The sequence below is a fragment of the Podarcis filfolensis genome, assembly GCF_964270895.1.
Source record: "Podarcis filfolensis genome assembly, chromosome: 7".
NCBI lineage: Eukaryota > Metazoa > Chordata > Lepidosauria > Squamata > Lacertidae > Podarcis > Podarcis filfolensis.
The window spans coordinates 53957972-54204734 of NC_139603.1; the positions used below are offsets into that span (position 1 = coordinate 53957972).

The 246763-nt window shown below is 41.2% G+C and overlaps 9 protein-coding genes and 1 long non-coding RNA gene across 47 annotated transcripts; 6 read left to right on the forward strand and 4 right to left on the reverse strand.

Moving 5' to 3' along the window:
- Positions 1 to 8543: 8543 nt before the first annotated feature.
- On the forward strand, positions 8544 to 27514 carry LOC310766612 (DGAT1/2-independent enzyme synthesizing storage lipids-like). 4 transcript variants are annotated; one of them, XM_083623057.1, is made up of 7 exons: positions 8544 to 8937; positions 15579 to 15905; positions 16927 to 17091; positions 18143 to 18336; positions 18873 to 18933; positions 20559 to 20698; positions 22179 to 27514. In XM_083623057.1, the coding sequence occupies exons 1-7, from the start codon at positions 8820 to 8822 to the stop codon at positions 22281 to 22283; spliced, it is 1110 nt and encodes a 369-aa protein (XP_083479183.1). In that variant the 5' UTR covers positions 8544 to 8819; the 3' UTR covers positions 22284 to 27514. The 4 variants fall into 4 exon arrangements, with proteins under 4 accessions (XP_083479183.1, XP_083479182.1, XP_083479184.1 ...); XM_083623056.1 differs by lacking the exon at positions 8544 to 8937 and adding an exon at positions 13060 to 13257; XM_083623058.1 differs by lacking the exon at positions 8544 to 8937 and adding an exon at positions 13060 to 13242.
- A 231-nt stretch (positions 27515 to 27745) lies between these two features.
- On the forward strand, positions 27746 to 41813 carry LOC310766624 (DGAT1/2-independent enzyme synthesizing storage lipids-like). Of its 4 annotated transcripts, none has more exons than XM_083623089.1 (7): positions 27746 to 29128; positions 30114 to 30492; positions 32662 to 32826; positions 35455 to 35648; positions 37102 to 37162; positions 37730 to 37869; positions 39840 to 41813. In XM_083623089.1, exons 2-7 carry the CDS (start codon positions 30174 to 30176, stop codon positions 39936 to 39938), a joined length of 978 nt encoding a protein of 325 aa, XP_083479215.1. In that variant the 5' UTR covers positions 27746 to 29128; positions 30114 to 30173; the 3' UTR covers positions 39939 to 41813. The 4 variants fall into 4 exon arrangements, with proteins under 4 accessions (XP_083479215.1, XP_083479218.1, XP_083479216.1 ...); XM_083623090.1 differs by lacking the exon at positions 27746 to 29128 and adding an exon at positions 29153 to 29318; XM_083623091.1 differs by lacking the exon at positions 27746 to 29128 and adding an exon at positions 29355 to 29376.
- Positions 41814 to 47021: 5208 nt separating this feature from the next.
- On the forward strand, positions 47022 to 68868 carry TGS1 (trimethylguanosine synthase 1). Of its 2 annotated transcripts, XM_083622900.1 has the most exons (13): positions 47022 to 47241; positions 49102 to 49166; positions 51005 to 51189; positions 51880 to 52711; positions 54445 to 54571; positions 56298 to 56384; positions 57767 to 57941; positions 58777 to 59119; positions 59998 to 60168; positions 60376 to 60519; positions 61125 to 61341; positions 64041 to 64119; positions 68567 to 68868. In XM_083622900.1, the coding sequence occupies exons 1-13, from the start codon at positions 47123 to 47125 to the stop codon at positions 68681 to 68683; spliced, it is 2661 nt and encodes an 886-aa protein (XP_083479026.1). In that variant the 5' UTR covers positions 47022 to 47122; the 3' UTR covers positions 68684 to 68868. The 2 variants fall into 2 exon arrangements, with proteins under 2 accessions (XP_083479026.1, XP_083479027.1); XM_083622901.1 differs by lacking the exon at positions 47022 to 47241 and having other exon boundaries at positions 48218 to 49166.
- Positions 68869 to 91484: 22616 nt separating this feature from the next.
- LYN (LYN proto-oncogene, Src family tyrosine kinase) lies at positions 91485 to 135483 on the forward strand. Of its 4 annotated transcripts, none has more exons than XM_083623002.1 (13): positions 91485 to 91928; positions 108133 to 108261; positions 111243 to 111285; positions 111382 to 111490; positions 112047 to 112145; positions 112239 to 112342; positions 114319 to 114468; positions 115926 to 116078; positions 121564 to 121746; positions 125396 to 125472; positions 131331 to 131484; positions 132199 to 132330; positions 133682 to 135483. In XM_083623002.1, exons 2-13 carry the CDS (start codon positions 108139 to 108141, stop codon positions 133882 to 133884), a joined length of 1530 nt encoding a protein of 509 aa, XP_083479128.1. In that variant the 5' UTR covers positions 91485 to 91928; positions 108133 to 108138; the 3' UTR covers positions 133885 to 135483. The 4 variants fall into 4 exon arrangements, with proteins under 4 accessions (XP_083479128.1, XP_083479130.1, XP_083479129.1 ...); XM_083623004.1 differs by having other exon boundaries at positions 91648 to 91928; positions 108133 to 108198; XM_083623003.1 differs by lacking the exon at positions 91485 to 91928 and adding an exon at positions 92988 to 93113.
- LOC310766584 (kinesin-like protein KIF20A) lies at positions 135420 to 161706 on the reverse strand. 3 transcript variants are annotated; one of them, XM_083622980.1, is made up of 18 exons: positions 160814 to 161706; positions 160057 to 160134; positions 158935 to 159054; positions 157634 to 157772; positions 157368 to 157552; positions 155387 to 155483; positions 154558 to 154731; positions 152598 to 152709; positions 149944 to 150015; positions 147291 to 147437; positions 145909 to 146074; positions 140821 to 140991; positions 139959 to 140098; positions 138069 to 138234; positions 137404 to 137509; positions 137267 to 137322; positions 136804 to 136923; positions 135420 to 136352 (listed from the first exon to the last, which is right to left on the reverse strand). In XM_083622980.1, the coding sequence occupies exons 1-18, from the start codon at positions 160922 to 160924 to the stop codon at positions 136110 to 136112; spliced, it is 2403 nt and encodes an 800-aa protein (XP_083479106.1). In that variant the 5' UTR covers positions 160925 to 161706; the 3' UTR covers positions 135420 to 136109. The 3 variants fall into 3 exon arrangements, 2 of the variants coding, with proteins under 2 accessions (XP_083479106.1, XP_083479105.1); XM_083622979.1 differs by having other exon boundaries at positions 135420 to 136345; positions 136800 to 136935; positions 160814 to 161020; XR_014550271.1 differs by lacking the exon at positions 137267 to 137322 and having other exon boundaries at positions 136214 to 136352; positions 160814 to 161020.
- A 4781-nt stretch (positions 161707 to 166487) lies between these two features.
- Positions 166488 to 170555, reverse strand: RPS20 (ribosomal protein S20). Its single transcript, XM_083623572.1, has 4 exons — positions 170404 to 170555; positions 168876 to 168975; positions 167621 to 167694; positions 166488 to 166712 (listed from the first exon to the last, which is right to left on the reverse strand). The coding sequence occupies exons 1-4, from the start codon at positions 170404 to 170406 to the stop codon at positions 166530 to 166532; spliced, it is 360 nt and encodes a 119-aa protein (XP_083479698.1). The 5' UTR covers positions 170407 to 170555; the 3' UTR covers positions 166488 to 166529.
- A 92-nt stretch (positions 170556 to 170647) lies between these two features.
- Positions 170648 to 173947, forward strand: LOC310766938. Its single transcript, XR_014550539.1, has 2 exons — positions 170648 to 171150; positions 171390 to 173947. It is a non-coding gene; the product is annotated as an uncharacterized lncRNA (long non-coding RNA).
- Positions 173948 to 177699: 3752 nt separating this feature from the next.
- Positions 177700 to 179131, reverse strand: MOS (MOS proto-oncogene, serine/threonine kinase). Its single transcript, XM_083623507.1, has one exon. The coding sequence runs from the start codon at positions 178773 to 178775 to the stop codon at positions 177750 to 177752; it is 1026 nt and encodes a 341-aa protein (XP_083479633.1). The 5' UTR covers positions 178776 to 179131; the 3' UTR covers positions 177700 to 177749.
- Positions 179132 to 186522: 7391 nt separating this feature from the next.
- On the reverse strand, positions 186523 to 221276 carry PLAG1 (PLAG1 zinc finger). 25 transcript variants are annotated; one of them, XM_083623025.1, is made up of 9 exons: positions 221054 to 221270; positions 213355 to 213488; positions 212121 to 212196; positions 210940 to 211063; positions 208685 to 208761; positions 202133 to 202242; positions 198192 to 198295; positions 193509 to 193867; positions 186523 to 192978 (listed from the first exon to the last, which is right to left on the reverse strand). In XM_083623025.1, exons 8-9 carry the CDS (start codon positions 193748 to 193750, stop codon positions 191715 to 191717), a joined length of 1506 nt encoding a protein of 501 aa, XP_083479151.1. In that variant the 5' UTR covers positions 193751 to 193867; positions 198192 to 198295; positions 202133 to 202242; positions 208685 to 208761; positions 210940 to 211063; positions 212121 to 212196; positions 213355 to 213488; positions 221054 to 221270; the 3' UTR covers positions 186523 to 191714. The 25 variants fall into 25 exon arrangements, with proteins under 25 accessions (XP_083479151.1, XP_083479150.1, XP_083479132.1 ...); XM_083623024.1 differs by having other exon boundaries at positions 210940 to 211066; XM_083623006.1 differs by adding an exon at positions 207772 to 208025 and having other exon boundaries at positions 210940 to 211585; positions 212121 to 213488.
- Positions 204849 to 229194, forward strand: CHCHD7 (coiled-coil-helix-coiled-coil-helix domain containing 7). Of its 2 annotated transcripts, XM_083623152.1 has the most exons (6): positions 204849 to 205041; positions 205524 to 205645; positions 219509 to 219562; positions 226271 to 226362; positions 227666 to 227764; positions 228823 to 229194. In XM_083623152.1, exons 4-6 carry the CDS (start codon positions 226309 to 226311, stop codon positions 228925 to 228927), a joined length of 258 nt encoding a protein of 85 aa, XP_083479278.1. In that variant the 5' UTR covers positions 204849 to 205041; positions 205524 to 205645; positions 219509 to 219562; positions 226271 to 226308; the 3' UTR covers positions 228928 to 229194. The 2 variants fall into 2 exon arrangements, with proteins under 2 accessions (XP_083479278.1, XP_083479277.1); XM_083623151.1 differs by lacking the exons at positions 204849 to 205041; positions 205524 to 205645; positions 219509 to 219562 and adding an exon at positions 221458 to 221611.
- Positions 229195 to 246763: the final 17569 nt, after the last annotated feature.

Sequence of the window (246763 nt, forward strand, 5' to 3'; positions counted from 1 at the left end):
GTTTTAAGTTGACAGTTTGTAAACAGGCTAAAGTTTTCATACAACTGGTTTTTACACACACACACACACACACACACACACACACATTCTGCTGACCCCTGTTCATGGACAGACAAATAACACAACTGCTAGCACATTTACAAAGCTTAGCAGGGTCTGGTATGGTTTCCAGTTTGATGGGGAGGGGTCCATTGGGGTTCCTTCCAATGCTACAAGTCTATGAAACACAAACTTTTTACTTACATTCCTGATGAGCCTAAATTCCCTTTACATCAGTTACCTCTCCATGGGACCAGCAGAAGTTCTCTCATGGTTTTTTTCATAGGCTTTCACTCCTAATGTGATGCATCCCTTTGTAATATTTAAAGAGACTCTGATGGTTGTGACACCCTATGAAGAAAACAAGCTTTTTGGAAAAGATACAACTAGGTTTTATTCCCATATGCTGTTAAACGTGCTGTGCGAGGTAACAGCAAGCATTGCATAGTAGCATGGTGAATCACATAAAGCCTGTTCTTGGCAAAGGATAAAAGGTAGGAATTCTGACAACTATGTTGTCTCCCTTTGCTTATAGCTCCCTTCTACCTTGAACAGAATGAACAACTCAAGGAACAAGCTACTTACACCATCCACCGTCAAGAAAAATTGCTTGTCATGGCTAAAAATTGGCTGCTGTTTCTTTAATTCTAAAAGAACTAAGTCAGCATGAGTCAGCGGCCTACAATGCCTCATGCAACCTTTCACCAAATTCTACCTGTATATATAGAGTGGTCAATGTTCGTGTTGGGTGTGGGTTGGTTGGATGGTAGAAAGCTGGTTGCGTTTGGTGTGTGTAAAAGCTGTCAGTCGTGGTTGGAGAAGAAGACTTTTTAAGAATAAAAGCAGCAATACTCTGCAAGAATACTCTTTCTCAAAGACTCTTTTGTGCCAACTACGGTCTGAGGACTAGGCAAAGGAGTAAAAAGGAGGTCAGAACCTTTTCTTTTTCAAACAGTGACAGGTTATGGGCCCAGTGTTTCTGAGTGTGTGCAGAGTGCAAAACAACTGACAGCATCTGAGCAGAGACCTGGTGAGTCCTGGTGGTGTATGGAGCCAGTGGCTGTGTGTTGGAGCAGTTGGTGGCAAGCTGTAACTGTCTGCAGCGACGCTGGAGTGACTAGGATCTGAGGATCATTGTTTTAATACAGCTGATTTTTAGGCATTACTCTTTCTTTCTTTTTTTTTAATAATTTTTATTAACTGGCCAATCACATCAAATTAAATCACATCACATAAATTCCAAATTACAAAGCCAAATTTTTAAATTTTGTTGGGGGAACCCATACTTCAAGATCCAAAGGGGGATTCAAATCATCTTCTTATTACTGCGTTAGTGTCCAAATCAGTCCCAATCAGTCCAGACAAAGCTCATAATTCTATCCAGTCTTATCTTGGTGTTTCCACATCATATCTTGTTCATATAATTTCTCTTTTTCTTTTACGATCTCTTCTGTTAGTCTCCTTAAGCCGATAAGCAAATATAATAATCCTGTGTGAATTTCCCGTTCTTCCAATTTAAGTCCAGATGGTTTCCATATATCTCCTTCGTAGATAACATCACTCTTTCCATCATAAATCAGGCATTTTTCGCTCTTAAGTCCCACAGAGAAGTTAATCCACGATATGTAAACAACTCTATTTCTCTCTTTCTCCTCCCAGACCCAAGAGCTCCAACAATGCCTCCCAAGATGGCGACGGCATTTTTAACTGCGTCATTCCAAAACTCTTAACTTTCCAGCTTCGTCTTGAAACATTGCTTTGGTTCGAAAGTTTATCTCCACACAGCCTTAAATCACAGCTTAAGTCCTTAAAGTTCTAACTCATTAGGGGAGGGGATTCTTGTTAATCACATAAAGAGGATAGGAAAGTTTTTATTTCCCCCTCCCCCCTCAGTCATTTGCAATACCGTATCTTGACGTATCTTCTCATATTTTGTTCTTGCCTTGTTATCAGAGATCTCTTCTGTCAGCAGTCTTTACTCCCCCTTTTTCCTTGAAGTATGTGCAATTTATCTCGTCCAAATTGTTTCTTTTGAAGATTCTTGCAAACTAGAGGCGCGGATCAGGGACGGCGTCCAGGAGTGCCGGAGTCCCACAGGAGGGCTTTGTGCCTAGTGCCCCCACCCCCACAAATTCGGGGGTGGTATAGGGCACAGCAGGCAAGGGCCGTCCCCCCCATAATCCTGGGGGGGTTAAGGAGGCTAATTACCCCCATCATAGTTTAGGCATTACTCTTTCAGATGTAACATTATTTCATGTTTCAATTAAACACTCGCCTTCCACTCTGTGATTCTGGCTCTACTTGTGTAAGTTCCCCAAAAGGGGCATTCTGGGAATCCTGCAGGATAGGGCAAGACAGCACTTGTACCTCTTCCAAACCTAGAACCTTCTGCATGCACAGCAGGTGTTGAGCTACTGAGCTAGCCACCCTTCAAAATATTTCAGATACAATCCAGCACAATTCTGTGCATGTTAACTTAGCTTTAATTACATAATTATTAAAGTTTTCTATTACAGACACATGATCATAAACATTACAATTGTTTTATATGGACTAGTTAGCTTTGTAACACTTATCAAATCGTTCTAAAAGAGCTCCTGATATATTTACAGGCTGTTTCTGGTGTCTGTCCTGAAGATTTTCAGTTGCAGTTTTGGTCTGTTGAAAGAAAAACAAAAAACTACATTATAGGTATTGCAATCCAAGCCAGCTGCTCTCTCTTCCCCAGTGTGCACCCTGGTGCCATGTGCCTTGGCCATGCTCCACACTCCACAGCAACAGTGGCAGGGGGCCATGGCTGGCTGGCAATGGCAGGGCACACGAGGGCAGCCCTGAGCTCTGCCAGCATGGGTGCCCGTCAGCATGCCCCGCAGCCCCAGACATTGCCACTGCCACCTGTGCACTGCCTGGCTGAGAGGGAGGGAGGGCAAGGAAGGAAGGTGCCTGGGGGGAGGGGCCACTGCTCCCCAAGCCCCAAACTTGCTGCATCTGTGCAAGGTGGTGCTAGCAGTCCTCTCCAGCCTCCACTGCAAGGAGCAGCTGAAGATGACTGAGGCAGTGAAAAAAGAGTGCGTGGTCACTGCCACCAGCAGCAGCAGAGCCAAGCCATGTGCCTCCAGGGCTCCGTTCACCCTCTGCACAGTCTCTCTCTCTCTCTCTCTCTCTCTCCAACTATATAAAGCTAATTGGGTTTTCTGCAGGGCTTTTTTCCAGGGGGAAATCACTGGAACTCAGTTCCAGCACCTCTCAGATGGATGCCATTGTTATTCTAAGAGAAAGAAGGAGGTGTACATGGTGAGTTCCGGCACCTCTTTTCCTAGAAAAATAACACTAGTTCCAAAGACTTTTCAGGAGATAAATATGCAGTAGTCTTGTGGCATGGTCCCTGGTTACCAAAATGGAAAGGATTTCTAGGGCCAGTGCTATCTGGTTTTGGTTCCTGCAGGTGGAGGCAAACAGCATTTCCTCATACCTGGCAGCAGACTTGTTATCCCACATCACATCCCCAGAAAGAGGCCCTTTGTAGTGCACCCCAGGATACTTCCAGCCTTCTGCTCACCATTCCCCCCACCATCCCTCTCACCCTATTCATACGCATGTGCCTTGGAGGCCCTGGCCCAAACATCATGCACTGTAAAGGCTTCTTTCCTTAAGGTCTACAAAGGGGTGACTACACAGGGCAAGCTGATTGTACACAAGTCAGCAGAAGCAATATCAAGCAAGAAGATCCTATCTCAACAATGTATTGTACCTTTCTTGAAGGTGGATGGTGTAAGTAGCTTGTTCCTTGACTTGTGCATTCAGTTAAAGGTAGAAGGGAGCTATCAGCAAAGGGATATAACATACTTCTCACAATTACTTCCTTTGATACTTTGGCAAAGACTGACTTTATCTGATCCATTATGCTACTCTGCAATGCTTGTTATACATGTCACCCCACTTCATGTTTTATTGCAAATGACAGGCTGTATATATCTAGTTAAAGGCTGTATATATCTCTTCCAGAATCTTCATAGAGATGGCACACCCATCAGAATCTCTTTAAATATTACATAAAGGGATGCATCACAAGAGGGCTGAAAATTAGCTGATGAAAAAGCGCACCAGACAGGACTTCTGCTGGTCCCATGGATGTAAAGGCAATTTAGGCTAATCAGGAACGTAAGTAAAAAGTTTGTGTTTCATAGACTTATAGAGTTGGAAGGAACCCCAAGGAATCTCAGTACACAGACCCCCATCAAACTGGAAACCATACCAGACCCTGCTAAGCTTTGCAAATGTGCTAGCAGTTGTGTTATTTGTCCATCCGTGAACAGGGGTCAGGTGTGTGTGGGTGTGTGGGTGTGTGTTTGTGTGGGTGTGTGTGAAAACCAGTTGTGTGAAAACTTTAGCCTGTTTACAATCTGTCATCTTAAAACCCAGGGGATCACAACACCACTCTGAACTGGTTTGGGAGTCTTCTCTTTCTAGAAGACCTCTCCCCTCCTGACTGAGATGAAACTCAAGTAGATTGTGATCTCCTGGCACTGCCTCAGCCTCCTGGACTTTTGGCTTAATACTCTCACAGGACGCTACACACTGTCCTTCTCATTAAGCTCAGAAACTCCTTTCTCTAGCTTTAGATATTTTCCTCAAAGTGGATGTTTCTACCCAGAACCAACTGTCTCTCTCCCTTAAGCCATCACCCGCTCTGCCTCTCAAACTAAACCCTATCTCTATGTGAACTCTCTCTCAGAAACTGCTCCTTTTATTCTCTCTCCCAAAGTGCTGCTCAACTTTTGGCTCCACCCCACTGGTGGAATTCTGAGGCATTGCACAACCAGATTCTGGTCTGGCTCTGCTGTCTGTCACACAGCCCTTCATCCGAAGAACTCGGGGCAATAGTTCTCAAGGTTAAGATACAAAATTAAAGCACAAAATAAATAGTCAAAACGAAACAATTACCTCCTCTCCCACAATCACATTTAAAAGGCCATATAATATTAATCAGCCAAAGGCCTGGTTGAAGAGGAACATTTTTGCATGACACCTAAAGATGCATAATGAATGTGCCAGATAAACCTCCCTGGAGTGAGCATTCCACAAACAGGGAGCTGCTGCTAAAAAGGCCCATTCTCCTGTTGCTACCCTCTGGACCTCTCATGGAGGAGGCACACAAAGAAAGTCCTCAGATGATGATCGCAGAGAGCAGGATACTTCAATCTTTGCACATTTCGATGCCCTGCACAATTCTTTCCCTTTTGATTCTTTTTTTCAATTTTTTTTATTAATTTTCCACATTTATAACAGAAATAACATACAAAACACACAAAAGAGAACACATTACAATACTAAAGAGAGAGAAAAAATAAAAACCCTTATTGCTTCTAAAACCTAAATTAACTTTCATTGTTAACTGACTTCCTCAAATCCCCCCTAACTGAATTTCATTGTATCACCTTATAACAGTTCTCCAAAATCATATTTCTAATAAAATTAACTCCTTCAATTTACTATCCTCTTCTCTTTTCTTGGTATTCTAATCCTTAATGCTTTACAATTCATTCTTCTTCTAATCCTAAACCTATCTGATACTTCAAACTATCTTCTAATTATCTTATGTTACAATATTTGGCTAAGTATTCTTTGAATTTCTTCCAATCTTCTTGATACTCCTCCTCTTTCTGGTCACGGATTCTTCCAGTCAGGTTGGCCCACTTATTTTTTTTTATAATAATATTTTTTATTAAGTTTTCCATTTAACAATCCAATCATATCACATTAATTATTCCAAATTATACCAATACATATTATGTAGTCCGAATATTTTGCCAAATTTTAAATTTTGTTGGGGGTTCCCATGTTTCGAGCTCAGTAAGGGTCCAATCATCTCATATTTCTGCTGCTTTTGATGTTCACAAATCCCATCTTCCAGTCTTCTTGTTGTTATCATTTTTCTTCTTAATAACCTCTGAGTTGTTTCCGCAGGCGAGCTAAACCAAACATTGTTATTTTTCTGTGTGAACTTTGTAAGGCTCTTCTTAAATCACAACACGCTGATCCAACAGTCCTGCTCGAGCGGTAGGCACCATTTTAGTCTGTTCCAATGTAATAAAGTCTAAGCGTCTGCTCATTAATTTTCCCAGACCAGTTGCACCATAAATCAGTCTTTCCAGTGGAGGGTTTGCCAATCAAACACACGATCCAAACATAATAACAAAGCAATGGCTCACCTCCCCCTCTGACTATCAATCTCGCAACTTAGTCTGTCTCATAATGGCGGATCCCGATTAAGGACTGCGTCACCGGATAGCCTTTCATTTTCTTTCCATATCTTCCAAAAAGCAACGCCTTTAATTAATATTTTTATTTTCACACAGTTTATTCCACACAGTTATTTTCCATTCTCACTTGCTGTCAGTCGTGTGATGGTTGTTCTAGGGGAGGGGTTGTTAGGCAATATCGTAAATAAAAGAAGAAGCTTCCCCCCCCTTTCCGTTCCGTTTCAACATACCGACATAGCTGTGATTCTTAGAGGTAATCTTCTGTTCAGTCCATTCCTGTCACTCTTGACTTCTCAGTGGCTGGCTTAATTAGCAGTTAAAATACCCTTTCCTTGGCTCGAAACATGTGCATTTACTTTTTAAATACAATTGTTAATCTTAAGTAATGCAACTAGTGTCGCTCTTAGAAGCAGCGTCAGGGAGATCCAAAGCTCACTCAAGGGCTTTCCGTCCAGTGCCCCCACCCCCTCCTTCTTTCAAACTCGGGGATGATATATGGGCAACCGCGGATGAGGCTGCATCTTCCCATCCCCTGGGAAGAATCCGGGAGGCTGATGTACTCCCATAATCAGCCCCTAAATTACCTCGTGTGAGCCGGAGAGATGGTATTGTCGGCCATCTTCCAAGGCACCCCTAGCGGCCCTGAGATTGGCCCACTTCTTTCCCTTTTGAAGTGGTGGTGTCCTAAGGTGCGCAGTGATGCTTTGATGGATGTTGGTCCTACCAAATAGTGGCCTTGTGCCTTCAGACCATTCTTTGGAATTTTAGTAGCATAGTTGTTACATTGGGGTGGGGGTGTTATTGCAAAATTGCACTGAGTCTACATTTTTAAAAAGCTCTCATCTGCTTTATTTCACTTAAATAAAATTGTGCAAATTGAAAATAAAAATGTAATACACACACACCAATTAAGGATCATGGTGAAGAGAGATGTTGAAACAACTATAGGAAGCAATCTATTGAAGCAGCTGCTTCAGCAGTGACTGGGGGGAGGGACAAACAACAATCTGTGGGTGGGGTGGGGAACCATTCAGACCCAGACCCAGAAAGCACAGATCTATGCTTGTAAAGTGCAGTGCAAAAGGAAGTCTGGATATGAGCCGTGTTTCAGGGATGAATAAGAAATTCATTTCAGTTTATATTTAAAGGTGACCCTACCTAATACTCAGTTTCTGACTGTAAGACCAGACTCTCCTTGTGTAAAAGCTTCAGGGCTCCTTTGTTTTCCTTTCCCTCTCTGTTTCAAAGTCCTGGATGCAGTCCACTTGACCCAAACTGAAGGGAAATATCCAATGCTTCTTGCTTTTCACATTTAGAAGGAAATCCCAGGAAAAAGATAAATGTTTTAGAAAGGTTGCTGCTATATATCTATATAATCTCCCTATCCCCCTTGCTGGGTATTTATAGCCATAATGCTTTTTGGTATGGATATATTGAAAGGGAGGAGGAGATAAGGTGCGTATGACCCAATCATTTTTTTCTTCATCTGCCTCAGGTTATATTACTAAATTCTTAGAACAAGGCTTCCTTAATTTAAGATTCCATAATTTAAGTTGTCCCAACACCTAGTGAAATTGCTAAACCTCTCTTGTGTAAATAACTAACCCAGATTCAATGTTAACTTTTCTGCACTAATGCACCTAGTTTTTTAAATAATTAAGAACAAAACAACAGATTCTAACAAAAAAGGTAAATAAATACAAGTCTACAAATACTGATAGCATTACAACAAATTGAAAGTGGCATAAGGTTGAACATAATCATTACTTCTTGTTCCAATGCATTATAAAGATTACCCATTTTTCCATGAATTTATTTAGTTGATTTATGTGCATTCTTTTATAGCAGCCCGCCAGATCAGAAGGCATTTTGGGTGCTGCTTGCCCTTTAGAAGACATCTAAAGGCAGCCCTGTTTAGGGAAGATTTTAATGTTTGATGCATTACTGTATTTTAATATTTTGTTGGAAGCCCCCCAGAGTGGCTGAAATGAATGGAGCTATTTAAAATCTACTTAATGTCTTCTCCTGTTCACTCATGGCAGTTTAGAAGGGTGCACTTAGTGGATAAATGTTAAGACTTATTAAGAAAGCAAAGATACAAATCAAGGGGCAGGGGGGTCTTACTTTCTGTAACCCAGTAACTGAACATCACATCACTGCTACTTATCTGCAGAGTAGGGAAGATGTTGGCAAGGTGGGTATGTTTCAAAGACATTGATGGAGCCAATCCAGTGCTCCTGCTTTGTATGTTTATACCATGCTGACCTCACTCCCAACTTGCCATTCCCCCTGTACCTCCGGTTAAACAGCAGGAATGTGAACAGTCAGAGGTCAGGTGAGCAGCAGTGCCCCACCACACTGTCTGCTACTGCTGTAACCCATCATTGCACAATGCAGTGAAATGTGTCCTGAGGTTGCTGTGCTAGCTTAAAGAATAGGTACATTCACACCTCCAGTTAAGCTGGTGTGGTTTTGAAATGGGGTGACACACCCCACCAAGGTGATTTCCACCCTTGCATGCAGGAAGTCTCACTATGTGGGCAGCAGTTAGGTGAGAAAACCAATGTGACAAGTTCAGAAGGAATTGGTGCTGCTTTCCAAGTGAGACGTAGGCAAGTGACAGTCAGATTTTCAAGTAAGTATGAGGGCCTTTACAGATGACCTGTTCATTGGGCCTTCATCCTGATTTGTTTACAGGGAGGTTATATTATGTTGTGTCAAGCAATTGCTTTCACACATGTCCAGTGCACTTCCCTGTCACTTTCTGTATCGCAAAAAAAAAAATCTGATTTGGGGAGGAAGAGGGTTTGTTGTTTAAGAGGGTCAAATCAGTTTTTTATGATTTTCAATTTTATATATTTCAATAATTTTACAATCATTTTAACATTTCAAAACTCGACTTCCTTCCCCCTCTTTCTGTGGCTCCTTAAATTTATTTTGTATATTCTCTGCATATTCCAAATTAACGTAACTTACTCATATATTCATCTATTTTAAATATATACTCTTATAAAACTGCAAGTTTTCGCAATTATCCTGCCAATGTTCTAATCTGTTTACCGTTTATTTGTAAATATTCAATAAACCATTTCCATTCTTTTATAAAAAGTTTGTTACCTTGATTTCTTATTTTTCCATTAAGTTTCGCCATTTGTGATTATTTCATAATTTTTTGTACCCGTTTTTCTTTCATTGGGACGACTTCTTTCCATTTTTAGGCAAGTAACATTCTTGCCGCTGTAGTCGCATACCTGAATAAATTTCTATACAGTTTGGGTAGTTTTGTCCCTATAATTCCCAAAAGGAAAACTTCTGGTTTTCTTACAAATGTTACCTCTTATTTAATTCATTATATATCATTTCCCAGTAAGCTTTTTTTTAAAAAAAAATTATTTTTATTCAATTTTCCACTTTAACCATCCAATCAAATCACATTAAATGTTCCAAATTATACATATCAAATAATCTGAATATTCTGCCAAATTAAAATTTTTTAATAGGACTTCCGATGCTTCAAGTTCGGAAGGTTCTATCTCATACTTCTACTGCTTTTCATAGTCATTTCCAATGGTTCCTCTAATTCTTTCTGTTGTTAACCTTCCTTCTTTCACAGCCTCTGAGTTGTTCCCACAAGTGAGTTAAAACAAGCAATGATGTGTTTCTGTGTGGATTTTATGTCTAGGATTCCCCTCTAAAAGTTCGCAGCATCTCCTCACACGCTGGTGTTTCTGCCAAATCAATCCAAAGGTCTTTTCACTGCTGGCAGCCACCATCTTCACTCACTTCTGATGAAATCAAGTCTAAGCGTCTGTTCAGTAATTTTCCCAGACCAGTTGCATCATATCCTATCTTTCTTAAATACTTCATTGAAATGATGATATTGTATCCATTTATCAGGAAGCAATAATCAACTCCTGGCTTGTTGCCCAGGAATGTCCAAAGACAAGGGAATGTTTCTTATTATCCTCTTTTTATTCATTATTTACAGAGAGAGGCTATAGAACTCAGCCTGTTGATAACGGCATTGTCCTGAGTGAATCTCCACACACCCCTCCGTCTCTCCCACTTCCTCATTCATCATTTCTACATGTGCTGCTTCATGCCCTCTGTCTTTGAGCTCTTTGCTCTCCTACTTTCAAGGCTCGCTGGGTTCTGAGAGAGGGGGGTCTGGAATGTTTTCTAAAGACAGTGTGTCCGTCAGCTGTCGCCCCCCCCTACTGCTTCCTCCTCCTCTCCCTTTATTTCCCAACTTTCTCCCTCATCTGCCTCTGAGTTGTGACCTTCCTCAAACCCCTCTTGTAAATCTAAATTGTCTTCCTCTTCCTCCTCCCTGGAAAGGTCAGGCTGGGGAGGCAGTCTCCACCATTCCTCCTCTGCTCAGTCCCTGACACAATGTTGTTAATTTTCCTGATAAATCCTTAAATTCTTTTAATTGATACTCCCCTCCCTCTTGTTTTAAGAAATTTTTATAAGTTGTCCAACCTTCTATCATATTCTTTTTATTTACCACTATGGCTTCCAATGGTGAGAGCCAAAGTGGTGTTTTTGCCTCTATAATAGATTTTTGTATTTATTCCATACTCTGTACAAATTTTTCCTAATTACAGTGGTACCTCGGGTTACATACACTTCAGGTTACAGACGCTTCAGGTTACAGACTCCACTAACTCAGAAAGAGTACCTCGGGTTAAGAACTTTGCTTCAGGATGAGAACAGAAATTGTGCTTCAGTGGCAGCAGGAGGCCCCATTAGCTAAAGTGGTGCTTCAGGTTAAGAACAGTTTCAGGTTAAGAACGAACCTCTGGAACGAATTAAGTACTTAACCCGAGGTACCACTGTATATTTGTAAATCCTTTACATACTTTCACCTTTTCATACCATAAATAAGTGTGCCAACTGAAAATATTATCATGACCTTCTAAGTTTAAAATATGTGAATTCTCCAATGTCATCCATTCCTTCAACCAACAAAGATGCTTCCTAATATAGTCTCATATCTGGCAGGGAGAACCCTCCTCTCACCTTTGCATCTATCAATATTTTATTCTTATTTTTTCCCCTTGCCAAATATATTTAAAAATATATTTTTGCCATGTGTTGAAACAATCTGTCTTGCCGATGACCAGAACTGATTGAAACAAAAATAACATTCTAGGTAATGCATTTATTTTTATAGTCGACTCTGTCTAATAGTGAAAGATTCATTATGTTCCAGGGTCAAATCAGGTTTAATTGTGCAACCTAAATTTGTTGGTATGTGAATGAATCCCACTTGAAAATTGCAACAAGTGTGATTGATTTTCCCATGACAGGATCTTGATCAGTGGATATTTCCTGTGGATATGTCTGCAGATTTCATTATTCTGTGTGGCATTCGCACAGTGCCCCGGTTGTTCCATGGACTATTGACCCTGCACCACTACGGCTTCTCTCTTCCACTGCCACCAACCAGGTTTCAGACTCAGTCAGGTTGTAACTTATTAACAAAGATTCCAGTTTATTGTGAACGCAAACAAATTTTAAATACTTTGAAACACTGTAATCCAATTCACTCTCTTTGTCTCCCCTCTGTCTCTAACTCACTCTGACTCCTATGCCTCCCACCCACAAGAACCAACCGAACTAACTGCCAAAACCCCTGTGTTGAGCCTTAAACACAGTTAGGCTCCACTCCTGAGCTATCTTATTGGTCAGCCTATTAACCCTTTCTCTCCCCCCCCCCCCAAGTACGACATCTCCATAATGAGTGGGCAAACGCCACATTCTGGCATCATTATTCCAGTAAAAGCAAGTAGCCACTTTGAGGACTTTTGTCAAAAAGCAGACTAAAATGCATACTATGACTAAACTTGAGCTGGATTGATATTATTTCCATGGCACAATCTATGTCCCTGGCACTTTATATGATCACGTAAGCTGGAAGATATAACTGTTGGAAATAGTTCTGGAAATAAGAAAGGGTAGAGGGAGGGAAAGAGAACTGAAGTGGACAAATGAAGTTAAACACATTAAGCTTCATTTCTCTTCATGCTGAGGTTTATGGGACTAAGATAATCAAAGGATTCATGGAAGTGGTAGGCTATTCAGTATCCATTAAGAGGAATACTCTGAGTTGCATCAAAATGTAATGGATCTGAACTGGAAGTCTGAACTGGCTTCCAGTAACCTAGGCACAATTAAATCTATGCCTAATTCTCCTAAGCTACTTCAGGCCTACATAAGATGAACCCATAATTACAGATGGAAGGACCTGTCCATTTTAGTTCTATCAGGTTCTCATTTTTCCAATCCTAAATTCAGTTCTTCACATTTCTGCAGCAGTACATTTTTGTATGTAGTTTTGACTAATGTTCACATTTTTGCAAGCATTTTTTGTGTTATTTTCACTAACATATTCATTTTTATCCACATTTCCCCCTGATATATTCATTTTTGTATACATTGGTTGGAGAACTGTATGACACAATCAAACACAATGAGAGTGCGAGCCTCTTCAAGTTTTCTTGGAAGTGAACTCCCAGGAAAGAGTGCATAATGACAGCATTGCAAGGTAGTCTGCGGTTAAAATTGCAGCTCACCTATGCAAAACACCTTTCAGGTTCCAACAGCAAAAAGTAAATGCTCTCACTTGGCTCAAATCCAAGAGGCATTTAAACTATTATAATCTGCTGTGGGACCTGCTGCTTTAGGGTGGATAATTAATTTAATAATAATAATAGTAATATAGAAGCATTATATATCATTTCCCAGTAAGCTTTAACCTTACTACAAGACCACAATGGGCAGGGTGGTGCAGCCTTTTTTTGATGCTTGAGGACAAAGTGGGAAATGCCACCCTGCTCTGCTGCACCACATATCCTGCTGCCTCCACTGCCAGCACGGCCACTACATTACCCATCGCCACTGTCCCCACTACCACCCGCATTGGTGCCGATTACTGGTGAGATCTCACAAGGTATTTTACCATTAAAAGTATAAGCCGGACTGTGTCTTTATTTGCAAATAAGACACATCGAACAGACTGAAACCTTTTTTTATCATTTTTATTGATTTTCCAATAAAAACAGCCAATCAACATATCCACATCATATTCCAATTAAAAACAAGAAACTGAAATTTTAAAAGGACCAAATTGTAATACAAATTGTAATCATTAATTTTTCTGGGCTCCCCATAGTCTGGACCTCTGAAGCATATCTCCAAATCTTCAGTTCTGCCTCTTCTCGTTGTTTTCATATTTTCCGCCTTCTGGTCTTAACGCTTTAAAGTTCTCCGTCCCTGGCTATGCGATTCTCAATCATGTCAAAAATCATACGTCCTTTCATCCACCGAATACAGCTTTATTTGTAAATATATTTTCTTTTCAACTGTCTATTTACCAGCGCAGCATTTCCTGACTTCATTCCAATCTTCCAATCCAGGCTGTTGCCCAAGTTTATCCTTTGAAGTTTATTCTTTGAAGTTTCCTAATTCTGCTGGATCTCTCAGCGGCTTTTGACACCATCAACCATAACATCCTTCTGGACCATCTAGAGGGGCTGGGAGCTGGGGGCACTGTTATACAGTGGTTCCGCTCCTTTCTCCTGGGCCGTGTCCAGAAAGTGGTGTTGGGGGATGAGTGTTCAGACCCCTGGGCTCTCACTTGTGGGGTGCCTCAGGGTTCTGTCCTCTCCCCCATGCTTTTTAATATCTATATGAAGCCACTGGGAGAGATCATCAGGGGGTTTGGGCTGGGTGTTCATCAGTATGCAGATGACACCCAGCTCTACCTCTCTTTTAAATCAGAACCAGTGAAGGTCCTGTGTGAGTGCCTGGAGGCGGTTGGAGGATGGATGGTGGCTAACAGATTGAGGTTGAATCCTGACAAGACAGAAGTACTGTTTTTGGGGGACTGGGTGGGCGGGGGTGGGGGACTCCCTGGTCCTGAATGGGGTAACTGCGCCCCTGGGAGCCTGGGAGTCATTTTGGACTCACAGCTGTCCATGGAGGTGCAGGTTAATTCTGTGTCCAGGGCGGCTGTCTACCAGCTCCACCTGGTATGCAGGCTGAGACCCTACCTGCCTGCTGATTGTCTTGCCAGAGTGGTGCATGCTCTAGTTACCTCCCGCTTGGACTACTGCAATGCGCTCTGCGTAGGGCTACCTTTGAAGGTGACCCAGAAACTGCAATTAATCCAGAATGCGGCAGCTAGACTGGTGCCTGGGAGTGGCCGCTGGGACCATATAACACTGGTCCTAAGAGATCTGCATTGGCTCCCAGTACGTTTCCAAGCACAATTCAAAGTGTTGGTGCTGACCTTTAAAGCCCTAAACGGCCTCATTCCTGTATACCTGAAGGAGCGTTTCCACCCCCATCGTTCAGCCCGGACACTGAGATCCAGCGCTGAGGGCCTTCTGGCGGTTCCCTCATTGCGAGAAGTGAGGTTACAGGGAACCAGACAGAGGGCCTTCTCGGTAGTGGCGCCCACCCTGTGGAATGCCCTCCCTTCAGATGTGAAGGAAATAAGCAGCTATCTTCTCTTTAAAAGACATCTGAAGGCAGCCCTGTTTAGGGAGGTTTTTAATATTTCATGCTCTATTGTTTTTAACATTTGATTGGAAGCTGCCCAGAGTGGCTGGGGAAACTCAGCCAAATAGGCGGGGTATAAATAAATTATTATTATTATTAATTATTATTATTATTATTATTTATTATTATTATTATTATTATTATTATTATTATTACGCAGCAACTCCCAAGATGTTAAATCACTCCCGAACAGAGTGAAACTTAATACCCCAGTATGTCTGCTTAGGATTGCAGCTTAAGCCAATTGGATTGTTAAGTTTCAGAAAGAGCCATTTCTCGTTTGACTCTTTGTATTCTAGTACAATCATAAGTCGGTGGGTGGGTGGGTGGGTGTCCCCCCCCGCCGCCCCCAGCAAATACATTGCAGTTTTGACTGTAAAGATCAGCTATAATTGAGCAGGTTCTGGAGCAGCAGAAAGCATTTCAGGTACATTCTAGCTCACAATTAAAATCAGCTAACTTATATATTGTCTATAAACAACTTTGTATGGAATTGTTTTAGAAAGGTGTTTTTGTTTTGTTTTTGTTTTTTTGTGGAAGGGGAAGAGGGTTAAATAGCATAGAATTCTGTGTAAAGATTAATGCAGCCTCTGGGATGACAGTTCAAAGTGATAAATTGTCTTATGTTTTTTTTTCTAGGAGAAAAGTGAAGAAGCAACATCACTTTGGAGTAAAAATAATCATTTGTTTTTATTTATTTCATTACAGTGGATGAAATTATTGCTGTAACATCAGATGTTTCAGGGCAAGAAAATGTGGCTTGGTTTACTCACATGCTGAAAAACTGGATTGGTTTCGGATACCTGGGAGAAAATGCAAGCTATGTGGGTTACCTTTTCGGACTGCTATTAATGCTTTTAATGCTGTCACAGGCAATATATATCTCCATGTTTTGCATGATGTACATTTTTAGCTTTCTTCTCTATATTTACAAGAAAATGAATAACATAGTTCAAGACACTTCTACTGAAGCATGGGTCACACCAAGAAGGCGGCTTACAAGTGCTTTGGATATAATTGGAAAGATATGGCATGGTAAGCAAGTATTTCCTTAAACAACAATAGTGACAATGTTATCAGTGCAGGCTTGTCCTTTACACCAAATGAGGCTCTGTCCCAGCAGCCTTAGTATGCCATCAGCCAGCCCACATTTTCCTGCATTCTTACTTATATCTAGTCCAGAGGGTGGCATAAGCTGCCAGCTTCTTCTTTCTTAGCCCCAGCGTTACCATGGAGCATAGGGGCACTCTTGACCTCTCTGCCTTCTGCCTTAGCAGTTCAAACAGGCACCAGTAACCACTGAATGCTATAAACCACTTCACGTCAGAAAACTGAGCTTCAGGATTAAGCTCTGAAGCAAAAGGATGAATATTGTCACTGCGCAACCAGGAACTCGGGGGTCAATATCATCAGCAGAAAAAGAAACCTCAGCTTGAAATGGTTTTTATAGGCCTGACAAAATGAATAAGTCCATACCTGTGACTAAATTACAATAAACGGGGGGCCAGATGAACCTTCCTAATAAGGGTATTCCACAAGTAAAGGTACTATCTGAAGTTTCCATTTGCTTCAGCTTCTTCTGGTGGAAGGAGGCTTCCTTGACAAATACCTCAGCACACAGGCAGACTGCTGCAAGGCTGGTCAGCCCTAAACATTTCGGGGAATATCATGAAAGAAGGGAATCTGATTTTCAGTAAAGGTGTTGTAGGGAACAAACTTGGGCCATCACATAGAAAGAGCTGCATATGAAAAGACGGGCCATATAATCTGATCCTAAAACTCAGTTCTTCTTAAAGCTGCACCAAAACCCCCACTTAACTTCATCTTGCAATATCATTCACATGTGGCAAAATTGATGGACATTTTGGAGATGTGGCAGGGATCGTAGCAAAAGGCAGTGAAGAAGTGTGATGGCAGAAACATTTTTCTAGGTGGCTAGTGGCCTCTATTTTTCCTCCACAAATCCCCTGGGACAAGTTGCTAATTGTTTTCCTCCAATGATTATGTAACATGTATGACAGCAATAGTAATCTGTTGCATTTTGTGCTCTTTTCAGGTTATGAAGTCATTGGCATAGAGCATATACCAGAAGGACCAGGGGTGATTGTTTATTATCATGGAGCTTTTGTTTTGGATTATATGCTCTTTGTAGCTAGATTATATACACTGACTGGAAGACAGATCTACAGTGTAGCTGATAATGGGTTGTATCTACTACCAGGTAAAATACTTTTACTTTATATTTAGAATTAGAATATTGAAAATGACTCTAATACTGTGATGCGTCATAAAGAATATCTATCTGCTGGCTCTGTAATATCATTTCCGCCCTAGAAGACTTCCAAATCCAAAGTATGGGCTTCCACTGAAAGGATACAATAAAGTGTTGTTAGGGCAGACAATGGTCAATTCTAATTCGCAAATACAGTGGTACCTTGGTTGTCGAATGTAATACATTCCGGAAGACCATTCAACTTCCGAAACGTTCGAAAACCAAGGTGCAATGGGCGGTTGGCAAATTCCATTGAGAAAATGGAGAAACTTACCTCGGAAGCCGTTTGACTTCCGAGGCACGTTCGAAAATGGAAGCATTCACTTCCGGGTTTTTTGCGTTCAGGTTCCAAATCATTCGGCTTCCAAGATGCTCGAAAACCAAGGTTCCACTGTAGTATGTTAGACCCAGTGGTGGCTGGTAGCATTTTGACTTGGTAGGGCAACAATTTATAACCTTGCTGATACATGTGCCATTACATGTGCTGAGTATAGTTGTATAGGATTCAGTGGCGTAGTGTGGGTTGTCAGCACCCGGGGCAAGGCAAGTAATTTGCGCCCCCTAACCCGTGGATTTGCGCCCCCTAACCCTAACCCTAACCCCCAGATGTTGCGCCCGGTGCGGCCGGGCCCCCCTGCACCCCCCACGCTACGCCACTGATAGGATTACACTATAAGAATTTGGTGGATACATTTGCATTGTAGCATGTACCAGAGTGTTACTCTCTCATACTTACATTTCAGTTAAACAATATACATCAGAAAGATTGCCTACCATAGGGCTATACCTTCCCTGTTTCGACTTTTCAGAAAAAAGTCTATTGCTAGAAAACATGAGAGAATGGAAGAAATGTCTACACAGTCTACACATCCTAATTATCTTACTTTGAAAGACTGCCAAGCAGTCTTAATGGGGCCACATCACTGGAAACTGTATAATATCTATCTATACTATAAATAATACTGATAAAAATGTGATTTGTTCTGGGTGTATTTTTCAGGTGTCAGACCACTTCTTGATTTATTTTTTTGCCTAAAAGGCAATAAAGATGAATGTGTGAAAATTCTGAAGAAGGGCCATTTATTGGGGATTGCACCTGGTGGACTTAGAGAAGGAAACTTTAGTGATGAGAACTACAACCTGGTGTGGGGTAAACGTACAGGTTTTGCACAAGTGGCTTTACAGGCCAAAGTGGTAAGTAGCCTATTTGTAGTAATTATACATTGCCCGCAGTATTGTTGATTGTGTGCAGTCAGTTGGTATTAAAACACACTTGTACTGAAGAAATATGGCACAAATTTTACAGACATGGAGACTGAAATACATGGTTGGCTTCCAGTGAGCGGTGAGTTCACCATTTATTTCTAAATAGTAGCAAAAAGTGTTTTTACAGCTGGGCTTTAACACATTGTTGCCACTACAAAGATAAAGTGTTCAATTAAGTTGTACTGGGTTTTTAAAAAACTGAATATTTTATTGACAGGTTTTTTTAAAGATATACAATATGTGGTTCTTTTTGCCAACTGTTCAGTTTCTGAGCACTTATTTTCATGGATTTATCACTGCTTACTAAGCCAAAGCCTAAAACTGGGCTTCTTGCAGTCAAAAATATGTTGAGACTACTTTTTCTGGGCCAGCAGGGCTGGGGAGGCTCTTATAATTTTAAAATTTTAAAGTCTGGGAGCCAGTTAAAATGTTTAGTTTTTATCTTTCCTTTCCTTTTTTGAAAGCCCATCATTCCTATGTTTACACAAAATCTTCGAGAAGGATACAGAACATATGGGAAAATATGTGAGCTACACTTTTTATGTTCCTTTCTATATATCGTCACCCTTAATGTAACTTCTGCAATGTACTTTATCGTCCTCATGAATTGGCAACATATCCCATTCATGAAATCTATGTTTATCTGATGTATGCTGCTGCTGAGTTTCGTTAGGAAGTAGAGTTTGAATAGGTTCACTCTAAAGACCACCTAGGACAATGCTTACTGTCCATCATGAATCAGTGGTAAGCTGAAGTAGCTAGCAGCTGACACACAACAACCGATGAAAAGCGTTCAGGAAAGCTTTTGGTCAGTGGAGATTGCCAGGGCTGACCCAAGGCACTTTGCTAGCTGAAGCGAGAGGCAAGATTATGATTCCATCCCTTTGGTCTTGTACAGAATCCTACTGGGCTGTCAGTCGAATCTTACTTGGCGTGTCCTCCACTGCACCTGAGGACATCAGACTAGCTTATTATTATTTATTTAATTTGTTGGTAGTTTTATCTTGCTCAGGACAACCCAAAGTGACTTAGTTTAGAGGTTCCTGGGCTGGCTGCAGGTGTACACAGCTGCATCCTTCACCCCTTGTCAACACTCATCTGCAGCTCTGCATGGTGCCTGATTTCTGCCCACTCACAGAGCTGCACTGCGACATCTGCAGGTGTTTCATGAGCAAGGTGATACATGCACAGTGTTTACTGGAGTGTATGGCCTGAGCTGGCTGCATGTGTGCTTGCTTGCTTGCTTGCTTGCTTAGTCAGGAGCCGTTTCCAATAGCACTGCCAGTGGCACATTGGAAGGAAGCAACCAGCCAGCCAGCTCAGCCCAACCACTAGCATTGCCATTGTTAGGGCACTGGTTCAGGAGGATGAGAATGGTGGAAGTGCAACTGCATTACTCGGCCTAATGGTAGAGCTGAGCTTAGAGGTTGTATTTGCTTAGTTCTGTGTGATGTGGCCCCTAAGACACTGTGTGGCTTAGGGTGCCGGCTGAACCTAGGACTGTGGTTAAGCGATCTCCTTCTTAATCACAATCTGTAGCCAATAACAAATATTGGCTACAGGTCATGGTTAAGGAGAAGGCATATCCTCAACCCCAGACTCAGACCGCTCGCTAAGCCAAACCTTGGTTTAGCTGATGCCACACACTGCGTTAAAAGATCAAAGCTGCAGTGAGAAGCCTGCATGTTTGGGCTAAGGCGTGGCTTGGCAAAGTGGCTTATATACCGTATTTTTTGCCCTATAGGACGCACCGGCCCATAGGACGCACCTAGATTTGGGGGGGGAATAAAGGGGGGATTATTTCCCCCCCCCACAGGCGTGGGGCTGGGGCGGGGGAAGCCCGAGCTTCCCCCGACCCCAGCCCCCAGAACGGGAGCCAGAGCGATGCCGAAGCTGCGCGCCGGGCTCCCGAGGGTTGCGCAGAGCTTCCTGAAGCCTGGAGAGCGAGAGGGGTCGGTGCGCACCGACCACTCTCGCTCTCCAGGCTTCAGCAAAAGCCTGTATTCGCCCCATAGGACGCACACACATTTCCCCTTCATTTTGGAGGGGGGAAAGTGTGTCCTATAGGGCGAAAAATACGGTACATAAAGATTTCCACATCTGTGGGAACTTATTTTCTCTCTCAAAATATTTTTCTCTTTCAAATGCAGCACTACTGAAGTGGCTGTATGAGAAGACTCGGATATTTATCCTTCCCATTTATGGAGGGTTTCCAGTCAAATTCCGCACATATATTGGAGAACCCATCCCATATGATCCAGATATCACTGCTAAGGAGCTGGCTGAAAAAGTAAGTTACCTCTACACTCAAAAAACTGTCTACATATATTGGTTTCTTGTGCAAACCACAATTCAGTTTTGAATCATTTTCTGCATATGAAGTTACTGCTTATATAAGACCAAAACCTGGTATTCATTTTACGTATTTTATGCATGTTTGTCATTCAGCCTCTCTTTTTTATTTAAGTTATTGACACTAAGCAAAAGCTAGCTAACCCAAAGAGTTCTATAACTGACTAAATAGACCCACAATCTGTAATTACAGAACTTTTAGCTACATTTCTGCTTAGACAGAGATTGTGCTCCTCAGGACTGCTTTACAAATAACAATTTCATATGCAAATCCATTTGCCGCTTCTGGGGAACCAGATCATTATCTTTCCCCACCCATTGGGACAACTTGCACAGGTGGGTAGGGTTACATGATGATGACAGCAGGTGACTGATAGGTGAAGAGTCTTGCCCACCTGCCAAAGTTGACCTGCAGGGTGAAGAGGAGGGGCCTGCTTCATCAGCTCATTCCCTGCAGAAAGCATGTTGGTGAGATGGCATCCAGCAGGATTGAACCCTTGCCAGTCAGCTGACATCACCCATGGGCAAACCGGACCCCCTCATGGCCAAGATTGGCCTGCAGGCTAGAGGATCCCCACTCCTGTAGAAGAAAAATGACGTTGCACTGTAAAGTATGGCAGATGCACACATATATACAGTGGTACCTTGAGTTACAGATGCTTCAGGTTACAGACACTTCAGGTTACAGACTCCGCTAACCCAGAAATAGTACCTCGGGTTAAGAACTTAGCTTCAGGATCAGAACAGAAATCGTGCTCAGGCGACATGCCAGCAGCAGGAGGCCCCATTAGCTAAAAGTGATGCTTCAGGTTAAGAACAGTTTCAGGTTAAGAACGGATCTCCAGAATGAATTAAGTTCTTAACCCGAGGTACCACTGTATTGGGTTGCATATACACTTGTGTGTGTGCACAGCATAGTGCCCACTGAACAAACATACTTCATTACTACAGAAGTCAATTGCATTTAAGTAATACTCAGAGTCCATCAATTTTTATTGGGTCTACTCCAACTTAAGTGGATACTGCCGATGCTTCTGCAGATGAAGGTGATTTTATTTTTTGTTCTTATGCAGAAAAATTCTTACTTTTCCATTACAGTCGTACCTTGGTTGTCGAATGGAATCCATTCCAGAAGTCTGTTCAACTTCTGAAAACGTTCGACAACCAAGGTACAGCTTCCGATTGGCTGCAGGAGCTTCCTGCACTCAAGCGGAAGCCGTGGGAGCCCCACTGGATGTTTGGGTTCCAAAGAATATTCGCAAACCAGAACACTCATTTCCAGGTTTGCGGCTTTTGGGAGCCAAAACATTCGAGTTGCAAGGCATCCGGGATCCAAAGTACAACTGTAATGATATTGCTACCTGCGAATACCATTCTTCCAAATACTGAATATAATTTCATGTCTTTTCTTTTAACAGACAAAGATTGCCCTTGAAAATATTCGAAACAGATACCAAAAGAGACCAGGAAATATATTAAGAGCCCTCTTAGAACGATTTGATAAATATCACAAAGAGAACTAGTCTGTCCGCTTTGGATGTTCTGGTGGATGACTTATGCCAGGAATGAGACATGGTGTGTTTGTCCCTGTTGGTTCTGCTGGACCTCTTGGTGGGTTTCCTTGGTGGTATGCTTCTGGGCAGACTTGCTGATATGGGACTTGGAGGCACTGTTTTACAGTGACTGTTTCTTCCTGGAGGGACGAACCCAGAAGGTGGTGCTGGAGAACTCCTGTTTGATGCCTTAGCTGTTGGCCTGTGGGGTCCCTCGAAGTTCTATTCTGTCCCCCATCCTATTTAACATGTACATGAAACCTCTGGAGGAGGTTGTCCAGAGTTTCAGGGTTAAGTTGATGACACCCACCCTCTGTCAAGGATGCTGTAGTTGAGATTCCTGCATTGCAGGGACTTGGACTATATGACCCTTGGGAGTCCCTTCCAACTCTACAATTCTGTTTCTCCTTTCTACCTAAGGAAGCTGTCTCAGTTCTAAACCAGTATCTGTCATCAATAATTGAGACGTCTGATTTGGCCACAGTGACAACATGCCTTAGTTACATCCCTTTTGAATTACTGCAACATGCTCTACCTGGGGCTGCCTTTGAATAGTGTTCAGAAACTTCAGCTAGCTAAAGAAAACTGCAGCCAGATTGTTGACCAGGGCTGGTTATGGGGAACAGACATTCCCCTGCTAGAACAGATCACTGGCTGCCGCTATGTTTCCAGGTGCAACTCAAAGTGCTGGATATGAACTTTAAAGCCCTATACAGTGGGCGCTTGGGTTGCGAACATGATCTGTGCGGGATGCACGTTTGCAACCCGCAGCGTTCGCAACCCACAGCGGCGCGTCTGCGCATGCGCTGGTTGCGATTTGGTGCTTCTGCGCTTGCGCAAAGCGTGATTTAGCACTTCTGTGCACGCGTGGCCGTCGAAACCCCAAAGTAACCCGTTCCAGGACTTCCGGGTTTCGGCAGTCTGTAACCCAAAAAAACGCAACCTGAAGCGTCTGTAACCTGAGGTATGACTGTACAGCTTTAGGTCCAAGCTATCTGAAAGACTGTATTCCCTCATATGAAACTGCCTGGATTTTGAGATTTTTCAGGAGATGCCCTTATGGGCCTTTTGTGTGTTTTAGTGGTTCTTATTTTAATTTCTAAGCCACCTTGAGTCCTATCAGGGGAAAAAGTGGGGTATAGATAAAATATCATCATCATCATCATAGAATTGTATAGTTGGAAGGAACCCCAAGTGTCATCTAGTCCAACCCCTGCAATGCAGGAATCTCAGCTAAATCAGACATGTCAAATGGTCATCCAATTTCTGCTCTAAAATCTCCAAGGAGAGTCCACCACCTCTCATGGGAGTCAATGCATTGGGTTGTATCCCATGAAATTAATAGAACGTTGTCCTATCCATTAATTTCTACTCTTAGTAGGACTAGCATTAGATGCAACAACCTGCTTTATCTTATAAATTAATCTTTCATTCTTTTAAAACCTACCATTATGCAACCACTGTACGTTTTGAAACTATTAAAATGTGTACTTCTCCCCAGCTTAAGGCTATTATAAATTATGCAACAGAGCACTCATGCCATGTGATTCCCTGAACTCTATCTAGTTTAGATATGAGGTGTGAAATTTTCTTGGGTAGGCAGTCATTATAATCTGTTATCAGTATCAGGCAGTATTTTGCAAAGAAGCAAACAAAACAGCTATCCATACAATTACATCACCAAATTATATGATGCAGTTGGAATTAAGGTGTGCTTGGAAGTAACATCCACCAATTTTTAAAGGAGTGGTTGTGCAGTAGAGCCAATGTCTTAATGGGTGTGTGTAGGATTGCAGCCTTGGATTTGAGCTGCAATATAATCATACATGAACCTTATAGTCCAGCCCCCCACAAGGTCTGTGGGACAGTGGACCAGCCCCCTGCTGAAAAAGTTTGCTGACCCCTGGTTTACAGGGATTAAAACAAGCAAGACTGCAATAAAATAACACAAAAAACAATCAATACAACACCATTATAAAATCACAAATTATTTTAAACCAAGAAACTCCATTTAAAAGGTGGGGAACTTAGTAGCAATAATTCATTATAAAATAAAATAAAATAAAATCTACAGGGTAGTAGAACCAGTATAAAACCAGTGTAAAACATAGTTTAAAAGGTCTAAGAAAATAAAAAGCTATTTGTCTTGCTCAAGAAAGATATTACAGCAATTGCATGGTGTGCCTCTCTGACAATGGCATTCCACAGCCAAGGGACCAGTTCTGAACAGGCTTTCTTACATTGTTACGAGATCACTTTACCATAATTTTGATGTAACCTATGCATGGAATAGAAGGTTGAAAATCGAGTTATTGAGAGACACAGGAGCACAGACACAGCCAGGATTTTTGTTGGGGGGCAAGCTTTTGTTAGCGGGGGTGGAACCTTACATTTGTATTGACTTGTATTGATTTGTATTGATTTGAATACCCCCCTGCCCCCCCCCGGATACACCCATGTACAGGGCAGCCTACACCATCATGACCAAAATCCAGGTGAAGCAAATACTTAATAAAATTAATAGACTCTTATTTGGGGGGGGCAACTTGCCTTTATGTGCTTCCTTGTACTGTTTCATTTCCTTAATAAAGAAACTAACTGCATGTTAGCCTCGTGTCTACCTCTCTGACCTGCTCTCCCTGTCAGCCCCATGATACACCTGAAAATAATGACAATCTAGTCGTGATCATATAGTGGTTAGTACTCTGCATTGTGGAAATAATGACAATCAGGAAGTGCCCTGATTTTAAATCACAGAGCCTATGGTTTACCAATCAGAAGGTCGGCGGTTTGAATCCCCGCGAGAGGTGAGCTCCTATTGTTCGGTCCCTGCTCCTGCCAACCTAGCAGTTCAAAAGCATGTCAAAGTGCAAGTAGATAAATAGGTATCGCTCCGGCAGGAAGGTAAATGGCGTTTCTGTGCACTGCTCTAGTTTGCCAGAAGCGGCTTAGTCATGCTGGCCACATGACCCGGAAGCTGTCTGCGGAGTCGTCCGCGACTGGATTTAACTGTCAGGGGTCCCTTTACCTTTAAGTTTCCTAAGTATTTCTATGCATGCATTTAAAAGTGAAAGCTTGATTTATTGGGTTTAACTAATCACAATTTAGTCTATCATCAACGTGTTGCTTACAAAGGTCTGTGCCAATTGATTCTGTTGACCTTTTCAATAAAGATCCTATTTTTAAAAAACAAATGAACTGCTTGAATATTCAATTGCATTTATTCTTTGACTCAATAAATCCTCAGAGTGCCAGTTTCACAACAAGCCCACTCTCAGCATATTTGTATTGGCTAATTTAAGCACAAATTTGACTCATAGCTGTGAGGCATTTGCGAGCTTTTTTGCGGAGAAAGTCCTGTTGCCCCGCCGTGACCTCCCTGCCAATTTAGATAAAGTAATAGAACTGAAGGCCCCCTCAACTGTCTTCGGGTCCAGTATTGGACCATTTCGATCGGATACTCTCTGCTGATGTGGATAGATTCCTCCGAGCTGGCAGGCCCACCACTTGCCTCCTCAATCCGTGCCCGTCTTGGCTGATTAGGGCGTGCCCAGACGTTGTGTGGATCCCCCTGGTTGAAATTATCAATTTGTCCCTTGGCATGGGGACATTCCCAGGGGAGCTGAAGGAAGCAGTGGTGTATCCGCTCTTAAAGAAAACTTCATTAGATTCTTTAGATCTATTCAATTACCGCCCAGTTTCGAATCTTCCATATCTGGATAAGGTAATTGAGAGAGTGGTTGCTGAACAGCTTGGTAGGTTTCTGGAGGAAACATTGGCTTTAGATCCATTTCAGTCCAGTTTCCATCCTGGTTTTGGGACCGAAACAGCTCTGGTCGCCCTAATGGATGATCTCCGTAGACAACTGGATCAAGGTGGGTCAGGACTGCTGATTCTCTTAGATTTGTCAGCAGCCTTTAATATGGTCGATCATGATCTTCTGGACCACCGCCTCGCCGACGTGGGGATACAGGGCACAGCCCAACAAGGCTGTGCTCTTGCAAAAAACACCATGGTGGCTGTCACCAACGAAGGCCATTGGTCAACATGAGGGACAAGTGGGTAACATATAAATAAATTTTCTGGGAGGAAGATAATCAATTACAGCTTAAACATTTTGACGAGATAAAAAAAAGGGTTACAGGCTGGCTAGAGTATTACCAAAATACATGAATTATTCAAACAAGATAAAAAGAAGGGATTTGATCAAGAACTTTCAAGATTCGAGAAGGTCCTGATATACAATAACCAGAAAACTCTTATCTAAAATGTATAAAATTTAGAATAGTTGGTAAAGGATGAGGAGGTAAAATCAGCTATGGTGAAGTGGGCAGTGGACTTAGGTCATAATATACAGTTGTCAGAGTGGGGGAAATTATGGAAGGAGGACCTTAAATTCACCGCATGCTACACTATTAAGGAGAACTATATGAAGATGTTCTATAGGTGGCACTTAACACCGAGCAGACTTGCTTTAATGTATAAAAAAAAAAATGGACAAGTGTTGGAAATGTAAAGAAGTGGCGGGCACAACCTATCATGTTTGGTGGACATGTAAAAAGATGAAGGAATTTTGGGAGGTATTTTATAACAAATTTTAAAAGATGTTTAAAATCTTATTCTCCCAAAAGCCCGAAGCATTCCTCTTGGGGATCATTGGGAATGAAATTCCAAAAAACTTTAAGAAAGTATTTATGTATGCCACAACAGCAGCAAGTCTTGATTGCCTAGAATTGGAAAATGGAGACCTTGCCGACTAAGAGAGACTGGTTGATCATATTGATGGAGTAAGCGAAATTGGACAAGCTGACAGGTCAGATAAAACAATACAATTTTTTTTAAATGATTGGAATATATTCAAACAATATTTGAAAGGCTGATGCACATAAGCTCAGCTAACTAGCCAGGCTAGAGGCCTTGTGCCTTATCTTGTGCTAGGAGCAGCTTTACTCCCAAAGTTGTAAACAACATTCCTAAGTGTCTACATTTGACAAGAGAGAGTCCTTTGTTTCCTTGCCTAATGAATTGGTAATGAAGGAAAGACCATACATGGTATAATTAGTATTGTGTTGTAACTTTAGATTGGGGGAAGTTTAGGCATATGTATTGCTTTAACAGATAACAGCTATGTACCGTATTTTTCGCTCCATAGGGCGCGCCGGACCATAGGGTGCACCTAGTTTTTAGGTGGGGGAATAAAGGGGGGAAAATATTCCCCCCCCCCCAGGTCCAGGAGCGGTGGCAAGATTGCATGCAACCTCGCCGCCGCTCCCAGAGCTTGCGGGACTGGGGGTGGGGAAGCCCAAGCTTCCCCCGACCCCAGACCCTAGAACAGGCAGCTATCCGCAAGCCTTCCGAGCGCGGTGGGAACTCCCGCTGCGCTCAGAAAGCTTGCGGATGGCTGCCTGAAGCCTGGCGAGTGCAGTGGGAGTTGGTGCAGCGCTCGCCGGGCTGCAGGCTGCTGCCCGCAAGCCTTCGGAGCGCTCCAAAGGCTTGCAGATAACTGCCTGAAGCCTGCATTTGCTCCATAGGACGCACACATATTTCCCCTTCATTTTTGGAGGGGAAAAAGTGTGTCCTATAGAGCAGAAAATACGTTATATAAAGCAGGCCCCACCCTTTCGGGCTTTGCTCAACTTTTGGAGAGTGATCCCACTGGGCCTTTATTGCCAGCAATAAACACCCTTTTGTTATTCCTCAATGCTGCTGGAGTTTTTCCTTTCAGTCCAGACGTTTATTTTGCTACAAGACCATTATGGAGAATTTTATTTTTTGACTGGTTTAGGAAAACTCCTGTAAGGAAAAAAATAGTAAAATACAATGAACTAGGTTACTGAATAAATGGCTGTGTTAGGAGGGGCAGTTAACTAAGTAAAACTGAAGCCCCAAGTAAGAAGGGGAGGAAAGTCAAATGTTAATGCATTACAAATGAATCAAATAAATAAGTATGCATTTGTGTGTGTGTGTGTGTGTGTGTGTTTCCTTTTATTATGTTTTAAATATATATTGTTTAATTACAGGAAAATCAAGTTGTTAGAATATGGTATGAGGAATGTATGTCTAAAGAAACCAATAAAAATGGACTGGGGCGGCGGGGGGGGGGGGGAATACAAGTTGTCCCATACAGGGCTGATTCACTTCTTCTTAGAATCACTTCCCTCTCGTTTCCTTCTCTATTCTCAGTTGTTGTTTTATTGGCCCTGCCGTTCCTGTGGCAATACATTGCGCGGGCAGGACCACTTCAGGCTGCAGGTATGTTTCAATGCTACAGAGCAGCTACATGCCAATTAAGTGGGATGGGGACCAGGCTGGGCTGAATCCTCCTCTTATGTTATGATTTTTTTTCCCCCTGCAAGGGGCACTGAAAGATGGCAATCTCCACCTGCCTTCTGAAGTGGTACAGCCCAGCGCGGGTGGGGGGGGGGTTCACATTATGTTTCACACAAAGCCTTTCTCCGCCGTATCAGTGGCGCGTGACGCAACAGGAAAGCCGGGAAGCGGCCGAGAGGCGCAGCTGCCCCTGGTTGTGAGGAGAGGCTCCCTCAGAACGTCTCCTTCCCCTTCTGGCAACCGGACGACGGCGCGTAACGTCGCACTGCATTGCGGCTCCCTTCCCCCCCCCCCCACACACACACTCTACCGGCCCGCAAATTCCCTACCTGCCCCCCGCCCCGCCATAAAGAAACCTGCGCTGGGCCCAAGCGCGCGGCAACCACTTGGCGAGGTCCCTGCGCGCGCCTCGGCGTCTCCGCCGCGCGCCAGGAATGGTGGGGCTGAACCTTTGATGGAGCGCCGCGATCCGAAGCCGCGCGGAGGTGAGTCAGCGGCGAGGGCGCGACACTCGCGGAGCCGAGGGGGAGCTTGACCGGCCTCTGGCGCGAGGGAGGCGGGGAGGAGCCCAGCTCGGAGGGAGAGGGATGCCGAGGCGGAACGAAAGAGACAGGGACCTGAGGGACGCGGCGCGGGCTGGAAGCCGTTTTCGCAAGGCGGCTGCTCAGGAACCAGGTTGAGACCAGCCTGGGCGTAATTCCCATGGAACTCAGTGGGAGTAACTTACGAGTAGGCACGTGTCATCCGTTCCCTGGCTGGGGCTGTTGAAATTGGACACCATCAAAAAGGGCTAACAAACCACGTCAGACATGATGCTGCCAAGTTGGCCTGCCTGGCCTCTTGCAGGCGGCAGTTGTAAGGCCTGAATCTCCAGCTGGGTTTAATTTTAGTATTACAGGTACTAGTTTTATTGTTTTATGATTATCAAGAAGCCTCCAAGTTGGCCTGCCTGGCCTCTTGCAGGTGGCAGGTGTAAGGTCTGAATCTCCAGCTGGGTTTATTATTGTTGTTGTTGTTGTTTATTAATAATAATAATAAACAATAATTAACAAGAACAATAGCAAAACATTAAGAAAACTGTGTATGCAGTTTACAAATTTCAGCTGGGTGCAAATAGAGGCGATCTGCCCTTCTCTACCCCCCCCCCAATTCGCCTCTATCTGAAGGGCTGCCCTGTGACATCACCAGGGGCTGGGCACTGAAGTGTCAGGGTCTGGGATGCTCCTGGCCTGGCAGTCCTGAAAATGGCCTTGATTTTCTGGGGAACATGACACTTGTTTAGGTAAGCTTTTAATGTTTGATGTATTGCAGTATTTTAATACTTTTTTGGAAGCCGCCCAGAGTGGCTGGGGAGGCCCAGCCAGATGGGCGGGGTATAAATAAATTATTATTATTATTATCATTATTATAAATTATTACTTGCTGTGATAATTGCACTGCATTAACCACAAGTTTCTTTTCTATATTTAGGGCCAACATTAAGAAACTTCTTTTTCGGCCAAGTTGCTTTTTAAAATTTTTAGACGGAAGATGATCAGTTCATTTTCTTATTTTGAACAAGAAGAAGTGACGTGGCTCATGGACCTCCTGAAAAATTGGATGTATCCAAATAATTATCTAGGGATTTTCACAGACTATACAGTGTACCTCTTGGTGATATTAACACCATTCATAATTCTGCTGTCACCTGTCTTAGTCATTCTTGGATGTATTTACCTTTCTAATTTTCTTCTGAATATTTACAAGATAAAGATTAAGGTAAAAGGAGATGATTATCTCAGTAAGTCATGGGACACTGGAAGGAGGGCAGTGCTTTATCTTTGGGACATGTATGGCACAGTGTGGCATGGTAAGCACCATTTTCTCCCCCTTTCAAATTGCACAGGGACAACTTGGGTAATAGGATTATTTATTAATCATGAATTTTAAAAGTATTATGTATTAAAGTTTTTGTTAGAAATACTGCAGAAATTGATTTTAATAATATTCACTTGTATCATGCAGTTCAAGTGTTTGCATACTGTACTTTTATCTCAGTATGCTTGACAACAGCCCTGTAAGCTGAACTGGTAGCATTATCGACTTACTTAAAACTGCGTAGGCAGCAGTCTTTTATATGTTTACCTGGAAGAAGGCCTGCTGACCTCACTGGTTCTTACTAATGAGTATGGGATTGTATCACTAGGCTACAATTCTATTCATACTGACCTGAGAGTTAGCCATATTGAACTCAATGGGTATTAGGAGTAGACCTCTATCTAGCTACTATTTATTTATTTATACCCTGCACTTTAGCTGAAAATGTGAGTAGACATCCATTTATTTATGTTCCCAGAGTGGCTTACAACAGTCACCAGCAAAGCTGTCCTTTTCCTCAGACACACAACTTCAAATGACAAAAACAGACAAGGAAAAAGGTATGAGGAGGGAATAGTTAAAAGGCAGGTCAAGTATCAGTTCTAACAGTTACATTTCTTGCAGTAACCGGCTGGGATGAAAGGTAGCTTGATAAGAGTGGCTGTCAATGAGTGACACTTGAGGAAGGGCCAAAGAGGTGACAGAATAGCCCTGTTTCTCTTCTCTCCCTCTGCTCTGCTTTATGGCACTTTGGTACTTGACTACATGAACAAGGACTTGGGTTATCATTATTGTATGAAGATTCTATGCATCATTAAAATCTTTTCTTTTTTTTTACATGATGGAATGGTAATTTAGTAAAAGTACTGACATCCCTGGAAGTGAAAGCATCATTATTCAAACCACCACAAGATGTGTACCAGATACATCTAGAGTCCCTGTGCTACATTAATATAGGGTCTCAGCAAATGCAGTGGGTTTCACTTCCCAGGGTGGAACAGTGGAGATACCCAACAGTAGGTCTGTGCACCACCTGTGACGGCGAGGTATCCCCATTCCCAGAAGCCCCAAATTCCAGTTTCTTTGGTTCTAGGCTGGCTCTCAGAGCACCCCTCACATGCAAACAGCCAAGTGCCATGGAAACAGGGGAGATGGCAAGCCAAATAGGAGTTTCATACCTGTCAGCAGATTGCCCAGTTGGCTGTACTTTTGGCTATTTGAGAGGTGTGTAAGCTTCTGCCTTGATCATGGCTGGGCTGAGAAGCAAGAAGGGGTGAAGTGTCTGAGAGGAATTCACTGTTGGGCTTTTACAGTTGCTCTGTCAGCACAAGTATTTCTGCCTGCCAGTTGGAATGATCCCTCCTCTCCTCCCCACACATGATGTTCCAGGGCTTCTCTCGACCCTCCAGAGTAGATTGGTGGAAGTAGAACAAGGAAAGCCCCATTGCACTAGAGAAGCCCTTGTGGTGGCGTCCACTAGAGTGTCAGGTTAGTTGCATCCAGCCCTGTAGGTCCTTTATAAGCCTTGAGTGAAGTTTTTCATTTCAAAACCAGCAGCTCCTTTAGAGCTCCAGGCTCACCTTTCATGAGCTGCAGAAATGGGTAAGTGTGCAACTGTGTCTGAATTTTAAAGAAATTAATCACAGGCACAGGAACTGATGATAATTGGGACCAAAGCATGTGGGAAGGAGGTTAAATCCTTCCCTTAACAACCACAATGGCAATGAGCATTTGCCTCTCAATCCAAAAAATACCAGCAATGAGGTGGGGGGGAGCTACTGGTGGAAGTTTCTGCCCTAAGCCTCATACCTGCCAAAATCATTGCTGGGAAAGGAAGGACCACAATGGAAATCTAACATCATTATTATTATTATTATTATTATTATTATTATTATTATTACTATTATTATTATTTTAAGCACAGATGTAGGTGCTCACTGTGCAATTAAAGTATCATCTGATTCGACTGTCATTGTAGTGAAATAGGGGAATACAGGCTACTCAACACTGTTAGACTAAAAAATTAATTTGGAGTCCATTTCTGACTGCAATAACTCTACTAACATTTGACATTCCTTGCAATTTCTTCTGTTGCTTTCTGCTAATCTTAGGGGCTTGATTGAAGCAATGCTAAAACTCTTGTATTCTGTGCTTTGAACAGGTTATGAGGTGCACGGGATGGATAAAGTACCAGAAGGACCAGGGCTTGTTGTATTTTACCATGGAGCCTTTCCTCTAGACTATTTCTACTTTGTATCTAGACTCTATTTGCAGACAGGCAGACTCTGCCAATCAGTGGTTGATTACCATTTTTCCAAAATACCAGGTAAAATGTAGTGGGTGTGCATGTGCATTGTGTTGCAAAACTTTAAAATGTACACCATAATTTTAAAATGCTAGTCCTGAAACACAGGCATATCTGGGTACTGTTGCACTGCTGATAGGAAATAATATGCATCTTGCCTAGACCAGTGTTAGAAATGGCCAGTCTCTGGGGCAATTTTAGAAACCCCCAGTCAAGTCCCTAGGTATGTCATAATTGACATTTCCACTTGCTGTGTTTACATTGGCTTTAGTTTGCTTCTACATTTATATAGGTTTATCCAGATGTGCCCAAGGACTAGGGTTTCTCTATAACCTGGGGATGTCTAGGATGGCTCTTTCAGTGTCTAGTACCCCTCTGAAAATACAAAATAGGCCAAGATTAGCGCTTTATGTAGTATCTCCTGGAAAGTTATTTGAAGGATTCAATTACTTGCCTCAACAAACCAAGAATAACTAACTGCATATACTGCCCAGAAGATGCCTTACAAGATGTGCTAACCTGCTGATAAAACTACAAGAAAAGTCTAGAAAGATGCACATAGAAAAAGAACACGAATGATGGACTCCTCCAAAGGGATACAGTGGTACCTTGGTTCTCAAACTTAATCCGTTCTGGGAGTCTGTTCGGCTCCCAAAACCATTCGAAAGCCAAGGCACAGCTTCTGATTGGCTGCAGGAGCTTCCTGCACTCAAGGGGAAGCCATGTCGGACGTTTGGCTTCCAAAAATGTTCACAAACTGGAACACTTCTGGGTTTGCAGTGTTAAGGAGCCAATTTGTTTGACAACTAAGCCGTTCGAGAACCAAGGTACCACTGTATTTCACTTTCTATGCTCCCTGGAGCCATTGCTGGTTTGCCAGCTCTCAGCTCTCCTTATCCAATACCTTTCCTTCTCCCCTCTTTTCTAAACAATCGGCTTCCTATGTTTTCTAAATTTCAAAGCCTAACTATAATGTCTTGTCTTGTACCGCTGTGTATTCTAACTACCTGAATGCTGCCTGCTGATTCAAGTCTTGTTGCCTTTGGGGGGGTTTTGTTGTTGCTGTTGGTGTGTTTTAAGCCCACATCCATGAAGCCCAATTTGTTATTTTAAAGAGCAATATTTTTGTTTGCCTCTTTCAGAAAATAAGTTTTGATCTTGAAAGCTTTTAGATATGACTAGTTTATGTAAGTGTTGAATGAACACATTTTATTTTTAGTGATTTGTTTCAGCTTCTCAGCACTCAGTTATTAAGTATCAATTATTAAAGAAAATCTCAGTTTAGTAAGAGATTTGTGTATTTGTGTCTATGCGTGGTATGGTGCCCTCCAGAACAACAAGGTAACTATCAGTACTGCAGGAGTCAGTGTGCTTGTGCTCCCCTCCCTTTCTGTCTCCCATCCAAATACTAATCAAGCCTGATCCTGCTTAGCTTCCGAGATCAGACAAGATTGGTCATGTTTAGGATAGTATGGCTGTAGACCCACTTTCTCTCTGTCAAGTAGCTAAGGAGCACTCTCAGAGTAGGTACAACTGATCATGTGTTAGGGGAGGCAGCTGTGCTCTGTTAAATTAACTGTGGGTTTCTATGTTTGATACATTTGCCTTGGATGAAAGAGGAAGAGAAACATTGGAATCTAATGCATTTATAAAAACACATTTCAGAACACTGTTATACAGTATGCATAATTAAGCCCTGGTCAGTGGCGTAGCGTGGGGGGTGCAGGGGGGGCCAGCCGCACCGGGCGCAACATCTGGGGTTAGGGCAAATCCACGGGTTAGGGGGCGCAAATCCACAGGTTAGGGGGCGCAAATTACTTGCCTTGCCCCGGGTGCTGACAACCCACGCTACGCCACTGGCCCTGGTAATCCATTTGCAATATCTAAGGCTGAAAACCTTGGAAACTTAGAACAACATCCAATGGTGCGCAATGGATTTTGGGTTTCTTGTCTACCTCCCTAGCCCACGAAATGCCCATAAATTCTGTTTCAGAGGATCCTCTGATCCTCCAGAGCAAATTATGGGGGTATATGGGAGGCTTTACAGCTAAGGAAGGTGAAGCCTCTTCATGTTATTGAATGCTGCTCATGCTATGTTGGATCTTGCCCTTAGTTTTGAGTAACTTTTATTGGACTCAGTAGGAGTTATTTACATAAGAGCAGGCTGCATGAATGGCATGTAGATTTGCTTTCAAATTAAATGTTAGATGTTGGGAGCAGAATAATATATCAAGCTTTGGTTTCTTAATGTGTATATAAAAATTTTGGTGTTCCAAAAAAGGATGTGCAACAAGCTGCATGTTTGCATGGATGAATTAATGTAATGCTCAGAAACACAAATGGATGCTTTCTGTTAGCCCTGCAGTCTCATGCCTTTTCTGTCCACAACTGATAAACATAATTTAATTTTATTACATACAAGACAGATGCCAACTTTTAGGCTACAGTACTACACTTACTTACCTGGCAGTGAGCCTCACTGAACTCTGGTTCTGGCTTCTGAGTGGAAGTGTATAAAATTGTGCTGTTGCATTTGAACCTATCTTTCATAAAAGATGGCAAATCTTTCATTTTTTTATGTCTAAAATGTGCAGGATGTACTTGTTTTATATAGTGTGTTTTCCCTTTAACAAAGTATTTCTCCTGCAGGTATCAAACTGTTTTATAAAGTGCATGGCCTTACACATGATGGAAGAGAGGAATGTGTTGAAATTCTGAGAAAGGGATACTTGCTTGGAGTCTTACCAGGTGGAGCCCGAGAAGCACTTTTTAGTGACGAAAACTACAGTCTCTTGTGGGGTAGCCGCAAAGGCTTTGCTCACGTGGCCAGAGATGCAAAAGTGGTGAGTGGCCAGGTGCTGTAGATTTGAAGTGTGTGTTTCTGGTTTTTGTTGTGTCCCTGAATAGAAAACGCATTTGCAGCAAAGCCGTAAGAGAACCTTTTGAAAGATCAGTGATGCTACAACCGTTTTATCCATGTGTGGTGAGAAAATACTGGCAAGTTGTCTGGACGTGTCATGGGATGAGAAATCTCATCTGCTGGACAACTCCACCTGATACAGTAGTAACAGGATAAAGGCTACAACCTTTCAATAGGACAATGACCAGCAGTGCCTGTGCACCAGATGCATTTAACTTTAGAGGGAAGTTAAACTTACTTATGGAGGGTAAAATACATTAACATGATCCAAAGGGGAGGGGGTTGGATCCTTAAAGCAAAGGTTTTTCCTTTTGTCTTATGCACTTGATATTTTCTAACTTCAAAAAACTTGTTAGGTGGGGCATAAGAGAGTTAAAGAAATGAGAGTTAACTCTTTCCCACTGGAAATCAGTGAGATTTAAAAGTTTTTATCTTTGGGCTCATGCCCCACGACAGCTGAAGAAATATAATTTATTTATTTTCTTTCATTTGTATACCACTTTTCTTCCACCGTGTAACCCTGGGTGGTGCCCATGTGATTCCCGGGGGGTGGCCAGGCACACATCAGTTCAGCTTCAGCAAGGTGGTGGTCTCATGTGGCTCCAGACCGCACCCTGGGATGATTAATGAAAGGGAATCCCCTCCTTTTTTCAAAACGGCAAACAGATGCATGAATATTCTCACCCACTCATTTTCTTAGTATTAAATTGCTGAGTAACTTGCTCTAATTTTCATTGGCAGTAACATTACTTTTATCACTACAGTATGTGAATGAGTCTCAAACTCTTGTCCCTCCCCTTCCCCAACTAGGAGGGGGAAACTGGAAGCTTTCGCTTTCATTTTTAACAAACTTCAATGTAGCATTATGCCTGAAATTGGTAAGCTGTTTAGTTAAACTTCAAACATTGTTTCAATAAAACATAGTTCAGAGTTTACTTGACAATGAAGTGAAAGTTTCTGATGATCTCACAGATGCACCAGAGTAGCTGGGTTTCCCTAGCCAGATGAGCAGGGTATAAATAATAAATTATTATTAAAATTATTATAACGCAAAAAGCCAAAGCTTATTAATGTAAGGACTAAACCATAGTTTATCATTACATTGAGATGTGTCGATTTCAGTTTATGTAATGAGCTTAAAATACTGATGCTGAAATTTTGAGAGACATAGGTGAAGTGATAAGTTTCATTGGAAAACTGGTTTCAGAATTGTGGCATCTTACCATACAACACCTTTTTTATACATGGAGATAACATCCATGAGATGATTTCCTTTTTGTGCATGGAGGATAACTAAGATATCAATACAAGATATTTAAGTAGTGGAGGCTGAACTACTGCCCTAATTGTGGCTACTTTTCTCCCACCTTTCTCAGCCTATCATCCCTATATTTACAAAAAATCTTCGGGAAGGATACAGAGCACTTGGAAAAATATGTAAGATTGATTCCCCTTGCATCTTCCCATATCAGCTTATGCCCTAGGGCTAAACACATTACACATAAGTAAATTCCACTGGCTTCAGTTGGACTTCTGTATAATTGTGTTTAGAATTTTTCTCCTGGAATATTTTTGTTGTCATCATGAACTTTATGCTGTCATACATCCTTCTCTGCGTTGCATCACACTGTCTTATCCTAGCTCTTTTTCCTTTACCTGCTCCATCTCTGTTTGTGTGGTTCTTCCTCTTCAGTTTCTTTGAATTTGTTTAGGTGTCCAGTTGTGCCTGGTCCATGGCCGGGTAATGCGGATTTACTTGTACTGTAGTCTAGTCTGTATTTGTGCACACATTAGCACATTGAAATCAATGAGGTTTAAAATATGTATAATTATACAATGCGTTGAGGCTGCTTATTGTGCATGACAATTTAGACATACTTTTTGCACAGTTAGCACCAACTGCATGGCCTTTGCTCATCTATTATTAAGGCTTCTTCTCATTCCTAAGACTATATCATATTACCATATATTAAAAATGAGAATTTTTGAAAAATTTACACACAGGGCCATTTAAGTGGCTGTATGAACGTACCCGATGGCCAATTGTTCCTGTATATGGAGGGTTTCCAGTCAAATTTTGCTCCTATGTAGGAGATCCCATTCCTTATGATCCGAATATAACAGTTGAAGAACTAGTTGAAAAGGTAAGTTTGGTGTACTAGGTTTTATTAATACCTATGTTCTAAAGTACAAGGCATATGCGTAATGTAGTACTCTGGGAGTGCAATCCTATGCACACTTTTCTGGGTGTACATCTTACTGAGTTCAGTGTTTCTTGCTTTTCAGTAGGCATGCATAAGGTTACATGGTTAGGATGCAATCTTACACCCATTTACCTGAGATCGATTCAGCTGGACTTACTTCTGAGTAGACATGTATAGGTGTTCACTTAAACTCCTCACTGGAGTATCAGGAAGTCCTGGGGAAGAAAACAGAAGAGATGCATTGCTGAAATATTGGACTTAACGGAAGAGAAAATGACAGTGGCCAAAAAATGCTGAGGTAAAATACTGGGCTTATAGAAAATAATGGAAGGGACCCAGCGTACCCCAATTGCCTAATATGGTTTTTGGTTTTCAAAAGAGCATTACAGATAAGAAACCAGTGTTGCAGGTTCACACAGTGAAAGTATCAACACTTGCCTGAAGACAGAGAAAGTGTAGCAGAATTAACCTACGGTAAAATTGTCTCCTGGGTTTCAGTGAGCCTCTCCTGTCATTTTCTGATGCGTTCTTTTGTGCACACCAGGAATTTGAGAAAAGGGGAAGATTACAAAACTCGGGAGGGTGTCCTCCAGTGTGCTTTATAGTGGTATAAAGACATTAAAAATAGATTAGATTATACAGGGGAAAATATTTCCTCAAGTTTATTTTGAAAGATTGTGGGGTTAGTTTCACTTTCCTATTAATTTCAGTAGGAGTAATTAGGTCTCCTGGTGTGAATTCCTACGTGGAAAGGGGTGGAGAGAGGCATCCCACCTTTAAAGGCCTGCTGGCTTGGAGCAACCAGGCTAGAAAGTGGGCGGTGCTGAACTTACCTCCTTCCACCCCACTTGTGTCTTCCTCCCTGCTTCCTTTGGTTTTAGTGAGAAGATAATTAGTTTTACCAGCTTGAGGTTCTTCCCTGGAACATTCTGTTTCCGGTCCTAATGACAGCTACCACTGGAAGATCACTGATAGTACATCTATGCAAATAGAGTTTTCCATGGGTATAGCAGGAACATACAACTCCCTTGCTACAACAGCTTCACTGGCCTGTCGGTCTGTTTCTGGGCGCAATTCAAAGTGCTGGTTATGACCTATAAAGCCCTAAGTGGCTTAGTTCCAAGCTGACTGTATTTCCCCTATACAAACCAACTTGGGTTTTGAGATCTTCAGGGGGAACCCTTCTCCTGGTCCTGCCACCCTGACAGGCCTGCTTGGTAGGGACTCAGGTGAGGGTTTTCTTGATGGCTGCTCCCGGACTCTAGAACTACCTCCCTAGGAAAGTTAAACTGGCTCCCTCCATGTTGTACTTCTGCTGGCAGATGAAGACTTTTTCATTGCAACAGGCCTCTTGAAATTGATTGCTTTTAATGAAAGAAAGGGCTGGTGCAATGCTGGATTTATTGTTTTAAATAGATTTGAGAGACAGAGAGTTTTAATTCTATCAATGTTTAATTGCTTCTTTCTGATATCTGTAAGTCATCTTGAGTCCCTGTCAGGGGAAAAGGCAGGGTATAAATAAATGAATAACAATAACAAGAATAATTCTGTGGTGAACATGGGTTCTCCACTGGTAGATCATTAGATCTAAGGACAAGGGGCACTTCTATGCCATTCTCCACCCGGTAGATTTGGATTTAGGATTGCTCTGCTCATAAATTAAATGTAATTTGCATTTTTTTAAAAAAAAATTAAAGGGAGGGGAGAAAAGATGGAACACAACAGGACACATGACCTCTGAGAATTGCATGGAATATTAAGTGACAGAGCTCTACTTAAAAATTGGACCTACTAGGGTCCACAGCCACTCTGTTGTGTAGAAGGGTTAAATACTTTAAACTTACACTTGCATTTATATATTCTGAGGTTATATAAAAATAAACATAATATTTTCTGGATTTTTTTTTCAGACAAAGACAGCAATAGAAGATCTCCGAGATAAACACCAAAAAATGCCAGGTAGCATACAAAGAGCACTGTTGGAACGATTTTATAAGATTCCAAGTTAATAGGGAAATTCTTTTGAAAATGTATATATTTCCTTCCTAACAGTCTTGCAGTATTTTTTTATTTATACAAGCATCTCTTTTGTTGAAAAAACATGGCTAATGTTTTGTATCACAGAAACTGCATCTTTCACTCTAAGAAAAGTGCTTGAGTTGAGTTTTTGCCAGCTGTTTTTTTGGGGGGGGGCTTTTTTATTTATCCAATTCAATTGGAGTTTAAGCCTGGTTTTGGCATTGAAACTGCCTGGGTCACCCTGATGGGGGTCTTTTGCTGGGAGAGAGTCAGGAAGAGTGCAACTGTTGATTCTCCTGGACCTCAGGGTACCTTTTCATACCATGAACCATTGTATCCCTCTTTCCAAGTTACTCCTGGGTAACATTGCTCTTCTGCTCATACCATCTTGGCATACCAGGTAAAGTCCTACCTGGACAGAGAGTCTGGATTCAGTGTTCCATGTGCTGGTTACCTCCTGTTTGCATCACTGTGATGCATTTTATATGAGGCAGCCTTTGAAAACTGGCCAGAAACTTCAGTCAATACAAAATACCAACTGGGACTAGTCATCTTCACTGGATCCCTTTATACCTTTAACAAAAGAAAATAGCTCATCTAGTCTAGCATCTTTTTATTGTGGTGGCCAACTAGAGGCATATGGGAAATTGAAAGCAGGGCCTGGACACAGCCCCAAATTCCCCTACATGCCAATTTAAACCCTTTGTGCTCTGAAGCCTTGGTATCTGAAGGCTGGCCCGCATTCCACATATATCTGCCAGGACCAAAAATAATCATCAGTAGGATGTTTCAGAAGGAAACGTGTTGACTAGAAAGTGAAGGTGAGGTTCCCAGAGGAAGAAGAGAGCTTAGTGATTTTGTGGGACATTGGGGAAGCTTTTAGGGCAACAGTCAAAAGAAAGCGGGCCAGAGACTGGGGGCGATTCAAGAGGGTAGGCTAGGAGTGAAATAAAGTTCTTGTTTTGCAAAAGAGTAATAGTGTCAGGGGTGCTATGGAAAGCATAGGAAGGAGAGTATGAGATACTGGAGCAAGAAAGTCAAGAATGAAAGAAAGGACAGCAAAGGAAAGAGAGCAGGTCACCCAAAGAAGGAGGGGGAGGAAAGGTTCACAGGAATATTTGGTGCAAGGAAATGAGATATTGCTGTCATTCAAAAGGCTAGAGCAAAAAGAACTGTTTTGATGACTGAGATGGAAGTGGGTGAATTAATGATTAAAATGAAAGCCCAAACCCCAATTTTCCTGTCTTATCAAAGTCATTGAGCTGGATTCAAGTAATGTTATGCACTAATGGAAACCAACGTAAGGAAGATCCTGTCCCTTCCTAGGCTAGCAATATGAAGATAAAAATCAGCAGGAACTGTGCCCATATCTGTTTGCCACTTGTAAGTTGATTTTGGTTGTGGTGACGCAGGCTGGACTTTCAGCCTTCTAATCCATGCAAGGCTCCATCAAAGTGATAGTGATCTCAAAACTGTGTGAGAAAGCCTGTTCAGAATTGATCCCTTGGCGATGGAACGCCATCATCAGAGATGCACACCGTACAATTGCTTTCATTTCTTTCTGGAGCAAGACAGATACCTTTTTATTTTCTCAGGCCATTTAAATTATGTTCTACATTGGTTCTACTACTGGATTTTATTCCTCTGCCCTGAGTTTCATAATGAATTATTGCTACTAAGTCTCTCTGCCCCATTCTAAACCAACTTTCCTTTTTTTAATATATATGTATATATATAATGGTGTGTTGTTGATTTTTTTTTTTGTTATTTTATTGGTTTTAATCCCTATTTGTCATCCTGAGCGTTTTGATTATAAGATTATACATTGTATGTATTAAAAAAATAAATAAATTCAGCTGCCCAAATAAGGTTGGTGTATGATTATATTGCAGCTCAAATCCATCCAAAACTGCAATCCTACATACACCCATTAAGACATTGGACCTACTGGACTATCACTCCCTGATAGACACATGAAAACTTGTTGGATATATTGTTCTATGAGATTCCAAGTACATCTGTCTGTAATTCCAACCACCGTATATAATTTGGTGATGTAATTAGATAATTTATTTAGGTATTTATTAAAGTGTTTGGGCTGCTGCTGTTTAATGGCAGATTGGCCCATAATCAGACATCTGTCATCAGCTTCAACTGGCCGGCTAAACCAGGTGAGGGTAGCCAATGAGTATAAAATCTTTGGTGAGTTAGGGACTTCCACTGCATGCAAAAACTGGCTCCAGCAGACTTGAGTGGACAAAACAAATCCAGATTGGAGTCCCCAAGTTAGCTGGATAGCATCTTATATGCCTCCTTCTGGAGACACAGGGTGGATCTTCCCAGAGGTCAGATGCAGGTGGAACACTACCAGGTTGATCTGCATCCACCTCGAAGGCACTGATATGGTTTGGGTTCAACTTCTTACGCAGGGCTTTCCAAGGCAGATCCTGTGTCGAGAGCCAGACACAACCCCCCACTTGGATCAGAGTTCCTGGTTGCCTGTGCACATCAGCTGTCCTCTGGTATGTCACTTTGGGGCGGTCAAGTTGCGCTCATAGCAGCTGTTGAACTGCTTCCAGCTCTTCCAGTGTGAGAGCCAGTATAGTGTAGTGTTTAAGAGTGGTAGATTCGTAATCTGGTGAACCGGGTTCGCGTCTCCGCTCCTCCACATGCAGCTGCTGGGTGACCTTGGGCCAGTCATACTTCTCTGAAGTCTCTCAGCCCCACTCACCTCACAGAGTGTTTGTTGTGGGGGAGGAAGGGAAAGGAGAATGTTAGCCGCTTTGAGACTCCTTCGGGTAGTGATAAAGCAGGATATCAAATCCAAACCCCCTCCTCCTCCTCCTCCTCCTCCTCCTCCTCCTCCTCCTTCTTCTTCTTCTTCCACAACCTCTGCTGCAGCCAGCACTGACAAGAGGGGAGCCGGTGTCTGGCAGGTGTGAGGATGATATCCATTGTTCACAAGGGAGTTTGCTTGGTGGAGGCATGCAATGAGTTATTGTATGTCAACTTTGCTAGCTAGAGGAATGCCATCCAATTGTCCTGCTGGCAGTTGACATAGCAGTAGAAATATTGCTGCATAGTTGATTTCCTTTCCTCTGCATTGCCATTTGTAGCTGGATGGTGGGCAGAAGAGATGCTCAGCTCCAGCTCCAGCCACTGCATTGAATTCCTTGCAGAACTGAGCAGTGAAGTGGGTTCCTGTGCCAGAGACAATCTGCTGCAGTAGCCTGTGCAGCTTAAAAATGTGGTCTGCAAACAGCTGTGCAGTTTCTCTGGCAGTAGGGAGCCCCTTGCATGGGATGAAATGTGCTAGATAACCATTGTGATTCATTTACTTTCAACACTGTTCAAAGGAATTGGACATTATTTGCTGGCAGCCCAGGCTGGATAAATAGAAACCTGTCTAGTTATACAGTAGATAAGTTCCAGTTACAGGTAGGTAGCCGTGTTGGTCTGCCATAGTCAAAACAAAAAATTTTTTTCCTTCCAGTAGCACCTTAAAGACCAACTAAGTTAGTTCTTGGTATGAGCTTTCGTGTGCATGCACACTTCTTCAGATACACTGAAACAGAAGTTGCCAGATCCTTCTATATAGTGAGAAGGTGGGGAGGGGTATTACTCAGAAGGGTGGTGGGAATGGGTGGTTGGCAGATAGCTGTGATGAGCCTGTTGTGCAACTAATGGCTCTTGTTGTAAAATAAGCCTTGTGTAACTGAATTTTACATAATAAGTGAATGCCACATAAAAGTTAATTTCACATGACTTACTTATTGCACAAATTTTAATTATGAGTTTCAATCATGTGCCAAGTGATTTATTATGTATGTATTTATAATAATTGGGTTTTGTGCAATTAGATTTTGGACAGTTTAGTGTATAATGTGTACATGGCTTATATGCAATAGGTGGCTTCTTTTCAAGCTAAAATAATTGGGTCATGTACAAAGAAGCTCAAAAAGGAGAAAGTATGAATATTAGAAAATGATGAAAAATTTAAAAAAAACTAGAGAAATTATTCAAGTGGAGTTAAAGTTCTGCAGTTCAGATTTTGTATGTAAGGTGTATGCATTTTATATGCATGCCCATTTTTGTACGCTTTTCAGTGGGTTTTTTTTATTTTGTTTTTGTGGTGTGTGTTTTTTGTTGTTGTTTTTTTGAAAATACAGTACATACAGTATATTCATTTTGATCCAAAACTTCACTGTAGAATTTGGAGAAGGATGCAATACAATTGATAGCTGTATTCAGCTCTGCAATTCAGTCTGGGACTGGCAAGTTGTTTTAAAATGCTGACCATTTAAAATGCTGACCAGATAAGGAGAGTATGTTTAGCATAAAGAAGCTAGGGGTCTGAAGGGAAGGGAAGGATTTGGGGCTTGCAGTTCCAGTGGTGAGCTAGGAGAGGTGCAGAAGAGGAAAGAGGCCACTATATTGTTATGTGTTGGGGAAGTAGGCTGTATGTCTGAACCGCCTTCTAATTCCTGGGATCAGCATAGGTTCAGTTCCTGGAACAGCCTGGCTAGCTTCCTGATGAAATAATGGCTCTCTAAGTATGGGCCATTAAGGTAACAAAGGGAGTGCCTCTGTGTCATAAGACAAATAGGATGGTGACAAAGGCCAAAGTTGCACAGTTATGTGAGCTTAAAGGTAGAAGCTGGCAGGCTGTAGGTTGGGCAGCCGGGAGACTGAGCAATAAAAAGAGCCTGTTGAAATAGGAGAAGCAGAAGTGCTCTGGTCCATAGGGTCACGAAGAGTCAGACACGACTAAACGACTAAACAATAAGGAGAAGCAAAACCCCCTTCGGGTCTTAATGATGTGAACCCCTTCATCATAGGTTCGGGTTATATGTATGTGTGTGTATGTGTGTGTGTGAGAATAAACCATATATCATAAAGACCCCACAGTCTCGACTGTCCCTCATTCTAAAGGAAACACATACCCTGGATAAGCACTCATGGAATCACACACCTCTCAGATATTGGAGTTGTGTGCAACAGAATTATAAAAAGAGCCTATCAAACACAGTATTGAAAAGAGTACCCAACTTTTCAGAGTAATGGACTCTGCAGGAGGTAAGACACACTCTGATGGTCCAGGAGACCTTGGGCGGGTACAGGTTCTCATATGTCATGAGTGTCTTTACAATTCTGAGATTCTGCTTTCTATGTGTCTATCATAGAATCATAGAGTTGAAAGGTATCCTGAAGGTCATCTAGACCAACCCCCTGCAATGCCAGCAATCTCAACATTCAGTCCCCCATCCAATTTGAAAGCATACCAGATCCTGTTAGCTTTGTACATGTGCTAGCAGTATTATTGCTGTATCACTAGGAGGTTGTTAACATCCATGTGTATGGGAGAGTGGAGCCCTATTCTCACATTCATTAAACAGAGGGTGAGGGATTGAACTGATTGGTACCACTCAATTTCAGTGTGTTCAACAGAAGGTGTGAGCAGGGCATTAAATTCATACAGCTGTATACGTCTTTCACTTGAACTTGTGGAGGTCAATGATGAGGTCACTTGGCACAACCCTATTCCTGTTTTCCATGCCTTCTGTGAATGCCATTCGAAGCTGAGAGCAGGGCTCAGCACATCTCTCGAAATATCCTCCTGAGCAGGCTCTCTATAGGTGCAAACTTAAATTTTTCAGATACATGTTTTAAGAATCGGAAATATTAACAGTGTTATTAGAGCAAGCGACAAACTGCGGTACTGTATAAGGATCACACTAGACATGATAGGAAACAAAGACCACTATCACTCTTTGCTTCTTTGTAACGGCCACATTCCCTTGGTGTAATCAGGTGGATGTACATGGGTGGGACTGAAGTCAGTGGTAGACAAAGCTACATTTTCTCTTTCTGCCACCCCAGTTCCCTCACTCAATTCCTCCCCCTCCCCACATTCTCTCTGGGCTGCTAGAGGATAGACAAGATTGGACAGATTGTTCTTCCAGAGATCTGGCCTGTTTAGGCTTCCTATTTCCTCCCCCAGTTCCCCCCTCCTGCCCACTTTCTGTTTCACTGGGCTCCTCCAATCCGTATGAATTTGAGCCATGTTCCCCATCCCTCATGTTCCCCATCCCTGGTCTAAAAAGAACAATGGGTAACAACTGTGCATTGCACATTCTTCTTTCTTGACTGATCAATGTGACACAGTGTGGAGAAGAAGGGTAGTTATGTGTCTTTGCTCATGCATTATTTTTATTAGACATGATGACAAGGATGCCCAAGTAGAGAGATGGGGCAACTGTGGTTCTGTCTTGGTTTTAAAGAGACCAAATGAGAGCCAACGTGTGTCTGGTATGGTAAAGAGTTATGGGGTATTTGTAAGGGGACAATAATTTCTGATAATGCTCTTAAGCACAACAACAAAATCCAGAAGACACCACGACATGAAACATGTTTTACTGCACAGGGGTTAATTTGATCTTTTCTAGAGATTAGCTTTGGAACATGTGAAATAATAGCAGCGCTTTTGAGCACGAGTACAATCTCCACGAACGCCTATTTTACATCATGGCGAAGCGCTTCCGTAACCGAGGATGTGGTTTCTAGGAAAACTAGTAGCCTGTGTGACAGCTCACATTTTAAAAATAGAGCACTGTGGCTTTTGGAAATGGAGGGCGTGGATTTACACACACACACAGAGAGAGGGAGGAAGGGAGAGGGAAATAGAGAGTTCCTTGTAACATGGACAACATTAGAAAATGGGAGACGGGCTGTCGTTAAGGATTGATGTTGCGCCATCCAGCGGGATAAAGTTGCATTTCTTATGACACAGCCCTTTTTTTGCCTCTGCCTTCCTGTGCCGGAGGCGGAGAGAGAGGGGTGAACCGGCCTCGAGAACACCTGGCAACAGCACAAAACAACTGCACGGCTGAAACAGGACAAAATCTTTTATTGTAATTGTAGTTCAAATGTCCGCAGAACAGGGAGGTGTTCCCCACCTCCTTCCAGCCTCGCCAAGCAAACTCTCTCTGCTCCTCAAAGCGGCCCCGCGCGCCATCGCCTTTCCCCCCCCCGCCGGACTCTTATGGGGTGCAACACTCGCGGAGGCGCACTTCCGCCGGAAATACCCGTCCCGTTTGGGTCCGCCACGCTCTTTCTCCCACGGGGTTCTGAGCCTTGCTTGCCTCGAGTCCTTTCGAGGGGCAGAAGCGGCGGCATGTTGCGCGAGGTGCCGCAGACCCTGGTGGTGGCCGAGCTGCTGCTCACGCTGCGGGGCGAAGGAGAGGCGGAGGCAGGAAGCGACATCCTCTGCCTGTGCACGCGAGCCTTCGTGGAGTGAGTCGGGGAGGGGGCGAGGGGGGGGGGGAGCCGGTGTGAGCGGCCAGCCTGAAGGTCTCACTCGCTTTTTTTGCTTGCTCGTTTATTTCCCGCCTTGTTCCCTGACAGGGATTCGAGGCGGCTTAATTGCGGGAGAAGTGGCGCCGAGGAGTGTCCTTTTGAATTCCCGCGGCTTCTGAGTAGTAGCAACCTGTTGGTGATGATGGTGACAATGGGTTAGATCCACCAGTTCACTGTTTCCCACCAAACTTAGAACAATAACATGCCGCTTTGGAGAGCGCAACCTTTACTGGTGTAAAGATCTTCACAAGTGGAGATATATAGGGGGGCAAGGGTTAATAATACTTTTCTATCTTTGAATTGTTTTCTGCAGCACCCCAAAAAATCACATTGAAGTGGGGAGGGGGAGTCATGCACCCATTGATACCCCCAGGGGTATGCGTACCACACTTTGGGAAATCCTGTTCCTGTTTTAGTTGAACTTCAAATACCACTGAAATAGATGGGACATGTTAGTCACAACTAAGTCTCACGTACTTTAGTGGGGTTCCAAGTTCAGCTAATTTAGCCTGGATTTTAGTAATTATGAGGTTCTGCCACACTTTTGCTAGCTAACAGTGGGGTGAAATGCAAGGGGTGCCCCCCCCCCCGAGTAAAGTAAGGTAAAGCTGCTATGTGTAAGACTTCTCATGTTGTTGGCATTTGTCTGTCTCAGGATACAATGGAAGTGTGTGTCTTTGGGGGTAAAGTCAAACTTTTGGAGAGTTGCAGCACCTACTGTGGCTGTAGAGACTGATATGGAACAGGCATGTTTTGTGGCAGATTAGGCCGTCTGGTTTTGTTGCTCCAAGTGCACCGTGGTGTTTCTTCTCTCTGTGCTCCTCCCAGTGGTCATTCCTCCATTGGTCACTGGTGTGGATGCACCTGACTGTCCGTCTCCAGGCACCGTGATTGTCTGGAAAGGATTCCCATACTACGGGGTTACTGTTGCCAGCCTTCATGTCACGTTTGCAGGCATCTTTGTAATTTAGAGTTGGTCTGTCAACAGGCCTGTTGCCTGAAGGCAGCTCTCCATAGAGCACATCCTTGGGGATTCTGCCATCTTCCATTCTGTGTACATGAGCAAGCCAGCATAGATGCCACAGAGACAGAAGTGCAAACATGTTGGGAGTGTGAGCTTGGGAGAAAACATCTTTGTTTGAGACTCTGCCCTGCCATGTGGTGCCCAAAACCTTCCTGACGCAGCACTTATGGAAGGCATTGAGGTGTCACTCCTGGCGGGTGTAAGCTACCCATGACTCACTTCCATAAAACAGGATGTTGGTCTTTGTCAGGCTGCTGGTGAAGCCAAACTCCATGTAGGCTTGGGGTTGATGAGTAGGCTGGGGGTTGATGAGTCTCTGCAGAGTTTCCTTGCGCTGTCAAGGTTGCATTATCTACAAACCACATCTTGTGGATAAGAACGCGTTGCATTTTTTGTCTTGGCATGGAGACGTGCCAGGTTGAACAGACCCCTGCCACTTCTTGAATGGAAATACACACCGTTTTCAGTCAAGCTGAAGGCATATGAGAGCAACAGAAAGAAGAATATGCCAAAGAGAGTTGGGCTATCTATACCTTGGGACAACATTTCATACATTTGATGAAATGGAATGTAGCCCAAGAAATAAATTCTTTAGTCTTTAAGGTGCCTCAAGATTCTTTGTTGTACATGATGACTAGTTTCAGGAAAACTAAAATTATAGCATGTTGTGTAAAGAAGGCCTTTTTTGCATGCTTTCTTTGTCATCTGCTATTTCACTTCCATATTTCATTGATGGCCTTAACAGTGACATGTATTTTTATTTTATTCCCTAGGGATCGAAAACTTTACAAACTAGGCTTGAAGGGATTTTATGTCAAAGATGAAGGTGACAGTATAGGTAAGATATGCTCAAAATGTTGAATTAACATTGTGTGCATTGCAAAATAAGTTGTTTGCATACCTGTAAGGTAGAGAAACTTGAATTAACAAATTATAGTTGTATCCCTGCTATTAATTTATCAACCCAATGCTCAGATACAGATTTTTCAAAGTCCGTATAAGAAAATGTAGGTGAAGACTTTTGGAAAAGTGAAGAGAACGTATATATGGAAAGTGTTACAACAGTAGTTTTGCTTGAGTAAATATATTGTTCCAAACCACATATGAAATCTGCTTGAGAATCGGCAAGATAGGGTGTCTTTAGGTATGGGAACCAATGTAGTATTACTTATGAACTACATACACATCAACCTGGGAGTGAGCCTAGATTAACTTACTTCTGAGTGAACGTGCACAAAATTCCACTCTTAGTGTTACACATGTATGTGAATAAACATGGATTCACTGCTAAGCACTTCTACCCAAGGCTATCCAATACAGTGGTACCTCAGGTTACATACGCTTCAGGTTACATATGCTTCAGGTTACATACGCTTCAGGTTACAGACTCCGCTAACCCAGAAATAGTGCTTCAGGTTAAGAACTTTGCTTCAGGATGAGAACAGAAATCGTGCTCCGGCGGCGCAGCAGGAGGCCCCATTAGCTAAAGTGGTGCTTCAGGTTAAGAACAGTTTCAGGTTAAGTACGGACCTCCGGAACGAATAAAGTACTTAACCCGAGGTACCACTGTATCTCGTAGCCTGATTCTAGTGATTCTTATTAGATGGTTACATCAGTACCTGAAAACAATTATATCTCAGAACTCGCATCTAAAAGCCCGCAGCCATAAAACAGTAGGAGACTGACCAACAACCAGTTGGTAGGGCATCTCAGCAGTGCCCCTTTCCTGCTTTCCCCCCTATCCCAAGAAACTGCTGTACAAACTGCTGCATGTGAATTCTGTTTAGGTTTCTTGACTGTTTCCACAAATAATTTTTCATTTTAGTTAGTTTACTGTACAATTCATACTCCACCCGTCAATGAATTTTTGTAGTGATTGTAGTGCTGCCCTGATAGTATTCAGGGCAGCATTGCAATCTCTACAGAAGTTGAATGATAAAAACAGCAAGTTGGTAGCAAGAGCAAAGTAGCAGTAAAGAACATAGCAGCAACAAGAACAGGCTAAAAATAATTTAGCTGATATTTGTAAAAGGCATGGGAGAATAAGGAGGACATGAGAATAGGTGCCTGTGAACCTCACATGGAGATAACATTTCACAAACAGGGACATGGACAAGGGAAACATGGTATGGCTGCTGGCTGCCTTCTTTGATACATAGTTTTGCATTAAATAGAATTTCAGGCTTGAAATGTTTTGCAGCTGGGTTCTCATATAGACAGTTGTGTGCCTTTGGTATCTAGTCTTCATGACTGTGAGATCCTCTGGTTCTTTCCCCCCTTGTATTTGTGCCTGTAGGAAGAAATCGTGTCTGCAGTAGGAAATTGTGCTTTTAATATTTTATTTAAATTCAAGCATTTTGGGAACTTTAGCTTTGGACTAACAGAGTTAATCTAAGCATGGAATCAATCACTGAATATACATTTGAATCGATTATTCACTTACATTTGGTATTTTCAAGAGAGCATCTTCTCAAACTTCAATAAACATCTAATACAATTTGCTTTAAGGGAAATTAATCATTTTTCCTAAGAAACTTGGTGTACTCTTTTGAAACGACTGCCACAGGATGCTTGGGGAAAATAATTTGGTATTGTAATTCTTCTGCATTAGAAATCTATGACTGACAAAAGTAAGAATGAAAATACAACTTTGTAACTTAGTATTGTGGTTTACAGGGGAAGATCAAGTAACCACCGAGGATGAAGAAAAAGACAAGAAACATAATTCCTTTGGGACTGCTGATTTATCTAACAGTCATGCTTCTGGAGTGGAAGACATTGAACTTGATTCAGAGGCTGAACTCATGAAACGCATGGGCTTACCTGTTCAATTTGGCAATGCAGCAGCCCATAAGACATTGGTAATAAAACCCAATGTATTTTCTATTCCTTTGTGCTATCTAAAGTTATTGGAATGTAAAGTAAATTTAGTACGTTGCATTAACAAACCCCACAAAAGAATTTTCAGGAATACATTTCTTTTTCCTCCTGGCTCTAGAATTAAAAACCAAAGTTAAATGAGAGAGGGAATAGGAAAAATGGGCTTTTAAGAAGTGTGACAAAATAATAATAATAATAATAATAATAATAATAATAATAATAATAATAATAATTTATTATTTATACCCCGCCCATCTGGCTGGGCCTCCCCAGCCACTCTGGGCGGCTTCCATAAAAACCAAAAATACAGTAAAATATCACACGTTAAAAACTTCCCTGAACAGGGCTGCCTTAAGATGTCTTCTGAATGTCAGGTAGTTGACATTCAGAAAAAGAAAAGTTGAGTTGGAAATAATAAATTGGAAGGCAAATGCATTCTTGGCTGTTAATCTAAGAGCACACCAAATAAGATAGCAGTTGAATATTATGGGGTAGAATCATAGAATTGTAGAGCTGGGTAGATGTGTCATTTGTGATTTTCTGGCTAGGTTACAACCAAGCTATAACATGAAAATTTGTGAAATGAATTAACTAGGTAACCATATTGAATCAGAATCTGTTGAACAAAGTACATAAAAATTGCATTTATGCTTTTTCATGCTGAATTTCAGGCACTTGAGAATATTAGTAAGAAAAGTAAGAAAGTGAAGAAGAAGAAAAAGAAGAAAAAGAAAATGCTGCAACAAGATATTTTCACAGTAATGCAGGAACCATTGAAAGAAGATCTTGATGAAGATGACCTGTCTCTTTCCGATGATCACTCTCCAATTAAAAAGGGATCTGAGAATGACAAGAGCTGTGAAAATGGAGACCTTTTACTTGATGAGTTTCATATGAAAGAAAAATGGGAAAAGTATTGGAGTGAGTATGGAGAAGGACTTCTGTGGCAAAGTTGGCAAGAGAAAAATTTTGAACTTTTGTCTATTACTGAGCCTTGGAATAATCCTGAAGTAAAGGAAAAGTGGGAGCAGCATTATAATGAACTATACTGGTATTACTGGCAACAGTTTCACTACTGGGCAAGTCAAGGTTGGACTGTTGACGCCACACATAATAGTGACCTGCAAAATAGTGCAGAGGAGCTGGAAACCAAGCAGCCAGCAGAAATGCAGAACATTGGTGTAGACAGTGTTTGTGTAGAAGTGCTACACTCCAGCCTACATTCTCAACTCGCGTCCAGTGCCAGCTGCAAGGAAAATCCTTCTCCAAATGATAGTCACTGTAATAGTGACATTCTTCCTGAAATTAGTAAAATAAATCTAAACTCTGAAGAAACAGAACGGTTCAAATTGGAAAATGCGGATGATTGTAATGGTCAGAGAGAACTGAGCGTAACAAGCATTGAAAGGTGTTGTCCTTGTGATACTTCTCAGACTGTGAAATATGATGAGGGAACAAGAGAAAGTAATGCGTCTTCTGAAAATGGATGTTCAGACAAGCCAGGTTGGTATACTAGGTTCCCTTTCCCAGAAGGCATAAGACCCTGTGTTTGCAAAAGCTAGGAAAGAAATTCCCTTGCAGCCACCCCATATTCTGTACTGTGCATTTCTCCATTGAGTGGCACATATAAAAGCTGTATTATTTTGGATGTTTTATTCCACATTCTTTGCAATCCTGTTTCCCTTTCCCTCCCCTTTTCCCCAATCCTGCAACTCACATTCTCAGCTAAAGAAGTGTAGATGACACATCGAAGACTTTGTATCTAGAGCTGAACACTTTGTCTTTCAAGCATCCTAGACTGCTTTGGAACACAGGTATAAAAAGACCCTCTCCCTGTGCTCTCAGTTGACACCACACATAATAGTGACCTGGAAAATAGTGCAGGGGAGCTGGAAACCAAGCAGCCAGCAGAAATGCAGAACATTGGTGTAGACAATGTTTGTGTAGAAGTGCTACGCTCCAGCTTACATTCTCAACTCGCTTCCAGTGCCAGCTCAGAGATATTGCCTGTCTACTGCATTCCTGCACTGAATCCAGTAGAGAGAAAATAAGTGTGCAATAAGCAGCTGCTTCTGCAGCCTGGAATACTACCTATCATTTCCAGGGCAGGTAGGGATTAGGCATTTCTTCTCAAAAGGGATATGTTTTGTACTCAGAAGAGTCACTTGCAAAATGTGAATGGTCTTTAGAATATTGTTTACAAAGTAAGCCTCACATCCATATTGTGGTCTTGGGTTTCAAAGGTTATTCAGTACCCAGATGTCTCACTTTGAAAATATTAATCTAATAGAGTGATTGGTTCCATTTTGCAAGATGTCTGTGGCCTTTAGTCTGTGAGGTGGTAAAGGGGCAAAGGGTGTGTGTGTTCCATCCACATGCATTTGTCATTCTGAAGGGAAACTATTGTTCAGTCTTCACTTAAGACAAAGCCCAACCTTGCTTCTCTGAAACACCCCTAATATCCTACCCACAATTCCTCTGATCTTTCCACAGAAATGTTTGGTTTTCTTACTAGGCATTTCTACCAGTTTGAGGTGCTATCAGAACATACTGCAGTGCCCAGGTACCTCCCAGCCCTGTCAGTATTTCAGAAATCCGAACATTCCTGAGATCCTGATGTTTTCAATTCAGAGCTGGCTACTTGGACTTTGTTATACTGTTGTTTGGAAAGAGGCTCTGAAAGAATGGCTTTCTGATATTTTTGAATTTTAAATGCCTAGATCAGATATTCAATGAAGCAGAGGCTTTCAGATTGATGGTAGATTGATTTGTTTCGCCAAATGCATAGTCAACAGTTTTGTCTCAACACCAGATAGACTGATGAGTGCAGTTGGGTTCCTAATGAAAAGCAACTGGAAAATAGTATTTCCACTGTGAATTTGGTGAAAATGTAAAATTTTTGATTGAAGTTGCTTTCCTCATACAGGAAATGAATGACTGCTTGAAGATTGCTGTTTTATTGTATTTTATTATATTTTGCTGTGTTTTGTATTATTGTTGGCCATCTTGAGCACCATTGGTGGGATACAAATTAAGCAAACAAACAAATAAAATTCATTAACGCAGGGTTGAGGAACTTGCGGCCTTCCAGATGTTGTTGGATTTCAACTCCCATCATCCCTGACTATTGTCCATGAACGATGGAGCTGATGGAGTCTTAAAAACCTAACGGCAAACAAATTCCCCACCAGTGTATCAAAGCAATGCTTTCTCTCCCCCCCCCTTTTCCTTCTTAGTTTCACAGGGGTCATCTAGATCTTGTTCAGATGCCACAGGAGGTAGGGGATCGCACAGTAACAGTGATGGTGATGATGGTGATGATGATGAGCCGCCTGAACGCAAACAAGTCAGATTAAAGAGGAGGCAGGTTATCTATCATATCTTTCACTTCTCCCATTCACATTTGGGTGCCTATATGATTTAGTGTACAGTCGTACCTTGGAAGTCGAACGGAATCTGTTCTGGAAGTCTGTTCAGCTTCCAAAACATTTAGAAACCAAAGTGCAGCTTCTGATTGGCTGCAGGAAGATCCTGCAGCCAATCGGAAGCCGCAGAAGCCCCTTCGGACGTTCAGCTTCCAAAAATAGTTTGCAAACCGGAACAGTCACTTCTGGGTTTGTGGCATTCGGGAACCAAAACGTTCGAGAACTAAGCTGTTCGAAAACCGAGGTATGACTGTACTTATTAACCCTTACTGGCTGCTGCCATATTGCCTTTTTTAAAATGTTGCTGCTTTCATGTTATTACTAGTGATTTGAATATTCTGTGAAATGTAAGGCTGTTCTCTTGGGTCTATTTCTATTGAAGAACGACTCTCTATAGTTTAGATCAGGGGTCTGCAGCCTTTTTCTGTCGGGGATCACATGTCAGTGTTGGAAGGTGCCAAAGCCAGCATAGCCAGGCATTTCCTTCTCTTCTCCCTTTCTGCTCTCACTTCTCTGTCTTTTCCCTGCCCTTCCTTGCTACTCAGCAGGCTGCTGATAGACAGACACGGTTGCTCTGGCCAGGGGTTTGAACAGATTACAGAACAGATTACTTGTACTTTTGAAAATGGGCCAAAGGCCACAGACAGTGGCCTGTGGAGCAGCAAAAAAAGCTAGCACTATTCTAGGCTGCATCCACAGAAGTATAGTGTCCAGATCCAGGGAAGTAATAGTACCACTCTATTCTGCCTTGGTCAGACCACACCTGGAATACTTGTGTCCAGTTCCGCACACCACAATTTAAGAATGGTGTTGAGAAGCTGGAACGTGTATAGAGGAGGGCAACCAAGATGATCAAGGGTCCGGAAACAAAGCCTTATGAGGAGCACTTGAAGGAGCTGGGCTTGTTTAGCCTGGAAAAGAGGAGACTGAGAGGAGATATGATAGCCATTTTCAGATATCTTAAGGGTTGTCACATGGAAGAGGGAGCATGCTTGTTTTCTCCTGCACTAGAGAGTAGGACTCAAACCAATGGCTTCAAGTTACAAGAAAGGAGATTCCGACTAAACATTCAGAAAAACTTTCTGACAGTAAGAGCTGTTCAGCAGTGGAACAGACTCCCACGAGAGGTGGTGGACTCTCCTTCCTTGGAGGTTTTTAAGCAGAGGTTAGATGGCCATCTGTCATGGATGCTTTAGCTGAGATTCCTGCATTGCAGGGGGTTGGACTAGGTGGCCCTTGGGTCCCTTCCAACTCTAAGATTCTATGAGTTCTATGAGTCCAAGGTTGTCCCCTTCCTTTCTGGTAGAGATAGCCAGACTAATGGTTTTGTATAGTTACTTTTTACCTTTCAAGCAAAAGGTCTTTATGACAGTTTCACTGAAGACCCTAAGTCTCAATTTGAAACAATATTGGGCACAAAACTTCGGGTAATGCTGAGAAGGCATTTATTAGGCATCATTGGGGAACCCAGCTGTGCGAATTTCTGACCTTGTAAACAAGTGATAAAAGTCATTATTTGAATTCAGTGGACACTTGTTTCTTTTGCTTAGCTGCTTTATAATCATTTAGAAATCGACTTACCCTTCATTTGAAGTCAAAATAGGCAGCTGTTTTGTCTCAACTTACTGTGAACTGTAGTGACAAATATTTTTGTTCCTTTCTAGCCATGAATTGGATGCTGAAGAACATTCCCAGGCTGATCCAGAAAAGATTTGCTGTCTTTTGGGACTCAAACATGGCAGAGGACAAAAGTAATAAGTGTTCTAATGGTTTCCTTAAAGCAGGGGTGAGGAACCATTTCAGCCTGAGGACCACCTTGCCTCTTAGGCAACCTGCCAGGGGCTGCATGCCAGTGGTTGGCAAAAAGTGGGTGGAGCAACAGGTGTGGCTCTTGCCTTTTTACAGTAGGCTACATTCAACCCATGTAAAATCTAGAGGTTTCTACACATCTTTGCCATTCAAGCAAGTAAGATGCAAAAGCACTTCAGGAGCAGGCAGAGCAGGGTCAGTGAGAGGTGTGACTTGGAAACTATCCTGCGGACCAGATAGAGAATTCTGGAGGTCCACATTTGGCCATCAGGCCTAAGGTTCCCCATCCCTTCCTAAACGTGATGCTGCTGATGGTTGCTGGTTTTATGTGTAGAATATGTTCTTTTCCTAGGTTGCTGTTGAAATACTATGGGTGTTCACTTCCTGCATCTTCTTGATATACTAAAGTTGTCACAAATAATGGATACTTAGCCTTGTTCATAATTACAAAAAAAAAAACCAACCTAAGACCATGCAGAAGAATGTTGCTTGTTTATTGTAAATAGTTTTCTTTTTCCACTAACAGTTCCTTCGCGATCCATTTAGATCAAAGGTAGAGAACTGGATCTGGCCAGTGGGCCAGATCATGATCTCCCTCGCCCTGGGCAGGCAATGTTTGGTAGCTTACTTGTCAATCACTTGGCTTCACATTGATGTTGGGTGACATTTATGCCCTCCATATGTCTTGCAAAGTGCTACTTGGTACCCTCTGGAGAAGCCCCTTTCAAAGTACTGCACAAGATAGCACTTTGTTCACTGTTGCTAAGTCCCTTTCAATCATCTGATCAAGGTCTTCTGGAGTGATTTGAAAAGGACTTCTAAGCTCCTTTCAAAGCACTTATACTTGCATTACTTTGCATAAACTGATTGGTTGTGCCTGCAAATCACCTTTCAGCTGAGCCGGATTTTTACCTGTCCCACCCCCAACATCATATATTACATCAGGTATAGGGCATGTGAGCATGGCTCGGCTAAAATGTCATTGCAGACCAAATGGGGAGACTTGATGGGCCTAATTAGCTAGGAGGCTTGCAGGTTCCCCAGGCCTTATTTAAATACTTGAGTGATTCAACACAAGATATATTCGTACAAAATGCATTAAAGCCTTTTGGTAAGCTATAAATATATCACAGTATGTATAAAAGCAAAGTTTACTGCTGTGACTCCATTAATTTTTTAGGCCTATTTATGTGGCAATGTTGGCATGCTTAAAGGGGGCCTTCAGTTGAAGAAGGCACAGCTAATAAACATACTGTGAAGCTGAGCAAAACTTCTTCCCCCTCACTGAAAAGGTTGTTTTTAACTTTTATTCTGTTTTCTCCAGATACAGAGACATTCCTGACTTCAGTGAAAGAAGAGTGAGTCATCTTAATAAAAATATGAAGTTTAAATCAAAATTCTTGGACATGCACAGAACAGTCAAGACCAAAAGGAAACATATATTTTTTACAGAAGAACCTGAGACAGGGGCAGTTAAAAAGAGCAGCATTTTGATTAAGGTCAGTATTGTATATGGTATATTAATAGTCTTGAATTTGGGATTCTGATGTTAAAACCTGTGTGTCTGCTGGCTCTTAAAAATAGTGCAAGATTGTGTTCATAATTTAGAATGCTCTTAGTTGCTAGTGAGAGAAAGAAAGTAGGTACAATTTTATGTTTCTTACTGTATACTAGATTATGTAAGTGATTAAATTCATATTAGTCTAGTAAGGACTGTATCTTAAGAAGAGACTTCAATGTTTAGGAAGGACGCAGCCCCATTATACCATCTGGGATTGTTCCCGGGGCATATACAAGACGTGAGATTTTACCATGTCAAAAGCTCCCTACACATAGATACCCTGCAGCTGCCAAGGTCATCTGATGTAGTGGTGCATCATGTGATGACTGTACTGCATGTCCATCCTAATATTTTCGTTGGTTTGCATATGCACAGTGAAAGAAACTGCAACACAATGTACCCAAGGACCAGTTTACGCAGATAAAACAGCTTGTTTCTCTCTGCAATGGCATTGTCCGCTTACATCAAGGTTCATTGTAGACATAACATGAAACTATCAGGATTAAGGCCGAGCCATAATTTTTCAGCAACTTGGATATCACAGTAAGCAGTGGTGGAGTGGAGGAAGAGCCCTTCCTGGGGGTGGGGGAAGTCTACAAGCCTGTGAGGTGAATGCTCCCAAATGCCAAAACGTAGTGTTCCTTTGTAGGGTTCTGTTGACTTCTTTCTCCTTTTACTTAGATTGCTGAAGGTAGTGATAATCTCCCTTCAGTAGCAAAGTCACATTTCTGCAATTGTTTGAAATGTGGTTCTGTAATACATGGTCTTCCTAGGTAGAAAGCTTCTTGAAACAAGTGAATGAGCCTGCGGAAGAGATGTCTCAAGACAGAGTTCACCCTCCTTCTTCCAGTAGTGATTCAGAGGAACAGGAAAACATTGCTGGCTCACAAAATAATTTGGATTCTCCTAAAAGTGACCTGCCATTCTCCAGTTCAGATTCTGGTAAGCGTGGAGGAAACAGCACTGAGGAAAAAGGCAAAGAAAATCTGGTAGTAGCAACAAGTGACTGGAAGTTCCAGGAGCCTAAGGAAGAGGCAGGAAGAGAAGATGCACATCCTTCAGGAAGAGAGTTAGTTCCTGTGGATATTCCGGACTACCTGCAGGTGGAAGCAGAAGGTATGTGATAATTCTGAGTAAAAGCTTTAAAAAGTGTGTGTGTCTGTGTGTATGAATGAGAAACTGTTGATAAGCCCCCAAAGCCTTAAAAAACCAAAATTAATCCCCTTTTTATTTGCAAGAGAGATTGTTTGGTGATGAACAGAGTGCTACTTCACCAGCTACCCCTTTGAATAAAAATACAGGTAGCAACAACTTCTGCTGGAAATAAATGTAGCAGGCTGATGGGGGAGCATGGAACTCTGCCTGCTTCTGTGAGTTTGCTTTACAAGAGAGCAGTTCCAACCTATAGTAGAGATCTTCTTGGTCAAATGAGCAGTTTCTTTCTCATGAAATGTTATAGGATAAGCAACATAGGTGTTAGGGGGAGTTTTGCGTAAAAGGTTTTGTTGGTTGGTTTAAGAGAATTTCTGTGTTCTCTTAAATTTCTGAAATCTCTGTGGGAGAAAAGAATGTTTTGGTTTTCATTGTACTAATTTTTGTTGAAATGTCTTTGTATGTTTTCAGATGCTTCTTTTGCTACTTTATTTTTTTATTTCTTATTCCCAGTGAATAAATTTGTAGTGAATTTCACATTTGATTACTACAGTAGATGCAGCAATAAAGCAGATCTCTGTGGCTTTTTTGTTTCCCTGTTGTAAACAGCAGCTAAAGTGAACAATTACACTAATATTTATTTCAGTTTAATGGCTTTTATTGTATGTTATATTTTGCATGCTGTTGTCCCTGTGATCACTTTGGGACTCCTCCTGGCTCTCTGAAGCAATGCATAAATTGAACTGAAATGAGTAATAAAAGTAGTTTAGATTTTTCTTCGTGTTCCTAAATCCATTTAAGAGAAATAAGCTAATTGCAAAGTATGGTTTTCTTTGGTTTAGGTGAAGTAAAAACTACAAACAAGAGGAAAATCAAGATAATACCGAAGATGACAAACAGGTGTGGGCAGCCCCTGCCTCCTGAAATAGTTGCTGATCCCGAGTTGGCTAAATACTGGGCGCAGCGGTATAGACTGTTCTCTCGATTTGATGAAGGAATTCAGTTAGACAGAGGTAAATTCATATATTGATTGGAAGCTACTTTGTTTTGAAGTGATTGGCAAGTTCTGTAATAGACCATTCTACACATGTAGATCTTCACTTGATACTTCAGTTGCTAAATGATGATTGTGCATGTGTGAGCTATATACTTCACTGATTTTTATGTTCAAGGTTGTCCTTTTTAAGTACAGAAATATGACTACTGCTTTCTTCCATTAGAGGGATGGTTTTCTGTTACGCCTGAGAAGATTGCAGAGCATATTGCGGATCGTGTAAGCCAGTCCTTCAACTCTGACTTAATAGCAGATGCATTCTGTGGCGTAGGAGGAAACGCTATTCAGTTTGCCTTGGCAGGGAAAAAAGGTAAACATTTCTGTTTGCTTCTTTTCTCTTATCCACTGTGTGCGCATTAATATGCTAGCGTTGTGGTAGATATATATAGAGAGAGAGAGAGATTGTGTATGTGTGTGTTCTAGTTAAAGCTAAAGATTCTTACTAGGGGACAGATCTAGTCTTTGCAATTGGCTAAATTCCTCCTTCCAGTTCCCAGTGTCACTTTCCATGTTGTCTTGAAAGTGTTGGATACTGCCTCCACCCTCCACTGTGTGGATGTAAGAGGAGGGAAGAATCTGCAGAAGTGCCTTTCCTGCTTTCACTAGTGAGATCCTCCAAGAGATGGAGTCTTTTTTTCCATGACGATCTGAGTTCAGCTTTACGCTTTGCTTGCTTAGAAAAATTAAACCATTATCAGCTTAGTTTAGAGTTACACAATATACACCGGCCAAAAAAATTATACAAATGCAGAGAAAATATAGTGGTGTTATTCCAGCTTAGGTGATTGGTTGTTTATGTGGCACAAGTACTAATTCCCACTGCTTTCTTTCTTTTCAACATACATGACTGATTGAATTTTTATTTTTTTTTTAAAAAACCTGCATTTTGAAAAAGACCTTGTTCATTCTTTTTAGTAATCGCAATCGATATCGACCCTGTGAAGATCAGTCTTGCTCTCAACAACGCAGAAGTCTATGGAGTAGCAGATAAAATAGAGTTCATCTGTGGAGACTTCATGAAGCTAGCATCCAGTTTAAAAGCAGATGTTGTGTTTCTGAGCCCTCCGTGGGGTGGGCCTGAATATGCTGCTGCAGAAATCTTTGATGTTCAAACTATGATTTCTCCCGATGGATATCCTTTTTCAAGTCACTTCTTCCACAAAAGTAAAACAAATGCTGTTTTTCTTACAGGGTGACCGCATATCACATATTATGCTTTCTGCCATATATCATTTCATCTTATACGTTAAATTAATACCCCACCCTTCCTCCCAAAGAATTATTTCCAGAGAACAGGGTCCTTCCCCCTTACTTTGTAGTTGCAAAGGGCTCAGATGATCTGAAAAGTGTAGTCTTAGTTTCAAGTTGCTTATGTTAAGCTTAAGTTCTATTGTGGGGGTTTTTTTTCATGACACACCTTGGATAGGAATTCCAGGGTCATGAGTTAAGATTTTTGTACTGTTGAATGATTGGTGATGACCTTCTTCAAAGCAGCTGATGACAGTGTTGCAAACTGATTCTTGTAAATCAAATGTCCATTGCTGTTTCTCTCAGGAGAGATTTGGGTACTCTGACTAAGAAGAGATTTTATTTTTAAAAGTGACTTTCTTTTCAGAATTGGTCCTATTTAGGATGTTGCCTTTATAATGCTGACTACCAGATTTCTGTTGTTGAAGAGGTTTTGTTTGAGTTGGCATATAGTCTTGTGTAATCTGGGAAATTTCTGTAGTTGCTTTAAAAAAAAACATCACCACATTTTGACAGTTCCTTGTTCTTAGTTTTGACTGTCTGTTAGACAAAAGATGTTAAATTGGTTCATAGACTCCTAGGGCTGAAAAGAATCAGATACTTATCAAATCTCGCTCTTGGTCCTGTGGCGAGATCATCTACTAAATCTAATAATTCCTTTCAGGTTAACATTTCTGAGTTCTTATAGGATGACTTTACATGTGTCCTAGATGATTCAGTAACTAATTCCCACATTGAGGACCTAGTGTAAAGGGCAGTTTCAGGTTCCCAAATTCATCGCGATCATCCTTTCAGATCTGTTGTCCATATGGTATGAGTGAGGGTTAGAAACAGTTCTGTCTCTGGAGAAATACCTTCTTTTTCCTTGGCAATCACTCGTAGCCGAGTAAGATTGTCTTCCATGAAAATGGTCTTAGCAGTTTGTCTGTAAGTGACTGTGGAGATTGATTCTGGATTTGCACATCCTTCCACAGTGAGGACACAGGTCGCTCTATTGGACGCAGTTTTTCCCCTCCAAAAATTGAGGGGAAATGTGTGTGCGTCCTATGGAGCAAATGCAGGCTTGTGCCAGGGAGAGGCTGCACGGGGCTATGGCTTCTTTAGCTCCACGCAGCCTCTCCTGGCAGGGAGAGATTGCGCGGGGCTAAAGAGGAAGCTAAAGAGGAAGCTAAAGAGGCAGCTATGCCTTGGCTTGTGCCATAGCTGCGCGCAACCCCTCCGGCAGGGAGAGGTTGTGCGCAGCCTGTACGTTGCTCTTTGGGGCTTGGGGGGAAAGATTTTTTTTTATTGATTTCCCCGTCTAAAAACTAGGTGCGCCCTATGGTCTGGTGCGCCCTATGGAGCGAAAAATACGGTAGATCACTGGGAGGATTTGCCAAACGTTTCTCCCTTTCGGCCTGAGTTCATGCTTCTTCAAAGTCCATGCTGCCTTTGGTAGAGGCTATTCTCCAACTGACGGGCTCTTTGTCATCAGTTGTTGGTGTTTATACTACATTTTATTTACCTTGAGATAATCTTTAAACCTCTTTTGCTGTCCACCAGCATTATGCTTATCATTCTTAAGTTGGGAATAGAGTAGTTGCTTTGGAAGACGATCATCAGGCATCCGAACAACATGTGACAAGTAGTTTGGGTATGGTCAGTACATGCAGCAGAGAAGCTGGAAATTAGGTTGGAGAGACCTAAAGTGGTTGCATGGAATATACCACTTAAACTGCAATGGGTAGGGGGAGACATGTTTTTGAAAGTGATTAACACCTCTAAATTGAAAATTAGCATAGCAAGAAGGCTAATCTGAACAATACTTCTTGCTGATTTGTTAATGCTTTGTTTTCATTTTTATACTTGCAAATAGTTGTGTTTTGCTTTTTACTAGAATATTTAAAAACTAACAGTGGTACCTCGGGTTACATATGCTTCAGGTTACAGACGCTTCAGGTTACGGACTCTGCTAATCCAGAAATAGTACTTCAGGTTAAGAACTTTGCTTCAGGATGAGAACAAAAATCGTTCTCCGGTGGCACGGCAGCAGCAGGACGCTCCATTAGCTATAGTGTTGCTTCAGGTTAAGAACAGTTTCAGGTTAAGAACGGACCTCCGGAACGAATTAAGTACTGTAGATTCCGGCGTATAAGACAACTTTTTAACCCCGGAAAAGAGGTTTAAAAGTCGGGGGTCGTCTTATACGCCGGGTATGGGCGGGGCGGAGCCCGCTCCGCGCCGGGCGGCTTTCTCCCAGCGCAGAGCTGCCCAGCGTATTAGATGACTGGACTTATAAGACGAACCCCCAAATTGCAGCTGCCAATTTGGGAGGTCGTCTAATACACCCAGTCACCTAATACGCCGGAATCTACGGTACTTAATCCGAGGTACCACTGTACCTACCTTGCATTCTGAAATGGTACAATCCCCTCTGCTACCTCATCCTGCTGCTTGTGTAGACTAGGGCCCTGATCAGAATATCACTCATGGTATTCTGTACATACCTGTGGAAGAATGTGTGTTACCTTAGGGGACTGTCTTACTAAAAGAGCCATCCCCATTGAAAGAGTATTTGCTTTTTCTTCCTTAACACATCTGTACATTTGAAATTTTCAAGCTGTCGCAAAAGATTACCAGCAAGATTGTGTACTTTCTTCCTCGTAATGCTAACATAGATCAGGTAAGTTTTAATTTGCAGGTTCAGGAGTAGTGCTGTACAGTTGCTAATCTAGAGATGTAGGGTAGAATTCAGTGTTGCGCATTTGCAGCATGCCAAAAGAAATGATTCCCCCCCCCCATACACACACTGTTCTGGGGACTCTCCCCACACCTACTCAAGCCATTTTGGGGGGCAGAGGTGGGGAAAGCCCTGTTGCACAAGTGAAAGTCCTTATGCAAGGCTTCTGCTGACTGACTTCTGCCCCTGAGCTGCGAACAGACATTTCACCTGTGCCCAGTGGGCTTAAGTCTCTGTCTTTCACCTTCCGTTTCTTCCCACCTCCATCTACAATATGGCGATAACACTGACCTACCTTACACGTTTGTTGTAAGGAGTACTGAGAGCCTATGTAGAATGTGTAAGATTGAATATTATTGTTATCGAACTTTCTCCCTGTAGAACAAGGATGGGGAATCAGGTGGCCTCTACATCTCCAATCATTTCCAACCTTGCCCATTACAGAGTGGAGCTGACGGGAGTTGGAGTCCAACACCTGGAGGGCTACGGGTCCTAGAATGCTAAATATGTATTTTTGTTGTAAAAAAAAGTAGGCTCTTTGACATTCAATAACCTTAGAAGTTTGGGCAGAAAGGACCGAAGGGAAACATGATAGAGGTTGAACAGCATAGACAGTATGGATAGTGTTTATCATTCTGTGCTAGAAACTGAGGTCGCTCTGTGAGATTGAGTGGCGGAGCAGACAGAAAGAAAAACATAATTTATATCAGTGAGTACACAAAAAGTTAGCAAGGACCGCTAGCTTAGATAGCATTTTTAAAGGGTTAGGCCAATCCATAGGGGCTAGGTCTGTTAATGACTACTATATAAAAGGATTCTCTTTGTTCTGAGGCAATGTAACCCTAGATACTAGTTGATGTGGAGCAAAGAACTCAAGAGAACTGGACCAGGTGTAATTTTTTGGCAAAGACCATCACTAAATGTTTTGCTGTACTGGGCTGGTGCAGCTGCAACTTTTCCAATGCTAGTAATTATTTAAAAGTTGGAAATTGGATTATTAGCTTTCTCCCTTTGCACACAGATCTCTCCTCTTTTTACTTAAGGATTTTTGACTTAAGGATTTTTTACTTAAGGATTTAAGCATTCTAATGATGGTTAAGGGTGTTCCCAAGCCCTGGTCGTTTAGCATTAAAACCTTGTTTTAGGAATGTCTTCAAGCATGGCCAGCAATGAAAGGCTTGCAGGCTGCACATCACAGATCCTGAACTATACCTGTTACACTACCTTGTACTGGGGTCTGACATTACACTTCAAAAGTTTGGGCACCGTTACTTTGCATTTTCAGTTTTCTTACAACATTTACATTGCTGTAGATGTAGCAATATACAAACCCCCACAAAGTTTAATATAAGCAGTTAATAACCAAATCCAGCCTTAAAATGTTGAAGATACATAAACACTGCCTGAAGGGGCAAAGGTGATCAAACTTGAATTATTGTCAGTTTCTTTCTACTTCCTCTAGAGGGAGCAGTCATACCAAAAAGATACAGATAGCATAAGTAAATTATGCATGCTGTGCTTTTAAACTAAGCAAAGAATGAACTGTTTGGTGTTTGCTGCTGGCTTTCTTTATACACTTTTCAGGACAGAGTTTTCAGGTTGTGGGATACTTGGCATGAAAGTATTTTTGTTTAAAAAGCTCAGAACCACAAAAGCAAAGTGAAGGTAAACTAGGTCAACAAATGTTGTTTTTGTGGTGTTTGTTATTAGACATAATTATGTTTGCTCATGATGGGGACTTAATAGCAACTTGCAGTAAAAAGTACTACTTCAAAGGCAATTTATATGGATGTACACACCTACCCTGGAATAGGACAGACTTTTATTAAAAGTTCATTGTATGTATGTTTGCACACACACATCCAGACCACTATTCCCAGTGTGCTGTCATTTCTGGGACTGATCTTTCTAGAAGCTGAACATTTGGGCTTACAGTCTAAGCCATTGTCTGTTCTTCAGTTGCAGTTCTAGGTTTGTTGCAATAAAAAAATGTCAGTGATAGCTTGTACAATCAAATAGGAAAATGGTCCCAGATGGGCAGGTGTGTCAAGTTAGCGGGATGTAATCACAGGTAAATGTGCATAGGATGGCATCTTTGTGGTGAGGGACCTGTCAAGTTTGGGATGCTCAGATATGTTTTTCCTAAGTAATCTTTGCTGCACAGACTAGACAGATCTCATCACTGATAGCATTATTTGCACAAGCATAATGGATATCCCTTTCAAATATCAACACAGCTTCCACATCCAATTCTATCCTAGGAAGCAGGAAGATTTGTGTGTTTTTTTTTTCTTTTTTCAGATACGTTAACTCAAATTTAAACCATTGGAGATGATCATGAACAAGTTTGACTGGGTTCAGTAATCTATAGGCAGGCACTGTCCTGCAGATAGAGAACATGTGCACTGAGAACAGAAAGAGTTGTGAAATTTATTCCATTAGGCACAGCCCAGGCCGTGCAGCAAATATGGGCATTTCACATCCAGATGCTCAAATTTGTGAGAAGGTCCCATTGAGCTTTACAGGACACACATTGTCCATCTGAGGCTTTGAGATGAGGGTGTCCTCCAGACCATTTTGAAATTTCCATGTAGCACCTCGCCATAAGGAGCTGGTAACTGGAAGTGATGTATATTTGAATGACGATCCCTCCTTCTTTCAATTGATGGGGTGAACAGAAATTCATTTTCTCTAAGAATGTTTATTTTTGAGAGTTGCATCTCTTAAATATAATCCAATCTGTTTTTCCCTAAAAGCCTGCTGTGCTGCCTACATGCACGTGTGTTTTAACAAAACAAGTGCGCATAGGACAGGAACTGAGTCCAGAAGCAGTTAGATTGTATTGAGGGTCTTGTGTAATCCAGTTTTTCCCCTTAACTCTCAGGGTTCAATGAACTTTAGAGAAATCCACTTGCAGTAATATAACCAGTCCACACAAGTAGATCATGACTCCAGTCATTTGTACAAAAGCAAAAATGGAAACTGCTGAGATATTTTGGGGAGTCAAGATAAGTTAGTAATTCCTTAATGAATCACTGCACCACAGACAAGATTTTCCCTTATCTAGCAAGGAGGTCAGGAAGTAGCACTGGGAAACTGGAGGGTTTTAGTAAACGTAGGTTTGTCACTGGGAGGGTTTATATTCAATCAGATATGCTTCCTTCCAGTTTACTCTTTTACTACTTAAGTGCTTATGCTGGCATGTCATGAATTGATATTCTATCCAAATACAGCCATGGGAGGAGGCATTAGCCACATTCACATGTCACATGGTTTGCAATGCACAAATGAGTCACAGCTGCTTTCCTTCTCCCTCTGAGTGTTGGGAGAAAACAAACCATCATTCTGGTTTGTGTTTCATTTGAACCAGGGTTTGTAGGTTTGTTTCACTCCCAAATGATCTGGCTACAGATTGTGGTTTGTTAGGGCTGAGACAAACCACAGTCCCTGATTTGGATGTACCACTAGGCGAAGAATGTGATTTGCTTTCACCTAACCATAGCAGGGAGCAGGGTAGTAGGCGTGATTTTTGTATGCATGGTAAGCTATGGTTTGTGCTTCACAGTGACATGTGAATGTGGCCAATTGGTGATGGAATTGGCATTAATATAGGTACCACATAATACAGGTAGTCGGTTTAAAGATGCCAGTTTAAAGGACTTATCACCCTCTTTTTGCTATTAAAGGGGGCCATAGGTCACTGGTAAAGCATCTGCTTTGCATTCAGAAGCTCCCAGGCCCCATCCACAGCATCTCCAGGCAGGGCTGGGAGAGAACGCTCTCTGAAACGCTGGAGAGCCGCTGCCAGTCAGTGTAGACAATGCTGAGCTAGATGGATCTATAGTCTGACACAGTATAAGACTGAGCTTCCTGTATTTCTAAGTGTCAACAGTCTGGTTCCATTCTAGTTCAGATGGAACATATCCTCTTTGTACTACTACTACTACTACTACTAATAATAATAATAATAACAATAATAACTTATTCTTTATATGCCACCCATCTGACTGGGTTCCCCCAGCCACTCTGGACAGCTTCCAGTAAATTCAGACATCAAACACAGTAAGACATCAAGCATTAAAAACTTCCCTGAACAGGGATGTCTTCTAAAAGTCAGATGTTTATCTCCTTGACATCTGATGGGAGGGCGGGGACGACTATTGAGAAGGCCCTCTGACCAGTTCCCTGTAACCTCACAGTGAGGGAACTGTCAGAAGACTCTCAGAGCTGGACCTCAGTGTCCAGGATAAATGATGGGGATAGAGACACCCCTTCAGGTATACAGGGCTGAGGATGTTTAGGGCTTTTAAGGTCCTGAATCTATTGCCATCTCGGTGTCACATTTTGAGTTATTTAACAGTTCTTGTTTTTCTTTCTTTTTACTTTTTAGGTAGCTTCCTTAGCTGGGCCAGGAGGAAAAGTTGAAATAGAACAAAACTTTCTGAACAACAAATTGAAAACCATAACTGCATACTTTGGTGATCTAATTAAAAAACATGCACCTTGACTTATTTATGTGAGTGAACCTGCTTGTCAAGGCAAAATGTATTATCCCAAAGCTTTGAAGATTACTCCCTTTGCCTGTTATATATTTTACAATCAGTGGCTCCTCTAAAATATTGTCATTTTGTTAATTAATGAAAAATGGTTTAGAATGCCTGTTGCAGTTATCAATAAAATATTTTACAATAAGTCTGAAGGATTTTCTAAGTGATTACCAAAGTAAAGTGTGAAGTGGATTAATAATTAGACTTCCATTTACATACACAGAGCAGTGAGGCCATTTCCCAAACCTATTAGCTAGATTAGCCTCCAAGGATAGATAGACCATCTGAACTTCCTGCCCTCTTGCAGATGGGAATAGTTGCTGCAAATACAAACTTCACCAGGAAGTAGTCAGACTATAACAGAGGGGCAATGTCTGCCCATATTTCTAGACCACCACACCTCCCTATTTGGAGCAAAGGCCAAATAAAGGGTGTATCCCACTCTTCCATCTGTCAGGCAGATAACCACTTGAGACAGCACATGATGAAATATAAACTGGGCCCAGAGCATGGATTTTGGTATGGATGCCAAAACCTTCCAGCACTGTGCTGGAGACCACCTCAGTTTGGGAAGCTGTTGGGAAGCAGGGTCCCTAACCTGTCTGACCCAACACCAGATACAGGCCTTCTACTCCTGCTCCAAAGGGTTTCCTGGTGATGGAAAATGAACTCTGGTGGTCTACAGCAACTCCCCCTGCCAAATCTGAGTAGGTTAGCAGGCAGAGCTGCATCTGGCCCACCCAGGTCTTGATAAAAGGTCTGCTCATCCACAATTAAGGGGTCCACATGATCCTATGGCAAACAGACCCAGTCTTTTAACAGCACCACCCCCAGACTGTTGGTCACAGTGCTGGAGCATCCAGAGATACCAAGAATGGAGAAGAACTCAATAAGGGACCCACCATGCAAGCACCTGTAATCCCTCCTCTGGTGCACCCTACCCTGTGTCAGCATCGCCCTTGAGCCAGTGCCACCAACTGGACTCATACACTTCAGCCCCGACTGGGCTAGGCGAGCTGGGTCGCACTTCCAGAGACCACCTTCTGCACAGGAACAGGTCAAAGTGCTGTGGACTCACAGCTTAGAGTTGTGAGCACCGGATTCACTTCCACAAGAAGACAGTTGTCGCACAGCAGAGTACAGCAGAGTATAGCAGAGCATAAACAACTCGGAGAGCAGCTCTGTAGAATATCTTCTTTTATTCTATCTACAACTATAATACACAACTATGTACAGAGCTAAATGAGGTCTAAATGAAAATGCTGAACTGCACTGAGTGTTTGCAGCTGCTCTTAGCAGCAACCTTATCTATACACACGATCTCTCTCTAACACTCAGTCTCTCTCTCTCTGATGTGAGGCTGGAGCGGAAGAAGTAGAGAGCAGAAACCGCCCCCTCCTCTCTGGAGAATTAGCAGAGAACATCAGCAGATTCTTGGATATGGGAGGGGTGAAATCTCACCCTGGCCATGCTTGCCCCTCCCCCTGAACACTGAGTGTCAGGGACTGGAAGGGCTCTGAAGAGTGTGGTGGAGGTAGGGGACAAGGGGAGTGACCCAGAAGAGGGGACCAGTGATTTATGTGAGGTGGGGTGATGCTGCCTGCAAGGCAGGAGCTGGGGAGGAGGGAAAGTCAGGGCAGAGGAAGGTGTGCCAGATATGGAAGTGGTTCAGCTGACAGTAGACTTCCACTTTTCCTCGCCCCACTTCCTCCTAGAACCAGGGGGGCTTGAAGTGGGAAGAGCAGCGGCACCTTCTGTGCAGGAGAAGCCTCAGGTTGCAGGCACGCAACCCATCAGGGTTGCAATGTAAGCTGGAGGAAAGGAGGGCCCCCACTGTTGCTGCAAGTGCTTCATAGGCTCCAAACCTGTGGACAGCTGCTTAGAGGCTAGAAATGTGTGGTATCCGGAGCACCTTGGAAGCTGCTGTGTTCAGTGGCGTAGCGTGGGGGGTGCAGGGGGGGCCGGCCGCACCGGGCGCAACATCTGGGGTTAGGGGGCGCAAATCCACGGGTTAGGGGGCGCAAATCCACGGGTTAGGGGGCGCAAATTACTTGCCTTGCCCCGGGTGCTGACAACCCACGCTACGCCACTGGCTGTGTTTCTCTTGCCAATAAACAGTTAATTATCAGGCATGTGCCTTCGTTCTCTGGGACAGGCCTGACACTGAGAGACTGCCCTAAGATTTACTCCCTGCAGGCACATTCCTCCTAAAATCCGCCTCAAAAATAGTCACAGACAGCTATATACACTACCCACAGATGACAACCCAACCACAGACGCACTACAGCCAGTTCACATTAAAAGGACATAGCATAATAATTTATAGCACCCATAATATAAATCCTGTTCACAGGCATTCCACTCTAACCTGTAGTATTGCAAACATGCATCATCTCCTAGCTCATGCCCAGTGGGTGCTAACTCGTAAATCACAACTGTTTTCCACACTGGGTATCCCAAGGATCACACTTAATCCTATGGATGGTCAAACAACCCACATACTGTACATTTCTCCAATTTTCTAATCCCATACAAGAATATTGTTGTTGTTGTTCAGTCGTGTCCGACTCTTCATGACCCCATGGACCAGAACACGCCAGGCACTCCTGTCTTCCACTGCCTCCCGCAGTTTGGTCAAACTCATGTTAGTAGCTCCGAGAACACTGTCCAACCATCTCGTCCTCTGTCGTCGCCTTCTCCTTGTGCCCTCCATCTTTCCCAACATCAGGGTCCTTTCCAGGGAGTCTTCTCATGAGGTGGCCAAAGTATTGGAGCCTCAGCTTCAGGATCTGTCCTTGCAGTGAGCACTCAGGGCTGATTTATTTAAGAATGGAGAGGTTTGATCTTCTTGCAGTCCATGGGACTCTCAAGAGTCTCCTCCAGCACCATAATTCAAAAGCATCAATTCTTCGGCGATCAGCCTTCTTTATATACTACCAGCAATATTATAGCAAAAAAAAAAAGAGAGAGAGAGAGAACAAGGGATGGAATGAGGGACCCCCAGCCTTATTCCACACTCAAAAGTAACAACCTCAAAGGAGCAACATCCTTTGGATTTGTCCTTTCCTGTTAAACATCATACTAGCAACAATAACTTTCTAATTGCTGCCAAATTCCTTTGGATTGCTGCACTGGGGCAAAGGAGTGACCAAGCTGATCAGTACTAGATGCTCTCTTTCCAGAGAATTAGTGAAAACTGACAGGGGGCAAATTGAAACTGAACCATCTTTAACATGGAAAGATTCTGGGAGTGTTGTTTGTTAATAAATCAACAAAATTGTTGGTCCCTAATAGAGATCTCTGGTGGCAAGTGCTGCTAGGATTGTAGCCAAAACAGGGCCACTGAGAAATGAGAGAGGTAGGTATCCACATGTTCATGGGGATCACGTGACCTGCTACTAAAAGAGCAAGACAAACTCTGAAACTATGAAAACTGCATGCTTAGTAGCCTGGGAAAGTAGCTGGGAAAGGGAAAATCCAGTGGGGGGGGGGGGAGAAAGAAGAGTAGAACTCTTATTGGAGGCAATGACTGACCAGATTCCTAAACTTTTAGGAGGGAGGACATTCTGCAAAATTTTGTTGCAGTCCTAGTTACAGAGTTTTGAACTGAACAGAATGAGCATTGTCATATTCCGCCATCATTTAATTCAGGGTGGATCTATGAAAGCTGCCTACATGTCTCATGCTCTCTTGTAGTCTAAGAACCAGTAGCACTTAGAAACAGAGCTGCTCTCCTCACACAGCCCTGTGTAAGACAGTATTTATGGTAGCTGCTCCTGCCACTCTTCTCTCTGAGGCAGTGAAAAGAGAATTGTTACAAGTAACCAGCCAAGTGCTAAATTACTGAGCTGCATTAGATGATTATGATTTGCAGTTGAACTTAGAACCATAGAATGCATTGAGTCAGGCATCCAGCTGCTTTTTATTGCTCTATTGAAAACATTCAATCATTTGTCATGATTAGCAGCAATAAAACTAGGCTAGGCTGGCATCTTATTTGTAGAGCAGCTGAAAGCGTAAGACTATTAATGGCTCCTAGACACAGTGTCATATGTTCTACCTCCACCGTTAGAGGCAGTATGCTGGGAATCACAGGTGGGGAGGGTGCTGCTGTGCCCAGATCCTGCTTTTAGGCTTTCCATAGGTTGGCCGCTGTGAGAAATGGGTTGCTGGACCAGATGGGCCATAGGCCTGAGCCAGCAGGCTCTTCTCATGCTGCTATGTGCTCACACACGTGACCCTAGAAAAACTCGCTTAAGGAAACTAGCAACTAAAGCAGCCAAAGCACAAGTGATTATCGCAATCTGTTGTGAATTCTCCAGGATTACAGCGGTACCTCGGGTTAAGTACTTAATTCGTTCTGGAGGTCCGTTCTTAACCTTAAACTGTTCTTAACCTGAAGCACCACTTTAGCTAATGGGGCCTCCAGCTGCTGCCGCGCCGCCGGAGCACGATTTCTGTTCTCATCCTGAAGCAAAGTTCTTAACCCGAGGTACTATTTCTGGGTTAGTGGAGTTTGTAACCTGAAGCGTATGTAACCCGAGGTACCGCTGTACTGGAAAGCTTACCTAAATGCAGTAGAATCTGTAGCACTTCTGACAGCTTCTTATGGTTATCTAGCACTGCAGGAAATAAAGATAACTATATTTGAGATATATTTGAGATGGGAAGCAGAGCCTCTATCTGCTCTGCTAGAAGACCAGCTCCAGGCCATCAGCTTCATCCTTTCCTCCCTCAATTGTCATGTGGCAGCAGCCATTCCACTTGGCTGCAGCTGGAAGAGATGCCCCTTCTGGCTCCTCCTTCCCATGACTTGCTTCTGTCCCAGAAGGTTGTATTAAACACACACACACAAACACACACACAGAGAGAGAGAGAGAGAGAGAGAGAGAGAGAGAGAGAGAGAGAGAGAGAGAGAGAGAGAGAGAGAGAGATTTTAAATGAGCAGAAAGCTGCCCAGTAGGGTCTGGTTATTAAACAGTTTGATGAGTCATGTATCTGACTTTGCTAGATAAACAGAGCAGGATATCCTGATATTGCTGCCCAGTTTTTCCTTTCACTTCTTTGCTCTCCCATCTGATGAGCATGGATGGAAAACAAACGGGGGAAGGAAGGAGAGAACCTTTCATACTTCAGACTCTCAGCACATCCCTGGAAGAAAGGAGAATATGTTTCAAAAACATCATAAAATGTTCACATTCATGTCTGCATTTGGACAGCTTTTTTTCCCCCAACGAAACGTTTTAATATAGTTTTTAAAAGGAGCCGGTCCAGAATATCGCACTTTGATCTTCTATCTCCCAAGCAAAGTGCTTAGTATTGTCAAAGATGATTGTACAAATTGTCATGATATGCCCACTCTCCCAGATTCAGAAGGGAAAGCAAATAGGACTGGGTGTGACATCTGGGTCTCCATCAAAGGAGACTTCATGTGTATGCTCTGTGTGTACGAGTCCTATACATTGGGAGGCTCCACAAACTGAACTTAGCCCAAACGCCAGCCTTGCTAAGTCATGACAAGAGAATGTGGTCTAATTTGTTTGCTTGATTCTGAGTTTTATAGTATTGCATTTAAATATTTTGAATATAGGCGGGGAGGGGGTTTCATTAGTGTGAAAGCATCATATGCCTTATACTGAGTCAGAGAATAGATCCACTGAGCGCAGTATTGTCAACACTGACTGTGTCTTTCCCCAGCCCTACCTGGAGAGATCATGGATTGAACCTGGGACTTTTTGTATGCAAAATGTGGACTCTCCCACTGAGCTGCAGTGTGGTGTAGTGGCTAAGAGCGGTAGACTCGTAATCTGGTGAACTGGGTTTGTTTCCCTGCTCCTCCACATGCAGCTGCTGGGTGACCTTGGGTTAGTCACACTTCTTCGAAGTCTCTCAGCCTCACTCACCTCACAGAGTGTTTGTTGTGGGGGAGGAAGGGAAAGGAGAATGTTAGCCGCTTTGAGACTCCTTCGGGTAGTGATAAAGCGGGATATCAAATCCAAACTCTTCTTCTTCCACATACATCTCTCTTACTGTGAGAACTCAACCTATTAAAGTGCATTTTCCTCCCTGGCCCTTCTCATTTTTCTGTACATGCTGTGTGAATTGTGTCCAGAACTTCTATATTTTTGTACAAGACGGGTATGTGAAAGGGCAGTGCTTTGCTGATGGTTCTGCTTTAGCGTCCCATACTGTTGGGAGCCTTTGAGCTCCATCCTGTGGTACTAGGCTCACAGGATCTGGCTCATTCCTTTTCTGTTAATGGCCAGGATGTGGTCGAAAACAACTACCGGTATTTCACACCAAAAGCTGTGGGGTCATTTGCAAGATTACTTTGCACCATCAAATTAGAAGTACAGATGAAATGATATCTAGCAAATTTTCAGCATCACAACTGTTATACAATTTCATCTTTAACGTTCAATTTATCAAAGAAAAACTCAAGATGATCAGATGGGGAGTAGGAGGAGGGAGAGGGCACGTAGGTTTTGAAGGGTGGTATCTTTATAATTTTATTTGTTAGGGGAAACACACACACAAAAGGAGTTTTTTTCAGCTTTTCTATGCTGAAACACATTGGTCATATTTAACAATCAAACATGCCATCATTTGTGGTATCTTTGAGACCTGTTTATCCTTTTGTCCTATGGCGGGGGTGGGGGGGCTGAAAGGAAAACCTAAGTGGTTTTCCAGCTGCTTTTGCTATGTGGAAGCAACTCTTCCCGCTAGAGGGGGTAGTTTATGGAAGAGTGCATTATAACTACAATGGTACCTCAGGTTACAGACGCTTCAGGTTACAGACTCCGCTAACCGAGAAATAGTACCTTGGGTTAAGAACTTTGCTTCAGGATGAGAACAGAAATTGCGCTCTGGCAGTTTGGCGGCAGCGGGAGGCCCCATTGGCTAAAGTGGTACCTCAGGTTAAGAACAGTTTCAGGTTAAGAACGGACCTCCAGAACTAATTAAGTTTTTAACCTGAGGTACAACTTACGGGCTAGGAGAGCTTCTTGGGAGATTGCCCACACATTGTACCACACATTGTAATTGGAGTGCTATTTTGTATCATGCAGCTTTTCAGACTGATGAAGCGTGTAGCGAAACCTGTAATACATTCGGAGAACAGGTCTCCTTTTGCCAATTTGTGTTATTCTCACCAGGGTGGTGGCTTTGATCTGCCTTCCCGTGATTGATCCATGCATACGGCTTTGTGTTTCCAACTCAAGACCTATTGAAGAACATCTCATCCAGCCCAATCTTTGAAAAACAGCTTTGAAAAACTTTTTCACATTCTCCAGTGTGTTACCCTTGCCGTTGTGGCAGCATGGGGTTGTCGTTCTGTGATTGGACTTATGCTACTTGTTGAACGATTCATTTCTCCAGTCTGTATAACGTTCACTGCACATGTAACTTGTTAAAATACAGTTGTACATTTATCCACTCCATGTTTACATTATCTCCAGGCTTTGTCTTGCACATGGCACCTTAGTATGTTTGTTGTTTGAATGGTTACAAGTCTATCTCTATTCTAGCTATTATTCTAGTAAATTTGGTTTTATACTTATAAGCCAGTTTGTGGTGGTGTTGTTGTTTTGTTGTATTATTATTACTGTCACCACATTTGATACTTTGTGTATATACATCAGTATGCAGATGATACCCAGCTCTACCTCTCTTTTAAATCAGAACCAGTGAAGGCGGTGAAGGTCCTGTGTGAGTGCCTGGAGGCGGTTGGAGGATGGATGGCGGCTAACAGATTGAGGTTGAATCCTGACAAGACTGAAGTACTGTTTTTGGAGGACAGGGGGTGGGCGGGGGTGGGGGACTCCCTGGTCCTGAATGGGTAACTGTGCCCCTGAAGGACCAGGTGCGCAGCCTGGGAGTCATTTTGGACTCACAGCTGTCCATGGAGGCGCAGGTTAATTCTGTGTCCAGGGCGGCTGTCTACCAGCTTCATCTGGTACACAGGCTGAGACCCTACCTGCCTGCGGACTGTCTTGCCAGAGTGGTGCATGCTCTAGTTATCTCCCAGTTGGACTACTGCAATGCGCTCTACGTGGAGCTACCTTTGAAGGTGACCCGGAAACTGCAATTAATCCAGAATGGGGCGGCTAGACTGGTGACTGGGAGTGGCCGCCGGGACCACATAACACCGGTCCTGAGAGATCTGCATTGGCTCTCAGTACGTTTCCGAGCACAATTCAAAGTGTTGGTGCTGACCTTTAAAGCCCTAAACGGCCTTGGTCCTGTATACCTGAAGGAGCGTTTCCACCCCCATCGTTCAGCCCGGGCACTGAGATCCAGCACTGAGGGCCTTCTGGCAGTTCCCTCATTGCGAGAAGTGAGGTTACAGGGAACCAGACAGAGGGCCTTCTTGGTAGTGGCGCCCGTCCTGTGGAACGCCCTCCCTTCAGATGTGAAGGAAATAAGCAGCTATCTTCTTTTTAAAAGACATCTGAAGGCAGCCCTGTTTAGGGAAGTTTTTAATATTTAATGCTGTATTGTTTTTAACACTTGATTGGAAGCCACCCAGAGTGGCTGGGGAAACTCAGCCAGATGGGCGGGGTATAAATAAATTATTATTATTATTATTATTATTATTATTATTATTATTATTATTAATTATTATTATTATTATACTGTGCATGCAACCTTACCAGAAGAGTTGTGGTGACATTTGAAGCAGGAAAAATATGAACGGTAAGCAGTGATAATGTGTTCAATGAATCAAAGAGGAAGTTCCCTTATGAACATGTTTTAAAATACAAAATACTAGCATAAGGTTATGATTCCTCCAAAATTAAGCACAATGAAGTCCAATTTATTTTTATTTCTTTCTTTTTTTCACACCCTCACTTATTTTGGGTGCGAGGTGGTTAAGCACAGAATTTTCCTATCACAGTAAAAGTGCTGGGACTCACAAATACTTAACTTTGCCTGACTCATTCCTTAACCACGTTAGTTCTGTAAAGGATTCTGAACAACACTACTGCTCCTTCAAAATACTGTAATCAATATGAGCTGGTTGGGGGGGTTTTTATTAGGGGCTTTAAAAAGCTGTTTGGTTACTTAGTGAGTTGGCTTCAAATGTTTGCTTTTGCTTCCTGTGATAGTAATCTTCTATTATGCTTTCATCACTTACCGTTGTCTACTTAACTGTAACAGTCCTTTGCTTCTTTCCTTATAATAGAATTCACCTCAAGTAACCGGTTCAGGAATGTGTGATTATGAACAAAAGACTCTTGATAGCAACGCAGCTCACAAAAACAAAGTGCACTTCCTTCTTCCGTAGGAGAAAAGTATTTAAGGTTGACTTCATGTAGTATAGTTTGATTCTATAAGCTGAAAATAGCCTGATTTTTTAAAATGCTTTAAAACAGTAACCATCATATTATCTCTCTCTTTCAGAAAAAAAATATGTTGAGAATGTTGTAGTTTAAGAAGTTGGAAGCGCTTTGTTTAAATCTCAGGTCAGCTATGCACTCACTGTAAGTTCAGGTCTATGGTCTCCTAGCTTTACCCTTCTGACCTTCGGTAATATGGGGATCACACTAGTCTAGTCTCTACAACCTGCCTGCCTTACCTGGCTGTATTACTGAGATAATACATGTGAAGCCTTCTGAACATTTAGGAAAGCTCCTATGTAAATTTGCATTACATACTACATGTACAAAGTGAGGTCATACATTCCAGTCTGCGATCCAATCTGCAGGATATAATGCCTGCAGGACAGAGCATGGTTTTCTAAGTCAAAGAGAGGACATCTGTGTATACAATTGGAATATTTCTTTTTTTTTTTTTAAATATTTTTATTCAAAAGTTTTTCCATGTAAACACAACATACATAGACATACAAAAACAAAACAAAACAAAAAACATGTACCATTTCGTATCCTAATTTCTTATACCTTCCTTCCCCGACTTCCTCATACCTCCCATTTCTGTATTCCAAATTCTTATCAATTGTTCAGCAAATCTTCCCTTATTTTAGTTAAAGTTTAGACTATTCTTCCTTATTCTCCTTGTCTTAACCATTACTAATAGTAACCATTTACTTTCTAATCCAACATCATTCTAACTTTCATTAACTTTATAATATTTCTTTAAATAGTCCTTGAATTTTTTCCACTCTTCTTGCGCTGTTTCTCTTCCCTGGTTTCGGATTCTGCTCGTCATTTCTGCCAAACCCATGTAGTCTATCACCTTCATCTGCCATTCTTCCAGTGTGGGTAGATCTTGCGTCTTCCAGTACTTCGCGATGAGTATTCTAGCTGCTGTTGTAGCATACATGAAAAAAGTTATATCTTTCTTTAACACCCCTTGGCCGACAATACCCAAGAGAAAGGCCTCTGGTTTCTTGGTGAAAGTATATTTAAATACCTTTTTAAGTTCATTATAGATCATTTCCCAGAATGCCTTAATCTTTGGGCACGTCCACCAAAGGTGAAAAAATGTACCTTCCTTTTCTTTACATTTCCAACATTTATTGTCAGGCAAATGGTAAATCTTTGCAAGCTTGACTGGGGTTATGTACCACCTATAGATCATTTTCATAATATTTTCTCTTAAGGCATTACATGCCGTAAATTTCATCCCAGTGGTCCACAACTTTTCCCAGTCAGCAAACAAGATATTATGACCAATGTCCTGAGCCCATTTAATCATAGCTGATTTAACCGTTTCATCTTCTGTATTCCATTTCAGCAGCAAGTTGTACATTTTTGACAAATTCTTAGTACTGGGTTCTAGCAATTCTGTCTCCAGTTTTGATTTTTCCACCTGGAAGCCAATTTTGCTATCCAATTTGAACGCTTCATTTATTTGGTGATAATGCAGCCAATCTCTCACCTTCCCTTTTAGTTTCTCAAAACTCTGCAATCTCATTTTGTCCCCCTCCTTTTCCAAAATTTCCCAATATCTTGGCCACTTGGACTCCATATTTAACTTTTTAACTGCCTTAGCCTCCATTGGCGACAGCCACCTTGGAGTTTTATTTTCCAGCAAATCTTTGTATCTGACCCAAACATTTAATAGTGCTTTTCTGACAATATGATTTTTAAAACTTTTATGTGCTTTAACCTTGTCATACCACAAGTATGCATGCCACCCAAAAATGTTATTAAAACCTTCCAAATCCAAAATGTCTGTGTTTTCAAGAAGCAGCCATTCTTTCAGCCAGCAGAAAGCTGCCGCTTCATAGTAAAGTTTAAAGTCTGGCAGGGCAAACCCTCCTCTTTCCTTTGAGTCCGTTAATATCTTAAATTTAATTCTGGGCTTTTTGCCCTGCCAGACAAATTTAGATATATCTTTCTGCCACTTCTTGAAACAATCCATTTTGTCCATTATTTGCAGTGCTTGAAACAAAAACAACATTCTTGGCAATACATTCATCTTTATGACTGCAATTCGACCTAACAAGGAAAGCTTTAAATTTGACCAAATCTCCAAGTCTTTTTTCACTTCTGTCCAAGTTTTTTCATAATTATCTTTAAATAAATTCACATTCTTAGCTGTCATGTTTATACCCAAATATTTCACTTTTTTAACCACAGTCAACCCTGTCTCATTCTGAAACCTTTCTTTTTCCACCTGTGTTAGATTTTTCTCCAATACCTTTGTTTTTGACTTATTCAATTTAAATCCTGCCAATTGACCAAACTCTTGGATTATTTCCAAAACTCTTTTCGTACTAGCTTCTGGCTCTTGCAATGTAAGTACTAGGTCATCTGCAAATGCTCTCAGTTTGTATTGTTTAGCTCCGACCTGGATCCCCTTAACCAACTGGTCCCTCCTGATCATATTAAGCAAAACCTCCAGGACCGATATAAAAAGTAATGGGGAGATAGGGCACCCCTGGCGTGTCCCTTTTTCAATCTTGAATTCTTCTGTGACCACATTATTTACAATTAGTTTAGCTTTCTGTTCAGAGTATATTGCACCTATACCATTCTCAAACCCTTGGCCTACCCCCATCCCCCGGAGGTTCTTCAACATAAAACTCCAAGAAATGTTGTCAAAGGCTTTCTCGGCGTCCACAAATATCAAAACTGCCTTAGTGTTTATGTTCACTTCCAACTTCTCCAAAATGTCAATTATATTCCTTACATTATCCGACAAGTGCCTTTTCGGGAGAAAGCCCGCTTGGTCCCCATGAATCTCCTCCATCAAAATTCTTTTCAGTCTCTTTGCTAAAACATCAGCAAAGATTTTGTAATCCACATTTAGTAACGAGATGGGTCGGTAGTTCTTAAGTTGAGTCTTTTCAGTCTCTGTCTTTGGTATAAGTGTAATATAGGCCTCTCTCCACGTATCGGGTGCCTTCCTCCCCTCCATGATCTCATTGCAGACTTCCTTCAAAGGTTGTATAAGCCCTGCCTTTAAGACTTTATAATATTTGGAAGTCAGTCCATCCGGTCCAGGTGATTTGCCCAACGTCATGTTTTGAATGGCATCTTCTATTTCCTGTGCTGATATTTCCTGATTCAAAATTGTCTTACTTTCCTGTGAAATCTCTTTCAGCCCATTTTTCTCGAGGAATTGTTGTATATCTGTTTGTTTTTGCGGCCCTTGTGTGTAGAGTTGTCTAAAGTAGTTCTGAAAACAATTCCTAATTTCCGCTGGGTTGCTTATGTTCTTTCCTTCCACTTCTAAATTTATTACCGTGTTGAGTTTTTGTCTCTTCTTTATTTGCCAAGCCAATAACTTGCCACATTTGTCAGCCGATTCAAAAGTCTTTTGTCTCATTTGCTTAATTTTCCACTCTAGTTCTTGATTCGTCAGTTCCATATATTGTGTTTGATAAAGTTTGATTTCTCTTAAGATCTCTTGTGATTTTGGCTTCGATCTTAGTTTCCTTTCCCCTTCTTTTATTTTTTCCAGAATTTTTTCCTTCCTCTCGTTTTGTTTCCTTTTCTTTAATGTATTTTGTTGTATCAAGAACCCTCTCATCACGGCTTTGCTTGCGTCCCATATTATTCTTTTTTCTACTTTAGTCCTTAGATTAATTTCAAAATAGTCTGTCAAGGTTTTTTGGGCCTTCTTACAAATCTCCTCATCTCTAAATAAGGTGTCATTCATTCTCCATCTGAAGGATCCAGTTGTTGTTTGCCTCATCACCATCTTCACTGCATTGTGGTCGGAGAAGGTTTTTGGGCAGATTTCCACTCTCTTTATGTTTTGCGCCATACTGCTAGTTACCCAAATTTAGTCGATCCTTGTCCATGTCCTTTTGGCTTCAGAAAAGAAGGTTCCCTCTCTTTCTAGTGGGTGTTTTGTTCTCCATATGTCAATCAAGTCCATATTGTCAGTCATTTCAAAAAAAGTCTTTGGTAATCTTCCATCTTTTGTTACTACCTGTCTTTGTGCTTTGTCCATATTTGTTGAAACTACTCCATTCATGTCTCCCATCATGATTAGTTTACAATCCATGTGGTCCATCAAAATCTCATGCAACTTCTTAAAAAATTCAGCTTTCCCTTCATTTGGTGCATAAATTCCCACTATCAAATACTTCTCTCCTTGAAATTGAATTTCAATTGCCAAATATCTTCCTTGGTCATCCTTAAAGATTTGTTTCGGTTGGAGCTTCTCCTTTGCATAAATCACCACTCCTCTCTTTTTTACTCTGTCTGAAGATATAAATTCTTGTCCCAATTTCTTATTTACTAGTAACTTTCTATGAGCTCTTGTCACATGGGTCTCTTGTAAACAAATTAAGTCTAATTGATCTTTCTTCAAAGCATGAAATATATTTTTTCTCCTTCTAGGGATGTTCAAACCGTTACAATTCCAAGTTAGAAGTTGCAGAGCCATGATGGGGTTACTTGCTCTTTCCTCCTACAGCTCCCAATTTTTGTTCCTCGTTTGTCGGTGATTCCTTTTCCGTATCTAATGAAGGATGCCCTTGTCCTGGATAAGTCTCTTTCTGTAGGTCTTCTTCGTGTTCTCCCATAAACTTGTCTTTATCACTCACGGTCTTTATTCTTCTCTTCTTTCCCTTGTATTTAAAAGACAGGCCTTGGGGGAACTCCCACCTGAATGGTATGTAGTTCTTTCTCAGCAGTATCACCAGGTCCTTGTAATGTCCTCTTGCGTCCAAGATACTCTTAGGAATGTCTTTGAAGATCTCAATATAAAAGTCTTCGATTCGAAGGGTTGTTTGATAATGCAGGTTCAATATTTTATCTCGCTCCTCCTTTGATCTTAAAGTTATAAGACAATCTCTGGGTCGATTCTTCCTCTGCCTTGCTCCCAATCTGAAAGCACTTTCTATCTTAAATTCTTCTTTGCCCAGCTCCTGCTTCCAAAAGTCAGAAAATTCTTTTGTCAAATAGTCCACCAGGTTATCTTCTTCCTTTTCCGGCACAAGTCTGATCCTTAGATTTCTCTCCTTGCGTTGCATATCCTGCATAGAAAGTGCCAGTTCATATTCATCTAGTTTCTTAAACACTGGTGGAAACTTTGCCTCCGCAGCAGTTGCAATTTCTTTGGCTTCCTCAGCTATTTTTCTTGTTGTAGATGATTCTTGCAATATTTGCCCAATTGCTTCTGTATTTGAATTCACTTTATTCCCAAGGTCAGTTATACTTTTTGTATTTGAGTCAATTTTCCCAGAGATTTCTTCAATTTTCTTATTTGTTTCAGCAACTTGTACTTTAGTTTCAGCAACTTGTGCTTTAGTTTCTGCACCTTGTTTTTTAAGTTCCTCCAGAGAGTCATTTATCTTCTCCAATACCTTGGCAAATGATTCTTCTGTAGACATTGTTTTCACTCTTGCCTTTGGAACAGCTGTAATTCCAGAGGCTCCTGATACTGAAGCCCTTCTCTGCATAAAAGAGTCAATTTTATATTGTTTGCCAGATCTCAAAGTTGTTTCCTGTAAATCCCCTTTCTCTTTACCATCTGCCATAACAAAGTCTTTTAGTCAAGGTCATTCCCAGACTCTTGAGCCGTCAAACAAAAGTTCTCATAGATTTCACTCGTTGCTGTAACAATTTGTAGATCCACCAGAGGGCGCAGAGTCAATTTTTACTTCTCCAAGTAAACCCACACTCTCCTAAAAGTAAACAAAACTTTCCTAATCCCTTCCAATTGTTATTTTCTCTTTCTGTGGGGTCTAAAATCAATAGTGTCCTGTAAGTAGCTTTGCAGTGCAACAAAGTAAATATTTCAAGTTGAGAGTAACCCAAGTCAATTAAAGATACTTTTTAACCTTCTTATAGCAACAGTCTTTAGCCGGTTCCTTTCCTCCGAGCGTCCGATCCCAGGTATAAGAACCACGGTATTTGACTCAATTCTTTAAAATTGGCAGAAAAACACTTTAAAATCTTCTCCCCCCCCCCTTCTGCCCTTCGGGGAGGGAGTTCTTTGCTTTGGTGATGAATTTCTTAGCTCCCACAAATTTCCTCTCAAGCAGTTACAGCTGGAATGCCTTTCGCTTTGATCTTGCTACAGAACGGAAAGCAGACTTCCTTTTTAGTGCTTGTCCGTCTCGGTGCCCAATTTCTTTACTTTTGATATCCAATTGTATTTTAGCGGTCAATCCTACTCACGGATAGTTGTTTTTTAGTCCAATTTCGCCGGAAGAAATCAGCGCTCTCCGCTAATGGCGACGCGGCTTCTCCTCGCAGGCTGGGTAAGAACGACTCTCAGCACCGCTTCTCACCCCCTCCGCTGATCCGCAGCCTTTAAAAAGGCTATTTCACAGCGTCGGGGGGGCGCAAAGGTGCCCGCCGAGTCTCCGGTTCACAGGCAACGCGCCTGTGATTTTTAAGGGTCCCCGCTCCGCCGTAGCTGACAGGACCCGAACCTACGAAGTAGACCTCTCCCGGAGCTCCGGGTGAGGTCCGCCATTAAGCGCTGGCGCTAACCGGAAGTGCACTTCCACTTACAATTGGAATATTTCAAGGCTGCCTTTTACCCTTCTTGTTCTAGGATGGTGAGGGGAAAAAGAATGAACTGATGCTCCAGCCCACAATTTGTTGCTTGCATACATTACTTTGGATCCTATCTTTCCTTCCCTGAACAAAACATATTCACAGAATGGGGCTTTCTCACCTCTCCCTTCCAATTGCATTGCCCTGAAAATCTGCTCCAGGGGCCTCTGAATGTTTTGAATATGGAATGGGGTGTAGGCTGCAGATGGAACTAAAGCTGGCAGAAATAGGGCCTCCTTATAGAAACGAAGGACTAGCAAGGCGGTGGTGCAGGAGTTCGTGATTGACCATGTTGAAGGCTGCTGACAGGTCTAGAAAAATCAGCAGCCCCGACCCGCCTCGATCCAGCTGCCTGCGGAGATCATCTGTTAGGGCAACCAGAGCCGTCTCGGTCCCATGACCAGCGCGGAAGCTGAACTGGAATGGATCCGGAGCCGATGTTTCATCCAGAAACCCACCAAGCTGTTCAGCAACCGCTCTCTCAATCACCTTACCCAGGAATGGAAGATTTGAAACCGGGCAGTAATTGGACAGATCAAAGGGATCTAATGATGTTTTCTTTAAGAGCAGGTGCACCACTGCCTCCTTCAGTTCCTCTGGAAATGTCCCAGTGCCAAGGGACAAATTGATGATATCCCCTAGGGGGGCCCGCACCTCGTCTGGACACGCTCTAATCAGCCAAGACGGGCACGGGTCAAGAGGACAGGTGGTGGGCTTTCCAGCTCGGAGGAGTCTGTCCACATCGGCTGGGGATATCCGGTCAAAGTGGTCCTATACTGGGCCCGAGGACAGTCGAGGGGCCTCCAGTTCCTATGGACTATATGGCTATATGGAAAGCATTTTTTTCAGCAGCAACTACATCACTAAAGCACCCAGATTCATGCATCTTTGGCTGTGCAAATACCTGCAACCGGTTAAACCTGCATTTGTTGCCTCTACCTTTATGGACAGGGGTACTTTACAGAGTTTCACTGTTGAAAGATTGCTGTCTGCTGCATTATCCTTTATGCTCCTTTATTCTGCATTAATGAATTCAGAATTACTATTGGAGTGAGCCTGTAGCTTGATGGTAAAGCAGCTGAGGATCCGAGGTTCAGTTCCTGATATCTCACAGGCTGGGAAAGTTCCTTGTACGAATCCCTTGGAGAACTGTTGCCGAGAAGAGAAGACATCATCAAGCTAAAATGACGTATGCACTGCCCTGGTTTTAGGCAGCTTCATGCCCAATTCCACAGTAGCATGGATTACGACATACATTCCACCAACATGACTGAACAATGGAGAGCCATAACTGAAGGAGACTCTCTTTGGATTCACCTGGACTCTAAGCAGTGCATCCATCTGCTATTCAGCTTCACAAATAAGAGCTCGGTGATAGTCAATGGGCTGCTCCATCCTAGGAGTTTGTCAGGCTCAGTGCCTACGAGCAGCAGGTTTCCTGCCCAATCATTCACTGGATCTGATGGGCAACACTACAAAGCACAGTGACTTTGTAGTTTCTGAGCCAGAAGGGGAACCCCAACCTTTTAGGCAGCAGTGACTCCTTCTGTTGAGCAGTCATATAAGAGGGGAAAGGTGCAAATAATAATAATAATAATAATAATAATAATAATAATAATAATAATAATAATCCTATAGTAATCCTTGTGTAATCAAAGCCTGATCTGAGGCATTCCAAAGCCGAATAGCTATTTTGTTTGTCAGTTAGAGAGTTGGCTATGTAATTAGATGTTTGCCATAGCATCCTTCACAAGCAGTACAGAACTGTTTTGAACAAATTTTTGGAGTTTGTGTTTGGAAGGAAGGAGGGAGGAGGAGGGAGGAGGGAGGAAATGACAGCCTGGGCAGTGTGGGGATTCTGTCAGTTGATAGTTGGAGGGAGAGGGAACAGGGTGGGGAGCAAGAGGGGATTAGCCGAGTGGGAAAGGGCTTAGGAGATGGTTAGTTATAATCACATTATTTCCAGACTTCAGTTTATGGTGCATTTGTTTTCATTGTTCCTCAAATGAATGCTCTGCCCATTGATCACCCTGGGCAATTGTCAGTGACACCCAGCCTTAAAGAATTTGAACATCTACCGGTACTCTGATCCATGCATTTTGCTCTTAGCACAGTAAATCTATGACATGTTTTTATTATTTTTCTTTACAGGGTTAGCCCACATCAAACATTTTAACTCTGTCATTGAAGGGCATTATTATCAGAAATCATACCTAAATTATGTATTTGAATATAAACATTTCACAGGACAGCTTTATGCAAAGCTTTGTATTTCCCACCAAATTCTTACAGCTGATGTCTATAGTAGGGCATATTAGTCAAGGAGTCAAATGTTCTAACTGAAGTGCCACATTTTGCAATATTTAAAAATTGTTGTTGTTCAATTCTTTTTCCCTGTTGCTACTCTTTTTATCCCCCTCCCCAGTCCCCTGTAGTGGGAACCCCTGATGCTGGGCATTAATGAAGCACAAGTGCATTGACAAACATATTCAGTAAGATGTACTCATAAATCATTGCTGGCTCTGTTATTATACATATTGTTAGTGTGAGTGATATATACATGAATAGCTGGAGGATATTTGCATTTTCAAGTCAAGCAGAAAAAAAGATAATGTGTGAAATAAATTACTGGTGCAATTAGCTCAGCAGAAGACAACCGCTCAAACACACAATGGCTAGCAAGGCAAATAGGTTCCAATTACTGGTACCTGCAAGCTCCTATAACTCAAAGGGGTTTTAGACAGCTGAGAAACAAATTCACCTTTTCATCTGAAAGCCTAACCATTAAGTTGACCTATATGTGACTTACTGTACACAACACAACCCTAAGCATGCATACTCAGAAGCAAGTTGTTTCTCTATATGAAATTATTTTTTCTTTGTATTGCTGATGTTTTTACAGTGAAATCAAATTGAGGTATCTTATGGGATGAGATTCATAAATAGAATCTAATATAAATAAGTAAGCAAGTTACATTGAATTCAGTGGAATTTATTTTTATTTGGGACTTACTCTCAAGTAATGTGCACAGGTTTGCCTTTTAAGACTGCAATATTATGCAACATTACTTAAGAACAAGCAGCATGGGACACAATGTGAATTATTTCAGAGTAAATATGCATGGGAGTGCCCTATAAGGCTTACACTCTATAACCACTTATCAGAGAGAAAACCCCACAGGTCAGCAGAATTTACTTCTAAATAGGCATAGAATTCCACTGTAAATAGGCATAAATGAAAACTCTCTTGTTTAGCTGTTTCCTAGCTGTTTCCTACTGAAGTCATATCAGAAGATTTCAGCACTCTACATCTCTCCAAGCATAGGAGCCAACTCCTGGGGGCCAAGGTCCCTTCAGCCCCCCCACTCCATAAAATATTTGAGGGGATCAACCCCCCAAAAGTTGATGGGCATTGCCATTCAAATGGTGTGTGTGTGTGTGCCACATCTTGTGAAGAATTGTGTGGGGCGGGGACCATCCGTCCCCCAATATTTTGTTCAAGTTGCCACCCCTATCTCCAAACATATACAGCAACAATTTATCCAGTCATTAAAAATGCAGACACACATGGAGAATGTATTAATTTTATTTTACATTAAACCTGTTAACAGTGTAACGACTGAGCCCCAGAACTTTCTACATTAGACACAACTTAAGTGTGTTCTGGGGAAAACCTGGGTGGCCTCCTGCCTCTACTTCTCCTACTGTTATGTTACTGTTATTTATTAGCAGCATCAGCATCACTGTAAGTATATATTATTGTCGAAACAAAATAGTAATAATAAAAAAATTCCTTCCAGTAGCACCTTAGAGACCAACTAAGTTTGTTATTGGTATGAGCTTTCGTGTGCATGCACACTTCTTCAGATACAGTTCACGAAAGCTCATACCAATAACAAACTTAGTTGGTCTCTAAGGTGCTACTGGAAGGAATTTTTTTGTTTGTTTGTTTCGACTATGGCAGACCAACACGGCTACCTACCTGTAACTATATATTATTGTGTTGTTTATTTATTTATGGCTTATTTATCCCTCCCAATCAACAGTGTCCTCTGGGTAGTTCAAAATGAAAACACACACACAATCAATCAATCAATCAATCAAATACAATGACAATCCAAAACCCTTGTTAATTATTCCTGGCTTTTTATACAGCAAAAAATTGGGAACAAATGGGATACCAGCAGGGAAAATATTCCTGCTGGTGCTGGATGCATGACAAGCTGCTTGTTTGTGCATTGTTTCCATAAAGGTATTTGCATGGCATGTTTAATATGGAATGGAAAGAAGAACGTGAACAGCTCTTGCAGGATCAGAAGATCAGGCCAAAGTTCTGTTTCACATATTGTTGTTGTTTAGTCGTTTAGTCGTGTCCGACTCTTCGTGACCCATGGACCAGAGCATGCCAGGCACTCCTGTCTTCATATGCCTGTTGTCTTTGTCCATGGAGTTTTCTTGGCAGGGATACTGGAGTGGCTTGCCGGTTCCTGCTCCAGGTGGATCACGTTTGGTCAAAACTCTCCACTATGACCTGTCCATCTTGGGTGGCCCTGCACGGCATAGCTCATAGCTTCTCTGAGTTATTCAAGCCCCTTCGCCACGGCAAGGCAGTGATCCATGAAGGGGTTTCACATATACAGCCTCCAATACTTGGGAAACAGATGCTCCTGTGAGGCTCACAAGCAGCAGCAAAACTGAGAGAGCTTGTTCCTGACAAGTGATTATCAGGGGTACACTGTTCCTGGACATGGAGGCTCCATTTTTATCATAACTAAAGGTTTTCAGTAGACTATGCTTCTTGTCTAATCCATTTTAAATGCCATCCCACCTAGTGACCATTTTTGCCATACATGAGCTACATGTTGCATGAAACAGTTTGTCTATCTTGAAATGATGGCCACTCAGCTGTATCTACACAGTGGTTAATGCCTTCAGATTAGCAAGACTTCCATTAGCAGAAGTTAGCAGAAGTCATGCCGATTCATCCACAGGAAGGCTCCCCTGCCAGAGGTTTAACAACTCTTAACTTTACAATCTTATTGTGCTCGCCTTTCTTCTAAGGTAAGCCTTGGTTTCCCTCATTTTATAGATAGAGGGATTACAAGCTGAAACGCTGAGAGCTGTCCAAGGCCGTGCAGTGCATGCAACTGAATCAGGCTATGTACGCATTAGTGGCTTAAAACGTAGTGAAGGTATTTCCCCTCCTGCTGTGATTCAAGCCACATTTGCCCCTTGCTGTACACATCAGAGACGGGTAAGAGGGTGTCTTTACCCAATGCGTATTATCCTGTTTGGTTTCCCCCCATGCAACCTCCCCCCCCGAACACCTCTCCACAAAGCTGACATTTGCACATGTGCAACAGATGCCTCAAATGTACATAACTGGCTGACCCCAGCAAAGTGGATGTGGCTTGTTTTCCGGCTGAAGCAAAGCTGCTTTGATGAAAAATGCAATACACAGCACTTCTCAAGAACCTACAGAACCGATAACCAATATAGATTGTGGCTAAACTGGGGTGGCACATCTCGTTTCGCCACTTGAGGCAAAATGGGAAGCGCTGCCTTGCCCTGCTGTTGCCACTTCTCTGCCCACCTTGTCACCTCTGCTGCTGGCTTTCATCTTGAATAAGATCTTGCTGAAATCACACACAATCTATCTTGCTGATCTTGGCTCTGCTTCTGTGGCGAGGGAAAGGCACCTATAGGGCAGCTGCCTTGGGTACCTTCCTCCTGAGGTACCTACCTCAGTATGCCTAAGGGCAGAGCCAGCTCTGGGTTGACCTCATGTGTATGTGGCTTCAAAAACTAGCAATGGGAGTACACTGGATGCAAAATAAATGGTGATGTGTCTACAGCCACACAGCTGATCCTGCGTAGTAACTGTTATGTGTTTGGAAGGTGTCAGTCTGAATGGTACCCTGGGTCCCTTTCCAGTTCTCCGGATCCTGTGTCTGTGGGGGTAGAATGTTTAAGAGCAAGCTTGCCAAACTAGTCCCTTTGTCAAGGCAATGGCTTAAATACCACAATTTAGCATAACCAAAGTTGCTCCGTGCCACAGAAGGGACAGAAGGGTCTCACCCCCACTGCCTCACCTAGCTGCTATGTAGAACAATAGGCTAGTGTGTGTGACAGTCAGTTGGGTCCGGATTGCTAGAAGCTGCTAGCATAACATGTGCTGGGCTTTGGGGGCTCCCCTGGAAACCTAAAGGAGAAGCAAGATCTGTTGGGGTGTCATTGCTGCCAGCCTCTCCATTCTCCATATGCTCAGGTGGTATATGTGTGTAAATAAAACCGTATCTCCAAAAGACACCACCATCTCCATTGGCCCTAAGGAAGCGGAACCCTGGGGAAGCACCAGAACCCCTTGCATTTCTCCTGGCTCCGAGACTGGGGTGGTGTAACGCAGCACTGGAGCATGTGGCTAGAGTATTGATCTTCAGAGGCCTTCCTTATGCAATCAAGGTTTCTATTCCCCATTTCACTAGAGGGGTCTAAAGGCCGGAAGGCCCTGCTTTGCCCAGGACCACGCGAGCCAGACTTGGGCAGGCTTCTTGGGGGGAGACTAGGCCCCGATGGAGGCTCCTTTCCGAGGCTGGCGACGGCGAAGAGCTGGGACCAGAGTCCACTTGGCTTGGCTATTTTTATCCCCTCACGCACCGGGTTGCTTCGGTCAGAATAATTACTGCCCACCCACAAGGAAGGCGCGCAGCTGCTTTCCTGGGGTTGACCGAGCTCGGAGCCGCGGGCCGAGTCCCCTCCCCACCGCCCCCTCCGCGCCGTGGGGCCGGCTGCCCTCAAGAGCCCCGGCTGCGAGCGCGAGAAAGAGCGAGCGAGTTCTCCCGCTCTCGGAGCGGGTGTGTCCGCACTGCCACTGCCCTTGGAGCGCCTCGTCGCCGTCCCGCCGGGACCCGCCTTTCGGTTTCCAAGAAAGATTCCCCCCCCCCGCCCGCCATCCCGGCTCCCCCCCCTCGCCGGCCGGCCACCTTCCCGACCTGCTATGCAAATTTCCCGGGACCAGGAAGTGAGCGGCGAAGCCTCAGCCCCCGACAGGCTGCGAAAGCCGCCCAAGTTCCTCTCTGCGAGGGAGCAGGACGGGCGCTTGGCAGGAGGCGGCGGCGGCGGCTGGCTGGTTCCCCTCGGGCGTGCTCTCAGTTCCCCTGTGGCCGAGAAAACGGCGCGGCTGCCGGCGAGGCGCTCCTGCCGGGCTCGGGCTCTATCCGGGCCATTGGGCTGAAGCAGCGAGCGTGGACTTCCCAAGCTCGGGACCCCGGGGAAAGTAAGTGGGCTCCCCTCACCCTCTCGGCAAAGCCCCGGTTGGGTGGCGGGAAGGAGCGGCTGGAAGGTGGCTTGGCTTCCGAAGGACGAAGCCTGGCCATTTGAACTTCTCCCGCCGCTTCCGAAGCATTTATGCCGCTTCCCCGCCGCGCTTCGGGCTAATAGCGTCGGTGTTGTTGCTGCTGCTGCTGCTTTTAGCCACGTAGCAAAGTCCTGTTGCCCTGCAGAGAGAAAGCTGAATCTTCGCTGGTTGGTTCCTCATAATTTCCTCCATGAGGTAGATGCCCCCTGTCTAAAAATCTGTGGGTTGCTTTAGTGCAAGGCTGCGGCGTGCCTACTCAAGAGTAAGCCCCATTGAGTTCAGTGGAACTTACTCGCAGGTAAGCGTGCATAGGGTTGCAGCGACACTGATGTCGCCCAGGGCAGGAGCACCTGGGCTCGTGCTTGGCCAAACCTGCGCGAACAGTGGTGCAGCTCTTTCCCTTGCATTTTGCCAGCCAAACATAACTTTCGCACATACAAAGACGGTCCTTTCTTTCGAAGGGGGAGAAAGGCTGCGCGAGATAAGTCCCGAACAAGGGGAAAGAAGGCGTGGCCATAGATTTTTAGGTCGATTACAGGAGTATTTCTCTATCGTGAAGTGGCGCGGGGGGGTGGAGATCAATGAGTAGAGAGCATTGCTGGAGATTGGGATTCCTATCAACCGTGAAGTTTCCTGGGAGGAGGGCTTTGATAAATCCCTTTCTCTCAGCTGCAGCCTTTCGGGCTTTTGTATCATTTTTAGATAACCACCTTGCATAATTCAGCTGCGGTAATATACCAAGGGAGCTTTTATTTTTCACCAATAAGCCCTGAAATCTGATAAATGCTCCTTCCCTCTGTGCGCTCTCTTTTATTAAAATGAAAATTATTAAAGTGCTGTATTGTGAACCATACGCGGAGCACATTTTAAAAAAAGAGGAAGTGTGGTACTAATCGGACAGTACGCGCGCCTGACCCCTAGAGGAGCTTCTATCTGGACCCCAGATTAAAACATGTTACAGTAGTTTAGTTAAAAGGAAGTAGCGTTATTTTCGCAGTGGCTCGCTTTTCCTTTAGCCTGCGGGAAGGGGCGTTTATCCGGCCTATTCTCTCATGTGGTGCTGATGAATTCTTAAGGTCATCTGACTGGTTGTTTTAGTCCTTTGTAAGTACTGCTCACATTTTCCTGCCTTCTTGTTACTATCGGAGTTTGTTTGCTTAAGGAAAAAAACTTTGGGAACTCATCTGATATTGATGCATTATAATCTATTGTTCCCCACAGGGAACACTCTGATGACTTTTCTTTTTTGTTAAGCTCTGTTAAGTAATCAAAAGGTTTAGTAAAAGTAAAGCTTGCAATGAATCACCACAAGTGCTAGTGTTTTGTTTTGTTTTGTTTTGTTACCATTCATGATTAATTTGTCGGATTTAGAAATCTGGGCGGAACTAAAGTTAACAATTACATAAAAAGGAATCCTAAAGCAAACAGATATAATGCTGAATAAATTAAAGTTTTCATTTGTTTTATTCTAAGCTTCCCCAATTGATATTTCACAAAGTTGGTATTTTCTCCAAAACCGGAACAGCTGCAAAAATGGCTTCCTGTCTTCTTAGCCACGCAAAAGGGAACCAACCAAATATATATATGTATTAAGCACTGGTGCCTTGGGAAGCAAAGGCAGGAAACTAAAGTGTTTGCTTTGTTTGTTTACCCCAGAGTAGAAAGCATTGTGATATTAAAGTCAATCAGCGATCAGGTCTACACATACTTAGCTGCAACAATGCTACATCACAGGTATCCACAAACTGTTCTCTGAATAGTAAGTAGTTTAGTCCTTGGCTATGTAAATGCAATGACTATTGTACCATTTGGGAGTCACATCTAGTAAATGTATTTGCAGAATGATCTGAAATAAACGTTGAAGGCAGTGGAAGCTGGTCTATTAGGGTAAATGGGACTCTGTCTTACTGACCAGCCTCAGCCAGGCCTTACCTACCTACTTTCTTAGTTATAATCAGCTTCTTCCTCTGTAGTCTCAGTTTTCCTCCTATAAAACTCAGCAGGGAAGGAAGCAGGATGGTGAGAAAACTAGAATGAGTTGCCTCTGCCTACCATTCTCCTGCCTCACCAGTTGCAGGAGGCATCAAGCCACTACTGGTTGAAGGATAGTCATGACAAGATGGGGACTCTGTGCACACACTCCATAGAAGACAGAATGATAAAGTGGACACAAAGATTGTGCCAAAAGCCCAAGCAGCATCTTGTGCTGTAGCTCCCCACGGGGTGCCCTCCATGCTACAGTGGCTGTTGTAGTATTCTGGTTTGAAGTAAAGTACTGAAGAAGAAATAGATTGCTGCTTTTGATAAAGTTTTGAATTATGCAGAGTTAATTTAAGTAAGGGATGGCAAACCTGTGTTGCTTTTGTTGGACACAGAGTGGAAAGTTAGTTTTATTCACATTTTAATAAAGAAAGGCTTTGCATATTCATAGCTGGTAGTGACCACACACTTCACCAGAAGAACAGACATTGTCAAAAGGTTTTCCGCTCCAGAAGGGACAACGTACTTAAAATGACATACTCTTTTGTGGCATCGCAGAAGTGTATCAAAATATATAGATCTGATTATTTTTCACCTAGGTCAAAATTAATTACTTTCTTTTTCCATGGCAGTTTTTGTGAGATAAATCATGACTAGCAGCACACTGTGCTTTAGAAGAGCGATTCTTTCAGCCAGCAAAGAGTTAAGAGGTTATGCATAATGGACTTCTAAATAGAAAGTGAGTGTGCTTCCTCAAAATAAAAGTTGGATGCTTGTTTAAAGGGTTGCATGTAGAACTAGAGGAATGAACATGGGTTCTAGTTACCTTTGCAAGTGAAATAATTCCTCAGGGGCTTCTGCCAGTGAACTTTTGGCTTCGAACTGGCTTTAATTACTCAGCTGTACTGCAGTGACTTCCCTTTTTTTTGTATTTCTGTGGACATTTTTCGTTTCCAAATTTCAAATGATTGACACTTGAGAGGTTTCCGTGCAGCCGTGGTTTGTACAGTCACAGGTGATTTCATCATGCTTGGAAAGAAACCCCAAGACAAGGCAAGGCATCTTACAGTACTTTAAACCAGGAATTGAGAACCTGTGGTCCTCGGGACCTGATGGATTTGCCATGCTGGCTGGGACTTATAACAGCTGGAGTCTTAACAACATCTGACTATCTACTATTTAATGCATGGCTGCACTGTTGAGTCAACTTATTTTGTCAAAAGAACCTTAAGCTATCATACATGGGGGCTACCGTTGGCTCATGGGACTTGATACAAAAGAAGTTTCCATGCTTTTAATAGCTGTGTAGCAGCTTTTAATAATATTTATAGATAACACAGGTATAGCCAACATGGTGACCTCCATTTATTGGACTCCAACTCCCATCATCCCTAGCCACTGGCCATGCTGGCTGGAGCTGATGGGAATTGGAGTCCAATATCACATGGAGGCTATATCTGACACAATGTGTAATATATAATTCCAGTGCTTTTTTGGGGGGGTACCCAGGGATATGCATACCCCTAAACATTTTCTGAATCTAAGTTTGGCCTCATTGAGGGGCAGTATTTCAATATGAGCAGGAAAATGAGAGTACCCCTAAACATTTTTTCAGAACAAAAGCACTGTATAATTCTATATATTGAGGTACCTGCCAAAGTGACAACTTCTATACATCTTGCCTATCTTCCTTTCTATCTGTTTACCCAGGCAGCTGTTTACCATTTGTGTACCATTTGTGTACTTGCCATGCTCTAGTACTTTGAGACTGCAATCTTACACCTACTGAAGTGGAAGTAAACCCCACTGAACTCAATGTGTCTTACTTCTGAATAGACATGTAGCAGATGACACTTCTAATCCCATTCCACAGAGTCGCTGAGGCAACCCAGCCAGATGTGTGGGGTATAAATAAAGTATTATTATTAAATTATTATTATTATTTTATTCTACTGCTTCAAACATCTGGTCAGTTGTATCATCATCTGGTAGAGTGCATGTTCTGTTGAAGGGACCGTTCCGCTACCCTGTTGCTAAAGATGGTGCCACAGTTCCTTTTGTTGAGGTTTCATTATTTCATGCAGGAAGTCTGTTTTTTTAAAAAGAATTTCTTTCAGCTACATTGGCATTAGAAGGCTGAATAATTTTGAGGGAGTGCTATGAGCTCCCTGTTCTCCAGTGGTTTCTCTTCCCCCTCCGCAGGGGATCGTTTCCCCAAAAAAAGACAAACGCAAAGAGAAAACAGAAACACTGCTCTGCTTTTCCAAGGCAGGGGTGAGGTTGGGAGAGTCTAGATCAGAATCAATAGAATTAATAATGAAATATATTGAATTTGCAACACACAGTTCCAAAAATACCATAAATGCCATTTAATTAAAGCTTACATTGGCAGACTGCACAGGTGTTTTTTTAATATATATATATACCGGTATATATGAAATCACAGATCCGGTTCTTGCCAGAACTGCAGGAATGTTGATACAAGGCATCAGTTGTCATGGGTCTTCATTTTTATTTTACATAGGATGATGACAAAACACCTAAGAAATCTGCTTTTCATGATAATGCACCAGGGGATGTCCTCTAGGGAACCGTTCTGCATACAGTCGCTGTGTTGGTGACTGCAGCACTATAATGACTCCTCTTCCTCTCCTTACTCCCTTTCTTCACTTTTCAGTGGTGATTGTTTCAGTTTGGGAATGGAAACTAGCTAGAGCTGCATGCATGCTTACGAGCTGATCCCAACTCTGATGATAACATGATACTATACATGCACTTCTATTTTCATTCACAGGATGCCTGTCCTGCCTTTCTCCAGATAGTCTCAAAACAGCTTACATTGCAAAGCACTAAAATACAATAACCAACACACATGAAACAGCACATAAAAATACATAAAATGTAGTCGGCAATTAAAAGCCCTAATAGAGACAGCACTAAAGGCGATTAAAAGGATATCTGATCCATATAAATCTATTAAATGTACAAGGGAACAGAATGAGCTTTGCTTGGTGCCTAAAAGCTAGCAAGCAAGAGATGTTGTAGCTTAAACCTTCCCACTGGAGTCAATGGAGATCCCAAAATGAAAGCTTCCCTGCACATCACCTTTTATATCTCTCCGTCCCCCATTCCCCTAGGATTTCATGTCAGCTAAACATTTTCTATTAAGCTACCACTTCACATAGTGGTAGTGGTACCACCCCATGCTGGCTGATGTGACTAGAATCCTTATATTTGACTACTAGTGGATAAAGTGGGAGGGAAGATGCTATGTTGTAGGCCTGGCCCCCCAGAGAGGCTCTATGAGAGTTCCTTCTCTGGTCTGCTCCTGTGACTGTGATTATGGTATTGTTCTCTAGTGTGGGAGGCCTGGTTTCAACTCCAAGCTTGTTTCCAGTAGGTTCCCCAAAATGTAGGTTTTGCATTGTGGAGGCCCCAATTTTATCTCCATAGGGTACAAATTGAGCCCAAACCTCTTATAACCCATTGCTTACCTTTCTCTCCTGCCTCCAGCAACGATGTTGCTGAAGACTTCATTCTTGTACAAATGGCTTCCTTCCCTTTACTTTGCAAAAAGCTAGTTCTCCTCACACAGGCACCCAGCATGTTCTATTTAGTATTGTTAGTGTTTACTGTGTGGAATCACTGGCACCGAAACAGGAATTGAACCCTTTTCCTGAGAAGCTTCTGGGTTCTACCTGTATTTGCCTTCTGCCTGCTGGGGCCTCTGGTGGAGGAAGCCGAGTTTTCTGTTCCTGGTTGGGTAGCAACTTAGAAATACTAGCAAACAGAAATAGATCTCAACACAACGGAGATGGCTATAACCAGGTGACCTTTGTGCCTGCTCAGTCCAGGTGCTGTTGGAGGTCAACTTTGAGGATTCTGAGAAAGAGAACCTATCCAGTTGACGCCGACACAAAACCCTACACGTACACTGTAAAGAAATATAAATTTCACCGCCACTTCTCCCCCACTATTCTTCTTGACCTTATACTTGACCTTATACTGTACTCTACACTAACGTCTCATAACAAATGTAACTGATCTATAGAAAACCTGAACTGTACAACCTGAAAAATGAGACAAGGCATGTACTTTTGTAAACCAAGAAAATCTTTAATAAAAAAATATTATTATTTAGGATTCTGCTTTCCCTTCTTAATGTTCTTTATCTTTAAACTTGGTCCTTCACATAGAGGGCTGTGTTTTTTGCCAGCCCTTCAGATAAAGGGTTGTCACTTGTGAAGAAGGACACACACTCACCTTTATTTCTGGGAGCATAGTTGTGCACTGTGTGTGAGATGGGTGTGCTGCTATGGTGCTTCTGTTATCACCATGTGCTGTTGACTGGTGGCATGCATGCATAGCTAATGTGCAGACGTCCTCAGCATGCAACGTTTTTAACAAGCTGCTGTCTTGCGGGGGTGTTGTTAGTTTTTGTTTCCACAGGTTTTGAGTTGTTTGTTCTGCTGCTCTAAGTTTGTACAACACTCTTCCCCACTCCCCACCACCCCCACGTCATGTATTGATATGATAGCTTGCACACTGGAAAAAGCAAATTGGTGGCCATCAACTGCCAGTGTGCAATATTCATGGAAAGTGGGAAGAGGGAAGGCAGGCATCATCATACTGGGGACGCCAGTAGCTTCCTAAAGATGCTGTGTGCTACTGCCTGACCTGTGTTTCTTTACCAACAATTCAGTGCAAGGGTGGGGGACCTGTGGTCCTCCTGATGTTCCTGGATTATCACTTGCAACATTCCTGACCATTGGCTTTTGTGTCTGGGGCTTATGGAATTGGAGTCCAAACATCCAGTGGGACACCAGATTAGGTAGGGAAGGCTGATGTAGAGCAATGGAATGAACTTTCTCGAAAGATGGTGGGCTCTCCTCCATTGGAAATCTTAAAGCAGAAGTTGGTTGGTCATCTGCCATGGATGCTTTAGTTGAGATTCTTTCATTGCAGGGGATTGAACTTGATGACTCTTGGGGTCCCTTCCAACTCTATGATTCTGTGAATGGTGTTCTGAACAACTTCAGCTTTGTCAACGTATGCTAGCTATTACCAGTTTATTCTTTAAAACAGCCTGCGGCCATGCTGGACTCCATCCTCCAGTTGTAGTTCAAAACATTTGGAGGGCACCAGGTTGAACATAGGAAGTGCCTGCTGGATCAGGCCAATGGCCCATCTAGTCCAGCAACCTGTTCTCAGCGGCCAACCAGATGCCGGTGGGGACTTGCAAGTAGGAGACCTGGGCACAAGAACACTCTCTATTTCTGTGGTCTCCAGAAGCTGGTATTCAGAAGCATCTGACAGTGGAGGTAGAACATACCTGATATAGCTAATAGTCATTGAAAAAGACTGCTCTCAAGTTTTAGAGTCTAAAATAGGGTTGGGGAATCGGGTATTACCAAATTCTTATTTTCCCAGTGCTATTTTTCTAGAAAAAGGGTGCCAGGACTCACCTTGTTCTCTTATAATGTCAATGGCACCCACCTGAGAGATGCTGGAATGGAGTTCTGGCTGAAAGAAGCCCTGCCCCTAGCCATTGTGGCTCAAATTTGAGGTGCGGGTGGGGCAGGGCTTGTAAGCTACCACATATCAACTCAAGGGAGGTGACTTCAATCCTGTTTTTTTCAGGGATTGGCTGCTTGACAAAATTATCCAAGAGGGATTCAGTTGTGCAGCTGATCCAGCACTAGCTCATAGCCAGTGACTCAAGCCTGCTTTCTGCAGGGATCAACTGTGGGGAACTCATTTGTGCAGCTGAGTCACCCATGTCCAAACTGGGACCCATGCTGGGCTAAATTTGGTCTGCAGACTGGAGGTTTCCCACCCCTTTAGAATATTCTAAAAGAAAAGTGAAAGATACTATGATACATAGGGTGCTAAGGTGTGTGTGTGTTTTTTTTCACACAGTAGCTCTGTTACTCTAGTAAAGCTTTGATAGCTTTCATAATGTACATCTCTGGTGATCTGAAGATTTAATGTATTAATATGTTATGTTTTTCTAAATGTCAAATCTGTGACAGTAGTTAAAGATGCTACTTCATGGGTGTAGCCAGGGGGTGCAGGCAGAGGGGCAGCTCCCCCCCATCAAGTAAATAAATAAAAATACTTAACTGACTAATTGAATTACAGATAACTTGGTTCTGCCCCCCCAAAAAAACAGAAAGCCTGCCCCCCTTAAAATAACCTTTATGTTTTAGGCTGTTTATTGTATGCACTTCACATCCCTCAATCCTGCTCTTAAGCAGATATCCCATTCAGAATTCTCTGGTGAATCATCTGCTACCAGGCAAATATCTCGGCTTCCCCCACCTCCAATGATAGGGCTCAAAGCGTGACTCCAAACCACCTGACTCCACTACCTGTTTCAGGGATGGGGAATCTGTGGCTTCCACATGGGAACTGAAGTTTGTTAAGCATTCTGGTTTTGCCTGCAGAGTCTGGATTCAGAAAATCTCTCCCAGACTACCACTACACCTAAGTCCCTCTGGTTCTATGCAACTTAGACAACATTTTAAAAGAGAGTAAATTTTGATCTTGGAAAGCCCTGAGTTAAATAAGAGGTGTGTAGACTTCTAGTCTGTGTACAATAAAACATATGGAAGGTGTGCATTGATTGGATCTTCTGAATGGAATCTACATTCACATGTAACTTTTGGACATGCAGCTTCTCATACTTATGAACCTATAGCTTTGTAGATATACAGAAGGTAGCACATCAATGTTTTCTTAGCACATAAGAATCTTATACTGGGCAGGAGCTTCAGTTGAACACAAGTCTTCTCTGCCTTGGGCTTACTGTATCTCTATTATGTTATTCTATTTTCCCCCAGGCTTGGTACCCAATATATGTATTTTTAAATTGAGATATTGGCAACTGAACTTAAACGCTTCTAGTGCTGAGCTATAGTTCCTCCTGTGTGACTATTAATCCCATAAGAATTTAAGAAGAGCTCTGCAGGATCACACCCAAAGCCCATCTGTTCCATCATCCTGTGCCTCATAGAGACTTACCATATTTTATCCATACCATCCATAATTATGTTCACCTGTACCACGTCCCTTTTTACTCTGCCCCCCCCAAGTGAAAAGCCCAAAACATTGAGGATGAACGTGTAGGATGACTTGCCCCAGCCCCCTGATCATTTGGGTTGCCTTTTTATTCACGTTTTCTAGTTCTGCATTATCCAGGATTGTCATTCGTATTCCACGTGTAGTCACACTACAGGTTTAAGGAAAGGCCTTGGGCAGTTTTGTTTTTCATCCTTTTCATAATGGTTCCTAACATGGAATTAGCCTCCCCGCCCCCCAATGAAGCTCAGTCTGCCTTTGAGAAGTTTCTTGTTCAATCTGTATCAGCCCTTGACAAGATTGTATTGTTTTCTTCCTGCCTTCTCTTAGTCGCTGAGATTTATTACTGAGTGCAGACATGCGGGTGTCATGTCATGTTTCCCATAACGATGTTATGTTGTTGCATTTCGCTAAAACATTTGTTTTGGAGAAATGCAACAATAAATTGTTGCCATTGAATAGAGTTTAGCAAAATATTGGGGCTAGAAGAATACATTTTCTTTGGATTCTCCAGCCATCTCTGATAACTGCAGGTTACAAGAGATGCCTTTTTGCCAAGTCTCTTCCACCTCAGACTTTCTGTTTAAATGATTTATTTGCAAAATGAAGGTGGGAAGCATAGGTTGAAAGATGCTGGAGATTCAGATGAGGAGTGAAAGTTCTTGCCATGAACGGGAAGGAGGAAGTGAAGAAATCTATATTTGGAGCTCAGCCAAGCTAATGGATGCAGAATTGGTAAAGCAGTAACTGCAGTTGTGACCAATTTAAATTGGTTTAAAAAGTATACAGGCTTTAAGTAATAGAGAACATGAAGTCACCCTTACATTACTCTATTTCATGGGTAGGCAACTAAGGCCTGGGGGCCAGATCCAGCCCAATCGCCTTCTAAATCCGGCCTGCGGACGATCCGGGAATCAGCATGTTTTTACATGAGTGTCCTTTTATTTAAAATGCATCTCTGGGTTATTTTTGATGCATAGGAATTCGTTCTTTTTTTTTTCTTCCCCAAAATATAGTCCGGTCCCCACACAAGGTCTGAGGAACAGTGGACTAGCCCCCTGCTGAAAAAGTTTGCTGACCCCTGCTCTATTTCATTGTTGAATGTCCCAGAAAGTTGTCCCCATGGATATTGACGGTTTATTGCAACGCTCAAAAGTCATCCAACTATATATAGACAGGAAGTAGATAACAGTTTCCACAGGCGTATCTGGTACTGCCCCAGACAGACATGTGAATCTCCTATGATGCTACTTTCTTTCGTACCTCCAATGTACATTGGTTGCCTATAGTTGAACTTAGCAACACATAAACCTCTTTGGCTCTCATCTGGCTTGATGTGTGATGCTAGTGAGCAAAGGGTTTAGAAAACGGTAGAAACTGAATGAACAATATTTATTAAAATATTTGTATACCACTGTGTGAGGCAGCCACATGCTCCTCAGCCAAGCAGGTTAAAGAAAAGGAGGGAGTAACAAGCTGAATCGGCGCCTGCCCCCCTCCGTCATTTGATTAATGCACTTTTATCTGCATCTGACTCCGGTCCAGTGTTGAAGGAAGGACGGAAGAGAAGTGTGGGGAACAACCAACTGCTGGGATGTAATGGGTGGGACAGACATGTGAATGACAGACTCCATCATGTCTAGTTGTGACTTCCATTTAATGAATAATGAACAGTCTCATGAGCAGCCTCTTGCCCCATTGCCTGCTGCCTCTTTTTTTCCTTCCTGTTGCTCCCATGCACACACCCAGCACATGCAGTTGTTTCATCTGTGTCTTTTGCTGCATTTGCAGATTCCAGTCTTTAGCAACTTTCACTTCACTCCTGCACAAGTACAAGAACAGAAAGCAGACTATGATATTCAAAGGCCTCCCCCTTTCTTTGTCTGCAATAAGCAGCTCACAAGAAATATTTCTGGGAAGAGTGGGAAAGCATCTACAAAAACATGAACAACTAAGTAAGCAGGCACCTCTTTTAACCCAGGCTTCCCACCTATAAGGCTACCTAAGAAGAATTAAACAAGAAGCACCAGAGAGTGGCACTTCTTACAGTTGACCACAGGGCTGGCCCAAAACATTTTGGTACCTGAGGCAAACCACAAAATGGTGTCCCCTCTCCCCACCAAGGAATAAGGGGTGAGTAAAGATCTACATCAGGAACAAGGACAGACTGCATTGTGATCTGTGGCCCCTATGGATTCTGCCACCTGAGGCGCTTGCCTCACCTGATGTGTGGACCGGCCCTGGTTGACCAAGTTTATCACTTTTACTCAACTGTCACACATGCAACACTTGCAAGCCCTTCCCCTCCAAGTGATGGTTTTAAATAGGAAAGCACTAAGAAGAAAAACAAGTTGCCTTATTATTATTATTAGCATATTACTCAGGTACATAGTTTGTTTCACACACTAACTTCCTGACAAAATAAATAACCTGAATGAGAGTGGGTTCTTTCATCAGGCCTGCCTTAGCCTGAACCCTTCAGACAGAAGGTGTCAGTTTCTTGTCCACCAATAGTTTTCTTCTTAAGCCTTATTTTCTTTCCCTTCCCTGAACTACATTGTATAGCACCTATTTGTTGAGCTTTGCTTACTGTTCTGCTAGGATAGGGCCCATTCAGTTGTCTTCTTTATTGTGCATTCACGATGCTTTGTGCTTATGATCATAATGTGGTGATTATAGATGTTCCTGCTTTCAATACTGTTTGCCCCTGCCAGTGTTAGAAACTAAGGTATGAAAGCTAGGAGCTAAATGGCACCTTAAACCTAGGTTATGGGCGCAACAATGGAATGTCTAGGCGCACTTTTTAATAACAAGAATACAAAGCTGAAAGTGTATGAACTGCAGTTAAAATATTATGTTCATTTTTCACATGGTCTAGTCCTCCCCCCCCCCCGCCGATATTCTTAAGAAGGTCTCTTCTTCAGTCTTCAGAGAGCAGATGGAAGTGGGGGCAGAATAAGGTCCTCCTTTCCTTCCACTCTGCAGTTTTAATCAGAAATCTTTGGCGCAATACTGTGCCCAGAGATCATAAACTGCTTGTGCTAATAAAAATGCGCCTAGAACAATGGGAGTTTCGAACACTGGCCCCTGCAACCACTTTGAGAAGTTACACTTCTTCATCTCCAAACAGTGCATGCCTTATAGCTTTCTGCTGAAATCCAGTTACTTTTCTATACCACAAATGTTTTGGGAGTTTGTTTTTGTCCATATTTTGTTGTGGTATAGCACTAAGGTGCCCCTCCAGACAGCAGTAATGTAATATTGAGAAAGCACCTTAGAACACTTAATAAAGCAGAATTATGTGTGGAGCATCTGGTATAAATTCACCCCTAGTGCACTACTGTATTATTACTTCAATGACCATATTACAGAATACACTCAGGAAAAAACCACCAGGCTGGAGGGGCCCATATGTGCATAGATGGCTTCATACCCCACCCCCACTTGAACACAGAGTACACCGTACTGTATTCTTCTACTGGAAAAAAGAAGCAGAGTGATGACAGATCTGTTGGCTTTAAGAAACAGGGGCAAATTACTCCCCTTGCCCTGGGCTAGGAGATCAGATAAGCTGAAGAGTATTACTGAGAGGGTCAATTGGTTATGCAGGCAGTTAAGTGGTGCATGCAAGTACACCATGCATTTGTTGCAATCTTTGCTATTGCAACAGGATAATTAGTGCTCGCTAACTATGCCTTTAGGGAAGGGAGTCAGTCATAAAGGGAAATGACACAAAAAATGTTAGTTCTTGAAATAGGGAAGTACACAGCTTTTAGGAGCCTCAGGCCTTTAGAGCCTATTCCCCCACCATCTTCCACCCAGACAAAAAACAGTCAGATGCCTTTTCAAGTTGTGAAACTCAAACTACAGTAGTACTGTATTAATGGGCTGGTAAAGGACTCCTGTCTGAAATCCTGGAGAACCGTGGCTAGTCACCAGTGGTCTCAGTACCTGGTCCTACAGCTTGACTCGCTATAAGGCAGCTTCTTGTCTTCTTATGAAATGCATGATCAACTTTGGTGATAACATAACCTACAGCATAAGGCTGTTCAGTATCTGATGAGAGAACACTTGCCGTGTTGACCTACCACTTTGTGGCTTAGCACAGGAATTATATCATTTAATTACGCATATAGATGTGACAGACTCCTGAAACATCTATTTCTGGATCATGGTTGAAATATTTTTCCTATTCCACTTTCTGTTTCACTTAAAAAAACCCCCCAACAGATTCCCCTTTTCACAGAATTGTTCAGTCCCATGATCTGTTAAAAATGAACAGGAAATGACGACCCTTCCTTATTAGTGCAAACTCCAATGTGAAATCATCACACTTATATACTGAGTATTTTTCCATCCTCCACACTTCATTAGTTGTATTTAATGGCTTCCATCCCCTAAGAAACTACAAGAGAAGAGGAACAGAAATTATTGATGTTACAAATTCACACTTGTCTGTGAAACTGAGGATTAGGAAGTGGTCATTTTTACAGCTGCATACAGATCAGTGAAAGATTTAGTGGGATTCTTGTGATTTTGACAGGATATCTGAAAGACTACTTACTCCCTTTATGGGTTGCTTGTAGGCTACATTAATATTCAGAGACCTGCTTTTTAGCTAAATATGTTTGGTTGGTGGGAACATGAGACAGGGCCTTCTCTGCAGCAGTCCCTGGTTACTGATTTCATTAGCCCCATCCCTACTGGTTTTTAGGTGAGCAGTAAAAAAAAAAATGTATTGTAAGCCCCAAAAGTAATATAAATATATTCTCATTATTAAATAAAAATGTCACTGCCCAGGGTAAGTGACCCTGTACATTGCAAGAAAAAGGGGGATAATTCAACATGGGAATGCCATTGAAAGCATCGTTCTCTCAGACATCTGTAGTCTTGGTTCTGACACATTGGATCCTACCCATTGACAAAAGGGGAATACTTTTTAGTGCAACCAACTAAAATTTCACAAATTAGTGTGTGAGCTTTTTAGTTTATAGAACTCTTCTTCATACGAAAAGGGAGACAAAGCACTCCATGATATAGAGTGCTTTATATAGCACTCCATGATATAGAGTGATATAGATGCCTCAAAGTCTTCCAGTTGTAAAAGTCTTGAGGGGTAAGTGGAGATGGAAATACACCTTTGAGCTTAATTTGGGGTGGATAATTAATTTTGGTTACTCCATGTGTAGCCTCCTGCTTACAACTTCCAAGTCTTCAGCTTTCTCCTACAGCTGCTTCAGATTTGAAGTACTGTATTTTTTGCTCTATAAGACTCACATTTTCCCTCCTAAAAAGTAAGGGGAAATGTGTGTGCGTCTTATGGAGTGAATGCAGGCTGCACAGCTATCCCAGAAGCCAGAACAGCAAGAGGGATGGCTGCTTTCACTGCGCAGCGATGCCTCTTGCTGTTCTGGCTTCTGAGATTCAGAATATTTTTTTTATTGTTTTCCTCTTCCAAAAACTAGGTGCGTCTTGTGGTCTGGTGCGTCTTATAGAGCGAAAAATACGGTATTTCCTCCTTGAATTTCATTGGTGGGGCATTCCATTCACTTTATGCTCATTTATGTAAGAATAAGCAGATTTTGTGAGCAAATAAACTCTGTGCTGGAAACTGGTGCACTGTCACCACAGCCAATCACAAGCAAACAACCACACCCTAGGCCAACCCCAACCTCTCTCACCCCCAAAGGAACACAAGTGAATAATAAAGAGAACCCGCACAAGCGATGCTGACACAAAACCCCACACATACATTAAGTAGAATAGAAACATCGCCATCCGACCCCGACCCCACTCACCATGTCCCCCTCCACCTCTTTCGCCCTTTTCTTCCTAAGGTAACACTAATATCTCAACAAATGAAACTGATCTGTAGAAAATGTAACTTGAAAAAAGAGACATTGCACATACTTTTGTAGACCAATAAACTTTTAATGAAAAATATTGGTTTTTTAAAAAAGAAACTGGTGTACTGTTGCTTACCACCACGTTTTGCCAACTTGGTTCATTCCACATCAGCATTGGAACATAATTTCTCTGGCAAACTTTGTACCTGGCAGAAATAAATGTTACACAGCAGAAATAACCCTAGCTGTATCATGTCCTCATTTGAGAATTTTAATAGACTTTGCTGCAAAACGGCCTAGAAAAATTGTCAGCCAGTGCATAGGAAGGTTCCCCCCCCCCGTAATTTGTAGATAAACCAGCATGTCAGAGGAAATAGGAAACACTTGTTGTGTTAGAGATAAGGCCATTAATAGCTCAGTTTGTATTTATGTCTGAACTGTCCAAGATGAGTCAGCATTTTAGCCTTTTTAAAAAAAAAAAAAATTAAAGTGAAATCCTTGCAGAAGTCTTTCTTTCTAAAATCATTTCTTTGCTTTAAAAACAACATTAAAATATATTGCTTTTCTTTTTCTTGTGAAGGAATACAATCCTATCTTAGGTAAATATGCACTTATCTATATACATTCATACATACAGAGAGAGAAACTTGGCTCATGGTAAGAATTGTTTAAGCTCAGTCCTTTATCCTCCTCTTTAAATCCAGTTGGTCAAAATCAACAATCTGAAGATATGTACACCCAATTTCTAGAAGTTGTGCAATACATCTTAGTGTGGGAACAATTTTATGTATTCATTCTATCTTGTGCTGCCCTCAAATCTGATATGATGAAGACGACATAGAAGATAAGACCGATACAACGAAAAACAAAATGGCATAATATACTGCATCAAGGTTTTTAAACACTGCTGGTTTAAGAAATGTTTTTAAACAAAGAAACAAAGTGGCAGATAAACTCATTAAACAAATGTAAGATTTGTTCATACCAGATCAGTTTAAATGGTCCAGCAAATGAAAGCGTTCCTTGCCCGCCACTACAACATAGTGAACTTGTTTGGGGAGCAGATTCCGGAACCAAGGAACAGAGGAAATCCACATCCTTTCTAGATAATCGCTGCAGCCCTGATAGAAGAGAGATTGAGAGAAAGGCCTTGGAAGATTTTTGCTACATAACCTAGACAACATTGATTTTTGCTTAATTCTTATTTATTCCAACAGGAAAATATGGGATGTATAAAATCCAAACGAAAAGACAATCTGCAGGGAGATGTGAAGACTGAACCAGTACGTAAATCTGAACGAACTATTTATGTGAGGGATCCAACGTCCAATAAACAGCAAAGGCCAGTAAGTAGATTAGTTTCAGGGAAGAATTCCCAAGAGTGAGATCACAGCACGACTGGCATAATTAAAAATTTTATTTAAAACTAGGGGCTGCCTCCCTGCTCGCACCATTCGCCAGCCTCCTGCCGTTTTCCCCACATTAACCCCATAGAGCTTCCCTTCCCACCCTATGCAAGCTTGCTTTCCACCTTCGCAACCTCATTTCTGAAGCCAATTCCATTCTGCAGCCCCCTATTTTCACCTTCATGCTCATATCAATGCCTCTCCACTTCTTTTAGGCATCTCCTGTTGCACACAAAGCACCCCCATGGTAACCTCCTATGTCTTCCTCCTCCCACATATTACATATTGCACCATCTGCCCACTTATGAAACCACCTTTCTGCAAACCCTTTCATGCCCCTGCTTTCATCTATAACCCCATCCCCATGCCTCATATGCCCTTTTTTGCAACTGCCTTTTTCCCTCTCCCCTTCCTTTTCTTAACTCTCCCTTGTACACAAATCATGCCCCTATCTCCACATTTTCTCCTTTCTATCATATTGTTCAGCCAACTTTGCACACAAACACCATTCTCACCTACACTCCCCTTTTCCTTGCCTCCTCCTCCTCCCTCTCTTTTTTCAACCATCCCTTGCACACAAACCACCATTCCACACTTCATCCTCTCTCCTATTCTACAGCCCCCTTTGTGCACACACTCCATGATGGTATATGTTACTGTATCTGTAAGATCTGTAAGATAACTAGAACAAGCCTGTCAGTTAGCTTGTTCAGTTATAGAAGTTCAGTTCAGTTGATGGATGTTTTAAATATATAGATGTTTGCTTGTTAATAAGATACATATTCTAAATTACTGCAGTTGAATCTGAAACTTAAGGCAACACAGAGTACCAGAAGTATTATACATTGTGTACTATGAGTATTTGAGGGTTCATCACCCTTTATCTCTCTCAGATGAGGAATGGAAGAGAGAGACATTGAATACAGTGAGAAGGGAGTAACACTGAAAGGAAAAATATCTGTTTTAAACAATGGCATAGGTGTGAACAAAGCAGAGATGGAGATGCACTGAGGGGTTGTTCTTTAAACAAACAAACAAACAAACAAGTTTTAATAAAGAAGAATAGCAGAGATGGCTGCAGCACAGAAACTAACACCCAAAACTGCTTTGAGACCCTCTCCCCAGGGATGATGGGAGCTGTAATCCATGTAGCATCACTTGAGTGCTATGCTGCCTACTCCTTTTTAAAGAAAGTCACAAAAGTGATTGAACAACGTATCTTAAATGCTTCCAAGGCATCACTATTTCAAAGGTGCATTGTACTTTATGAGCCCAGGGAACTTGTGTCTATAAAAGAGGCTCTGTGTCTGTTAAGAAGATTTTGTGCACACCCATAATCACATGGAGAAATACTAAAACATACAAGTATGAGTGCCTGGTACATTTTTCTGAAATAGCAGGAACATTTTTTTTCCCAGTTGCCAGAAGCACAGGACTCTGTGTGACTGGATCTATATGCATCTTGCTTCACGGTAAACTGAATCTGAGTGATGGAGTTGCAACCATAGATCCACTGACATTAACAGAGGATTTTTCTTCCTGACAGGCCTGGAGTCAGTGCATGGTATCTTTAGGCAGCTATTGGAGCCCCACTTCCATGGCTGGACTCATTGTTGACACCTGCCCTGGTCTCTTCCTTAAAAAAATAATTAAATAAAAGTAGGTAGCTGTGTTGGTCTGATGCAGTCAAAATGAAAATAGAAAAATAAAAAATTGTCTAGTAGCACCTCACAGACCAACTAATTTATTTAAATAAAAATGTTAGTGCTCTCCAGGGAACACTGGGCACCTTATCTGAGGACCTTGTCCCTTTAAATTTCCCACTGTTCTCCAGAATGATGGTACATCAGGGTCATTTTAGGAAATTTAAACACTGGTTCCTCCTGACCCAAGTGCCAGGTTCTTATTGGAGCACTACTGCAGCCCTCTGCTAGGTAAGCCCACAGCATCACTGACCTAGCAGAAGGCCCATCAGAGGTTTCTCCACCACTTTTTGTAGACCATTGGAAAATTAACTAGCAATTTTCTATCTTAAATTTATGAAGAGGGTTGTTTTAAAAGTAAAAGCAGTTTTGTGTCCTTTTGTGCAGCTGTTTTGTTTTTTGTTTTTTTTTTTTTAAAAACCCTCTCAAGCATTTATTAAGCATCAGCATACTTTCAAAACACAGTGGTACCTTGAGTTACAAACGCCTCGGGTTACAAACTCTGCTAACCTGGAAGAGTTACCTCGAGTTGAGAACTTTGCCCCAGGATGAGAACGGAAATTGTGTGCCGGCGGCGCAGCAGCAGCACGTGGCCCCATTAGCGAAAGCACGCCTCTAGTTAAGAACAGTTTCAGGTTAAGAACGGACCTCTGGAATGAATTAAGTTCGTAACTAGAGGTACCACTGTATTCAGTTTTTGTTCCATGCTTGCAACAAGTCTTTTTCAACAGTTAATGGTCTAACTGCTGCTAGGTTGCCCAAAGGCTGGTTTCAGACAATCTAGAATCCTGTGAGCAGCTGTCTGCAAGGAAGTCCCATTCAGCACAGTGGAACTTGATTCTAAGCACAAATAGGATCAGGCTGCAAGTCACCCCTTTCAAGAAGCAACTCTGGATTAGGCATATTAATAAAGCACTTGTCCCTTGATAAACATAGAGCAGTTTCCCAATTAGCTGTATTTCAGAGCATGTGCCTCTTCTGTAAGCTGCAAAGGTGTTGACTGCCGAAGGCATGTAAACCGTTACACTTTGTCTTCTAAGAATCTCAGTGTAGATGCTATAAATTATATCTAAAAGCTGCCAGAGATAACAGAGTGAGTCATCATTAAAAAATAGTATAGTTATGTTTTAAACATGTTCTAATTTTATAAGTGTGCCTTTATATAAATATGATAGTGTTATAAAACAATTTTTTAAACTCTTCTTCTTGTTTTTCAAGGCAAGTGATGATATCCTTCTGCCAGGTCAAAGGTTTATAGAAGGTATGTTTCTAAAAGGCTGTTGGTTACTACTACAAGTTGCTGTTTTGATAGACTTGAAAAATGAGTAAGAATATCTTGCTTGAATTTCTGTATTAGCAAAGGAAAAGGAACATCAGGACCTTGTGGTAGCCTTGTATCCTTATGATGGCATTCATGAAGATGACCTGTCCTTCAAAAAAGGAGAAAAAATGAAAATTCTGGAGGAGTAAGTATTGAAATCGTCACTGCTCTGTTTGTTGCTCCTAGATCACGTTTATGTGTGTGTTGCCACCTAATAACTAGCATTATGCTAGTTACTTATACATATGCACACAAGCTTTCTATTTTGAAGTTCCCTGCTTGTCCAAAGCCCCCAAATGTCTGTCTTGATAAAAACTACTTATTGGGGTTAGTCTGACTAGCAGTGGAGAGTTTTGTGGCACACTATCTTAAGACTTGTGTTAGTTTTTGCTCCAACAGACTAATATAACTGCCTCTCCAGAAAATACTAATCAAAATGCGGACAAGTTGATGCACAGCAGAATGGGCTGAACCTCCTTGTATTTCTCTGCTCTGAATCATCGGAAATTTATTTTTATAATTGCATGATCTAGAATTCAACTTGCAGCCTTCAGCAATATGGGCATGTTTTTGGAGGAGTTGATTCCAGAAATGTTTGGTGGAAAGCAACATATTTCTCCCTCCGGTGAAGTCTAAGCCTTTTTGGATGGCACTGAATGTGATCAATACAGCTTTACAAAAGATTCTTTTTTTTCCCTTAGACATGGAGAATGGTGGAGAGCCAAGTCCCTTTTGACCAAGAGAGAAGGCTTTATCCCAAGCAACTATGTCGCAAAAGTTAACACCTTAGAAACAGAAGAGTAGGTTCATATGTTGTAAATATTTGATTTTCTACTTTGCACTGTGCACTTAAGACAAAGAAGGTGTAACTTTTTCCCCATAATACTTTACAGATGGTTCTTTAAAGACATAACCAGGAAAGATGCAGAAAGGCAACTTCTAGCACCTGGGAATGCTCCCGGGTCATTCCTTATCAGAGAGAGTGAAACATTGAAAGGTGAGCTTTCTATATTTCATTTGAATTAAAAGGAAACTCAGCCTTCTGCCTTGATGAGCTCAGATTTTTGCAGTAAGTTCTCTTTACTGTTTATGTATGAGTGAATTTACTAATTATCTGTCACCAAAGAATGATGATAGCATTTTCAATTTACATTCAGCTTTCCCCCCATTACTAAAAAAATCTATTAGCCTGATAAATGTGGCTAATCGCACCAAATTATTATGGAGGAACGGGCAGGCAAAGAGGGAAGATAACTGTAGACCAAGAATTTGCCTTAAGCCCTGTTATTCTTTTTATATATATATAAATAGTTTTGATTGGTTTTTACACATATTTTCCAGCATATCATCCTTTTAAACATCATTTCAAAATCTTTGGCTATCTCAGCCTAAGACTTCCTTCAACTGATGGTTTTCTAAAATCCTTTCTAATTATGCATTTTGTTACTACGGTTATTGCTATAAATTCAAATCTTAATACCTATTCTCAATTCTTTTCACAATAATTTATATATTACTCCTTACAAAAGTTATTTTAACCCTACAAGCGATGTCAATTGGTTACAGTTGCCTTCCAAATACGTCAAAAGCTTCTTCCATTCCTTTAGGAAAGTCTGGTCCTGCTGGTTCCAAATTTTCCCGATTAATCTCGCCATCTCAGCATAGTTCATCAATTTCTCTTGCCATTCTTCTTTAGCTAGCATTTCTTCTTGCTTCCATCTTTGGGCTAACAATATCCTTGCTGCAGTTATCGCATATAAAAACATTTTTTAATCATTAATATGAATTTTTGTACCCACAATACCCAGTAGAAGGGCTTCTGGTTTTTTAACAAATGTAGATTTCAACATTTCCCCCCCAATTCATTATAAATCATTTCCCAGAAGTCCTTCGCTTTCTTACATTCCCACCACATATGGTAAAAAGTACCCTCCTTTTCTTTACATTTCCAACATTTGTTATCTGTTTTGTACATTTTAGCTAACTTCACTGGTGTTATGTACCACCTGTACATCATTTTCATAATGTTTTCTTTCAATGCACTGCAAGCAGTAAATTTTATTCCCACTGTCCATAATTTTTCACAATCCTCTATTTGTATATTATAACCAATATCTTTCACCCAATGAATCATAACCTATTTAACTTCCTCATCTTTCAAATGCCATTCCAAGAGTAATTTATACATTTTAGATAATATTTTAACTTTGTTATTTAATAATTCCAATTGAAATCTTGATTTTGTATATCCAAATCCATTTTTGTTTTTGTGTTATTCTTAGATATATGCAGAAACTGGGATATGATGGCTGTGTAGCCTTTGTAAATAGAGAATAGCTATGGGAGAAACTCTTGTACAAATATCGATGAGACATTGGGCACTGGTGAAGGGATTATATACTAACATGGATCTATGTGTTTGCACGGGGGGAAATTTAGACTTTATAGCATAGTATAAAAAGTACTTATACATAGTATAAAAAGAGACTTGTTCTGGTCTTATCTAGACCTCTTTTTCACATCAAAACCTTGTTGAATCATTTTTGGAGTGCCCAATTCGATAATCATACAGCCAGATATATTACAATGTTAATGTGACCAGTACCTGCAGTATTGCAATATGGAGCAATCTGGCACTGACACAGTGACTGCATCCAGATGCCATGGTAAACAATGGTTTGTCATAACCAGTGGTTTATCGTGCTGAGAATGAGGCTATCCCACCCCTGTGCTTCCCCTTTCCCCTCTCCTCCAGGACATCCGCAAGGAGAAGGTCAGAATATTTCACTTGCAACTTCACTTCAACCAGTTTGAATCAGGCTTGTTTCATACAAATCATAGTTATGATTAACCACATTTTGTTGGATTCTGATAATACAGCAACATGAAAGCAAAACTCAGATTTGATGCGGCTAGTTCTAACTCCGATTTAACCTGTGGTTATGATTATTATTTTTCTTTTTTTGTACACAGGTAGCTACTCTCTGTCCATGAGGGACTATGACAGACAACATGGTGATGTCGTCAAGCACTACAAAATCAGAAGTCTAGACAATGGAGGATATTACATCTCTCCACGAATTACTTTTCCCTGCATCAGTGACATGATCAAACATTACCAAAGTAAGCCAGTACCTTTACTGGACTATTATTAAAATGCAAGTTGTTATCAAATAATTATATAAGAAAAACTACTGCTGTATTTCAGATCACTCAAGTCAAATGCATTCTAACTTATAGTGCAGATTGTGTAAAGGTGGACATTGATGAAAGTTCTACACAACTCTCTCAAGGGTGGGAACTAAATGTATGTCAGCTTTGATCACATGATTTTACATTAGCCTGAAACCGAGTTGATTGTATGAGAAATATCAGCTCAGTGTAAATGGGAACACTTTGCTTGCCGAGTATAAGCAATATTTAAACACCAGTATGGACATAGTGATAAGCTGAGAAGTTATCGGCATTGTAATTATTGTGTGCCAACACAGTGGCAATCTTGTGAACATATTTGATGTGGGAAAGTAAAACCACCAGTGACATTTAAAAAGAACATGTAGCTCATGCATAGTAATGCATTATACAGAAGTTTGCTGAAAAACAACAACAACCCATGAAGCTGTTTTCATCAGCTGGGAAAACCATACTCAACCTGATTGCAGATTTTAAATACTTCAGGGCATGACTTTTAATATATGGCATTTGGCAAAATATATGGCATTTGGTTGAAAACTATGAGCCTTAAATTCATATGAGTGTATTTTCTGAGGTTAAAACAGGTGACAGCTATACTTAAGAAATTCCTTTTAATTTAGATCCCACCATTTGTCCTAAGAGTTCTGGGTGGGTTACAACAACACATATATAAAGCAAACTCATTAAAACAAAAAGAATGGCACTTAATTTATGAATTCCTGGGATCTTGGCATGCTCTATATTCAGAAGCCTAAACAATATTTACTTACCCCAGTGACCAAAATAGGTTTTCATAGGACACATATCTGACTAAAATCTATCAACTGTTGATAGTTGTCAGCAATCCATGTAAGATGCAAACTGCGGCATCTACCGGTGTAGTTAAAGTTATCCTTCTGTTCATGGCAAAAGAGGCAAATATGCATTTAAAACTGAGAATCATGAAGGGTATGCCTCCCACCAGTACCTCTTGCCATATACCAGCCTTCCTCAACGTGGTGCCCCCCAGACTGCAACTCAGACCACTAGCCATGCTTTCTGTGGTTGATTGGAATTCTAGTCCAAAACATCTGGAGGACACCAGGTTGGGGAAGGCTGCAACATACCAAAGTGAGAGAATATTTTGTCCCAGTAGCATGTATCTGTACTACTACACCATGTTGTGTCAAAGTCAGAGGGAGAAATCCAGTGCAGCAGAACCTATGGCACATGTTGTGTTGTTTACCAGCAACGAAGAATATAGTTTTGTTCCTGTCGGGTTTTCAAAAAAAATCTTGCAAGGAGGGTTTAAAAGAAAAATTAAATCTCTGCATGTGTGTTGTCCTTTGTTATGAACTTTGGTGTTGCTTAAGGTACAAATGTAAGGATGTTTGTCTCTTAAACAGAGCAGCCAGATGGATTATGCAGAAAGTTGGAGAAGGCATGCCTCAGTCCCAAACCACAGAAACCATGGGATAAAGATGCCTGGGAGATTCCGCGGGACTCAATCAAATTAGTAAAAAAGCTTGGAGCTGGTCAATTTGGAGAAGTCTGGATGGGTAAGATATTTGTTCATGTGGATAATTCAGATATTTAGCAACATGTGTGACACCACAGTACTGACATGCTAGGTTGTTAACTATGTTCATGTTCAGTGATGTAACATAAGAAATGAACTAGGTTCATTCATTTGTAAAAATGCCCCATTTTGTTTGAACTCCTAGAATGGGGAAGCACCATATGTGTGCATGCACGTAAAGATTTATTCCCCTTCCCCATTCTGTGCCCCCACAGATTGGCTCTGGGAGGTATCAGTAGAACTCCAGAACAGCACACAAGGGAAAGGGAAATAATTCCTTCTGGCAAGCAGAAATGCTTTCCCTGACAGAATGATGTAATCAAGGACCAGACCCTGAAGTTAGCGTATTTGTCAGAGGCAAGAGTAATACTATTTAGTGTATATATAGTGTTGCAATCAGCATTGATTTTTCAGTTTTAGCTTTAGCTGGCTGTGTTGGAGCCTACAAATGCTCAGAAGGTGATCCACACTGTGCCTTAGTTTGAAGCTCGATTCCAATGTCATGCTAACTCATTGCAACTTTCATCATCCCTGACTGTTGACCATGCAGACTTGAGTGATGGGAGTTGGAGTCCAACAACATTTGTTGTGCCATATTTAGCCATCTCTGGTTTAAAACGTTGTGCATTGAATTATTGTTGTTAAATGTTTTGTGAATCCCATGCTGTGGGACAGAAAAAGTGGGATATCATCAGATAAACTGGGGGTAGGGATAATATCCAAATGGTTGAACATGCTTTCGATTTTGCTGTAAACCAAGATGTGAACTGACCATTTGAAGAGGGCTTGCAAATAATTATTTGCATGAACAATGGCATCTGCTGTTGCTCTTTCTCCAGGCTCCTGTCCACCATAGTGATGAGAGTGCTCAATGGACAGAAGCTGGAAGCAGAAAAGTAGCCTTTTCATCTGTTGTTCCCTAGGCATGTATCCAATGATGTGGGACAGATAGAGTTGCACCAGGGAGTGCCCGAATAGTAACCGCATCCCTAGCTTGATTCCCATTTGACAGCATGAAGCTGGGGTCCATGTTGTACTTGGTGGATACTGTTGGGACAGGGGCAAAATCTGTTCCCTGGCTCAAGGAGTCTTGGTGCCCACTAGCATTTCACTTGAGCTGCACTGCCTGTGCTTCCTTAAGTAATGCACCTTGGTATGCTTTGGTGATCCCATCTTCATGAGTTCCTCCCTTCTCTATCCACCATATTGGTTGGCCACTTTGTTAGTGTAATAGAAAACGTGCCTTCATTTTCTGGGGATGACATCATCAGGCATTTGCTGTTTAATGAGCCCATATGAAAACAGTTTGCCTACTGAGCTAATATGCAGGGGTTATTGAAGCACTGTCAGCTGCAGAAGAAAGAACTAATTTCAGGAAGTTATGTTCCTGCGTATGTGCTCACAAAGGGTAGAGGGGGAGTGTTTCTGGTTCAAGATGTTTCCTCTTGTTTATGTGAGCCTCTTTGACGTCTAAATTTGGCTTGGTCCTCTGTGGGTTACTTTTACGTTATGGGTAAAATTACTGCACTGTGAAGCCTGACTACATTCTTCCTTTCCCTGCTACAAGTATGAAAAGCTGATTTGCATGATGGCAGACCTTTTTTGATTGGAACTAAACTGCATGCTTTGGTAGAGTTCCAGTTGCCTTTTTCCCTGGAGGGCCCAAGAGTTCCATCAGCTCCCAAGGATTGCGTTTACTTAGTACTGCTTGTTTCAGAATGATTTCAGGATGGCAAAGGAATGAGAAGAAATATAATTGTAAAAAACTAGCTGTTCTCACATTACATTGCAGTGAAGTTACTGTTTTCCCCGCAGTGGATTTTCCAGCTCTTTCCCCTTAGCTGTTCACATTGGCATAGCTTCATTAGCGTTCTGTTTATTTCTGCTTGTGTATGGACCAGTAGGCACATCTTGGCAGGAGACGGACTAGAAATGGCTTAACAACTCCAGTGATGTGAGCTGGTTTGAGAAACAACACATTGGACAGTAGTATTTTATAATAAACTACTGGATGCATATGCATTTTGGATCACATTGTGTGAACATGGATTAAAAATTCAGCTCTGGAAGCACAGTCAGTGCACAGAAAGTGGGAGTGTGATAAAAGAAGGTTTATGTTTGTTTTTGTGTTATTTTGTTTTGTTTTAGGAAAACATTTTAGAATAGTGGTTGTGGTTGTACAGTGGTGCCCCGCAAGACGAATGCCTCGCTAAACGAAAAACCCGCAAGACGAAAGGGTTTTCCGATTTTTAGCGGCTTCGCAAGACGAATTTCCCTATGGGCTTGCTTCGCAAGACGAAAGCCCATAGGGAAATCTCCGGGGACAGCGGGGAAGCGCAGCGCGCCTTCTCCTCTGTTCCCGGACCTGTCCTAAAGGCTTGCGGTGGGAGGTCCGGGAACAGAGGAGAAGGCGCGCAGCGCTTCTCCTCTGTTCCCGGGGCTTGCGGTGGGAGGAGGGTTTTTCCTCCCCACCGCCAACATTCAGAACAGCATTCTGAATGTTGGCGGTGGGGAGGAAAGCCCTCCTCCCACCGCAAGCCTTCAGGACAGGTCCGGGAACAGAGGAGAAGGTGCGCAGCGCTTCTCTGTTCCCGGACCTGTCTTGAAGACTTGCAGTGGGAGGAAGGTTTTCCTCCCCACCGCCAACATTCAGAAGGCTGTTCTGAAGGCTGGTGGTGGGAAGAAAAGCCCTTCTCCCCCCGCCAGCCTTCAGAAGAGGTCTGGGGACAGACTGTCCCCGGACCTGGTCTGAAGGCGGTCTCCATAGGAACGCATTAATTGATTTTCAATGCATTCCTATGGGAAACCGTGCTTCGCAAGACGAAAAACTCGCAAGAAGAAAAAACTTGCGGAACGAATTAATTTCGTCTTGCGAGGCACCACTGTACATAGTACTAAACCAGCAGTGTTGTGGGGCTTTATTTATTATGCTTTATTTTATTTGTATCCTGAGTTTCAGGAAGCAGATATTTTCATGGTGGCTAATAACTCTATCATGTTATGAGCTTCCATGGGCAAGAGCCTACTTTGACAGACACAGGAAATGACAGGGATGGAACTGTTTGCAAGAGGAGATTAACAATGAAATTGCAGAGATGATTTCAGTTGATCAACTGGAATCAACACCTCGCCCTGCCCCAGTCTGTGTCTTCCGTCCTTTTAACAGCATAGGCAATATTTCAGATCCAAATTATATCATCCACAGTATAATAGTTCATAGGCCTACACTTTTTCCAGTGTAATATACACCATTAGCTTGGCATAGTTCTTGCTGTCTACCTTCAGTCCCTAATATGGCAAGATTTGTTTCTGGTCATTTGTTGCCATAATTCTAGCCTAATGTTTCCCAAACTTGGGTCTCTAGTAGCTGTTTTTGGAGTACAATTCTCATCATCCCTGACCACTGGTCTTGCTTAGCTAGGGATGATGGAAATTGTAGTCCAAAAACAGCTGGAGACCTAAGTTTGGGAAGCACTGTTTTAGACCAACCAGTTGTGCAATGTGGGTCTATTCACCATCTCTCATAGTGTGCCCAAAGGAGCAGGGGATTGAAAGGTCCGCAAAGAGTTCTACAAGGGTCAAGTAAGCTAAGTAATATTCTCTAGAGAAAGGCACTGTCTAAACCTATCTGATCAGCCAGATAATGCTAATTTTGTCATGTGTCCTCTGCATCTTACCATGTGGACAGGGAACTTTTATCCTGCTCTTTGGCTTAAAAAGTTCCCAGAGCAGCTTACAGGATCGGTCACAGGCCAGTTTATGCTTTGGGGCTTACAGTCTGAAAGACATCATTTATACACAATGAGAAAGGGATGTGGAGGGAAAGGGGGGAAAAACAAGTTCATGCACCAGTTCCTAAAGTTACAGTTTTAGAATGACCAGCTGAGAAAGAAGCCTGATGGAATGGCTCCTGCCAGGTGACAGTTGAAGCAGCTGATCTCTCAGCAAGGGCGATGACATGGCCGTGTTTCTCTAAAAATGAAAATGCCCAGGAGAATAAAAATGTCTTTGGTGCACAGATGACATCAGATTAAGTGATAGGCAAGGCTCCCTTGGGAAATAATCCCACTTGAAAAGGAGATACATGTTTTCGCAGGTACACAGTGGGCACTCATTGGGGAAACAGCAAACTGAGGCCTCCTGACACATGTCAAACCATATTATGTCCACCATGAAAACACTGGGATTTGAAGTCCTCTTCTTTGCAGCAGCTTATTCTTCTGCAGTGTCAATCATCACAGAATATTAAGCTTGCAGGAAGTTGGCAACCATCAAGTTTATATTGGTTAATGACTGTGAAAATATTTCTCCAACTTCTGCCATGGTCTGCATTCTTCATTGACAGGATTAAATCTCAAAGTTTAGTTCCTGCCATCAAAATGTATTTGTGTTTATTTTTTTACAAAATATTATTGAAATAAATGTGCGGTGGGGGGAATGGAAAATGAGGTCATGTGTGTCAGGCTGTTCTGTACATACAGTATTTGGCCTTCTTCAGCCTGGTGCTCAGTGGCTGGTGGGACTTATAGTCCAAAACATCTGGAAGGCACCAGGTTGGCAAAGACTGAAGTACAGTTTTCCAGGCCAATACAGTCGTACCTTGGATCCAGAACGGCTTGTGAGTCGAACATTTTGGCTCCCAAATGTCGCAAACCTGTAAGTGAGTGTTCTGGTTTGTGAACGTTCTTTGGAAGCTGAATGTCCGACGCGGCTTCTGCTTGAGTGCAGGAAGCTCCTGCAGCCAATCAGAAGCCATGCCTTGGTTATCAAACATTTTTGGAAGTTGAATGGACTTCCAGAACAGATTCTGTTCGACAACTAAGGTATAATAATAATAATAATAATAATAATAATAATAATAATAATAATTTATTTATACTTCGCCCATCTGGCTGAGTTTCCCCAGCCACTCTGGGCGGCTTCCAACAAAATATTAAAAATACAATAGTCTATTAAACATTAAAAGCTTCCCTAAACAGGGCTGCCTTCAGATGTCTTCTAAAAGTCTGGTAGTTGTTTTTCTATTTGACATCTGGTGGAAGGGTGTTCCACAGGGCGGGTGCCACCACCAAGAAGGCCCTCTGCCTGGTTCCCTGTAACTTGGCTTCTTGCAGTGAGGGAACTGCGAGAAGGCCCTCGGTGCTGGACCTCAGTGTCCGGGCAGAACAATGTGGGTGGAGACATTCCTTCAGGTATACTGGGCCGAGGCCATTTAGGGCTTTAAAGGTCAGCACCAACACTTTGAATTGTGCTCGGAAACGTACTGGGAGCCAATGTAGGTCTTTCAAGGTACGACTGTAGTAGCATTTGTTGGTGCCTGCTTGTAAAGTCTGTCCTTTACAAGGACAAATGATAAATACATCATTTATAAATTTATTGTTAAAGATCTCTCATGGCAAGACATTTGACCACCACATTCAGCGCTCTGGATGTCTCTTCTGCTATAACTATCCCTTTTGTTCTAGGTTACTACAATAACAATACCAAAGTAGCAGTGAAAACTCTGAAGCCAGGCACCATGTCTGCACAGGCATTCATGGAAGAAGCCAACCTTATGAAATCACTTCAGCATGACAGGCTGGTCAGACTCTACGCTGTAGTTACAAAAGAAGAACCAATTTATATCATAACTGAATTCATGGCAAAAGGTAGGTATTACTGAATTCATTAACCAGAAGTACCATTTGCATGTAGGAAATGGTGTATGGTACAATTGCAACAGGCACTTGTAACCGACAATTTGATAGCCATTCGTTATGGGACTGTAGTAACTTGAGTATTGGTTAGCAGTCTCTTACCCTGGGCAAAAAATATTACACATTAATTGGTGAATGCCCAATTTCAACTAAAGCGTGGTGGGCTGCCCTAAAACATTGGCTCAGGATTTCAGTGTTTGATCTAGGGAAGGGTTTGTACCAGCACCTGATAAATGAGGAATTTGTCAGCAAATGGCAGAAAACCATGGCTAAAAAAGCCACCTCTATTGGTCTGTCACCCCCCCCAACTGTATTACCTGGGTTATGAAGGCGCCCAAAAGATATTAAAGCAACAATTATGGGATAATGCACACAGTGACTTGCAATCTCGATCACACGCAGTCTGTAGTCCGCTGGCAGTAGGACTACAATACGGGCATGTCTTTAAGTTAACATCTTACATTAAAAACCTGACAGTACCAAACTATCGAAGGCTTTTCACCAAAGCCAGACTAAACGTCTTTCCTTCTGCAGTGTTGGATGGCAGGTTGAGACGAGTTCCCTACCAGGACAGACTTTGCTCGTGTGCTCAAGACATTGATTCCATAAAACATATTTTGTTGCACTGTGCAAAATATGAGCAAGCTAGGGTTGACCTGATAATACCCTTGCTGGTACCTTTCCCGGGAAAATCAGAGGCTCACTATGTCAGGTTCCTATTGGAAGACTGGACAAATGCTAGAACATTAGCAATGGCAAAGTTTTTACCGGTGGTTGCAAGAACCAGTGATCCCTATATTCTGAACAAAATGCTTGTTTAACCTGGAGGTAGGCTGTATGAATTGTGTATTGCTTTGTAACGATTTGTTGGGTCTCTGGACTGTAATAAAGATTGTTGTTGTTGTTGTTGTTGTTACACATTAAATTAAGTATCATAAGAGGAATACACTTATAGAAACAAATAGGTCAAAGCTTCATCTGTTCTGCAAATAGCCAAAGTTGTGCTCTCCAGACGTTGTTGGATCCCAACTCCCAGCATCCCCATCCAGCATGGCCAGGAATGATGAGGGTTGTCATCCAGAAACATCCTTTCTTTGCACTAGAGCTCTAAGGGGCCACGGTCTCCTGAATTGCCTTCTGCCATCATCACGAGGAATTGGCAGGGTGAACCTGTTCTATGGATTATAATTAGAAAATCATGCAGCAGGTTACATTTGAACTTTGCAGTGGGTAGGAGATGAAAGCTTGAGGGCGGCACATGCCAAATTTGGGATAGAATAGATAAGTGGCTTATTTTGAACCAATTAACATTTGTTTGTTTGTTTTTATTTCATAAAATTTATACACCACTTGATTGTAAAAACCACCACCACCACCACCCTCAAAGTGGTTTACAAAAGAGAAAACAAGAAAAAAATGCATACTTTAAAATGCTAAAGCAGATTAAAATTAGCTTAACCTTCTAATCACCTGGGTAGGCTTGTCTAGACAAGGATGTTTTAAGCAGGCACTGAAAAGAATATAGTGAAGGTACCTGCTTGATGTCAACAGGCAAGTGTAGGCCCTGCCATGCTAAATGATTGAGTTCTTACAAATACAGAACTGGTATGTGGCACCTATAGCAGTACAGTGGTACTTCGGGTTAAGAACGTAATTCATTCCAGAGGTCCGTTCTTAACCTGAAATGGTTCTTAACCTGAGGCGTGCTTTCGTTAATGGGGCCTCCTGCTGCTGCTGTACCGCTGGTGCACGATTTCCATTCTTATTCTGGGTCAAAGTTCTGGAGCAGCCACTTCCTGATTAGTGGAGTTTGTAACCTGAAGCATCTGAAACCCAAGGTACCACTGTACCAATTCCGCCAATTGAAGCAACTGAGTGGGCACATGCAGGGTAAATATTTGAATGGCTGGCATTCTGACAGGTGCTGCAGATTTCCCCCATCTTTCTAAGATTTTGTTGGGCTGAAGCATAGGAGAATATTTCTCTGTTCTGCGTGTTGCATTGGGTCAAAGGAAACATTAGTATGTACTGTTACTTTGGCAGAAGCGGAAGTGTCTGTAGTTTTTACTGAAAATGCAGTTCCCCAACCATTTTAGCTTACGGAGAAAATTTGAAAATTCATACATGTGCTGAGTATAAGCCACTGCTGCCTAGTAATCACTTGAGAGGGAATTTGGGCCTCTATATAGCCTTTTGTTGGAATGATGCCAGGGGAAGCAGATAAGAGGTTGCCCCTCTGCTGACTGGAAAGGGCTAGAACAGGTGTTGAAGAAAATTCGGAAGAGAGAGAAACAGTCATTTAAAAGTAACAACAAATTAAAGTGAAGGAGGAATGAGAAAAAGTGGCAGTTTATGAGAAGTGGATAAGTTAGGTATAGAAGAGGGGAGGAGAAATTACAATGAGTAAAAACAGTTCTGAGAAGCTTGGTGCGGGGAGATGAAAATATAAAATAGGAAGCCCTCTCTGCTTAGAGTGTTTGGATCAACATCTTCTTCCTAAAGTGGAAAGCTGAGTCAGAATGCCTCCATACCTAATGTCTGTATTTAACTCAAGGAAACTGAACTGTGGATCTGCTTGCTAGAAAGAGAACAGTGTGGTAAAGACTAAAAGCAATTTGCAAAGAGTGATCATAAAACAAAAGAAAACAATGTCAGTGTCAGCTGCTCATGCTGGACACTGCTTTGATAAGTCACCATTTTGTGACTGGAGGGTCTCAATAATTTCCAGCCATCTCAAGAGGGCCCTTTGAGTACAAAGTTTGGGAATGCCTAGATTAAGCAGCTAAAGACATAGTCTTGCATATTCCTCTCACTTTTAAGTTAGGCTCCCTGAACCCACACTCTTTCAGTTTAGCAGTGGATATACAGTAGAGGGTGGATAATGTGTCCAGCAAATAATTTAGCGGTCACAACTTTTCCAACACTTAATACACACCTAATAATTTCTGCCTCATGCAACAAACTGCACTGTGCTCCCTCAGCACAGCAACTTGTAGTGAACAGCCAGGCACAAAGTTCTAAAGGCACCACTTTCCCAGACACTTGCTGCACATGCATCTGATGAACTTTTCCTGGACACCCCCCCACACACACACCATGCACATTAAGCCCTATGTCAAACTGAAGGACCAATATATTTCTGTAACCTTTGAAAAGTTGCTGTGTTTTGTGAGTTCCTAGCAGGATATGGCAAGTCCTCAGCTATTTGCATTGGTAGAGTTCTCATGGCCTACTTGTTTGGCTGCTTCATTTAAAATAATAATAATGGGTGCAAAGTGAGTGCAGATTTGTCATGTGCTACTGAGACCTTTTTCACTGCACATAAGCCTGATATGTACACACTATGAATCTCTTGCCAATTTCTTAAAGCAGCTTTTAAACTAATCTCATAAAATCAATCACCCTTGGCATGGTTTTGCAGAAAGCTGAAATGTATTAGTGTTGTTAAAAGGTAAGTTTCCCCATCCATTTAAATAGAGATGATTGCTTTCAAAAATCTTATTCACTCACAAGACCCCCAGAAATATTTTTATGGCATTCACTCACATCTGAGTTTGACTTGTTTCTTACCACCTTGTCTTGCCCTTCCTTTACCACACAGGGAGCTTGCTGGATTTCCTGAAGAGTCAAGATGGTGGGAAATTACTACTTCCAAAGCTCATTGACTTCTCAGCTCAGGTAAATAATTTATTTTTATTTTTGGTACTTGTCTAGCTTGGCACTGGCTATGCTTCATTTTCACTGTTGTCTGGAAACCAGGTTTACTGAGACAGGTTTTGGATGCTGAAAGTTTGGTTTAAAGTGGATTTCTCCTGCAGATGTGGCAAGAGAAAATTGCTCTCTGAATTGCTGGGGCCCCAGGCACATTGTGTTATCCCCTACCATTTGTGGCTTAGTCAAGTCACATCTGGGTCCGTTTTGAGGAGGAAGTGGCAGGTCAACTATAGGTGGAATAATAGAATGATGTGCCTGGGTTGAACTATATAAATATAGCTACCCCAGTGCACAGCATGGGGAGATGTAACTGGCCTCATCCTGACCCTAGGTGTGTAAAGGTAGCCCTAACTGCAGTTTATGTACAATGCTACCTTTACTGTGTAAACTTTGCTTAGTTACGAAAGTGTAATTAATTGTATTTAGAGGGCTGCTGCCTGTTTGTCTCTCCAAATGTTGCCTGAGTTGCTGTGATGTCATGGAATATTCACAAATATTCTAATTAGCAGGGGGAATTGGCAAGAGAAGAAAGAGATTATTCTTGTGCTGTCTGGAAGAGGGCTGTCATTGTGTTTAGTAAAATAAATTGCTGCTTGCTACTGCCAAGGAGAATACAGTGAATGTTGCCCAGGCCAAGGTGTAGCACTGGCTTAGTATGGTGGCAGGGGTGTCTAAGAGGCTGATGTACAACCTCTGATGAAGATTGCTCCTAACCAGGAAGAAATGGGAGTGAATGAAATTTCCAGTGACAGATACTACTTCCTGTCAATGATGGGTAGCCCCAAAGAGTGTGCAGCAAATTCAGAAGTATTGCTCCTTATTCAGAAGTGACACCTTGCAAGGGATGGGCATCCACTGGCTCAATGCATCCTGGATCGCCTTGCTGGTGCTTGGAGCTGTGTGAAACTGTAACAGGCTCCAAAATTCCACAAACCTTGGAAGACATATCACAGAGCAGGAACCCATGCAGAATGGTGTTTGTAGTCCCTTCCGTCAGTTTAGAGAGTGCTTCCAAGTAACTTGCACCCTTATTTTCCCCAAAGCATTAAAAGGAGCTACAAAAGTCCCTGTAGAAACAGACCCCATGACTCTGGAGTGGCTTCATCTGCACCATGCAATTAAAGCACTATTATACCACTTTAAATAGTCATGGCTTCCACCACAAAATCCTGAAAACTGTAGTTTGCTAAGGGATCTGAGGATTGTTAGGGACCCCCTATTCCCTTTACAGACCTACAATTCTCAGAAAGAGGAACTGATTGTTTAAGCACTCTGGGAGTTGTAGCACCGTGAAAGGAATAGGGGTCTCCTAACAACTCCCAGCATCCTTAACAAACTACCGTTTGTCTAAAGTAGTAGAATGGTGCTTTAAATGGCTGGTGTGGATGTGGCCAGAGACAGAAGCAGGGAAGGCAAGTCAGATGAGAGTCAGAGCAAGCACGTTGCATTCTGGTGAAGGTTGCACAATAGCTTGCTCTTGGTTTCGTCTTCCTTATTTTTGCAAATGGCTTTCATTCTCTTTAGAACAAATATCAGCTGGTTGGAATATGCTATGCTCTATTCATTGCTCATCTTCAAAACAATGGCAATGAAAAGAAAAAGTCTATGTGGAAAAGGGCCCACAGTGCTTGGGTAGATTTTAAACAAAAACATTTAAATCCTGTTAAATCAATATTTACCAGAGGGCACAACACTACAGAGCAACATGTCCTGTACCAAATATCCTTTGAACATGACCTTAATTTCCTGTTGCAAAAGTTGGCCTCAGTCTGGCTGAAAATGGTTGTAATAGTAACAGACGCCTTATATCAACATCTTTATCTATGTCACATGCCATATTAGCAACGATTAATATCTATCTTCAGACTGTGTTACAGTTGCTTTCTTTTTCGTGGTGATTTCTTTACTAGCACTTGTATATTCCACATTTCTGTTTTAAAACATACAAGTGGCTTCACAATAACACAGTTTTGAAACAGTGTAATATAGAACTTGAGAGTTTTAGCTTCAAACACGACCCAGACATGGTTTAAAATAGTATTTTTCCTCATGGAAATTTTCATTTCATGGAATAGATGCAGACTGTGAATAAATATTGAGCATGCCTGGTAGTTTTAATTTTTTTTAAGCTCTGATTACTAAATATAAGAAAAATAAATATGCTATATTAGATCATTCTATAGGGCACCAGGAGCATTTCCAACAGAAGTATTTTTATTTTCTCTGATGCAAGTTACCATATGCAGTTACCCTAATCTTACAGCACTGAACATCATTGGTTCAGGAGTAGTGATACAACCATTTGTTAGGATTGCAAGTTGTGTTTAGAAGTTCATTCTTGGGGAACATCTGGAATGCATTGCTAGCCATTAAACGTCTGGGGGGTGGGGGGGGGTCATATCTGGCATGGAAGGGGAATCTGTCATAATTTTTTTCCTGCACTAAATTGTAAACTATGTACCTGAACTTCTTGGACATGTGGAGTAGATAAAGTATGTGACCATGAGTCAATTGGAAAAGAGACCAGAACTCAGAGGTTGAGGGAATGCTTTGGGTGCAGAAGGTCCTAGGTTCAATCCCAGCATCTCCAGATAGGACTGGGAAAGAAACCCTGGGAAGGTCTTGCCAATCGTGGTAGACAATATTAAATAGGCCAATACTTGGTATAAAGCAGTTTCGTGTGTTCTTATCTCCCTTCCAGTGTATGTGAAAAAGTAGGCCTTCATATACTCCCAATATGCCAGCCTTTACTGAATCAAATGGTTTGGACTACAACTCCCATCAGCCCCAGGCAAAAGAAATGGCTTGTCTCTCTGGCCACTGGTGCTTGCCGGTGGAGCTGGCATCAGCATCTGACACCCTTAAGCAACTGTCAGGAACCTGACACCTGGACTGAGCTCACCAATGATGCCTGCTTCAACCCCCCTTAACTTTTTTCTGGCCTGCTACTCTGAGTTGTGCCAGATGGCTGGATCTAACTGCCATTTTAATTTCCACAGTGCTTTCGATATCACAACACTGGGGGCATTGTGGGAAATTAAAATGGTGACTAATCCAGCCATCTGGCTTTGTTTATAGCACTGCCACCAGCAAAAGGAAGGGACTTACCCAATACTGCTTTGCTCAGGGACCCCACACAACCTTGGAATTGGCCCCGTTTGCCTGAAACCAATCCAGCCATTCAAGCAAACTCTTCCATTGTCAAGGAGCAAGTCTGCTTCACAGTTAAAATGTGATTTTGTGGCCAGGGGTGGGCGGCTTCCTAAAATGGACTGGAGCAGGTGCTGATGACACACCTTCTCTAATCCCTCCTTATGGGTAGCAGACCACATGCTTCCCTTGAGTTTAAGTTCCAAATTTATCTGCTGGGGGTTTGCACCTGTGTGCTGCACTCTGTTGCCTATGTTAAAGAGTCATGCTCTAACTGGGATTTTGGTTGGTGGGAAGGGAAGGGACCTAGAGAGGCCTTTTAAAATAACAAGAAGTCTTTGGGCATACCTTGGAAGTTCCCACTGCTGCTTCCTCTTCTCTAGACCCACCCAAGGACTGAAAGTTGGTCTAAATTTGCTGCAGTTAGCTCATCTACTTGTTCATTTTCTCTCTCTCCAGGATACAAAACAATAATTGTTTCCTTGCAAGGGGAGAAATATCTGCAAGGTACAAATCCTTTGCACAAGGGCCAATCTATGCTTGGTGTCAGGAAGCATGATCCTTCCTTTTTCTGGCATTATTTGTACCAACTTTATTGAGGTTTTCAATGCAGTTCCAATCTGTAATGGGTTTGTTTGTCCAATGCAGCCTTTTGTGCCCCCATTTCATCTCAATTATTTTTTTTTTAAGTGACCTGTTGTAGGCTTCTTGTCTTTATAAATCCCTTCAGTCAACAGGCTTCTTATCACACTTTGACAGATATCTTAGCCTTAGCCCTCCTGGTAGAAAAATTATATTTATAAAAATAAGAGGAAAGCCTTGTTCAACAACAACAGATCCTGGGGGACGGGAAACATTTGCCACTAAGGGAGTAGCTACATCCTCTGGTTACAAGAAGCCCTACCTTCTGAGCCTTCTGCACCAGAGAGAAACTGCTGGTGCTCTTCAAGGGCTTAGCTTTTGTGCAATATTTCTCTTCACAAAAACTGTGTTCAGCACTTGTGACAGTGCGGTGGGAAGTACCACCATGGGTATTTTTCCATTGCCTGACCCACAAAAAGAGGAACAAAGCGAGTGTGCACTTCCCTTTTTTAAATAGATGCTGATCTGCATATTGCAACAGGACTGGTACCCGAGACATTTGAAAGAGTGTGCAGACATTTATGGTATCTATTAATAGCTCTGCAGTCCCTTGAACAGCCAAAACTATTTAAGCCAAATAAGTCCAACTGACTTTAAAAAGAATGAAAACTGGTTTGCGTGTGAAAACTTAAGACAAAAGTGAGTTGCTCATCAGGCTTGGTTGGGCTGTGTGTTGACAAACTTGCTCAACAAAACTAGGAACTGATACCTTTTACATGTTGCATTGTTTTAGAAAATATAAAATAAATATATAGCTGGGAACTGAGCTGAAAACTTTTAGCTAATGCAGCCCTGAAAAACAATGATTAGTAGCTTTTCCAGTCTGCATCTGTCCTGGTCTCTCTGGATTAGGGACCCCTATGTTTGTATCATAACAAAGAGACAGGTGGCATGTTCTGGAACTGTGTTACAAAGGGACAGAATTGGCTGCACCCTGACAGAAGTACTAGGAGTTGAGGAACCGAAGGGGGGCAACTCTGATCTGAGCTGTGTTGTCTGTCTTCTGACATCTTTACCTTGCCATGCAGAGACATTACACCAAGAATTGTCAGCTGGGTGTCTCCATGCCCACCAGTGCCTTTGATGGTGCCCAGGATAGGTTTCAGTAAACATCACTTCAGAAATCCACAATGCAATTGGGGGGAGGCATGCCTGAACCATTTTGTGTTCCTGCCTCTTCTCTTTTGGCTGTGGCCACCATTTTGTGTTATGTGACATGCACCATGGTAGCCATTTTGTGATTGGCACTCAGGGCCATTTCTCAAAATTCCAAATGTTCTCACTGGCCTTAAAAACTTGGCAACCCCTGTCTTACACTGTCCTCTGCCCCTACTGGTTGAGGTGCAACAGAGAAAGAAGGGAGGCAACCTGCCATCAACTTGGGGTGTGAGTGAGCTGCAGGGAAGGGAGGGGAAAGGAGCTGGAAATATTATTAATAATAATTATTTCAAGCAAAGCATATTTGTAGATGGGAGCTGATTCATAAAAAGCTAAATATTTGTGCTAGCACAAGGATTAACACAACACAATGAGTAACACAACAGAAATTGCTCCCTTTTCCCCCACTGTGTGTACCTCAGAACAGATTTAAGGAACCCACAAGGGGAATGTTCCATTGCACAAGAAAAAGCCTAAATAGTTAACAAACCATATAGCAAGCCTATACCAAATGCTGTCCTTGGCTGTATGTAAAGGTACTTTATTGCACTTCTGTAAATTGAAAATGAGGAAAACCTATGAATGTTGACCAACCCACTCCCCACTTCCCTCCTTTCCCCTCCATTTGTAGATACAATCTACCATTGAGCAATGAATGATATTTAATGTAAGCAAAGGGGTGTTATCAGTACTCAAGTGTACCCATATTTTCATTTTTTAAAATACTGGAGGCTGTGCATATCATGGCTAATGTGTAAAAATGATATGTTAAAAAAGGAGTTTCCCTGACTGTTTACAAATATTGTGTGCTATAAAAGTGCTTACAAAAAAGAACAGTACAAAAGTTAAAGATATTTTATTTGTTGTTGCAGATTGCAGAAGGGATGGCATATATAGAAAGAAAAAACTACATCCATCGTGATCTGAGAGCAGCTAATGTTCTTGTTTCAGAGTCTCTAATGTGCAAAATTGCTGATTTTGGACTTGCTAGAGTAATTGAAGATAATGAATATACAGCCAGGGAAGGTTTGTATCACATTATAATTTTAAGCCCTATAAGAATAATTCTGTTAATAGCCACTTGTTTCACTAGAAATATCTAAATGTCAACACACTCTGTTCTATCTCTGCTCTCTGCCCCTGGGATATCCTACCTTGCTACTTGGTTTGCACTTGCATTTCTACAGAGAGACATAGGAGACCTCCACATTTTTCTCACGGGCTCCTGTCATAAAATCATAGAATTGGAGGAAGCCTTGTAGGCCATAGGAGCTAACCCCTTGCATGATGCAGGAAATCCAGAGCTAGAACATCTCCAGAAGATGGCTTTAAGACCTCCAGAACAGTGTCTGTTGCAGATGTCCAATGAGGGGCAGCCTTCTAGGCAATTAGTTCCATTGATCTTGAAACCAAGAAGGTTCTCCTAACATTAAACCAAAATCTACTCTTCAGTAACTTACACCCTCTGAGGCAGCGGAGAACAACTCTTCAGGTATTTGAAGAGTGCAAATTTGTCCCGTCCCCCCCCCCCCCCGTCTTTCTTCCCAGGCTGAACACCAGTTCCTTCAACATTTTGTCAGAGTTTATTTTCCATACTATTGAAGAATCTTCATTGTCACTTCCAATTTTTCAGTCACTTTTCCCTTATGAATCACCATCTGAATCACCTTATGAATAGTTTTTAATGGTTACATGAATGAAACTAGATTTAAAACAGTGCTGTGGTTTTCCTCTCTGTAGGTGCAAAATTCCCTATCAAATGGACAGCACCAGAAGCCATTAATTTTGGCTCATTTACTATTAAGTCCGACGTGTGGTCCTTTGGAGTGCTTCTATATGAAATAATTACTTATGGGAAAATTCCTTATCCAGGTATGTACTTTTTATTTACTGCTTATTTGCCCTCAGTTTATACAGGTACCAGAGTTAATAGAAAAGGTGGAAACATGCAACAAGAGACATTTTGATAATTAGAAAATGTGTATTGGTTGCTGTACTTAAGAAAGTGTCTTCAAAGTACTCCGTTACAGGAGGAATGTGGGTTGAAACCATGCGAGTCTTTGGCCTCCCTGCAGCATTTAAAAAAATGAATTAATGAATGCCTTGGCTTCATTCAATGTAAGAAACATATTCTGCAGCAACAGCAGCACGTTGTGCGATGATAGCCTTTGCTGTGTGTTTGCTGTACAGTGGTAACTTGGTTTATGAACTTAATCCGTTCCGGAAGTCCATTCTTAAACCGAAAATATTATTAAACCGAGGCATGCTTTCACTAATGAGGCCTCCCGCCGCCGGTGTCCTTCCACTGTTCGGATTCTGTTCTTTGTTGTTGTTTAGTCATTTAGTCGTGTCTGACTCTTTGTGACCCCATGGATCAGAGCATGCCAGGCACTCCTGTCTTCCACTGCCTCCAGCAGTAAAGTTCTCAAACCGGGACATTATTTCCAAATCATTGTAAACCGAATCGTTCTTAAACCGAGGTACCACTGTATCATAACTGGAGTGGAAAGCTGAAAGCAGGCCCTGGGGTCAGAGCTGAATGTTACAGGTGATGAAACTCTGGGGATGGACTACAGATCCTTAGTACCTTTGGGGGGAAATTGTGCAGATCTCAGTTAAGATTGTCTGCTGTTGATGCAATGGCCCTGGCAGGTGATTACCTCTCTAGGGAAGGTCACTGAAAGGCCAAAATGCAAACATACAGTCTGTGAGAACACAGGTGACCAGTTTGGCTTTCTGCTAGGTAATCTTTGGGTCCTAGCTGCCCAGCATCCTCTTTGCTACCACCCACTTTTTAACCCAGCCAGCATTGGAGCTCTGGCATTGGAGGGCAAGGGCATCTTGAGGTTTTGTGGCAGCAGGTATGGAGATCCAACCTAAGGTTTTCCTCTCTGACATCAGAGAGGGGGTTCTGATGTATCCTACCAGGGTGTAGTGTAGGGAAGCCTTGGATCAGCTGACATTGTTTACAGTGCAATCAAATACATGTTTACTCAGCAGTAAGTCCCACTGCAGCACTTCATTGGAGCTGACTCCATAAATTATCTTAATTTCCTACAATTGACTTTCTCCAGTAACAAAAGCTTGACTTATTCAATGAATGAATTTGATATATGTATTAGAAATGCATGGGTGGAGGAAGGTTTAGGATTGTTTGGGTTGTTTTTTTAGACTGACATAGCCAAATTTGCTAGTGGAAGAAATATGTTTTTTATTGTTTCAGGGATGAGTAATTCTGATGTCATGATAGCTCTTCAACGTGGGTATCGCATGCCACGCATGGAGGCCTGTCCAGCTGAGCTCTATGATATTATGAAAACATGCTGGAAAGATAAAGCAGAAGAGAGACCAACTTTTGAATATTTACAGAGTGTCCTTGATGACTTCTACACTGCTACAGAAGGACAATATCAGCAGCAGCCCTAACAGGAAAAAGGAGGAGCTCCTGCCTCCAAATTGGTGTAGACCTCTTAATGGGACATTGTGGTTGCGCCAGTTACTTTTATGCATTAGGATACCCTAACTGCTTGTGGATCCTGAAACTGAAGCTCAAGAAAACATTGCAGGTGACCACTATCCAGCTTAAGGCTTTACTGTCCTCTACTGCTGGCACTTTCTTTCTATTTTTCTTAAGTACCCAGATTCTTTTGACACAACAGAAGATCAAAATCAAACTGGAGACAGCTGCAAATGTAATGAAGAGAAACAGCAACAACAACAGTTCATGACAGCAACCAGAACTTAGCCCCACATGTTCCAGTCATAACATGCATCTCAAAAAAAAAAAGGTCTGTTTTAGGGCCCATCTATATGCTATAGTGATGCATATGAGCTCTCGTCACCCGTTTATTTTAACTGAAAAGCTTTTGAGGCTGTGGGAGGGGAGGCGGGAGGACTGCAGAGCCATCATTTATTTCCTCAGAATTGCATCTTTTGGAATGGCTTGCCCACCTGCAGCGTAAAAAACACAGGAATGGCATCTTTCTTAGCTTGGAGAGACAACTTTGACTGAATAAACAGTGGCAGAGAAAATGTTTAATCAGTCTGCCCACTCATCTCTTCCCTGGTCACCACTGAGGAGCTCATGCTAGCAGCCTGCTGCAATTGCTTTTTATGTTAAAAAAACAGCTCTTTTGTGTTTTGCCTTGTAAAAGTGGATTGGATGAAGGGGCTTAAACAGTAAAAGCTGCTGTAGTGTCTATACTTAAGTAAAGAGTAAGGTGGAATTGGCACAGTTGCAATGAAGTGAATGAGACATCATAATAGAGTGGTTCCCCCCAACCCCCAGGAGCTAACCATGATTTTGAGCAAGAAACAGTGTTTCTGGCTCACATTACCTCCCTTCAAAGGACCTACCTGTAGAATCTGAAATGCAGTACATTTATACCTGATGATCTAAAGGTATATTGTATATGGCTTTATAGTTTGTTTTCAAGTAGGGATAGGGATTAAATGAAGTGTAACCTAGAGTCATGGCAGAAACCTTTCTACCAGTGTGGCTCATAAAGCTGCCCTACTTTAGTTCTAACATTAGGCAATTTAATGTTTAAATTTAAAAAGCACAACTAACACAACATTCCCATTAGAAAGTACAGCCAGCTACTATTATAACCAAAGTCTATACAATTTGTTGCACATATTACGTAAGTAGGATGCGGAAGTGCGGGGTGGGGGATACACTTGAAAATCAGATTTAAGGGCACTAGTTGTATAAAGTCAGGATTGGACTGAAGTTATGAACAGGATGCGATCTCACTGTGCCTCAGCTTTCTCCAAAAGGGTTGTTTTTTCTCTCTATCATGCTGATACTTTTCCAAAATACTTATTCACAACTTGGTTACTATAGGAACACTGTGATTCTAACTATGTTCAGTTGCACAAACCAATATTTTTGTAGTACACGTGATATTTACTCTTTTTAAATGAAGGAATCCAGTTGACAAACTGTCAACCAGGCTGTCAACCTGTAAATACTGTTTTCATTTTATTGTGATTTTAATAAATAAGCATTCTTGAAATTTCAAACCTGGCAGATTTTGAGTATGTTCTAAGTTGTTATCCCCTGATAAGGAGACAATCACAGTATATGGCAGCAACTATATTAAGTCTATGCTTCCGTAGACAATTGTGTTTAGTTCATTTGCTGCTGCTTGTCAAGTATTGGTAAACATTTTTATTAGCAAATGTATAAAATGGCTGCTTTACACATTTCCATCCAATTTCTTTATACAAGGAAAGCAATTCAATCACAGAATTCATGTAGCTTCATTCTACACATTATTACAATGGTCCTGAAGCTGAGATAATGGATATTGTGATCTGAACATTAAGTATATTTCTTAAAACAAGGGAACTTCCAAAATGTATCCTAGTACAAGAAAAACATAAGTAATGGTGTGTTTAATGTGTTCTGGCATTATTGATGCAGATAGTAGCACTATACAGCAACACGATCATCTGAGGCCACATTTAAGCCATGCTTAACTTAACTTTATGTTCAGCAAAGCATTTTATTTTCAAAGTAGAAATTGCCTCCAGTGCTTTTGCCTTCTCTGATTAACCACAAATTCAGTACCTGTACTAATTCAGTAGCTGCATTAAACCCTCCCCAAGAAGGATCCTAATTACTCTTACTTTGCATGTTGCTGAGGTCACTTGTGAGAGCTTGTAGAAGATTCCTCAGGTTTTTCTGAGTCTTTGTCACCGAGTGTTTTAGGAACATCTGCTAGGGTATGTTTCAGATTTGCAAAGAAGCCCTTCTTGGATTTCTGATGCTTCGAATCTGTGCTTAGGAGTTTTCTGCTTTCACGTAGCTCCTCTTGTAGAAGAGACACTGTGGCTTCAAGCTCATTGCCACGCTTAGCCCAGTTTTGAAGACCCTTGACTTCTTCTTCCTGTTAAGCCATGGAAGGATGCATTAGAGGTAGAATGAGTCCTGTCATTTACTGATTTTAATATATCTCACTGGCATCCTCTGAAGGTGAGCAGCCAAAATGAATACGTAGTTAAACATTTTCTAATAGGTTAGAGGCCACTTGAAATCGCCAGTTCTCAGTCAAGACGATACCTCTGTTGCTTAGCTGGTATGTACAGCAATCTACTTCAAATATAATGAAATGCATTGTAAGACCTCATATTTTCTATATTTGCTCACCAAAAGCTTGAATAGGAAGAGAACACAAAACTGCATTTTCAAGTTTATCTTCTTATCCTGATAAATTTGAAATATAGACAGTTTCAAGTCATGCAGGAGGTTAAGACTAACAGGTATAGCAGTCATAAGCAGGAGAAATAGCTGAGAGAGAGAGAACAGCCAAATGCAGCTTTAATAGCCATGTGACCAACCTTATGCATCATCACTTGCTTAAGTCTATTATTTTCTTCCATTGCTTGTCTGTAGAGTTCACTGGCATCTTGCAACATTTCATTTAATTTCTCTATTTTTAAGTTCAAGGATCTTATTTGCTGCAAAACAATCTTAATGTTACAATTAGTGATTAAAGGGAGAGTCATGTTGGTGTAACTCTCTGCTGCAACCTTTGACTGACCATGATTTTGCTCTATTGTAGGGTCAGGGTTTAGGAATCTGGTAGCCCCCAACCCTGATACTGTTGGACTCCCAACTTCCATCAGTTCCATCCAGTGGTCAGGAATTGTGGGGGTTATGGTCCAGCAACAACCGAAGCACCACAGGTTCCCCATCCCCACCTTACTTATTTTACCAGCCCCTGGATCAAAGAGCTCTAAGAAATATTTTGATAATGAAGCAGAGAATTGGGAGGGACCATGGAAGGAATCTGGAAGTTACCTTGTCTCTCTCATCACATTGTCCCTGCGAAGCATCTGAAGTATTGCATTTAAGATCTGTGAAGCAAAACAAGGCTAAGCATATTTGGACCACTTTTCAGAAAAAAAACCTTAAGCTCAAGAATGCAGGTTGCTTACCTGGATCAATGTTCCCTTCTGCAGAGTCTAAATTAGGACTTTCTGAAGGCAAGGTGTTGAGTTTACCAAGTTTTGCTTTCAACTCTAGTATTTTCATTTCTCTGTCCTGAGCAACAAGATGAATTATAATAGTTTTGAATTATAATAATTTACTCAAATGGTACATTTTATTGTAGTAACAGCATGTGCTTTCAAAAAGAAAGAAAGCTTGGCTGTTCTTCCCCCCTGCCCCCCCCCCATCACTTTAAGCAACAATTGAGATAACTTTTAGCACCCATTTCCTTATCCAATATGATGCGCTTTGGAAAACAAACATTTGTGTCACATCCCACTTTGGTCTAATATTTTCTGCATTCAATATATTTACTGAAATATATTGAAAGATATTTCATGTCTAAAACTTTATTGGTATATCACTAGACAATGTACTTTTGGCTGACACCTGTCAAAATATTTTGGGGGCACACAACATTTCAAAATACATAGGCACATCCAAAGTCACAAGGATTAACTAACACCACTCTCTCCCACAAAAAAACACAGCCCCTACCTTTTCAGAGCTTTCATTTAACAACTTAACCTTTTAATAGAATTCCTGCAGATGCCTTGGAAAGAATGCCAACATGTACAATGGACAAAGATAACAAGCTTTAGAGAATAAGTACCTCGACCTTTGCTTGCTGGGCAATGAACTCCTCTATTGGCACATAGTGGTTTTCAATTTGATCCATTGCACACATGTATGCATGCTTCTTTATGGCCTCCTTGTACATTTCAAATTTACTCTCCATTTTTTCTTCATACCTTTCTTTCAGATCTTCTAAGCGTTTACTGGATAGTATTAGCAATGAGAGACAGACAAAACACTTTTAATTACTAATTATCTATACTAATGATTCAATTAACAAGCCTACATAGGGGTGGGTACAAAATGCATCCGTCTCCAATCCCAGCACTCTTTCCCTAACCTACACCTGAGGTCAGAAGATCTTTCCTCTCAGCAGTTGTTGTTTAGTCGTTTAGTCGTGTCCGACTCTTCGTGACCCCATGGACCAGAGCACGCCAGGCACTCCTGTCTTCCACTGCCTCCCGCAGTTTGTTCAGACTCATGTTTGTAGCTTCGAAGACACTATCCAACCATCTCGTCCTCTGTCGTCCCCTTCTCCTTGTGCCCTCCATCTTTCCCAACATCAGGATCTTTTCCAGGGAGTCTTCTCTTCTCATGAGGTGGCCAAAGTATTGGAGCCTCAGCTTCACGATCTGTCCTTCCAGTGAGCCCTCAGGGCTGATTTCCTTCAGAATGGAGAGGTTTGATCTTCTTGCAGTCCATGGGACTCTCAAGAGTCTCCTCCAGCACCATAATTCAAAAGCATCAATTCTTCGGCGATCAGCCTTCTTTATGGTCCAGCTCTCACTTCCATAAATCACTACTGGGAAAACCATAGCTTTAACTATACGGACCTTTGTTGGCAATGTCTCAACAGTAGCACAGAGGAATTGTCAAAATATGCCTTCTATCTCATTTCTGTTGTATAGAAGCCCTCATTTCATTTAATGGGAAGAACTCCAGTTCCAACCCATAGCTAGAAATCACAAAATATGTCCCATGCATGTTTCCTTCAGGTTTCCTGTACAAATAAGGACTAACCTCATAGTAACTGACATCTGGCCAACCCCTCCTCCCTTTACCCCTCCCCCTTTCCCTATGCCCTCACAGGCTGCCCAAGCCTTCCCTCACAGCTATGCCACCTCCCTTTCCTTATAGCTCAGCCCCTCCCACTTTAAAGGGTGGTAGGAACACTTCAGAGAGCAGTTTGCAAAATTACTCTCTGAAGTTCCTCCGGATCTCCGTTAAACAGCTTGCCTGGGCCGTCTACCTGCTGGTCTGCCATCATGCTGGAATTGCTGTGGCCACATGAACTGCAGCATGAAGACAGGCTTATAATTTTATTGCATAGTAAGAAGTAAAATCAATTTACTACAATATACCTTACTTCCTAGTAAACGTGCACTGGATCGAACAGGGAAACTCAGATTTCCATTCAGAAAGTAACTAGAAATGTGAATGCCAACCATTTTCAACAGAATTAAACCCACAAAATTATTATTATATCCTATTGCTCTAGTAGTACAGTCCCATTGCTGTTGGCTGGATATAAACACTGAATTAAACTGAAGGACGGCTAATAGAATTTCTTATATTGGCCATCCACTGTATTGTGCAAGACACATTTTCTTGGTTCCATACAAGTATAGTAATACAAAATCATTTTAGCTAAGAGAACTTGAGACAGTAGCAAATGTCTCTAAATGATTGCTAGAAAGCTATTACACAAATATTTGGAAAAGCAAGGCATTTTCAAACCAACTGCTTTGAAATAGTCCAGCATGCAACACAAAACAAAAGATCATGGTACATCAGTGGTCTGTCCTAGAATAAGACATCTGTAAATATGATGCCTTATTCTAGAACTGATGATGTGCTAAGCCATGCTTGGAGTGGTTGGTGCCTGGGGCCATTCAGTTCCTCACAGCTACAAAATCTTAAGGCTCACCTCCAGGCTTCTTCTGTTTCCATCAGTTGCTGAAACATTGCTTCGGCCATCTCCTTGCGTATTTGCACCTCAAGGAGCAGCTTGCCTTGCCTCTCTGCAATCAGCTTGCTCTTCAAGATCTCTGTCATTTTCAAGAGATCCTGCAGGAATGAAGTCAAATTAAGAACATGGAATCAAGGAGCAGAAGACAGCATGTGGTGCCTGAGCTAACATTTGCCATTCATTAAAGTAGGACTGGGAGACCACCACCACCACCCCGTCAAGGGCCTCCCTTCCCCAACCTTGTGCTCTCCAGATGTTTTGGACTATGCTTCCAATCAGCCCCAGCCAGCACAGACTTGTAGTCCAAGCATCTGAAGGGCACAAGGTTGAGGAACATTGCCCTAAGGGGTACTCAGCCAAGGGTCACATGCTGGTTGGTAGGGCTAAGAAACCCATTACACAACTGGGAAAATACTTAGTGTTTTCTATCTGTTACTAGGGATTGAAGGAATTGTCAGTTATGGTTCTCTCAGTTTCTCATTTTTCCAATCTTAAATTTAGTTCTCCATATTTTTGCATAAATTTGTAAAACCTTGTTTGTTTGGAGAACTGCATCAAAAAATTGAAATAAGTGGAAAAACTGAAGGACTGTGTTTTAGTTCTCATTTTGTTTCAGAAAGTGTGGATTTGATAAATTCAGCTTTAAATGCAAACTACAGTCTGTTAAGGATTTAGGCCAGGTAACACAACTCAAAACAGTCCAAACAAAGTATTATATTGATTTAAGAATCACTCCATTAATTTTTAACACTATTAAGATGATTTAAATCCTACTGCGTAAGCATGCACCAGATCGTCTGAAAACAGTTTTAAACATTACCTCATGGTTCATAATAGTTATATCTATTTCCTCTTCTTCAGAGGAGATACAAGAATCCTCTGGAAGCTGCTCTGCAGATATGTCATCGAAGTGCACTGTAGGCCTATCGTCCCTTCCAATATATTTTTTGGGGAAATAATCAAATATTTTGTGTTGGAATGTTTGAATAACCTGAAAAAGAATACTGTGTCAGTGGTTTAAATTACAAATAAGAGCACAATTTCACAATAAATTGTAGTTTTGCGTTATTTGCCCTGGAAGGCCACAAAGGGAATTTTGAGAACTTTGGGAAGTACACTGCAGTGATTATAATTGAGAAGCAAGGTTGAAAAGTTCAGTTGTCTAAGGAACCAAGCTTTAAATGCATTTGTCATGGCATATCTGTTCACAGTTTACACTGAAGCTCATATACACACATAGAACTCAATCATATGCGTGCTTTTGCTGAAGCCTTTTAAAATGCATGTATTCTCCATTTACACAAAGAGGTGGTAAGGTTTAGATTTAAAGGTCAGAGAGCAGTCAGGCATGCCCTTTTGGTTCTTAAATTTGGATTCTCCACCCCTCTATCCTCCTTTCTGAGTCTGAAAACTCCAACAAGTGCAAAATGCAGCAGGTAGGTGGCTGATGTGTGCAGTCAGCCAACAACATAAAGCATGCTAAAATGTCTGCACTGGCTGCGCATAGGTTACTGGGCCAGGTTCTGTGTCCCTGTATTAATATGCCAAGCCCTGTACAACTCAGGTTCAGGATACCTTGAGCCATTTCATCCCAACTCAGTCTCTGGGATCATCCAGTGGAGTCCTGTAGTTGCTGCCTGTGTATTAAAAGCCTGGCCAGCTCCAACTATAAGCTTCCTGTCTCCATAGAGGAGGTGGGGAAACTAATTGCCCAACTGAAAAACAACAAAGCCCCGGACACAGACCACATTCCAGCAGAGCTCATGAAGAACAAAATCAGTTGGTGGGCTCCTATAATGGTGTCAATATTTACATACATCGATTCAACAGGCATAATACCTGGTTGCTGGACAGAGGCAGTAATTATTCCAATCTATAAAAAGGGCCCTATGGCAGATCCAGCGAGCTATAGACCCATTAGCCTCCTTACTATCCCCAGCAAACTGTATGCCAAACACCTCCACATCAAACTAATTGACTGGATGGAAACTGAGGCAGTTCTGGCAGAGGAGCAAGCCGACAGGGCAGAACAACAATAGACCATTGCTTCGTATTAGCACACCTCATTGACAAATACGTCAATAAAACACGTGGGATTCTATACGCAGCATTTATTGACCTGAAGGCGGCCTTTGACTCGATTTCACGAGTCAAACTTTGGGCTAAACTCAATGCTACCAACATTGACAAAAGATTACTATTCTTGATAAAAAGCCTATATAAAGACTCCAAGTTATATGTAAGAACCTCAGTAAATGGGCAACTAATTGGCCCTGTACCAGCCCTGTACCAGTCAAGCAGGGCTGTATTTTAGCCCCTTCCCTATTCAACTTATATATAAATGACATGGTCAAATACCTAACATCCCCGGAGTTTCATGCCCCCAAATTGGCAGAAAAATCAATTTCAGCGCTCCTCTATGCGGACGACGCGGTTCTCTTATCACGAACTAAAGTAGGCCTCAAAAGGCTACTAAGAGAATTCTCAGCCTACTGCAGGAGAGATCAACTGGTGGTTAATCACCAAAAAACCAAAGTCATGGTCTTCGCTAGGAGACACAGATATCACAGATGGGAGATGGACAATCAGCCAATAGAACAGGTCAAAAATTTCAAATACCTCGGAGTAGTCTTCCAGTCAACAGGGGCCTGGGAGGCCCATCATAAATATGCTAGGGAAAAAGCATCTCAAAGCGCCAAAATACTGTCTCGCTTTTACTTTACAAAGGGGGGCAGACATATCCCAGCAGCTCTGGAGGTCTTTCAAGCAAAACCCTTGGCGCAATTACTCTACGGGGCCCAAATCTGGACGGGAAATCATTGCCGCACACTTGAAACGGTCCAGTCTAAATTTTTAAGACAGATTCTAGCCGTTCCGCCATGCGTACCAAATGCGGCCCTATGGCTGGAGACTGGCCTCCTCTCCATCGAAACCCGGACCTGGCTAAGAACACTCAACTATTGGCTTCGCTTAAACTTAAACCCATCTGGACTACTACCTCTAGAAGCACGAGATGCTCATAGAAGTCGGTGGTCCAAAGTAGTGCATCAAAAACTACTTACCGTATTTTTCGCTCTATAGGACGCACTTTTTCCCCTTCAAAAATGAAGGGGAAATGTGTGTGCGTCCTATGGAGCGAAGACGCCATAGCCCTGCGACCCTCTCCCAGCTGGAGAGGTGACGCGCGCCTATGGCAGGAGCCTCCATAGGCGCGCGTCACCTCTCCACCCCGGAGAGCGCGCGGGGGGCTAAAGCAGCCCCCCGCGACCCTCTCCCGGCTGGAGAGGTGACGCGCGCCTATGGCAGGAGCCTCCATAGGCGCGCGTCACCTCTCCACCCGGGAGAGCGCGCGCGGAGCTAAAGCAGCCCCCCGCAATCCTCTCCCGGCTGGAGAGGTGACGCGCGCCTATGGCAGGAGCCTCCATAGGCGCGCGTCACCTCTCCACCCGGGAGAGCGCGCGCGGGGCTAAAGCAGCCCCCCGCGACCCTCTCCCGGCTGGAGAGGTGACGCGCGCCTATGGCAGGAGCCTCCATAGGCGCGCGTCACCTCTCCACCCGGGAGAGCGCGCGCGGGGCTAAAGCAGCCCCCCGCGACCCTCTCCTGGCTGGAGAGGTGACGCGCGCCTATGGCAGGAGCCTCCATAGGCGCGCATCACCTCTCCACCCGGGAGAGCGCGTGCGGGGCTAAAGAAGCCATAGCCCCGCGACCCTCTCCCAGCTGGAGAAGTGACGCGTGACTATGGCAGCAGCCTCTCCGCTGCGCCTTTCCGCTGCTCCCTGACCTGCTCTTTGGGGCTGGTGGTGGGCTTCCCCCCGCCAGCCCCAAAGAGCAGGTCGAAAGGAACCTGAAGCCTGGAGAGCGAGAGGGGTCGGTGCGCACCGACCCCTCTCGCTCTCCAGGCTTCCAAGGTAGCCGCCTGAACGCACCTTAAACGGCACCTTGTTTTAGAGGGGGAAAACAAGAGGGGGAAAATTCTCCCACTCTCTGCGCAGCGCCTCCTGCCACTTCGCTGAAGGGGCGCTGGGCAGAGAGCGGAATAATTTTTTTCCCTTGTTCTCCCCCCTCTAAAACAAGGTGCGTCCTATTGTCCGGTGCGTCCTATGGTGCGAAAAATACGGTACATGTGGCCTCCAAGCACAGCATCTCCTGAAAATGGGTCTACCCAAGGCAAAAACCGTTATTGACCAGCGCATGAAGGATATTGAGCAACAGAATAATTTGGTCTATATTAAGAAATTTAGTGCTTGGTACACTTATCTGCCCCCCTCCCACTTTGATTTTCAGGCACCTTATTTGTCTACCTTAACCATTCCAAAACTTAGACGGGCCTTTACACTGGCCAGACTAAATATGTTACCACCAGCTGTTCTTGAAGGTAGATATCAAAAAATTTCATTCGAGAACCGGCTCTGCCCCTGTGGAGCTGGCTACGTGGAAACTGTGTCACACGTTCTCTTGTCCTGCTCCCTGTATAAAGATTTCAGGGATGAGACCATCACGCCGCTCCTATCTGCCTTCCTGGGCCGCTCTTGTGAAGCCAAGTTGTTCTCACTCCTAGCCGACCAGAACAGCTCGACAACAGAGAAGGTTGCCAGGTTTGTCGAGAGAGCAATGAGACTGAGAACTGCTGTCTGAATGACATCAGTGTCGTCACCTGGATTCCTCACCTAGGACCTTATTATTATTATCATTACCTCTGCCAAGTTTTAAGTACTGAGATTATTTTATGATAACTATTTCCGTAATGTATTTTTGTTTTTGTCTGTCCTTCGATGCAATGGCCTGTTGGCTATGCAAATAAAGTCTATTTCTTTCTATAAGCCAGGCATTTAGTGTCGTTGGCCCAATGCTGTGGAACACACCAGCAGCAGCCATTTGGCAAGCAGCCTCCCTGCTAACTTTCAGACTCCTCTTGAAGCCAAACAGGCCCATTCAATTGTTTCAACATTTTTTCCAAGATGAGCCAATTACACTTACAATTATATTGTGCTGTTTTATGGTATATTGTATTTTATTGCATTTGTATACGCTGTTGTATACAACCCTGGTATTTTATATGAGTGGGTGGTATGCCAATAATAATAATAATAATAATTATTTGTACCCCGCCCATCTGGCTGGGTTTCCCCAGCCACTCTGGGTGGCTTCCAACAAAGAATAAAAAGATATTAAAATGTCACACATTAAAAACTTCCCTAAACAGGGCTGCCTTAAAACTACAAAAACACCACGCACACATATTTGCTGCTGTGAGCTGAGGACTCAGAACATCGACAGAAGACATGAGAGTCTTGATATATCAGGCATGTTATATTTGAGGTTGTAAGACTAGCTGCTACATTTTTTTATGTTGTCGTGCATTACAGTTAGATGGCCCAAGCAAGTAAGTGTTCCTAGTAAAGAGGTCAGGATCCTACAGGCTACTTGGCATGGAGACAGCTCAGCCAAGAAGCATTGGCTCATAAAGAAAATAATTTCGAAACGGTTGTCTCCACCCCCATCATTCAGCCTGGACACTGAGGTCCAGCTCCAAGGGCCTTCTAGTGGTTCCCTCACTGTGAGAAGTGAGGTTACAGGAAACCAGGCAGAGGGCCTTCTCAGTAGTGGTGCACACCCTGTGGAATGCCCTCCCTTCAGATGTGAAGGAAATAAGCAGTTATCCTATCTTTAAAAGACATCTGAAGGCTCAGGGAAGTTTTAATGTTTGATGTTTTATTGTATTTTTAATATTCTGTTGGGAGTCACCCAGAGTTGCTGGGGAAACCCAGCCAGATAGGTAAATAATAAATAATAAACAATAAATTGTTGTTGTTGTTGTTGTTGTTATTCACCCAGGAAAAAACAAGGTAATGGTATAAAACAGGCTGTGCTTGGGGTATGTTGTGGAGGACACAGCCTTTTACTTACTTGCTTTGCTACAGCAGAAAACTTCATGACATGCAATGTCTCATCATAGGTAGAAGCACACTGGTTAATATTGACAATCATGCAAGCTTTGCCTTTACCACAGAAGAATGGCTGGAACAGGCGGGTCAGCTTACTCTCTCTGAAGGGAATGTATGCTGGCCTTAATCTTAAGGGAAAGTTGTATTAACATTAATTTCAACATGTGCATGATTTGTAAAAGCAAACATGAATTCAGACATGTGTGATTGCTATCTGCCCTTTATCTGTAGATCAAGTACTTATTAGGACATAGCTGTTTTCAGATTCAACAGATTGGTCCTATATTCATTCATTTATTCATTTTAATTATTGCCAACAGACTGTTCCATCTACTTATCTTTTTAAAACTAAAGAGAAAAAAATAGTACTATAACACTATATTGTGAAAATGCTATACAGTTGTACCTTGGTTTTCAAACAGCTTAGTTCCCAAATGTTTTGGCTCCCGAACATTGCAAACCTGGAAGCGACTGTTCCAGTTTGCGATCTATTTTTGGAAGTCGAACATCTGATGGGGGTTCTGCGACTTCTGATTGGCTGCAGGAGCTTCCACGATTTGGTTTTCAAACATTTTGAAAGTCGAACGGACTTTCGGAATGGAATTCCGTTCAACTTCCAAGGTACGACTGTAGTACTATAATGCTATAGCATTATGGTGTTACAGCACTATACCTCTTTCATTTAAAATATAATTATAGCCATGAAAATAATTTAGCAATAACTAAAATAAAGATTAAAACAAAACAAAATTGAGTCATAAAATAGCAAGGGTCATAGTGAATGCCTGCTGAGAAGTGATAGGCTGATTTTCTTAATATGTTTTGCCCATGTCAAAACCCCCAAAGGACAGAAAAGGTGTGCTAATGGCATCCATACCCAGTGCTTTTTTGCTGGGGGTACGCAGGGGTATGCATACCACTAAACATTTTGGGAATCTAAGTTTGGCCTCATTGAGGGGCAGTATTTCAATACGAGTAGGAAAATGAGAGTACCCCTAAACATTTTTTTAGAAAAAAAACCCCACTGTTTGTATCTATGAAGGCTGTGTTACTTTTCCTTTCTTCTGAAAAAAACACACAGAGGTTTTTTGAAAACAGAGAAATGGCATAAGCAGCACAGAGAAAATGCAGGCTGTCAATGACTGGAGGACAGCATAATGTGGCTGCCTCATAAAAAGTGTGCATACAAAAGAACAAAAATAATAATGTTAGAATATGTTTTCAGCACTCTTACCCAATGAAACAGACACCATGCTTCTTGGGGAACATAAACGTTGTGTAACAATAGGTTAGACTAAACAGTTTTATGTGAAACTGGTGTGAAGATTTACTTTTGTCACTTACTTAGGGTTTTGATTTTGCTTTAGAGCTGCAATGCATTTTCCAAGAATAAGAAGAGAATTATTAATATTGCCTGCTTCTTTCAGTCTGTCTCCAAAAGTTTGTGCTTTATGGCATCGTTCTGATCCAGCCAAGTCACAGAGAGAGAGTCTGTACAAAAAATGCAGCTGATTTTAGTATCAATCTTTCTTTCTTTTGAAATTAAATTTTATTTGCGTTTTTACATACAGTTCAAAAAGATTAAGTAAAGAATAAATGGAGAAAATGAAAACAAAATCACAACAAACCAAAGACACAACACAAAACATCTAAGGACTTCCTATCAATCTTTCAATCCATCAATCAATATTTGATTTTTAGGTAGGCTGGTACAACACAGACTCATAGTATTTTTAACAGGTAAAATACACACTGTCAAGTAATAACTTTTATTATTGACCCTGTATTTTTACTGTGTTTTGGGGTAAGTTATCAACAGTCAGCTGTTGATAAGCATGTCACAAAGTTATGGATTACTGTGACAGTAAGAAGCTGCACTGAACTGCCCCATCCTGTCGGGAGGAGGAGTTTCTAAGCTTTTACTGTCATTTTGTTCTGGAACGACAGACTGTGATCAATAGTTACAATTAATTTGAAGCAAATCAACTTCAAACCACAGGTGATCAAATTGGCTTGGGTTTTTAAAAAAAATGAAAATCTCAGTAAAAAACATACGTATATCATTTACGAAAACAGAACAAGTAAAGATGCAATACAGATTGATAAGATATTTATAGTAAGCCTGCAACTTACACAGGGGTTACATTCTGGCCTAAAGCCAAAATTGTGTATGGTCAAAATACATTGGGTTCAATGGCAGGTGGGATTGCCAAATTCATTTCCCTCCAAATCCTGTCTCGTTTCAAATAATAATAGTAATAACAACAATATTTGCCACACACATAAAGTTGAATACACACAAGTTAATTGCATGTAAGTTGTGGGTTTACTGTATATTAATATATCTTGACTCCTTAAAACAGTTTCCCTTTTGTAGCACTGTTAATCTGTTATTTTACTTCCAACCAAGTAGATAGGATGAAGCTACAGTTAATGTTGACTGCAATTCCAGAAACAGAGAAAACAGCAAATTGTAGCTAACTAGAATTTGAAGTGAATGCTTCTGATTTCCCAGCTGCATGGGAAAGAAGGTGTGCTCAGGGACTTAGCTCACTTCAGCTTGTTCCTGGTACTAGAAACCAAGGTAGCGAACCTTTTTGGCTCTGTGGGCTAGACCCTTATAAAATTCTACACTTGTAGACAAAACTTGATGCAGGAGACTGCACACCTGTCAATCAGCTTACATCATAATGATGTCAGGTGGTTGGGTTCCAAAATCAGGACTTCAAAGTACTACACAGCTCTTGTAAAAAAAAAACCCGTGTGCTGCTTTAAATGCCCAAGGCTTTGACTATTCACCCATCTGTTGATGAACGGTGATGCAAAAGTGTCAGAGACCAGACTGAGGATTACAGCTTTGAAGAGGAATGGTGGGAACCTCCCCCTCTTTCTGCTTCTAACCAGGATCCTGAAGCTGCCCAGGAACAGTGGAGCAGTATAGATTTAGAGAATTGGTTTGCAGAGGGACATAGTTCAGAAAACAACAGCTGGGCAGAGCTGAATGGGGAACAGCTAGGAGAAGCAGAACAGGAAGAGAGAGAGAGATAACTGACTCCTCTTTGCTGGAAAGTGTCCAGTCTCTCTCTCCAAGAGCAAGGAGAGCTGATAACACAGAAGGCTCCAGTGGTTGCGAGATCAGGTTGCAAGAAGGGGGAAGTGACGGAGATGACTTGGGGGGTAGGAGGAAAACTTAATTGGGAGAACCTTCACTCCTAGAATGGCTGCGTTGTTCTTTTGCTGTGATCATTAAACACTCTTAAACTGGTAAGGTAATTGCTTTGTTCTGCTGTTGCACAGCTAAAGGGGGGGGGAGCCGTTTCTCCAACGCCTGACACAAAGCCTGCTTTCTGCAAACATTGGAACTCGCTAGTGCAGCCAGTTCAGCAGGCTTGAATTTTGCTTTCTCTTGCCAAGGCTTGTGCACTAGCAGGTGTGTTCTCTACCTGCCTCACACCTGACATCACATATGATGGTTTGGAGAAAACAGGTGGTTTGGCGAAAAACAGTCTTGTAGGCCAAATATGAACTCATGGCAGGCCAGGCCAGGCCAGGCCAGGCCTGGCCTGCAGGCTGAAGGTTCTCCACCTGCTATAAACCTTGGCTTATCATGACATTCACATACAATCAGTTCATGTACAGAGTTACCCTATTCACCTTGATAAATGAAGCTACACACACACAAGAACAAAAAGATCTACATACTGCAAAATCAAAACACACTGTGGGATTTGTACAAGCACATTTACAAAGAAGAAGATTTTGTCTTCACTCTACTTTCTCTGCACCAGGAAAGCAGTGAGACCTACAAAGCAAAGTCTCAACATTGTTCCAGTGCCAAAGACAGGAGCTCCAACCATAGGCCAGTAAAAAAATGCTTGCACTTTAGCATAGTTTAAAACTGAGAACACTAGTTTGTCCTCAACAACTTTGCTATAACTCCACACAAAGGAAGATTCACTGTAGTACATATTTAGCAGAAGCAAAAAAAACCACTTACTCAGAGACTCCAAGAACTCGTGGCACACTCTCATCACTCAAGCTGAGCAGTCGAATAGAAAATATACTGTGACTGGAGGAAAAGAGACACAAGTTCAATTTTTTAATCATGTCATTAATTACTTTGTATTATGCTCTATAGGGACGCGGGTGGCGCTGTGGGTAAAACCTCAGTGCCTAGGACTTGCTGATTGCAAGGTCGGCGGTTCGAATCCCCGCGGCGGGGTGAGCTCTGGTCGTTCGGTCCCAGCTCCTGCCCACCTAGCAGTTCGAAAGCACCCCTAAGTGCAAGTAGATAAATAGGTACTGCTTTATAGCGGGAAGGTAAACGGCGTTTCCATGCGCTGCGCTGGTGCTGGCTCGCCAGAGCAGCTTCGTCACGCTAGCCACGTGACCCGGAAGTGTCTCCGGACAGCGCTGGCTCCCGGCCTCTTAAGAGAGATGAGCGCACAACCCTAGAGTGGGACACGACTGGCCCGTACGGGCAGGGGTACCTTTACCTTTACTTTATGCTCTATATTCTGCTTCTTTACTTTCTCCTGTGGGGCTTAACTGATGTAGTGCTTGAATAATCAATTCACATATATATTTGTTTGACATCTGTCTGGAAGTATTAATATTATTTAGAGTTTTTTATTCCTTTTATATTGCAAAGTACATAGCTTTAAAAAAGTAGAAGATATAAAGAGACGGTATCTCAAAATGGGGTGTGGTGTGGTGTGTTTAAAAAAAGAGAGAAGAGAAGAGAAGGTATCTTACAATTAGTCATATTGAGATAATGCATATAAACTTTACTTAACTGAAATTTTGGAATACAGCACACAAGCAACTTACGAACATTTAACTTTACAGGCTTGGCCAAAATGTGTTATACAAAATTTGAAAAGGGTCAGAAAAGGGGTGGGCATCCAGAGGTGGAAACTTTGGCAATCCCACCCACCATTGAACCCAATGTGTTTTGACTATACATAATTTTGGCTTTAGGCGTGATCCCCAGAACATAAGCCCCATGAAAGTTGTGGGCTTACTGTTTAATAATACAGCAAGCCACCCATAGAAAAATAGATTTCTTTCTATCAAAACATCAAGACTCCATAATGTGCACTGGATAACATATCTCCTATAATGATCAATAAAACATTTTTGCCTGAAAATATCCCAACTTTAATTTTGTCCTTTGAGTCTGATAAAGGAGGTCAATTTAGCCATTAAACCAGAGTCCCAAATTTTACCATACCATTCTATAATTGATGATACACCTCTGCCTAGAATTATATTCAGATGCCAAAGCTTCATAATACTCTTAACGTGCTGTTCTTCAATGTACACAGTTTTTAACATGCAAAAGCATTCATCAGAAAAAAGTTAGCTATGTCTAAGGTCCATGCAGATCAATGGGACAAATTCAGAAGTCTCATCATTTCCCCTAAGATGGGAAAAGTCCCATATTTTCCAAACTTTCCCTGGGTTGGAGGAAGTATTTGGAAATTAACTTGGCATGTGGGTATATCCCATATGCTTATTTTTTAAGCTAATTATAGAGAGGTTAAGGGGCTACGGTTAAGGCAATATATTACTTTTTCTTTAAATTAGACGATGTAAAAATAAAAATAAAAACCAACACACCAAATACAAAGTAACCTTGAAAATTGGCAGCTAGATTCCAGAATAAATCTAGTGCCAGTAGAAAGGATAAAGGGCAATAGTCAAGAATACAGTGTTTAGGATATCCACACTCTCTCTCCAAAACCAAAAATGGCTGGACTCTGGGTGTGAATGGCCATGCTCTAGTCTTATTTATCTATCAGGGCTAGACAGGCCCCTTCTGCAATTAAGAAGGGCTAAGTCTCCTTCTCCAAGTCTCCTAGGAAACACCGCAACACAAACTAGTTGCAGCAGAGTGATCATTAACGAACAGATAGTTCTCAACATTAATCACTGATTTTTCCACAAGCAGGGATCCTTCTAGCCAGGAAGTCCAAGATAGCATATCCTTCTCGTAACAAGAAAGGGGCATTGCTGTCGCAGGATATGAACCAATTCATCCTCATTTGGCTTCTGCCAGTGACTTGCACACATCAAGCAGGTTTTAAGATTTTGATCTAAACAGCAGCCCCTAGTGCTGTATAAAAAACGGGAAAATCCAGGTGTGCAACTTGCCACGGGCACAGAGAGCTGCTATTTGAAGAATGCTGTCATCACCCAGTAGCATCAGCTGGTGGACAGGTGTGCATGCTGTCGGGGAAATGGCCTTATGGGCCCAAGCTGGCTTGTGAGCCCATAAATCATAGAATCAGAGTTGGAAGGGACCCTGAGGATCATCTAGCCCAACCCCCCACAGTGCAGGAATATGCAGCTGCCCCATACGGAGATCAAACCTGCAACCTTGGCGTTATCAGCACTATGCTCTCACCAACAGAGCTATCCACCCCTGGTTTAAAACCCTACATAGTTAATTGTGGTCTTAGTAATGCCATTAGCCTAAATTTTTTATTACTATTTATTGAATTTATAGAACGGCCTATACTAGGAGGTCTCACAGAATAAAATCAAAATATAAAACCAAAAAATACACAATCAAAACCAAAACAACAACAACCCAATAACCACACCACCTCCTTAAGGAACAAGAACATCTAAAATGAGACCGCAAACCTTCTGCTTGATTGTTGGTTCATCCTGGTGCATGCCAAACTTCTGTTCTTATTTCCTACTTTAAGAATTTTGCAGGCCTCATCTGTACTCTTTATACTGATCCACTTTAGGTCTGGGGAAATAAGGTATTTTATACAATTAAGTATGCATAACCATCAGAAAAACAGCAGTATGTAAACATTTTGGCACGTTTACAGCATACAGCACTTTTCTACTTGCTTACACAAGGAACCAGACCCACTGAGTTCAAAAAGTTTTACTTATATACATAAATGGGTGTAAGGTTACAACCTAAGTGTGAGAACATAATGGAGATCAAGATAGATTTGAAACAGCGGCAGCCTAAAGCAAGGGTGGCTAACCTGTGTGACCTTCCAGATGTTCTTTGACTCCAACTTCCATCAGCCCCAGCCAGGGATGATGGGAAATGTAGTCCAACAACATATGGAAGGTCACAGTATAGCCACACCTAATGTAAAAAAGCAATAAATATTATTGTTTTTAAAATTATACTAAACTGGAATCAAACCAGAATTTGAAGAACCACAGATATAAAGTATGGATTTTTTGATTTTTGAATAAAAACAGTAATACATAAACAAAATGGCATATTTTTAAATACATGTCTGTCTTCACAAGTTGGGGCAGCATAGAACTATTATTTTTAGATGCAAGATGAACAAGATTTTGGTGATCAATAACTGATCTCGCACCTCTTAATTTGCTTTAAAAGCAGCTGGCAGGGAACAGGGGAGGGAAGAAAATGGATGTGTGTTGGCTTTGAATTCAGAAACTCCTTCACCAGCACTACAGATGCCCCTAGGTTCTCCTTAACAGCACAAATAGCCATGATATAAAAATGGTGGGGGAAGGTTAACCATTCTCAAGCACATGGAGCCATAACTGGCCATCTGTATTCAGTGACTATAACCAAACAGCTCAAAGCAATCCATCCATGGAACCTTTTCAAGATAAAACATAACAAAAACATGGGCGAACTTCATTACACCTTAGATTATTTACAATGGAAATCAAGGCTTACAAATGCATCCTGTACATTTATTTGGTCTTGCAACTACTTGCTAAATTTGGCTGAGAGTGGGAAAGCTGCGCCCCCTGGTGTCAAGAGCTTCCTCATGCAGCTGAAGCTGTCCACTGTCCAAGAAATAGTACAGTAGTACCTCGGGTTACATACGCTTCAGGTTAAATACGCTTCAGGTTACAGACTCTGCTAACCCAGAAATAGTACCTCGGGTTAAGAACTTTGCTTCAGGATGTGAACAGAAATCGTGCTCCGGTGGAGCAGCAGCAGTAGGAGGCCCCATTAGCTAAAGTGGTGCTTCAGGTTAAGAACAGTTTCAGGTTAAGAACGGACCTCCGAAAAGAATTAAGTACTTAGCACGAGGTACCACTGTATTTGGCTAGATCAGTGGTTTTCAACCAGCGTGCCATGAATTATAGTCAGGGGTGCCACAGGCAACACTGGCCTCTGTCCCTCTTTCCTTCTCTCTGTCCTTTGATGCCCTCTTGCATCTCTGCCTCCCAAAGGCTTGCACAGCTGTTTATTGCATCAGCCCTGGCTGTAAGTTCTGCAGGCAAATGGTGCCTCTGAGAGCCACCTCTATTTGGAGCGACGGCGGGGGGGGGGGGGGGAGAGCAGCTCAGAGACCAGGGATGGCAGCAGCTGCTGCCCATAGGAGTCCCAAGGAGAGGGGAAAGGAGGCTGAGGGAACACTCCACAAGGGAGGGTGCTTGACAAGGGTGAGAGGCTGCCAGCTCTGGAGGCAAGGGGTGACATAACTGGGCTCCTGAACCCCACAGGGGTGGCGCAGAAAGAAATGTAGTTGGTCAAGGGAGCCGTGGACTCAAAAAGGTTGAAAACATCTGGGCTAGATAGATTCTTGAGACCCAAAAGAGTAATTATTCCTTTGAAGCAGTACCACCAAAGTTGCAGCATTACCTTTTACGTAAGAGTTTCCTCCCTGATCTTCGCATATCCTTAAAACTTTGCGCTTCTGATTTTTCGATGCAGGCACTACATCCAGTAGGTCATAGATGTACTCATTGTAGATTTCAAAGAAAGAAACCCAAACAGATGCTAGGGTCCTGGGGCACTTGCTATAAACCTCAGAATCTAAACATTCAAGGATGGTGAATAAAGGGAGTGTTGTTTATTGTAAGGTTAAATTTATTTAACTGCCCTTTGCCCTAAGGTCGCGTTCCAACATTAAAACACAGTATCAGAAACAGTTTAAAACAACTTACAGCAGCAGAAGGTATGTGCTATTTTTGTTCTCATTTATGGATACTTCCTCCCAGGACAGCTATTGCAGCATTCTTGTTTAAGCATTTGGTGCAAGGCACATACTTTTGCATTACTACACATTATTGCACTAAAATCATTGGATGAGGTCTCCTGGTTGCATTGTGATTCACTTAGTGGTAACCAGGAGGGGGGTCTTTTCAACAGCAATGCCCTTCCTGTGGAACCACCTCCTCCTCTGACAACTTTGGCACATGCTGGAAACACATTTATTCCTGGAGGCCTTTGCTAAACATCAGTACCAGCTGGATTCTTTTAAATGCCTGCTCTGAATTTAATCATTTTATTTTGTGATATTACATATGAAAGTCAATATACAAATATTTTAATAAATAAACATAGGGATATTCTTTCCCCAATATCCTACAAAAATTAATCCTGTTTTTATACGATTAGTAAGCAATGTTATAGCGACCACTTCACACAATTCTATATGCATTTTTAACCACAAATATTCACCCATTACCTGATTCATTCAAAACAAAACTTGGTGAGCTACAGCTACTAGAAGTTGAGCCTGATGCACTTGAAGATGTGATAGACTTTGAAGTATTTTCAGTATCCTTGATGAAATACAAAAATGTCAAGGTTATGTTGCTGACTCTGTATTCACATCTTTTAATTTCTACAGGAGGCAAGCTATCCACCAATTAAGTTTTTTAAAAACAAAGCAACTGGTATAGTTTCTAATTAAATCAATTTTGAATGGGATATTCCCAATAATTCAAGGTAAGTGCATTTTTGAGATTATTATTATTAATAATAATTAAATCTGTATACCACCCTTCACCCAAATATCCCAGAGAGGTTCACAACAGGAAAATACAAAATGAGAATACAAAATATATAATAAAACAAAAACAAACCAATAACCTCCCTCCCACAAACACATTTTTAAAACTATAGAATGTTAAACAGCCAAATGCCTGGTTGAAGAGAAACACTTTCATCCCCAAGAAGAATTCAAGATGAAAGTCAGACTTTGGTTGAGACTGAAAAAGATATGTAAGAAAGGGAAAGTATGTTGTGGCCCTCCAGATGTTGCATGAACTACAACTTCCATCATTCCTGACTATGCTGACTTGGCTGATGGGTACAGGAGTCCCATCTGGAGAACATCTGGAGGGCCACAGATTCCCCACCCCTGATCTAAGGGATTGAGAAAAAATCCATAGTGGTATTTATCTTATTTCTTCCTTCCTTCCATAGACCTGCATGCCAAACAGGAAAATGCTTTGAGAAGTCTCCTTGGATGCTCTGCTGCATTATCATAATAGCTAAAGATTCCTCCTGAAGTGAACAGCATGATTCAGCACTCAGAACTACCACACCTTAGAAATGCATAAGACTAGGAGAATAAATCCAACTTGTTGCACACAACATGCACAGCAGTGGCATGAGTGCATAAATGCACAAGAAGCTAAAAACACCAGTCATGCATGTTTCCTGCTTTCGGAAGTGGTCTCAAATGAAGAAAAGAAAAATCAGAGTATTTATTTATAAATTACTTTCATTCCAACCTTTCAGAAGCATCTTACAGAACAATCACTTTAAAACAAGCACGCAAGCCTTCTCTGTGGATGTTTTTTGTTGTGGAGGGAGGGGGTAATTAAAAAACACCAATCCTCCTATCAAACTGGGAATATCTCCTCACTCACACAGTACAGGATATTCCACCATTCTTCATCAGAGTTTCTTTTCTTTCAGTATAGTAAGCGGCTCACGTATACGTCAAACAAAGTTTTAATAATAAAGAAAATTGTAACACAATAACATACTGTCTGAGAGAAATTAAAACAACACCCTGAGGCAAGAATGACAGTTGGTTTCTCTACCTCAGTGATGGCCAAACTTGGCCCTCCATCTAACTGAACTGAACTGAACACCCAAAGGGAGGGGCCAATTCCAGAGCGCAACACTTAAGGCCCTCCCACCAGATGACAGACATTCTACTAATCAAATTACGCCCCAGCGCCTTTCTTACAGTTATGAGAAGCAAGGCCACCACCTCATTTGCATTTGGAAGCTTGAGAACCTGCTCTCCATCAGCATAAAGTGGCAATGGTGGAGCCAACAGCTCCCATAAAGCCCCATAACCAGTGGTGCCAACCTCCTTTCCAAAACATTTTAATCTCACCCACATTTTTCAAAAATGTCCCAGTGTTTCAAAGAGAAGTGCAAGGTTAGGTGGCTATCTCAGGATCCAGAGGAATTCTGGGGAAATTAAGATGGCTGTAAACCAGTGCCCATCCTTGCCACTGTTTTCTGCGGTGTTTCCACCCCACATAATCTAACCCAAAGAACTACAGCAGTGCTATAGTCCAGAACCCCCTTAAACCAGGCCCCTTGAGAAGCTGTATGAATTTGTTGTTGGGGTTTCCAAGGAATGTGTAGTTCTACATGGTGTGGATTTTAACGCAGGATCTGGAAGGGTGCTTGCCACTAACCTCTTTCAGAGAAGCAAGAAGGGCAGCTTTGATGGAGTCTTCTTGCTTAACCTGCATATCATTTAGCCTCTTGGTAAGATTGCTGAAGCATGGTTTTATGTTCATCTTTGGATACTGTCTTCCCCTTACATGGTTAAATATGAGATCAAGAGAGCGGGGAAGGATACCACCGTCTTTTGAGCAGCCTGCAGAAACAATGAGCCTCTTTTCAATACATGCCATTGTTAGATCGTTTGTATTTGACCCCATGAAGAATAATTGGATACCTTGAACTGTGAAACTTTTGCCTGCGTTAGTCACACCATAGGTAAACACAAGTCCATTCACTCCGTTGATACAAGTTTTTACTATGTCATTCATTGTGCCTTCAAAAAATTCACTTTGAGAAGTCTCTGGTCCAAACACCTAAGCAGAGAATAGGAAAACGTTTTACAGGGACAGTGAGGAGCAAACTGTACACATGAGGTGTGAGTGGGATCTCTGACTAACTGAAGTGTTAATAGCAGCATCCATAGGGGTCTACTTCAAGCTGGGACCATGGAGTTTAACGTTTTCTCACCACCAGTCCTTCCCTCTCCTACAGAGTTGCCATTTGCCTCATGAAGTCAAATGATACCTATATGGTTTTCCCCATGAGGCAAATAGCAACTTTGGGGAAAGGGTGTTTAGAATGGGGAACGACTTGGAGGGGAAGGGTTAGCCCCCAAACCCAAGTATAATTATTCTGATCCAAATTAGAACTTTCAGCAGCTACTGATAATGTTAAAAAACCCGCCATATAATATGTTATTTATAGATTCATGTTGCATCCAGTTTGGCACAGAAAAGCAGTTTAATTGCTTTGCTTATAACAAGTCATACCATGCCACAGCCAATTTGATCCTCAGAGCAATGCACCACTGAATCCTCTTAAAAGTATTATTGATATTTTATTAGAAGAATTTCATTTATTGAAAAGTGGTGAGAAGGGAAAAAAAGAAAAAAGTGAATGAAAATTCAAATTAAAGAAAAATACTTTATTACATTTCCACAAATATACAAATGTGTATAGTCTTATTATCCTAACACAAATTTCTTTAACAACAACCTAATATATTCTGTATAAAGTTGTTACAAATATCATTATATTTATCCAAAGAAAGTCTGTGTCCATAGACAGTCTGCTCATATGTTGCTAATATTGTCATGTTTGTCAAGCCACTGATTAAGGGGAATCATATTTCTATTCCTCCAGTTCAACAGTATTGGTCTCTTAGCCACCATTTGCGTACGTAGAATCCATTTTCACTGTTCCACTGTCACTTTCCATACAACTGGTATAAAGTTCAAAAGAATAAACACCTTTAAGAACTTTACTATACAGTACAGGAAAGCGGCATGCAATTAATGTAATGGTGCACTTTAAGGCTGAAGTCCTGTGCATCTGTTTGAGAGTTAGCTATATTTTGCTCTGAGTTCTCACTACTTACAGAAACAGGAGCAGCCTACACCAAGTGTTCTAATGCAGTCTGCTTTATGCACTTTTTTTATTTATTTTCACTGAAATTGGCCCTGGAGGAGAACTCACCTGTGTAAAGGTGAACTGATGTGCCGATTGTCCAATTCCCTTTTCACTGTTCTTCATAGCAGTAGAGTATTTAGGTGCGTGAAGAGTCACTGTTTCTTGATTTTCAATAATCAAACAGTCCTTAAGAGCACACAAGTTATTTAAACCAGTTTCCTAAAACATTCTTTGCTTACTAAATTGCATGCTACAAACCTGTTTTACACTTACTGACGTGGTTTCATTTGTGAGCTTTCGGTGCATGCGATTCTGCCGCTGTGTAAACACTGTACTTTCAAGTGCATTTAAAGCAGGTGACTTCTCCCAAAGAATCCTGGGACCTGTAGTTCACCACTCACAGAGCTACAATTCTCAGCACCAGGACCAGCAAAAAAACTTGGCACTAAAATGGCGTCCCCCTCCTCACCAGATTAGAAGGGGCGAGGGAAAATCTACATCAAGAACAAGGTGATCTGTTACCCCATGCAGCCTGAAGCTGCCACTACACCTTGCCTCCTGAGTGGGCCGGCCCTGCTCAGCACCCTTAAACTATAGTTCCCAGGATTATTTAGGGGCAGTCATGTGCTTTAAATGTGTGGTATGCATGCAGCGTCAGTGTGCAAGCTGCACTTTGACGTAGTGTAGTTAAATGCAAAGTTTCAAACATTACTGTAGATCAGGGGTATGGTGTTCCCTAGATGGTACTGGACTATAGCTCCTATCATCACTGACTATGCTGGCTGGGGCTGATGGGAGTGGGACTCCCAACAAAATCTGAAGGTTACCACCCATGCTCTGGTGCAAGAGAGCCAGTTTTCTAACAGTCTCATTAGAGCATTTCAGTGGTACAGTTATCTAAGCTTCATCATCTAAAAACCTAGACTGCTATATATGTCATGCTTATCCAGCTGTTTTAGTGTCCAATCTTGTGAAGGGTGACTCACAGCAAGTATAAGCAAACTAACTATATGCATACTAAGGCAATGTAACTTCACTGTAATGATGGTGCTTGGAGAAGGGTAAGTAAGGACCACTAAACAGCATATTACAGACAAAAAATAGGTAAAAGATTTCTATTTCCCAAACTTTTTGAATCCAATTCCCCACAAAAGATTTTTAAAAATGATGCCATATTTCACAACTAACCTGGTTTTCATTGTTTTCAAGCTCTGCCTTAGAAAAGGGCCGCACTCTCAAGTATACTTTCAGTGGCTGATACATCACCTTAAAAAAAAAAGAATAATAAATTAAGGCTGAAATTGTGAAAATATTAAAGATGGTTCTTAAAGTTCTACATCACTACTTTATACTTCAGTATTATCCGTCGTCAACATCCTGTCGTTTGTCGTCATGCTTTGCCTAAGCTTTGACTTCTGCTCAAAAAGATTACTTCTCCACCTTAAAACTTTCCTTCTCTTTAACACTCAGATAGTCTCCACCCCTCCCGCCCCTGAGAATACAATTATAGAACTGCATTTTTAACCAAGAGCGGCACAGTGAGGGTATTATATGTCTTGCAAATCCTATTTGAACTCCGTGAAAACGCCAATAAAATGCACATATCCAACACCCGACTGCTTCCCCTACTTAGTTCACTGCAAAGTTAAAACTGAGTGGAAGTTTTATATTTCAAAAGCTGTAAAGTCTTAATAGCTGCGTCTTCATTTGATAAATTTCTAGCATTTAATATAGTACATTTTAAATACAACTGCCCCCATTTGCCCTAGTCAGCTTGTCCATGTTGGTATTGATAAGTCAATGGCTATGCCGAAGTATATTGCGATTGGTTTTTAGTCTTTGAAATATCTGTCTAAAGGAACAGAGTTTTCATACTAAGTATTTGCTATGCACAACCAATAGAAAACCACACAAATGCTTATGAAATTAATAGCAAGCAGCCCACCTCCTCTTCCTGCTCATCTCTGGTGTTGGATACTTCTGACGAGTCCATAGACATCAATTCTGCCATACCCTCAGCAGTGGATGTTATTCTTTGTCTTTCCTGACAATTCATTCTTTTACCGTATAAGATGGGGAAAAGAAATAGCAGGTCTGTACACTATCCAACTTTTAAACAAGACACAAGTGTATATATACATATTTTATGACAATAGATAACTTCCTGGTGAAGTCAATGGGTTGTATCTACAACAACTGAGTTCTACTTCGGCTGCACTGAAATCAGCACAAGAAGTTAGGTGTAACTAAGGGATGTCCCATTGATATAAATGACTAATTCACTCTGGATCCAACCCAATGTTACAATTCTCGATGTTTGCTATGTGAAGGAAATCCACCCACATGGATTTTAACCAAAAAGTAATAGGAGGTGACAAGGAATTTAGCTCTCAGAGCCTTTCCAAACAAGAATAAACCACGGCCAGCACAAGGCACCAAAGGAAGATCACTACAGGGTACCTCGGGTTAAGAACTTAATTCGTTCTGGAGGTCCATTCTTAACCTGAAACTGTGCTTAACCTGAGGTACCACTTTAGCTATTGGGGCCTCCCGCTGCTGCCGCATGATTTCTGTTCTCTTCCTGAGGTACAGTTCTTAAATCGAGGTACTATTTCTGGGTTAGCAGAGTCTGTAACCTGAAGCGTCTGTAACCCGAGGTACCACTGTATTAGCAACGACTGCTCCTTCCCCACTCATTTGTCAAGGTTTAAAAAATGAGTACAGGTAAATGGCAGATCTGGAATTCAAGTCCAGGTTCCTGGTTCCACCTTCTGCACTCAACATTTGCTATCGTTCCAAGAAATTAAGGGTTTTCTTGTTGTTTTGTTTTTGCTCACCAGAACATGAACAGGCTATAAGTAGCCATGTTCACGAAGCACAGCGGCAGCAACCAAGTCTCAACAGGTCCACTATTAAGCCAGGCAGCACTGGAACATAGGGGAGGGCCTTTTAGTGGGTCAGATCATTGGTCCACCTAGCTCAGCATTGTCTACACTGACTGACATAAGCTCTCCAATTGGTCTCAAAAAGAGAACAATTCCCAGTCTTCCCCGGAGTTGTCAGAAATTGAACCTAAGACATTCTGCATGCAATACAGATGCTCTGCTCCTGAGCTACAGTCTTTTTCCCAGCCTCTGATGTTGAGCAAGAATCTTTTAATTTTACAGATCCAGAATGACTAAAGACATATCATCGAAGCCTACAAAATGAGTACATGACGTCAGAAAATGAATCTGGACCCACCATCAATGTCTATTCAGCATGTAGAAGAGTAGTTCAGTGCATGCACAGAGTTAACGGCACCTGTACTAACAAACCTATTCTTTTCTCAAGCAGGAAGATAAAGGCATGGTAAACAGCACTTCTGAGCTGGCAAAAAACTGTATTTCAATTGCCTCCCATAAAAAACACAAATTCCCAGAATGTGAGATAAAAAGAATTAGCTCCTGCTTCTGAAAACTTACTTAATTACTAACTAAACTTGCATATGCACAACACTTTACACCTATCAATACATTACTTCAAAAAGAAAATGCCTTTGTTCCATTATTGCCTCCTCTTTTCACTCATATACCTAGTTTTACTTGCAGCTTGATCCTGAAAGGAGAGCTTAGGCCCATTGATTCCAATGTTCTCAGGCTTACCTAACATTGAACAGGGTCAAGCCAAATTGCTGCAATCTTCTGCACACTTACTTGGGAGAAAGCTCCATTGAACAAAACAAACTTACTTCTAAAAGAAGGGCATGCATGGAATTGGGCTGTTAGACCCTTCCTATACCTGCATTCAGACTTTTCCTTAGTCTTTATACACATACTGGTTTTTCTTTACCAAATTAACTTTTTTCTATCATGAACTTTACATTTTCATCATACATACCTGTTTTAATACTCCTACAAACACCGCTAGCTTCTTATGTCTTTGCTAACACAGACAAATTGTGCTTTCTACTACTGCTTCAGTCAGACCTACTATGCCCTTCCCCCAAGTTTTATAGAGAGGCTGTTGACCAATGAGGAAGAGACAAACAAACTGCTACACAGGCCCCTCAATTAACTCATAATTCCATTTTCCAAATGACTCAAGAGCAACAGGTGGACATACCAGTGATCTGTAGCACACCTGAGAGCAAAGAATTTTTTTGGTTTTGGATTTTAAATGGAACAAAACTGCATTGGAGGCAGGCAGAGTGACTCACCTCTCCAAACACAAGGTTGTAATCCTGTGCATACTCACTTGGTTGGGAGTAAAGCCCCATTGAACTCAGCGGCACTTGCTTCTGAATAAACACAAATAGGATTTGGGCTGCACAGCTGCTATATCATTCACTCTTAACTGGAAGCAACTCCCATTGAGCAAAGCAGTACTTACTTCTGAGAATCCAAATGTGAGCATGGCAGTATCAGGATCACATGGAATGGGACAAGTCCACAACCCTGAGAAGTCCTATGCCTAGGAAGGAGCAAAAATGAGTCTGTGTTGGCTTGAAACCAAACAGCTGCATAAGATAAGCCATTAAGGCAGGGGTGGGGAACCTGTGGGTCTTCAGATGTTACTGGACTACAACTCCCATCACCCCAGAGACTAAAGCCATATTGGCTGGGGTTGATGGGAATTGGAGTCCAAGAGAGTTTGCTGTCATAAGGCTTGCCACACACAGAGAGAAGCTCTCAGATTTGAGCAAACAGGATTTCATAAAGCAGGAGGGTCGGAGAAACACTAGAATAAAATAAAGATGAGCTCTGGCCTACAGAGCAGGGGTAGCCTACATGTTGTACTCCAACAGTATCTGGAGAGCACCAGCTACTGTACTTGTGTCATAGAGGAACCAATGAACAAGCTCTGCTGTCTGCTGCTCACCTCTGTTCAGATGAACAGTGTTGGGAGGGCAGACCATATAATTATATAAAAGGAAATGTGGTGTACACATCCAGGATGATGGAGGCTGGCTTGAGGGGTGAAGCAGCAGCAAATAAAGCAGCTTTGCCACTCCTCCTGCCCTCTTCCAGATCTAAGGAATCCAGCACAGCATTGCCACTTATGCCCACTTTACTGACTTTCCAAAGGCATTTCTGAACGCCTCTAGCTGTCTGTGCAAACCTATCCCAGCCTCACATGAAGAGAGAAACACTCTCCCTGATTCACTCAGGACTTGGTGTGACACACACAACACATGTGAAGCATGAAGACTCCAGTGCAGTCTGTGGCAGGCAGCATGCTTGCTCTCAACAACCTTTCTGTTTGTTTTGTAACTTGAGAAAATCTTTAATAAAAACTAATAAAAATTAAAAACCACCTTTCTCAAATCTGTTGGCAGATGGTGGGGTTCAGGACAGGGGAACCATAGTGAGTCACTGAAGAATAGAACTGTATTTATTATTTATTTAATTTCATAAAAAATTATATACCACTTGACTGGGGGGGGACCCTCAAAGCAGTTTACATGCTACCCTGCACCCTCTAAGCTAGCCAGTGGTCACCATCATGTCAGTGATGAATTAAGGGTCAGCTGGATGTGGAACGGAGGAGACACCTTCTTGACCTTTGACTCAGGAAGGAAAATGCCCTGGGCTGTCCATACCAGACTACAGTTCAAGAATGCAGTGGTGAAATTCTGTTTCTTCTCCATCCTCACTGCCAGAGAGTAAGCTTGATAATGGTTGTATTCAGTTTTCTGACACCTGTTTCAGCCAGGAGTCGGCAATCTTATTGGATTTTTGATCAAGTGATGGGGCTGCCACCCACTCTGGTCTACATGTTATTGGACTCCAGTTCCCATCAGCTGTGTCTGCTAGAAGCTTATTACTACTATATTTACAAAATATCTCAAGATCAGGTACCAGTCAATGTGCCCTTCATATGCTATAGGTCTGCCATCAGCTAAGCCCCAACTAGCATTTCCAATAGTAAGCAATAAGGGTAGTTGCAGTCCAGCAACATCTGGAAGGCCACATGTTTTTTGCCCATTTAAAGTTATGCAGGGCACTCCCATATGCCAAGCAGATTATATCCACAGGAACCTCAACAACCTTGAACAGGCATTAGAAGCACACATCCCCATTTACTACTGGGAAACTTTTGTCCTGGCCTTCAATATTGCCTCTCAGGGCTTCAGTCTGTAACCCACCCACCCTCTTTTAATTCCTCATCCATAATACTTAAGCCATCTACATGCAATTCTCGACCTGTCCAGGAGCTGCAGGACCATCCAGCAGAGTGCTTAATGTATACACACAGATGCCCAAATTTTAAAAGAATCACAAAGGATGCTTTTCAGTAGCTTCCACCACAAAACTTTTTTCCACCACAAAACTTGATAACTTTTTTCAGAAGTGCTTAATGCTACATTTTGTGTGTTTACAATGGTGCAGAACTGCTTGCAAATAAGCAAGAGTAAAATATATATTCCAATATGGAGAGAAACCCTAAAGCACCACCTTTACATAAAGTTATAACTTCTGGATAGCAAAATATCCTTTTGAACTTTTATCCACACACTAGGTGCATGTTTTGCATCTTAAGTGCAGGCTAACCAAGGTATGTATCCAGTGTGGATTACTGGAAGTTAAAATCACCCTAAATGTAGCTAGCTGACTTACCTGGATTTGAGTCTTTCATTGCTGCCATTCCAAGTGTTCTTGTATAAAATAAAAAAATTTCTTTAGAACTTCTCTTGTTGGATAAAAAACACAAATGCTACTTCTAAACTGAATGCACACCCTTGGTGTTTCACCTTATACTTACAGATACACGCAAAAATACTGTGCTTTTACAATTGCAGCTGTTCTCCAGCAGAGGGCATTAGCAAATGCCTTCTCCCTCATTATCAATCAAACGTTAAGTTAAATGTAGCCCTCTATTTTTCAAGCAGTGGTCCGGGCCTAAAATTCCATTTAGCATTCTTGTATATTTTGAATAAAAATACTTCAGTGACTTTTTACGTCAAATGTGCTATGTCAAACTGTGGACACTGTGTATTGAAGGATGTTTAATTTCATGTTAATGTTACTGATTTCCACTTCCTTGTCACATGTAATGAAGTCCGATAAACAAACACTAGATTTGGGAAAGATGGAGGGCACAAGAAGAAGGGGACAACAGAGGACGAGATGGTTGGACAGTGTTATTGAAGCTACCGGCATGAGTTTGACCAAACTGCGGGAGGCAGTGGAAGACAGGAGTGCCTGGCGTGCTCTGGTCCATGGGGTCACAAAGAGTCGGACACGACTAAACAACAACAGATTTGGCTCCTGGAGGCAAGAATACAACTCCCAAACTAGCTAGATATACCAAAAAACTTCATGCGATACAAGACTTTGGTTTAAGAGCTACATAGTTAACGCTGACTATATACATGATCAACAGGAGGAACCTAGCACATAATTACATACTAAAAACAAGAACAAACCAATAACCCCCCCTCCCCTTAACCCCACCTAGTCTACTCACACTGGTATGCTTCATTTGTTGAATGAGTTCTAAAAACCAGTTTAAACAGAGAACTCTTACCTACCTGATAATTACATACTTTGTAGGCTTTTTAATTGTGGACAAGTAGAGGCTTTTGATACTAATCATAATTAAAGCAGGAACACTGCCATAAAGCACACAACAAAAAGTAAAAGTTGATATTAACTTTTATTGAAGCAGATGACAATCATTTAGGCATCAGCAATGGTAACCTCAACTTCTACTCCAGGCTCAATACTGATAGAAGTTATCTGCTTGACAATCTCCGAAGGACTGTGCAAGTCAATGAGACGCTTGTGAATGCGCATCTGGAAACGATCCCAGGTCTTGGAACCTTCACCACATGGTGTTTTCCTTGTGGTGATTCGCAGAGTCTAAAACGTGAGTAAAATGTTTATTTTATATATTTAGCAAGGTTAATAAAAAATGAGGTATTTACATAAAATATTCATTCAAAATAGAGATAAAGACATTAAAACATTAGGTGTAATAAAATTATCAAAATATACATAAAACCAAGTTATAAAAACAAATATACATATTAAAGGCCTGCCTTTGAGAAAAATGGGGTGGGGTGGGGTTGCAAGCATAAAAAACAATACAACCAAGTACCTTCCCTAATATCAATAGACAAGGCATTTCAGAGATTAGTTGCTGTCACCAAAATATTCCTTGAACTCAAGGAATGAACATGATGCGACACTTGCTTAGTGCTATGTTAGATGTCTATAGAGCTTTGCAGAAACTTGCATCCCTGGGGAAATCAAGGAGATAACAGAGCTGTTGATCGACATTACCTCAGCAAATAACCCCATTATGAAGGACTGAAGAGTTTACAAGCATCATATTGCTATGCTGACTTACCAGTAACTACAGACTCATTTATACCACACTACCATAGCATCTTTGGTTAAAGACAGGTACCATAGGTGCTTACTAGATAGTTCCCAGTTCAGGTACTATGTTGCAGCCTGTTAGGTGCCTTTTAAACCTCTAAAACATGGGGGGGGGGGAAGAGTTGTATGTACCTACTAATGTTTATACATCTCTAACTTCTTTTTAAAAACATCTATTCAATACTATACTACACATTACTATACTGGTTCTATCTCCTCCATCCCTAACCAATGTATTCACTACAAAGCAAGTAAAACATGATGCAATGATAGGCCTTATTAAGAGGATCTTCCATCTGTAAAAGCTATGAAGCAAAGGAAGAAGTGATGTCAAGAAAGAATTTAAACTTAAAAACATTCAGGATAACGTGCATGCAGTTACATACCTTGGTGGGCATGCGGACAGGTCCTTTCACTTTTAGGTTCTTTTCCTTAGCACCTCTGATCAGATCTGCACAGACTATAAAAATGAAAAATTAGTTTTTAAAAAGTTGTGTGTTCATCATTAAAAAAACAACAGCACTATAAAAAAGAATTACAAGTGTTGGCTCAGAATAGCGTATAAATTAATCAAAGTAGTTCAGTGCACTTTTGTCCTCATAGCCAACAAATGTAGATAAAAGTTTCCTCCTGTGAAATTGCCAATGCAACAACTGACTAGAAGTGACGACAATTTAGGGTAACTAATTTCATTGCTCTCTTTTCTATATATCTTAAAGGACAACATTCTCAGATTTCATAAACATGCCCACTGCAAACATTTTAACTTATTCAACATAAAAAATCACCTCAATCAACATAGACTTTATCCCCACCCCTGCACTTAAAATATGGAAGCAAACCGGATGGTACAAACATGCAACTCTACCTCAATAACAAAGATAGCAAACTTCAACAGACCACAACTAATGAGTCTATAGAAGAGTTCTTAATCCCCCAATTTCAACTGAAATCGTCATTTAATCAAGCATGTCCTCACCATTTTTAAACATTAACTACATTAACAGCTCAATATGATGTCATAAGGCCCAATGAAATCAATGGACTTAGAAGAACCAACCTGTACAGGATGAAACTGCCAAAACAGAAAATTTGGTGGGAAAGTGCAGACTTCTGCCCACCATTTAGAATTTAAATACAAATCTATGCTGTGACCACATTTGGAATACTGAAGACAGATTTGGTTGCTTCACCTTAAAAACGATATGGGAGAGTAGAAAATGGCAACCAATATGATCAAGGAGAGGAGAAATTTCCCCAAATCTAGGTTACAGCAACTATGGCTTTTTAGTTTACAAAAAAGGGAGAGTATGAGGCGACATGACAGATGTGTTTAAAATCATGCATGGTATAGAAAAGGTTTTCTTCATGTTCTGATAACACTAGAATCCACAGGCATTCAATGAAACTGAATGGTGGAAGATTCAGGACAGGAAGAAGAAAGTATTTCTTCATACAGCACATAGTTAAACTATGGAATTTGGTCCCACAGGAGATAGTGATGGCCACCCATTTAGATGCCTCTGAATATGCACTCAGGTCCTGCCTGTGGGTTTCCCATGTGAGACCAGGATGCTGAACCAGATCGGTCACTGGGCTGATCTATCAGGGTTAGATCCTATCAGCTATTTTGCTACTTACCTTTTTCAAGTGACTTCACATTGCGACTTGTCAAGGTGATTCTGATTCGATGAATTGCTACCTCCTGTTCTACAGGTGCTTTCCCAGTATCTTTAAATGCCTGAAAGAAATGGGTTGTAATGATAAGTTCTGGCATTCATTTGATGCTAGTTTTGCAACCTCAAAAACTAATTAAAATCAATCTTTAAAATCATAAATAAGATCTACCGCACATATTAAGACTCTTTCCCTTCACCATTACAGTATCAAGCAGAAATGAAGCATTTAACACTCTGCACACCATAAAACAATAAACACACATGGGAAAGCAATTTCTGCATCATCTTTACAACAGCAACAACTTGCTCAAACTCAAGCATTAATTGATATATCTTAGCCTTTTATGAATAGGAGTAAGTATAATTATTTACACTTTCAGTGCCAAAGAACAAAATCCTCAGGATACTCAATAAAGAGTAACTTTGTAGGTGCACAAGTATTTGTCATGAAAGGTGTCCCATGACCGACTTCTCAATATAGGACTGCACAAAAAGCTTTTACTGACCACTTGGGCTCTTGTTAAAAGACCCATGCAATACACCATGTGTCCCTTGCATTTTAAATTGGGATCTAGCAAACCTTATTCACTGACTACAAAACTGCAAGTTTGGTGACTGAGATGAAGAGCTATTTATTTTCATAATGCATATCCTGCTCTTTTAACAAAATGTTCCATGTAGTAAGAAACAATAAAAGTAAAACAGCAGCAAAAACATATATAACAAGAGTCCCAGTGGACAATGAAATCGAACGTGTTCCAAGTTAAGAATCTTTGTAGTTCTTAAAAGCCTACGGAAACATCTCTCCACCACGCGAGTTAACTGCGAAGAAAGAGGCCTTTTCTCCGTAGCACGTGGGCACAGCCGTCCTACTTGGGTATAAACCTCGGCATAACCAAGCAGCCGCAAATCGGTATTTTGCGCAGCCCGATCCTATCTATGCATATTTATTCGTAAATCCGACTTTGTTCTACGGGGTTTACTTCCCGAGAGCTGCAGCTAAAACGACATTAAAGCTTGATCTGGTGAAGATACCGAGGAACATCAAAATGGGATCTTACGCGCGCCTCTTAACAGCAGCAGCCCCATCTTTCTTGAGGCGCGGGAATGGAAACGTATCCTCCCCGCCTATTACCACTATTTATTAAAGTTGTATACCGCCCTTCTTTGTATGATCGCAGGGCGGTGCAAAACATAAAAACTACAAAACGGAAACAGAAACAAACACGTAATAAAAACAAGAACGAGCCAATAACCCCCTCCCCGAAAGAGGGCACGATTCTACCCATGGTGGGCTTTTAATGAGGCATAAAGGAAAGAAGAACCGAGGAGAGCCACGACCTCGGAGCAGCTCGTGAGAGCGCACGCGCGAGAAGGTGGGGTGGGGGCCTTAGGCGCAACCGTTAAATTCGAACGTCTCCCACATCCATGGCAACCCGTCGGCGCGAGGGCTCTTTCCCGCGCGACCCCTGAGGCCCAGTCTCCCTCACCATGGCCGCCGCGGAGCCTTCCTGACCGACTTATTCCTGGCCGAAGCGCGCGAGGCCCGGGGAACAGCGGTGAGTCAGGAAACGAACGCCTCGCCGAGACACGGACGCAAAGAGGGCGGCTGGCGAGGCGGCGCGGGCTTTATAGGCTCGCCGAGGCGCACACGCCCCGCCCCTTTCTCTCCCCCTTCGCCCCGGAACCAATTCGGGTGGGTGGATGGGGAGGAGAAGCGGCGACGGCGAGGGCTGGGTCTGCGAAGCGGGGCAGGGGCGGAAGTTGTTCCTCAGGGCGGCGGATCGGGGAAGGGAGGGTAGCCGCCATGGCTGTGCGATGTGCTTTAGGCGTATGCCGGTAGCAGAGTTCTTTTCCCTTTTCCCCGAGGGAAAGCGTAGGATCTCGCTTCTGTCATTTCCCCCTTTATTCCGGCAGGGAGGAAAGGAAACTCTAAAACCTTCCTTCTGAAATGTGGAATTTCCGATTGATCCAGAATAAGACACTCCCGCCCCCCTCAATCGAAGGGTAAACATATAGTGTACTCACAAGGCGTCTTCTTCTGCTGTAGCCTTTGCTTCTCTGAGGCAGTTTATCCAGGATGCCAAGCCTCGTCTGTCAAGTTAGAATTTAGCCCCGGAACCTCCCTCGCCCCCTTTAAACTATTTATCTATATCTCTAGCTCCAGGCTGCCTTCCATTTCAGCAGTGATTGACTCCGATCAGCCCCTCGCCCATAGAATCCATATACGTACAGTGGTACCTCAGGTTGCATACACTTCAGGTTACAGACGCATCAGGTTACAGACTCCGCTAACCCAGAAACAGTACCTCTGGTTAAGAACTTTGCTTCAGGATGAGAACAGAAATCGTGCTCCGGCGGCGCGGGAGGCCCCATTAGCTAAAGTGGTGCTTCAGGTTAAGAACAGTTTCAGGTTAAGAACGGACCTCCAGAACGAATTAAGTTCTTAACCCGAGGTACCACTGTAATTGTAGAGATGGAAGGCACCTGTGTTAACCACGTTGCTGGAGTTGGGGGGAAGGAAGCCCCACTGAAGCCGATGAGGCTTAACGCCCAAACAAGCATGTGTGGGATTACTCCACTGAGCGCTGGTTTTACTCCCACAAATGCTCAGAGACCAAAGCTTTGTTTCAAAGATACTCTGGGTCAACCAATCTGTTTTAGAGTGATGGAACCCACAGCATTCTTAGACTTGCAGTCTTAAGACTTCCACTTACTTGGATGTAATCTGCATTGAACTCAAGGGTACTTATTTCTGAGCAACTCTGCACATTTGGGTGCAAAGCACGGGGAGGCAATCTGCAGTGGCAAAATGGTGCTGGGGGGAGAAATAGGATCACTCCCCACTTGCTGCAAACTGTGACTTCTATTTCCAGACAAAGACAAACATGGGATAGATAGTGATGTATTCAACGTTTTGTCCTTAGGTCTCTCCTTAGGGAGACCTGTTATGAAGTATTGGAAAGAATGAATCACTTTTCAGTCTTATAATGGACTGGCGCGGCAGTATATGAATATTTACATTTTAAATAGGATGGTTCAAAGGCAGGACACAACCACAAAACCAGTGTTCTGAACATACACAACTAGGGCAGAATAATTTATCTTTGCAGTATTCCCTGTGTTAAAGATCTGCCAACTTTTAACTTTATTCTTCCTCACAATCAGACACATTTTGGAATTAGGATATACTTCCTTTGGAACAACTTCACCCTTACACGTATTAACCCCTTAGTCCTCACCCAAGTTCATTTATGGTGAGCCTGTTTTTAAGCAACAGACTTAATGGAACATTTTACATAATAATGAACCGAATGCCTTTAATAAGGTACTATAAAATCCTAGTGTGAACACATGTTATAACAACAAATAAAGCAAGAAAAATTAAAAGTAGTAGGTGACTATACCTACTGTCTAATCATGTTGTTCTCCAATAGAACCATTCAGATGACCATTTTACCACAATTTTGTACCTGTTGGACAGCAAAAACCCTCTCCTGCTTTGTACAATGATATATCCAACCAACAGTGCAATCCTAACTCTGTTTACTCCCAGGAATGAGATTGTTGGGGTGTGGGGAGGTGACAACTCACCCTGGAACAATTTGGTCTTTATTTTGAACAAAAGTCAGAATGCCTTCAGGAATACAAATGCAAAATAGGCATATCTTACATCGCAGCAATATAGGATTTAATTCCTTGCTTCCATTAGCAGGGCTTCAGTAATCATGTTACTACTTTTACCCATCTAGTAGGATAAAACAGCAATGGAACCATTTTTATCAGGTATTTGTTTTTATCTCTTATATAAAAGGTTTTGACTTATTTTAAAAGACGAAGGTTGTAGATAAATTGAAATGGATAAGCCTATTTCATTTCCACACTCACATTTTTGTTAAGAAGGTTGGGTAAGTGGCTGAAGCTAATATGAATACAAAACAGATTTGATGGATGACAAAGGAGATTAAATATCATTGGTGGTAGTTTTGCAATAAGACATAGAGGATAGGGAGGAAGAAAAGATGCCATCCATATTGAGCTTGAGAAAACAATTCCTTTTTAGTAGGATCTTAGTATAATAATTATAAAGAATTATTTCTGCACAGCAGTGTCAACAGTTGTCATTGGCAATATACACTAGCCTAGCAAAGCTAGGAAAACAATGCTGGCAGTGGGAGATAAATCCTTAACCTAAATTTAAAATCTAAATAAATAGAATCAAAATTGCTGGAGTTAAATTCTAGTTCAGTGATGTAACACTTTGAAGCAGATTTGAGATGGGAGTCCCATACAACTTTGTAATGTGGTGGCAAAAAAAGTGAAATAAAAGTCTGTTGGTGGAATATTTCCCCAAACATGATTTAGGTCTTAAACAAGAAAAGGGCATTCTGTCTCACTACAGGTATAAAAAGCAACTCAGCAAAGCTAACATGATAAGATTGATTCCTGCTGTTGTAAATAATCATTGCGCTTCTATTGTATTGTACTATTGTATGGAAATGTTATGTATCTCTTCCATTCTACAACTTTTTGCCCCCCCCCCCACTTTTCCCACACTGTAACCATACATCTGTTTACTGTTTACTGAATAACACTCGATGTGTGAAACCTTTTGTCACAGTAATTTTCTTGGTGTTTAGAGTTCTGTAGCACTCGTTTTTTATCCTTTCTTTCTCAACAGAAGGGGATTATCATATATACCTATTCGCTTCTTCTCCATTGTAGATAAGAATTTTCTATCTTTTTCCATCTAGAGAGATGCTAAGGAGTTCACATTATGGCAAAAAGGAATAACTTTTTATTGACATTGATTCTGTTAGGAACCAGGTATAGCCCTCCTCTAGCATCTCTTATAAAGTATACTAACTGAACATGTGAACTTCAATTCAGATCAAAGTTCGGTTACATTCTTAAAACAAAACAAAACTGAAACATAAAACTAAGTCTGTAAGATAAGATACATCCAACTGTTACATCAGCCCATCTCCAACTGTAATAGGACACTGCACACCAACACAGATGTTTAGAACTAAATCCAGGGGTCTAAGATCCAATAGAAGGAGAGTTGACAAAAGGCAAATATACAGCAGATTTTGATATATACATTTATATTAATGTGAGCATCTAATGTGAAGGTTAGTTATTATTGTTAAAAAAATATGATAGCAACCCATTTATGTTGACACACAAGCTACGTCTTTGTAAATAATACATTAAAGTATGTTACCCAGCCTATTTCTGTTCCATGATGGTTTCTCATACGTGCAATAATGCATTTGAATACATTCTTAAAAATCCATGGGGTTCTACTAAAATAAAGGTAATGTATCTATAAATTGGTCTGAGGACTGCTTATGGAAGCAGCTATCTTTTTCTCTGGACAATTCCCCATGAAGGGACCACATGCTTTGTTCCCTAGCTGCATTAAACTTTTTTTTTTTTACTTGCATGACTACAGTGAAGTTATTAGCTGCTCTAAGCTAGCTAGCTTTTACCAGCTTCAGCTAAAACAAGGATACCTAAAATATAATATCACCAGATACCATACTGCCAGGAATGATACGTTCTGCATGATACTGCATGATACTACAATGGGCCTTCTAGTGTGCCAGCACCTGTCCGTTAGACAGATGCCATATCTCGTCTTTTCAGCAAAAAATCATTTCCTCTTTCAACAAGCCTTCTAAATGGTTATGTATTATGAAATTGCTTTGAAATACTTCACAGAAAGCAGTTCATAAATGAACTAATAATTAGTATTGTATTGATGCACATATTGGTTCACAAATTGTGGTGACTAATCCACATACCTATGTCCTGATTTGCACATTGTTGCAGGGGACATGGTAAAATAATTTGGCTCATCACAAAATGTGGAGAGAATAAAATTTCTCCCACATCCCTATTGCAGTCTTAGTTCTTAAAAGTGAGTTTGTGTGGACAGGTAGCTCGATTTCCTAATTAGCGCTCATTTAAAGTCTCAAGGCAGCAATCTGCATATAAAAGGGAAATTTCATCTAATAACAGCTATGAATCCTTGTGTTTTGATACCTTCTGGAATTTTTGTTTTATTATAATTGATAGACACTATTCTGGAAGAGCTGTTTCTGGGGTCTAGTAGCTAGATACCGTGTTTTACAATTTTGGAAACTAGTTTCACAGTGGCAACACAACTGCATAGAGAAATTCTCAGACCCATGTTTTTGTGCACATACATAGGTTGCAATGAGTGAACCTGAAGGAAACATGTTAATGTGGGAGATAGAACTTCTTACTTCTGCAATTGTACCCATATCCAAGTAAGAGTATTTCTGGACCCCATGATATTTCTTCTGTACAAATACAAGCAGGTTTGATCCCAATAATGTTCACTTTCACAGTGGTGAGCATTCAGTTATACTATATTAAAAACACTACTTCTGTTTATTTGTAGTGTATGACACATATCCAGTTGTCAAGTTATACATGCCTCAGACTTTGCCATATATATATATATATATATATATAAAGTTTTAGATGTCGTAACAGAGTGTCGTTCTGTCAGCCAAACAAGAAAGCTAGAGAGTTCTAGGCACGAAGTCAGGAAGCATCAGCAGCTGTTCTGTGTTTTTAAAAATACTCTGCTTATTTTGGATTATTGTTTAAATAGATACAATTGAGAGTGCTATTTTAAACTTCCTTATATCTTAATCAAAACAGACTAACTCGGCAAACTTGACTGCTGGAAACAAGATTTTCTTATTGTGAGAACGGGAATTGCATTTGCTCCCAGCTGTGTTCCTAAAACAGCCTATCCTATAAGCTTATGTAACTTAAGCCACAGTCTATTCATATCAACAAATACCGCCATAGTCATAATACAGAAATCAATATGATTTACCCCCCACAAACAGCAGCATATTGTAGCACAGGGTAAGTCTCTTGGAAGTTTGAATGACTGTTTGAAGCAGTTTGAAATACCTGAGGGGAGGAGAAGAGGACGTCCCCACCATCATCATAAGCCAAAGTCCATAGTGCATACGTGACCTAAAAGAGCTCTCTGAACTGTGACCAGAGTATTAGGATGGTAGAGAAACTGTTTTCAGAAGTAGCTTTGATTATTATTATTTTATAATAAACTTCAACTTGCACTTCTTAACATAAAAGAAAATTGAAGTTTTGTGGGGGGGGTGGGGTGGAGATGATAGCAAGGCTTAAATGTTAAACACAAACATTTAAGAACAAGGTAGCAGAAGACTTGCAACAACCAAAATGGGAACATTGACATTTGCATGGAAGTAAAATTAAACAAATCATTATCCATAATTCAAAGGTCATCTGAGAGGGTGTTGCAATAAAATAGCAAGGATTTCACCATATCTTTAGATTTAGTTAGAAAACTATCGCAGTCCTCCAGTCTCCTGCTTCATTATCAGTGGGGCATCTGAAAGCAGCCCTCTTTAGGGAAGCTTTTAATGTTTCATGCATTACTGGAATTTAATATTTTGTTGGAAGCCACCCAGAGTGGCTGTGGAAGCCCAGCCAGATGGGCGGGGTATAAATAATTTTTTAAAAATTATTATTATTATTATTATTATTATTATTATTATTATTATTATTATATACCACGCTTCACCCAAAGATCAGATGATGGTTTGCAGCATAACTCACACACCACATATTAAAAGTACATTGTTATGAATATGTATCCAAATCTTTTTGCAGTACCATTGTTAGAAGTTAACTATTTTGTGTTGTTCTTGGTTTCCCCAAGACCGCAAATAAGGTTTTATCATTTTCAGAATGCTTGTAATTCACATAGGGGCACAAAGCATGGAAACAATTCAAGATCATTTTCCTTTCCAAACAATACTAATCTGGGAGAATAATGCTTGAGTATTCATTCTAGGGTGGCTAGATTCAGGACAAGCTACACCTGCTGAAATTCCGACTTCTACACTGCTATTAAAGGTGCAGGGTCCTGTTCTCTATTGTGTCTGGACACACTTTAAAAGCAATCACTAGATAGTTAAACTTAACATACTCTTACATTTATGACCTTTAAATTACTGCTTGTGAACTGCAGTTGTATTTGCCCATCAAGGATCAGTCTCTGTTTTGTCAAGCCTTTTGCTATCTAGGTATAGTTAAGAAAGTATCTTCATAAACTGTACCACCTGGTAATGGACAGCTGGATGGTTTATCTGAACTGGAGACAAACTAGCGAGCCAATCTATTATTCATCATTCTTATCAGTTCCCCCCAAAAATGCATGGATATGTTACACATACTGATACATTGTTTGTGAGCCTATTTTGACCATTGAAATCATGTCACTGTGGCTTAGCAAATATTTAAAACAAGGAAAGAAATTATATAACTTATTTGTAGCTCAATGCACACAGATATATCATTTTCAAAGAGAATAAAATAACAATCACACTGTTACCCCCCCCCCTTGTGCAATACTAGTTTGATATATGACACTGGGAGTATGATAATTGTTACATTTTTCTTGGTATGCATTCCTATTAGGAAGCTCCATTATCTTCAATGGACCCAATTCCCACCAAAGTGTGCCTAGGATAGCAACCAAGTCTCAGATCGTGGGCATATTTAACCTATGCAGATGCTTAGGACAAAACAATAAACTGAATACAGCTAATAGCAGTCTCTGAGCACCATCAAACCTACTACTAATTTCCTGGAATGAACTTTATTTATAGAAAATTGATCACCAGCAACATATATATTTTTAAACTTCTTTTGCATGCAGAGAAGAATCAGAGCAATAAGATACACAAACTTAGCAACAGATGATCAACAATAAAAATGAAGGGGGACAAGACAAGGTCTTTTATACTATTAGAGACAGGGACTGAAGATTGTGAAGGAGAAGTTCTGCACTAGGACGCTCTGCTACATCAGCTCTCCAACAGCTTCCAATTATATTTTCAAGCCTTTGGCCAGTGGTTGATTCTCTAAACACAGCTGCAGTCAGAGAAGGGCGCAGGTTATAAGCTACAACAGAGTAGAGTACATACTGGCGCTCACCCGAATAAGGCTCTTGCTGTGTAACCATTTGCCAGAGGGTGATGGCAAAAGAGTAGATGTCTGCCTTGGGGTTGACTCGCTCACCTTTAAGGAGTTCAGGAGCACGGTGGGTGTATGTTCCCCCTTGTTGACAAAGTTGCAGGTCGGATGCAGCATTCTGTAGCTTTTGGGAACATCCAAAGTCTCCAATCTTGCAAACATTGTGTTCAGTGATGAATATGTTGGCAGGTTTCAAATCCAGATGCACAATCAAATGTGAATGGAGAAACACTAAGCCTGCCATAATGTCACAGGAGTAGCCTAGACACTGAGCTATACTCAGCTGATCATCTTTCTTTTTAGCTGTTATACAGCCAGTCCCATAGATAACATGGTCCAGAGTCCTATTTCCTACATACTCCATTATTATGGTGCCCAAACTATCCTGATTGCCAGGGGCACATGTGCTAGCAGCTACTATACGCACCACATTTTTGTGATCAAGGCGTGCTGCATTTAGTTCTGCCCAGAAGCTCTGCCGTGATGCCAAACGGTTCTTACTGCATTTTTTTACCTGCTTTACAGCCACTGTAGCTCCATGGTACGTAGCCTTGTAGACAGAACCAAAGCCACCAGAGCCTAGGGGGTGCAGCAGGCACAACTGATCCCAGTCTATAGAACACCAAGCTACACGAGAGGGTAGCCGACGAGCCCTAGGCAACGGACCTTCCCCCAAAAAGAGCTTTTCACGTTTGGCAGGAAACACCAAGGGACTACTACAGGGTCGTGTTTCCACAGATGGAGAAAATTCCAGATGGAGAAGACGACTATGTGGAAGAGGGGATGGCATAATTATTTCAAAAGAAGGTTAAGCAACACAGTTTCTTCCAAGAGAAAGGATTACGTAGGTTTTCTTAACTTTGTTCTCCTTTTGCCTCCAAGTTCATGTTTCCTTCTCATAAATAGCTGCATTTAATCTCACATGACAAACTCCAATCAGCTTCAGATGATTCCAATTTTAATAATTACTCTAGTAACTTTAGCCTGTAAAGGGAATTGATATTGCAGTCCTAATCCTAAACATACTTAGAGCACAATGCTAAACATCCTAAACATGTTTACTTAGCAGTAAGTCTCACTAAGTTCAGTACAAATTATTCCTACTAAGTGATTTTAGTGACAAGCCTTCCATTCATGGAAATCATGAAAGGCTTATTCCTAAGTACACTTGCTAGAAATATTTAATTTGGATCTTATGTTAGGTTCTTATGCTGTTCTGGTCCTGTGTATTGCATTTGAAGGCTGTAGCTAAATAGAGCGACTTCTAGTGAAGTTTAACAACTGAATGACAGGTAGAAATTCAATAGGCACTGTACTCTTGATGCTAGGAAGAGTCATAACTTAAATTTCTGCCCGTTGTTCAGCACATTAAAGACAGAAGGGCTTTCTCAGAGAAAAGTTGCAACCTTGCGAAGCTATATGGCTCTGAGCATAAAACCCAAGAGCCTGCTGAATCAGCTAATGGCCCATCTAATCCAGCATCCTGGCCACTGCAGTGGCCAGCCAGATGCCTGCAAGCCAGAAATGAGTGCAACAGCACTCTGCTCACCTGTGGTTTCCAGCAACTGGTACCCAGTAGCAATCAAGGTTGATTCAGTCCCAAAATTGTGCCTGAAACCAGATTGAGGCGGATCTAAATAATCTGTATCCCCCAGGAACTTCTGCAACTGCTCAGCCATTACTTTCTCCACCACCTTATCCCCCAAAGGGGTACAGTGGTCCCTCTGGTTGCGTACTTAATTCATTCCGGAGGTCCGTTCTTAACCTGAAACTGTTCTTAACCTGAAGCACCACTTTAGCTAATGGGGCCTCCCGCTGCTGCCGTGCCGCCGGAGCACGATTTCTGTTTTCATCCTGAAGCAAAGTTCTTAACCCGAGGTACTATTTCTGGGTTAGCAGAGTCTGTAACCTGAAGCGTCTGTAACCCGAGGTACCACTGTAATTGCAACTGGGTGGTTGTTATTATAAATTATAGGAACCGGAATGGGCTTCTTCAGGAGTGAACACACTGCCACTTGTTTAAGAGAAGCAGGCATCATTCCATCACATAAAGATGCACTCACCACAGCCTGGTTGTGCACATGGTTCATGAGAGCAAGAAGCACATCTTTGTAAGAGTCTTGTCCAAATCATTGGGCCATGTAAACTGAAACTGATCCCACAGAGCATGGGAAGGCATTATATATGACACCTCAGGTGGAACTGCAATGACGGTGACACCCAAGGCACTATGGAGCAGAGTTACTTTATCCTCAAAGTGCTGTGAAAACTGATCACAGCATGCTGCTGAGGGCTCCAGAGGTCCATCTACCACTTCTGGTAATGAGCAGCCTTTGGACTACCCAAAACAACTCTGCCAGACAGCTCTTTGAGGATGCAACAGAGGCGGCAAAGTAATTTTCTTTTGTCACCTTCACTGCTGCTTGACAGGTAGCATTCTGTGACTTAATAAGCATTCAGTCAGCTTTGGAGTGAGTTTTCCACCACCTGCGCTCTAGTTGTCTCCCATTGTGGGTCTTCAGCATGAAGATGGGTCTTTGGCATGATCCAGTAGGGCTGATCTTATGTTTGTAAGTGTATTCAGGATTAGATTAAGTCATTTGTCCTAGAAACTAGAGGCTTCTTAAATTAGCTTTTTAAACTTGCCATAGTATTACTATGAACTTGTTAAGATTCATTCCTACAAGGAGCCCTCATTTTTCACACACCCCGTCTTAAAAAAAATTCTTTTCCTTAAGCTGCTTCACTGAAAGTATTTCCTTGCTTTTCAGCAATTGCTTGCAATTATATCAGAATGAGAGGTTATGGAATGCCACATAGAATTCATTATCAATCAGAAATTTTACCTTGCTATCTCACTGCAGCCAAGGAAGTGCATTCATATTGGGCTCTTTCACAAAGTGATGCTCCATGCAGACTTCACCACACCATGAGCAACAAATATAATTGTGGGATGATGACACAATTTAGGTGTAATTTTGTGATTTTCTAGATCAGCTGCTACAAAGCTGTGCATATTCAAAATGCTTACTTGGGACTTTCAGATGAGCATGAGCACAAGTTAAACTTGTGTGTGATATGACACAGGCATAAGTACCGATAAATGCCTGGTCTCTATAGATGAATATAAGTTTCAGTTTCTGATGTTACTTTTGAAATGACAAGAGATTGTGTGTACTGTACTTTTCAAATTGCTTTCAACTTTGCCAAGTAACAATTTGTTTTGCTTTATTTTTTCTTAATCACACGAGGCTTCTCTAAGGCAAAGCAGAATTAGAGCTAGAGAAATGTGTGGCAAAAATTAGTAAAAAAATTGCAGCATTTTAAAGACAATATGCAATTTCAGTAGATCTCCCAGAGTGTTGCACAGCATTCAGTTGTTCTGTTACCAGAGCTGATCTGTGTAGTAGCTAAGCGTGTGAGCTGTGAAGTCTTTAGGTCATTCTCACTTCTGCAATATGTGGTCTTGGGTGAGTCACATTTCCTCAGTGTCACCCTTCTTCCCTTACACCTGTCATTATAGGATAACAGGGCTGACCTATCTTACAGGGTTCTTATAAGGATGCTGCAGTCCTATGCACACTTAGTTGTGAGTTCCTCTGAAATAAGCGGAGTAAACAAAAATCCAACCCGGCTGTGGGATAATGCACCTGAATCTCTTCACCCCCTATATATACATATGGTAAGCAAAATGCATGCAATATTAGAAATGTACACATAAATTAGTATTTTGCTGCTTCAAAACCTGCCTTGTTGAATTGTATAAAGGAGGCTGCCTTACCTGGGAATGACACCACACACCTGATCAGGTCCTTTTGCTGTGCGTTGCCCCATCTTTCTCTCTTTCTCTGCCAATCTTTCTCTATGGGCATATGAAATTAAGGCTAATGGGCTTAATACTGAAAGTACTGGGGTTTGGGTGCCACTATGCTGCTGAAACCCACCTCTCCCCTTTCCAGCTAATGTCAAGAAGGCAGTGAAGGTTCCAAAGTTTATGTCTAGATACAATAATTGACTAGATATGGCAATACAGAGGTGTTATTAGGCATTAGGAAAGCTAATCTGGGATGAGATGTACACTGGATAGAACTGTACTCTCTTTGAGACATCCTTTTGGCAGTTCAAAGGTACCCAGGATAAAGTAAAATTGGCTACTATCATGTATGGTCGAGTTTATCAAGAAGTTCTCAAGCCAACCTCACCTCTTTTTATTTTTTTGAGAGTTACTAGTTGCCCAGATCATGGCAATGCCATAGACCAGGATTAGCAAATTTGTTGCCCTCCAGAAGTTCTTGGACTAAAATTCCAAAAACATTTGCCAGTAGTTGACAAAGTTATGATTTCCTCATTGACAAGCTGGTAAAATATGGACTGGACACAACTACTGTTGGGTGGATCTGCAGCTGGTTGAAAAACTGACCGCCCCTTAAATTTATTTAATATTCTGTAGCAGTCTGGAGTTCCACAGGGCTTTCTTAGGCTCTGTGCTATTCAGTATTTTTTATAAAGACATATAAAAGACTTTAAAGGTGTTGAGGAGATGCTTTTAAAATTTGTAGACGACACAAAGCTGGGAGGGGTGGCCAACACCATAAAAGCCAGAATCAAGATTTAATAATACATTGACAGGTAGGAACATTGTGCCAAAACCAGCAAGATGAAATTCAACAGAAAGAAAAGCCCTGCATTTAAAGCATCAAGAATTTATGACACAAATATAAGATGGGGGACAATCTGCTTTAAAAATGTGTGTGTCTTCACCTTAAGTTTTCAATATTACTTTAAAAACTCTGAATGCTTTTTTTGAGCGCTGTATTTGAGGATTGCCTCTTACCATGTGAACATGCCTGTCCAGTACGTTCATAATCTGAGGCCTTGCAACACATCCTGTTACCTTCAGAAGTTTGGCTGGGTGGGTTGCAGCAGAGGGTCTTTATTGTTAAGTCATGGAGGTTGCAGAACTCCCTTTCTGAAGAGGTTTGGTTGGTCTCTTGTGGTTTTTTAGGCAGGCTGAAAAAAAATTCTTCCAATGTATATTGATAGCTTTAAAAAAAATGCTATTTTTGATGTATTTGTAAATATATATTATAGCCAGGGGCACTTTTTATGGATAAAAGGAGAAATATAAATATAAACACAGTGCTGGTGTTAACCTTTAAACCTTTAAATGGCTTGTGGTCAGGTTCCGAAAAGCCAATCTCCTCACATATGTATCTGCCCTGACCCTGAGATTATTTTCTGAGGCTGAGGCCCTCCTCTGTGTACTCCCCCCCCCCATATAAGGCAAAATGAGTGGCTAGTAAGCAGCAGATACTTTTGAAGGGATACCTCAGTTGGGGAATGTTCTCCCCAGACTCACCAGACCCTTTCAGTGCCAGGTTTTATTTTCCAGGCTTTCCGGTTAAAACAAGCATGTGCTCTTTGTTTCTGGTGCTTTTATACTTATATATGCTTTTTCTGTGCACCAGAGAACTTATTTAATGGGTAGTATTAAAATGTTGTTCATAATATATAAATGTATATAATGAGACTGGATATTTGCTTCCTGAGTCTTCTGAGATCTTGCTGTCATAGTCAAAAGTTAGCTAGGAGAAATTATGTAGTTACATTTAATTTCACTTATTAGTGGCAGAAAATGTGTTAGAAAGTAGCTATGAGTTCAGATGTCAAAGATGGCTAATAAAGAATTGGGACTTCAGTTATGGGAATGGATAAAATTGTTAGGAAGTAACACTTTATACAAAAAGTGACATTAACTAATTTGGACTTATTATAATAAGCTTAAGTTACTGAAAAAAATGTGGCCTATACAGATAATATGTAGCATGCTGAAAGCATTGTTAGTTAAAAAATGGTATTGAGCAAGTCAATGTAAGACTTCTTATTGCGTGCTTAGTAATGTTAACAAAAAAGTCTGATACAATGTATCTACACAAGGGGGCAACCTTGTATTTTGTCTGGCTTTAATTTTTGATGAAACCGATTGATGAAATCAACAATTTAAAACTGTACAATTCCTCAGTATTTTAGTACTCTTTTCATCAGACATGAAAAAAATCATGTATAAATTTGTATTGTAGGAATGATAGAATACAACCCCACGCCATCTCAATATGGTTACATCCAAGCATTGGATAGTTCTGAGGTTTTATTCAGAAATATTTTAAATGGACTGCTCTGTAGAACAGGTGATGTGAGAACCACCAAAACAAAAGCATAAGAGAACAAAGTTTATAAGTACTATATTAAACACTTGCTATGGTAAAATACAATATAGTTTACTCTGTCTATTAAAACATGTCTTCAAGTCATTTGCAAACAGCAAAAGGGCTTTGAAACTGTTGCAGGTTCCCAAACATCTGACCACTAGCAGCTTGCTGAGCACTTCAAAACCCCTTGCAAGGGATTTTGATTGGTGAGCAGTGGTACCCACCTACCAATCATCTGGTGCCATGTGATTAACAGGTGGGCAGCCACACTCACCTTTCCAGTCTGACCTGCGAAACTGATCTTTTAAGGATTGTTATATCCATTTGTCAACATAAATTGCCATATACCATGTCAGATCATTGGTCCATCTGGCTCAGTATTTTCTATACTCACTGGCTCTCTTTCACTCCATCCGAAGATACCAGGACTGAATATGGGACCTTCTGCATACAGAGTATGTGCTGTACTACTAAGCTCTGATCTTCTCCGTATCTTCAGCATGTAGTTTTTGCAGACATTAACAGATTTGAGCAAATGGTTTTCAGGCTGTGTCCTAGGGAACTGTTTCTTAAAATGAGATGATCAGTAGCTGAAGGGCAGCTAGTCTACCACTACTTCTCTTCCTGTATAATGCATGGCTATATGGGTGTAGAAAGTAAGTTACACAGCAAGCCTCAGCAGACCTGACTTAGTACCACATCATGTACAGAGTGGGTGTTCTGCCATAATCTTTGCAAAGTCAATATGATTTCAATTCAAAAAGTCCATGCTTTCTACAGGGAGTTAAAATGCTACAAGCCAACATGAACAGTATCTGTGATAGTTGGAGAAATGCAGTACCGCAAATGGTGGCTACTGGTGTTTCTGCTAGGAGGCAGTGGCATATTTATTCCAGTGACAAGGAAAGAAAGTTGAGAAATGGTACCAAGCATTACAAGGAACTTTGTAATGAACTTTGCTGGGTTTCCTCATTCAGCATACCAGATGGATAATAATATAATAATAATTTATTATTTGTACCCCGCCCATCTGGCTGGGCTTCCCCAGCCACTTTGGGTGGCTTCCATAGAAACCAAAAATACACTAAAATATCACACATTAAAAACTTCCCTGAACAGGGCTGCCTTAAGATGTCTTCTGAAATCAGGTAGTTATTTATCGCTTTGACATCTGATGGGAGGGCGTTCCACAGGGCAGGCGCCACTACCGAGAAGGCCCTCTGCCTGGTTCCCTGTAGCTTTGCTTCTCGCAATGAGGGAACCGCCAGAAGGCCCTCGGCACTGGACCTCAGCGTCCGGGCAGAATGATGGGGGTGGAGACGCTCTTTCAGGTATACTGGGCCGAGGCCGTTTAGGGCTTTAAAGGTCAGCACCAACACTTTGAATTGTGCTTGGAAACGTACTGGGAGCCAATGTAGGTCTTTCAAGACCGGTGTTATGTGGTCTCGGCGGCCGCCCCCAGTCACCAGTCTAGCTGCCGCATTCTGGATTAGTTGTAGTTTCCGAGTCACCTTCAAAGGTAGCCCCACATACAGCCCATTGCAGATGGATGTTGCCATTAGCAAAAAGAAGGCAGACAGGCCTAAATGTTAACTGTTGTCCCATGCTTACTAACTGCAAGAGTAGGTACCTGTAAGCACTATATAGAAAACCTGTGTTTAGGAAGCATTTCTGGCAATGCACTCAGGAAAGAGAGGAAGGCAGCTGTGACTTTGTCACCCAAGGAAACCTATGAGCTACACCACTGTTATGGCTTTGAAGATTACTATGCACAGCATAGTTCCATTGCTATAAAATGATTCATAATATATATTTAAAAGGGTAATGTTTTGTAGCATAAGTCTAATGCTGTAAAGTATGGGTGACTAATTTGCAACCCTCCAGATTTTTTGGACTCAATTCTCATCAGCCTCAGTCATCAAGGCCAATGGTCAGGGAAGTTGTAGTATAACATCTGAGAGGGCCACAGTTTAGTTACTCATATTATAAAGAATTACTTAAAGCAACAGTAATTTTAACCAATGACTTATGATGAATTAAAAAATGGTGAAAATGGTTCAGATAAACCTGTCAGCTCCAGACACAAAATCTTGATACTGCCTAATTTTGGAATGATGTCACTACTTTGCCAGAGACATTTTTGACACTTGTAATATAACCAAATTTTGAACTGAGGGTACCCATAAACTTCCATTAGCTGTCAATTTACTGTCAGCAAATAAGAAAGGTTGTTGGAATATGTTAAGTTCACAGCCTTTTGCATAATCACACACACACACACACACACACACACACACACACACCCCATCATACTTAATTCCAGGCATATTTTGTACATAACTAAAACCATTCTGTTTTATTGATATTTTGTGGAGTTCACATATTTTTGTACAGCAAACATAACACTGTAGGCCACAAGAAGCTGCAGCACTATTGTTTAATAGCAGCAAGTTATATTTTTATCAGGGTATGTGGACAATAAATAGTCTGTTTCTTTGGATATGAATGTCTAAAATGAATTTCTGCTGCAGCTTCATAATGTGATAGCTATTTTACAGAGCTTATACACAAAAATATATATGCAATCTTTTGTCTATATTTTATACAAATACAACAGTAGTTTGTGAATACATTTTAAAGTACATATACATGATAAGCAACTCAATTTCCCATATCACAGGATAGTAATTTTAAATGAAATACACAAATTCAGTCTGGAATGCATTTTTCTATTTTGACTCAAAATCTGTATCATTAAACATTTTAGCACACAAGTCCAAACATTTCTCACTATCTAAAAATATAAGTTTCAGCAATCCAAGTCAGGTTCAGGTGTCATTCTTTTTATATTTCCCCCCAGTTTGTTAATATTCAAAGGGCTCTTAAAAACAAGTATGTTCTTCACTTCACACCATATCAAAAGCCCCCCATTTCATCTATCATCTTCTAGTTTTGAGAATAGGTTCATTTGGGTACAAATTTACATGTCCAAGTTTCTCCTTTTGCAAGTGCATATGAATACATGGTGGTGTACAAAATTCATTAATGACAAATTAAGTCACAGTATAAAAATATATCATACATCTATAAATCTAGTATAGGCCTTTCTCTATGGATAAAAATACATCAGTCTGAATGAGACAGGGAGGTCTGTAGCACCATGAGAGGAGTTGTATCCCAAGTTATATTAGCAGCATGATCCACTATAATATATTTGCATGAGTGTTTCTGAGAAAATAAACATTCATTCTGGTTCAACTGTACCACTGAAGCTTAGACTGAAAAGTGTTTGCATGCAGTTAGCAATAGTTCTGTGTCAATTTTAGGGTTAAATACTTACAAAAAAAAAACATGGCCTTCCAGCACATGACCACCCCTTTAAGAGTTAGGGGACTATAAACACTCTTTTTTTATTACTGTGACATCACTTTAAATTGTCTTCCTCTATAGTATCAAATAAGTGGCTGTTTTCATTGTAATATGACAGAATGCAGATAGGCAGCTGAACCTACATGGCATACTTCATAGCAAACAATGTATAGACTTTATTACTAAGAGGCACGTTATTTTAAGCTGCTAAACCAGTGTATGAGACAAATAATTAAGAGCTTAAGTCTTCTCTTTATACTAAAAGGCACAGGATCAACCCTACGTTGAATTCCAGCAGCAGCATAGCTATGGTAGGACATATCTTTCCAATACTGCATCTTAAATCTTCTGAAGGTTACAATCCTACACGCACTTACTTGGAAGTAAATTCCATTGAATTCAGTGGGTCTTCCGAGTAAAATACACATAGGATTGAGCTATAAGGCTGTGCTCCTGTGCCTAATTTCACACATGTAATTCCCACTGAAATGTATGGGACTTACTTAGCATTAGTGGGCACATGACTGCAACCTCTAAGATTTCAGAGTATACACTTAACTATTGTTGACTATTCAATTTTTGGACTGGTATGAAATGGCAGTAGAAGACTGCAGTAGAAACATGTAAACCTAGGAATCCACTGTAAAACCCTTTAAAAAGACACACTGGTTTTGTGCAATATAGCAAATTGATACAAAAACATTTTTAAGATGTACCTGTTAAAAGTTACAATGTTTACCATTCTGTACCCAAAGCATTATACCAAAAGGCCCACGTATGTCATCTAATGGCACTTGAAAAATTATAATAAAAGTTTTTTTTAATAATAGAAAGCATAACCTGTAAGAAATTCTCTTTTATAAGATTTAGGTTTTCTTTTTGAAAGTGCTATATCTTGTATTATGTGTAACACAGAAGTTGATCGAGCTTTAGTTAAAAAACAACAACAGAAACAGCCTACAATACATAGAGCTCACTAGGCAAAAATCCTGAAAATATGTACTCTTAACATTCATTATTAGCTTAATAAAGCAATCAGGTCTGGCTCATGTTTTTAGTCAGTATATGGTTTTTGAAAACCTCTACTGCCAAATGAATAAATCACTCTATTCCACAATTCACTACTAATAAACACAAGCAAATTATATATATAATATTTTTTTAAAATCCATAGCAGAAGTTTAGAAGTTGCACAAAGTGTGGTGCATGATCAGCCAGCACACACCACACTCCACTCTTAAGAATTAACCTGGTAACTACAAAATAGGCTTTAACATTGACAGTTTTAAGTTGCCAATAATGACTTTGCCTAAATGATAGTCATAAAGCACTAATGCGTAAATATTGCCTACGCTGTCATTCTGCTTCCATATACTCCCACACCTTACTTCAGTGACAGAAACACAAGGTGTAGCCATCTGCTGAAGTACTAACTGAATGAGGTTCAATATCTTGTCAGAGGTCCCTACTACTATAATTTGAAGTGCACCTGTGTCTCTAATTAAAACTATCTTACAACCTGAGGGAACTGCCGTAACAACATGGAGCCTTCATATGTATTAAGGAGTACTGGAAAAACTAGTTTTTTTTTTTTAAAAAAACACCAAGTTAACCAGCAACTAACACTGAAAACAGATAATATTGTCGTGACATGCTTTGTACATACCATCCCTGTCAAACACCATAAGCAATGTAGTGGTAAGCCTCTATTAGAAAATAAGAGGTTAAAACTAGTTCAACTCACTTCTGAAATGGGTGAACAGCTTTTTCAAATAGTCACCTGCTGGTGTTTTCCCAGTAACACACAAAACTACTGAGTGTGTGAAAAAAATGGGACAGAGGCGGCCAGTCCCTCAGGTACCGATTCTGAAAGGTGTTGAATTCCTTCAACATCTACCAAAACAGCATGGAAGGAGGTATACTTTTCTCATAGGACATGACTCCTTTCAAGAGATAGTATTTCCATCTTTTCTACTACTACTACTAATCATAATCACAATTAAACAATTTTCTATTTGCTTTGTCATTTGGACATAAAGTAAGTTTGTAATATTTCCAATTTTCTTCTGATGTGTTCCTCTCCCCTCCCTTAAAATGATGGTGCTAAAAGGCTGGAAAGCAATATTGAACAAGTCATTCCACTAAAGCTGTATTTAAGCAACCTGTTTCATAGAAACTAAAGGAAGCAATCATGCAGCAGAGCTAACGTCTACTTTGAGAAAGTCTTCTCCCAGCATATTGGAGCAGCTTGCAGAATTTTGAAACTGTATTTTCCTTATTAATACACCCCTTTTTAATGCCTTTGGAACATAAACATTTATAAAAAGTTACCATTCAGTAATAAAATTTAAATACATCAGTATAAAATAGTAAAATCACACTTGCATATTGTTCCTACGATAAAAAAGTAGGAACTAATGATACAAATATTGGGAGCCAAAGCTCCTTAATGGGAGCAACTTTTGTTTCTGTGAAGTATATTAAGGTCAACCACTTAAAACCTTGTATTCATTTACACAAATGATTGGAGATAATTATGCCAAGGAATAGAATGTTACCAAGTTACAGCAAAACTACATTTTGCATTTATATATCACAGTTTTTCCCTCTTTTGGTTATTGGGGTAGGGAATATAAGAGGGCATTTTGAAAAGCAACAGCACTTTGACATACAGCATGAGTAGCCATTTTGTTGTTAGTTTTCCCAAACACCCTTTTATATTAGGTAAAAGTGGCATAAGCAATATGCTTTTACTTCACTCCTAAGAGTCCTGTTATTAATTATTGGCAGTGAGAAAAATCACTAGCCAAATACCCAGGCGTGGTAAGTGTGATTACCATCTGCGTTGTTACTTAGGGTGACATTACACACCATGAAATATAACTCAAGAGATCTGCTCCAATGATAATATGGAAAAATGTATTTGCCAGTTTACATTCATTTTTTGACTGCAAACTAAACATCAAATTGACATCATATAAAAAACTTTCTGTCTCGACTTCACCCCATCTTTCTGATGAGACTGGTAAAAAAGATTATGGAAAAGGTGACGTTAAAATGGATTTTATTTGATGCTTTCTGCTTACTTACTGAAGGAATTAGTCAGCAGAACTGGAAGAAGGCACTTGTTAGCAATTCCTCGTTCCAGTGCAGCTTCCCTGCCCCACAATGGTTGCTGTAAATCTGGTCCAGAGGGTCTGGCACAGATGGTGGGGGGTGCAGGGGAGTTCAGGGAAACTGAAGGGGAGAGTAGGGAAACTGCCACAGATGCTTCCCTCCTCCATTCTGCTGATGGATTTCTTTCATCAGTGAGTGAGCAGAAAGCATTGGATACTTAGGATACTCATTGGATACCCAGTGAGCAGTATTCAACCATGTTTGACTCAGAATAGTCCTATTGAAATTAATAGACCTAACTTAATCATGTTCTATAATTTCAAAGAGTCTACTCTGAGTAAAAACTTAGTTGAATACGATCCAATATTTTTATTTGAAGGTCAGCTCTTACATTTTGTCTCTTTTAAAACTACCCAATCAGGCATACTTTTCTTACCAAATTATAATACTTTGTAATTGCACTTAAGTGAGAGGTTTCTTCCTGTGAAATAACTTCTTGTGAAGTTATTTAAGCGTAAGTGGTAGGTCCTTCAGACCTTTGAAGAAGACTACACATAAAAACTTTCTCATACAAGAGTAACACATTTCCTTATTTATAAATCATGATTTTTAGTTCATGAACAAGGCAAAAATATTCTGAATTTTTCACAGACATCTGTATTAACAGTAATGTTTTGTTCCTAGTCTTGAAAGTATCAAAATAGCCACAATTCCGTTGACAAAGTGAATTATCAGATCTTAATGAAATTTTAAACAAGGGATACATAACTTTTAGTGGGAATGGTTTCCTTTTCCTTTTTTAAGTGTGGGTCTATTGGCAGTGAGAATACAGAGACTTAAAAAAACAACACAGAGTAAACAACTGTGAATGAACACATTCAAAATATTTTAAAAGTTAATTTGAATTTCATACTGGCTTAATGAGATTGGTACTGTACAAAAGTAGATTTACAAATGACATAGTAGGCACTACATTAATAAAAGTAATCTAAGGCATTTCTACAAATAAACCTGTCACAAGGCAATTTTTCACCCTATTGGAAAGCTTGATGAAAACGTGGTAAGGTTGTGGTTGTGTTTAAACTGCTCGTGAAAGCTGCTGATAATGAATGCAAAGACCCAAGACCTATACCATTACCAGGGTCATGTGGATCTTGTGCCTGTGGAGGAAGCTGCGTCATAGATGAATGTGCTTCCTCTTGCGTGTAACTCATTCCAAGATTTCCTACAGAAACAGAAGGATTAAAAGGAGGTCCATTTACAGGTATAAAATTGAATAACTGAGAGAAGTCCAGTGATGGGGTGCTTAGAGGTTCACTAATAGAAACTGAACTTTTCGAAAGGGAAACATCCCCAGATCCATCATCTAGTGGCCCTACTTGAGGATCCAACCCTAATTTAGATGAAGATGCTTGAGAATCTTGGGATGAAGAAGGCATACCACTTTGCAGTTCCATTAAGTAACTTTCAATTTCCCCTTTCAATGGCTGCTCTTTATCAGTCATAGAAACTGTATATGAGGTAGAACTGAGTGGATATTTTAGAGAGAGCTGGTGAGAAGGATGGACAGATTCCATATCTATTGGACAAGGCATTCCTAAAGGTAATGATGTGGCAACCATTTGGTGTGCAGATGTTGAGCTCTGCATGGACTGAATCTGAGTATTGTAGAGATTTAATTGCAAAGTGTTTGTAAATGGCTTTGATGTCAGTTCACTGGAAGATAAAGACATCACTGGAAGTAACTCGTCCTTTATAGGCACAGAAACATTGCAAGGAAATGGGTCTAGTAGATCCATTGGCTCCGTTTTGACCTTCAGAAGTTCTTGGTTGTGACTTTTCTTCATATGCCGTGTTAGGTGATCCTTCCGGCCAAATCTCTGTGCGCAATACTGACAGAGGAAGTCCTTTCTTCCAGTGTGCACTACCATGTGTCTTCGGACATCCTTTCGGGTGTAAAACCGACGATCACAATGTTCACACTGGTGCTTTTTCTCCTTCACTCCACCTGATGATTTGCCTGCATGAGTTTTTAGGTGCTCCAGCAACACCCCTGTGCTTTCAAATGTCTGCAAACATACTTTACAGGTGAGGTCACCACTTGTTGCAGCATGCAAAGCCAGGTGACGCTTAAACCCAAGCTTCGTGTTGTAGTTCTTTCCACATTCTTCACACTTAAAGGCCTCTTTATTGGGATTATGTGTATGTAGGTGATTCTTTAGGTGATCTTTTCGATGAAACATTTTCTCACAATAATTACACTTGTGGGTTTTCTCAGGAGAATGAGTAGCCATATGCCTTGAAACACAGATATATTCTGTAAGTAATTATTTTGATCAAAAAGTACACGTGTTCATTTAATGGCAGCTAAATACTAAACTATTTTTTTCAAACAAATATTTTGCAGAAGACATGTCACTATAGACATTAAATGTCATACTTAAATATACCAAATCACACATTACAAGCAATTTCATTTCAATTGACATTTTAGTTTGATGTTTAAGTTATTTTAATAATATATTTCATTATATACGAATATTTCAATTATGCCCATAGCAAAAATGCTCAATTCATACACTTCTTTGCAACATGTTTATACAACTGAAAAAAGCTTTAAACTCCTCTTTGAAAACACACACAAAGACTGAAAGATATTAGCTTGTAAAACTATGCACTATAGTTTATACTTCTACAATCTGATGTCTAAATTAACTAACATTTCCTCCCTGCAAATCAGCTGAAGTGTACACAGATATATACGTTTACAAAGCTTAAAATGGCCAACAAATGATAATATAATCTGAAAAATAAATAGAGTTTAATACCTTAGTAATTTGTACTTAGAAACAAAGGCCTTGGTGCAGTCTTGTTGTGTGCACTTGTAGGGCCTCTCTCCTGTGTGAGAGTATGAGTGAACCTTTAATTTCTCAACACTGTTAAAGGCCTTGTCACACAGTTGGCAAGGAAAGTTTTTTCTTGGTTTGGATTCACCACGCTTACGTTTCCCTGAAGGGACTTTCTGGGTATCTCTTACTTCTGACAAATCACCAGGAATGACAGTGGCCATCGCAGCCTAAACCAGGCCTTCTTGTTGGACACTTGGGAATTGCCCAACTCCACTAAATGATTTAGCTTTAGATGGCTTCTCAAGTTTCATGTGGTCGTTAAAGAAAGCAAAAGGGGACTGGAAAAAAAAAAGAAACAACTATTTGTAACTACACTTAATTTTGAAGTTTACTTGCTATGTGATGTTTTTGAATAAAGCTTATATAAAATTAGGTTCAGCTGGTCTAATGTAATATATGTAGGCTCATTTAAGCTATTTATCACAGCTCATAATTCACTGCTCAGGATGGACAGAACCACATATGTGCTGAAACTACATCTTGCCATTCTTTTGAGGTTCTTGAGGCAATGTAGTAGTACTGCAAGAATTTATCTAAGCCTTAAATAAAAGTAACTGTTCCTATATTTCTGTAGAAAACAGTTTCTTATCTTGTATCAAATCAAAGTGATATTGCTAAGTGAGTGCCATCTACTGAAGAAAAAAAAGCACAATTCAAAAGGAATCTAGTCTGAAGCAGCACTGTAAACTGGACTAAAAATAATGGTGCATGATACAGCACTCTCATGACTATACTACTACAGAACTTTGGGGGAAATGCAAGTATGAATAGCCTTACATAAAAAATTTTATTGCCTGCAGAATACAAAATGCCAAGGAAAAGTCCCTGTGAACAGATAACTATAATGTCTAATCTAACTCAGTGTCTTCTGACCTTATAGTTATTTATGCACAGAGACTTCAAAATACGATGATGATGATAATAAATGTATTCAATCATGCAAATCCTCAAATTGCATTCCATGCAATTGTACCATGCAATTGTTCATCATGTGTAGAAGACCCTAATATTAGCTACATAAGGATCTGACTGACAGCCAAGCTGTGGTGATTTAGTGCTCAGGAATTATATGGGCACAAGTATGTCAACATCTACAAGAGTTATCTAATCCTTGCTTTTAGTAACCATGAGCACTCTGCAATCCTCTATTCCTAACAGTACTGTTTTTCAAATATTAAAACTAAGCTGAGATCATAGATAGCAAGGCCAAAGAAGCTATTAAGGAAACAGATTGGAGGCTAGATATGCAACTGACAGATACTAAAGGTTTATGAGGAAAGACAAGCATAAGCATAGAAGGTACCGTAATAAGATTTACTCAGTGGTGTAGTTTGCATGTCATGGTAAAGCAAACTATGGCTTACTGAAACCAAGTGAGCTCCTGGAGAGAAGCTCACACCTGCTTTGCTCCTCCCCAGGCCTTTTAGAGGTATGGAGTGGCATCCCAACCCAAGATCATGATGTCTCCTCAACCACGATCTGTAACCAAAGGACAAATCCCAGGTTCAGAAGACACACTAAGCTGAACCTTGACTCAGCTGTTGCACCACTCTGTGCTAAAAGGTTGGGGGAGGAGCCAGGCTCTCTTCTGGAGCCAACATGTTCATGCAGTTGCAATAAGCCACAGCTTGGGTTACAGTGATATGCAAACTAGGCCAGTTCCTCCTAACTGAACGATTGTCTGTAAAATCTTTGGTGCTTTCAAACAAACCATGTATTCTAATGAACACCTAGTTACCACCCAAATATTTAATCTGTATATAAACTTTTGAAAAACCTGATATTGTTTTAAAAACATCTATCAGTGGATAAAAAAATAAACCTACTACTTGGGGGACTGGGAATGGCAAAATGTATAGATTAGCCTAGCATGTTTTTTATTGTTTTATTGATTTCTGCACTTCACATTGTAAAAAGAAAATGATTTTGCTATTCATAATTTGTGCCAATTTCTTTCTAAACGAACTAGATAAATGATATAAGAAAAAAAATACCTCCCTTTGGGAAAAGTGGTAATAATTATCTCCAGGATGTTTTATCCACATGCTAAAACCTGGTAGTAGCAGATTCATCTGGTTATTTGGGGAGCAACCCTCTACAGACAGTAAATTCTAGATTTTTAGGCTTGGCTACCACTACATTTTAACATAAGGAAGTTCGCAGACAGCAAGTTTCCTGTCCCTTCCACCCCCTTCCCTTCATGAAAAGCCTTTCTGGAAGTCATGGAAGTGGTGGTGTTCATCTGAATGCCCCTATTGTACAGCAGCCTTATCATGGCTGTATAGTCAGGACCAGAATGCAAATTTGTGTGCTCCTGTCCTCCTGAGTGAGCATCCCTAGCCTCCGAAATTTAGGTCTTGCTAAGATTGATTTTATGCCTGCATCAGCAATTTCATTAACCACACTTAGCATCAACCATAGTTTATAACCATAGTTAAGACCATTTTTTATAAAGTGGCTATTGAATATGTTGGTGCAGTTGCAATACCAATAGTTAGCCCAAAACTGATAGAGGGAGCCAGACCCACCTGAGAAGGCTCAAACCTCAGGGTTCAAGTTCTCGGGAAACTGCTGATCTCTCATGTACTCATGGTTAGGCCACTGGGAAAGCCCAAAATAGTTCTAAGAGCTTTTTAACAGCAGAGAGGAAAGGGCAACTATGAAACTCACAACTGACACACTATCTGGGGGTGGGGTGGGGGACTACATTTTTTGATAAAATGGTACATTTTAATGCATCTTCCACAACAAATTGAATAACATACCCCTATTTGTTGTGCCAGATACAGATACTCTGAGGACGTCCTAAGTGAAAAAGAACTGAAGCTGTTCCAGTGACCAATTGTTGTGTCCCTTAATTAGCAACAAAAGCAAACAAGTGCAAGTCAAACTACAAATGAAAAATAAAGCACATTTAATTATTTGCCTGCCATCTTTCTAACCTTTCCTTATTGGTACCAATAATGTTTAATTAAGAAAATATGATTAAGTAGGAACTGGGAAGCAGTTCCCAAAATTCAGTTGTGGGTCCCTATAAAAGTATTAAGTGAATGAACTGCAAAACCTAAGTGAGCACAAAAAAATAATAAACTACAAGAAGCGTTTATGGAAATACTTAATGAATTCGGAAAGAAAGCATAACATCTCATGGTGATTACTGTTTCATCATAATTCCGTAGCCTTATGGCATCTTCAAGCCCTATAAAAGAAGCTACATCTATAGTGAACTGCAATTTTATCTACCCACATAGGTTTAGTGGTAAGATTTTCAAGGATTTGTCTCAATACAGTAATGACATTGAACGAATTGTAAGGCCTTAGAAGTACCTTGGAAAAGAACTAGAACTACTGCCTTTTGCTGTCAGGAAGTTGTGAGTAGGCTCAACCATATATGTTTGTGCATGTGTGTGTAATTGCTATACTTAAAAAAAAATTGGGTGAGACTATCTCAAGACCCTACATATAGCACTATCACCTGCACCGTGGACCACAGGTAGTGGTGTGTCCAGCTGTACAGCAGGAGGGGTATGACTGAAAGAGGAAAACCAGTACGAGAAATGCTGAGCCCTTGCCCCAGCAACAGGTTTTTGTTCTTATTTTTGGCGACCAAAACCAGTCCCCCTAGCCACGTTTCATTTTGGTCTATGAGTTCAGCTACATGTAATGGATTGTGGGGCTCAAAAGCTAGGGACAATGAGTTCAGCAATCCTCTTTCACCATCTCTCTTTCACTTTAAATATACTGTGCTTTAGAGTTGCACTGCAGACCCATGTTTGAATGCTCAAGTCTACTGCTACTACATCTAGCTAAGGCCTCAAGAACATTTAATTTAAGGAGTTGAAACTATGTGCTGAATAAGAAAGATCTTTATTGCTCTGGAATCTAACCACTGAATTCATTACGATGATGCAAATGCTAATAAATTAAGTGCAGCTATGTCCTCATATAAAAACAGTTTCAGCAGGCAGGATCCAAAGAGGCGTGTGCATGCATGTAAAGCACTTCCAAGAGTACCGGGGTGGGGAAGTTGATCTTCCCTTACAACTGCACCACCTTGTGCTCACTGAATTCTCTCCAGAGTGTGCCCTAACCGTTAGAAGCAGCTGGGAGGAGAGAGAGGGAAAGGAGAGGGATGCACGCAAGGAGCTTCAGTAGAAAGGGAGGATCAGTAAAGCCCTAGTGCACACGTAGAACATTGCATATGGTCCTCTGGAGCCCAGCCATTTAAATTTGGTTATGCTAGTCCTGGAATAAATTTCTGATTAAACCACTCACTGGCTTATTATTTCTAGCTATCTAGATAAGCTAATTCAATTGTGGATGTACAGGCTGAGCAATGCAGCCAGGATTTTAACATTAATGTTCAAATATTACACTTCTCAAAGACCAGCTGAAAAATTTTTGAGTCACAATGCCTATTTTCAGCTTCAGTATATTATTACTTATTCATATTTGTTCTTTCACAACTATAGGATGGATGATACAGTTATTAGAAACCATTTAAAATCTACGTTAAAAAACAATACTTTTATATATTTTGTACCATTTTAAAAGGTGTTCATACTCAAAACAGATTTATGGTAGCCTCTGTTCAGTGCACACCTGGTGATGGATAACGAAGAAAAACCTTCAGATTTTGGTCTTAACCAGTTCCACTGACATGTCTAGGAGCAAACCAGAATCCAGTGCTTCCCATTTTTGCTGATCTGAAAAACAAAGAAGAAGGGGCTAGACATTAGTGAAGAGGTTGACTTCAGAAAACTAGATATCAATGGGAAAGAAAAATAGCCTGTGCTCATACTTTTTATGTTATCTAACAATAATTAACAGTAATCATGACCCAGATTTTCTGCATGCAAAGAACAACATATCTTGTCTCTAGACAGGACTAGAAGACAGCAAGTCAGAAGAGGAGATAAGCTAGAAAGCTAATATAGTCTTCTCCCACCCTTGGTGCTAAAACAACAGTGTTGCCCAACAGTACACTCCTCTTTCTGGCTGGATGCAATCTTCTAGTCTTCAGCAGACTAACAGCACCAGGAGCAGTTCTGCACATAGGATCCAAGTAACTGAATGTGCCCAGAGGTAGAATGTTCTGTGAGACACTGCCATTACATGAGAACCAAGAGAGATGATAAGTCAGATGAAATCAATCTTCACTACTCTTCTTGTTTGCGTCCTCATTCCCTGTTCTGCTCCTTCCCCTTGATTCACTCACTTGTTTCCAGTCCTTTGCACATGGAATCAACATACTTTACAATGGTCAATGCATACCAGCTTACCATTACTTTTTAATTTAATGCACGTAACTGATAATGGTGAATTACAAAAGGTAAGTAATTCCATAAGCAACGGCAATACCATAAGCCAAATGACTCCAAAGATGAGAGTACAAGTGTTTGAGTTCCACTTTGAGGTGTGGGTGCATGCATGCATATGATTTGAATGAAGAAGTATCAGTTAGAAGAATAGTTAAGCACTCTTCCCCCATCCTGTCTCTTCACCAATCATACATGTCCCTGAAGTGGGGCTTCCAGTTATGAAAAGGGATGATGGGCAGCCATTACACGCACTTATACATAACTTGCTCCATCGTCTGCAAGTATGAATTGCAATATGGATCAAATTCAAATTCTTTTTTTAAAAAACAAGGATCCACCTTATTTCTTTAATTTTAAGTACTGTTAAACTGTTTTAATACTGTGTTTTAATTGTTGTAACCTGCCCTGGGACTTTGGGTGAAGGGCTGCTAATAAACTGTAGCAATAATAATATAAACGAAACAATTTCTCAATCCATTTACATTAGAGAGAACAAATTGACAAGACAAACAATGTTACTTTTGATGTGTTGGACAAAGATTAGCTTTAAAATGAAAAGATTACTGTATTAGTTTCAAAGGCCTATTCACATATAACACTAAGCCATGGGTTATATAGGCAAAGTGTGATTTGTTCAGCCATCCGAAGCATGCCCAGCAGACTAACTACGGTTAGACTAACAAAGCCATGGTTTGTTGTTGGCATATGAATCATGATTTGTTTTTAACTATGGTTTGTCATTATGTCTAAATCCTGCAGCCTCACCTAACCATGGTTTGTTTGACAACCCCACCTCAGACTCTCACCAAAAATGGTCATCCCACCATAGATACAATCATAAAATATAAAACTATAACATGCAATCTAAACAGTTTTAATAGGAAGCAACAAAAAACAATGTCTGGGAAATGTTAGAAGTACTAAAAGAAATAACTTATTTATTTCCACTGGGGATGGGCTAGGAAATTTTAGAATACAATCAAGAAAACAAATCAAAAATATAGTTACTGTTGAATTCACTAGTTGTTTACTTATACAAAAGAGATACTGTTCAACATTTATGCATTGATATTGTGTATGATTGACTCAAGAATAAGTTATGCACAATATTAGAGAGTATTCTCTCTTCCCACAACTTAAAATAGAATGAAAACAGCACTTATCAAAGCGAACACTTCCATTCAGACAGATGTTCCTATTCTAGTTGGTTTCATATCAAAATTGTTTAATTAGGGTGAACACATGAAGACCAAAATGTAATACTTATTCCAGTACATTTTTATTAATTATTTACAAAAAAGTTTCACACATCAAATACAATTTATATGTTCAAGTTAGCAATGTATTAATGTTAATACATTGCACATATTTAGTGTACTTAATAATAATGATGGTAATAATAATAATTTTAATATTTATACCCTGCCCATCTGGTTGGGTTTCCCCACAATGCATCAAAGCCAACATTGAGATAATGGCGTAAGGTCAACACACACGTGTCTGTGATAAAAGTCTTGATTTTTTTTAGATTTTTGCAGGTGTAGTACTACTATGTGGCACCAGCACGCCCTGCAAAAAGCAATCTCACTGAAGCTACTATTCAGGAGACATCCCAGTCCTCTGGACAGGCTTTTCAGAGAATCATAGAATTATAGAGTTAGAAGGGACTGTGAAGGTCATTTAGTCCAACTCCTTGCAATGCAGGAATCTTTTGACCAATGTGGTGTTCAAACCCACAACCCTGAGATTAAGAGTCTCCTGTTCTACCAACTAGCTACAGTAAGGAACTACAGTGAGAAGAGGAAAAAGAAAAACTCTGTTTTGTGAGGTTCCTCCCACATTTGGTTATCAAGATAAAAACACAGTGCCCTTCTCTCTCTCTCAAAATGATAACATTGTAAAATGAAGTGTATAATATCAAGTTGTGATTTTATATCTAAATAATCATTTCCCTCACCCCAATGACACTTGCACTTTGTTTGGATATAACTTTTAAACTACAGGGGAATCCCCACTTTACACGAGGGTTCTGTTCCGGGACGCACACAAGTGGGGATTCACCCATTCTGCCCTGCCCTTTTTTATCACCATTTTTGGCACGTGTGTCAGCAGGAGCACACATGCTGATTGTGCGCAAGTTGGGAGACATCTGTATATTACTGAAGTTGCTTCTTAATCATATATTTCAGTTTAAATTTTTTTGGACATATTTATTAAGGCATATTTCTGCAGGGTTTTTTCGTTTTGCTTTTAACAGACTGGATCAAATGCCAGTAAGTTTATAGAACCAGAAAGTTTTCCTGTTCAAAATATTACAAAACAACCCACAACACTGGGCATATAAGAGTATTAACAGACTTGTTAGATCAGATGAAGTCTAGTGCAGCTTTGTTTTCAATGGTGACTAGCCAGATGCTTCTGTTCACAATCAAGACATGAATATGATTCTATTTCCCACCTGCAAGTGTCCCTAGCATCCAGTATGGAGAGTTATACTGTCTCTGAACATGTGGGTTTAGATATTATGGCTGATAAGAGGTACCTTCAATTCGCAGAGCTGTGGTAGAATACTAAAAAAGATCCATGTAAAGGTGTGGTTAGGGGTAGTTTGACAGGACTGGTAGGGTTTATAGCATTCCCACTTCTGGGAGGCATCAGCCATCCCTGCTTGTAAACGTGGGAATGCACCTATAATTATAAATGTGAATAAAAGTCAATATACAACCTAACTAAGAGCTCGTCCACTTGTTCTGTGTCTAAAAAAAATGGGGCTGGTCTGAGTGTTATTCTGCTGGTCCCGAGCGTTCTAGGCATGGGTCTGAATGGCTGTGTGTTTGCCCCCCAGCTTTCACCTGGAAAACACACTCTTGACTGCTGAACCGGAAAAACAACAATCCACAGAAAACCCAATTGCAATTTGGTCTGATTCAGTGGTAAACTGGGGGTTTCTCTGGGGGAAAGCAGCGGGACAAATGGAGGTGTGGATGGGACCCTAAAAGGAATCATGATATGACGTGTCATGCTTGGACGAAGGAGACCAGAATCCTAAATCAGTTCTGTAGTCCATTTAAAGAATGAAATATTGTGCCCATTTTTCGGTCAAACACACCTGACCAGATTTTTGTAAGCATAAAAGGAATCATCCTGAGGAATACCGGAGTACATATGTAATAAAAGTTTGTTAAAGCAAAAACATTAAAAATAAAAAAAACCGTCACCCACCTTTCAAGCCAGACATGTAAATAACCACTTGCCTAGATATGTAGCAGCTCACAGGCAAGTGGGAACTCAGAACTCTTGATTTGCAGTACATCCACATCTCGTGTCTAGCCCTTTAAAAATAAAATAAAATTCCATCGCAGAGGGCTGAGGAAACTTTACACTTTCCAGGTATCAGAACCCAAAAATGCCTTTTACCAGTTCTGTCTGGTTCACCAGCTACAGCTTTTCTTGCACAGTGATAACTTAATAATAATAATTTATTACTTATACCCCTCCCATCTGGCTGGGTTTCCCCAGCTGCTCTGGGCAGCTTCCAACAAAATATTAAAAATACAATAAAACATCAGACATTAAAACTTCCCTAAAGAGGGTTGCCTTCAGATGTCTTCTAAAAGTCAGATAGTTGTTTATTTCCTTGACATCTAGTGGGAGGGCGTTCCACAGGGCGAGTGCTACTACCAAGAAGGCCCTCTGCCTGGTTCCCTATAACTTCGCAGTGAGGGAACACCCAGAAGGCCCTCGGTGCTCGACCTTAGTGTCCGGGCTGAACGATGGGGGTGGAGATGCTCCTTCAGGTATACTGGGCTGAGGCCATTCAGGGCTTTAAAAGTCAGCACCAACACTTTGAATTGTGATCAGAAATGTACTGGGAGCCAATTTAGGTCTTTCAGGACCGGTGTTATGTGGTCTCGGCAGCCACTGCCGTTATATGTATTGGTAACCTAAAGGCTGGATTACTGTAATGCATTCTATACGGGGCTGCCCTTAGGGCTGCTTTGGAAGCTCCTGATTTGGAAGCCCATACAGATAGGGGTGCATGGCCGACACCGTGACACCACCGTTAAAACATTTTCACTAGCTGCCCATTTACTACTACGTCATGTTCATTGATTCGCAAAGCCCTGGACAACTTGAGAGATCCAGGGTACCTTATATTTCAGCTCAATCACTGAGTTCATCTGCAAGAGCATTGTTAGTCATCTCCCAAAGTTGGTAAAGCTCACCTGACAGCAATAAGAAATTGCACTGACACAGTTCTAGAATGCTCTGCCAATAAAGATTCAGCAGACAGCTTCTATTTTATTTTAATTTTTACATTTCCACTGAAAAGCCCCCTGCTTTCTTTTGCAAATAGCACTGCCACTTTATCTTTTTTGTACCTAATGGAGACCTGGTAATTGACCACAAAAATGCAACAACATGTACGCTAAAGCTCACAACTTACACACTTAACTTTCCATACTTGGAAAAAAATTTTTGCCAAGCTTTCCATACTTGGCAAAAAAATTAAAGAATAAATACCAAGGGGGGGATATCCAGAAAAGACTCTGGCAATGCCACCTGTCATTGAATGTGATGTGTTCTGACTATACGGGCAGTGACCATTTTAGGCATGTCCAATATGTGTGTGACTGCGCATGTACACATCACACCAAACTCAAAGTGACCCAAAAGTCACAAAAAGGGGTAGAATGGGGAGTTTGCAGGCTTTTTCAATGGGTGTTCTGACTATACACAATTTCATGTAAGCGTGCAGTACCTTGGAACATAACCCCTGCACAGGTCACTGCCTGTATTTAAAATGTAATTGAACTTAAAGGAATGCAATGTTGTAAATTAAGATTTATAAGCAAAAGTAATAAACTGGTTTGAGAAATATAACTGATTGATCGATAAGAATGATTGTGAGGTGCTTCAAAGCCTATTTAGTTAGCTTGTCAACTATAAAGTTTCAGCATAGCTGATCACAGATAAAAATTACCTTAACAATCTAGTGTTAGGAAATATAGGAAGTTAACATGTGAGAAACCTGCTTAGGAACTGTAGGAAAACTGAAATGCACCGGAAGGTCTGGTACATGTGGGACATCTGTGTGCAAAACGGTGTCCCAATGGGCTAAATATTAACCACTTTTAAATGTCAATCTCTGTAGAAAAACAAATTCTGAATACAGTCAGTGCCTGTAATGCTGGGATAATATATAGGTTAAAAGAATGCTAACATCAACTAGTACATTGCAACAATGAGCATGCTATATATACCTCATTCTAAATAAGTATTTGGTCGTGCCAGTTCTGGACTTCTTGCTATGCCCATGCCACCTCCTTTCTTAAGGTGCTGGGAGTAAAGGGGGAGTGTCTAAGTTTTAGATGGGTTTGGTTACTGAAGAAGCAGGCAAATTTCCTTGGGGCTAGGAATTTGGGCAGGTCTACTGTGACACTGGGTTCTTTGGGGTCTGCAACTGGTAGTGGCAACATGCTTACCCACTGGTGGGTGGAGGGAGTCCTGCCCTTTTTGCAGTGAACATAACAATTTGTGCACCCAGATGCTCCCCCAAGTTGCTGTATGGCTAAAAGAGCGCGGCTAGAAGGGGGCCAGCTATGAGAATAACAGAGGAAGCAGCATTGTTATTTGCATGTCAGGGTCCAGCAAGGAGACCTTATAGAAGGGGACCTGATGAAGAGTGTGTGCAGCAAGTAAGCACATATCCCCAGGTTACACTTTTGGGGCAAGGTAGGTACAGTGCACTTAAGTACTCAGGATGCTGAGTCATAATGTGAGTGGAGTTCATGGGCAGAGCTGGTACAGTTCATTCAATTTCCATGGGAGAACTCTTCATGCAGACTTCAGAGCAGGGCATCTGCTACTTGCAAAGTCATATTCTTTGGGCCATCTCAGGTATTTGCATGTTCCCTGCTTCTTTCTTCCAGGGCTCACATGCTCACTTTGCCCTACTCTGCACATGCAAACCTCATGAGACTCTCAGAGGACACTGCTACCACCGGTCTACATGAAGCTGATCGTTGGATCAGAAGAGGAAAACCCACTTAAAGAATTGAAAAACTGACCCTAAAGAAGGCAAATTGCTGAAAACAGAACCCTGGATGACCGCAACGGAAAGCAGAAGGGTAAGTGATAACAGAAAAGAAGTACAGAAATAAATAGTACTCAGGTGGGTGGGTGAAAAAAGAGAATGGTGGTCAATAGCATCAGAGGCTAGTTATAAATCAATAATGGGGAAAGGTGTCAAATGTCATAGGGAGCACTCACCCTCATGGCATAGCTATCTTAATTTCCCCGGCTTTACCACTGTGTGTGAAATAATTTCCTCTGATTTAGAATGCAAACTCTTGTCTCTTTGTTTTAGCACAGAGCAGAAATCTCCACTTGTCACTGCCACCAGTCTCTGTGATTACTAACTCAGATCAGGCATATCCTGGGTCAATACTTCAGACCAATTCCTATACAGAAAACCAAGATCCTTTTACATGAGATGGAATATAAAGTCAAATGACTGAACCAGCACCACACTTAAAAGTTTTATACCATTAGATACTATTACATCTTCATGATCCCAAATAATCTTTCTGACTGCTTACTGTCCCCACAGAGCTTCAGCATAAAGTAACTGGACAATATAATGCGATCTCCAGCTGTGCTTTTAGTTGGCCAACCAAATGACAAATATAGTGGTTTAGTGTGAAATTCCTTTTGATGGATGAGTTTTGGCAGGTAAGCTGTTCCATTCAATAGGCTTCCTCTCAAAAAACCCACAATGCGTTTAATTTGCAGGGGAATTGTACAGCTCTATTTTTAAAACCGGTGCACATAAAAGTGAATATGGTATCAAGCCCATATTTTCTATGGATGTGTCGTCACAACTGTCAAATAATTTGCAATTAGCAGAAAGGTATGTGATTTTATTTTACCCCCAATATTTTATACATGCCCTGCAGAATGCAAGTTCAAATACATTTTAAAAAGATACTGATGCTTACTTAATATTTGCATCCATAGTTCAGAATCAGTTATGCTAGGATGGTATAGCCTTCAGTTTCAGGAAAGAGCCATGGTGCTTATACATTCACTCAAGCGTGGAAATAGATATGACACCTGATGAACGCCATACCCCATAGTTGCTTTTGACTGGACTTAACCATTCAGGGGTCCTTTACCTTAATTCCATACTACGTAAGTGCTACACTTTCCTACAGTCTCATATTGTGCTTACATACAGCTCAGTATTTATGCATCCACATTTTCCCTTGATCTGTGAGTCAAAGTAACCTAATGAACTAATCTAGAGGCTGAAAATCAACTAAAATTATGGCAGCTGCTATCCTATATACCCCGGGCTCTCACTTTTTCACACAAGCACAATACCACATTAAAATAATGTGGTATAAGTTTATTGAAAGAAGCTTGTGGGAGTTAGATTTTAAGAACTCCTAAAATGTACATGTGTGCTAATAATCTAAAAAGGAGTACCACAGATAATACAGAAAACTGCAGTGCTTTTCTTTCAGAAGACTCAATAATAGTGCCAGGAGAATTGTCAAAAGTGGTATTTCATTCAACTTGTAATTTTAATTAGATAATCCTCACAAGTTATACTATTGCTAGGGAAGTGGCAAAGAAGTCTTAAAAGTTTAGAAATTCATGCCAATAACATCCAAACTTAGGACTGAACTTAACTAACAGTTCCTACTTTTAAAAACATTGGGTGGAATGCAGCTAGTGTCTCAGCAGAAGAAGAAGAAGAAGAAGAGTTTGGATTTGATATCCCGCCTTTCACTCCCCTTCAGGAGTCTCAAAGCGGCTAACAATCTCCTTTAATCTCCTTTAAGCAGAGGCATCCTTTAATGGTTTAATTAAAGCAAGGAACTGCTAGGAGCTCCAAAATGTTCTCTCCAATCTGGAAGAATGGGAATTAAAATGGCAAGTGCAATTCAGTTTAAGTGTAAGGTGATACAAAATTCCTAACTTATATATGCTAATGACATCTGAATTGGTGGCAACTGATCAGGAATGAGACTTTGGAATGAAGTTGCCAAACCAGTGTTCAGTAGTTATGAAAAAGGGTGAATTCCACCTTGGAGATAATTAGGAAAGGGACTGCTAATATCACAGTCTATGGTACAACTACACTTGGAATACTATATACAGTTCACCTCAAAAAAGATATTGTAGAGTTGGAAAGGTTACAGATAGGAGCAACCAAAATGATCAAGGATCTAGAACTACTAACAAAAGGTATAAAGGTGAGTAAATGGGGACATAATAGAAGTATACAGATTTATGTATGATGTGGAGAAAGCGGACAGGGAGAAATACCCTCTCTTTCATAGTATCTAAGGCCATCCAATGAAGGTGAATGTTAGAAGATTCAGGACAGATGAAACAATGCATGCACTTCTTCACACAGCGCACAAGATGCAGTGATGTCTTTTAAATATTAAGCAAATTCATGGAGTATCAACAGCTACTAGCCCTGATGGCTATATACTGCCTCCAGAGGCAGAGGAAACATGCCCTGAATACCTGTTGGTAGGGAGCTTAAGTGGTGAGTCCTACTGCACTCAGGTCATGCTTGCAGGCTTCCCTTGGCATCTCATTGACCACTACAAGAACAGGATGTTGGATCTGATATGCCTCAGGTCTCTTCTATTCTTCTATTTAATCACTATTGGTATTATCAGACTAAGTCACAGTCGGAGTAGAGCTATTGAAAACAACTGACTTTAGTTATGATGAACTTAAATCCATTGATTTCAACAGGTCTATTTTAAGTATGACTTATTCTTATATCCCCTATTTCTCAAAACTTACAAATACACATGGGAAGCAACACCACTTACCATTCCATAAGCAATCCTGAGATCTCAGATCATTTCAGCTCCTCCTTTTCTGGAACTGTTTCCATCCCAGCCAGGTTGGGTTTAAATTTAAGTTTTTTTGTGGGGAGGGGGAACTCTTAAGATGAAGGCGTCTTTCGGTTTGCTTTTTTACCCTCTTTCTCATCCCCCTTCTGTGCTACATTTTTAAGACTGTAAGCCTGAATTTTTTTATTGATCTGTAAGCTCTTTTGGCTGAATATCTGGTTTTAAAGATGCTTTAAATAAGAAATAAATATTAGAGAACAACACTAGGGAGGATGACAACCAGCAGCTATCCAGGCACAAAGCATGGCAAGCATCAGATGTTGACAACACCACCCTCAATGAAGGAATTATGGGAAGTAATGCACAAAGTATTGCCATAAATAAGTTGACTGTAATTTGTTTATTGAGCTAACTACAGTATCTACAGTAGATACTTCTGTAAGATGTTATGGTGCCTACATGCCAAACAAGGTATCTGGTCTGCAAGGTCCTTTGATACCCCAAACTACTATCACACTATCTTTCCATCACCCACCTAGAGATTTATAAACATCACTAGTCAAAGAGTAAATCTACATTTCACCACTCCCCACCCCCATCCCATTGTTGTTACTTTTCAAGGTAAGTGGTGAACTGTAAGCAATAAGAAAAAACTTGGCTTTTATTAACATGCCCACATTTGTTGTAGCCTTTAAAAAAAAACAGCAAAGTGGTACCCAGTCATAAATAAAAATAAAGTCATCTAAAAAAAAAGATTTTAAAATAAACAGAACTAGGCAAGATTCCATACAAAATCAAGGATACATAGCAGTTTTCAGACATCAGTAAACACTCTCAATAAAAATTTAGCCCACCAAGAGAAATCTAACAGAGATGAGGACAGGTATACCTTAGCTGGCAAAGTGTTCCACTACGTGGGCATCACTGTGGAGAAGGTGCAGCCTCATGCCCTTGCAGCACTCACATCTGTAAAAGACAGGGCATGGAGGTGCTTTTAGCACTTGCTATTCATACCAGCAAGTTCCAAGTGTGCATTTTGCTTAAATGGTACAAGCTTATCAAAGCAACAAAATAGGCAACTGTCTTGGCAGCTGTTTTAGAAGCCTGAGCATATGCTTAGTTGGCAGACACTATTTTGCAGGTTATGTTAATCACAGACTTTTGTAATCAAGTACCAACCCCAGTCAGATACTAGCCCACAAAATGTTTAAATATTATCAGATTGCAAACTAATAGAACCATTTGAACATTCTGTGAGCTAGTTTATTCCATTATTGAGAGGTCAGTGGCAAACATTATCTGACTTGAATTGGCCCATCAACAAACTATGAAGCACAAATTAAATTCCTGTATATTTTGTATGTGTAAGACAGGATGGTGATCAAATGGTGAAACTTAAGCTGGACTTCAGCTGCTCTGCAAAACTCCAATCAACTATCTTATTTCAACCATATAGTCTCAGTAGCACTTGGCAAATTCACAGTGCTTGGCAAGTTCAGAGACAGAGCTATGAAATATTCTGTAAGTTTATAACCAAGTCTGTAACTCAGGAAAGTTCATCTGTAAGGCTCGAGAATGTGGACAAGGGGCTTGGAACAGTCAGTGCAACCATTTGCACTCTGGATGATGCTTATGGAGTGCTCTTCGGCCCCATGAAACTTTCAATGTGGAGTTCCTCAGGATTCAATCCCCACCCTTAAGCTACTGAAAACCACTGAGTGGGATTATCCAGAAGTTTGGAGTACATTGTCAGCAATTTGCTGATGACACACAGCTTTACTTCTCCTTTACATCTGTAGGTGCGACTGTGGATGTGCTGGACTGCCTTGATAAGGGACTGGGTGAGAGCCAATTCACTGAAGCTCAATCTAGATAAGACCAAGGCAATGTTAGTGGGTGGTTCCCTAGACCAGATGGAAGCAGTGGACACACCGCTGTCACTTGAGGCTCAGGTGGTCTTAGTGGCACGGAGTGCCTTCCATCAGTTTCAGCTAGTGGCCCAGTGCACCTCTATTTGGACAAGAATGGCCAAACTTCTGTTGTCTATGCTCTGGTAAACTCTAGGTTAGATTACAATGGGCTGCCTTTGTAGGTGAATTGGAAATTTTAGCTGGGGCAGAATTTGGTGGCTAGGTTGTTCACCAGGGTAAGAAGGTTTGAGCATGTTACAACAATCCTGGCCCAACTGCACTGGCTGCCAGTTAGTTTCCCAGCCCATTTCAAAGTGCTGGTTTTTACCTATACAGTCTTACCTCGGGCTGAAGTAGCTTTGGGCTAAGTATTTTCAGGCTGCGTGCTGCGGTGACCCGGAAGTAACAGAGCGTGTTACTTCTGGGTTTTGCCGCTTGTGCAGACGGTCAAAATGATATCACGCGCATGCACAGAAGCGGCAAATTGCGACCTGCGGGTTGCGTCCGCTTCTGGATGTGAACGGGGCTCCGGAACGGATCCCATTTGCATCCAGAGGTACCACTGTAAAGCCTTAAATGGATCAGGACTGCAATACCTCAAAGACCACCCTCTCCCCATATGAACTGGCATGGACCCTGAGATCATCCTCTGATGCCCTTCTTCATGAGCCTCCGCCACGCAAGGTCTGGAGAGTGGCAACACGAGAACAGGCCTTTTCTGTGATGGCTCCCCATTTGTGGAATGCTCTTCCCAGAGAATCTGGCACCTTCAATACATTTCTTTGGACACCGGGCAAAAATGTTTCTCTATAACCAGTCCTTTGGCTGATTAAATGTGTTTGTGGAAGGCAGAGTTATTGGGTTTTTAAAATTATGTATTGTTGTCATTTTGTATTTTTATGTTATGAACCACCATGTGTTCTTCAGATGAAGGGCTGTATACTAATAAAATAAAAACATTAAAATAATATCTCACACTAGTCAGAATTAGCATGTATACCTTTTCTGTGAATAGGCTCACTATTCAACTAACATTAGTTCTGGCATTAAAATCTAGTAATTGAAGATGGAAACATCTGAGCAGGTAACCACATGGAAAAGGTTGCATGGATATTTGATTACTCTCTTATCTAACACTTAGAATGGTACGAAATTACAGTGTATTTCTACAAATGCATAGACACATGTATACTTTTAGAAGGGCTATAAGTACCAGATTCCTTTAAATTCTTACTGAGGCATGTGTTTGATGAAACTTGGATAAAAAACATTTGTTTCTGTTGAAGTAGCAGGTTTCAGTTTATTTAGTGAATGTGGTGGTGAATGTTGAACTATTTTCTTAAACGCAAGTCCCATTCCTGCTGAAAGACATCTAGGATTTCAGGTTTTTGTATGCATACATGATGTTATCACTGTCCTTGATTAAAAAGCATACAAGTTAGAAAGCACTTGGAATAGTGTGGCATAGCTGAATAATCTAACAATAAAAATGCTCTGTAATGAGCTTCTTGATAAGTGGGAATGTCAACCCAATTCAGATTTGTCACTTAATTTCAGGATGCTGGGCCCCAAATTCATTTATCCTCACAGAAACATTTGACACAGGTTGAGAGGAAAAACTTGCCTAAGTTAACTTAAACAAGCTTCATGACTTTGCAGGACTTCAAGCCTTGGAAAACTCACTTTATTCATTTATTACACAATACCAGTCAAAATTATACACATTTCTTTGATCATAATGAACACATCAAAATTATTTGCCCTAAGACTGTGTACTATTGTAGACAACCTTTCAGGCAAAACAGGGACTCTTTCATCACCAAGTGAAAGGGAGGGGCACCAACTGGATTCCAATTCATGGCTTCAACCCAACTAAATCACTGCAAAAATGAAACAACTTCTGTTAGTGCAATGACAGTTCCCTTCCCTTTCATCCAAATACCTCCCAGATCTGCTCTGTGGGGTTCCCTCAGCCTTCTGGAGCAGATTAGAGGGTGTTGTAGGGGGAGGAGAGTGAGAAGTACTGTTGCACTTGTGGAAACCATTTCACCTGCGCAATGATTTAATTGGTTTTTATGACCTATAAAATGTAAGTGATCATATTGCAAAACGGAGTTATTGTGCACCAAAATAAACCAATTCCAATGGAATTTGGGACTGAATTCACTGGATAGTAACAAATATTTATAGACCATCCAATCAATATAATTGTGAAAAAGAATAGGGCACCTGTTCGATCTCAACTAGAAGGGAGTTCTACAAAATTGGCTTTACAATACTGAATGCACAGTTCATGGTGGATAAAAACCATGCATTTGGGGACTCATTGGGCTGAAGTACCTCTAGTTGCACCATGGATCTTAATGGGGGTCCCATCGTTGAAGGGGGAACTGGTAATATAAGATCAAAGCTTACCAAGAAATGGTCTGACCATAACAATGGGGTTATCAGGACACCTTTCTCCATTTCCAGACTCTCACTCCCACCTGCCCTGAATCAAACACAAGATTGAGGGTGTGATCATCTCTGTTTGCCAATGACAAACAGGCAGTCATGGAGGTTATAAAGCCAGCATGGATGTTTAGTCCTCAGAATAACAGTTCTTCAACACCACCTTAGCAAACTCAGTCCAGAAGGGTTAGGGGTACACAAGCAACACTCCCAGTCTGTCTTGATGGCCAAATAGTAGTCTCTCAAAGCCCATTCCAGATCAGGGAGGTTTATTAGCCAGATAAATGAATTATATGGACTATAACAACTCCAACTCGCACATGTGTGTTTATCCGATTCAGCTGGTGCTGTAGAAAGTACATAGGTGAACACACTTTCTTGATATCTAGCCCACATATGTCTCAGAAACGCATCCCAGAATGGCTCCCTCGTGAGTATGGTGTTATTGCGAACTGAACTGGTGTTAAACAGCTTCATTGTCGGAGCAGAAGGCCCAACAACCAAGCTACTAGCAGACAAGAGATAAGGGAAAGATCAGAAAGGGACACAGTCTGTACATGGCTGTGTCCCCTTTTCTGCAAATGGTATGTCTGCTCTCCAGTGTCATAACTTCTTCTGCCTGTAACCAATGAAATCAAGGAAAGCCTACTGACCTCCCCAGGCACATCCCAGAAAACTATCATGACTCTGCTCCATCCACCCTTACAATATTAATTCTCAATATCCAGTTAAACACATACAGGATTACCGTACCAACATAAAAACACTCAACACAATCTCATCCAACCACTACCAGCCCATAATCCCCAAGAATATCTATACAAGCCAACTTTTCATCAATCACTTACTACCACCACCTAGCAGTCAATGCATCAAACCTATTCCTATCCCATTCTATTTCCACAACCGCCACACATACTCTCAAGCCACCCAGCACTCATACTGTAAACAGATCCCAGTTGAATCTTCCACCCTAGCTGAAGAATTCCATTATCAAGCTTTCACCTGGTCATAGGTGTAGGTCCTATCCCAACACTCAGAAGATTTGTATTCCAACTCAGGAATCCTTCAAATGGGCACATGCAGCCACTAAAACCGAAAGAATAGTGCCCTTGCACCTTCCTAAAGCAGAACCCTTGCTTTGGTGTCATACCCTTTAGGGTTGCCTCTGCTGCAGTACCCCACCACTGCAACTCACTGTTTTATGGAAGTGCCGCTTATATCTCCATGGGTCCAATATTCACCACTGCCACCTCTGCTTGGTAGTTCTCTGGCAAGCGTTGCTATTTGGCAGATGGTCTCAATCAAGAAAGCAATGACGGTTATCAGGAGCTAGGGTGGTTAGGTGTTTAAACAAAATTAGGTTACTGAAACAAATCAGTAAGCATATTGGATACAGTTGACCTTTTTATTAAAGTAATTTATTTTCTTGTTTCAAACTAATCTTTACTTGGTAATGGATCTGGACTTTAGTAGCAATCAGCCCAGCCACAGACTCCTTGAGTAACTGTGGGAAATCATTTAGCCTTCTGTAGGTTTGAGAATTAAAAATATTTCTTCTCCACTCCGTCTCAGAATCAGAACATGCTATAAAATCACAGTTTTTATTAATGATAACATTAAAAGGCAACTATCAAGCTATATGTATCTAATTACCATTAAAGTTGCTTGTTTGCTTGCTCGCTTGCTCAAACAACAACAGTATCCTCTCTCAATGGATTGAAATGCATTTTCTATCTGTTTATGGGAAAGTTCTTATACTTCAGTCTATACATATTTCTAATGTTGACACTGAAAAAAATACACGATCCAACTGAACTGGCATTTTCAATAAGCATGCAATGCTGTATCTGCTCTTTAGATGCATGGTTCATAGTTTCTTAAAAGTCCCCTAGAGGAAAGCGATTAAACCTGCATCAACTACACTCTCTTCCAAGCAGCACAATCAGCTTTAACAATATCTGTTTGACTTGACAGAAAAGTTTAGTTCCAGAAAGTTTTTTAAATTGTTTGTACTTAGTAATGTTACTATTACTATGACTAATCTATTCTGAACATGCAAATAATAGTTTTGTGCTAGTTAAGAATACTAAATGATTTGCTGTGTAACCTCAATCAAAAATGTCAGCATTTTAAAGAAAACTTTTAGTATCAAAATATATACAACTATTTAATACCCAAAGCATATTTTAAACAATTATTTACACTCCAAATAATATTTAGAACATAATTTACCAGTTGTAAAGTTAACAACTGACATTTAATATTAAGTATAAAAATATTCCTACTCTTTTAGAACAAAAATGTTTTGTATGATTTTCTATCTATCTACACACACAAACACATATGAATGAGGTTCTCTTGGCTGAACAAATCTTGATTACCAGTACGTAACTAAAATATCTTTAAGAGCCTTATGATAACAGTAGCATAGTATATTCAGGATACGTTATATGCTATCATACAATACATATAACTTTATAACATATAATATATATCTCATATGCTAACATAACAAAACAAGTTTCTTTCACTTCTCAAAATGTAATTGCAGAACATTGCAGCCATCTCTCATTAAGGAAACACACTGAAGAAAGAAACAACTATTCAAGAACATATTTAAATAAGCTTGGACTATCCCTATTGCACTTGTCAAATGGAAAAATACATTTTGTAACACAGTACTTTATTAGTCACTTGACCAGCACTTTGCAAAATTAACATAGTAGCTACAAATAAGTAATTGCTTTTGTAATTAAAATCAGAGATCCATGCTTAAAATCCGCTTAAATGGCAGAAATTCAATGTAACCATAGTAATTTTGAGTTTGATGTTATTGTGGGAGGGACATTATCACAGTATTCAAGATTAAAGATATGTTAAAAATTAATGAATCCAGTTCACCTTGTCAACATATGAATCAGATCTTAGCTTTTATAAAAGTAGTATTTGTCCATAAAAAAGCTGATAACTAATTCCCATTAAACACTTTCTAATCTGATTTCTAGGGATATTCTCCACAAAGCGACACTTTTGGCTCAACAAGTGCAAATAAGATTATAACAGTTTATGGCCAGACACTTTCTCCCCATGCTGAATTTCCTAATTTTTCTTTAAAAGTATATTTTTCTTAATTCTCTTTCTGTTTTCTTGTTAAGTTCTTAATACTTCATTTATTTAATGTAAGATGTATGAATTCCATTTTGAATATTATAGCTTAGTCTTAGAACACATTCAATTTAAAAAGAGCTGAATTAAGAAATTATGCTGTCTTGTAAATAACCTGCTTCATTTTCTTCTTGGAAATTATACCAGTTATTACTATACTCACACATTTTAACATTTAATGGGATATAGATCTGGCAAGAGATATGCATACATATGAAACATTCTGCTACTATGTACATTCTTTAATACAGCAAGTTCAGAGAATATATATTTAAATATACTAAGATAGGTAAAAAAAACCCTGGTTTTATAAACTAACTAATGTTAATATGACTGCATCATCTTTCCTACTTGTTGAATTCAGCTTACATATAAAAAATCCCAGCACTCACATTAACTTTGATAACAATTTTGAAGCAAATTAAAGCACAATCCATAGATTATATGAATTCTAACAATTGTTCTGATCAAAGAACATGGCACTTTCAACTGATATAAACACTTTTTGGAAACTGAATTCTTAGGTATGAGATTCCAAAAGTTATTTTTGCCGAGTCCTAAGACATACTGAAAAATATATATGCAAAGGATAGGTAGCTAGTATATAAGATACCAATCAAACATGTATAAAAACAAACATTAATATTTTAAAGGCTGACTTAGTGCTGGGTAAGACAGTGCACAGAATATTCTAATTGCTACTTATGCAATAGCAAATAAAATCTTTGCAATAGCAAAGAAAAATATTAAAATTTCCAATAAAGAAGCAACATATTCAGTCTACTGATTCTATTCACAAATCCATGACATTTCCAAATCAAGAACTGAACTACAATTATATATATGTTTTCTTCCTAATATATTATCTATTACTGAAATGTTTTGCTTGTTTAATGCAGCAACCATCCATCATGTGTTAGATTTCAAACACATATTGTATGTCAGATCAGTACAAAATATTACGTTGTTCACATATTTGAATTATTTTACATTGTTCTGAAAGGCTTTCTAAATAGTTAGAAATTGGTTAAAGATGGTCAACAGCTCATTTGGACAGCTATTAAATCTTTCTACTAAAACAAATGAATGGTATCTGCAGATATTTGCTTTCAGAAGCATACCATCAACATATATTCAGATTTTCCTTTTAGCACTACAGTATAGTGAACCACAAAAGGGGTTTGAAGACTATACCCCAAAATATAAGTTTCTTATAATCAAAGTAATGTTTCAGTATGCTTTTATGGTATATCATTAAGTGCATAAAATTGTCACTATTAGTGGCAGAGGATTTTACCACTACAAGGTGCTTTTCTAAGAGTACTCCAACTCCATAGCAAACTCTCAACATGAATAAATCAGCTGAATGCAATGAAGTGAGCAACTTGAAATATATGTATTAACAGAGTAAAATTGTGGTGGTGAGTCACCATTTTGACAAAAAAAAGCTTAATAAGAAGATGACAATTAATTACAATTATATTTATATACACCAACATTTAAAACTTACAATGAAAAGCTCAAAAACTACTTTAGACTTCAAAGGTTTTGCTTAAGGCAAGTAGTGTCACAAAGTAGTTTGGCCAATAAGATTCACTCAAGACACCTTGGAATCTGTCTGCAGAATCTATAGTATATAATAATGGATCTACATTATATGAATTATAAGAAATTCAACTAATTTCATAGAACATTGTTTTAACCAATCAACTAAAATTATATGCAAGTGCTCCATAGTTTTAACAAAATAGTTCTCAAAGATAAATACAGCTTTATCAGCATCCATAAATTCAATGTTTCAGGCTATTTTTCTACTAACAGTTACTTTTCTCAGTCTCCTTACTGTTAAATGTATTACTGGAATGAGTATTCAAACTTAAAGGCATTAAATTTGCATATGATGGAGAACTTTCATGACAGAGGAAGAAAGCAAAATTGTAATTTGTGCTTTCATAAAAATGTATTTCTTCCACAATGCTTTTACCATGATACTTAATAATTGTACAGCGGATCTGTATATACATCTAAAGATCCAAATGCAAGTTTTGTACTTCTGTATATCTACAAAATAGCTTTAAAATTTAGATTAGGAAAAGCCACCAGACTTCATGTGTTCTGACTTCTGAGCTTAACAATTCATGCCACAAACTTATTGTTATGGTTAATGCCTGTGATAAAACGTGCATGCTGTATCAAATGTATTTAGGATAAGAACTGACTACAAGCTAAATTTCTGCTTATTATGCTAGGTGCACTTATGAACCTAGTATCTTAACTGGTAGATGAAAATGATCTACAAACACTAGTAATTCATGTGACATTCTTAAACCATATGGCATGCATCAGCCATTTGCCAAGTTTGCTTTCAGATATTTTCTATTTTGATTTAAATGATAACGTTTATGCCAAAAATAGAGTTGTTTTCAATAAAAAATAAATGTGTACACAACTCCATGTTAACAGATCAATGTTCCCCTTATGAGCTGATTATTATTATTATTTATTGAACCTGTATACTGCCCTTCACCCAAAGATCACAGGTGATTCACAACATAAAAATACAAAATGAGAACACAAAATACAATAAGAACAAACCAATAACCCCCTCCCACAGACACATTATTATTACTATACAATTTGTATAAATCCATTCTCTAAGAATAAATGATGCAGTTTAATTTTGGGGACTGTGTCACTGGAAAACAAGGTGCTTTCACCTGAAGCCATAGGATTATCCAGGACAATAGTCCACTACATAATGCAATAAAGGTACAAGACATCTATGATAACAAATGATAAAATCTTATGTACACTGGAGAATCAAGCCCCTCAACACAGTGAGACTTATATAAAACTGAATAGAAACAGGCTACACATTGAGCAGAAAATTGATTTGGTATATAAAGAACAAAAGAAAGTATAACTGAGGGAGTTTCTCTCAAGATTTGGTCCATCTCTTTGAGCAGAATACGTGCTAGCAAGAGTTTAATTTAGATTTAAATCAAGACAGTGAAAGAGCAAATCACTTGAAATGAAAATGTAATTGTGCATAAGAAACACAAGATCTGAGACAATAGATTTCCGAAATACCATTCTACTACCCAGCAGCATTTTAAGCATTTAAGCCAAGTCTTTATAGATAACATTTCTTATCATGGAAGTCACACATTTATAAGTCAAAGATACAGCAACATCTATCATAGATGCTTTCTTGGAATCTGTTTCAATTAACAAAACATTACTGTCCAACAAACAATAAAAGCACAACTATGTAAGATTTAACCTAAAATTAGAATGTATTTCAATAAAACCAAATCTAGAGACATTACACAAATCTGTAATAGCGCAATTTAGAACACTGCATGTATTCTAACCCCTTGAACATTGCAGGTTTGAAATTCAGATCCTTTGAACACTACTTGCAGGTTTGAAATATGAACAGGTTTGTATTTTAAATCAATGGAATGAAACAGAAGATATCCAAACAAGTTGTCAATGTCTGCAAAATGGCTTTAAAATTATACCATAAAGTCCACTATATGTCTTGTGTTCTTCCAGCGACTTGAAAACTAGCAGAACATTATTATAATTTAGGCTATCTCTACACACACCATTCTAAATCCAAGACACAACAATGGAATTAAAATTCAGCCACCATACCAAAATCTTGAGTTGCATCACAGATAATAAATGCTAGGTCCAAACAATATCCACCAATTTCTCCTACAAAAGGGGTAAGCCAATCACTGTTTACACCTCAACAGCCCCCTTGGATTTAATGCAATCCACCAGGATAAGTAGCCACTGGCTTGCCTTCAGAGTTTGATTTATGACTTTACACTTTAACAAATCCAAGCCAACTTTAGCCAGAACTTCTGCATAGGTGAGCACAGCTAGAAGAAAAGAGGAGCTGTCTCTTTAAGATACCATGCTCTGTCCCTGATCCCACGTGGAAACCAACATCAGCAGCACTTTCGCGTTTAGTTCTATGTGATGCAAGTTGAGGCATCATTTTTTAATAAACGTAAGAAAATTGCAGAATACATTCTTCCCCGGAATACAAAATAGGTGAAAAAGCATGCTAAAGTAAGCCCCGGTTCTCCTCCAAAAGTGTGGTCTCACTATGTGTATTTTTCATTTTTTTTTCTACGGCACGTTGCTTCCAATCCATACTACTCTAACAGAAAGCACTTCACAGACAGTGGACACAAACACCGGGATCCTTAGGCAACGAAAAGGTACTCCATAAATCGGAAATATTTGCTCTTTTTGCATTACATATCATAATTGGGTCGGGAGAAAAGCAATGCATAGGTATTACATTTCGCGCCACCTCCCCCCTTTCCCCCCACATGTGCCCCCCCAAACAAACAAAGGGCACGAAAACGAAGGTACAAAGTTGGCAAATGCAGCATTTATCTCCTGTGCAATCGCTCCTCGTTGCCCCAAAGTTGTGCAGCTCGTGCATTCCCACCTCCCACCACCATTCAAGGGAGAAAGGGGATTTTCACGTTCTCGCATTGTCGGGAACGAGCTGTAAAAGAGCTTTTGCCTTTCCAAAGCAGTCATCAACAACAAAAATAGGCATCAGTTTTAACTCCTTGCTCTCTGAGAGCTGAAACCCCGACAGAAGGGGACGCGGGGTTCAACCTGATCTCTTAGGGGAGAAATCGGGGGACGGAGACGATTTGGGGCATTTTTAGGGCTATTTTTTATTTTGTTATATGCCTCGGTTCTCCCTCCATTTTGGTTGTTTATGATACTGACAACAAGCTGTCCCTGCTCTCTCTCCAGATCTCTCCTGCTTCCAGTTAGAGGAACCCCCCCCCACCTCCCCAATACAACCCACCCTCCAAACGCCTTCCCCAAACTCCTCTCTCGTACCCACGCAAGAAGGGAAAGAAAAGCCTCCGCGGCCGGTCCAAGTCAGGCGGGAGGCAATCTAGTCTCTTGATGGGGTGGGGTGGGGGGGAAAGGAGAGAAAAAAACTTTTGTCCAATAAAAAGCGGGAGGAGAAGGGCGCTGCACGCCCCAAAGCGGCTCGGGAGCCCCCTAAAGCTTTGGCCGCGGGGTCCCCGCCGCCCCGTCCCGAGAGTGCAACCCGCCCGCGACATTTCTGCGCAAAATGTGGCCGCTTTGGGGCTACGGCTGAATTTATATTAATTTTCTCTCATTTTTTGGGCACCGCGGGCTCTTAATGTCTTCCGCTCCCTCCTCGCTGCCGCTGCTGCTGCTGCTACTGCTGCTGTCACTGTATTCAAAGCACAAGCTCCGGAGCTCGGGGGGGGGGGGGGGAGAGATAGAGAAGAGAGAGACTCTGAGCGAGGAAAGCGGGGTGGGGGGGCTGGGGGCTTCTCAAAAAAGTTTCTGCAAAACCGCCTCCCCGTTTGTATAACAAGAAACGAGGGGGAAGAAGGAGGGGGGTGCGATCCTCTCAGTGAAAACCTCACTGAAGGAGTTGGGGGGGGGCGGAGGAGAGGAGAAACTCTAAGTCCGAAAGCTGAGGAAAGCGAGGCTTTCTTTCGAGGGGCTGCTCCTGGGGACCCCACGAGAAGCGCGACGCAGCCCAGGAGTGCAGGGGAAGGAGATGGAGCCGCACAAACTTTCCCTCATCGCTGCCGCTCCGCTCTCCCCCCCTTCTCCTCCTCCTCCCCCTTCAGAATTTAAATAACCCTAATATTTCCCTGCTGAACCCCGGCTCCTGACCCCCAAACCCGCAGCAGACTCACCGCGGGAGCCTCAGCATCCCCTCAGCGCCCTCTTCCCGCCTTTTACAGGGTTCTCCGATTTTTCTGTAATTTTTTCCCCATATTTCGGGCTGGACGCGGCGGGCCTGGAAATTGTTTGCTTTCCCCTCTTTCCAGCAGCCATTGTAGTGTATGCGCTGCGGTGCAGCTCAGCCTGCCGCACACGCCGCGCCCACACCGCCAGCCGCCCACACGCGCCGCGGGTTGGACACCTCCCCCTGTCACTCAGCCCTTTGGCCGCACCCTGGAGGCGGCCACTTCGGGGCTCGCGGCTCGCCCCGTTGGTTGGACGGGACGCCGCTCCGGGAAGGGAGAGGAGGAACCGCGCGCGGATTGGCCCGGCGGCGGCGGGCTCTGAGCTGTCTTTCAGAGCGCCTCAGCGAGAGCGATTGGGCGCCGGGCCTGTCAGTTTCGGCAGGGCTGTGGGGCAGTAACGGGGTAGGCTGCGCCGCTTATAAGGTGGCTGCCCAAGCCGCTGACGTCTTTCGAATTGGAAGCGAGTCCCGAGCCCGCGAGTCGGTTTCCCTCACGGCGGGTGAGGTGAGTGTCTCCTCCCGAGGAGCCGCCTGGTCGCCGGGCGCCCGGTCCGGCCTCGCCGTGGCAGCGCCAACCTCCCGCCCGCTCTAAAGGGCAGCGCCAAACTCCCGCCCGCTCCCTCCGGCGCCTGGCTTCGTTGCCGGGCGTGCGAGTTGGGAACGGAGCGCGGCGGCGTCAGGCCCCGCGGCTCCACGCGGAGCAGCCCCCGAGAGCTGTCGCTAGGCTAGAGGCTCGTGGAGGGCGGGCCGCGGCGGCGGCGCTGGCGGCTGCAGGCCCGTGCAAGGCGCCCGTGGGTGCGCCCAGGTGCGCCTCCTGAGGCTGCTCCGCCCATCGCTGCCCTTTCTGTGGCTGGGCCAGGAAGCGCTTCCTTCTCCTTTTTGCCCTCGGTGGCTCCCGACATGGCAGCTGAAGTGGGTGCGCGGGGTATGGGTGTGTAAGAGACACGCGGCATGTTGTAGCTCCCATCCCTTATAGCTAGCTGCTGCTCCAGGGCTCGGGGTGGGTTGGGCGCTGCAGCATCCACACCCTCCAGCCCATCCGCCGGGTGAGACAGGAACTAAACAGATAAGGGTGGGGGGCTTCGACGTCAAATCTAAAGCGGTTTGGCTTCCCCTCCCCGCCCCTTCATTCATTCATTCATTTTTCTTTTTGCACCATTCTTATGTTGCATCGACTCTTTTCTATTCCAACTCTGGCATCTGTAGAGACTGCCTTGAGTTCTACTGTTTCAGTAAATGGTAGGGAAAGCAGCTTTGCTGGGCCTCCCTGAAATCACTTGGTTGGAAAGGGACAGTATGTTAGACTGGAGGGGGGGATCCTCCAGATTGGCAGTCTTCTGTGCATTAAGGTAAAGGTAAAGGGACCCCTGACCATTAGGTCCAGTCACGGACCTCGCTTTGTTGGCCGAGGGAGCCGGCGTACAGCTTCCGGGTCGTGGCCAGCATGACTAAGTCGCTTCTGGTGAAACCAGAGCAGCTCATGCAAACGCCGTGTACCTTCCCACTGGAGTGGTACCTATTTATCTACTTGCACTTTGATGTGCTTTCAAACTGCTAGGTTGACAGGAGCTGGGACCTTCTGATAGGCAAGCCCTAGGCTCTGTGGTTTAACCCACAGCTCCACCGGTAATAGTGCATTAGTGATAGCTTTATTCTGTGATGTTTCTCCAATGCTACTGTATTATTGTTGTCCAGATGGGTTATTATAGTGCAACAACAGCAACCCAAATTATGAATAAATGTTTTAATTGTTAGTGTCTTGGATTTTATTGTGTTAATTCTTCTTCTTAGTGGGTTGTGAAAAGTTCTATTCTGAACAATTTTTTTGTAGGGTAGAGGGCACTGTGAATGAGGTTAAGAATCAAGAGGGTGGTGTCCCAAAAAAATTGGGAACCACTGTTCTAGATGAACATCTAGGCTACTTAAGCTATCAGTACCTTGGGTTGTGTGTGGCCTTTCACTTTCAGGAAACAATCTATTGGTGTTAAAGTGTGGCAAGTTCTTTTCTCCAACCTTCTATATAAGACAAACCTGTCAAAACCACATTGAGTTGTTTTTTTAAATTGACATGGTTTTGTACTTAGCACATTATTTTTAGGCTTTCCCACATCCTTATGAGAGACAGACACCTTCATTGTAATCTAGAAAAACTTGGGATTGTTATCCAACAGTTGAAAAAGTTGCTTGTGAGAGAGAACTAGACAGATAGCATCATTTCGATGCAATGATAAACTAGAGTTTCACACTCCAGGAATGAGCCTTTGCCAGCTTTGGACTTAAGCACACTCCCATCTGTTCTCTTCTCCATTGCAGCCACAAGGAAGAGATCAAAAGCATTTGCTTCCTGTCATAAACTAACCAAGATTTGTCAGTGTGCACTGGAATACACTGGGATTCATTTTAACTTCAAATTGAGGCTTTACAATCCTGGCTTGTTTGGATTTGGATAGAACACAGTTAAAACTAGCTTCAGTTCTTTGTATGGATATAACAATGCACAACAATTGAAAATGAAAGCAAATTCTTCTGAACTGGGTGAGATACAAGTCTGAGGCTCATCAAGGTCTGTTTCCATAGCACTGAATTATGGTTTAGGCCTTTCATCCAAATAAGGGCAGGGTCATGTACCTTGCCCCTTCTGTGGGAAAACTGCAATTTATTGGGATTTGAAACTGGATTTCAAGTGCTAGTTTAAGAGCTGCCTTTTGAGGGATGCAGTTTTCAATTTAGAGGTGTGGTTGGCAGATGTTTTAGCTGAAAAGAGGAACTTACTGAACTTTAGGGAGCTGGTATAGTAGAGGATCCACTCCTCATTCCTAAAGTGTGCCAAGAGGGATAGGACTATATGTAGTGTTTAGCCTCCACAGACAAGGTTATCCAGTTGAGGAAGCTGTTTAATCTTTTGTGATGACTGCACGAAAAAAAAAGCCTTGTGGGTTCCAAAGCTTTCATCTTTACTGATAATACTCTACTAATAATTATAATTAATGACTGCCACCTGAGAGAAGCAAAAAATATTTAGGTGTTTCAAAACAAAAAAGACCTGAGGTGTAGAACAAATGTAAGAACAAATATATGTTGTCAGCACATTAGTATGAATGACTGTGTTAAGAATTTAAATTAAAATGCTTAAGGAATTGTAAGAAGGTAGATTTGTTCCCATATATCTAGACTTGCATGCTTTTAAAAAATGAAACCAAAGCTTAGGTGGTGAACCAGGGTTAGAGAGCACCATTGATGAGAAAGTGGTTTACAAATTTAACAAATATTCAGATTAGCTGGTGAACAATGTATGTATTTTAACCAAAAGTTTGGAATTGTACTCATTAGAATACAAGCCTCCTTGGATGTGTGACTTGGTCTAGTCATACTGGCCAAAAAATTAAATCTAAATTCTCTCTGCGACCGTACTGTTTCTTGGATGCCTTGCAGATGTTAGTAGTATCTTGCCAATATTATTTCTGGTAAGATTATAAAAGTAAGCAGGTTTTTAAAAGTGCTGTTCAGAGTGTTTTATGAAAGTGTATTTAGTTCTCTCATAAAGCATACTGAGTCATGGATTTTTAGATGATGCTGTGATAATGATGGGAAAATCTGAAGTGATGATGTATTGTAAAATATGCTGCTGGCACCTAGAATCTGAAGTATTCTTCCTTTTTTCTAAAACATGATTTCTATTAAATATTTTCCATAATACAAAAAAATAGCAGCTACAAAAGATACAAATAGCACAAATAAAATACAGAGTCCTCTCTTCAAAGTAATTCTTAGCTCTTACCACTCACAGAAGCTCCTCCCAGCTGTTGTCTAGGATCTTTGCTTTCTCCTCCCAGCCTCTCGCCCTGAGAGACCAACATTTTTCTTATTTGAAGTACTCTTCCAGCTCTACTTTGAGGAATCATTTCTAGCCAAACTGAAGCCTATATGTTTCTAATTACAAATATCTACATTCTCTTCAAATAATAGTTCGGTCTTATGTTAGTAATATGTTTGGGGCAGGGGTGAGGAGACTATGACCCACCTGATGTTCCTGCACTACATTTTCAAATTTCACTGGTTTTTGACTGAATGCAGTAAAGAGAAATGTGAAATCTATGAGAAGTAAGAGGAATGAATCTTCTGTTATATCAAAATCTTGCCACCATATTGCCGGAGGGATATGGTTTGCACTCTCCCTGATTACATTTTTTAAGAATTTGAAAGCACTTTACATACATAAGTCCTAAAAGTATTGCTCATTCAGTACAGCATCACAGTCATAATTTTCATAAAGACATGGTTTGTAAAAACTTGTGTTGAGTCACATACCAGCTGCAAGGGGCCACCAAGTAAGGATATCGTTCAGACCATGGCTTTAAGCTGGTTAACTTAACAAACCACAGTTCTAGCACAGTTACAGTTGTTGCTCCATCTCAGAAAGCTGTTAGACCTTGAAGATTGGAATGAATTTATGAATGCTAAGCAGATGGAAAATGAAAGCAGACTGACAGCTTTAAACTATGGTTATGAATCTTAATCCTATAAATTCTAACAATAAAGTAAAAATAGTGGATTTCCTATTGTACATTTGTAAGTGCAAGCCATGGTTAGCACAAAACCTGTGATGACATATCTGCATTGAGCCAGGAGCAGCACTTTAATCTCTAGCCTTACTATTGTTAAATTATAAGAGATTTGCAGAAGTATGAATTGGCTGTGAAACAGTAATTTAAAACATTGATTTAAAACATTAATTCAACTTACTGAAAGACAAAATAATTAATAATGGGCTATTCAGTTCTGCTTTCTAATTTTTCAGTTTCAAACCATGGAAAAATGGGATTTCGCCCCAGTTTGAGAGTACCCTCATGACTCTACATAGAGGTGACTTGGCTGGAACTTGTATTTTCCTGCTCACCTTAGCAACCCATTTAGCTGCTAGCATTGGTCTGCATTAACACATAGGATGGCTTTTGGAAATTTGATCTCTGGATTAAATCTATAGTTTTGGTGGTGGTATATGAAGATAATATTCAAATGTTAAATTTTGGGGTGAGAACCTATGTGCTTCCCCCCACCTGCAAAAAAGTACTGCTGATAATATGCACTGCTCCTTGGAAAATGCCTTAAATCCTAATTAAGAGAAAGCCAGTTTTGCTTTTTAAAACCTCCTCCTTTCTTCTAGGTGTTATCTTTAAAGTACCACCACAAACCAATATCTTTATGCCTAGAAAACTGCAACGTCTTCGAGATCATGACATAAATCCCTGCCTTGTGGTAAGAATGTGAATTGTAGTAAACAGATTCTTTTTGTTAGTATTATTATGTAGTTTGAAGCTTGCAAGTTATTTCAGTTGGCTATACACTATTAGGCATTTTAAAACATTGGAATAGTTTTTGTATTCTTGTAAAGTTCCATAAATAGAACCAACTTGTTGCCATCTGTCAAAAATGCAAATGTACACCAGGATGCCTTCTTAAGTACAAACTAGTACAGAATTGTTTGTCACTATAAATATTTTCCTTTTCATTAATAAGGTATTTAAAATTTGTTATCAAAAATACCAGCCAGCTGGAGAACAAAGGATACATACGTAAAGAATCAAGATTTTTTTTTTTGTTCAAGCCACACAGTCTTGATATTTTTCTGTTTGAGGTACTGATTTCATCTGACAACACTGAATCATTAAATAGTTCACCAGAGAATAGGATTTATTGTATTTAACAAGTACATATGTCCTAATTGTACATTTTTGAGACAAGTCAAAGGGAGAAAGAAAGATAATCACATCTGTGGTCCTTAAAAAACCACACCCCAAACACCTATTAGTCCTAGGAAGGAACATAGTGATCCTTCATCATTCATTGCACATGAGTGAAACAGAGCCATTTTTCTCCTACCCCACATTCTGTACTAACTTTTTTCTTTGTTTTGTACAGCTGTTTTCTACAAACTTTAATGTGAGGGATAGGATCCCATTAAATTATATAATCAGTTAGTTTAAGGCATTCTTAGTATTATATGGTCTGAAATACAGAATGATTTGATTTCTTGTGTGCCTGGTAGGCAGATTGGATGATCCCCTGGGTTAATAAGTTTTGGTGGTTTTTTGGTTTTTTTAAACAACCATCACTCTTGCATTTGCACATTAGTTGAAATGTATTTCTTGGCACAGATTGTTGGGGGTTTTTTCCATTTGGGAAGTAACTTAGAGGCATCCTGACTGCTGTTAATGACCTTCATCTAGATGGCTGAGCACCAATCTATTTGAACTTAAAACTGCAAAGCAGTTGAGAGTCCTTTCTTCATAAGCTTCTCAATTTCAGGGTAATCCTAATGGGCATTTCTCTCTTAGGTACTCAGTGTAGCATAACTTGCTTTCTTCTAAATATGCTTAGGATTGCAGTTTTGAACCAATCTTCTGAGGAAGCAAAATGAGTACCACTTAGTTCGTACATACAGAATTTCAGTTTTGTTGTTCAGCAGCATTTCAACCAGTATGTGTGGCATTTAAAACATGTGGGAAGTTAATATTTGTCCCCTATTGGCTTTTTAAGTGTATCTTGTTTCATATTCAAGGAAGCAGATGCCTCTAGCAAATGTATGGATAAGAATAACTACAATAGAGATGCATGCACCCTGTACTTTTTAAAATACAAGAGCTGCAAAAAGTTTTGGGTAAGTAGGCTAAATCACACTGTAATCAGAATGTTTGTGGTTATCCGTGGTATTTTTTATATCTGAACTTGCAAGATCATGGAAATGGGTTTAGCACTTTAATTAGCCATTGATCCTGGAAAAGCTGGCAATTTTAACGAGGCAAGATATTTTAAACACAATTATGATGGTGATACTCACATAATCCAGTTTCTAGAATTTAGATGCAGACCCCAGTCCCAATAAGAGTACAAGAGTTGCCTTACCCTAGGCCTGCAGGAGCATATGCTTTTGCAGCCAACTTGAGAAATAGATCAAAACTAGATAGCTTTGACTTCATGTGAGACAGTGGACTCACAAAGTAGAGCTAGCCGGATGCTGTTATTCATTACAGCAACAACATTATTTCCATCTTTGCCCAGGTAGTAGCTCCTCAAGCTGACATCCTTGCTAAATCTGCTAGCACATCTCCAGCTCTTCCTTGGTAGTAAACTAAATGCCCATGTATGGCTAAAGAGGGAAAGTTAAGGCACAGTGCTCTCCAGGCAGTTCTAGGAAGTGCAAACAGTCCAGTTCAGATTTGTGCAAGAAATCATTTCAGGACCACGTTCCATTTCCAAACTGCTTGATCGTTGCTAGTGTGGATCATTAACAGTTCACTTGATTGAATTTCACTTTAGATATCTGATACCATTCTCCTTTAACCTGCTTCGCTTTGAATCAGTCTTTGCCATCTTAATGGGCATAGCTATGCAGGAAGTTCACAACTATTTTGAGTTAACATGACTTCTCCAACTTTAGACTCTAATTAAGCGGAATATTTTTAGCAGAGAAAATGCTGCTTTTAAATTAGCAAATACATTGCATTTTATGTGCAAACTGGTTTTGGTAGGTTGTCCCCTTGTACCTTTGTATTGCAGCATAATTCTTGTAACCCAGTGAAACAAGTAGGGGAAAGTTGCCAATATATCAACTTTGAAGACAGCTAGACTTCCAGTTATCTAAATATTTAAAATACTTATTTTGCTAATAATGAAGATAATTTAATTCACTGCCACACTGATTCTCTGTATTTCTAGAATGGGATCGTGATGCAGAGAAGAAAAGATGGAATCAAACCAGATATGCCTACAGCAGAAGAGAGAGAGAAGATCCTGGCATCAATTGGAAGAATACCGTACTGATTGTGCAGTGTTACAGTGGTGTTGTTGCAAGCAAGGCATTCTGGAAAGAATGTTGAAAAACACCTTTAGACTAGGTGGCTATTGTTGCCACCTTCTTAAACACCTTTGTACAATACCCTTCTGAATAATAATTTAGGCTATTGCCTCTATAAGCTGGTTTTTATTGAAACGAATGCAGAAACCTGAAGCCTTGATGACTATCGGAATTAACTTACATGGCATGTAAGAGAAACGTTTAGTAATAAATCAGCCTTTTTAATGATGAAACTATGGTTTTTATTTTTTATGCTATTAAAAAGCAAAAAGTTGAATCTCATAAGATTACAAACAGTGGCAAATAAGAATTTAATTTGAAAGAAAAAGCCTAGGTTATACCATATTGGGAGAAAGAGTGAATATTGTTCTGAAAGAAGGAGAACCACTTTTAGTTAGATTTGCTTTACATAATTGGGGGATTCTCTAATTTGTCTATAGTAAATCAGTTTTGCAATTCTATCAATATTGCACATCCTGAAAAATGAAACACTTAATTGGTGTTATGCTATTCTTCATCTCAATACTATATTCTCACCACAGTAACAGATCTAGTTACAACTTTAGTATCTCCTTTCACCAAAGATTGATTCAAATAATTCAGTAGTATAGCAACTGAGTCTTCTGATAAACTATCACAGAACTTCCTATAAACCAACACTATTTCCCACCAATTATTACATCACAATTCTGGAATTGTGTAGAAGTTGAGGTACGATTCAGCATATCTCAAACTGTCATCAGTTTGCAAATTGTGATGCATCTTTAGCATGTTTCCTATTGAGTTCATAGAATTGTAGAGTTGGAAGGAACCCCAGTTCCTTCAGTGCAGGAATCTCAACTGAAGCATTCATGATAGGTGTCCATCCAACCTCTGCTTAAAAATCTCCAAAGGAGAGTTCTTCTGAGGGAGCCCACTGTCAAACAGCTCTAGCGGTCAGAAGGTTTTCCCCGAATGTCTAATTGGAATCTCATTTCTTGTAATTTGAAGCCATATGTTCAAATTTCATTTTGTTTGCACCCAGCTCTCCAGTTTGTTAAGCAGTTAAGGTCATTTTGATTCTCAATTCTGTCTTCTGCAGCATTAGCCACTCCTCCCAGTTTGCTGTCATCTGAAAATTTGATGAGCATCCCCTCAGTTCCTTCACCCTAGTTGTTTATAAAAATGTTGAATAACAGCTGGCCCATAACAGAACCCTGCAACACCGCACTTGTCACTTTTTTCCAGGAGGAACCATGGACTTTGTCAGGAGTCTTACTGAAATCAAGATACACTACGTCCACAGCATTCCCCTGATCTACCAAGCTTATAACTCATATCACATGGCTTGTTTTCGAGAAACCACAGCATCCTTATCTAAGTGCTCACAGATCTGTTCTAGGATCTTTTCTGGTATTTATGTCAAGCTGACCAGTCAGTAGTTAGTTGTAAAAAAGTGGCATGTGGAAGCGCCTCACAAGATAAACACAGTACCAACAGCTGCAGTCTTAGCACTGATACAGCATGTTGCTTAATCAACTAAGTTCAGGCTTAAAGCCAGGGCATATTTTCATTTGACATTACATAATATTATTCCAAAGTTACTGTACTAGTCACAGCTGGCAAAACTGAACAATAGTGGCTAAACTGTGACCCTGTAAATATGGAATTGCAACTCTCATTAACCCTGACAATTGGCTAGGGTTAATGATAGTTGTAGTTCAACAATATCTGGAGGGCTGGAGGTTAGCCATTCGGACTCTAAACAGTGCAGAAACCAGAATGTTATGAAGTTACTGCAACACATTATAAGAAAACAAAGAGATATTTTCAGCTGCCAAAGACTGAACTGACACAAAATCTTTGGAGTGCAACATTGCAACAAGTTCAAAGAAAACCTGATACAACATGGCCTAGCTACTTCTACACTTTTACAATCCCTAATATGCCTACTTTTGCCTGCCCGTACATGTTGCATCCTACTTCTGTTTCTGTTCAGCTGCTAACTTTATTTTTCATTTCATTTCTCTATTGCTTTATATTTTTTTTGGGGGGGGCGGGCGGAATCTCAAAAGTGGTTTACAACCTACATTAAAATATTAAATACAACAATCAAGAATAAAACGTCACTAACTAAAATCAAGTATACATTCCAAGCAACATAATGAACAGGAAACTAAGATATTATCTTAAACGATTTCAAAATATTACAAAGGAGGTCAACTATAGAATGCACATTTAATGCAGCAAAGTGAACAAAAAATATATCTTAAACATTTCAAAAAGAACATTACTAAAGGAACTCAAATATAAAATGCACATTTAAAACATCACATTTAAATTAGTAATAAAATAAAACCATATAATGCTGCAAATGCTGCCAGTATTGGGTGGTGGGCGTGGAAGCTCTGGTTGGGTCTCTACTGAAAGAGAGGCAAGGTGTTCTCTGGCCTATTCAGCTGCTTCTGCTTTTGTAGCTGAAATAGCTGAAGTGAATTGGGGCCCCACCTTTGTATGCTGGGGGGAAAGGCCTTGTAACAATGGGGAAACGTAACCTGGAGGTCCAATGTATAAGGGTAATTAGGAATGCATAAGGGAATTCCCCGATGTATAAGGGAATTAGGAAAGGAAGAATCCATTGTGTTAGACCTAATATGTCAGAGTAGTAAACCTCCCTTCAGGTAATGTTGTGAGTTCCAAATTCCTCCATAGGTGACTTACTCATAAATAAAAACAAAAAAATTTTTTTCTTTCCAGTAGCACCTTAAAGACCAACTAAGTTAGTTCTTGGTATGAGCTTTCGTGTGTATCTGAAGAAGTGTGCATGCACACGAAAGCTCATACCAAGAACTAACTTAGTTGGTCTTTAAGGTGCTACTGGAAAGAAAAAATTTTTTTTGTTTTGACTATGGCAGACCAACACGGCTACCTATCTGTTACTCATAAATAGTCTGGTTTCCTTCTAGTGTTCCTTTAGCAGCTAAGCATGATTTGATTTGAGTGCCTTTATTTCTTGAATGCTTGTTAATTGATGTAGTCTACAGCAATGGGCACAGATTTCATACAATGCTTTTGTGAAAAAATAAACTATTTCCTCTGAAAACATCAGCTGAGTTAATAATTTGTTGCTTGTGAGCAGTGGAACATATAGAAAGCAAAGGATTACATCAGGAATCATCAGATTTATGAGACTTATTAGTCATTTGTTGCACAGAGGTCTTCAAGCAACTTACAACATATTTTAAAAAGCACATTGTTTGTACGCGTATTATACAAATATACATACAAATATATGAATATTTATATATCGCATACAAAAACAGGTGCAAGTCATAAAAATATATAACCTCCATAACAGCCTCAGGAAGCTTTGGAGCACAAAAGCAGCAAAAACATCTTAGTCCATCCAAAGCTTGGGGGGAAAGGTAAGTTTTTACAGGATGCCAAAAAGAAATTTGTGAATGCAGCAGGTGGAGAGCGTTTCACACATGAGAGCCATAATGGAAAAGACCCTTTCCCTTGTCATCAACTTCAAATAAGGAACCTGAAAAACGTATGTACTGTGGGTGGTACATTTCCACTGAGGCTTTTTGCCTTCATTCTTGGGATGAACTGCTGCATTTTCTAACTTGGCTGGGAATCATTAGTGCAATGGTGTGACTAGTCAGCTCTGGCAGTGTGTAGGCTGTTTGCTGACCGCTGTGACTGGTTGTATTTTTTTAAATAGTGTTTAATTAGCCTTCCTCCAGCTTTATCCCTAACACAGCCACTCTTTGTGCCAGAAGCCACCACCCATCAGAAAACCTTTACCTGTAACTGAGCATCCAGGGGTTCTGTTTCTTAATTATTCAGTAGGCTGGTCCATGCTCTGTTTTTCTTAAGCCTGCTTGACCTTGCGCATGTCTGCAAGAGTAAGTCTCTTTAGCCTTGGCTAGATCCCATCTGCTTGCCTCCCGTATAACCTTGCCACTTAGCAGTAATTTTTCTATGGTTAGCCAGGAGCCCTCCATCTATTTCTATCTCTATCGTACAAACAAACTTAAGTGTGAATCTATAGGTAGATTCAGCAATATATGTTTGAGTAGCCTGGTTATTGTTACAACTGATTAGCTTGTAACAACTAACCAACTTGCTATTCTGTATCATTGCAATTGGCACACCAAGCTGCTAATATATTTTACTCACTGTCTCCCATTTGGGCAGAAATTTAGACTAAATAATATTTATGGAGAAATTTATTGACTTTTCTAATTCCTCCAAGTATGCAATAATATTTTGACTTTGGTAAACTGGTGTGGACAATAGTAGCTGCTTTGTGCGGTGAAATGGAACATAACCAGAACTGCTTCCATGAGCACACAAGAAACAAACAAGTTCATATATAAGTATAAACTGAGAAAACTGGAAGCCTGGGAGGCACTGAGCAAACAATAAAGAGCAAAGTCATGGCCTTCATGTTGATTAGGCGACACACAATAGAAAACCTCAACAGGAGTCAAACTCTGTAGCATTATCGGATGGCTGGAAGGCATATAGAAGGCATATAACACTCAAATATTGCTTCTTCACATGGTGGTCTGCCATTTCCCTCTAGTTTCAGGATCTCCCCTGTATGATTAAAGTTAGTATTCTCCAACACACACGAGAGGGAGAGAGAAAGTATAGGCCCATGAAGGGGAAAAATACTGAGTGGGGAATTTATATAAAATATAGGAGTGATATAGAATATAAAATCACAATATTAAAATAGTTAAAACAAATAACAATTGTAAGAATAGTGTGGGATATAGGGTACTCATGCTATATGCACCTCTCTGGGGAGGGGATTCCACAGAGAAAGACATGTCCCAGGCCACCATTCCCTGTACAGTGGTACCTCGGGTTAAGTACTGAATTCGATCCAGAGGTCCGTTTTTAACCTGAAACTGTTCTTAACCTGAAGCACCACTTTAGCTAATAGGGCCATCTGCTGCTGCCGCGCTGCCGGAGCACAATTTCTGTTCTCATCCTGAAGCAAAGTTCTTAACCTGAAGCACTATTTCTGGGTTAGTGGAGTCTGTAACCTGAAGCGTCTGTAACCTGAAGCGTATGTAACCCGAGGTACCACTGTACTTCTGATTATACTGGAACTACCAAAAGGCCCTCTCTCTGTTTATCTTAACAGCTGAAAGGGCATGTAGGTTTCAGCTGTTTGTGGCCTGTTTATGGCTTTAAACACCAACAGGAGCACATTTAATTGGATAGGTTAACAGGTTATTTGAGCCCTAAATGAAACCCTGGCCAGTAACCTGAACAATGCATTTTGGAATGGTTTAAGTTTCAGTAGCCTTCAAGGGCAGTCCCATACAGAGCGCAAGGCAATCCAGGTGTTGAATGGAATACAGTGGCCAAGCCATCTCTGTGTAATAGGGTCTGAAGCTGGAAACAGGTACTCCAAAGCCACTAAGGCCAACATTGGCTCCAGGAATATACCCATGACACAGACTTTTTTCTTGCAGAGGAGTACAAGGCTGTTCAGAACAGCCTCTCTACTCACTTATCAGACAAACAAAAATCTCACAAAATGGTATTTTCTTTAACATCTTGCCTGATGGGGGAATTCTGCAAAACTCAAAAGCTTGTTCACTATTTCATGACATTTTAATTGGTCTTAATAAAGATATTTCCTTAATATGGCTTATAATTGTCACTTTCTGAATCCAGAATTCCAAAGAGAACTCAGGATTAAGCCAGTTTTTCATAAGTGCATATACTAGAATTAGCATATACCTGCTAAACCTAACAGATGAATTCATATTGTGTCTTAAGTAAACTTATAATGTATCTTCCTGCTGCCTTACTGGTGTTTTTAATGACTTACAGACTGTTGTTGATATGTTGTAAGCTGCCTTAATATGTTTTATGAAAAGCAGGTTGTAAATTTTCAAATAAATAAATTTTAGTATACCTGTAGCAACATTTTATCTCTGAAACCTGCCCCCCCCCCAAAGCTGAGTTTCTGTGGTGAAATCATAGTTCTCTCAAATGATTGGGTATGACTTTTCTATCTTACTGAAGTTGGTAGCTCCTCACAATTAGCAAGCGCCATAAATAAAATATGTATTATAGAGTGAGAAGTGGATACTGTGGAATGTAAAGTTCAACAGTGGACTTCTGAAAATATATACATTCTTCTGGTTCTTCCATCATTTCCTGGTTACTGAAGCTGGAACAAAGCATCCTTTTGTTGCCAATCACATGGTTCTCATTAGGAGGGAGCTTTGATTTTTGTTCTCCAAAAAGCAGAAGCATGCATTTAGTAAATTGGAGGTATTTGAAAACTTTACCTCCTGTCTAAGGTGCTGTTGGTAACCTCCGGAGAGGAGGCAAAACAAGCAAATTTTCCTGCAATGAAATAAGTTCAGTTTACGGTCTTCCGCTTTTGGAAGAACTGTACCTTAATAAAATGCTGTATAAAGTGTATAAAGTGTCACTACTTGTCTGTATCATTCATATGGTTTCTGTACTGTTGCCTCAGATGTTGCCTCTGTAAAGCAAGTGGTTGAATGATTGCAATTCTAGAGTTGATGAATTGTTTTCTTTCTTTTATTTTCAAAATATGCAAAGATCTGAAAGATAAAAGGCTGATGGAACACAGTTCTAAATTTAAGTGGAAGCAAAACTGTTGTTTTTATTCCTGTACCTTTTACCAGTTAACCCAATTTAGACAATTATCACATCAATGAAAGTATTCCTGGATGAATAGAGAGGTCCAGGGCCTGTTGCGGGAAAGGAACAGGGCTTTCAGGTCAGGCGAGGTGCAGCTTTACAGTGTGGCAAGAGCAAACTTGAAGAGGGGTATTCGACAGGCAAAACGGGATTATAGGCTGAGGATTGAGGATAATTTAAGGAGCAACAACACAAGACAGATGTGGCAGGGGATTCAGCACATTACCAACTACAAACCTAACCTTGGTGCTGTCGACGGTGACCCTTTGCTGGCGGAGGAGCTTAACCTCTTCTTTGCTCGCTTCGAGAAGGAGCCACCTGAGACGCCGGTATTACAGCCACCAGCCCATAGGGGCCCCTCATTCACGGTAGAGGAGCATGAGGTGAGAAAGGTATTGAGGATGGTGAATCCGAGGAAGGCGGCTGGACCTGATGGCATCACTGGAAAGGTGTTGAAGGGCTGTGCGGATCAGCTGGCGAGGGTCTTTACTAAGATCTTCAACAAGTCCTTACACCAGTCTATTGTCCCACCCTGCCTGAAGTCGTCAACTATTGTCCCTCTGCCCAAAAAATCCACAATCAGTAGTTTGAACGACTACAGACCAGTTGCACTGACTCCAATCATCATGAAGTGTTTTGAGAAACTGGTGCGCCGTCATATTATTTCCTGTCTTCCATCAACTTTTGACAACTACCAGTTTGCATACAGGGCAAATAGATCCACAGAGGACGCTATCACCACCACTCTCCATGCTGCTCTGTCCCATCTGGAGCAGCCGGGGAGTTATGTGAGGCTGCTGTTTGTGGATTTTAGCTCAGCTTTTAACACTATTCTCCCCCATAGACTGGTGTCCAAGCTAGAGGCGATTGGACTCTCCAACTCCACCTGTCTCTGGGTTTTGGATTTTTTGTCAGAACGTTCTCAGAGGGTTAGAGTAGGGTCACATATGTCCACAGCCCTTAGCCTTAACACCGGCTCACCACAGGGTTGTGTGTTGAGTCCCCTGCTCTATGCTCTCTATACGTATGACTGTACAGCCATCTATTCCAGCAACAAAATCATCAAGTTTGCTGATGACACTACGGTGGTAGGGCTCATTTCAGGAGGGGATGAGTCCGCCTATCGGGACGAGGTGGAGCGGCTCTGTGTTTGGTGTGGAGAGAACAATCTGGCTCTTAATACGGCTAAGACCAAGGAATTAGTGGTGGATTACAGGAAAAAAAAGGCGGACATTCAGCCCTTGCATATCAATGGGGAACGGGTGGAGAGGGTGGCGGAATTCAGGTTTTTGGGAGTAACTATCGATCAGGGCATGACTTGGAGCGCAAATACCACTGCTCTGGTGAAGAAGGCCCAGCAGAGAATTTATTTCCTCAGACTTTTAAAGAAGAACAATCTGAGTGAGAGACTGCTGGTGTCCTTCTACCGAGGCTCCATAGAGAGCATTCTTACATACTGTATTTGTGCTTGGTTCTCCAGTTGTACAGCTAGGGAGAGGAAGGTGCTCCAGAAGGTCATAACCACAGCACAAAGGATTATTGGTCAACCTCTCCCATCCTTGGAAGAATTGTACGGTTCCCGTTGTCTTAGGAAAGCAAACAACATCCTGCAGGATTCATCTCACCCGGGATATAGTCTGTTTGCACTACTGCCGTCTGGCAGGAGATATAGAAACATCAAGTCAAGGACAAATAGACTGAAAAACAGTTTCTACCCGAGAGCTGTGGCCCTTTTGAATGCTGTAACTCGATAGTGTGACTTGGGGGATTGATGGGTGTGGGTGTGGGTGTGGCTGGAATGTGGTTTGTGGGTTGTTGTTGTTGTTTTGCTTTTGTTGTTTTTAAGGGATGGCATCCAATTTCGTTGCACTTGTGCAATGTTGCACGTGTGTAATGACAATAAAGAATCTATCTATCTATCTATCTATCTATCTATCTATTCCCACTATGGATTTCTGTGCAAGAAAGTGATTTATTTGCTAAACTTACATATCCAATGGCTACTAAAATCACAGAGGTAAGCCTGGGAGGGGTAAGGTGGCAACTCTTGCCGCTACTCTAATTTTTATTTAAACCTAGAACTACCTTCTACTCCTAGAACCAGATGGGAATAGATTGTTGCAAAGATAAGTAAGCATTACCTCGTGTCCTTCAGCTTTTAGATTGGTTTCTGGGTGAACATATGTGGCTTGGCGCTTTCGTTAATCCTTTCTGTTTTTAAAAGCAAACCTTGAGGTTCATGGAAATTTTTTATCTGTGTTTCTCAGGGCTGAATGAGGGATGGCAGAGTTGCACGAGCATAAATATCCAGTAATTAGAATTTAAGAAAAGGTTTTGTGAAGAGAGAGATATATTGGGAGCTTTTCACATAGCATCATGGGAACAGATGTTTTATCTAGACAATGATTGTTGGGCACAGAATGTTGGGCTATATGGAACTTGGGCTGAAAAGTGATTCTAAGTTTTCAGAAAGTATAACATTTTATTTTACAGCAATAACACAAAAGCATTGCAATGGGAGATGCTAAGCATCACACAGACTGAAACTGCTCTATATAGCCAAGCTTGGTTTCAGTAATAAATCAGACAAGACTGAGATAAGGCTAGTCTGCAGCTTCTACAAGTGTGAGTCAAAATCACAATGTTGCTTTCATCTATTCAGAGTCCCGCCCCCCCCCCAAACATAACCAGGAGTTAGAATGGTAAACAGAAATTGGACACTGGAACGTGTGCAACTAAGTGTGTGTAGCATGTGGAATTTCCAATGCTGAATTAGATGACCTGAGAGGGCTTTATGACGTTTGGTCAAATATTCTCCCCTCTCCATCTATATGTGAGTCTCTGCATTTGTGAAGCATTCCATGAGTTCTTTACCAGAGAGGAATGATGGACTATGCTGAAATGGCAAAGTTGACTGGAAAGCTCAGGAACCAAGAGGACAAAAACTTAAAATTTATAATTTATTTCAGAGACCTCTGCAAGCACATGAAAAATTAGCAGGATTTTAATCTCACTTGTAACAAATATTATAGACAATATGGATTGATATAAAACATAGACTATGGAACAATATGCAGTTGTAAATGTTGACAAAAGGACCCATGGAGGGGAATTGGGGGGAAGTCTCATGATTCAGAGTAATTTCTATATATGGATATGAATTTAGATTGTTATAATTTTATATTTGTAAAACCAAATAAAATGATTTAAAAAATAAAAAATGAGAGTGTTGCATCTTGGGTGTGTTATTTAACATGCATGCTTTCCGTTCATGCAAGCATTTGGTTTGTATACTCTACATAAATGAGGCAGAGCACTAAAGATTTTTTGTTCATAATATTTAAGAACCTGGGAATTATTCAAGTAATTTCTAAACTGTAAAAGCTCTGAAAAACCAAGCATTTGACAATTGATAAAATATTTTTATAGAAAGGTTTCAATTATGACTACTGTCAGAATGGGATAGTCACCTTGGGCCAAAGAACATAGGATAAGTAAATTTCTTGAATATGTGAATTAATGAAAACGGTAGTCATGATGCATTTTAGTACAGTGGTACCTCGGTTTACGAACTTAATCCATTCCGGAAGTCCGCTCTTAAACCAAAACCGTTCTTAAACTGAGGCATGCTTTCCCTAAGGAGGCCTCTCGCCACCGGTGCCCTTCCACCATTCAGCTTCCATTTGTAGACCGAGGTAAAGTTCGCTAACCAGAACACTACTTCCGGTTTTGCAGAGTTCGTATACCGAATGATTCATAAACAGGGCTGTTCTTAAATCAAGGTACCACTGTACAATTACAGTGTACAGGGTTACAGACGCTTCAGGTTACAGACGCTTCAGGTTACAGAGTCCACTAACCCAGAAGTAGTACCTCAGGTTAAGAACTTTGCTTCAGAATGAGAACAGAAATCGTGCTCCGGCGGCGCGGCAGCAGCGGGAGGCCCCATTAGCTACAGTGGCGTAGCGTGGGTTGTCAGCACCCGGGGCAAGGCAAGTAATTTGCGCCCCCTAACCCGGGAGGGGCAGAGAGCTGCGAGTGCGAGTGCGCCCCCTCAGATGTTGCGCCCGGTGCGGCCAGCCCCCCTGCACCCCCCACGCTACGCCACTGATTAGCTAAAGTGGTACCTCAGGTTAAGAGCAGTTTCAGGTTAAGAATAGACCTCCAGTACGAATTAAGTTCTTAACCCGAGGTACCACTGTACAGGTTTTCCTAAGATGCACATTGTTCTATGCAATTCATCTAAATATATACATAGTTGCAAAGCATTCCCCCCTAATATATTGTATTTTTTTGTATTGTACTTTCTTTAATATATGCATTTATATGCACACTTATGTGCATTTTTTTACACTTTACACATTACTTGGCTGGAGAACTGCATTGCAAAATTCAGAGAAGTGTGAATGTCAAAGGGTAGCTTTGGTTTCAGGAATGCTTTGAAATGCAAACTGAATAAAATTTTCTCTTCCTGCAATGGAAGCTCATGTGTCACATCAGTAAAGAGTGGCTTTGGACCCAGGACATGCAAGTATGCAGGAAGCACACTTGCCTTTTTTTGGGTATTTGTAATATCTGATTTGAAACTTGAAGTTTAAAGTGTAAGCTTTTCCCACCTTTTGGAGCTTGTAAATCTTGTCTATGTTCCATGCGAAACCTCTAGAGGGCTCTGGCTTACCTGAGCGACCATAACGCAGCACCACTGTGCATCCATCCCAGTTTTACCACCAGTGTTAAGTACGGATTCTGGCAACAGACACTGACGCAGCTCCGAGGAAACTGGCCGCTTGGCAGGCAGACATGTTGCTTGCTTAGAAGGACGGAGCGAGTTAATTAGGAAAGCAAACTGGTGCCCTCTAGAGGCTTGTCTTAAAACGTACAAAACACTTCTCCACAGAGAAAGATGAGCTGTACAAGTTCTGCATCGCATGTCAAAGAGAACAAGCCTACGAGCCAGACTGGCACCATCACCTCAATCTTGACAAAATGTGAAGCAGCCTGTATTCCAAATAAGCCTCTCATTGAATTCAATCAGCCTTTGCCAACCTGGTGTCTTTTGAACTATTTGTTTAGGGACAAAACACCCTATAAACCACTACATAAAAGAATAAGCAGTGTACCAAAAATAATGATCAGCAATGCATAGCTAAGACCAGCAAGATATACATAGCAAGTATACATGACTAAATCATATATACACTTGCTGGGGAAAAGGTTTTTTTAGCAGAAGTCTAAAACAGTGGGACTGGGGAACCTGCAGCTCATAGAACAAATTTGTCCCATCAGGGCTTCCCCATGAGGCCATTTCCCCCAAACCCCACATAACTGCCTATAAAAAAAGGTAAAGGGCCCCTGAGAGTTAAGTCCAATCGAGACTGGGATTGCGGTGCTCATCTCACTTTACTGGCCGAGGGAGCTGATGTTTGTCCGCAGACAGTTTTTCCGGTCATGTGGCCAGCATGACTAAGCCGCTTCTGGCGAAACCAGAGCAATGCACAGAAACACCATTTATCTTCACGCTGGAGCGGTACCTATTTATCTACTTGCAGTGGTGTGCTTTCGAACTGCTAGGTTGGCAGGAGCTGGGACCGAGCAATGGGAGCTCATCCCGTTGCAGGGATTTGAACCGCTGACCTTCTGATCGGCAAGCCCAAGAGGCTCAGTGGTTTAGACCATAGCACCACCCATATCCTATACCTGGCATTATATGTGGCATCAGGTGTGGAGCAAGGGGAGATGCAGCTGCCAATCCCTGAAGAAAGCAGGAGTGAACCCTCTGTACACTAGCTGATGTGCTTGAGGTTTCAGTGCAAACCCCTTTGTGATCAGAAAGGGGGTTTGCATTAAATCCCTTGCTAAAGTGAAGGTGTTCCCTCTATTTTAGCAGGTGTTTCAACTGCTCCTCTAAGAACCACGCACGCCCACACTGTCTGCCTTCTGCCAGGAAGAGGTTTTCCTTGAAACTGCCATTAACATGGAATAAGAAATGCCGGTTTTAGTGGTTGTTTCTGTAAAAACTGCTCCACGCTCTTGGAGAAAACCCCCTGTTAGAAAACAGGCTTGTGTTCTCCCACTCCTTGGTTGATGGTGGGAGAGCCAAGCCTACTTTCTGATGGATGGTGAGCCTTGCTGTGTGTGAGGTGCTTTGAAGTCTTGACTTTGAGACTTCAAAGCACCAAAACATCTGACACTATTGTGACATCAAGTGATTGGCTGGAGGGCGCCCCTACCCACCTGTCAAATTGGGCCTTCAAAGCCAATCCTACTAAGAAACCTGGCCCATGGAGCTAAAAAGGTCCCCGCAGTGCAGTATGGATGCCTGCCTAATATGGAAAGACAAGGATTTCCAAAGTGTAGGTGATGCTACAATTCTCACCCCCCCCCCCCGGCCAGCATGGCAGCATACCAACCAGCTTGGTAAAGGCTGGCTTAAATCTTCATGAACTTAGGGAGCAAATCCTCAGTTCCCACACAGCCTGGCAGGGCTACCACCCCATTTGCAGCCCTGCCACACACAGCAGCCTGGAGTTTGTGCAGCAGTTGAGTCTCATGGCATCAAGCGATGGCAGTAGGGCTAAGTTGGGATTCAATGGGTCCTAGGCTGGCTCAGCCCCATCCCGAACCTTCCTGCCAATGGGACTTCCACCCCTGCACATTTGGTGGGTGGAAGGAGAATCCATCGCAGAAATGGAGTGATGGACATAGCTTGACAGACAGCAGACATTGGAAAAAAACACAACACATAGAGTGCACAAAGAGGGCCAGGATTGCTCTGCTAGATGATTCATAGCTGAAGCAAACATATCACAAAGCACAACTTGCCACACATGTTCAAGACAAGTAAATACGCAATGTTCATGCGCAAGTCTAGCATCAAACAAGATCTGGGGCCACCCGATACTAAGAAATAACTCAAATGTATCTCCTTGCTAACTGTCTGGGATTGATCAGAAAGATAACTTTCCTATTTTCATTGTTTCTTGGAGTAGTGTCTTTTGGTGAACTGTTTTAGATAAAAATAGAAAACACTGTTCAAAAGACGGTTTTGCTACAGCACCGTCTGCTAAACATTTAGCCCTGTCTTCAGATATTACCATATCAAGATGAAGAGACCAGCTTTTATATAAAACACAAACCAGACTTCCCCACAATGAAAATAAAGAAGCAACTCCTATTTTGGAAGTAAATCTCTGTAACTAATATGTGGCAAACAGGGGCGGGAGGGTGCAGGCTGAAAGGTTCGCACAGTCTCTGGATAAATATAAAACAAATGTATACATCAGACAGCACATATGATAATACGGGGCGCCATGTGGTGCTTGTTTCTCAGTGGGAAGCCATACTTGTGCATTGGCACACAACATGGATCTAGGGATCTTTCTCTCTGCTTTAACACATCAACAGTCATAAGAAACAGCCTGAGAAAATTTCCTAACTTCCCTGTCAAGCTACAGCCATCACATAGTGATATGTGTTTGAAAACAAGACACGTTTTGTCTTTTTTACTGAAAAAATAATGGGTCATATCCATCTAAATCCTACTCAGAGTAGAAACATTAAAATCCATGGGTATTGAGTTCAATGGCTCTACTCCAAGTGGGACTAGCACGGGATGCAGCCCAATGTAATATTGCCCAACGTTTTGCATAAGGAGCAGCAATTAATTTTAGCAACTAGATCCTATGCTTACTTACTTAGAAGCAAGTCCCACTTAAATTTAACGGTGCCTAAATTTAAGTGGGCTCGGGGTTTTAGCTTTTTAGGGGAATATCTTGTGCCTGAATTACAGCTCCTTTCATCCCTGGACACTGGGCATGCACATTGAGGCTGATGGGAGTTAGTTCCCCATCCTTGCAGAAAGCCGAGAGAGAATATTCTCCAGACTGGTCAAATTTTTAAACTAGCACAGAAAGCCCAACTGAAAAGGGCAGTATCAGGCATGCTGCTGCCCATTTACTAAACCATCTTACTTGTGCTTAAGCAAAATTAGTGAGCCTTTCATAGCCAATGCAGGTGAGAGTTGTAAAATGATACTTCACACCTCACAAAAAATTGGTTACAGGCAAGTGAATTTAACTTAATTTTCTTATCCTAGCTATCATCACCCTAGCACACTAATTGGAGGTAACTCAAAAAAGCTTGAGGTTTCCATATGGAAACACAGACATATGCATTCATCTGCCAGAGTTGCCTGACAGTAGTTGCTGTCTTTGGATTAAGTGGTTTGGGATTTTGACTCAAACATTCAGTGTGGATTTAACCATCTACATTTGCCATTCACATGAGGCAATTCAGTGTGAGATTTTGATACATCAGCACCTTGTAAGTGATTCCTTCCTTAGTAGCACTCTATGAAGTTTACCTCGTCTCTCCTGACCTTTTGTGTGCACTCCTCATATTAAGACCCTATAAAAAAGGGCTTTGAGATTTTCACTGAAAAAACATTGCTTCCCAAACCATCTCCCCCATGAACTTAGGATTTTTCTTCTTCCTGTTACAGCAATTGTAACACACTGTGCTGGATGCTGTATGATTTTTAAATCATTTCTTATATTGTATTTTAGGACAATTGGAATTCTGTGCAAGTGTTCTTCACCTCAACAAAACTTGTGGACCAGTTTGGGAATACCTGCTCTTTAAGAAAGCTGACTTTAAAAATACATTACTTTTAAAAGTGACTCATCTGCAGCATATCCAAGTTTGTATTGATGGGTTCCCCAGCAGAAAAAAACCACCCCCCTGTACACAGGTAGAGCACAATGGTGTTTCTGTACCGATTGTATCATCTGCCACAGCCATAGGTGGGGCTTGAATGAAAAAAAGAAAAGAAAAAAAAAAGAAAAAAAAGGAGGAGGAGGAATAGATGATGTACTCCCTTTAATAAACCGTTTAGCCTAACTTTTATTTAGACTCTGGCCCGTTTACAACATCAATTTGCAAACACTACCATCAGCTACTATTAAGAACTCATATAAAGATGAACTAGGCAGCGTCAGCACTGTGTACTGTTTTTCCACAGGGAGGGATGTGAACACATCATTCGCTCAGAGATGCTTTTCGAGTTCGTAGTGCAGTTCATTGCCTTTAAACGGTGTGAGACTTGCCAGGGCCTCACCCCCACAATCCTGACCTTTTGATCGAGGCAGTCGTGCTTACAAATACCAGTTGCTGGAAACCACAGGAGGGGAGATTGCTCTTGGGCCTAGGGCTCCTGCTTGTGGGTTCACTACAGGCAACTGGCCAGCCACTGTGAGATGCTGGACTAGATGGGTCATTGGCCTGATCCAGCTGGCTCTTTTTATGCCTTATCCAGTGCTCCCTTGTCCAAGTGCAGGGTTGGGTGTGGAGCAGCATCTTGTTACAGGATGCACAGCTGGCCCTGCCTCTGACATTTAGATGCTCGGTGAAAAATGGTACCATTGTGTCACACATTCAGGATGGATCTCTTGATTCCCTTCCCAGTTTTGCTATAGTTGCTACTGAGGCAGTTTCACAATAAGGGCAACCAAGGCACGGCTTTGAAAGAATTGTGTGTCCCATCTTCTGTCCTCCACATTGCACCACTTTCCATTTGGATTGTGAGGAGCGGCAGGATGCTTTGTATAGTAACTGCATTCTGTTTCACTTTGCTTTTCCCACAGATGATTATACTGAATAAGGATCTTGGAATACATTTTTAACTTAGATTTCTGCTGTTGCTACTTGGAAGTAATCAATTCAGTATTAAAAGACTTTTAGCTGACCAAGTTTTACAGAAATCAAGGATATACAGTGGTACCTCAGGTTACACACACTTCAGGTTACAGAAGCTTCAGGTTACAAACTCCGCTAACCCAGAAATAGTACCTCGGGTGAAGAAGTTTGCTTCAGGATGAGAACAGAAATTGTGCTCTGGCAGCACGGCAGCAGCAGGAGGCCCTATTAGCTAAAGTGGTGCTTCAGGTTAAGAACAATTTCAGGTTAAGAATGAACCTCCGGAATGAATTAAGTACTTAACCCGAGGTACCACTGTAATAGATATCCTAGTCTAATCATATCCTCAACTTTGCTGTCCATCTTCACCAATTAGAATGCTGATCTTATTTGTAAACCTCATATAATTTATTTGCTTGATGCCACACTATAAACCATTGCCCAGGATGGGGGATAAACTCTTTTCCCCTTGACACCTTGTTTAAGGAGGTCTTATTTATCACAATATCCTAAAAACTCACTCGTTCTATGCAGCTAGCTACATTGTGGTCATTCACAGCTTATGTCAAAAGACAAAATTATGGCTTTTAAGTTTCTGCAAAGTATAATTTTATCTGGATTCTATTACATTCCAGGACTTACTATTGATCATTCTGTTGTGCTTCCATAGAATCGTGATCTTATTATTCATAGCATTGTTTTTAACTCTCTGCAATAACAATTTTGCATCATTTTCTTTCTTAAGCTGTGGAACAGATGATGTCAAACAGGCAAGTCAATGTTATTTTTCTATCTCTGAAACATTTGCATTGTTAAATGTAAGAAAGCAAATTAATTAAAAAGAAAAATAATTGTAGCTGTTACTTGTACATAAACAATGTAAAGTAAAAATATACCACCAACTCTTAATATTAGATAGTACAGACAGAGACCATTTTGCACAGGTGTTTTGTTCCTGGTTCCCGCACGTGTTGGTGGAGTGTGCATAAGCTTGCCCCACCCCCAGTTCTGCCCTCTCTGAGGTCCAAAAGGACCCACACATTGGTGGTCACATATCAATGGGATGTGTGCAAAATGGTCTCTGCCTGTAAGTAAAGGGCAGAGAGGAGAGTTGGTTCACAGAAGCCTCAAGATAAAGTTCTTCTTCATCATGAAGCTCCCTAGGTGGCTCCTGCCAACTGAACCTCACAAAGCTGGAAAACAAAATTAGATACACAAATGGGTACATCAATATTACACTATTCTGTTACCAAAATTACTGTTCTTCCCATTTCACCCATATTAAAAGTGTTAGGCCAGACACACAAAAATACACAGGATAAATATGACTTCAGGAGTTACGAGAAATAATTTATTAAGAAAAACAGTTTTTAAAATTATTGCTGCTGTTTAATTTGTACATGAAAAAGTAAAGCTCAAAAA

Excerpts from the sequence above, each read along its gene's own strand:
- RPS20 (XM_083623572.1), bottom strand. Across the intron at positions 167,695-168,875 it reads TGTGAAGTCACTTGAAAAAG|TCTGTGCAGATCTGATCAGA; the intron begins GTAAGTAGCAAA and ends TCATTTTTATAG. Across the intron at positions 166,713-167,620 it reads CTGTCCGCATGCCCACCAAG|ACTCTGCGAATCACCACAAG; the intron begins GTATGTAACTGC and ends CTCACGTTTTAG.
- LOC310766624 (XM_083623089.1), top strand. The coding sequence starts at position 30,174 with ATGATCAGTTCATTTTCTTATTTTGAACAAGAAGAAGTGACGTGGCTC. Across the intron at positions 30,493-32,661 it reads GTATGGCACAGTGTGGCATG|GTTATGAGGTGCACGGGATG; the intron begins GTAAGCACCATT and ends TGCTTTGAACAG. Across the intron at positions 35,649-37,101 it reads TGGCCAGAGATGCAAAAGTG|CCTATCATCCCTATATTTAC; the intron begins GTGAGTGGCCAG and ends CACCTTTCTCAG.
- MOS (XM_083623507.1), bottom strand. The coding sequence starts at position 178,775 with ATGCCATCCCCTCTTCCACATAGTCGTCTTCTCCATCTGGAATTTTCT.
- LOC310766612 (XM_083623056.1), top strand. The coding sequence starts at position 13,131 with ATGCCACCCTGCTCTGCTGCACCACATATCCTGCTGCCTCCACTGCCA. Across the intron at positions 18,934-20,558 it reads CAGAACATATGGGAAAATAT|CACTACTGAAGTGGCTGTAT; the intron begins GTGAGCTACACT and ends TTTCAAATGCAG. Across the intron at positions 20,699-22,178 it reads CTAAGGAGCTGGCTGAAAAA|ACAAAGATTGCCCTTGAAAA; the intron begins GTAAGTTACCTC and ends TTCTTTTAACAG.
- PLAG1 (XM_083623011.1), bottom strand. The coding sequence starts at position 193,750 with ATGGCCACTGTCATTCCTGGTGATTTGTCAGAAGTAAGAGATACCCAG. Across the intron at positions 192,979-193,508 it reads TCTAAGTACAAATTACTAAG|GCATATGGCTACTCATTCTC; the intron begins GTATTAAACTCT and ends CTGTGTTTCAAG.
- LYN (XM_083623002.1), top strand. The coding sequence starts at position 108,139 with ATGGGATGTATAAAATCCAAACGAAAAGACAATCTGCAGGGAGATGTG. Across the intron at positions 111,491-112,046 it reads AAAATGAAAATTCTGGAGGA|ACATGGAGAATGGTGGAGAG; the intron begins GTAAGTATTGAA and ends TTTTTCCCTTAG. Across the intron at positions 112,146-112,238 it reads AACACCTTAGAAACAGAAGA|ATGGTTCTTTAAAGACATAA; the intron begins GTAGGTTCATAT and ends AATACTTTACAG.
- LOC310766584 (XM_083622979.1), bottom strand. The coding sequence starts at position 160,924 with ATGAATTGTCAGGAAAGACAAAGAATAACATCCACTGCTGAGGGTATG. Across the intron at positions 140,099-140,820 it reads TAACTATTATGAACCATGAG|GATCTCTTGAAAATGACAGA; the intron begins GTAATGTTTAAA and ends TCATTCCTGCAG. Across the intron at positions 136,936-137,266 it reads AATGTGATGAGAGAGACAAG|ATTGTTTTGCAGCAAATAAG; the intron begins GTAACTTCCAGA and ends TGTAACATTAAG.
- TGS1 (XM_083622901.1), top strand. The coding sequence starts at position 48,887 with ATGAAATGGAATGTAGCCCAAGAAATAAATTCTTTAGTCTTTAAGGTG. Across the intron at positions 57,942-58,776 it reads AGAGCAGCATTTTGATTAAG|GTAGAAAGCTTCTTGAAACA; the intron begins GTCAGTATTGTA and ends TGGTCTTCCTAG. Across the intron at positions 60,169-60,375 it reads AGGAATTCAGTTAGACAGAG|AGGGATGGTTTTCTGTTACG; the intron begins GTAAATTCATAT and ends TTCTTCCATTAG.
- CHCHD7 (XM_083623152.1), top strand. The coding sequence starts at position 226,309 with ATGCCTAGAAAACTGCAACGTCTTCGAGATCATGACATAAATCCCTGC. Across the intron at positions 226,363-227,665 it reads ACATAAATCCCTGCCTTGTG|GAAGCAGATGCCTCTAGCAA; the intron begins GTAAGAATGTGA and ends TTCATATTCAAG. Across the intron at positions 227,765-228,822 it reads AGAGCTGCAAAAAGTTTTGG|AATGGGATCGTGATGCAGAG; the intron begins GTAAGTAGGCTA and ends CTGTATTTCTAG.